General features: G+C 43.7%; 5 protein-coding genes across 17 annotated transcripts; 4 read left to right on the top strand and 1 right to left on the bottom strand.

Annotated features, from left to right (window-relative positions):
* Positions 1–280: 280 nt before the first annotated feature.
* On the bottom strand, positions 281–50,755 carry LOC119464243 (uncharacterized). Of its 13 annotated transcripts, none has more exons than XM_049655529.1 (14): positions 50,542–50,750; positions 46,691–46,939; positions 42,409–42,519; positions 41,739–41,894; positions 41,320–41,490; positions 40,286–40,447; positions 36,254–36,385; positions 35,407–35,538; positions 34,836–34,964; positions 26,675–26,773; positions 25,523–25,574; positions 15,565–15,608; positions 4,451–4,495; positions 281–2,765 (listed from the first exon to the last, which is right to left on the bottom strand). In XM_049655529.1, exons 2-14 carry the CDS (start codon positions 46,913–46,915, stop codon positions 2,745–2,747), a joined length of 1,479 nt encoding a protein of 492 aa, XP_049511486.1. In that variant the 5' UTR covers positions 46,916–46,939; positions 50,542–50,750; the 3' UTR covers positions 281–2,744. The 13 variants fall into 13 exon arrangements, with proteins under 13 accessions (XP_049511486.1, XP_049511485.1, XP_037581079.1 ...); XM_049655528.1 differs by having other exon boundaries at positions 4,451–4,491; positions 15,561–15,608; XM_049655527.1 differs by lacking the exons at positions 281–2,765; positions 4,451–4,495 and adding an exon at positions 8,257–9,692 and having other exon boundaries at positions 50,542–50,749.
* A 19,481-nt stretch (positions 50,756–70,236) lies between these two features.
* On the top strand, positions 70,237–194,531 carry LOC119464246 (uncharacterized). Its single transcript, XM_049655424.1, has 40 exons — positions 70,237–70,406; positions 79,134–79,200; positions 84,202–84,474; positions 88,012–88,287; positions 93,475–93,765; positions 96,793–97,068; positions 100,486–100,785; positions 101,405–101,602; positions 105,223–105,525; positions 107,162–107,425; positions 108,833–109,117; positions 112,442–112,560; positions 112,983–113,004; positions 118,722–119,000; positions 119,355–119,633; positions 122,111–122,389; positions 123,501–123,785; positions 126,134–126,217; positions 131,434–131,552; positions 132,449–132,500; positions 135,287–135,509; positions 137,726–137,958; positions 147,017–147,316; positions 148,503–148,778; positions 149,292–149,594; positions 151,107–151,370; positions 152,547–152,831; positions 154,137–154,245; positions 155,041–155,151; positions 158,680–158,897; positions 179,203–179,346; positions 180,705–181,025; positions 182,242–182,526; positions 185,530–185,826; positions 190,734–191,018; positions 191,646–191,948; positions 192,602–192,862; positions 193,322–193,606; positions 193,718–193,856; positions 194,285–194,531. Exons 1-40 carry the CDS (start codon positions 70,317–70,319, stop codon positions 194,364–194,366), a joined length of 8,865 nt encoding a protein of 2,954 aa, XP_049511381.1. The 5' UTR covers positions 70,237–70,316; the 3' UTR covers positions 194,367–194,531.
* LOC119463884 (collagen alpha-1(XII) chain-like) lies at positions 117,147–125,268 on the top strand. The gene is made up of 7 exons (XM_037724704.2): positions 117,147–117,281; positions 118,538–118,613; positions 118,722–119,000; positions 119,355–119,633; positions 122,111–122,389; positions 123,501–123,785; positions 124,952–125,268. Exons 1-7 carry the CDS (start codon positions 117,216–117,218, stop codon positions 125,197–125,199), a joined length of 1,512 nt encoding a protein of 503 aa, XP_037580632.2. The 5' UTR covers positions 117,147–117,215; the 3' UTR covers positions 125,200–125,268.
* A 14,301-nt stretch (positions 194,532–208,832) lies between the features above and the next one.
* LOC125940175 (uncharacterized) lies at positions 208,833–224,104 on the top strand. Its single transcript, XM_049655965.1, has 8 exons — positions 208,833–208,988; positions 212,905–212,920; positions 214,309–214,650; positions 214,946–215,287; positions 217,989–218,014; positions 219,136–219,325; positions 221,889–222,012; positions 223,021–224,104. The coding sequence occupies exons 1-8, from the start codon at positions 208,926–208,928 to the stop codon at positions 223,052–223,054; spliced, it is 1,137 nt and encodes a 378-aa protein (XP_049511922.1). The 5' UTR covers positions 208,833–208,925; the 3' UTR covers positions 223,055–224,104.
* A 2,949-nt stretch (positions 224,105–227,053) lies between these two features.
* Positions 227,054–253,023, top strand: LOC119464977 (ionotropic receptor 93a). The gene is made up of 7 exons (XM_037725833.2): positions 227,054–227,549; positions 231,582–231,669; positions 232,234–232,392; positions 237,346–237,490; positions 242,759–242,976; positions 248,501–248,784; positions 252,142–253,023. The coding sequence occupies exons 1-7, from the start codon at positions 227,452–227,454 to the stop codon at positions 252,389–252,391; spliced, it is 1,242 nt and encodes a 413-aa protein (XP_037581761.2). The 5' UTR covers positions 227,054–227,451; the 3' UTR covers positions 252,392–253,023.
* The last annotated feature ends 3,514 nt before the right edge of the window (positions 253,024–256,537 follow it).

The following is a 256,537-nucleotide window of genomic DNA, read 5'->3' on the forward strand; positions in this document are numbered from 1 at the left end:
ACAACGCATTTCCTTCAAATTGGCACAGCGGTAGCCTAATAAGAACATTTCTTCGCTTTCTATACATTTCCATGGGAGAATGAGAATTTGACATATCGAGGACAACGCGGACACACCTAGGCGATGCAGTCTTCAGTTATCTGTTGCATTGAACGCAGAAAAACGTAGATCGCATCCTAGCTAGTTCAGCAACAAGAACGACTGCAACAAATGCTGGATTTGTATCTAAGACAGTGAATTTGGGAAAATTAGAAGAAATCACTGCAGCGTCATAAACATATGCAAAGCATTACCCTATAAACTTTATTCACCACAAAAGTAGCATTGAAACTCTTTCAAGACTGGTGCTAGTTAAACAACAAACAAATATTCATTGGGCGAGGAGTCAATATATGTTTAGACACTCAGACATTCAGTTGATCTGAAGATACACTAAAAGCAATAACAGCAAAAAATTGCGAGAATTTTCGATATTATAAGATTGCTCGCGTACTTTCAGATTTTCTATATTTTATTTTAGTAACTGCACTAATAGCAAGTGATGTTACGCTCAGAAAGATTTCTGAACGCTCTTGTTTATATCAGTCAATCAATCAATCATTCAATGAAAATGAGCTTTATTTACAAAAGTCACGGAATGCGCACAAAAGTAGTTGGACCAATAGCCTGAAGTGGCTAGTAGCTGGTCCAATACTGAAAAAAAATATATATAGGTCAACCCCGTACATATTTTCTCGGTGAGTAATAACATTGCTTACATGAACAAGTATTAATTTACAAAGGAGCAGTTATTACGTTTGACTAGACAAGAAGCGTTTACATGCAAGCTCAAAGTTTCAGGTTACTTTTATTTCCACAGGCACAGTGTTCCAAGCTATAGCACCAAAAACTTCAATAATTGTTCACCGTAGACACTTGCTGCAATAAGGGAAGCTTTAAGTTAAAGTTAGTTGTTTGCCTCGTGTTTGCACGTGGGAACTTAAATGTGGTGTTGGGTAAGGGGAAGTTGGTGTTTAGTATTTTATGAAGTAAATAAGTGATCTTATAATTTCTTAAAGCCATAAAAGAAAGGATACGAATGTCAATAAACAGAATGCTACTAGGTTGATGAACAGAAGAAACTGTTATCATTCTTCGAGCGTGTTCCAATGTGTTAAGCAAGCAAGCAAGCCTGTCTGTGCTTTGGGCGTAAAATTATCGCTCTGGTAAGCATCTTAGTCTGCACACATACTGTTCTGTCTGGCGATCCTTCTGGACAAAGGAGGCCTCACGGACAGACGTGCAGCTGTGGAGTGCTGCTCACGCTCGTAGTTTCTCGAGGCCAAGGGAGCATCACCCGTCACCTGGGACTGATGGGCGAGAAATTAGTCCCCAGGCTGAAATGGATCATCGGCCTCGTGCGTCACTGAAACAAGTACCAGCGCCCGCCCGAACTACGACGAGGCTCGGCGCCGAAGGTGACGCACAAACCAGGAGCCCCCTTCCGAGACAACAACAGCCGTCGCCCTCCCTGGAAACGGTAGCATCCGCGAAGGCCAGTCTCCGGACCCTGTCAAACTGACCGTCACGGAGAGGCGACTAATTCTTGCACGGGGCTAGTGTCGAGCCTTCCCGTGGGAACCACGTCGACGTTTGGTTCCGAAGGTTCCAATTGTTGCCTGCTGTGCGGAGGCGATCAAACAACATTGGAGGTGGAGTCCGGCGGAACGGGGACACATCATGGGCGGGATATTGTCGAAGATTGTCATTGGCTAGGAAGAACTAAAGTGCATTCTCTTGTCGAGTGAAAGAGAGAAACGAAAGGGATAAAAAAGTGGGGCTTGAGTGTTGTGTGACGCTCGGAGATGAAAACGCTCGGACATGCAAAGACGTTAGCACGTAGACGGCTCCAACCATCTTGGAGCCCTTCGCTTAAATTACTATGTACAGTTGTATATAAAACCCTTTTCTGATCTCCCAGGACCTCTCCTTCTCCCGGCTCCTGGCATGGCAACATCTATAGAACCTTCGTGGCATGCAGCTCGGACCCCCTCGGACTTCACAACAATACCTAGTGACATTAAAATAACATTTTCTTTATATGACTTCTCGGAATTCTCGCAGTAAGAAAAATGCATCTAGTTTCCGCACTCTGTTGTCCAAAATCGCTGCTTATCTATTTCATAACGTACCAGAGAGTAGAGACGCGTGTGGAAAATAGTTGCGTTTACACGAACCATATAAAAAAACTCGAGTCGTGTTGTCAGGTCGAAATATGCTCAGGGTCGAGGTAACTTTTGTCGATCTGCACGCGAGGCATCGACACACTCGCGCAACCTGCCTTGGGAAGATGCATATAAACGCATAAAGTGAAACTAGGTTAGCTCGACTTCCGACTCGACACGCTCGCGTCAAGTTCATGTAAACAAAACTAAGGCAAAAAAAATATATCTGAAGTAGTGTGCTGTGGCCGTGCTACACTGCATATGGCATCGTAAATTTCGCTTAGCAGGACATGTCTGGAAGGAATGAGGGCCAAACAAAAACGTTCTTTTGTAATGTGAGTCATAGTCACCCCTAATAGTTCTTTAGACACATAACTTCATTTTGTGTGCCCATGGAGTCAATTTGAACAGGAAAACTGGAGTGGCCGAAATACTGCCTTGGCCATCTTGAAGTCGTTGGTCTTGCCTGGGGAAAAAGATTTAATAGTGCACAGGACCCAGCATAGCATTTTGAATTGGCCTCATGTGTGACGTCTTGTACTAGAACCAAGGCCAGGTCACCTGTGGGGCAAAAAAAGAGCAGAACAACTCTCACAGGTGATTTTCGACAATGCGAACAGCATGTTTCAGCTAACTCGTGTCATGACATTGAAAAACTGAAGCACTCTACGCGAATATGATGTGGTGACACCACAGGACGACGTCTCGAGTACGACGTGTCCATCAGAATAAAAACAGTCTTTCTTATCACTGCCTTTTGCGTGGCGTTGTTTTAACTATAGAACCAACTCAAGGTTGTCCAATGGTTGTTTTAACTACGAGGCGCATATATGCAGTGAAACTGAGTTTACATTCTAAAAATGCGGACATGAGGGACGCCGTATAGTTAAAATGTCCGAACTGCAATGTCGCCACATTTTATTTAAGTGAAGCAAAATTGACGCCCAATAGCGTTCCATGGGAATGACCCAAAGAAAAATGCGATCGTAGCCGGGAATCAAAGCAACCGAAAACAGTTATCTCGCCTATCTTCAGATATCTCACGCCTACACTGATCTCTGTGCCTCATAACGATAGCGGTACTATCGAAAAGGAATACGCTACCAGAAGTGCAACAGTGGCAAGATATATGAGAGCTCAGTGTGCCGTTCAATGAAATGTGTTTTTTTTTCAGGCGTACGTTGATGCAATGCCCGGTCTGTCGAATATAGACTTTACCACAAAAAAAATGTGTTGCCCTCGTGATTGCGTAACCGCTGTCGTTACGAAGCACATAGACCAGCGCACGCGCGGAATAGCTGAACATTTTGATATCCATAAACATGCGCACACATGTGAACGTCTGTGCTCCAGCACTATAAACGCAGGGCGAACTTTACTTTTTTTAATCATGTTTTATCGGACGTGATGTATGTAGCGCTGTTGTACAAGGCGTTGGTTTTATTTCTTTTTTCCCACTTTGGTGCAATCTACGCTGTGTATATTGTTTACGTGTTTGCACTAAAGCTTCACTTGAAGGACGGCACCTGTGATTGTCTCTTTCTCTACGTCTTTGTCTAGTTGTTGCGCTGACATACAATGAACATAATTCCACTCGCCCTGCTCTAGCTACGTTTGCCACACACTGGCACGACCGTGCCTCCCCCTCGTCTCGTTTGCCTGTTGCCCGCTATCAAATTATTGCACCTCGTGTTGCGTGCTTTCCTCTGCGCGTGTGGTGGCGAAAACGGCGTATAACCGCGATGGTGCAGTGTCCTCCCAAGCGGAAGCTGATCGTGTTTTGAAACAAGACAGCCAATGTGTCTTTAGATTGAAAATTATAATCTGCGGTATTACATGCCGAAACCAGCATATGATCATGAGGCGCGCCCAATTGCGGGACGCCGGATTAATTTCGACTACCTGGGCATCCTTAACGTGCCCCCAATGCATGAGACACTGGCGTTGTTGTATTTCGCCCTCATCGAAATACGGCCGCCGTAGCGGGGATTTCATGTCGTAACCTCGCGCCTAGCAGCACAAAACCATAACCGCGAAGCTAGAAAGGTGGGTCTACGTGAATTTCCGTAATGATGCAGTGTCCACGTGTGTTCCAGAGAACTACGTGGCAAGGGGAAACAGCTTCGTAGAGAGGGTAAGGAAGGTGAGGGAATAACCGCTCTCTCCCCTTGAATCTCAGCGAGGTTGAGGAGACGTGTTAAAATGTAATATATTTCGCCTCGAAATGAATGCCACACAACACTTACCGAAGGGACGTAATTCCAAAGGGACCATGAGCTAGCAGCATCTGTCTGACAGGGAAAAAAAAAACACTTACATTAAGCCCCATCATTGCCCACGTCCATACAAAGCCTAAGCCACACTTGTACAGTCTTGTTGTGAAGAAACAGCTGCGAACACGCGGCAATGGCTCAAGGACACAGGACGCAGCACCGTATAAATCTTGCTTTTGTCCCGTATGGCTGTAGGTATTGTCTTACGTTCGAGCTGCTTCTTCACAGCGATAATTAACCTAACTATCTCAAACGTGAAAACCGCCGTACTTATAATCGTATAGCAGCTGTGTGTTGCTTTTCTATGCAAGGCACATAACTCCTCATCTTTCACAGTAATTAAGGTAACTTCATAGAAAAAAATGCGACAGAACTCATCTCAGGATCGTGTCGATGATAATGCGTTATTATTGAATCAATATAGGGGCAGAACGCATTGCCGCCGTCCAAACGAGTTATTTGTGAGGCACGCTCTGCAGCGGCACTCCTGTTTCCCGCTTCCCTAAGAAAACCTGGTGCCATCTCGCGCCGCCACCACGAAGCCTGGCGTGGCCTCCGAAATGCATGGCGCGTCGGTGCATTTGAACAATTGTGAAAAGCGTCGTGCAGCGTCAGGGCTCCACTCTCGCTCTTCTTTCTCGACGAGCTTACGCCATCTAGTGGCACTGCTGAGAAGTCCGCGCGTGGCCTCAGAGACGAGAAGCGTGGTGCGCGCCGGTGCCTGCGAACGCTGAGAATTGTTCCCTCGCTAGGACGCACACTCCATGGCGTACACTCCGTGACCCAAGTTGGCGGCAGGTTCATCGGGTACCCTACATGCCCAGTGCATTCATGGCGCAGCTTGCCAAAGCGTTGGCATGAAAACGTTAATTGAAAGTCGCCATATACCCAGTGCATTAGCGGCGCAGCCTACTAATGAGTCGGGTTGCTGTCCTTGATGAACCCTTGTGACGTAGATTCGATGACGCTCAGCATCGGAAAAATTTAAGGAACCTTTTTCGTCATTCTAGAGCGGCACATTTCCAGTGGCACATCCTCTTTAACGCAAGTTGGCGTGACGGACGTTCATCGAAGAGTGGCACACACTCAACGGCACATACCCATGGAGTGACCCAAGTTGGCATCAAAGAGGTACATAGGACACCAGCACAAGCCGAGTGGCACATACCCAGTGCTCCAAGTCGACGTCAGGTTCTTCGAACAGCGGTACCTACCCAGTTTCACGTCTACATTGACCCTTGTTGGCGCGAAAGAGGTTCATTGAAGAGCGCTACACACGCATTTATACAGACTCAGTAACCCAGGTTGGTCAAAGGGCTGGTTGCGAGCCCTGTTACCTCAGCATTGTAGCCCGCTGGGCTCCACATTCGGCCACTGACTACTCAGTGACCCAGGTAGGTGGGAAAACGGTTAGATACAATATAACAAACTTTATACATAGGTATGCACATACATAGATAGATACTTAGCTGCTGTAAAATGCGTAAGGTACCGTAAGAATGCTGTATAAAACATTATGCTGATACAATTGCCAAATCGGAATCTATGTGAAGCGAAACTTTAATGAAGCATTTGTGTGAACATTATAAAAATAAATGTGATGTGTACAATTGTGTTTATTTTCCTCCAATGTAATGTATAACCTCGGGTTATGCTTTTGTGCAGGTACCGAACAGCTGAACCACTTTATTTTCCCGCATGGTTTATGTTTATCCACGACCGCGTTTACAAAGTACGGCAACATGCAAACAGCAAATAAGGTGGATGCGCACTGTGAGACGACGATTCAACTGCTGCTACGAAGACGCAGGCAATGTAGGATGGTTGTCTAGAGAAGAATTGCAATGAGAGGTGTGCATGGACAAAGTATGGTATGTATGTAAATACAATAACTCATTGTATACCCCTTGTGTCATAGTAGTGAGTGATTTGGCCAAGATTGGGCACATATCCATGGCCGAAGAATGGAGTCGCCCAAGTGCAACTGATCTTTAGAAAATCCAAGATGCCGCTGTATTTCATGCGGCATTCCATCAAGAGGTATATGTGGTTTAGAGGCAACAAGTGGTTGACAATATTTGTACATGCGTAAAGTGGCCATTATTAATGGGTTAACCTTCTTAGGGTACTTCACGGAATTTTCTAGGGCTCTCTATCTATGTTTATGCGTTTGTATCTGACCGCTCTCCCCCCTATCTGGGTCACTGGGTAGTCCGTAGTCTAATGGTTAGCGCTTTGGGCTGCTGTGATGAGGTAACAGACCTCGCAACCAATCGTCGGATCAACTAGGGTGACTTAGTCTGTGGCTATTTGTACATACGTGCCGCCCTTCAACCAACCTGCTGCACGCCGACAAGGGTCCCTGGAGTCACGAGACTGGGTAGGCCCCGCTGTTAGGAGGAACTCTTTCACGAGGACTTGCTGCACGGGGCATGCGCCACTCAGTCTGGGCTGCTCTTCAATGAACCTCTTTGATGCCAACTAAAGTCCCTGGGTATGTGTCTGCTGCTCTCTAATGAACGTCTTTGACGCCAACTTGGGTAGCGAGGTGTGTGCCACTATAGGAATGTGCCACTTCTACAATGACGCAAGACACCGACACCCTATCATGCAACACATCGACTAAACGCAATCGACCAAGAGGCTGACAGATACGAAACTGTGGCGGGAGTTTGCAAAAGAAACCTTGGATTTAATAAGTTTATATACGACACATTTTACTACACATTTTTCAGTCGTTATTCAGCAAACGCTCTCCCGATCATGGCTAAAGGAAGTGGATTGATTTATACGCCACGCGTATGCAGCCATGCTGTTGCATCTAGCTGCTCCATCATTCATGTGGCCCAACTATGATAACTTGAGAACGAATATGATGGTCCGGTACGCATTGCGTCCAGTACTGTGTCATGGGTTACATTAGTACTTGCACATTAACGCAGTGGGAAGCAACAAATATATTTGGGATACAAATTTACAGAGTACAAAACGTAAGCGCCCGCATCTCGTTATATTTAAAGGAGAAGGCACCTGTCCTGTCTTTTCATGAACCACAGCAAATCTCTGTAAATGACCGCTTCTTGTTGATTGACATGTTAAGCCAACCACTGGCTTGGGTGGATGCACCACACAGCAGTAATATGATTGCGGTAATGAAAACACTGTAATTTGCTGCCCAAGACGATATAAAATTGATATTGTGTTAGTGGATGGCCCATCCACGCCTGTGGCTTCAAGGATACAACTTCAACCCGTGAAGCCAGAAATGTACTCAAAACACGAGGTACTACAGCGCTGCGTTAAGGACATATGCATACTTTGTGGGTACGAGAGCGGTGAGATGTACATTCTCGGCCATATCTAATACAATACGTGTTAAGCGCCCTTACGTTCCTCTTGAGCATGGTGCTGGATATTTATGTTTGGCATGCCATGAATATGCTAGCTTAGTGTGCTTTCCTTCTAAAGCCATGGATGTTTGCTCCTTACTATCGGCGTTCGGAATTAGGCCCCTGGAGATGCAGATGTGCCACGCTCGGGAACACCGAGCAACCGATGTGAAATATGCTGAAGCGTTCATTCATTGCAAAAATCTTGTTAAAGAGCTAGATAATAGCCTGATCTTAAGAAATTGCATTGAGATTACTTGTCCGTGTTGGGTCAGGATCCGCACTAACTTTTTCGATGAAGCAGTTTTTACACTGAGAATGTTCTTAAAGGTCAAAAAGGTGAATTTTGAAAGTAAAAGTGCCAGTTTCTGCGGATCCCGTTGAGCCATCCGAAAAGAGTCAGAAATCACACATGCATGCAATTAGGAGACCTAAAACATGCAATACAACGTGCTTTATTACGCGTAATCAACGGTAACATTCCTACAACAAATGAAAACTTTCATTTTGTTTCTTTTCTTGTGCAAAATGCATTCAAATAACCTAAGATTTGAGCAATCAGTGAAAACATTATTATTTTCTTCCGTAGGCTATATATGACTCTCTCTGCAACATGATAACATCTCATCTCCCCGTTTAGAGACCTGAACTGATGCGTTACCTTAACCTTAATAATAAATAGAATGCGTAGAATATAGAAGATAACTCCAATTTGCGAGTTTAATACCAGCCCAAAATATCCAGTTTGATGCGTAACGAATGCGGCGTTCATAATTGAGCTATTGGTAGTATAAACTTTTCTTGCTTTACAGGAGACATTTACGACTAGCAAGAGTGAAGACCGGCGTGCCCCATTGGCCGGAGCGAATAATGAGTTCGTCACAAACCAGCTGTAATACCCCTCTGGCATGAAAGTGAAATCCTCTGAAAGTGTGCATTGCTAAAAGGGTTGATAATATTAAAATTTTATGTAAGAAGAAAACTATCCGTTGAGCAGCTTTCGGAATAAACGATTATGTAATAGTGCTTAACTAGGTGTTCAGGTCACAATCAATAGCTCACAGCGATAATAAGCAATTTTAAGCAAACGTGCACGCGTATAGTTATCGCTATTGCATAGCCAATTTTTAATTGCACAACGATATCGAATTCAGATACCTTAGCCTGTATCGTGTGCAGAACACTTGATGATCAAGAGTGCTCCCTGATTAAGGAACAGTTTTGGAACTGAATTCAAGCTCTCGTCCATTTGCGATGCAGGCCAGCTTAGGAGGGCCTTCTACCAGACATCGATATTTTTGTAAGGCTCCAGGCGTGACAGTTCATGAATTGTGAAATACCTCTAATACGTGCAAGAGCGTTTCTGCTTTTGAAGCCTACCTTGCAGTAGGAATTTACGACTGGCCTGGTCATGACTCTATATGAACCAACGGCAAGTAAGACGAAAGCTACGCAATCGAAGCGTGTTGTGATATTTTTATTGGCACGCACAGAAACCAGCAGCAATGGACAATCTGCCTGATGATCTGAATACAGCAGGCGAATAATTGTTAAGTGTTCAGCCAAACCTCAATCCTAAGTGCCTTATTATACATAATCCGGTCATAACATAGATCACAAAAGCTGCTTTTTATGCAACGTGCGTTGAATTATTGAAATGTTTACTAACAAGACTTTGTAAACAAACTAAAGCAAGAACATCTCCTTTGAGTGTCCTCGGAGGTACTGAAGGCATCTCTTCTAGCTTCTACAAGCGAAGCATTTCTCTCGTTTGGTTCGGCACTCTCAGGCAACAGGTGCATTTCTTTCCTGACATCGTGGTGTACCTGGAGAAAAAAAATACGAGAGCATAGCTAGGTATTATCAAATAGCTCGTCACGGACTTGTGTGAACAGTGCAGCATAATCATGCTATCGGTGCCGCAGAAGTTAGCATAACACCGACCAGAAAAACGTGTCTTCCGAATCTTGTCCCTCCGCAGCAAAGCCAGACAAACCAAAAAGACCAATTAACACTTTCGATGAAGAGGACGCAAGAGTATATTGGCTGATGCCAAAAATGATGGACAGAACGTGGACAAGGTAGCACCTGCACCGCGAACCCCCCTGACGCCAAGTAGGGCATTTTATTTTGTTCTACAGTGTTAATGTCGGACCCAAATTTTGTAATAGTTTTATTGCCATTGTACTGTTTTCAAGATTCTTCAATGGTCCGAGTGATGCTCCGTCTATTTTGAAAAAGTGATGGGAAACTCTTGAATGGTAACCCATGCGAAAGGTAAGGAATCAATAGAAAGAAATGCTTACATTATACCAGACGTAGTCACCACAGTGCCCGTGTTATCCGAGAGTTGATGGCTGCTTGAGTGCAGCCGAGAAAACAACACTAACGGATTTGGTCTACAAGTACTTTATGCGTCCGTAACAGATACACTCATAAGCGTGTCTTCTTTCCTAACAAACAAACTATAGGATAGTGGTCTACGACAATGAGTAATGTGGCTGCTGAAGATGACAACATTCAGGTAAATATAGTTGGTAAGAAGTCATAGAAATAATAAAATGAATGTTGCGAACAGGATACTATTGCCGCCTTTCTCTGCTTAAGAGCTCTTCAGGTTCTATTTCAATATTTACAAGACTTTCGACATTATTCAACTACTTGAACAAAAGTTTCATCGTATTGAATTCGTTCTGATACAGTGCACTGTCTCGATGATCACTGAACACCTACAGTGGGTCCTGTGTCTACAGCGTGGTGTTTGTTCGAATAAATGCGACGGCACCCGAGCTTCCATCGTGACCGGCCCTCTTGGATCGACGCGGAAATTGGTTGATATCAATGGCATCGTAGTCGTTGTCTCCGTCTGCACCTTCAGGTTCGTCGTAGTAACAGCTTACGTCAGCGTAGTACTCGATCGTTTCGTAGCATTGATGCTTGCTCCATCTTAGAGTCAGTTGGCTTTTGTCATTTGAATTACACGAGCGGTGCGTTGTTTTTCTCACTGATGGTGCATTGCCTGAGCCGCTTCTCGCTTTAGTTCGTCCCCAGTCTCCTTGCTGCAGATGTTGTGGCCATTTCCCACTCAGTGGTTGTAGAGAATGTGACCTGGTGTTTGACTCTCTGGAGCCGATCGGCGGATGTTCGCCCTGCAATGGTTGGTTCTCGGTCGGGGACTCTTATATCAGTAAACAAAAATCACCCCATATTGGCTTTCTGGTATAAGGTACATCTGTTAATTTCCAAAGAGAGCAATGAACCTTGAGTTTCAACAGCAAGTTTTGTACCATGCAGTTTTCTATAGCATGAATCACCATGGTGGTCATCATTTAGTCCACTGTGAGACAAAGGCATTTGTGTGGGGTGTCCAGCGACCCATTTATCCTCATCATCAGCCTACGTTATGTGCACTGCATGCCGAAGGCATCACCCAGCCATCTGCAGTTACACCTGCTAGCATCAGACGATTACATCCTATGGTAGAAGTAGATTTCTTAATTTCACCCCACCACCGAAATCACTGCCGTCCACGACTGCGCTTCCCTTTCTAGACAACCGTACTGCAACTAGAACGCGTCATACGTTCTACGCAATAAATATGCTGCCCACCATATTTTCTCCCCTTACTAGCCACTAGAATATTTCCTACTACATTTTCTCTGTAATCCGTATCACTGTTTCCCTGTCTCTTTACGTTACACCTATCGTGTATCGTCTCATCACTTGCTGCGCGGTCCTTATTCTTCTCAAGTTTTTTTTTTTTAACCTGAGTGTTTGTGTTCCACATGTTAGTACCGATAGCATGCACTGAATATACTTAGTTTTTAAGGAAAGCGGTAAGCTGCCCTTCATAATTTGCTAATGCTTGCCGTGTTATGGTTCCAGAGATGCTGAGAGACTCCGTTTGCATTGCCTGCATCCTCTGTAAGGTATCCTAACTCCAATTCTATATATAAAATATTAGCAATAGCATTATGGCTTGTTTTTGTCAAGATCGACTCATGGTAATGCCGAGATTAATGCTTCAGATTATCTATTCATGATTGTGTTCTTGTAGACTCGTAAACTTTTGTTTCTTTGCTCTGTTTTCACTGGTCATCTGTGCATATGCTTTAATAGTGGCTTATTACTTTGTCATAGGATTCCTTTAACGGTGTTTTACAATTTCATTCCTTTTTTTGCTCTTTGTTGTTTTGTAAGCTGAAATTTTCGGATACCCAGCCCTTTCCGAAGTCAAAGACGATACTCTACATATAAAGAAAAGAAAGAGAATTACGATTTGACACCAGTTAAGGGATTTCCAAGCTTTTTTGCAGAAGATAACGCTTGATTTAGACACAATATGAGAAAGCTGACAGACAAGTAGAAGAAATACGTCAAAAAACGTCTAAGGCAAGGATTAGAGTAAAAAAAACGTTTAATCTTGCACTCGGCCGCGCAACGCCTGAAACAGCGAAGCTGGGCGATCGTATAGCCCAGCATTTTGCGGAAGTGCGCGAACATTTCATCTTATTACTTATATTGATGATAATTTTTTTTCGCGCATCTCGGACTTATGGCCGTCACTGCGCATTGCATGGCGCAGCTTGCAACACTGACACCGCGTTCCAGGAGACCTGCTCCGTGAATGCGTATCTCTCTCGCTCTCATCCTCTTCACCTAGCTGAGCACGAGCGTACGAACGCGCCAGCGGTGGACGAAGACGGCGACGCTCAAACGCAATCATATGGTCCGCATAAGTGCATGTTCTGCTAGCGTGGCTCTATAGCCTAGTGGTTAGGACGCTCGCCTTGGGACCAGGGGTACGCGATTTTGAATCCCATCTCGGCAAGAAAGTTTCTTTTCTTTCTTGGTAGTTTCTTGATACGTACCAGAAATTACGGCTGGCTTAAACAGCTTCGCTGTTAAAAACGAAGGAAAGCGCTGATGTCGAAAGACAAGGCCCGATTTCAATGTGTCGACTCGATGTTGAGTGACATAGCTTACAATGTGCGTGCTTCTAGTTTTGTTTGCAGTTGAATCTCACAATTTGGGGGATGCGGTGTCCTTTTTCACCAAAAGACTATTTGCGAAGGCCAAATATTTTTCTGGATATCATATATTTGTGACATGCTGTCACCTATTCCCTGACTGATCTTCGCACAGTCTTCTCTTTGACATTGCCTCGACAAGTTGCTTGCTTCACAGTGACCTGTTAAATCTAATGGAGCATGCAGCGGTCTCCTTTCTTTGCTTATCCAAGTTCACTTCTCCATGGTTTCCAAATTGTCCTTTGATATCGTGATTGGTCTGATATGGTCTTTGGTTTGGTATCATGTTTGATTCTTGACGCAGTACTTGAGTTGTACCCAATTATTTTGTCACTGTTTTCAGATTGCGCACGCGGGATCCTGGGATCCCACCACCCGGGAGTTTCACACTAGGACTTCTAGGGGGAAATCTAGCAGCCAAATATGTTACCCAACGCTTGAGCTAAGTGCCATAGCTAGGTAATTCTACAACTTGGCATAGGTTCATATAAAATGCACGCTGCGTGTTATTTTATTGATTCTTCTGGATTAGCGGTGCAAGATGCTTACTAATGTTCCTTTAGAGTGGTTGAGAAATTTACATAGCTAACAATTCCATTTTGAGACGTAACATACTGTGTACAATAAGGTATCCATAGTGTCATATAGCTAGTATGCATATCAATAGACAAAATTTTCGACTGTCAAGTTGGACGCAGGTCATTATAATTTACTGTCGTGTTCTCAAACAGTGCGAGAGCATAAATCTGAGGCCTAATGATGAAAATATTGGAAATAATTAATTGGCGACTAAAGATTTGATTTACCAAAAAGAGTTAGAAATGTTCATTTCAAACAGAAAAGTTTAAATAGAAAAGTTCACATATACACAAGTTCATGACACACACGTCATTTCTATACTACAAAGGAAGCGTTGTAGTGAAAATTCGTGGGCATGAACGCCACATATCTTTCTAATACTTTTATCCCACGTGATATAACACAGTATGACTAAATGTCCGTAGCTATCAAAAATCGCATCCATATAAGAATGTCCAATAAGCCAAAATTTCTATTGTTTCTCGACAAATCGTGACACAAAAGCGGCCAATATTCCCAATTTCATCAGAATAAATCACTCACTCACTGCCATTTAGGAGTGCGCACCAATCACTAGAGACAATATCGCAATACTTCTAGTGCAATACACTCTATTCCCTAGACAAGAAGCTTAAATGAATGTATTTCCTCTACGGATATCTGCAAGGCTTAGGAAATGTAAACCCATATATTTATTGTAGCTCTTTGGCAACATATTCATCGAATAAAGCTCAAATTTACCAATCTTTAAAGAGCCCCTAACTAAACTCTTACATTTTTTTACATCTTTTAAATAGGCAGGCGCATCTGGCACAGAGTGCCGTGATGAACATCTTTTGGTGGCTGAACTAGGCGGCTAGGAGACGCCACGAATTCAAAAAACAAAAGGCAATCCCGTGCTCCTCTCCTGCCTTTTCCGGCAATTCGGGGCGCATCCTGCTGGCAAAAGGGTCCTCTAGGTTACGTAAGCCGGGTAAATGCTGTCTATTGATCGACCTACGAGATCCTACGACTCTGCTACCACGCCACCATGCAGCTGAGGGCAGTCATACGCCTGTTCTTACTAGTTGTGTTGCTTCCTTGTGCACACACGTGCTGCCTGCTTCGGTTTGCAATTCGCAGTGCTACGTCGCTCGTGTTTCATGTACACATTTCATGTACATGAACTTCAGCCGCATTCTTATCATCAAACGCCTGTAACTCTGCTTTTGCAGCCTCGTCTACAGTTCGTAAACGTACCGCATGGACTAACAACATGGCCGAAGACTTGACAGAACAGATACTCGCTTACAACTGATTTTTATGGGAGAGTTGTCCACGAAAGCAGTGATTTGCGAATGTGCAGTCAAACACATCACAAGGTGCAGTCAAACATGGCCGATAAGGCTCAAGATAAAAACCTCTGATAACAGATGTGTCTAAAGACCTCAAATTTAACAGTTCAGAAAGCCCCCTCCTTTATCGTGGAGCGCTGTAGAGGGAACACTAACGTACGTGGCTTAGTGTACGAAAATCTAGCCGAATTCTGTAATCTCCCTTGCCAGTTTGTTTTTTGACTTGCTAAAGACAATCGTACTACTAAAGAACTAAATGCACCCGTATTAATTACAGTGCGCAGACAAGTGCGCACTTCCCGCTACGACATTTAAAGACGATGAATGCTCCCTGAGTCTGTAATTTAGACACCGACCCGTCTGGTCAATGTAAACTTTTTCGCAGCTCAACGGGACTCTATACGCTACCCCATAACAGCGCGGAACAACGTGCTTGGCATCCTTTTTTGTACATGCCAGCTTGTTCACCTTCTCTTTCTCATGGCCACTTACAATAGTTATTGCGGCTGCATGTTCCTTGCGGAATCACAAACAACGGCCACTATATTACGAATTTTCGACCTTCGGGTTGTTCGGGCCCGTTTCCCAAATACAATTTATAAAAAATGGTTTTTCAAGAAAACAACTGTGCTAAGTCTACAGGACTGAAAATAAAATTTTTGAGACGGTAATTTCCCTGTGACCTAAACACTTTGCCAAGTACATTCATAATACATGAATTTGAAAAAAGGACCGTTCAATCTTAAGCTACTCACTGGAGACTCTTCAGACCGTGAAGGCTGCGTTTCCACAATGTCACCTGCGGCCATTTGGGAATAGCCGCCTCCATGCCGAATCCCGTTGCTGTGTCCCTGAAAATCACAGAGACTTTAAAGAGGCGAACCACACCCTTTCAGCTCTAATGGAGCAGCCTATTTTAATTCACTTTATCAACTTTTGACGATTCATGAAATACCATTCCAGTTCACGAAAACATATAACTTGTTCCTCTTATTTTTCGGCAAGGAGAGTACATTCGTGCCGAGAAAAACAACGAAACGTTATTGGTGTTGAAATCATGGATAAGAGCGATAGTTCTTTAGTAATTGGTTGTCTTAACTATCCAAGATGAAACCACCAAACGGTGTGAAAAAAAAAACAAAAAACACCATGGGCGTAGCAATATGTTTCACCCCCTTAAAGGGACACTAAAGAGAAACCGGAACTTGAGCTCCGGGGCTCGAGCCCCCTCCGGAATTGTCCCGGAGGGGCTAAGCCTCCCCTTCCCCCCCCCCCCCCCCCCGCCCCTAAAATGTTATTACCGGAGTTCTGTTACCCACAGAATTTGAGGATTCTCTTGCGTTGCCTCCACATTTTCACTTTTGTTGAGGCTAAAAGCTTATGACACTATTGTTGGCACGGACGTGCACGGCCTTTAATTTATACTTTCGCTTTCTTTCGGCAAATTCTGACAATGGGAGGACAAGCGCATTAGAAGCAGCAGCGGCGGCTACCTCATCCGTGTTTCCTCATTTTAACATTTTTTTTCTGCTGAGAACACCACGCACAGCCACAATATATTTAAATATATACAAGGGACAAAGTTTGTTCTGTTTTTTAAAGAGAAGGAGGTAGTCAACTCAAAGGATAGCCTATACCTAGAGAATGAATATGTTGATATATGTTCACCTCACTTCAAATTACTTTGCGTGCTTTTTTGACCCTGAAAAACAATACCTGTAGACTTCAGTGACCCCTTCGGCAGAGTCTTCTATCAACGGCGTGTGAAAAGCACTTGAGTGATATGTGAATCAATATTGATTCTCTTTCCAGTAGGCAATGCTAACGACTGGCGACAAAATAAAAGAAACAAAAGCTCTTCTATTTATTTACAACATTTACGCATTAAGAATGGAAACATCGCCTCTTGCATGTAGAGGCCATAAATACGGGGTGTTTCAGCAAACACTTTCAAAAAAGTTTTAAAGGTTGCCTGTGGCAGATAGCGCAATTCTAGTTCATGAGCTGGTCTACACGAAGAGGTGGACATTACTTGCACAAAAAATTGAAATGCATAAACGACTAAATAAAAAATCATCAATTAGGCTTTTAACATATTAACTTATGGCCCGTGTTGCAATTTACAAATTCTAGCAGTGGAATTCGCAAGTCGGATGCACTAGGAACTAATTCTCAGGATGGCACCAGTTTCGAGATATTAATTCCCGAACATTGCGGAGAAATGCATTGGCGTTCCAGTTACTTTTGCGCTTACCCGCCGTGGTCGTTTAGTGGCTATGGTGTTGGACTGCTAAGCATGAGGTCGCGGGATCAAATCACGGCCACGGCGGCTGCATTTCGATGGGGCGAAATGGTAGAACACCCGCATACTTAGATTTAGGTGGACGTTAAAGAAGCCGAGGTGGTCTAAATTATTCCAGAGTCCTCCACTATGGCGTGCCTCATAACCAGATCGTGGTTTTGGCATGTGAAATCCCATAATTTGTTCTTTTCATACTTTTGTGCTTTGATGCAAAAAATGACGTTTTGTTGAGTAAGTGACTGGCACGCCAATGTATTTCTCCGCAAAGTTAGAGAATTATTATCTCGACACTGGTGTCAGCCTGAGATTTAGTTAAAAGTGGATCCGCACTCCACGGCTAGAATTTGTAAATTGCAACATGGCCATAAGGTAATTAGCTAAAAACTTATTTGGTTAATTTTGTTAATTAGTCGATTATGCATTTCAATTTTTTGTGCAAGCAATGCCCATTTCTTCAAGTGGACGAGCTCATGAACTGGAATTGTACTATCTAGCACACAGGCCACCTTTAAAAATTTTGGAAACTGTTGGCTGAAACACCTTGTATACAGAATTCACTCAGTAACCGAAATGATGCCAAGCCGGATTCACTCAAAATCAGAATGATAGAAGTCTAGAAGTCATGCGCAGCAGCGCTTATACTCGGACTCAAAGTACTAAAAAATAAAAAAGAGTGCAGTTTGGCCGGGAAGGCGAAGCAGTATTAGTGATAGCGAAGTAGAAGACAGTTACACGAAGGAAGATTCTTACCGTGTAAATCCGTGTAGGGACCGCACCCGTGTAAGGGCCGCACCCATAACTTGACAGCCAATATTAAAGAAAAAAGACATCCAACCGAGAAGCAATCGCGTTCCGTGCGCTGATTCTGATCGGGCTCAACAGCAAATTGTCGCGCAGCATACTTTCACGCGTCGCTACTGGATGTCGAGAGGAGGCGATCGCGGAGGTTTACGGCGGATTTCATACTAGTAGTTGGAAAAAGGAGGTCAAATGGCCCGGTCCCATGAAAGGCTCGTCAAAATCGCGACAGAAAAGTGTGGCCCTTACACGAGTCTATACATTAGTTATACTGGCCATATAAATTGTAGTAAATATTCACCAAAATTAAAATAGCAAGCACTGTGGACATAGTGAACATAGTAAGCACGGACCATGTAAACCTGTAAATACCTCACTGGATGACCTCGAGCACTCGCTTTCACAACGCAAGCATTGTGAAGAACGCCGGCAGCGGAGGCGAACGGTTCTTGCAGCCGCGCGATTCACCGTAACTCTGAAAATTAGATTCATCATCATTATCTGCCCATTTTTATGTCCACTACTGACGGCCTCTGTGAGTGATCTGCGATGACCTCTGTCTCTTAACTCTGCGACACTAGGGGCGCAGAAAGACAGCCCGGCAAGGAACACAGCGCGAATGAAGTTAGCAGCCATCCCTGGTCGCCCTTTATCATTGCACACACCAATGATTACAAACAATTAGATATGGCACGCGGGCCCCATAAGCGTCAGCCGCGCACAGCCATTCACAGTTACGGCAGGGCTGGAGGAGAAGACGTGTTCTCTCCTTCCCATTTGCGTTTGATTACGTGACCTACAACTAACCAGAATATTGAGCGCGTGCGAAATAATGCCCATCAATCCGCCATCCTTTTTGGCTCACTGTCACGTGCTTTTTCTGCACCCACAGGGTATGGGTCGCTCATGTATATAGCTTGTAGATTTAATGCGGAACATCACGGCGACGACCACCGCGACAATTTGCCTGACGTGTCGATATAATTGCTGTCGCCATAAAGCTAGAAATAGAAAACTGTTAACAGAGGTATATATATATATATATATATATATATATATATATATATATATATATATATATATAGGGTGTTTCAGCGAACACTTTCAGAATTTATTTAAGGTTGCCTGTGGCAGATAGCCCAATTCTAGTTAATGAGCTGGTCTACTCGAAGAGGCGGAAATTACTTGCAGAAAAACTTGAAATGCATAATCGACTAATTACCAAAAATCACTAATTAAGTTTTTAACTACTTACCTGATGGCCCATATTGCAACTTACAAATTGTAGCCGTGGAGTTCGCAAGGCGGATACATCATCATCATCATCACCAGCCTATATTTATGTCCACTGCAGGACGAAGGCCTCTCCCTGCGATCTCCAATTACCCCTGTCTTGCGCTTGCGTATTCCAACTTGCGCCTGCGAATTTCCTAACCTCATCATCCCACCTGACTTTCTGCCGTCCTCGACTGCGCTTCCATTCTCTTGGTATCCATTCTGTAACCCTAATGGTCCACCGGTTATCCATCCTACGCATTACATGGCCTGCCCAGCTCCATTTCTTCCGCTTAATGTCAACTAGAATATCGTCTACCCCCGTTTGTTCTCTGATCCACACCGCTCTCTTCCTGTCTCCTAACGTTACTCCTAATATTTTTCGTTCCATTGCTCTTTGTGCGGTCCTTAACTTGTTCTCGAGCTTCTTTGTTAACCTCCAAGTTTCTGCCCCGTATGTTAGCACCGGTAGAATGCAATGATTGTACACTTTTCTTTTCAACGACAGTGGTAAGCTCCCAGTCAGGATTTGGCAATGCCTGCCGTATGCACTCCAACCCAATTTTATTCTTCTGTAAATTTCTTTCTCATGATCAGGGTCCCCTGTGAGTAATTGACCTAGATAAAAATATTCCTTTACAGACTCTAGAGGCTGACTGGCGATCCTGAATTCTTGTTCCCTTGCCAGGCTATTGAACATTATCTTTGTCTTCTGCATATTCATCTTCAACGCAATTCTTGCACTTTCTCGATGAAGGTCCTCAATCATTTGTTGTAATTCCTCTCCATTGTTGCTCAATAGGACAATGTCATCTGCAAACCGAAGGTTGCTGAGATATTCGCCATCGATCCTCACTCCTAATCCTTCCCAGTCTAAGAGCTTGAATACTTCTTCTAAGCATGCAGTGAATAGCATTGGGGAGATTGTGTCTCCTTGCCTGACCCCTTTCTTGATAGGTATCTTTCTACTTTTCTTGTGGAGAACCAAGGTAGCTGTGGAATCCTTGTAGATATTTGCCAAGATATTCACGTATGCCTCCTCCACTCCTTGATTACGCAATGCCTCTATGACTGCTGATATCTCTACTGAATCGAATGCCTTTTCATAATCTATGAAAGCCATATAGAGAGGTTGATTGTACTCCGCAGATTTCTCGATTACCTGATTGATGGCATGGATATGGTCCATCGTAGAATATCCCTTCCTGAAGCCAGCCTGTTCTCTTGATTGACTGAAGTCAAGTGTTGTCCTGATTCTATTGGAAATTATCTTGGTGAATATTTTATACAATACTGAAAGCAAGCTAATGGGTCTGTAATTCTTCAATTCTTTAACGTCTCCCTTCTTATGGATAAGTATAATGTTGGCGTTCTTCCAGCTCTCTGGTACACTTGAAGTTGTGAGGCATTGCGTATAAAGGGCCGCAAGCTTTTCAAGCATGATATCTCCTCCATCTTTGATTAAATCTACTGTTATTCCATCTTCTCCAGGCGCTTTTTCCCTGGTCATGTCTTTCAAGGCCCTTCTAACTTCATCGCTAGTTATAGAAGGAGCTTCTGTATCCGGTTCCAGTGGCGCACCGACGGGGGGGGGGGGGGGGGATTCGGGGGTTGGAACCCCCCTCTGAGGCCAACTTAACCCCCCCTTTTGTTTAACCCCTTTTCTTTCCTTACGCATTTGACTACTGCAACTAAGATGTAAGACGCGCAATCGTCTGCACACTCGCAAAAAGCGCATTTTATTAACAATTTCCCGTGAAGAAATCGAAATTAGTGCTGTTTAGATGGTATTGGCAAACTGTCAACCCTCCCCCCCCCCCCCCCCCCTGGCAGAGATCTTGGGTGCGCTACTGTCCGGTTCATCACTATTTCGAATGGAAGTAGCTTGGCTGTTTTGGCTACTGTACAGCTCAGTATAGAATTCTTCTGCTGCTTTTACTATGTCATCAAAATTGCTGATGATATTACCATGCTTATCTTTCAGTGCATACATGTTGCCTTGTCCTATGCCTAGTTTTCTTCTTACTGATTTCATGCTGCGTCCATATTTTACGGCTTCCTCAATTTTTCCCACGTTATAATTTCGAATATCCCTTACTTTCTCCTTGTTGATCAGTTTTGACAGTTCAGCGAATTCTATCTCATCTCTTGAGTTGGACACTTTCATGTTTTGTCGTTTCTTTATTAGGTCCTTTGTTTCTTAGGAGAGCTTCCCTACAGGTTGCTTTGGTGCCTTACCTCCCACTTCAATTGCTGCTTCTGAGATCAGCCTAGTTACGGTTTCATTCATTAGCTCTATGTTATCTTCATCTTCCTGTTCTAAAGCTGCATATTTGTTTGCGAGCACCAGCCTGAATTGGTCTGCTTTTACGCTTACTGCCTCTAGGTTGGCCTGTTTCCTCTTGACTAATTTCACTCTCTCTCTCTTCAAATTGAGAGAAATCCTAGACCTCACTAACCTATGGTCACTGCACTTAACCTTACCTAACACTTCTACATCTTGCACTATGCTTGGATCGGCAGAGAGTACGAAATCTATTTCATTCCTTGTTTCTCCATTAGGGCTTTTTCCAGGTCCACTTCCTGTTGCTGCGCTTCCTGAAGAAGGTATTCATTATTCGGAGCCTATTCCTTTCCGCGAATTCTACTAACATCTCTCCTCTTGCATTCCTAGAATCGATGCCGTAGTTTCCAATGGCTTGCTCACCAACTTGCTTTTTCCCCACTTTTGCATTGAAGTCGCCCATGACTAAAGTATACTGAGTTTGCACCTTTCTCATTGCTAGCTCAACATCTTCATAAAACTGTTCTATTTCTTCATCGTGACTAGAGGTTGGGGCATAGGCTTGTACTACCTTCATTTTGTACCTCCTATTCAGCTTTATTACGACGACTGCTACCCTTTCATTAATGCTGTAGAATTCATCAATGTTGCCCGCTACGTTGTTATGCACTAGAAATCCTACCCCGGATTCTTTCTTATCTGGAAGACCTCTGTAGCAGAGGACGTGGCCGTTAGTCAGTACTGTGTAAGCCTCACCAGTTCTTCTAACCTCACTAAGGCCAATAATATCCCAGGAAATGCCTGATAATTCTTCAAATAGTCCTGCTAAGCTAGCCTCACTCGAGAGAGTGCGCGTGTTGAACGTAGCCAGGTTCAGTTTCCATTGGCGGCCTGTCTTGACCCAGAGATTCTTAGCACCCTCTGCCGCGTAGCAGGTCTGACCGCCGCCTTGGTCAGGTGCTCCGCAGCCACTGGGAACTGAGGGCCATGGGTTAATTGTCGGAGTCATGAGGGAGGTAGTGGCCGAATACTGCACCAGGGAGGCCAATTCCTGTTCTGGTGAGGGAGTGACTTTGATGAAGCTTAGTGGGCCTGCCTAGTTTGGTTGCACCTGAACTAGTATAGCCCCACTAGCTCTCGGCAATATGTATTTTTTTTTCTTTGCCGGTGTCAGGCGGATACACTCGGAATTAATTCTGAGGATGACACCAGTTTCGAGATATTAATTCCCGAACTTTGCGGAGAAATGCATTGGCGTTCCAGTTAATTGTGTGCTTCAATGCATAAAGCGACATTTTGTTACGAATTTGACTGGAACGCCAATGCATTTCTCCGCAAAGTTCAGGCATTAATATCTCGAAACTGGTGTCATCCTGAGAAATAATTCCAAGTGTATCCGCCTTGAGAACTCCGTGGCTACAATTTGTAAATTGCAAGATGGGCCATCAGGTAATTACTTAAAAACTTAATTAGTGAATTTGTGTTAATGAGTCGATTATGCATTTCAATTTTTTGTGCAAGTAATGTCCGCCTCTTCGAGTAGACCAGCTCATTAACTAGAATTGGGCTATCTGCCACATTTTTTTTTTACCCGCCGTGGTTGCTCAGTGGCTAAGGTGTTGGGCTGCTGAGCACGAGGTCGCGGGATCGAATCCCGGCCACGGCGGCCGCATTTCGATGGGGGCGAAATGCGTAAACACGCGTGTACTTAGATTTAGGTGCACGTTAAAGAACCCCAGGTGGTCCAAATTTCCGGCGTCCCCCACTACGGCGTGCCTCATAATCAGAGCTGGTTTTGGCACGTAAAACCCCATAAAAAAGAAGGCTATCGCCACAGGCAAGCTTTACGAATTTTTGCAAGTGTTCGCTGAAACACCCTGTATATATATATATATATATATATGCGTAGGTTTCAGAAAGCTGGGCAGGCCCCAGCCCCCCCCCCCCCCCCCCCCCCCTCCCCGGAACAGTGAAAACTTTCCGCCTATGCCCTACAGGTGCCTCTGCAGTAGCAAACTGGCTGCTCGGTGTGTGCTAAATGTCATTAAATAAAGCCACGAAAAAACCATACCGAGTACGCGCGCAACTTTCTACGCTTGTTTTGCCGGGACCATCTTCGCCTGGTGGACCGGACGCCTCGCGTTCCGTCGACGAAAACGAAGCTCTGCTTTCCGCCGGCGCGGCCGGCGGCTCACCGCCATCGCACGCGGAAACACCTACCGCTCGAGCACGGAGGATCATTTCGCGCTCCGTTTCACTGAATATCGCTGAAATGCTGTCCTGCTTCCCTGGCGAGCTCTTCGTTGCAAGGATCAGCGGCAGCAATTGTATCCATCGCGGCGAACGCAAACGCAGCGGCCATGCAGCCATGATTCAGCCAGCGAGACGTCTCGGCCGTTTACGTAAGTGGTGACGTATCATGGCGCATTCTGATTCGCTGAGAGCAATGAAATCTGTGACGACACTGCTTCAGCACCAAATCTGGGGTGAGAGAAATTGAAGAAGAGGTATTTGGTTTTTGTTTACGAATTTCTCAATAACTCATATTTCTGCGCCCAACAAAATGTGCATGCATTCCTGAAGATCCCTCTTTTATTCCAGCTGAACTTCCTGTTTCTCTTTAGTGTCCCTTTAAGAGTAAGCTTTTGCTCGTGCCGAACCCTGACGCCGCCTATTCAAATACAGGTAAAACGCAGAAACGCTTTTCTGAGATAACCGCCTCACAAATTTTCATGATATTTTGCTGCATTTGAGAGAAAACGTTCAATTCCAGTGATAATTGGAAACAAAAATTTGATTCAGGGCCAGAAGTTCTTTTTAATGGAATTTTCAAAATTGGGAAGTCTGAGAAAATAATAGAAGCAGGATGCTTACAAATTCTTATGCACCTAAAACAGATTTCGCAGGTCTTTAAACTGCATCCATTAGAGCATCCAATGCCAACAAATTTGGTCAGGTTATATCTTACGTAAATTTGTTTACATTGTTGACAATCGTTTCGCAAAAGTTGTACTCACAAGTTAGTGGTCTATTTGAAAGTCACGTATAATATAGAAATTTTGTCCGCCTAAATGCGCTATTAGGAGGAATTTATAGAATTATAGTGCAACTTTTCATTGCTGAGTTACAGAGTTGTAAAGTTGATAGTTTCGTTTTCTCAAAATTTGCGTTTTTAAAATTTTTATTACAATATTAACGACCTAAATAAAAAATTCGAAACCAACAATGACTAGATTTTCAGTTTTTCTTTTAAATGCAATGAATCTCACCGAATTTGTTGCAGTGGTTGCCTAGAAAAACAATTTCTCCTTTTCCATGTATTTAGATAGGTACCCCCGAGCTAAAGCTTACTCTTAAATCACAATTTGAAGGCATTATCTCAGCGTACAAAAAAAATAATGGCTGTGCTTCGTGGGGTAGAGCAACTGCTGATACTGAAGGAATCTTTTAAAAATATCCTCTGCACTACAGGCAGCTGCTGCAAAGTCGTTAGCAGTGTGAGAACAGTCTGCTTACAAATACACCATGACCTCATTCTCCCGGTGCAATATGCGAAATAGGCGAAGCACGTTGAGCAAGCTGCTGGCATTGAAAGTGAAAATCTGGTTCAATCAATGCTCTCGCCATAAAATCACCTCGCGTGGGCAGCGAATGAGGCCCAAAATATACGACGAATTTGTATCGCAGTAAGCCTGTAGTACCATTCTGAAAGATCACTGTATCAAGGGTTCTACAGTAGGCGGCGCCAGGCACTTCACAATTCTGCGTTCAGCTTCCACTTCAGCGAACCATGAAAGTGAAAAATTTGTAAAAAACATGTACTATGGTTTGACATCGGCAACCCACGCTGGGACACACTGACATGCAACCGAACGGGAATGCGGGAAACGGGAAACGAGAAAATAGGAAACTTTTTGAAACGGCATTTCAACTGCGACCTAAAAAATTACGATATGGGCTTTTAGAACAAATGGATTTCCACAGGGACTGTTCAGTATTAAGCTACTCACCGGAGACTCTTGAGACCATGAAGGCTGCGTTGCCACAATGTCACCAGTGGTCATTTGGGAACAGCCGCCTCCTTGACGAACCCCAAGGTTGGGTCCCTGATAATCACCGAGATTTAAAGAGGCGACTGCAACCTGTAAGCGTTAATGCAGCAGCTTATTGTAACACATTTCATAAGGCTTTGAAAATTCGCGGAACAGCAGCGCTGTTTATTGGTTATAGTATTTGCAAAAAATATATTTATAGGCTGAAGTGTACTGAGTGAAATGAGGCGGGGGAAGTAATCTCCAAATTGTTCCGTTTATTGCACAATTTATTTTGCTATATCTGATGTGACTGATACGTGATAGCCAAGGCTCTGCACCTTCATGACGCAGTAGATAAGTTTAAATGTGAATAGTTTCCGTATGCTTTTTTTAAAGCCAGATATTGAGCCTCCATATCGCGTAGTTCGGTGGCATACGTGTCATGACGGCGATGGTGAAAATGGCCGTGTTTTCGGGCTCATGAAAAAAAAAATCTAGAAAGCAATCGCGTATTTGCAGCATCACTGAGTACCAGCCGTGAGCCGAGAGCACATACTGTCAGCAATATTACTGTAATTTTATTGCATTTAAAATCGCAATCACAAAATAAATGCAGTCGTACGAGAAAGCAGTCAATAAAAAAACAGTGTGTGATCACTTCCTGCAGGTTCCTTTTGTCCTTGTCCTCGTCTAAGGTACCTATATTTATTCTTTATATCACATGAAGAAACAAACGATTCAGCCCACATTATTCGCAAATTGATTGCATCAGCTGCGCAGTTCACTTAAAGTTTGCGCAGCTTTTAAAAACGTTATTCATTACTTAAATCAAAGGTTTTACTGGAAGTGAAGCCTAAGGGAGCTTTTCGAAAGAATATTCTATTACCAATAGAGTGTTGTGAACATTTATGCTGGTATAACTGCGAGTCATAACAAGGAGTTGCACCGGTCTCTACCTATTTATTTCAAGGGGGAGGGGGTTTAGGCTTAATAGTTCTATCGCAGTAATCATCAGCAGTTATTTTCACGCGACAGTGACGGCCACGAAATCGCTTATTCTCACAAGACATCCCCCTTTACTTTGTATAGTAGCTTTGCTGCCTCTGATTTCGAGGATATAATGGGATTACTTCAGTGGCCAATATTGCTTGGTCACATTGACGCTTACTTACGTGCTCACTGACGTGGCAATCACGAGGTACATCAGAAACATTCACCACCTCAAAAGCGCTCAGCAGTCTGTCTGCATCTGATCCCACTGCTGGCGCCTCCTGCGCAGTCTGAGAACAACCAGTCACGTCTTTAGAAGGAGCCCTGGATGTTCATGTTCTATTTGTTCCCATTTTGTTACCAGCAGCTGCGAATATTTTAATTGTATTCATACAGATTTGCCACAGAAAGAACATCCGATATTATTACCATCGAAAGAAATTGCAGTGAAACAGGCGTTGGCATTGCGCAGAAGATATCGTAAGTCTACGACTTCGAAAGCACAAAAGAAAGAAAGGAGAAAAAGATACGCGCACTTATAAAAACACACGGCACAAACGGAGTGCCTTGCGATCTGGCCAGCGTCCCTTCGTGAAATGTTAATTTGTACCTTAATATCATCATCATCATCAGCCTATATTTTATGTCCACTGCAGGACGAAGGCCTCTCCCTGCGATCCCAAATTACCCCTGTCTTGCGCTAGCGTATTCCAACATGCGCCTGCAAATTTCCTAACTTCATCATCCCATCTGGTTTTCTGCCGACCTCGACTGCGCTTCCCTTCTCTTGGTATCCATTCTGTAACCCTAATGGTCCACCGGTTATCCATCCTACGCATTACATTGCCTTCCCACCTCCATTTCTTACGCTTAATGTCAACTAGAATATCGGCTATCCCAGTTTGTTCTCTGATCCACACCCCTCTCTTCCTGTCTCTTAACGTTAGTCCTAAGATTTTTCGTTCCATCGCTCTTTGTGCTGTCCTTAACTTGTTCTCGAGCATCTTTGTTAACCTCCAAGTTTCTGCCCCATATGTTAGCACCGGTAGAATGCAATGATTGTACACTTTTCTTTTCAACGACAGTGGTAAGCTCCCAGTCAGGATTTGGTAATGCCTGCCGTATGCACTCCAACCCAATTTTATTCTTCTGTAAATTTATTTCTCGTGATCAGGGTCCCCTGTGAGTAATTGACCTAGATAAACGTACTCCTTTACAGAGTCTAGAGGCTGACTGGCGATCCTGAATTCTTGCTTCCTTGCCAGGCTATTGAACATTATCTTTGTCTTCTGCATATTCATCTTCAACCCAATTCTTACACTTTCTCGAGTAAGGTCCTCAATCATTTGTTGTAATTCGTCTCCATTGTTGCTGAATAGGACAATGTCATCTGCAAACCGAAGGTTGCTGAGATATTCGCCGTTGATCCTCACTCCTAAGCCTTCCCAGTCTAAGAGCTTGAATACTTCTTCTAAGCATGCAGTGAATAGCATTGGAGAGATTGTGTCTCCTTGCCTGACCCCTTTCTTGATAGGTAACTTTCTATTTTTCTTGTGGAGAACCAAGGTAGCAGTGGAATCCTTGTAGATGTTTGCTAAGATATTCACGTATGCCTCCTGTACTCCTTGATTACGCAATGCCTCTATGACTGAAGGTATCTCTGCTGAATCTCTACGGTACTTTAATATACGAACAAGTAAATAGGTAATCATGCGGAGGGAAAGAAACATCATTCTCACAGTTCGATGTAACAATATTATGTCGCTTATTGCTTCAAGAGGCATTCTCACTGGTCAACTTATTACTTATTTAGATGGGTGCCACACCCTAAAACTCCACTTGCGGAAGTGAAGGGCCTCTGAGTGATCTTTTCTGCATCTGTCTCCGCTATGACGATCACAGCCTTTATCTCCGCCCGACATTACATGCCGTTCTCGGTGGAAAAAGACCTTGCACCATGGCCACATGCGTCACAAGCTCCGAAATTGACACGAGCGTTACTGTCCTTTCGGAAGTCGACATAGCTGAATGAGCGGTTGTGCTTCAGTTAAGCACATCCAGAAAGAACGACACCCTAAGTGTCGTCTTTTCTCTCTTTTGCATTTCCCGGCCTAATGCCCTTTCTCGCGTGTGGGGTAGCAAACAACATGTGCCCCTGCCTCTACTTGACGTCTTTCACCTTTATATATATACATGGAGATGTATAACCAGTTGATCAGTATTGTGTTAGTCTTGGTGACGAAATTGTGCCATGACGCATGCAGGTTTTGGTATGCGGCAAGATTTAAAGGCCAACTGCAACGAAAATTTCGACCACGTAAAAAAATTCGCATTCGAATACAATACCCTCTATTGCAAAACTTGAGCGTAGCTATATACGTGTTTTCATTTCGGGATATATTGGCTGCCGCTTACAATGTGTCTCGCGTGGCATGTTGCAAACGGAGCGAAGTGTGGTGTGACAGCCTCGCTAATCTGGAGATCACGAGAGCCAGCGCGTGGGTGGCACATGCGATTCGCAGCAGCCGCCGCCAGATAGACCTCCGACACGACGCGCACTACTCTTGCGCCATCTCGTAGCCATTGTCACCGCACTACGCTTTTCTTCGCACCCTTTCACCATAGCCTCCTCCAATTTCCGCCTCAAGGTTCCGCTGCACCCTCCTCTCCGCTTTCGTCCTCGCGCCCCGTCACTCTTGCCACTCCCCCCCCCCCCTGCGCTCCGTGTTGTCTCTCGTCTTTCGCTGTGCTCGTTCGCTCGGTTACGAGGTAGGACGTCGACGCACGGTGCAGAAACGGGGGCCAAAGAGCTGTACTCTGAAAACGTACTTTAAGGTAGTGCAGATGTAGAGCAACATCAACCTTTCTCGAAGACGCCGATTCTGACGTCATCATTCTTACCGAAACCTGGCTGCACCCAGATATTTCCAATAACGAACTGTTTTCCCTCGCGAGAACTTACAATATGTACCGGCGTGACCGCTTTGACAGGCAAGGTGGTGGTGTCTTACAAGCAATTAAAAAAATCTTTACATCTTACTGCATTGACTCTGACCAAAAATCTCGAGATTGTTTGGACCGTCTGTCTAACCCGTTCCACGAAAGTGCTAATTGGTGCCTGTTACCGTCCTCCCGATTCAAACCAAACCTTTATCACCGATCTTCACAACAGTATTACTAATGCACTTAGAGCCTGCCCACCAGATATGGTTTATCTTTTGGGGTATTTTAATTTTCCGCACATTGACTGGGATATGCTGACCTCTAGCTGCCGAATGTCATTAGATTTCATTAATTTAATCCTAGACTTCAACTTCTCCCAGGTTCTCACTCAACCCACTCGCGGATCTAATATCGTGGACTTAGTACTTACAAGCAATCCGGAAACAATTCATCAAATAAGTTACCTGGATGGTTTTGGTGACCATAATCTGCTCCAGTTAACTAGTAACATACCGTTACCTTATACGGGTACCATAAGCAAAGCAATTCGTAACTATAGCAAGGGTGACTATGCTACCATTAATGCTGACCTAGAATTCTTTTTCAAGAATGCTTTTCTTCCTTCCTTGCACAGTCGAACGGTCGAGGAAAATTGGGTGCTCTTCCGAGATAAATTATGCTCATTCGTAAACCAGTACATCCCAGCGCAAGTTGGAATACGCTAGCGCAAGACAGGGGTAATTGGAGATCGCAGGGAGAGGCCTTCGTCCTGCAGTGGACATAAATATAGGCTGATGATGACATCCCAGTGATCAAAATATCGAATGATAAATCGAACCCTTGGTTTAACAATTCCCTCAGGCGACTTAGAAACAAAAAGAAACGCGTTTACAGGAGCGCTAAACAATTAGACACCCCATCGGCTTGGGAAAAATACAATCAATGCTTGAAAAACTACAGCACCGCTTTATTCACTGCTAAATATAAATATTTTTCACATGATCTTCCAGCCCTGCTTCATTCCAACCCAAAAAAATTTTGGCAAATGATCTCTCCGAGCCGCGATACCAATCACATTTCATTGCACAATAGCGACCACATGCCCCTTCCCGACAATGAGTGTGCGTCATGCTTCAACACATACTTCTCCTCTATATTTTGTACAGAAGATCATTCCACTATACATGAGGTTCCCGACCTGAACTATCAGTTCATGACGTCCATCGATATTTCTATCGACGGTATCGTATCTCTTATCAACAATCTTAAGCTATCTAATTCTTGTGGCGTCGACGAGATTAACTCAAAAATACTAAAGAACACCGTCGATACTTCTAGCACAATACTCTATCACATCTTCAGACAGTCATTAGCTTTAGGGGAGCTCCCGTTGGGTTGGAAGACTGCTAAAGTAGTTCCCATATTCAAAAATGGTAACAAATACTCACCAGATAACTACCGGCCAATCTCACTAATATGTATTTGTTGTAAAATGCTCGAGCACATTATTGCCTCTCACATATACAACCATCTCGAATCGAACAACTTTTTCTTCACTAATCAACACGGGTTCAGGAAAGGCGTATCATGTGAGACCCAGCTTTTAGAATTTACACCTGACCTGCATTTTGACATGGACCGTAATATACAGATCGATAGCATATTTCTCGACTTTTCGAAGACATTCGATCGTGTAGCGCACTGTCGCCTGATTTCAAAGTTAACTACACTGCAATTAGACTCACAGACACTAACTTGGCTTCGGAACTTCCTGTCTAACCGTCAACAGTTTACAATAGTTAACAATATTTCCTCGCCTCTTTGCTATGTTACTTCCGGTGTGCCTCAAGGTAGCGTTCTTGGGCCGCTACTATTCCTGATATACATTAACGATCTTCCTAATAATTTAGCATCACGCGTGCGATTGTTCGCAGACGATTGCATTGTCTACCGCCCTATAACCAGCCCCATGATCATCTCCTTCTTCAAAACGATCTTCAGATTATTTTTGATTGGTGCAACACTTGGTGAATGACCCTAAATTTATTTAAATGTAAAGTAATCTCTTTTACTCGCAAACACACCATCTCTATGTTCTCTTATCACATAAATAACAACCCGATTTCCCCAGCCACTTCATACAAGTACTTGGGAATTGATTTCGTGCCAAACCTTTCCTGGAACCATCACATTACGACCATATGTGCTAATGCCTCAAGGCCACTGGGGTACTTACGTCGAATCTTGCGCAAATCACCGTCCAACATCCGTAAGCTAGCTTTCCAAACGTTTGTTCGCCCGCATCTCGAGTTCGCCTCTCCAATCTGGTCACCTTACCAAAAGAGCCTAACCAGCTTATTAGAATCTGTCCAAAATAGGGCCGCAAGGTTTATCTCTCACAATTATACATACAATTCTAGTATTTCGCAAATAAAACTGGATATTTCACTTCCACCCCTCAGTGTCCGTCGTGACTTCGCTTTCTTATCTCTGCTTCATAAGTACGTCCATGTGGATAGGAAATCTTACTTGCGGCTTGAATTTGCATACGCACATCACGCAGACTACATAATCACCTCAGCTTCACTCGGATATACGGAAACACTCACGCATTCAATTGGTCGGCCCTTCCCCGTGCCATTCGATTATGGAATGCCCTTCCTGATTCCATAGTCTCCGAAAAAAATCCTGCCAAATTTCGCCAGCTCCTCATTTCGCATTTCATTACGTAATCTCGACAAAAATGCGTGTCCCCTTCTTATGTTTCCTCATGATATGTCTTCTGTTAGCTTTTTTGTTTATGGGATCACTTTGCTCTTTCTCTTGCATTACTGTTTCTTTTTTTTCTCTGATTAGAACGTCACCAGTCCAATATATTTTTATGCAATACTGATGTAACCCTGAACTTTGCTCTTTCTCTTGTATTACTGTTTCTTTTTCTTTCTCTGATTAGAACGTCACCAGCCCAATATATTTTTATGCAATACTGATGTTTATTTGTCCATTGTTATTTTTTGTTGTAGTTGCTTTTTTGTATTCTTATGTATACGACATTGAATTGACTATTCTTATGTGAACTGTACCTTTTGTTATATTTGTGTAATCATCCAGCGTACGCAGGAAATCATTCATTATTATGCCAATTAATTGTGCATGTGTATTGTGTATCAATTGTGCATGTTGTTTTCCTTTTCTTTGTGATGCCCCCCTTACCCAATGCCTCTCACGAGGCCTGTAAGGACTTTTTAAATAAACAAATAAATAAACATCATTGCAAAATTGTGATGTTTGAAATATGGGCAAGTGTCCCAGAAAACTCGCTACAATATAGCCGTTTTTACGTACAGTAAGTAAAAAAAAAACGCCATAACCGCTCGCCGGAAGTGACGAGCTTTCTCCGTGTGTGAGGCGCTCCGACTATCGCGTACTCTGATTCGTACCTGTGGTTCTCCAGGCGTGGCTACGCGAACCAACCCGAGCACCCGGCACCCGCTGCTGCCCGCGGCGCGCTCAGAAATCTTGGCAGTGGTGTGCTGGGACTTATGTCAAAGCGACACCAGCTGGTGCACGAGCCGTCTGCTTAAGTGCGATTTAAAGGCTGCCAACATAAAAAAAATGCTTGACACTTACCAGCTCTGCGTAATTGCCAAGATTGTTTAAGTTGTATGTACTACTCAATGATAACAACTTTAGCCAAGGTAAATTATTTGTAGTTATCCTACGAATGGTCAAGAGAAAGCTAAGAGTTAAGAGAAACCATTTTTTTCTGAGGAACCACTGCCTCAATTTTATTAGGTTTGTCGTATTTAAAGAAATAGTTATAATCTAGTCACTGCTTGAAGCGGACTTTCATTTAGGCCGTCAATTTTTATAGAACATGTTGGAAATAGCAAAGCTTTAAGAAACAAAGTTATGAACTTTACAAATTTGAACTACGCAATAAAAACAATATCGCAATTCTTAAAACTGCTCTAATAACAGATATAAAGCGGACATAATTGACGAATTGTACACCGCTCTCAATTATGCCACTAAGTTGTGAGTAGGACGATCGCACAACTCGAGTAAAAATTGTAACAAATTCACATAAATTGTAAGTTCGTCTATCAACTTTGTCCGCTTTAGGTGCTCTGACTGATGAAGTTTTCCAAACGCGATGTCCGTTCTTGATGCACAGTTACGGATTTTTAAAGTTTGTGTTGCTACTTTTTTCAAGCTTGACAATTTTCGGATTTTTTAAAATTACGTGCCCTAAATCAAAATTCTGCTGCCTAAGTTACTACAATTGGATTTCTTTGTCACAAATACAACAAATTTCATTCCAGTTGGTTCAACAGTTTTTTTTTTCAAAAAAGCATTTCTGCGTTTTGTATGTGTTTGAATAGCCAGCATCAGAGTTGATCTTGAGCTAAAGATAGGCTAGCGCTTTCTATGTTTTTTCCTGCGCATTGTTTTTATAGGCTAGCAGACTTCCCTTAACCAGTGTACGTCCGCTCAACCATATTGTTGACCTTATAAAACATGCGTAAAAATTATACAACAGTAAATATTAGTCTCTGTGTTTACATTTACTTTTATTTATCTAAACTTGCTCAACACCGGTAATAACAAAATGTCCACTGGGAGCAGCAACAGTTTTGTGCAGAAAGCCCGCAGGCTTCGTCATTCTCTTCTTAGCGCACATGGTGGTCATACTTTCATCACTTCGAAAATTGTTTGCGTTGTTTAAGCAAGCTGTTATTTTTTATATCTATATTGGTGCATTTCAAGAACACAGACTGACCTGATCAAAGATAGAAGAAGAAAAAATAAGCTTTATTGAAAGAGCCGGCAGTTTGGTTATAGAAGCAAACACCCGATTCGGACCATAGATTTACATTTGCCTGGCTGCGCAACAATATTTTTGACACAATGTATCTCGCTAGGCTTTTGGAGAAACATTTTCGAAACCATTTGGTATGTGTTTGTGCAATATGAAGAACAAATAAAGCAATAAACAATTATAGGCACAGGCTTTACTCCACAAAGCTCAAACACCATTTCTCATCACCAAAACATGTAACGACTTGTTCCTTGTATTTCCTGCCACGGAGAGTGAAATCGTGCCGAGAAAAACACTAAATCGTTATTGGTGTTAGATATGAGCAATAATTATTTAGTAGCTGGTTTTCTGAGCTATCCACGACTTAAACTTCATCAAACGATATTAAAAAGTGGCATGGGCCAAGGACGTTGTCGTAGGTTTCATTGTCTTAGACTTCAAATTAAAGATATCTCTCCACACAAAAAAGGTCACATTGGGCTTTGTGGGCTTAAGCAACAGCCACACTGAACGAATTTTTTCAAAGTAGCACCTGCTCCGCAGGCAGCTACTGCAAAAGTCTTTATCATCGTGCTTACGCCATCGTGACGTCGTTCTTCTGCAAAATTTGAAGTAGACGAAGCAGGTAGAGCAGACTGCTGGCGTTGGAGGTGAAAATCTGGTTGAATCGGGGCTCTCATTGCAACATCATCTCGTGTGGGCAGTGCCTGAAGCAAAAATATAAGGTGAATTCTTATGGCAGCAAGCCTGTAGCACTGATTTAAGAGGTCACTGTATCAAGGGTGTTATAGTAGGCGGAGTCATGCACTTCGCAACCTTTTCTTCACATGAGGAGACCACTGCACTGAAGGACGCATCCCTTAATGCCACATCAGTGAATCATGAAAGCCAAAAATTCTGAGAATAAGTAGTGTGGTTAGAGATTTTCAAACCACACTGACATGCAACAAAACGGGAAAGCCTAAAACTAGAGATTCTCTGACAGCAGTCAAAGAAAAACACGGCGTAATAACAGCGCAATATTTGCACAGGTCCACGATGTACTTCTAAGTTCCAAGCTGATATAGAAGTAAACATTTCAAAGTAACAAATTATGTGTACACCACTACATTGCACACGACTTTTGCCAATGTCAAACAGTGTACTCACATATTCATCGTGAAGTCGTCTACTTGGGGCAAAGTGCGCAATAGACGAATCAGGTGGAGCAAACTTCTGACGCTCAAGGTTGGGATCTGGGTGAACTGGTGCACTGGTCACAACATCTCCACTGGTCAGCGCCTGAAGGAAATATGTTAAATTCACAGCAAACTGCAAAATATTATTGCCTTAAATCTGTAGCACCGAGCTGCAAGCTTACTGTAACAATAGACTTATATTAAATGAAGCCGCTCAAAAGCCTTTGCGTGCGTCGATATGACCGCTCTAATGAAAATCAGAAACTGAGAATACAATAAAATTCGACATAATGAGCACCACCGTTTGATATTGGTAACCCATACCAACTCAATAACAAAAAACGAGAACCTGGAAACGAGAGCCTTTTTTAATAGCGCCTGCAAAGAAAATACTGCCGAATACCAGTACAATGCTTGCATAGGTCTGGATTGCTTGCAGATAATATAGAAGCAATGTTTCTGAAATAGCAGACGCTCTGTTGGTAACGACTACATAGGATTTCCGCAATGTGAGTGCTTTGTTTTCTCACGTCACTGAAAGACAGATAGATTCAAGCCAAAAAAAAGCATAAAAGAACATGCAGTGTACTATAGCATTGCTAACGCAAGCCGACGCACGTAGATGCAAACAAGGCTCAAACATAAGACTTGGAGCACATTGACGACAATACACTGAAGGGTCCCAGTGTGTTACTTGTCACTGGACTTTGCTTAAACGCTACGGTTGATATTGTGAGGATGTTTGCGATGTTGCAAATATGTGCGCACAATTTCACAAACTTTTCACTAGCATAAGAACATGAGAACAACGATCTTACATATTGATGAGGATGTCCTTCTTGCGCAGTATGTGAAATAGGTGCATCAGGTAGAACGCCCTCTTGGCGTTGAAGTGGAGGATTTTCATGAACTGGAGCTCTGATCGCTCCAGCATTTCGAGTGGGCAGCACCTTCGAGACAAAGGTTAACTTATACTTGCAGTACACTAAGGCAACATCGTAGTAAAGTTGTATACTGAGCTGAATGCTCAGTGTATCGAATGCCCTATACAGGGTTTCCCAGATTTCATGCACCGAGTTAAAGAAAAAACACCGATCATTGTACGTGAAGAGAGAGATTCATTTACAGAAAGGCAGAGAGGTCGGTCTCAGCTATAACTTGCTCTGGCCTGCTACTCTACACTGGGGAAAAGAGACGGGGAGATATTCTACGTGAATCTACGCGAAGAGCCTTACTGAGAAACCGGCACGTTTTGTTGTCCCTGATTTCCAATTATTTCTATAAAGAGTAATTATCTTACACTTATACCGTTGTTTTAATTATGAAAATGTCAGACAGTGGTAGTGAATCGTAAGGCATGTCAATATGGCATGTTTTAGCAAAGTACACGTCCTGTGTTATCTTTTTACGGTAAATATACAAGTCCGCGAACAGTAAGCCCTTAGGCGTTGATGCACCCACGCTGACGCCTGGTGGCACGTCTCCTCCATCACGACTACCAACGTCGATGACCATGAGCAACCGTCGTGCATATGGAAGCTGCACTACGCTGCACACGCTAGCACAACGCGAAAGACGAAGCACGTAACTGACACACTAATACAACGCGCAAGACAAAGCACGTAACTGAATCGTCACCGAGTCAAATCAGCGCGTACAGCGCGTCGTAATTGCAGCCTCCGCGATCAACTTCAGAAACATTTTCAGAGCTAATTGCGGAGGCCACGCTCCGCTGTGCTGAGTACGGTGAACGCCACCTAGGTGGCGTTGGTAGTGCTTCTTGATGCCAGCGTCCCTTCGAATGCTGGCATCGAGGCGTCGTAGTGCTGAGACCACCGAAGCGTTCACTTTCGGTGCGCGTTAGTGTCATAATGCAGTACTTCTCTTTTCTGCTCGTAGGCGGCGGCACCGCCCCGAGCAAGAGCGCGGGTACACGGAAATATCATGTGATGACTAATTGGTGCGCACGGAATAGCAGCGCCATCAAACAGTCCCAGTCGGAAAGCAAGCTTTTTATCTCAAGCTCGCCGTTCAGGGCAGCCCATTTTCCACATCTTGATAGTGATTGTTGGGAGCCGTTGACGCGTCGTGGGAAGAGCACACACACGTTATCGCCGCTGCTCGGTCTACTAGGCATGAACAGCTCGCTTTCGCACTGAGACGGACTGATGACACTGCTATCCCATGAGCACTAAAGCCCCTGGATATTTGAAAAGTAGCCAATGGCTTTGCTTTTTCCGCCAAGCCACGCTAGTATAAGAATTAAAGTCCCTATATAAGAAAAGTACCGCCATCTACTCTTTCCTCCGCAGCCCCCTCTCCTAAAGCGCTTGCTTTTTTATTTACTTTTTGCTTGCGAAAGCCAAGTCGACGGTGGCGCACCTAGAAAGTCTACGTTGAAGCTTTCAGGCCGGGCGCGCGCCGCCGCCGCCGCCGGCGACTGCGGCTGCGCAGTGGACTTTCAACACGGCTCTGAGGCGAAAAAAAAAATATAAAGAAGTGAAAAGCGCGCGCTATCATCGTCCAATCGGAGATACAGGAGAGAGAGAAGCGGCGTTTGTCAAAGGATGGCGGTACTTTTGTTATATAGGGACTTATAGGCAATACCTTTAGCGCGACCTCTGGTTTGCGCGAAGAGCTGCTAGCAGAACTTCGGACACGTACCTAGCGCGCGTCGTTCTGCGTTCTCAACGGGCGTCTAGCCACGCCCTTTGTATTTTAATTGGTTGTAATTTGTGTAGGCAAACTCACTTTTAAAACTAACGGCTGCTTTTAGGCGAAAAAATCTTCTTAATGTTTTAAATCTGTTCATGTTCAGTTCATTATGCAAGAAAAATATACATTGCTGCTGAGCGTGCGACCAAATTGTGATATCGCCCGTGATGATAACTTCGTACGCAGTTGCAGGGCTCTCCTAAGCCTTTTCCCGCCACGGGCAAGGGAAAATAGCGAACGCCTTTCAGAGAAACTGGGAACACTCGCATTGGCCGCCTAATGTGCACACGACAGCGGGCGCACTAGGTCACGCTGCGTGTGAGAAGTCCGCAGTTTAATTTTCTTTTTCTCCCGGCACAAACCAAGTGGCACTGCCGGCACTTTCTGCTATATTTAGAAGACCCATGGGTGTTAGGGCGCACGGATACGCAGTCACATGGAATTTTTCGCATTTCGCGTGCTTTCTCAATTTACCAGAAAATTCAAACGGGCGATGTGTACGCTGCTGGAAAGATTGTTACACCTCTTTCGATTTTCCACAACTCTGTAATTGACATCGTGACAGTTTCAACAACAATGTCAAAGTTAGATCATCGCTTTTATTTGCTAATTGAATATTAATGGCTAAAATTACTGGCCGGACCTTAAACGGCATCCACTTGGTCTCATTCTCATAGAATAACCCATGAATTTTAAACTGGGTGCACGATAGCATGGGTGCCCTGTATGTTAGGAGCGCCACTCGCATGTCTAAACTCACCTGAGAAGACCACTCCGCTGACTGACGGGAAGCTTAGCGCCGCATCAAGATTTGACAAAAACACAAAAATTCGATCGACAGAATAATCAAAGCATTTTGATAATGCTAACACATAAAGACGCGCAGAGGCAACTAAATGGGCAGGCCTCAAATTTGACCTGCCAAAAGGAGCTCGAAGGAAAGCACGCTGAAATATTACATTGTGGTGTCGTAAACCCTCAAGAGTAAGGCCATAATCCTGACGGCAGTTCCAAAACATCACAGTTAGACAGCTCAGGAAAGCTGAAAGAATAGATAGATAAGGAAAAAACACTTTCCTTGCGTCTTTGCTTCCTTCAGTGCATTTGTGCGCTAGATAACTATAATGGCCCCGCACTACTCACCCAAGAATTCATTCAATCGAGCACTGAAAAATTATTGCCTCAAATTGAGTGACTGGACCTAAAGACCACAATAACAGCACTAGAGGGGCGAGTGCCGCGTAAAAATAAGTTCACTGCACAGTCATTTTTCTTCGTTTTTTATAGCACCACTCTACAGATCTTAAAGACCTGAATTTCGTGTCAGTGGTCATACTCACTGCACAATTTATTACGAAAAAAATGTTTCAGGCACCATGGAAGATGATCGTCAATGTCAGAGATAGCTTTATTCTGAGACTTCCGTCATAATCCTATACCATTCGTGAGTTACGAAACCTTACGGACACATCAGCAAACACACGACGTCGCAATCGCAGAGCCAACCAGAATGCCAAATGATTCTACGGCATATATATCATGCAATCACAGGCACCCCATTCTAAACACGACAACGACCGCCACTATGCCTGGTATCGTGGCTGCAACTACGCTGCAATGGCTACCCATAAAGCATCCGCGCTCGACCCGGAAAAGCCTGTTGTGAATGGGTCGCTATCACTTTTATTTATTTAAGGCTACATTCTCCAGTGTATCACATTAGCACATCTGTTACACGGGATTTGCCAAGAGGGGGCACATACCGATATCCCATACGCAGTGACGAAGTTGTCTGTTCCAGTACATTCCCAGTGCCACATAGTCCTTCACCTGAGCTTGCCTACTAGGTCCAGACAACTGCCGGCATCGTGTTGTCTAGTAGGGCTCATACCCACTGACCCATGTTGTCTGCTCAGAAAAGAGACAGTAGCCAGCGCATGGCTAGTGACCCAAGTTGACTCTCCTCTCGTAAACAGCTAGAAACATACAACCCACAAAGTGGGGGAATGAGCGAAAGAGAGCTACCACTTTAAAACTTCATTTGAATCAACTTTTATAGAGATACCAGAGCAGGAACAATGTACAACTGATGAGCGAGCTTGGCTTCAGAATGCTGCACTAATGAAAACACTTACGTGAGCAATTTCGGGCGTCTGCCTCGCTTCAAGTGAACATGGGTGATCTATTCTTTGTTGGCAAACGCTAATATGCTTATCCATATTTTTGCTTTTCACATTGCGTTTGCATTTTGGACAGCTCAGCATGACGACATCGTCGATTTTACTGAGGGCAGTTGGCTGTAAGTAAAAGAAATAGTCAGACATTTAACAGAACTGCGTATTTAGATAAGTTGCAGCAGTTATGTCGCTTGGTCATAGGGAGGGAGTGGCCTTGTGCAGATTCTACGTTCAGTAAAATATGTTTCTAGGTGAGCTGGCAGAATTCCAGGGGTTCATGTGAGGAAGCAAAGTTTCCCGATGAGGAAACAGAGAATTAAGTGCCCGTGCGGTTCTTTTCCACTCCTTTCTACTAAAGTCTTCGTTTCCCAATCACGCTAATATGAGCCCCATAGACTGTACGTGTTTAATCCTGGTCCAAGTTATTGTGCAGATATTATGGATCACTGCATTGTCGGTTAAGTTCATAACTATTCGAGAAAGAGAATTCGCAAATAGATGAAGGTGTATGAAAACATATCTGCAGATTGAGGAATGTTTCAGCAATCACGTCCCTTTGTAATGTATGGGCAAACTTATCTTTTGTTGAATTTACGCTTGTTCTCTAGTACATGTAATACCTATTAGGTATTAGGTATTAGCAATAGGTAATATTAGAATATATTAGGTAGGTAAACATATATATTTTGAGCTATTTATACCATGGGAAGTTTGTAATCATCATTTGCGTTTTCTCTCTTGGCTACAATGTCTCCTCCTCCTCACAATTTGCTTGTGAAGCTGCACCTTGGCTTATTCATTAACCCAAAGGACCACAACATTTTCTGCTTATTTATACACAGAGTTCATTTGGTGTTTACAGCAGTGATTGTAATTTATAAGAACATAAGAATTTGGTCTTCAAGCACAATTATTTAATGATGCCGTTCTTCAGAAAAAACTGTATACAGCTGCGTCATATTCGCGTCCGTGACATCTGTGGGTAATTTCACCTTGGCTTCAGGTACCACATGCTGCTTGTTCGGGATTGCAGTGACCGGAAGTTGCCGTTCATTTTGGGGCCAATCACTGCGCAGTCGGGCTGTAAAATCCATCGTTGCCGTAGGACAAGACTCGGCTTCCCGGACTGCATTGGGATTGGAGCTGCACTGGCGTTCGTGTAGCTGCATAAAAATATCATGGCAGTGAATAAAAACAATGTATGAAGCCAATCGTTGCTAATTAATCCTAGGCATTCCTTGTTTCCTTTCAAGCCATTCTTTTCATGACACTATTCAAGATACAAGACTGGTCAGTTGTAACCATACGTGAACAAATACTATTTGACAAATCCAAGTAATTTTCTCGTATTAGTTGAAACGTGGCGCAATACCACATGGACATGCGTACGTACATACACATTTGTGCTTACCTCCAGCCTGCACCGAGGAACTGCCACTATGCAATAGCGGCACTGCATGATTTGTTGCGGGCATGTCGTCACGTGGGCTGGCCAATCTCTACCCTTCACTGTATCGCCACAGGATAAGCAGATGATTTCTGTTTTTTCACATTCCAAGAAATGTCCCTGAAAAAAAAATGCAATTTCTCCTCTTTCCTCGCATTTAGAAATGCACCGGATACAAACGAACGAAAAATTCCCTTACTTCAGTTATTCTTTGATTTCATTACCTCAGTCAATGCACGTTGAAGTTAATATCGCAATAATTCTCAATTTAGAAAACATTTTCGTGGCTTTAAAACTCCGAGGAAATGCTGCCAAATATCAAGAAACGTTTCAGGGTTATTGTTTATGAACGCAACCATAATGCGACAAACCAACGTTCCCCAAAACACTGTTTCCTTATTTATTTTCCCAGTTGTCCTTTCTTAATTACAGGAACAATTTAGCTTTAAAATTTCTGTAGTAAGTTGAATTCCTTTCACTGGTGGCGTTGTTTTTCAATGTTTTTGTGAACTACAGTATCAATACTCAAGTTCTTGACACACTACCACCTAACAAAACACATTACTTCAAGGGAGATCAGCGGATTGCGAGAAATTTTCAGGAATTCCCCGGTGAACTATGAAAAATTAATTACCTCCAAGTCCTTCAGAGTGCAATACTTGGTACAGGAGTTCCCATCGCTTGCGTTTGGACAAAAAACCACTTGGTCCATGATGATATTTATTATATCGATGGCAGGCATCATCTGCAATAGGCAGTGCAACCAAATTAAAGAGAGACAAATGTTAGGCGCTCTCAACACAACACAGCAAACGAAACCAACATATGTTTGTGTGATGAATGCATCCTGATTTTCACTCATGTCGAAGAGTAGTCTCAATTCGTTCGCTGAAGCATTGCTGCCATTGCCACGCAAGCCTGTGCGCACACAACTCACTCACTATCACTTCTTATTTTATTAGGAATGGGACACATCACATACGGGGTCAGTATAATAGCATTATGATTGCCTATGCGAACGTATAAGGCAACATATCAACGGTCTATCATTTTATTGTATTTTTTCTGGTGCTTTAGTTTTTCCCTGAGAAATTCAACTCTCATGCACTGTGATATTTGTGTTTATCACTGCTTTCTTTTATGTATTGGTATGATGTACTATTACGAAATGTTCAATGTTTTACATTTACCACTATATGCATTCTGCCGTTTAGTCGTGTATTATTGTTATCCTAAATATCTTCTCAAAAGTTCATTGGCTCTGTCAAGCTGTCCATAACAGCTTTTAGCCAATAAACCCTCCCGACACTGCTCTTCCTGGGAAGGAAAAATTATTTGATTTGATTTGTTCTAATGAAGTCTCTTAACTGCAAATTCTCTATTGTGGGCGTAAATATTGTGGTAGAATTAGCTGCTAATTAATTATATGGGGTTTTACGTGCCAAAACCACAATCTGATTATGAGGCACGCCGTAGTGGGGGACTCCGGAAATTTGGACCACCTGGGGTTCTTTAACGTGCACCTAAATCTAAGTACACGGGTGTTTTCCGCATTTCTCCCCCATCGAAATGCGGCCGCCGTGGCCGATAGAATTAGCCCTAAAGGGTGCGCAATGAAACAATTATGCATAAATACATAGGCGCTTATATCATATGGACGCGCGTAGGAAAATCGATGTGTTAATTCCCAAGGTTTCGAACGGGGTCCGGTCTTCTTCAGCGCACACATGTGATGGTAATGGCATTACCATCACATGTATCCCCTAATAAAATACAATGTATGGAGGCAAAAAAAAAGTAAGATAGCAATGACAATCACTAAGTACACTAAGCCAAAAACGACACTGTTGTATGATTATTGTTCTTCTTGCTCATTTTGTTTCTTTGCAGTGAACAGTGTTGCTTTCATTTGATGTCGTAATCTTCTGTGTCCAATAAATATTCTTCTACTTAATATTCTATGCAAAATATGTGCATAAGTGTTGAGTACTATAACTGTTTCAAAATGCCACCTTTTCATAAGACATGGAAGTGCCTGCATCATAGCTTTTTTTTTTCTCACGAAGCCTGTCCAATGGCATAGAAGCTTACTTAAATTAAAATGTGGAGGCCCTCCTTACGCAGCAAGTGCAGTAATGGCTTGGCGAGTAGTCGTTCATGAGCTAACTCCTTTATAATGTCTGCCTGAGTCTTTTAAGGTTGACGTCATTCAGTATAATTTCTCGAGTAGTCCTCGTTTCTGGGCGTAGCCGCAGCAGATGGTGAATTTCCGCTGTATAAGCTGGATCACAACACTTCGAACAGTTCACTGGGTCATCAGTTGTTGGATCCCAGGTCCACGTGAAGGAGGCTTGAGCCCTTTATTTGCCAATATTGGCTACAGGAGAAATATCAGAAAACTATATTTTCTTGCTGATCTTGCGTACTGAGTGAGAAATTTTAACAGTGGACGTTCTTGGTAGACCCTTCGCCATCTGTGCGGCGTCAGGCAGGTCAGGTGACCTGGAGAGAATGAGAGCAGCACCGGGGGAAGGCAGGTAACGTCACCAGCAGAGGAGGAGAGGTGCGCTGGGGAGGAGGCGACCAATGAGAGGTCGCGCTGGGCGCGAGGAAGAGAGGCGATAAGGGAAGGTGTTTCCAAGGTAGATATACCTGGTAGCGAAGCTTCCATAGAAGCCCATACGTTCAAAACATGGCGGTCCATCGGCGGTTCATGGGGCTTAGCGCCATCTTTATGAGGAGAGAACACTTCCGGCGGAAGAAAAAATAATGTGACGTCAAATCTGTTAAATACAAAAGTGACGTCATGTTGTTGTCAAAGGCGCGAAATTTGTTTTCGGAGGCCTGCCACCATTACAGCTGTATATTCAAATACCCCGCCATATGACTTGATGGGCGTTCCGAGCTTTCAGCGCGGAAAGCGATGCAGGAAAAGGTCAGCTGTACGGGTGTCGAAATCGCATCCCTGCACAGAACATACTTTCTTTGGAGGCCGACGAACGCTTTGGGCATAGAGTGCTCGTCCTTTCGTCGGACGCGAAGCTCGTCGGCCAGCGCTGTCGCACGAAAACAACTAAATTAAACAGTTAGCTGGAGGTCGCAACTTACTGCTTTTGACTGCATAGGTTAAGAAACAATGAAACTACCCGCGTCACCAAATTTAGGCAAACGTCGGCATGTACAACAACACAACATGTGAGGGGGGGGGGGGGGGGGGGGGGGCGTACTGTAACAGGTGAACTTACGAGCGCGCTTTTCTGCACATTTCAAGAGCTGCGTTGCATTGCAAGTGATAGCGGCTTCGACGCCCGCCGCTATCGGTGGGCGCTGAAAAAAAGGTACTTATTGATAATGATCAAGTAAGACAGAATTGTCTCCTCTTTACTCGCCATGCGTATAAAAAACTGATTAGGAACTTTAGTTTCGTTGAATGAATCTAACTGTGTCTCTCTTTATTTATAAAACGCTTTTTTCTTTCCCAATGTTTGTTCCCTCCAAACGTAGTCGCGGATCAATCGCTGCTCCCATAACCACCCTTGCTGATGTCGGTGACAATTCGTTCTGAACCGCTTTTCGTCCGAAGCTTCGCGACCTATGTGAATCGACCTTGGTGTTTCTGTGCGGCGCGCCCTTTCGCATAACGCGCAACGCATAGAGCTGCTGCCGATGCCGTCCGCGTTTCCCCGCGTTCGCGCCGGCCGCACGCGGTGTCTGTGACTGCAGCCGATGCCTCTGGCGGCGGCTCGGCAAGTTTCTATCAGAGAACTGCACACTCGTCGAGTAGCGTTGGAAGTCGCTGCCTCTTTACGCCTCGCAACGTTTGAATATAACTTCCTGTTGTAGATCTGTGTTTACTTATGTTTGCGCAATTGCATCACTTGCAACACATGCACATGTAAAAGTCACAACAATCGGTGTCACCTAAGACAGCTTCGCTGTTCGGTCATCTTCACGCAGTAGAAGGGGCGGTGATTTTTTTTTTTCGCTAAATGTCTTTAGCATTTTCCATCAATTTTTGGTTAGAGCAGGAACACAGAACATGGTAGAAGCATGCGACTCGCATTATTTCGGAAGCACGGTAAGCGGAGAAAGATCGATGTAAGATCTCCGGCTGCAGTGGTTTTCCACAAGTAATGTAACGCAAATAAAGTATACACCTATGTTCACAAATGGTGACAGCTGCCTGTACAAATTACAACCAAAACCGTGACTGGCTTGGGGTGAAGCCCACTTCCAGTTTTCTGCCTGAGGATTTTCCCCTTGCTCGAAAAGTTTCCCGCAAAAGTGTTTTTTTTTTCTTTTCGTTGATTAGGCCTATTCTACACGCGTATTGCCCATTTAGACAGAAAATAAAGCTTTTTCTGGTATATTGATGTACCGTAAATAAAGGGCCCGCCCCAGCCCATATTCACCGAAGAAAGGTTTGCTCCACCGGAGAAAGATTACGTCGAAGAGAGCAGACACGCGGAGGGATTAAGGCAAGTGTGTGTCGCGGCGCAAAAGTAATTTTTGGTCTAAAAATTGAGAAATCGGCGAGCCAGGATATCCTGCTTATGTAGTGTCAATATAAAAAAAAAAAGTATCGCACATGCCTTACTCGCTGTACCGCTTTCTGATAACATATGGAGGCTAAACAACATAAGCACAAAACATGAGTGCACAAAGAAGAACCAGCTACCGTGCAACGTACAGTTCAGCAACGCGAACGTTCGGTCTAGCTGGTGCTCCAGTAGGTGTAGTGCGTAATTTAACAAAGGAGTGGGCTCGAACAACACAAGCAAAACGAAACATGCGCGTTCCTAAATATATTTGTTGTAGTACTCGTCTGTATTGTTCGCCTCCAGTCCAATGTTGAATACGCGCAACTTAAAAGCCGGTCACAATGTGGAAAATTGAGAAAGCGAGAACTGCATCACCTCTTCGACAGAGACATCCTTGTTCTCGAACTTGCAGTGTATTTTCTTCCGGTCACTGCACTCGAAGATGCATATGCTGCAGAAGGCGTGTGACGACGGGTCCTCGAACATGTCCTTGGAGAGCATGCCGCATTTCGAGCACAGAGAACACAACGGCAGCTCGTCGGCGAACTTGACCATCAGAGGTCCTCCTGGCAAATCTCTGTACTGCACATCCTTCCTCATTCTGCAGCCGGGAGGCTGTCAGTCCTGCGAGAATACAGGATTCGTGCAGTCTAGGTGGTATACGTTTGCGTATATAGCTCCTTTTTTTTGGGAGTGACGCCTATCTTAAAAAGAAAGCATATTACGCATAGACATTCAACTCTATGAACATATGGGAATCACAAAGTTATAAAACACGTATGTTCCATATGAACATACGGGCATCCCGTAAAAATAGCCGTGCATCCCAATGTATCACTTAGGATACCCTTTTACAAAAAAAAAAAGAAAACAGAACTACGCCACATTTTTTCGCGATAGGGACTCGCATTGCTCACCAGGAGATTCCTACAAAAACCGAGTTGTGGGCAAACTAAGACCTGTCAATACCCAGCGCGAATGCACCTCAATTAAAGGGACACTGAAGAGGAACAGTGGTTCAGTTTAGACTGGCGAAGTGTTTTTTTGTGAACTGTTATTTTTATTTCTTTGGCAGGGAAATAATGATTACAAGAGAAGAAAACGAACACCAAGGCTCCTCTTTCGAAGTTGTCACCAAAAAAAATCACATCGTCGCGACAGCACTGTGACATACTTGAGTCTGTTTAGCGTGAGAAATAATATGTGAACTTGCTAACTTGGGTTTTCAGCTCATTTAGAAGTCATTGTGCAGTTCTTCTCAGTCAATGCGCAATTAAATAGGCAAAATTAGACGTTGTAACAGTCCACATGAGTACGCGAGAAGCTGGTAAGGTGACTTTCGTGGCACCTCGCCATCCGTCTATCGTTTCTCGCGTATTTACTAGCTTACGATGCGCTGACCCATGGCAGGAGTGGCGTTTCCGGTATTATAGAAACGTAAACAACTAATACCACTTAACATTTAGTTTCCCCTATTAAATCCATATCGTGCCGTTATAGTATACGATGACTTGACTAAAGGAACTACTGTGGTTGATGAAAACTTTAACGCGCCATGCTTCCGTAACAATGGCGAATGCATATCATTTTTGTTCTGGTGATCTAACTACAGTAAACTTGTGCAAGTGCTCTCTGTCGATAATATATATATATATATATATATATATATAGTTATTTTTGTAATTAAAAAAGAAAAAGAAAGAAATGCGACATTGCTAATTATTTTACGCTAAATCGAGAGAAGGCATCCCCCTCCCCCTCTACCCATACGGCGTGCATCAAATCAGATCGTGGTTTTCGAATGTAAAATTTACAACTCCAGAATTTAATTTAAATTTTGGTTTAACCTTGAAATGTTTATGAAGAGACAATCGTAATTTGTGAATATATGGGATAAGTGAGGTTTATGCTGACCTATTTGTTATTCATAAATTCAAAAAAATTAGGTGATGCAGTCTTTGACCTAAGGGACGCTTATTTATTTATTTATTTATTTATTTATTTATTTATTTATTTATTTATTTATTTATTTATTTATTTCACATTTGAAGGCCCGCATGCGATACATAAAGGAGTGGAGTCAAAAACAAAAATTAATGGCAGTAAAAATATAAACAAAAATATTAACAAATGGCATTCTGAACAGCGGTCTTGAAGTTGGTAGGGTCGGTGATGAGTGCGACTGATGCGGAAAGGCAATTCTAGTCCATGCTTAATTAGGTGATACACTTTATCAGTTTAGACTGGTAAAGTGTCCCTACAAAATATAATCTCCACCCATTTAGAAAAAAATGTTGATTAATGCTTATGAAGGAAGGAAGGAAGCAAGAGAAAGGCAGAAGGCAGGGAGGTTAATAATGCTTGGGGAAAATGCAAGCTGAATTATCCTGTTTTAAATTTTATGCTAAAACACCATCACTTTGTCACCACTTTGTCATCTTGAGCTGCATGAGATTTCTCGTAACAACAACAAGGACAGTAACAATAATAATAATAATAATAGCTAAACCACAATTTTCGTAACGAAAGAAAGGGTGAGAGGAGAGACAGGCACACCTCAGCAATAAAGCTCCGATACCGGCACATAATTTGCAAAAGAATACATAAATAAAATTTTTTTATTAACACTCAGACATGTCCAACCTGCATCCCCCCTGAGTAGTTGAAAAATGCTAGGTTTATTTGAGACTATATACAAGGCAATTAAAGAAGGAAACCTTACAATGTTAGCCACCGAGGTAATATGTTCTTTTTCTTTCAGGTTTTTAGGTGCAACCTGCCCCCCCTGAGTAGTTGAAAATGCTAGGTTTATTTGAGACTATATACAAGGCAATTAAAGAAGGAAACCTTACAATGTTAGCCACCGAGGTAATATGTTCTTTCTTTTATTCTTTCAGGGTTTTTAGGTGCCAGAACCGAGTTCTGATTATGAGGCACGCCGTAGTGGAGGGCTCCGGATTAATTTTGACCACCTGGGGTTCTTTCACGTGCACTACAACGCAAGCACACGGGCGTTTTTGCATTTCGCTCCACCGAAATGCGGCCGCCGCAGCCGGGATTCGATCCAGTGACCTGCAGGGCAACGCCTTAGCTAACTGAGCCACCGCGGCGTGTACCATATCATGACGCGTATATTAACGCGACCGCGTTAAGGGCCCCGTGTCGCAGAAAATCCGGCGTCGGTGTCGGTGTAAACGCCGCATACACATTTTACAATGAAAACAAAGAACAAATGAATAAGCAGGAGTTGCACCTCTGACAAAAAAAAACAACAACAATGGACAGATAATTTGCTATCGCCTTGACTGCCCCCAAAACAACAGTTGTCGGCAGCAATATTGTGCCGGTGCGTTCCTGACGCTTCTATGCCATTCTCATCATCAACTGTTCACATGTGGCTGATCACAATAATAACTGGCGTGGGGTCACTCTGACCACTGACGACGCGTGAAAAAAAAAATAGCACCTGAAAAGACATCGCTGAAATAACGCGGCGTGGTCTGAATTGCTGTTGACATATTCATGAAAGGAAAACCACGCATGCAGTCGTGCTTTACAAGAAGGCTCAATGTTTAAAATCATTCAGGCGTGCGGGAAACATGCTTACCTCAGTGTGCTTGTTAAATGATCGAACATAACGCCTACACCAATCCTCGTCCGCCTATTCAAAGCGCATTCACGTGATTTCTTGAGTTACGTTCAGTACAGCGTGATTTGTGCAGTACTTCGATGCGAGTGCTAAACTGTGCTATGGCTGCACAGTGAAAGCATTCTGCAGCGTTCAGTTGCAATAAATGGTGCAACTTAAGCAATTCACAACACTTGCAGCCCTGGCGACACTTCCTCAAATGGCAGCTGCATATGTTCAAGAGCGGCCAGCCGAGTTTCGCGTGGGTGACAAGAGTGGTGCGTGATCGAGCCGCCGATTTCACTGCTAGAAGAAGTTCAGATTCGTTGCGCATCGACGCTTTTACTCAACAGGATAACTCGAGTGAATGTGCGAGAACGGGCGACAATTGTCTGTATTGCTTTCGAAACATGTCGCATGATTACATTACGAATTATCTATGTTCCTCTTGTCCATAGCCACCATATGTTTACTGTTGCTCCGTGAGGAGTGGGTGTGTGCGTCCCAGTTGGCATATTCCTGTCTGATCGCGAGTGCACTTCACAAATGTCAGACACTAGCTTTGTTGAAAACAAACTTTGAAAGAACAGCGACTAACCTTTACTGTAGTCTCGGAAGACTGTATGCCGCTTGGCAAGGGGCTGTCCGTTGCGAAGATTCCCGCGTAGACCACCCGGACAAATTTAGCTGAGCTTATTGCTTGCTTTTCGAAGAGACAACAATATTACAGCGCGACGCCATAGCGGGCTGGCAGAAAAACCTTTCCGAGGCGTAACCTCGCTATCATAGCTGATATTGTTGCCATAGTGACGCACCCGGCCCTCATCTGCTTGGCTGATACACATGAGTTCCGTTCGTTCGCATCGCCGTACACAAGCCGCATAACTTCCCGAGCGCTGTGCCGACGTTGGCTGCCTGCGTTCCGGTGCGATTTCGCTCGACTACTCGCTCCCAGCCCGTTTCCGTATTGAGCAAGATCACGCATGACGGCCCAACAGTGGTCATGCATTTTAGGCCCTACTAAATGTGTAGCGACTGCTTTTGGTGACCGTGTGTTTTTGAAAGTGCATTCACGAGTGTATGGACTGAAGGAATTTAAGAAGAAAGATTAGGTGAATGCCATCTCGGTTATGTATACATGTCTCGGAAGAATTGCTTGTAGTGTTGGGAAATTACAGGAAAGGGCATTTCTGACCGATTTGTCGCTGCTGCAAGCAATATCACCTTTCATTCTTTAAGAAAATGTTGAAAAAATTCATTTCGATTCAAGACAGTTTCTTTACTAAGGTCTCATACAACATTACGTTGTTTTGCTTTCAGTTTCCTCTAAATCTTTTGAAAGCTTTTTTTTAAACTTTGTTCTCATTTTTGTAATTCCTTCTGAGTCTTGCTTAATCGCCCATAATGAATACGACTCATATTTAGAGGAAACTATTCAACAATGTTGGCGGTGCCCACCATAAGAGCTCACTCACATGCCTTAGTGAATGAATTGAGGGCACAACAAATGGGTGAAGTGCACTGATAATTTTTTTATAGTTTGTATCTTCCTGTTAGTGGTCCCAGATGTGACCCTAATTTTGACGAATTCGTTTTCAGTGTTTCTTTTTCGACTTGTTACTTCAGGTGAAATTTGGGACGGCTGCCATTCACTGCCTATTGATTGCGGCTTGCCCAATAACCAAGGGCGTTTCTGCGGCGAGCAAGGAATGAACTTGGAGAGCATTGCACGGTGCTATTGAAGCCACACGAGTAGGCCAAACAGGTGATCATCCAGTCAGATCGCATGGTAGGTTTTAGTGCTCCCGTTTAGCTATGGGCTACGGGATGGCAGCTGAACAAGTTCGCACCAATAAAAAAAAAAATACTGGGGAAGAACGTTCTCGGACAACAGCCTACGCAGGCGGTGGACAGTGGGGCTATTTTCGGTATTGGCAATAAAGCGTCGCCATGACACTGGTAGCCAAAGAAAAATTCAGTAACTTTTGCATATATGGCTCTATCTTTTCAACCTACATAGCAATAAAGTCAAGTTATGCGAATGTATGTAGAAATAAAATGTGTTTTTGGCTATTTTCTTTTTTAGCATGCTATATCTTTATTTAGTAGGTTCACTTGTTGCGCCAACGGGCGGCGCTTTCGCTCTTATCGCTTCGGCTGCCATTCCGTTCGTCTGCTCCTGCCGCTCTCTGCTCTTCTGCACACGTGCACGCCTTTGCCTTCTACTGTGCGCTGCAACATTTTGTTTCTGTGTCGGCCAGTGGCTCCAGCGATGCACAAAAAGCAGAAGAAAGGCCACAAGACGTTCCGCGCGGCTCTTTGGTTGACGAGCACGCGAAGGGACAGCAGGGTCACTTTTCCCGCTATCAAGTGAATGAAAGGTAAGCACGCTTTTTATGCATTTGTTACAGCGAATAGCCGCTAACTTATCGAAACGGCCGTAAGACGAAAGGAAGGTTATTCCGTACGTGATACATTTCTGTGCGGTGTGTAAATACACTGAAGTTACGTATCGACAGCAGCTTCTAGGACGAGCGAGTGCTAGCTGACCCGCTCACGGAAATTGTGTTTCGTTATATCTCGACGACTGCTCTTCGCTTTATGGAATAAAGTGATAACTTTGCTGACGATCCTTGAATGATTGCTGCACAGATGAAGGGGTTAAGTTAGGTACTTGCCTGTTATTGGTTAGACACTGCAAGTCACCTACGGCTTCACAAGGTGCGGAAACCATTTAAAGGAGTGCTGTGCTAGTGCAGAAATCGCTGCAAGCGCCGTTTTCTTCGCGTTGTCTGCTACGGTGCCGGGTGCAATTAACGTTGCGCAGCGAAATGTGCTGCGAAAAAAAAAAAAAGAAAACGCCTGCTTGTCTGCTCTTCTTTATCGAATGTTCATCTGTGATGGGCGATGTTCGCGGTTGTTAACTGAGAACTAAGCAGGCGAGCAGATTTTGTTCAGAACGAACGAATTAACCTTCGAGTCAAGTCGCGTTGGCGCGCAACGCGTACGAAGGTGATTACGTCGGCGCTGAGCGAGCCACGCGCTCCGGTGTACCCGCAAAGTATTGCTCCCCTGTGCAAAACAAATTCTTCTATAGTAGGAAATGCTCATAGACCGTTGACCAGTGGCTTACAACTTTTGGAAGATCGTCTTCCAGTAATAGGCATGCTGCAGAACTAGGAAAACAAGGAGTATACAAAAAAGTTGAACAAACTAATCCGTCAGTGCCTTATTGACAAGTCAATAGGAAATTCAGTGATCAATATAACTTAGCTGCAAGAAACTGATCAGTGTTTTCTGACAGCTGCTGAGAAAGCAGCATTACCAGACCTGTAATTTCAATATAGTAGCAGTTCAAATAAGAATTTGGAATGTTAAATTTTTGTGCCATATTTTTAGCATAAATCCCACAACAAAATATAGTAAGAGTTGACGTACATGAATTGAAAGCACTGCAGTGTTTTGTGGAAGCAGTGCTGAAATTTGTTCCTGCAATTGCGCTGTGTGTAAGCATAAAAGTTATACTACTTCCATTTTTTTCCAGACCACAGCTCCAGCACGGATAACTCCATCTCGTCTGTGTTTAGGTGTACGAAATGTGCTGCCTTCAGTCTTTCAACCGGTCTTGCCTAACGATATTCTTTTGCATGAGTAATCACAGATAACTGCTGCGACAAACAATTTGCGTTGGTAAAATTGTCTCAGGCGAAGTAAAAAAAATGACTTTTGCTATTAATAAATTGTAAGAAGCTTTATGTATATGCGCCTATAGAATGTGCAGTTTCTACGGTCGACGCGAAATACTCAGGTATGCAATATTCTTTTGTGTATTGTATCGCTTGCCGTACGAACGTTCCTAATAAAATTGCAAAATTAGGTACATTTCACTGCGTGTTATTCTCCTGCCAAAACGCAGTAGCCACGTGCTATGGCATGCTGGCTCACATATCATAACGGAATAGGATTAAATTTCAGCAAACACAAACGTGCTGCTGGCGTTTATTAAATACATGAACCACACACGCGAGTGGAAAGTGTCATTAAAAAAAGAGTCTGAAAATGACAGCCGTTAGAATAATGCAGACTGTAGTAGCAAGCGGAACTCGTGCTAGTTTCCTCTTTCGTCTGCCGAGAAAATCGCACACTCGTCGAGCGCATTACAGATAAGCGCCATGGCCGTCTCCCCCTCGCACATCAGCAAAACCGTTGCCATAATAGCAAGCTTCATTTTTTTATTATTTTCGTTGCGATAGCAATTATATAGACAAGGTGCTATGCAAGCAGCAGTGGAACGAGTTGTGTGACTCGGTGGAGGGCCAGCTCAAGACCGGTAAAAGCTGGAGACTCCTCAGGTACCTACTGCACGATGGCAGCACCAAGTCCAATCAGAAGAGAGCTTTGGCGAAAGCTGTCCATTTGGCCAGCCGACTCGACTCGAGATGAAGCGGTCACAGAGCAGCTCATAGACAAGTACCTGGCGGCCACGGACGATCTGGTGCCCCCACAGTTTCCCGAGCACGAAGGGCTTGACGCGCCATCGATGGGCGAGGATTTTACCGTGGCTGAGGTCAAGTGGGTTTTCGCATCCCTCAACGACAGATCTGCCCCTGGGCCTGACGGGGTCACCAAAAAAATGCTCAAGCATCTCGACGACGACTCAATCGAGTTTCTTACAGACAAGATGAATAAAATCTGGCCCAGCGTTCTCATTCCCAAGAGCTGGAAAACAGCTTACACAGTACTCATACCCAAGCCAGGTAAGGCGCCGAGCATCGACAATCTAAGGCCCATCTCCCTGACGTCGTGTATCGGGAAGATGGCCGAGCACATCATGCTTAACCGCCTCACTGACCACCTCGAGTCTAACAAATGCTATGCTCACAACATGATTGGCTTTGGGTCGGCGCTCTCGACTCAGGACGCCATGAGGCTGATCAAGCATCAGATCATTTATTCCACCTCCGCCGACACTAAGGCAATTCTCTGCTTGGATTTAGAAAAGGCTTTTCACAGCATTTCGCACGCCTTTATTGTCAAGAGCCTGACAGAGCTTCACGTCGGCAAGTGGGCGTACAATTTCGTGCGCTTCATTGCCTCGAGGTCCACTAGACTGTGATGCGTTTTGACCCAAGAAAGTCACCTTGGGCCAAAGAAAACACCTCAGGGGGCGGTGATCCCCCGGACGCTGTTCAAAATCTTCATAATCAACCTGTCGAGGACCTTGAACAAGATCCCGAACATTAACCACACGATCTACGCAGACGACATCACCATCTGGTGCCCCAGCGGATGTAAGGGTCAGGTCGAGGGTGCTTTGTTAGAGGCCATCAATGTGACGGAGTGGTATCTCATCCTGTCCGGACTAAGATGCTCGCCCGCTAAATCCCAGCTCTTAATCTACAAGGAGAATCCCAGAGGCGGTTCTCACCGGTCCTAGAAGCCAGCAACGAAGAGCCACATTACGTTATTCACTGGTAACGGCTCCCCAGTTCCGTAGATGGACACTATCAGGGTCCTAGGAATGTCTATCGAGTCTAACGGGGCCAATGGAGCCACCGTCAAACGCATTTGTTCAAAGACCGAAAGCGCCCTCGGACTGATCCGAAGAATAGTCAACAGGTACCGCGGAATCAAGGAGGACAATCTTATCCGGATTACCCACGCATTCGTGCTATGCCACCTCGCTTATTGGGCGGCTATGCACAACTGGCTCGTGTCGGAGCACAACAAGATCAATGCCCTAATCAAGCTTCAAGCTTGATTAGGGCTCTATCAGTTCACGATTGCGCTCTGTCCGTTCACGTCTTTTTTCCTGTGTTTGTCCGTTTGTACGCGCAACGCTTCCCGATACAGCTATGCACCAACTCGTCCAGCAAGAAGTTCTTCAAGCTTGCCCTCGGTCTTCCCGTCCGAACGCACACATAAGACTTCCTCAAGTTGGGAATACACACGTTCGAATAAATTGTTGAAGCCCAAGAGTTTTCTCAGTTTGTCAGCCTCTCCGGCACCCGAGCGGGCAGAGCCATACTTGGCATGCTGGGACGTAACCCCACGGTCATTTGTCCCGACGCTGTGAAGCTGCCAAACGACGTGAGATCCAATATTTCCATACACTTGGTGCCACGCAATATGCATCCGACCTACAACGAAGGACGAAGACGAGCCAGGGGCAAATCTCTGCTCGCCAGTGCCGGCTTGGACAAGGATCGAACATGCTTCCTAGACGCTGATTCGTAAGCTGAAGAAGAAGCGTTCTCCTCAGTGGTCATCGACTGTGATTCCAAAATCGTCAGCTGCGCTACCATCCGCACTTCTAGTTCCAGCGTTACCATTGCTCTTGCATTGACCGACGATGTACATTACAAGATTTATTCAGACTCCACGACCGCTATCACAGCCATTCAGATAGGAATGGTGGCTCCCCATCGTGTCATTCAATATTACTAAAGACCTCAAACGTCACTCATTGACCTAGTTCCTTGCGCACCTTGGAACCATTGAGGAGGCACACTCGGCTGCATGAGGTTTGACTGACCGTGCGCCGGGTAATGCGTCCTCTCTAGGGCGACCCGAGCCTCTCTGCTCGTACAACGAGATATGCAAACACAATTACCTATCAAGAAGACTCCTGCCTCTACCGAACTCCTCGCTATGCAGGGCCCAGGCAGTCACTCTCAGACTTCTACAAAGAAACACTTACCCGAGCCCTGCGGCACTGCACAAACTGTACCCAAGACCGGTTCCCATGCCTCCTGTGTGGTGGTTATGTGGACTTCGAGCATGTCCTGTGGAGCTGCGCCTCGGCCGGTCGCCCTTTCACCCAACAGGAAATGATGAAGCTTATTAAGGCCCAGGATCAGACCTCTCAAATCCTGGCAGTCCAGAGGGCCCGCGAGAGGGCCATCAGGTTTGACCTGATGGTGCCCGAGTGGGCCTAGCCAGGTGACGTTGAGTTTACTCGCGTCTATTGAGGACCAAATAAAGTTTTTTCACTCACTCCAAGCGGATTTCTGCCGTCGGCCTCGCCGTCGCCGTGAGGTTCCGTATAAAGTTCAATGGCGATGAAATCGTCGCCGCGTGCCGTATGCTGTATGTGCGAGTGAAAGCGCGCGAGGGAAGCGCGCTTTCACGGGGAGCAACGCACGGCGCAGAGCAAACGCGACTTCTTCCGTTGCGCGAAAGGCCGTGGGGGGACGGGAGGGAGGGAGGGGGGCGACGTTTAGCTGCGGCACCAAATGCGTATTTATATAAAAACGTTGCAAGGAAAGAAGGCGGTGAAGTCTTCCTACGCTGCTCGACGAGTGTCCCATTCTGATCTCGCCGAAAACCTCCGAGCCGCCGTCAGGGGTACCGGCAATAGTAACCAACGCCGTGCGCGTTCGGTGCGAACACGGGAAAAACGCCGACGGCATCGACAACAGTTCTGCGCGTTGCTGGTGCTGCTACGTGTCCAAGTTTATACAGCTAATAAAACTACTATCCTTACTCCGTATAGCCGTCTACTAATTTGCTATCGCAATTGATGCTTCGCCTTTGGGGTGAAACTGCGAGATTTTTTCTCAGAAGCATGGCCTACCAAGCACCAGGGAAGAAACTGGCGCTCGTGATGCAATTCCCACTTACCTGGGGGGTATAACAGCTGACATAGCCGTGGCCTGCATCTCAGAGGCAACGTGTTGGTCTGGCAAAAGCGAAGGTCGTGACTTCATGGGTAGTTTGCCAAGGCTGGCTTCTTCCTAGTTCATTTCCTTCCTTCATGCGTTTCTGTATTCTGTATACTTACCAGATGAAAGATAGCGCGCTGAAGTTAATGCCCCCGATCTCGTTGCGGGTGCCTAAATGCCACCGCAGCCTACGGCAATAATACGTAAATAACAGAAGGCTTGACCCTTGACGTAAGGCCTGAAGGTGCGGTCCCATAGCTTTCAAAGAGTGGTGTGGGTAGTTACCCTGCACAATGTTTCTCTTATTTTTGCGATACATTATCTTAGAAAAGCATCGCTATCTTGGCTCGTTAATAAATAAATTATGGGGTTTTACGTGCCACAACGATGATGTGATTATGAGGCACGCCGTAGTGAGGGACTCCAGATTAATTTTGACCACCTGGTGTTCTTTAATGAGCACCCCATGCACGGTACACGGGCGTTTTTGTATTTCACCCCCATGGAAATGGGGCCGTCATGTCAGGGATTCGATCCCGCGCCCTCAGGCTTAGTAGCGCAACGCCGTAGCAACTACGCCACCACGGCGGGTATCTTGGCTTGTTAAATCACGAGTTGAAGCCGGCTGGCTTGTTGTTATACCTTGTTATTATCTTTTTAGCGGAAACATAAATAAAAAAAGTATGAGGCTCAACTGATTGGAGGATTCTTCGTCATTACTTTTCCTTAAATTTCTGCGGACATTAGCTATACGTTTACGTGAACAGAGATTGTCGCGAGATTACGCGAGATCGTCGGGAAGAAAACTTGCCGAATGGATGTCGGAGGTTGGGACTCAGCTTAACGTTAGCAGGTTCGACCAACCACGCGCCGAGGAGTGCTCGGTCGGGCTGTCTGCTGGAAAGGGGGCGGGGAGGAGGGAGAGGGGGTTGACTACCTACCTCGCTTTGCAACATGCATGTAAATGCGGTCGCGTCACGCCTAAGTCACCTCGACACCTGACTTGCAGCCACTCGCGTGGAGGCCATAGAAATGAAGCTACTAAGCGGAAAGTATAGGCGACGCAGCCAGATTCCTAAATAGTTGAAATTGGTTATTTACTTTTACATCACACACTTTAAGACTTGTGTTACGATAGCTTTCTCGAACGGTGAGTCACCGTGAGTGAGTAAACCAATTTGAGCAATCTTAAAATAATCGCGCCAGGTCAGCTTCCATTCTATTTCTCTTTTACGAGTTGTCGTTCTCGCAACCATGCCTACAGAAAACGAAAAGAAAAAAAAGAAGAAGACAGAAAATGCCAAAGAACTTGCGAATTGCCGATTGCCAGAGACATTTCTTGTTTCATCGCATTTCTCAACGATTTCTCAACTTTCTCTGCTCCGATTCCGAAACTTGGTGCACAAGAGTAGCCAACGTACGCGGTGCACGGCCACGTGATGTTGGGCGTTGTCGTAACACAAAGCAGTGACACGCAATGCCTCAGCCCTGAGTGCAATCGCCAAGAATGCTGAGGCAATAAATGGGTCGTTGCGCACTCGTGAAGTGAGTTGCGCTCTGTCGCTGGCACATGAAATTTGCGCGATAAGATTCGCGGACAGTCGACAGCACGTAGATAAGGCGTCCAATGCTCTATGAAGAACAGAAAAAATTATACGCTTTGTCCCTGCGCTCTTCGGGCACATAGTTTCGGAGTCGATGCGACGAAAAGTGGAAACTTGACAAGGAATATCTCAAAAACCATTGGCTCTGACGAGGAAGCTTTAGCTCGGGCTCAACTCCAATGCCGCCTATTCAATTACATGTAAAACGCATAAACGCTTTTCGGAGATAACCACTAGGTCCATCTTAATGAAATGGGGTGCATTTGAGAGAGAATGGTAAATTCTGGTGACTGTTGAAGCGAAATTTTTACTTAGGACTGGAATTTTAAAAGTAAGTTTCAAACATTAGCACGTTAAAAAAAACTAGAAGCGCCAAGTTTACAAATTCGTAGCTCTGCACCACGAACAGATATCGCCGTTCTGTTCAACTGCATCTATGAAAGCATCCAAAGCGGACAAATTTGATATACCAATTTATACCTTATGTAAATTTGTTACATTGTGTGCAAGGGTTTTGCAAAAGTTCTACTCAGATATTAGTGATTTAAGTGAGAGGCATGTATAATATATCAACTTTGTCCGCTTTAGATGTACTATTAAGCGTAACTTACAAGATTGTGATAACTTTTTCAGTGCTGAATTACTTAGTTATAATCATGATCGTTTCATTTTCCTAAAATTTGCGATTTCTGCCAATTTTTATTAAAACATTAACGACCTAAATCGAAAATTCGCAAGAAGTCACAAGATTTACCTTTTTTCTTTCAAATGCAACAAACGTCATCTAATTTGGTGCAGTGGTTGGCACGGAAAGCGATTTCTCCTTCCCCATGTATTTAGATAAGAGCCTCCGAACTGAAACTTCTTCTTAAGACGAATATTTTTTTAGCCTCCCACGCAAGACTGTCTTGGCAACATGGGCGTTAAATTGAATGATTACATTGATAATTACTAAAATTTAGTTAAATAATGTATAGACTGCGATAACTAGCTAAATCTGCGAAATTAAATGTCCAGAAAACTGGAAGGACTGAGCCGGAATAAATACCCCTTGGTAGTGACTAAGCCATTAAAAAAATCCTTTTTCATTGTAAATGTATAGCCAGTATAGTAGTATAGTTACGCAGTAAGCATCTTCGATTATCCGTCCCTGACAGTCCCGGACGGTCGGAGGCGATGCTTTCAGCCAATGAGCGTAGCGTATGCAGCGTCTCGGGCAGTGCTGGACCGTCCGGGATGACAAGCCAGAGAGATCCAGTGCTGCACTTAGTGTGTAGCAAGTTTCCCTACGCCTGCGTCTCGGGAAGGCATTCCCGAGCGATAATTGGAAACGTATTTTGAAGGCCATGCTTTGCCTCATTACAGATGCCCGACATGACGACTGCCAGAAAGTATTAAACATTACTTGCTTGAAGTGTGTTATATTTAACTATTTGCACCATAAAATACAGTATTGCTCCAAAATTTGAGTAAACACAAAGCAGTGGTATGCGCAGTGTTTTAATACAATTTTGATGGAGGAACTCACGTGTCTGCATAAGTTTGTAAACAAGGGCATTGTGAAGTTATTGTAGTGTGCAACTGGACATTAAAAAACTCTCCACCAGCCGTTATTCCTGTCGATGTAACTTTATACGGTGGTCGTGATAATTCTAGGCCATGGCTTTCACTTAGATATGACATCTGACTAGCAAGTCTGGTGCATAAGCCCAGTGAAGACATGATTCTCGTGTCAGGCAATGGCCGGCAGGTAACTGTGACGTAGTGACGGAGAGGAAAACGGTTGTCGGCACCGGGACTCAGGCTCCACGAAGTTAGGTTACGCGGAAGTTAGGAAACAAGGTACAGTACGCTCTTTGTAAATATATAGTGTATATAGCTCTATTACCTGTGGCCACAAGGCAGAATACAGACTGTTTAAGGGAGTTTCTTAGGCGTGCCATCAGTTCCGTAAGGTCTGGAATATCAGTAGCGCTACGATAATCTCACCAAACAGCCGAACAAGATACGTGGAGAAGGCGCGAAGTAGTCTTTACACTTCTGGCAAAAGCGCTGAGCCACAAATCCTAAAATGCGTCGTTCATTCCGCCCCTATTTAATGCGTTTCTACTGCCCTCGAAACACAGTGTTGTACTTCATTAACCAATAACAAACTCTATCCTCTACAGGAGTCTTCGATCACTTTTTAGGCCACCCTTCTGATCACTATAGCGTCCATCAACGTCTTTCGTTCCTGAAAAAACACCGCTTCTGAAGTTTCCTCACTAGAAAACGCCGACGAGGGCGAAGTCAGAGAAGTTGAGTCCGCTGACGTTAACGGCGAACAGGGGTGACGTCACGTTGCCGGCCAGGAGAGCCACGCCCGGTTGTTCGCTGTCTGCTGCAGCGAGCCGCCTGCCGACGGCGTGCTCTAGCATCACCTTGCCGATGACGATGGCGCCGATGCTGAACAGCGCCAAAACGGCGACGGCCGTCATCGTTCCCGTGGTGCAGCGAGCTCTGTCGCCCTCCCACTCTGTGCTGTCGGTGCGTTCGGGGCGAGCCTCATCGGCACGACGTCCCAGGTTTTCGAGGAAACGCTGAGCATCCTTCGGACGCATCTCCGTGCCAGTCGGGATACCTTAGAAGGCTGATGATGATAATCCTGAAACGTGGTATATACCCACGATCATGGGTTGGCCAAATACTCAAACATTTTAACAGCCTGTGGCTCTGTTCTGGACATTCCGGCATTTTCTTCGAGGGGTGACGTAGGCGCGACGCGTACAAAATGGCGCTGATGGCCCCGTATTGCTTTCGTAATGTGACGCAAGTTAGACGTTTCGCCTAAGAAACTAATGTAGGCTCGGAACCTAACGGCTTTCGATAGAGCAAAACAGTTATCTTCATCAGTAAAATTAAAGCAGCTACCTCAAAGCGTACGATCATTCCGTCGAAAACGCTTCTCGCTTCCGTTGTCTGCTGGGCACAAGCCATCGTCTGCTTCAATAGCCAGGATGCGTGTCCCTGAGAAATGGAATTAGTCATCGTATATTGGGGCCAACGCGCTTGCTTTCTACCGTGCTACAGTATACGCGATCCAACCATGTGGTGATGAACGCACGTTCTATGCCGCGTTATCACTATCTCGTGATACGCAAGTGACTCAACCTCACTCGGCTGGCTGAGAAGCGGCCGAATATCACTGATCGCGTTGCGCGCGCCACAGGAAGCCGCTTGCGTGACGCAAGCGCCGGCGCTGCCATCTCTCATTTACTTCGCTGCTTACTCGGCGACATCGACGACACAGACGTTCTTTTTGCGGCGAGTTTCGGTTTCAAGGAGCCTGCCAACGGGAAGTAATTGTTCGCGCAGCTCCCACATGAACTCCGCTATTCAAAATTTGTTAGTTGAGATAGGTAGTGTCGAGGACGGGCCCCAAAGTACTCGTTTGCTGTAGCTCCCTATTGTTGATGATTAGAAAGCTAATTACCGTAACTTCGCTAATTCCGCACGTAAGTGCAGCAATTGCTCTGTATCTCGAGGCCGCCAATTGGTGCACTCGAATGCTAAACACATCGTTACCAACCAGAAATCAACATAGCGGATATGGCCCTTCTAATTTTAAGAACATGGTGCAGCTACCTCCCAAAAAAAACACACTGTACTGTACTCGCTCCACCGTCGGTACCCGATGATCTCTAGACACGCACAAACCCTGGGAAACTGGATATGCACCCATATATTGCATGCATACATACATACATACATACATACATACATACATACATACATACATACATACATACATACATACATACATACATACATACATAACGCATACATACATACATACATACATACATACATACATACATACATACATACATACATACATACATACATACATACATACATACATACATACATACATACATACATACATACATACATACATACATACATACATACATACATACATACATACATACATACATACATACATACATACATACATACATACATACATATCCCGCATACTAATACAAGCATACATACTACGATACATACATACCTACATACTAACACTACAACATCCACTACCTACACTACCTACATACATACATACACTCACCATACATACAGCTTACATACTCCATACATCCATACATGCATGCATAATACACCACCATACATGCATGCATGCATGAATACATAGATAGATAGATAGCTCGATAGATAGAATAGATAGATAGATAATAGCTAGATAGATAGAATGCACACGTCACAGCCGCGGTAACCCTTCGCTGCATTACACGTATACTATTCATAACTACCATTTTCTACCAAGCAAAGGTTGCGTCGCAATAAGTATAAATGTAAAGTGGAGTTGAGTCTGTTGCAATATTTGCCTCTTTTACTGGCAAGTAAATATGATGATAACTGCGGCAACCTACTCATCAAGAGCATGAAATCTTGTTAGCTATTGTTGTCACAGTGTAATGTCAAATATTACGGTGAGTGTCAAAGTGGTGAGAATTATAAGACAGTATTCAATTTTATCTCATTGAAGTTGTAGTTTGAGCTTGGTGTCCTGCACAGTAAAATAAAATTTCATAGGCGGGATGATAAGCACAAGTTAGGAATGATGGTTACCCTTGGGACCAACGAGCACTTTCAGGACTATAAAAAAATTTTACAGTCCAAACATCGGGCAGTTGGAATAAAGCAATACGTATAATAAACACGTAAATGAAACGAAGATGCAGAAAAAGTACCAACCGGAAATTAAATTTTATTTCAATAGTTACATGCTCCTGTATATTTTCAGGATGTTTATTTTTTTTTTTCGAAGCCTCTGCTTAGAACTAGAGACATAAGCGCCTGCGTGGCCATTTGTGAATGTCTCCTTGGTGCAAGAAAAAACCTTGCGAATCGCCTAAATGTTGATTGAATACTTCACGATGTTTCCCACCATATTCATATTTTATCTCCCGTAAGATTTGTTTTTGCTTTTGTAAATCATAGCCTTCCTGATATTAGTCTCTTAAAAACGGGTCTTTTTTTCAATATTGTGCACAATTTACACCTTACCTTTGCCCCCTTCCCCTTTTAGGTTATTTCCTCTCCCTTTAACCACCGGTTTTTTGACGAAACTCATGTAGTTGGCAAGCACCGTGTTTACAGGAGCAAGCAAAAAAAAAAATAGTTTGCGTGGGTGCGATATGATTTGCATGCCGGATGCTTGCGAAGCAACCGGCATTTTAATACGAGCACGGACACCGAACATTTTATCTGCTTCGGAAACGTTTGCCGTTCTTGCCGGCGGATGTTTGCGAGCGTCTATATGCTACACTCATGATGGTGGCGTAGTGGTTTTGAAGCTGCGTTGCTAAGCCCGAGGACGCGCGATCAAATCCCACCGCAGCGTCCGCGTGGCCGAGTTTTGATAGGTGCCGAAATTAAAAAACGACCTTGTACTATGTCTTGCGTGGACGTTAAGCAACCCCGGGGCGTTCAATATTATTCCGGAGCCCCGCACCACGGCGTGCCTCATAATCATATCGTGGTAATTCGGTCACTTAAAGACCTAGATTTTTTTTTCATTGGTAAAACTATGCAAGTCGAAGGCTAAGTATCCATTGTGACAACTTTTGGCTATGCATAACAAAAGATGAGTTGGCTAAGCATAACAAAAGAATTTAATACATTATCTACAAGAAATAGCAGGAATATCGCCTATATCAGCTGTCAAATAGCTGCCAGAGCTCACTTGACCATATGGGTCGAATTGTGGCGTCTCTGTCTAACAAGGGGCCGTTGTAATTACAAATGCGCTTGAAGACGTAGGCTCGTCAGTCCATCATCGTGCGAAAGGAGGAGGTAATCTTTGAGAATGTCTTTGGTGCGGAACAATATTGGGGCACGTAGTAACGTCACCACCGTTGCATTCCTTCTCTTCAGGAATGGGCGCCTCATTGAAGAAACCTAAGTCATTGCCGCTGGGCGCTTTCCGGCCTGCCCTACATCGTTCTGTGTGGCGCAGGACATTCCCGAGCAGTGCATGGAAGAACCAATCGCCGCGATGAGACTACGGAAGTAGTGTGAGAGAACAACATGAGATAGGTCCCGCCATCCTAGAGATGCAATTATTGTAATCATGTGAGCTAGCAGGTTCAATGTATATCGTTGCTTGAACGCAGCATTGAAATTATGATTTTCTGAGCTATTTGATACTATTGGAAATGTTGGCTATGCTTTCAATCAATCAATCCGTCAATTAATCAATTTTGTAGTGCTAAATAGATTACAAGAGTTTCTTGCTCTGCCGTAATTCAGAGTAGATGTAAGCATGAAATGGCTACCGGCGAAGCAAATTGGTTGCAGATGATAGTAGCCACAATCTTAAAATGGGTATAGTGTATGCTCGCAAGGTCACACCTCACCACACCACGCACGCCACACAACCATCCTCGGCTTGCCGGACACTGCCGGCCCGGTCACGCAGCGTGGCGCCATCTCTCGAAGGAGGCGCCACAAAACCCGCGCCGCGGAACTCGCGGACCGCTGACGATGAAAAGAGCACAGGTAACCCTGTCTCAGTGCTAAAAGGTCACAAGCATGTGAATTGTGAACTGTATCTGCCTTTTGAACGTCGCTTTTGGAAATGACAAATAAATGTTCAGCCTACTAGAAGGTACAGCTTGGGTGACATTGTGAACAAACATTAGGAAGCACTCGGAAGCACTTTTTTTTGTAACTTCTTAGGACAGTAACTGGCGTATGTTCCTGTGCAAAGGGTTTTGGGCCAGAGACCGCATTTTCTTAACTTTTGACTGGTTGCCCGGATGATCTCGTTTGAGTACCCGAAAAGCGTCTCCTGCTTCTGGCTCAATGTAACTTTGAAGGTCGCCGACAACCGGAGCTAAAACATTTCATGCTTAATAGGCATATAAAGCTGGAACAGCAGAACCATCAAATTGTAGGAAGGGGTACGAGAGACGTCGGTGGTTTTTACGCAGCATTTCATTGTCTAACGAACATACAGAAAAAAATATATAAAATGAGCAAATCACGCACTCACACAACGAGAGCTTCACGACGGCACGCTTGAATCAATGAGCCGTGTAATGTGTGAGACAAGGCGCTTGCTGCGGTATCCACCTAAATTTTCAGGCAAATAAATTCAAAATCAGCACGTGAGCCGTTTCTTGCACAGTAAGGATGGTAAGAATAGAATCTAGTACCCCTGAAGCCTTTACACTGTCTTGCTTCTTTATGTGAAAGATAATCGATTTCGTTGGTATGACGAGAACTATTCCGAGCTTGCACATAAAGTATTGTCAGGACCCTCCCTACGGAGCGTTGCGCGCGACTGGAAGACGGCGCGCTTCCTTCCCGCTTCCCTCCCTTTCGTGCGTGAGATTGAGCCGCGATCGCCGGCTCACCCTCGCACGCTTTCACTCGCACATACAGAATACGGCGCGAGGCGACGATTTTATTGCCTTTGGACTCTATACAGAACCTCACGGCGACGGCAGAAATGGGCCTGGAGCATCCATGTAATTGCTATCGCAATAAAAGAATATTCAAGGGGCGCTTAGCTATCCCTGGTTGGATGAATGCGAAAGCATTGCAACCCAGGCGCGACGCCTGTGCTCTTTCAGTCGTTGAGTAAATACAAGACCGAAAGGTTTTGATGCATAGTAACAAACAGTGTTCGTCACGAAGTGCGCAGAACGCAAAGTCGCGGGTTCTGCTCCCACGAAACGTAGAGGGTTCGGCTCCCAACAAAGGTCATGGGTTCGAGTGCCTCAAAAACCTCAACCTTAATGAAATGTGCCTGAATTAACTTCGCCTCAATTAACACCAAAGGTCGTAGATTCGACTCTCGCCAAAGGTAGAGGGTGAGACCCATCAAAGGTCACGTGCTCGAGTGACTTATTAATTCAATATTAATTAACTGCGCCCTAATTAACTTTGCCCAAATAATACCAAACGTCGTGGATTGGAATCCCACCAACGGTTGTCGGTTCGACTTCCACCAATGGTCGGGGGCTCGATCTCCGTAATGACCGCAATCTTAATTAACCTTGCCCTAATTAACTTTGCAGTAGGTAACTTTGCCTTAACTGATGTCATCAACTGCCACGATTGACTAACTTGGGCCCATTTCTTAAACCATCAGGGTTGCGCCCACGCCGGATTTTCCGCCTCATGAGCCATTTAAAGCTTTCGCATTGAAAACGATATATTCATCGATGAACCTGCTTGTAATTCAACTGAAATTTGTACTGATAAATCTGCATGACCATTTTTTTGGTCGTAGTGATACAAGTACTCATATTTTCCAAGATGTGTGGCGGAGAAATGCAATAGCGAGGCAGGTAAAATTGTTAATTTTGAATATGCAGAAGTATTTGTCGATAAATGAGATAAGTCCGTATGTGTCACGGCCGGTGAGACAATATGATGTATCGATTGATGCTTAAGAGTGCGTTCTTTTCTTCTCTTTAGTGTTCTCTTTCTGTGGGACACGTGCTCCATACACTATTGTTATTTGCTTGCAGATAAGTTAGGTATAGACAAATAACTGGTCCGCAGTATAAATAAATAAATAAATAAATAAATAAATAAATAAATAAATAAATAAATAAATAAATAAATAAATAAATAAATAAATAACATAAACGAAGCTCGGCTTGGTGTGTAGATACGGTGTCAATTTCAGCGTTACGAACGCTAAGGAAAGCTTAAAACAAAAACAAGAGACGTTAGAAAAGCGACGGAGAAGGTTGAGCCTGAAGATTTCTCTTTATATCTACCATGGTACGCTTGGTAAACAAAGCGATATACTACAGCCTCATTACCGGTCATAACGCATAGACCATGATTGGCAAGCACGAGAGATTATCTACAAGACAGGATTGAATAAAAGGTCATTTTGTGCAAAAAAACTATTCAAAAGTGGGACATATTGCTTGCTGATGTCACTGTTGTGTGAAATGGCATTTGAAAGCCCTCTGGAGGAGAATAAAAATTCCTTTATTTCTTCTTTCTGCATTGCTTGTGTAGAGCTTCATATGTGTAGAAACTGCCATATTTCTTGCTATTACTTTTCTTCATACTTGCTTATGCGCTAGCACGTTCTTATAAGCACAGACGCGAAACGCTAACACACGGTTGATGCGCAAACATACAAATGATTCATTCTTACCGGGTCACATTTATATAAGGATTTACAATCGCATTACAACAAACAAAACTGCCACAATTTGTTCGTGGTAATCTGATTGTAAACCCTTATATGCATGTAACGTGGCCAGAATGAATCAGTTGTATAAGTTTGCGCATCAACCGTCTATTTGTGTTTCGTGTCGGTGCATTTAATAACGTGCTAGCGCATAAGCAAGTATGAAGATCCACCAACTAGACCCATTCATAGCATTCTTGAATTGTTTTTCGGCCTCATACGTTATGTGTTTAGGCGAATAAATATCCCACGTGCGTTTTACAATGTTCGTAAATCCGAAATTTTAATATTTTTTCGGCGCTGTCAGTACCAAGTAATTAAATCAATAGATAATAATAATAATAATAATAATAATAATAATAATAATAATAATAATAATAATAATAATAATAATAATAATAATAATAATAATAATAATTATAATAATCTTTATTTCATGAAGATAATACAAATTCAATAACCGGCTTTCTATAATATCGCTTTCTATAAGGTAAACATGATAACATGTCTTAGCTCAGCTGGCTCAGCGTCTACTATGGTCCGCTTCGCTCACAGTTCACGAGCTCACAAACTGGAAAGAGCTGTTGGCTTCACTTCTTTCTATAAACGCTTGCCTGACTTCCACGGGCATTGCGCGATCAGCCTGCCTGCGAAACGGAAAGAGGACGCGCGATCAGGTTACGCATAGTCAGTTTACGCGGGCATGGGTTCCTTGCGCATGCGCGTGAGCGTTCCATCTGCGGGGCACTGCAGCATATCGAGACAGACCCGGCTCATCGACGCGGAGCGCAAGCTCATTCTCTATCATAACAAAGAGAAATTACTTCGAGTGAGCTCTAGCGAACAGCGTTTCTTATTAGGCGAGAATAATCACCAATCGACCCGAAACGAACTCGAAAATGAGAGACAGTAAGACAATAGGCCATAAGCTGAAAGTACGAGTATACAGGGTGTCTCAACTGTCATGCACCAACGTTTAAAAAAATGCAAATGCCACGTAGCTGGAGAGAACCGAGGTAAATGTGGTTTGCCGTCGCTTCGAGATGCTCAGATTACTTCTTGCATTGCGCCTAATTACATGATTAGTTTTAAATATTTATTCAACTTTTGAAATAATATAGTTAGGTGAAAAGTTTCAATGAGAAAATTGTAGAGCAACATGAAAAACTGCCGATACAGCTTTCTGTTGCTCAATACGTACTACATAAAAGTGTCTTTTCCGAGCATGAAAGAACCCCGCAAATACACGCAAGGTGCCTCGAGCGCCCAGTCGCTCGGCAATTTTGCGTGTATTCGTGGACTTCTTTCACGCTCGGAAAAACACATTTATGTAGCACGTATTGGACAACAGAAAGCTACATCGGTAGTTTTTCATGTTGCTCCACAATTGTCTCATTGGCACTTTTCATCTAATCATAATATTTGGGAGGTCGCTTATTTAATTAAGATTAATCACGTAATTAGGCGGAATGCAAAACATACTCTGAGTGTCTCCAAGCGACGGCAAACAACATTAGCTTGGTTCCGTCCTGCTACGTGGCATTTGCACATTTTTAAGTCTTGGTGCACGATAGTTGGGACACCCTGTATAACTATACAATGCACTTCCACCGCATTAGTGTGCTACGGGCAATTCGCTGCGCCTCTTGCGAGCTTTCCGGCAATACGTGTGCAATACGACGGCGAGCCGGTATTTTCGAAGCGCCGATTTCCCCGCTTTCTTACCACGAGGCTTCTATCGTCTGCGTTGGGAGGAGCACAGAGAGAGAGAGAGAGAGAGAGCCGTCACGCGATAAGCATTCTGCAAGTGGGCGTTCATCGGCGACTGCTGGCACACTCGACGGCGCACACCGACTCCCGACTAGGAAGCGCAATGGCGTCGGGTGACGTGCGGCTACGTTTGGCAGCAGTATTGCTCGTCGTGCTTTTCCTTGGAAATGAATGCGGCGGCGTCAGTGCAAAGGTGGGTTTCATGACTCGTATTCGCAAAAAAAAAAGAAAAAAAAATGTTCTTAAGCTACATTTGTTCGAAAGAGAGGATGCCAGCCGATCCTGATGCTGTACGTAATATTAACGAAGCTGGACAGCCAATGGCGAACAGAAGAAACGTGTGAGAGGCTTGGTGAATTTGGAATCAACGAATTCTGGTGTTTTTGCGTGTCAGAAGCGCGATTTGATTATGAGGCACGCCGTAGTGGGGGACTCCGGATTAAATTTTTGACAGCCAGGGGATCTTTAACGTGCCCCGGATGCAAGGGACACGGGCGTGTTATTTGATCCGGCTACCTCATGCTTAGCAGGGCCACACCTCGTAAATATACACAAATCAGTTGCTGTATGCTACTGACACCAAAATCAGTGCAAATATTGTGCGCCCGAAGGCGCGTATTCAATTATGTCGCTCTTTCTTCTTTTTCATTTTGTTATATAGTGAATTACTACCAGGAGCGGCAACGTTTATATGTAGTTTTGAGGATTGATACGCTGAAACCTAAATAGCGATTGCTTAGCAAGTGTGCTAGGCTAACATTGCCCATAGCAACATAATCGCCGCCGGGACCTTTACGAAAGGAACGTTCAGTAGCCTAGCGACGGGTGCAAGATATCGTGATTGGTTGTCAGCCTCTTCTAGCCTCATGTTCTATTTATGGGTGGGCCAAATGTTGAAGAGTAGAATCACGATAAGAATAGAAAAGAAGCTTCAGTGCATTTGACGGGCTCTCTTATGCTATAAACGGCCACTTAACCACTGAACATATTTGGCGCTGAACATATACGTATAAATTCAATAAAATCTACTGGGACTAAATAATTTGGCAGCAACATTCCACACCACAAAGAAAGCTTCAAAGTAAGCTAAGTGGAAGGAGTGATGGAGCAAGAAACAAAAATGATATGTGCATAGTTAGAGGCGGGACAGCGTTCTGTGCTCAGTTTTTTCCTTCTTTTTTAGGTATTTACTTCGAGGCCCCTTAAGGGCATTGCATAGGGGAGGAGACAAAAATAAATACTAATTGTGCAAAAGAAAAAAGTTATAATAAATCCGGTGAATTAGTGACGCATGCAAAAGCAATTTTTATTAAAAAAGTCAAAGTGCATTTGATTTCTTTCGTACACAAGGGTATACTCGTATCCTTACACACGGGAAAAAATGTTCAGACCTGTTCTCCGTACTCAATAAAAAGTGTAATTAGAAAGAATGGCTATTCGATTCAAGTGGGATCAATTTTTGAAGATTTCATGAAGGCCATTTTCAAACGTATCATGGTCGGTTTATTGGGCTATGTGTGTAGGAAGATGATTCCATTCGAAAATGACTGAGTGACGGAATGAAAACAGCAATATGTTGGTACATGCAAATGGCGGCTTGACCTTGCAGTTATGATCAGTTCGTAGAAATGTCCATTTGGCAGGCTTCATCAGAATGTTGCACAGTGGGGTGGGGTGTCAAGCAGCTAATGAAAGAACGTCATACCACTTACACATGGGCACTCCAAAGGCCTTTACACATGGGGACATCTAGCAATACGGCGTTCACGCGTGGTGACGCACAATGGGAATGTCCTTTTCGGTGAAGGTTCCTTATGTTAGGGGAGATATGCACGCTCCTTATAAGGGCATTAAGGGTTAACCTTGTGAACAACTCTTCAACAAGACAAAACTTTACTCGTACGATACACAATGGTGCCTATAATAATTTTCGTGCTAGCAAAAATGATTTTACACGTAAAATAGTGATGCAAGTTAACTAGGCACACCATTTTTCAACGTTTCTTCAGCTTCAGTGTAAAGACGCAGCACCAAGCGGTTTGCTGCGTTACTTACTGAAAACACATAAAGAAGACCGCGCCGTACCATGTGTCAGCGGCGAAGCTAACGAAAATTTTCAAAAGTGGTTGTTCAGCGTAAGAGAAAGAAGTTTACTTAGAAGGAAACTAGTTCGCCAGGTACGAGATATCTTCATTCTTCTCCGTAATGACATTGGCCCAAGGCCATTTTTGATTTTAGAGATGCCTGAAAGGGGCACATAGTTAGCTGTAATAAGCCACGCTGCCTTGTTTTGCAACTATTCTATAGTTTGTCGCACCCCCATAATTGAATTTTTTAAAATGTAGTTTGTGAATAAGGAGTATCTCGGTTGACTTAAAACAAAGAAAACGTGTGAGCGGTATTCTTGTTGAGGTTAAGAGGGATGGGTGAAGGTGCGCCGGTGAGGCAATGCTCAGATGAGGTAAATGCTGGTCTATTTGAATAATCGAATCGGCGCAAATGAATTGATTGATTCTTTAAGTTCAACGTCTTGCAGGAACATTGGCGTTATGAGAGACGCCGTTGTGAAAGCGTCTGCATAAATTTTGACTACCAGCGCTTTCTAAGTGCCACTAAAGAGAAATACGCCAGCGTTCTTGCATTTCAAGCCCATCGAACTGCGGTCGTCACGGGCGCAGGGACTCAAACCCGCGACCTGGTATAAACAGCAGTGGGGCGTCATACCAACTGAGCCGCTGTAGTGGGCTAGGGTGCAAAGTGAAGGAACACTCAGTTGAAAAGGTTGGAAGATACGATGGGAGTGAAAAAAAATTCTAATTGGTAGCTTGAATACAAATTACAATTAAACACCAATGTTAATCTTCACACTTATGTTGTGACATCCGCTCACGTGCGAGAAAGTTGTGGAAGTTTGAAGAACTTCAAAAATGTATGACGCACTGACAATCAGGGACGCACTTCCATAGAAGCATGATTCTACATCTTTTTCTTCCATATTTTGCTCAAGTGTTACGTCAGCATTTATTTGTACGCGCTTGTTCTTTAACCGTTTTGTGATGATCAGTCGTTGTATCTAAGCATCTCGGAAATGTTACAGGCACCGCGACAGTACTATGTATGATCACTCTTCCATGAACATTATGCAAGTCCTATATTATTCACAAAGACAAAACTAAATGAACAAATTACAGTGTGAGTACTCTTTTAATATTCCTGTTTAGTGTACCTCCTACAGGCGTCATTTCTTTCTTTGGAAGAGTGTGTTGTTTTAAGCTGCACCAGTCTACGCAGTGTGGCCGGTTCTATCTGTGATAGTTTCGCGATAGAAATAGACACTGATAACGGCTCTAGCTGCGCTGTTTGAGGAGGCGACATGCGCCCTTTTATCATTTGCAAATAGTTTATTCAAGAAGGCCCAGTGCGTGGGACAATGCAAGGGCCGACGCCCGAGCAACTGTCACAATCTGAGCGCGATGCCTCACATCAGAGAACCCTGATAAGGCGCTTGGTGGAACGGCGTCAACATCCCAACTATCCAGTTGAGTCGCGTTGGGGTGTTACTCGAAAGGGAGCATGTTGCCAAGCTGGTACGCTCAAGCGACGTGTAATGCTGGGCAGATTAGTCACGTTACGGCACGTGAAGACTAAAGTTATCGTATGCAGGGTGTTCACGCGATAGTCGCAAGCAACACTTGAGAGGCAGAATTGACAGAGCATTTTGTTCGCGTAAGGGTTCCTTTCTGTCGGCCGGCGGCCTTCACTAATCATGTGTCCGACGTCAGGATTGCCCGGCATCTTGTGTTACGAATAGTTATAGCGCGATAACTTTTCTGTAAACACGTAAAAAACGTACTTACGCTAGAAGTGATCGCAAGAGTGGATTCTAGCCAATCGGGATGATCGACATATCCTTAGCAAAAGGTGGTCGACCAATGGGAAACAGTGCTCACGAACAACAACCTCTGTGAATTTGCCCTCAGATTACCTCACGTCACACTTTGTCACACTTTCCTGACTTTAAGTAAAAAAAAAAAAAAAAAATGGAACCACTACGTTGATCAAACGCCACGGCTATTATAGCATCAAGACGTGTCGGCTCCTGAAGCCTCTATCACGTATTGTAATGTCTACGAAACGGTGAGCTTACGTTGGTTTTAGCATTCGATCTAAGTATATCGGCCAGTAATGGCAAAACGCGCTTACGCTAGAATTGTTTGTCAGAGCAAGTTCCAACCGATCGAAATTCTGAACCTATCTTTAGTGAACGTGGCCGGGCAACTGCAAAGAGCACTTACCAAGGAAATGCTTTGTGAATTCGGCCCCGTTAAATATATAGGCAAAATGTTGTCATCATTGATGACAACTTCGGGAGTGATGGCAATCAATGAATTAGATTGATTGGTTCACTTCGAAGGTCCGAAAATATTTTCCTTTGAGAGTGATCTGTCGTCTAAGCGGCCGAGACAAGCATCGCAGAGTATGTATATATCGTTCCTCGTTGAGAAAAGACAGTGGCAGAATGAGCCCTACAGTTTCATGCAAACCAGCAAGAATTTAATGCGATGTAGTTGGCATTACTATGAGGGAGGACTAATCGTTCGTCAGTACGACGCGCGACCGCAAGTAATACAATCAGGTCGTTCCCCATAGTAACAGTGTGCCCGAGCCAGAAAGTTCTGGCTCAAACAATTTATTTATTTATTAAATGCGAAGCATTTCTTTGCGAACACTTGCTACTTTGACAGTATCTATCTATCTATCTATCTATCTATCTATCTATCTATCTATCTATCTATCTATCTATCTATCTATCTATCTATCTATCTATCTATCTATCTATCTATCTATCTATCTATCTATCTATCTATCTATCTATCTATCTATCTATCTATCTAGCCGCCTACGTCTTTGTGCACTCATGCACGTTTCGCTAACTTGGTATGTACTAAAATGGGCAAACTATGACAAGAGTATATGAGGAACATAAATATTATATCATGACATGAATGTCATGTCATGCGTGCCATGTAGGTCATGAAACAGCTGCCTACACTTTGGTGCTCTCTTGATCGTTTTGTTAACTTGGTAGCTACCAAAATTGGCATAGTATGACAGGAGTGTATGACCAACATAAGTGATGGGTCATGATGTAAATGTCATGACACGCGTGTCATGTAGGTCATGACAATGACGCAGCGAAAAAGCTAAACACTCAAAAACTACTGAAATGGGTTCGGACGTGGGTACCAAGCGAAGGAAACACGAAAGGATGCTGGTAGAAGTCATAGTCATGAGCATGACTCAGCAAAAATGACAATGACTGAGGGAAAAAAAGGTTAACACTAAAAAAAAAACACTGAAATGGGTTCGGACGTGGGCACTAAGTGAAGGAAACACTAAATGATAATGGTAGAAATCAGAGTCATGAGCATGACTAAAAAAATGACAATGACTCAGCGAAAAAAGATTAACGCTCAAAAGCCAATGTAACCGGTTCTGACGTCGTTACTAAGTGAAGGAAACAATAAAGGTTGGTGGTAGAAGTCATAGTCATGACCATGACTGAGCAAAAATGACAATCACTCAGCGAAAGAAGAATAACACTCAAAAACCACTGAAAAAGGTTCGGACGTGGGTACTAAGTGAAGGAAACACTAAGGGATGGCGATAGCAGCATAGTTACATGACTCAGCTAAAACGACAATGACTCAACAAAGAAGTATTAACACTCAAAAGCCACGGAAATTGGTTCTGACGTGGGTACTAAGTGAAGGAAACATTAAACACTAAGGGATGATGGTAGAAGTCATAGTCATGGCCACGACTGAGCAAAAATGACAATGACTCAGCGGAAAATATTAGTACTCAAAATCACTGAAATGTGTTCTGACTTGAGCACAAAGTGAAGGAAACATTAAAAGATTGTGGTAGAATTCATAGTCATGACCATGACTCATCAAAAATGAGAATGACTCAGCGAAGAAAGATTAACACTCAAAGACCAGTGGAATGGGTTCGGATGCGGTACTAAGTGGAGGAAAAGGCAAAAGGTTGACGATCGAAGTCATATTCATGAGCATGACTAAGGCTTTCATCTTAAGGTCTCTTAGGCATAGCTTAAGGGACTCCTGAGGACTCATGACATGCATGTCATGTAGGTCATGAAACAGCCGCCGACGTCTTGATTCTCTCATGGCGGTTTCGTGAACTTGGTAGGCTCGCGCAAGGCTGTTTCGCATAACATCGATTCCCACAGGGCGTGGGATCTGCCGGATTATTTATTTATTTATTTATTTATTTATTTATTTATTTATTTATTTATTTATTTATTTATTACATAAACCCGGATTCGCTCCAAGCGCAATATAGTGAGGGGGGGGGGATATACGCATATGTACACATTTGTAGATGTAATCACAAAACACAGTGTCACACAAGCGAAACAAGGCTTTATAAGCAGGTAAACAAAAGCAATAGATTGCTAGTATCTAGGTATCATACCCGTATAAAACAAAATAAGTACAGAAGTACAGTACAGAAAACAAAAGTAAAAGCAGCGCTATAGAGCTTGAACACACACATAAACTGAGAATTCGATGCGATGCCCACAACGGTTTCACGAAGCTTGTTCCACTCAGGTGCCGTTCGCTGAAATAATGAATACTTAAGTAAATTAATTCTTTAAGTTGTCTCCCGAATTTCCAAAGGCATGGTCGCGGCGATTCCAAATGTAATGTGGTGCGATCATGTAGCTCGTTTTATCTATGCCAGGGTGCCTATGAAAAATGTTATGGATGAACTTCAGCCTAAGATAACGCCTACGATCGCTCAATGTCTGCAGTTGCAATCTAGTCTTCATAACGGTGACGCTACTTGTGCGGCGATAGTCACCGACAATGTACCCGGCTGCTCGATTTTCTGCACGCTCCAGCAACTATATATTATGTGCTGTTGATAAGAATCCCAGTACACTCGCGTACTCGAGAATAGGCGGAACGTATGATGTGTACAGCACCTTTTTCACGCCCTCAGGGCACGCGTCGAAAGCGCGAGCCAAAAAGGCAAGGGTTCTGTTGGCTTTATTTGCGGTTTTTCTTATGTGTTCATTCCATGCGAGGGTATCCGTACAGTATACCCGAAGGCACTTTGCCTCCTTTACATGTGGTAAGCTGACATTCTTGGTTACACAGAAGTTTGGTGAGTCTAGCTTTTCCCTCGAGAAATGAATGTTTAGTTGTGTTTAGAGCCACGCGTCAGGTACTACACCATTCAGAAGTTTTATGCAGATCATATTGAAGAATTTCGATGTCAGCTGCAGTGTTAATTGGGCGATAAGCAACGCAGTCATCTGCCTATAGCCGTATTTTCGAAGTAACTCGTTTTGATATGTCATTGATAAAGATTAAGAACATAAAAGCGCCTAACAGCGATCCCTGTGGTACGCCAGACGTGACAGGAACTGACGACGATTTCGAACCGTTGACAATGGTAAGCTGATTACGAGAAGAAAGGTAGCTTTCCAGCCATTTAAACAGATTTTCAGGAAGACCAAGGTGGGCTAGCTTGTATGATAAGCAACGATGACTGACTTTGTCTAACGCTTTTCTGAAGTCTAAGAATACGCAATCCACCACCAATCCTTTATCAATTGCAGACACACGTCGAAATGGAAATCAACCAGTAGTGTGTCACAGGAGAAGCCCTGGCGAAATCCATGCTGGTTCTGGAAAAAATACCTCTGCTCACTGAGATGTTTAGCTATATATGTTGCTATACAAAACACGCTGCAATACTTTTTATGCTTCGCATAACGGAGAAATTGGGCGGTATTGTTCAACATTATTTTCAGATATTTCTTTATGAACCGGTACAACGTTTTCAACTTTCCATTCGTCTATAACTTTTTCCATTTTCAGCGAAAGTGCGAACAGACGATGGAGAAAGCGACTCACGGCGCGTTCACAATCCTTCAAAACGCGGTTCGGTATCATATCTGGGCAGTTTGCTTTGCTGGGTTTTATGGCGCTCAGGAAAAGGAATATTCCTTCTTCAGTGAGCGAAATTACGTCCATCGGCTGCGTTACTTGGTTAACATCTGGCAAAATGGCACTATCTCCGGGCGAGTCTTCCCGAAACACTGATTTGAAGTAATTATTTAGCACGACACCTTTGCCTTCGTTATCCGTAATACTTCCATCCACCGTGAGAAGATACGGTACGTCTATACGTTGTTTACGATTATTCTGAATAAATTTCCAAATTGATTTGCTGTTACTTTTTATGGGAGCTTCCATACCCTCAAAAAAGTTTTTTTTGGCTTGGCTAACTTTGCTCTTGAAAGCACACTAAGTCCGGAAATGTTATCTAGGATGGCAACTGATTTGACAATACGAAAGCGAACGATTAAATGGCGTGTTTTATAATTAATGCTGCGAATTGAACGCGTCATCCATGGCTTATCCTTTGGTCTCTTATAGAGCTAAGTAGTTTAGATGGGACGTGTTGCTCAATCAAAGTTAGAACTTTAGATCTCAGGAGCAACCATGCATCGTTGACGTCATGACGACTGCTTTTTGCGTCAAACGTGGAGTAAAAAAGGTCTACCTTGTCCCGGATTGCGTCGTAATTGCCTTGATTGTAGGCGAAATTTTTACAGATACTTCATAGAGACGGATTTAATGGACATGTCGTGACATACCGCAGTAACATTGTAAGAGACACACAGGCGGAGCAATTGCCGGCCGTGATGGCCATGCTGAACCCGCTTGTTCCTATGAAGCACGTCAACGATCAGGTTACCTCAAATGAAAATACTGATCACACTTAACGCTGCTTGCTTGATAGTCGCAGTAGCTGGGCATATATAATAATAGATGACGGTGTCAATAAGATTCTCTCGTATTTTTATAAAAATTTACAGCGCAATAAAAGGAAAGACAAGAACGGAACAGATCAGGGACAAGGCTCTAGTGACAAGATCAACATTGGTAAGTCGAAACTGTTTATAATTTTGGCAAGTCGGTTACGCAGAATCTCGCTAAAGGGAGGTGTCACATAAAAGGAAAACTTGTCATCCACACGAACTTAGCACGAAGCTACAAAGGAAACCTAGACGAGAACGAAAGCTTTGCAGTTGAGGGGAAAATCCGGACCAGGATGAATTTTTCCTCAACCGGGAAGCTTTTGTTCTGAGAACGACGCATGGGCTTCCTTTGTAGTTTCGTGCCACATTCGGGTGGATGACAGCTTCCCCTTAATGTTTAGATTGTTGTTTCGAGTTCTGTATTTAACGGACACCCCACAGAACAATGCGGGATTACGTTATGTTGATAAAGTGCCCTTTAAGAACTCAACTTTCCTTGATTTCGCAGTATATAAGCTGAATGTCAGGAGAGAACATGACGTTCAAAGCTTCATTTTTTAATTTTGCGCCGGAGACTCGGTGCCGCAGCATCAGCGTGATGTTACGAATTTGCAACCATTTTTTTTTTATGTATCGGATGCTCTGGCTCAGTGAAAGTTATTGAAACTTGCTAAGTGTCTGCCCCTCTTGTAAAACGATATTCCAGCAATAATTACAATCGACGGAAAGTGTATATTGTTTCTTGCTGTTCCATATAACAAAATAGTAGGCAGCTATATGAAGTAAGGATAGTAGTTTTATCAGCCATATGAGCTCGTAAACGTTCGCTTACGAACTAAATTAACAAGCATGATGTCGCTCTCACACAGGCAAACAAACACATCTCACCCGATTGGCGCGGGAACTCGCGGTCAAAACACTAGCGTGAGGAAGAGTGGCAACGGCAGCGAGCGAGTTGACCTTTGTGCTGCATTTCGTTTCAACGCCAACTGAGTTGCGAGAACACAGCTGACACGCAGCTGTCAGTCCTCGGGCGCATAGACTCTGTACTCACCGCAGGTCGCTTTCAAGATAGGGCCCACGCGGCCGCGTTCAGTCGTGTTATTGGGGGCGATTTCCACCACTGGAAAAGCTAGCGCTGCCGTCGGCGTGACGTGGTATGAGGGATAACTTGGACACAGCGGCCACGTCGGCTGCTTCGGAGGCTTCGGACCCGCCGAAGCAAGTGAAGTCCCACCATTGCGGCAGTTATGAATAAGTGGGAAAGTTATCCCCTTTCGGGTGTCTGCTTGACAACACTTAAAATCACTATAACAGGTAGCGGCTGCCTTTGAAGGAGTCCAACATGGTAGGCTAATGCTCGGTGCCGCCGTGCCAGACGTACCCGCAGGACCAAAAGCTGCGTGAAGCTTCGGTCGCTAAACTTAGAGCCATCGGTTACGACTCGGGCGTGCAGCAAGCACTTCAACGAGGAAGATTTCTGCTACGGCGTCCGGGCTGCGATGTTCAGTGAGTAGCAGAAAGCGCGTGCTGAGGCGCTCGCGCGCGCGCTGCCCCGCTAATGTCATGAAGCTGTCATCTGTGAACTCATTGACGCAAGATACTGGGAAATTCACTGGGATGGAAATGGAACGATAAGAAGCATATTAAGAAAAGGCGTACGGCGTAAGCTTCATGTTTGTGCTGGCACCAACCAATAAATGTACTGGATTAAGAAAAAGAAGCTGTGGGAAATTGCTCGCTGAGAAGACCGATAAACATGCAGCGCGATGCAACTTGGGAATTGATGATATTGAAACGTCGAAGAATTTAGAAGAAAAGAAAAGAGCAAATATCGCGACGGCACATCACATGTCGCCGTCAGTTTCGAAGTCCCTAGTTATAACGAAATTATTTTTTAGCAGTTCTGATAGCATCCACGCAACAATAGTTGGTAGTGTAGTGTCAAATGTTCATATTCTGCGGCCTAAAGCTCACGGCATGGTGTAAAAACGCACGAGCAGCAATAGTGAAACATTGTGCACGGACATGCATGCAGAAGCACAGTCGGTCGCTGCGAAACCGCGTGATCGCTGCACTGAAGCTTCATTTTGTTATGCCCCATTTGGTTATACAGACAGCCCGCTATAAGTGCATATTTCACATAGTCTGCTCTCAGCGACTGCCTATCTTTCAGGCAAGAAAACCGGTCCGGGGCACTCCATCGCGGCGATCGCGTGCAGTGGGAGTTCACTGCACGTATTCGGTAAAGAGATGACGTCTGTAAACCATTCTGTGATTTCAGTTTGCCCAAGAATATTATTTTGACCGTAAAAACCGTCTGTCATTTCGAGAGTACTTAGGAACGTCCAGGAGGGCTCCCGCGTGGTGTTTTTGTTGGGCGCCGACAGCCAAACCTATGAGAAGCGCACTGTGTTCTCCTTCATACTGCGCAAGCGAGGCGCTCCCGACAGATGGCGACTCCGTAAGTCCTCGCCGCCAATACACAACCACCGCAGGAATATAACGCCCCTCCTCCCCTCCCCCCGTTGCCTGGCGGGTGGTGGAAGACAGCGCGCTTGCTCCTCGCCTTCCCCCCTTGCGCGCGCAAGATCAAGCCACTATATTCGGCTCATCCTTACAGACTTTCACTCGCACCTACAGCATACAGCGTCTGGCCAGGGTGTTATTGCATTTGGACTTTATACTGAACATCACGGCGACGGTGACGGCGAAAATGCGCCTTGACTATTCATATAATTGCTATCTCAATAATACGCCCCCCACATACCGCAAGCGCATGCGCCTTGACTATTCATATAATTGCTATCTCAATAATACGCCCCCCACATACCGCAAGCGCATAAAAATACCAAGCACACTAGCATATATAATGTAAATAAGACAAAAAATAACCTAACCATGAGAAGTGACCCATATGCAGCTGCGCTAAGAAAATGCTGCGCAAAGATCACTGCATGCGCAATAAAAAACGTTAGACTTTCCGCGCAACACATGACTGCCATGTTTAGGTATAGTCAAGACATGTATCACTTACATTATACAATGAGTTCATAGCAATCTACGAGTTAGTTTGACGTATATTGTTTTGTTTACAAGGAAATATCGCGGGCTTGTTAATGCACAACTCTGTTTAGCGGGCCATGATATATTCGTACTGTAGATGACATACGCAAAAGGAGAGCTATTATATATATATATATATATATATATATATATAGGGTGTTTCTTGAAAGTTGAACACGCTGGAACCGACGACGTAGGTGATGCAGAAAATAGACGACAAAGTTTTATATACATATATACACCTGTCTGTGTCCATAATGTGAACACATTCGCAAGTCTGTTTCCTGGTATTTGCACGGCTGTGCTCGCTTTTTGTTTTTCTTTTTTTCCTTACACTATCGCTCAGCAGTTAGATCTCAGTGGTGAGACATCTAGCTCACGACCAATTTGTTCCAACTAGGAAAAGATAGAGTGGTATACACGAAACACCAGGAGAGAACAAATGTGCCAAAATATTGCGCGAGATGACCAGTATGACCTCATTGTAGTTGACATTTATTTCCGGTATAAACTAACGAAATACCTCTGCATTTCCTTGCTTGAACAAATAACACTATTAAATGACTAGAAATATACATTTAGCACGTATACGAGACACCACTCACACGTGTCACAGTGAGAACTCAAAGACCTTACTCACTATGACGATTCCTTGCCATGTACAACTATACCAATTAGTGTCCACAACTTCTTAGGGTTGCACCTTGTACACAGCTTCCAATTTGATGGAAGTGTTGACCTGCATTTCAAGGAGCTTTTCGGCATCATGTGAAATGATGCACATTGTTGTATCTTGTTGATTTTTAAGCAGAATTCACCATGAATATATGAGTTATGCAATTCCACTTCTGAAACAGACTAGTAGAGTCGTTCGATTTTTCTGTATTCTGCATTTGTATCTCATTCTTTAATTTTCTGTACTAATCCAAAACGGGATTGGCAATATGTTATAATAAAATAAAGAAACAAATTTATTGCATCGTTTGAGTAAGCTGTGTATACAGGGTGTCCCAGCTATAACGCAGCACGATGTAAAAAAAGAGGAACGGCGTTACGCTAAGCAAACCTAGTGCGTATTGTTTCCAGTACAGTGGAGTAGCCGTCAGTAGTTTTTTCGTTACTGAGATTTAATTAGCTAATTGTAATTAATTATCTAACTCCAGAAGTACTGTCCTAATTGTCAAAGTGTGAATGAGAAAATTGTAGAGCAGCATGAAAAACTCCGAATACAGATTTCTATTGCTCAGTACGTGCTACATCAAAAGTACTTTTCCGAGCGTGAAAGAAGCCCGCGAATACCGGCAAAGTGCCTCCAGCGGCCAGTCGTGCGGCAATTCTGCCTGTATTCGCGGGATTCTTTCACACTCGGAAACACACATTTATGTAGCACGTACTGAGCAACAAAAAGCTGTATCGGCAGTTTTTCATGTTGCTCTACTATTTTCTCATTAACACTTTGATAATTAGGACAGTACTTCTCGAGTTAGATAATTAATTACAATTAGCTAATTAATTCTCAGCAACGAAAGAATTACTGGCGGCTACTCCACTGTACTGGAAACAATACGCACTAGGTTTGCTTCGCGTAACGCCGCTCCTCTTTTTTTACATCGCGCTGCGTGATAGCTGGGACATCCTGTATAAAGGAAATATATACCTGTATAAGACTGCAGGCCGAAAGTACTGCGGACACAAATGAACATGAATGATGCTAAGGGGATCTTGACATCATAGAGCCGAGCACCCAGCCAAGAGCTCAGTTAACTAAGCAGGCAGAATAAGGCGACAATGCATAAAAATCAGGAGCTTTTCCTGTTGTCGAGAATCATGATTCGGTAAATCTTAGAAGCAGCAGCCAATCGCGATTTCTTCCTAATTGTCAAAAACCTTTTCGAATTGGTCACCGCGTTATCTGAAGCTATATCTCATGCCTAACAAACAGCAGCGTTCTCGTGTCAGACGGCTGTCTTCCCTCGTTAAACTGAACACTGTCACAAGCGAATGAAGTTACTGATACTGTGACATTGTGGTAAAACTTGAACTATTTTCTTTTTTTCAGAACCACCCACTGACTTGAAGATCGACGTGCTCTGTAACAACACGGTTCATGCCACGTGGAAATATGAGTCGCCACAATATATTTCGGGCTTCCTCGTAACTCTCTGCAACACGGAGGAACATGTGTGCTCCGACGAAACGCTAACTTCGGATGTCCGACAGTTTTGGTCCCCGTTGGCCGCACACAACAGTGGCTATAAGCTTTCTGTTTTCACAACGTTGTCGACGGACCGCAGTGAACCTGCACAAGCAAGCTTCAACTCTTACCCGGATCGTGAGTACCGAAGACAGCCTCACAAAAATTCACGGGTACACCTCCACACTGTAATGCGAAACCATTGCAGCGTGTTTTCATTTGATGATGAGCTAATAATATTGGCAAAAACTTCTTATCTACACATGGACATGCATTACGATATCTACTGACGCTGCTTGCAACATCTTAATATATATATATATATATATATATATATATATATATATATTTGTTTATTTATTTCTCCATTTATAAGGCAGAACCACGTCCGGAACACGAAGGAGTAGATAAAAAATTAATAAGAAAAATTAAACAGCACATCGCAGAACATGGTGAATATTAATTAGGAGAAATAACCTGTGAAAAAAAACCAATTCAATCATCAAATCTTGAACACAATAAAACAATATCTTCAAACAGCCATCACCACCACCCACAGCCGGCACGCCCGGATGTTCTTGCGTACGCGAACTGGCTCGGTTCAGGTAGTGCGCGAGAATCAGAGGCGAAAGTCGGATGACGGAGCGCGAAGGACCGCGATGCAGCGACCACGCCGACAACGCGAACATCAGCATATAGTCAGCGGCTCAAGTTCGTAGGCACCGCTAGTCCTACGGCGTAGTAGGCCAGATAGATAGATAGATAGATAGATAGATAGATAGATAGATAGATAGATAGATAGATAGATAGATTCAAAGTGCTTAAAGTTCACAATGAATGCTTCGCACAAATACAACTCAAATATAGGCTGCATTAGAAGTCAGTGCTCTTTGTGACAAAGTTTTGTAGTTACGAATATATGCACAAAAAGAAAAGTCTTGTTATCGTCCTCATTACAGTTCTTTTTTACACCAAAAGTCTTCAGACCATACACTATGTAGTGATGCTGCCTGCCTTCTCCTGGAACCTTATGACGTACTGATTTTGTTTAATTATGATGCATCACCCATTTACGTATGTGTACCAAAATGGCGATTACGCACTATAGTGTTATATAGTCCACAAGTGGCAAAGCACAACGACCACTGTTCTACGTTCAAAGCGCTTGACTAAACAAGTGCATTGTTTTGTAATTCTTTGTGTCTGGTTCTAGTTGCAACCCTTGGGAGGAGATATATCTTGCATCGCTATCCTTACCAGATCTTTTGATCGTATTGCTTCCGAGATCAGCCCACCAACATTTTCGTGTCGACAACACAAACGAAGTATGGTGACTCTCCTCTAGAATGCTATTGGATTAAAATTGGTGATGCGAGAAGCGGGTAGTAGCGATGAAGTAATTTTTTTGATATGGCAGGCGTCGTCCGAAAGACAATTAAATAGTGAGAAAGAGCAATATACGAGACGAGGATGCAATCGTCGCCGGGAGTGCGCAATAAACGTGGCCTCCGCATTACGACGAGAGAAGTAAAATTCTAAATGGAGAACGACACCCTGTCTTGTATACACGTATATATAACAGTGAGCTCCCTTCCCATTTTCACAAATTCTAAAATAGTGCTCATTTCGGGAATGAATTCTACTATATATGACATTGATTGCCACTTCATGTCGTTAAGCATAGCTCTAAATATACAATTTTTATTTTGACATCCTTTCTGCATTTCTGCACATTGCGTATGAACTGTTGCGCCTCTCATGCATAAAGTAATCACATTTTCGCAGTAAGTTACGCGGAATCAGAATCGCCGTCATGCTCGCTAGTTTCTTCAACATCAAAATCTATAGAAAAAGGGCTTTCTGAGAAGGACTTGTCACTCCTACCATGAAACCCGTGCTAGGTTCTAGGTTTTTAAGCTAGAATATTGTAGCGTACAATGCTGTCGCTACTTGTTCCGCGCCGGAGAGATGAGGCGAGCACACAGGAGATCCGTAGACATTTTTCTGATTTTGTTTATTTGGCCTTTAGTTACCCGAATTACACCCTTAGACACTTTCACATTAGATACCTATGACATCTGAGCAGCCCTCGCAGCGACTTCCTCTCTTAGTGTCGCCGGCGCGAACTCCCGTGGGCACCTCGCAAAGTGTCCCAACACCCCGCCAGAGAGCAAACAAAACACAAATCAGAAGTGGTCGTTGATCGAAACCAATCAGGCCACGCAGATTCAAATACACATATCCAATCGTGGGCGGGCTTCGACGAGTATAAAATAGGTGACAGCCGTCTGCTTAAAGAATTATTACCCATAGAACAGTAACCACACACAGAAAACTAAAGAGACAGCCATTGGGCTTTTCAGAAACTAGAGCGAAGAGCTATCGGCGTCTAGAAAGAGAAAGTGCACAAAATAGTCGGGAAGCGTTCACCAAACGGTTTGGGAGATTAGAAGACGGGGCTTCTGTCGCTAGTACAAAGGCGGCCGACAACCCTTAGGTAAAGCGGATGGTGCCCCGCCTGAGATTCCCCAACTGTCCTCCCCACTCGGGAGCGAAAAGACACTTCGAGAGATAGAAAACGACAGTAAAGACGAACAGCTACGGGGCAATATTAACCATAACTTCGGTCTAATTCTAAATATGCTATCCAGTAAATACCAGCGGGAGGTAGTGTTGATTAGGACGTCCTTTGTACGGTTGGCCAGGCAAATAAGTCTCCTAATCCCTTTTTAAAAGTCTGTTTTTTTTAAGCATGTAAGCTTTCTTCGTCCTCACACCTTGCAAGTTAAAGTTTTGATGCAGGTGGCGCGTGACAGTGTACTTACTGCTGCTGAATGGTGCTTATTGCTGTTGTTGCTTATTGTTCCTTCTTACTACGGTGTAGTGGGACGCGAAGCAATATGAAGTAAGAACATGACAAGAGTGCTGTGCTTGGAATGTGACCGTCGAGAGCCTTCATTTGCAACCGCCCAGGAACGTTTATATTTTGCGATCATTTACATTTTGTGTACGCAAACTTTAGGAAAGGATGTCATGATTTCTTTTTTCTCGATAATCGTTTTTTACGAACATTATGAGTACTAATTTCATGCCCGATAAGAGGAGCAGGCGCTGCCACATATAGGCTCCAAACTATCATTTTGTGCAGATAATTGTTATAGTAAGACTATAACAATGACAGCAAATGTACATCTTAATATACGCCCCTCCTCTCTGCGGTGGTGGCAAGTATGCGGGCACTATTTCCTATTGAACGTAGGATTGAAAAGCAGGTGCATCACGGTATTTCGATAGGAGTCTCTCGTGCATTTTGGACTCGTACACTAAGAATTCTCGTGCACTAAGAATAAAAAAAAAAGATTTTGGGCAACACTGTTTAATACACCCCAAGTATGTGTGCCCGCACGTATGTACGAGTTGAGTTTATTCACCGCTCCATTTGGATAGACCCATTTTCTGTTACTAGAATAGTCAGTTTTTCGCCCCTGCTTATCTTCGCTGCAGAGTTCAGCAAAACAGTGTTACCACACTGATGTCCTTTCTTGTTGATCCAGTGGTATACGCTGTGACTGCTTTAACGGTGACTTTATTTTTGCGTTGGAGACATTGCAGTTTACACTTCTTGCATTTAGGATTCACTCTGAGTGGGCGGCTACATTTATTTTCGTTTTTCAGTCGCCAAAGTGGAAGACCTCACTGTCACGGCCACTAGCCCTACAGAGCTAAGGGTGCAATGGCGGAGCGAGTGGCAACACGACATCAAGCTCAGCGCCTGCTCCGAGACGGCACGATGCGTGAACGTCACGGCTCCGGCACAGAATCGAACGCAGACGCTCAAGGGCCTCGAACCGAGCACTGCTTACGACGTGAACGCTCAAACAGCGATCACTATGAACAACCGAACGTGCGAGGGTCCTGCTGCGAAGAAGAGTGCCTCGACACTGCAGTTGGGTGAGGGATGCTCCACCATCAGACTTATGGTACAGTCAACCGCAAGATATTATGGACCGCCAAACCTGAGAAAAAGCTGAATACATCCACAGCCTTACAAATCAGCCTGGTATTTGCATTTCGGGACTCGACTAGAATGTGCTAACAACATTGTCGTATACAGTTTTACTGGCTACTGCTACAGGCTGCTCGGGAATTGAACGTTTTCTGAGATCCCGTGGTCCATAAACTTTTGTGGCTGACTGTACTTTAGGCTTGTTGTTTTAGACCGCTCTATATACAGCGCTCCTGCCACGCGCATCACATTCGGTTGGTAGTAATCGAGCACTCGGAACACATTCGGCTTGTTTGTTCAGAGCGCCTCACCCCTACTCGGAGAGTGCGGAGGAGCTCTCCCCGTTCAAAGCGGGAGCGCGGCTGAGATCAGGTGAAGGTTCGGTCACGTGGCAGCTACAGCGTTAGCTGTTGCAATGCAGGGTATACGCTGTTGGTTTGTCATGTTCATTAATAATAGAAGAGCAATCACGTTAACGTGATTCCCCTCCCAGCTCCGATTGCGAGTAGCTCCACGTTCCGCTCGGACACGCCTTCTCTGGTTTCGATCCAGAGCAGGCTCCGAATCACTGCAATCCGAGCAATGCATGGAAGAATCCGGCCAAATGTACCCTTAGAATGACATGAGTCTAAGCAAGTTGGGTAAGAATCCGTTGTTTAAAACGTTAGAGTTGAAAGTATGAGAAAACCAAATAAAAAGCGTTTCTGTTGTCCTCTTTGCTCCACTTGCGATCATGCTTAGGTGAATTTTCAGTACCGCTTAAAGAGATGTGAGTATTGCACAATTGCTCATTTCTTCTGACATTGCAATTACATCCAAGTTCGTTTATATCGAACTTTCAAAAAACGCACCCCCGAGTTCGACATAAAGTGCAATTCGATGGAAAGTTTTATTTGTGCATTTGACAAAGAAATGCAATCCTGACTTTCGCCGGCTTTTTGTTCACAAAAGGATTTCTTTTTACCGGGGGAAGTGTTCATTGGTAATGATTTCCGACTACATTGCCTCGTCAATAGCCGTCGGAGTGACTCTTGCGCGCTTCGGGTTGGCAGGTAGATCATGGTTTTATTTATCTCTGCATACTTTCCAACCCTTGCGGGGTTTTTGCAGGAAGGACATCTGGAACTTGAGCATGGTGTAACAGAATCAAATAAAGTCATACAGTACAATCTACGCAGAATATTAGAAGTGTGTCACAAATTAGTTAAAATTGTAGTACTAATCTAACCAAGACATGCTAGCAAGGCATTATACAGAGTGTTTCTGGGAAGACTAAGTTCATTTGGAGATATGTCGTTAGTGGTGGCGACCATAAGGTGACGGCTGATACATGTTAATTAGTCGCGGTGCATCTAATCCTTAAGTTTAGCACACAGAAATCGGGAATTATTATCTTTAACGAATAGGTCAGTAATGATGTATCAATTCAACAGGAAGTAACACCCATAGTCAAGCAAAATAAATACGTGGGTGTGTACATAAATGAAGCAAACACCTACTCAAGACTCCATCAAGATAATCTAAAAATAAAATTGATGCGGAATGCAGCAATAATGAAGCATGCAACACTTCGGGGCTACAGTAAATATGAGCTGGCGCGAAAAAGTTGGTAAAGTGTATTTGTGCCAGCGCTAACGTTCGCAACTGCAATTGTCTGCTTTAAATCAGAAATCTTGTCAGAGTTGGAAGTTAACGAAAGGTCGGCGAGCTGATTGGTACTGGGGTCCCACGATAATACCACAAATGAGGCAATGCAGGGCGAGATGGGTTGGAGCTTCTTTGCAGTCAGAAAAGCGCTGACGAAAATTAGCTTTGTGGAAAGGTGACGGATCGTGATGAATATAAATGGCCGCCTGAAGTGGACCGGAAGGAAGGAAAATAAGAGGCGAAAGGCAGAGAGGTAAACCAGGTTAAGTGTCCGGTTGGCTACTCTGCACAGGGGGATGGGGTAAGGGATGAAAAGATTAGAAAACAAGAGAAGATTGAAAAGAAGAAAAAAAAAAAAAAAAACACATCAGTCCGCACAATTTATAATTCTTCACGAAGTCCTGTTTCTTTTAAAAAGCGTACTAGCGCTTTTAAAGCAGTTCGTTCCGATGTCGGCTGGGACCAAGGACCAAGAATTCTGGCTTCCGCAAGGGGACGGCTGTATATCTTGTCGAGCGTGGTTCTGAGGACTTTCCTTTGAGCACTAAAACGACGACAATCACACAGAACGCGTGCTATCGTCTCTTTGCACCCGCAAGTTTCACAATATGGACTTGTGGCCATTCCGATAATGTAGGAGTACGCGTTGGTAAAAGCTACTCCAAGTCTTAGGCGACAAATGAGACTTACCTCCCGTCGTGGTAAGCCATGTGGAAGGCGGAGCTTCAGATTAGGATCCAGGGAACAGAGGCGCTGATTTTTAAAGTCCATTGAATTCCAGTGGGCTAACGTAAGCTCGCGAGCAAGCGCACGGAACTTTCGTGCTGCGTCTGTTTTGGACATAGGGATAGCGGCGCAATCGGCACTGCTATGTGAAGATCAAGCGGCTGCGTCCGCTTGCTCGTTTCCAAACATACCACAGTGACTTGGAAGCCATTGAAAGACGATGCCATGTCCTTTGTCAACTGCCTGATGGTAAATTTCGCGTGTGTCCGCGACAAGTCGTTCGTCGGCACACGCGAACGACTTGTCGCGTGTGTTTGCTCTCAGAGTTGACAGCGTTTGCTCTCAGCGTAGTGCTGAGAGCAAACTCTGGAGCGCGGCCTTGGAATCGCAGAAGATAGACAATTTCTGGGGCGGTTCCTGTCCGATATATTTCATTGCTGCACACACAGCTGTAAGTTCGACAGCCGTCGTCGATGTCAAGTGCGATGTCCGGAATTTTATTACTGTAGATTTTGCTGGGACAAATACTGCAGCTGCTGAACTGGAGTGCATGACCGACCCATCTGTGTAAACATGTAAGCGGTCACTGTGGACCTCATGTAGTAGCAATAATGCTGCCTGCTTCAATGCTGCTGACGGCATTTGTGCCTTCTTCTTTACGCCTGGAATGGTGAGGCATATTCGAGGTGAATGCAGAGACCACAGTGGCAACGAAGGCCATGCTGCAGGGACTTAATTCGATGGTAGCGATGCTCCGTCTACAAATGCTCCGATGCTCCGTGAAGTGGACAAATATATCTTGCGTTAGCTGATTCTAACTTGCGCCTGCAAATTCCTAACTTCATCACTGAAGGATCATCACTGAAGGTAATTGGAGATCGCAGGGAGAGGCCTTCGTCCTGCAGTGGACATAAATATAGGCTGATGAGGATATGTCTTAAAAGCGTGAACACAGAATGCAGGAAGAGGTCAAGAAAATTGGCAACCAAGTACAGGGTAAATGAAAGTGTAAATAGGCAACCAGGAGTCATAAAAAAGAAAGTGATGGAAACAGAGAAGGCAAGTTGAATGAAAACGATGCAAACAAAAGTGACCGTGGAGATTGACAAGAATGAGGAGAAATAGTTAGAAAGGAAAATCTGCACGAGAATGCAATGGGCAGTGCCTTGCTTTTTGAGGTCCCAGCTGGCTTCCTGGGGACGAAAACATATAAGAACAAATATGCGCCACAGCAGGAGGCCTGGGTGCGTTGCAAAAGAAGCCCCGAAACGACTCCACACGTAGTAATCAAATGCCAAGATATTCGCCCAGCTAGACACGTAGAGAATGTCCACCTTCCAGAAGCGTTGGCACTCAAAAAATCTGGATAGATTAACTGCTCAGCAGTCGAGATAATCAAGAGACGTTTACAGTATGGGTGGAAATAAAGCAGGGAAGAGACTCATAGAATTGCGGTCATTGCAAGCGTAGGTAAGGGTACAATATACAATGTAGAGGTTTTCAATAGGAAAGTTATGATCGATATGGAATAGGCAAAAAGGCTAAATGGCAATAAATGTAGTAAAACTGATTAAATAAAGCAGGCTAGGTCACTATGTTATGTCACTATTTCAAAGGGGATGTCAATAAATGTTATCATCATCTTTCTCGAATCGAGGTGGAAGTGTTGAGTTGTGGAACGTTCTAGAATTCAGAGATAAGAGTGTAGTTTATGAGGGTGGTCGTAGTGGAGAGCTGCTGGTCAATTTCGACAGCTTGGGCATCTCTAGCATGCGTCCATAAAGCAGTTTATTCAGCACATGCATGGACAACTGCCTGTATACATTCTTTCTTAACTAAATCAGACATGAATTGAAACCGTCTTCCAAGTCATAGCCATTCTTCGTGTTCATCCTGTGCGTTTTAAGTCTGCCACTGAATCGATAACGTCATCTGTTTGCAGTATGTGTAGAAGTGTCTTTGCCATGTTTCTATGAAAGTCTTGATGAGTTTATCAAGTTGTGTGCCGTTTTACTGACCATCTTTCGTACTTACTCTTTTGATATCGCCACGTTTTGAACATATTACATTCCGTATTTGTCGATTTTTATATTGGATAATTTTTGGCTTGTTCTTTTTTTTTCTTAACCCATGCATCTGCCGATTTTTATTATTTGACCCACCGTGGTCGCTTAGTGGCTATGGTGTGGCGCTGTTAAGCACGAGTTCGCGTCATCAAATCCCGGCGACGGCGGCTGCATTTCGATGACGGCGAAATGAGAAAACACCCGTGTACTTAGATTTATGTGCACGTTAAAGAGCCCCAGGTGGCGAAAATTTATACTGAGTCCCCCACTACGGCGCCTCTTATAATCACACCGGGGGTTTGGCACCTAAACCCCTTAATTTTTTAATCCTTGTTTTTTTTGTTGCAGTTTTTGTAAATGATTACAGTGCTTGGCGAAGTAGAACTTTGTTTCTGCTAATTTATATACTCGCCTACCCCTCATGTAATACCCCTCCAACATTGGTATTTGAAGTATTGTAAGTAACTAAAATAATAACAATCCGATGCACGGTACACGAGCAGTTTGTTTTTGGGTTACTCCGCCGCCGGAAGGCGGGCGCCTACCTATCAACGACCTCGTAACCAGCAGCGTGTTGCCAGAAAACCCCGAAAACCTTTCCTCCAGTATATGCGACGTAAGGTTTGTTCCTCGCGTCGGGAACCTGATATTTCCGCAGCGTGTCGTTGAAACGAATCTATCTTCTCTTTTCAGCACCTCCATCGGATCTCAAAGTCGAAGTGCTCTGCGAAAACAAAGCGCATGTCACGTGGGCGTACGACCATCCGGAATGGATCACCGGCTTCGTTGCCAGGCTTTGTGACGCGACTGGTCTAAAATGCAAGAACGAAACGATTCTCAAGTCCTCTTTGGGTTGCTCTTTCACACTGCCAGAGTACAACGTGACATACAAAGTCAGCGTCTGGTCCTATTATCAAAGTCCTGCGACCAAGCATGAAGACTACAGTGCACCAGCTGAGACGAGCCTGACGTCTTACCCCAAATGTGAGTACTTAGAACGCGTAAGAATGCAAATTTTGTGAATTTTTATTTCGATAGCAATTATAGGAACGCTTGAGGGGCACCTGCACCATCACTGTTGGCGCCACTGTTTGCGCCGCTGTTGGAGTCGGCGCTGTAGTGCGACCCATATCGACGGAGGATGTGTGGCAGGCGCACGGAGGGTAGCGCTTTCAGAGACGAAGAGTGCGTTTGGCTACAAAAATGACGAAGCGCGGTGGACGCAACGTCCACAATACGCTGTGTCATGGTCTACATTGCATTGTCCCCAGGTAGTTTTTGTACAGATGCTATTAGAGCCGTTACAAGTATTAATCCGTGATGTGTTCTTTTTCAAAGTTGACCTATATACTGCTATAGTAAGCAATTAAATTCGATGATATGTTACCTAATAACGCCAAGCTTCTGCCTATTTGATACCTAAAAGGTTTGTTAGATGACCGCCTCGAGAACCTCCAAATAAATGCAGTAACAGCCACAGATGCTTCGGCCAGAGAAGAGAAGGCAGGAGTGGGCATTTTTTCGCCATCATTAAATAGGTATTTCTCTCTTCGACTGCACGACTTTACACCAATATTTCAGGCAGAGTTATTCTCTACGAAAAGTTCCCCCATCTGCTTGTTCAGTAGTAATCGTAAGCGACTTCTTAACCGTTTGTTCTGCTCTATCAGTGCAGAATTCACCCACCGTTCTCCGAAAATTTTGTTCATCTATATCCCCCTACATTTACGCCCGATCCATGGGATATGGCTGCCCAGGCACATGGGACTCACTTTAAGCGAGTCAGCAGACGCACTAGTAGCGGCATCTCTCAAAGGCCCGGTACTGAGGATTATAAGACCTTAGGAATACGTCACTTCTGCATGATTAAAAAAAAAAAGTCTATCCAAGAACATGCCAAATCATGTGTATTAAATAACACCGATTTTCAGCACCTTAGATTTATTTGGCGCAACAGATGGTGTTCAACAAGAAAATTTGAAGTTTCATTTACGTGACTGCGCTGCCGAATACCAATGCTTAATTTTTATCCCATAAGTCTGGTTTATTGGCATCTTGCCCTCATTGCCTTTAGCGCAATGAACCTAAAACTATGGTTCATTTCTTTATAGTGTGTCGTACGTTCAACGTGCACACAAAACGACTTCTAGAATGTCCCCTCCGCCAACTTGGATTAGTCATTATGCTTCCTGTCATATTGTCTCTGGGGGAGTCAGCATTATAGGACACTGCACTATAGGAACGTATGTGATGCCATATTTAATTTTGTAAGAAAAACAAGGCGACGGTCATTTTAATTTATTGTTTTATTTTCCTCAATGAGAAAACAAAAATAACAGCAAATTTTAAAATAATATAACGTGAAAATTTGTAATAATGACTTGTGTTCATTTATTATCTCACTCCTAAATTAGACAATCCTATAAGTATTTCTATAAGTATTCTAGAACACTGTTCGAGCGCATCAATCGCAACGCTAAGCCTTGCTATCGCTTGAATGCGTCGCTCTCAGTGCGAAACTGACACTTTCTTTTCACAGTGAAGCTGTCTATAGCTAGGGTTCTATGCATTTATGGTGTCCGTCAACAGATCTGCGTGTGCAAAAACTCAGCTCCCGAATTTGATGCAAAATCACTTCATGCTATGGAAACTTACATCTCGTCACTTCGGTATGCATTTTCAGTGGATTAGTTATCAATAGGCACCATTTTCAAAATCAGTAGACCCTCAGGTAGATAATAAGGGTTTCTCAAATATTTGCTGCTGTGTGACCCGCGTCGGCCATGCGTACGCTCGCACCGCCCTCTCTTTGTCGTTGCACCACGCGCTTACGTGCCTAGTTTCCTTCCGCTCTGCCGGCGTGGCGGTCCCGTCGCGCGCGTCTACTTTCCGCCGGGTGTTTAGTTTCCTCCGGCTTCCCGAGGTGGCGGTAGTCTTCACGCGATTGTATGCTGCCGATCTAGACCACTAATCAAAATAAAAGTGTGTGTGCGTGTGTCTTTTTTTCGGGATGACCGCCGCCCCTGCTCAAGAGAAATAACATTGGCTCATACCATTGATCTAAACTCTGTGTCACCTCTATGTCGTGTGCTAAACTGGTAATCCGCGTTCACAGCAGTGGAATGGCACGTGATTTTTCTTAAGCGATTGAATTACAGGTGGACTTCGCCCAATTTGCATGCATCCGCCTAACAAAAAAAAAATATGGGCTGGGCCTGAGGGCATTGTAGTCTATCACAGCGTCTCAAAGCGCTAGCTGTTACGAGAGGAGAATGCCAGATGTTGGCGAGTGACGCACTTGCGCGACGCTTCACAGAGCGACTCTGGCATGAGAGAAGCAGGCCTCCAATCATGACCCTATGGTTATTGCCTTTGACTGCTGTGCTGGAAGATAGCAGGTTAGATGCCATCATGGATCACGCATTTCTTTATAGCATCATAGGCCGACTTACCCAACTTTCGAGGTATATCTAACAGCAAACTCTACGCGTGTTGAGCGTACGCAATAGCTTCACAGTATGAACAAATTCGCCAGAGATACGAGGTATAGAAACACCACTTGGATGAATGAGTGAGTAACGTCAAGCGTGGTGCACACGTGCGCAGCTGTCGGGAACGTGACAATCATCACATTACGGCTATGCTATCGCCTACTTAGACAGTTAGCGGTGATAAGTTTTTGCCTTAGTTTTTTTTAACTTTGACTCTCAATCTCATCGCGCGGCATGACTAAGCGAACGAGGCTAGTGGCGAGCAAGCGAACGCCTGTCTCACTGCATGCCACTACACCGATGCAATTGCGTCCATGCGGTTACGTTCGTTTAATAATTAGGGTAACTAGTTTTTTAAGAGAAGTGTGTACATTGACAATTAGTTGCAGCCGGCTTTAGAATCAAAATCCATTTTTTGACCGAAAATTACAGGATGCTCAAATGAAGTTGATGCATGGTTTTATTATTTCTTTGTACAGGCCATTTCTTCAGCGCGCTGATGTTCTTTCTGCGTTTTCAGTGCCCGAACTCGACGACATAGCTGTGACTGGGGTGAACACAACTGCTCTCGTTGCCACCTGGACCACGGAATGGCACGGCCCAATAGCGTTCACCGTTTGTTCCGCGCCAAAGGCGTGCAAAAACCACACCGTTCCCGGGTGGCTTCGGAACCACACTTTCGGAGGACTCAGTTCCAACACTACGTACAGGATCCGCGCTCAGGCAGAGGTGACACTTAACAACAAAACATGCCGGGGCCACCTACAGGAGCGGTCTGCTTCGACGTTTGTAGAACGTGAGTAGTAACGAATTTCTACGTGATAGCTGACACAGTAGATGGTTTGTACTAAGTCATCCTAGGCGCTATGTTGGTGAACCAGCACGTTGAGCAGCCACATCCACTGGCGTCTCGCGCGGCTCCAACGCTCTCCACCATGGGCGGTAGAGCAGGGACCTCTCCAAATCTTTGCTTCCTCAGTGCAACCAGGTTTAATTTACCAATCTTACCCGCGGCAGTGATAATGTTACACTCACGTCATCCTAGGCGCCATGTTGGTGAACCATCATGGTGAGAAGCTGTTCCCGCGCCGTCCCATGCAAGCTAAGAGCACCAGGCCTTGCACAATTGTGGTTGGAGGAAAGATTTGTAGCACCGCGCGAATACTCTACTTTCGAGAAGGTTGGATGATTGCTTGAGTCATGCGGATAAAGTCCCAAAGGAAAAACGGGGCTGAGAAGTGTGCCTAAGTGGAGCTCTCCAGAATAATTTCGAACATGGGGGGATCTTTAACGTGCAGCTAAATCTAAATGCATGAACGTTGTTGCGTTTGATGGTTTTATATACCTATAAATAGTTTGATACAAGCTTTTCATTTCTCAAACGTTTGTAACTTGCCAAGAAAGATAGAGATAGAGATAAATGAGATGCGAAAGACAGGGGTTTAACTGGAAGGTAGATATCCAGTTTGCTACCCTGCACTGGGGAACGCGCAAGGGGAGACAGACAGATAAAGAAAAATGCACAGATATAAAAAGAGATGGAGATTGAAAAAAAAAAAAAAAACACAAAGGAACTCAGGAGTGTCACATTCGTTCAAGCAGGTCGATTGACCAGAGGAACCTCAGTAGCACCCTCATCGCCTTCTGGTATAAAGGCCGCATCAGCCGGCACTCTAACATCGTCTGCTCAGAAAGAGGCTGGTCGTCGAGGCGTGTCAGCGCCGTAACAGTGCCCATTATGTATGCGAGGTGTGAGAGCCCATCAACCTGCCCAAATGGCTTTTCTCTGTCACGCCCTCATTTCGTTGAAGCATACGATAAAGGGTAAATGAAGTTAATTGTATTGAATTCAATCGAAAATTACCGCGATGCTCTTTGACACCTGCAATGTACCTTACCGTAGAGCACTGCACGGGCTCGGGCTTACCCGAAAGCCCGGGCCCGGCCCGGCCGGGCCCGGTCCGTGGGCCGGGCCGGGCCGGGTAGAGCAGTTTTTTCCCGGGCTCGGGCCGGGCTCGGGCACGGCGCGTCCTTTTTGACCCGGGCCCGGGCCGGACTCGGGTTTTTTGACGCGGGCCCGGGCCGGGCTCGGGCTTTCTGCGAGTTATTCTCGGGCTTCTCAACTCTGAAAAACATGTATGTTTCGGTCTCGGGCCGGGTTCGGGCCGGTTTCGAGCCGGGCTCGGGCCGGGCTCGGGCTTAAGGTAAAGGGGTGGCGGGTCGGGCCGGGCGGGTAACGTAGATTATTTCCGGGCCCGGGCCGGGCCCGGGTCTCGCCATAAAAGTTTTGATCGGGCTCGGGCGGGCCGCCCAATGTAAAAACGGGCCCGGGCCGGGCCCGGGCCGCAAAAATCGGTCCGTGCAGTGCTCTACCTTACCGAACATAAAACGGCTAGCGCAGTGAGTTTATATACCTGCTGTCGCTGTAAGAACAAAGTTGCATGTATTTTGCGCATTCCACAGTACATTTCTTCAATATGAGGTGAGTTTGGTTTGAGTATACAGGCTGGAAGCCCGTTGTGTATTTTGGACACGCCTATGTAATATATTCAAGTAAAGAATGCTTTGCAAGACAATGAAAAGCAAGTGTGCTGAGACATTCTTATTTTCTGGGTTGTTTCGCATTGCATGCATTAGGGTGTGCACACATGAATTAGTGATTAGCTCGGATATGATTAGCTTAAGCAGAAAACATGATTAGTTGAAGCAGGCTAGTTGACTATTTGTGACTATCTGTCGCCGCCCCGTTTCAAATAGGATGACAATACATATCATCATCAGGTGTTGTTCTTTTATTGCGATAGCAATTATATGGACACTTCAACCGGATTTCTGCCGTCGGCGTCGCCGTCGCCGTCGCCGTCGCCGTCGCCGTGAGGTTCCGTATAGATAAAATCTTCACCGCGCGCCGTATGCATGATAGCGTGCTGCGACGCACGCTATCACGGAGAGCGAACGCACTCAATCCCCCACGCGCAAGCAACGAAGCGGGAAGCCAGCGCCGGAGGGAGCGGGGGGGGCACTTCTACTGTGCCAACAACCGCGCTCGTCGCTCGGCCGCACGGTCTCTTATCTCTCCCGCGCGCAAGCAAGGAAGCGGGAAGCCAGCGCCGGAGGAAGCGGGGGGGGGGGGGGGGGGGGGGGGGGGGCGCACTTTTCTTCTGCCAACAACCGCGCTCGTCGCTCGCCGCACCGTCTCTTATCTCCACACGGCTCTGACCTTTATGAGCCGTGCATTCGCGGCTCAGTTCCTGTTGAAGCGATAGACCGCACGTACCTTCGCCGCAGCGGCGTATGCTTGCTGCCAGCGTTTTGACAGTCGTTGTCTGCAGTCATTCAGTGTGATCTCTTCATGTTTGTTTGTGCGCGCTCACACCACGCTTGTTCATTCAGTTAGTAATAGTCGGGTCACATTTTCCAACGCACGCTACACATGTAATGCTGCCCGGATCGGCAGTGCAGCGCTACAGGTGTGTCCCTTCGCACGCGCGCTGCCCACGGGAAGCGCTTCTCAGCAACACCACCGTTTCACACGCGCCTTCTCGTGGTCATCGAGTCTCTCTTCATGTCGGTCTACTTACGCCGCAGCACACCTGCTTACTTAATCAGCTCATGTTTACTACAATTCATATTGTTACCAAAGCCGCTCACCTTACTTCGTATGCCATTGCTGTGTTGCTGTCGCATTCATTGCTTCGCCCTTAGGGCGAAACTGTGACATTTTTTCATCGGACTTGTTCAGGTAAAGCGAGAAACGGCAGCAAAGTGAGCAATGAGTAAGTCATTGTGAAAACTGCAAATTTCTACTGAAGTGAAACAAGGAATTCGAAATGAAAGACTGAACTCACAGTAGAATGTGTCAATGCCTTGGTTAATACACTACTTGTGTGATTTCTACGTAGGCGCTGCGCTTTAATGCATCGCTTGTATAAGCAAATTGCACACCATCGTTGACTGCTAGACCGCTTCGACGTAGCACTGTCCACAACAAGCCACGCCATGTTTTTAGGGAACCGCGATTGTCGTGTGCTTACGTGGTATTCTTTGTTATGATCGAACAAAATGGCCCTTGCATAAACGTTTGCCGATTATTCAACAAACTATAATGTTACCATTTAGGTCTCATGCAGAAATGAATTTTGATGAGTGCTGCATGAAAACTTTGCTCAGATCCTGAAAATTAGAGTTTTTGTTTTTGGTGTCGTCCTTTTAGGTCCGGGCATAGTCCGCAACGTTCACCACACAGTTGAAAACGGCACCATTCTTCAAGCCAGTTGGGAAGCACCTGCAGGTTCCGAAGTGTCTGGCTACACCATCATGTGCAAAGACCCAAAAACAAATTATACTGAATCTCAAGATTTTCACGGCGGAAAGCCACCGAATCAGATTACTTTGGTACTTCGCGAGCTTGTAGCTAGTTTTAACTGCTCCGTCTTTGCGTACAACATAAACGCAACACGCGACCGCGTCAACGGGCCTCCATTTACCTTCAGTGCCTCCACCGACGGCATAGGTAAGTTCGGGAAGCAACACAGACAAATACCATATCAACCTTGTCTAAATTAATTTTGTGGCTGGAGGTTTTTTAGTCTTTGCCGGAGTTATCACTTATTTTTATCCCCTAGAGTCGGCGTTGAAGATTTACTCCCACGTAATCTGAGAAAATATGGAATTTTCCGAGAAGTTCGTTACGGTAGCCAGTAAAAACCGAACGACCCTGTGTTGTTCGCACATACAAGCTCAGGCAATATCATGCTGCGGAAATACTCAGGTTTTACTCAAATAACGTGGAAGGTTAACTTTCAACACTGACTGTGTACTTTCAAAGGCAAGGAGCTGCACTGCTCCTTTACGAACGCATCTAAAACGGCAGATGGGCATTTAAAGAAAGAAGTTGGACTGAAAAATGTCGATGATGTTGTAGAAATAATAGAGACTAAACTAAAAGTGTAATAAAATTTTGATCGGGTCAACATTATGTCATTTTGGCTGAGTTAAGAGAATTGTCTAGATGTGGTTGTCCTAAATCTGGCACTGTCAACCTGCCTGAAAAATACAATATAGAGCGAAAAAAAATCTGCCTGGGCTTGTAAAGTGCCGTTTCAAAAATCTCTGCGACTTTTCTTTTGCAGCATCTCCGAAAAACTTGACTTTAGTTGAGCGCAACGCCACAAGCTTCACTTTCAGCTGGTCAGCCGATCCAAACGCAACAAAGTGGGAGATCGTAGCCACTCCTGAAGGTCAGTTGGGGCAAGAGCAGGAGAGCTCGGGCGAGTACGACGCACCGCACAACGGGACTGTGACGCACGCCGTGACTGGGCTTCTCCCGTAGACCCATTACAACGTTACCGTCAAAAACTGCCGAGACACGTTCTGCGGCCTGCCAGCATTTGTGCATAACATCACTGAAGTCGCTGGTAAGCCAAGTTTGGGTTCTACGTGGATAGTTTGGGCAGCCTCAGAACTGAAAACAGCTTGAGGCGATGCAGAATATGGGTGCTCGGTATGCGTCGAGAAAGCATGCTGTTGATTGCAGTACTAGGAATGCCAAGCTGTGCCTATAGAATTGGAGATTGGGTAAAGACTTGTGCGAAACAAATTACATGTAATCAATTGCTCGTAATCAATTGCATTTTTGGTAGTGTTGTGCTTTAACAAATACGTTTTCTTCCTCGCTAACAGTAATTGTAGTTCAATAACTTTTTTTTAATGACCATTTACATTTTTGACAAAGCAAGCTAGAAGAGGCGACGCAGCGTTGAGCACTTCAATGTGGAGGGAACTGCAGTGTCCAAAGGGATAAAAACATGTACATATGGGCTACCTCCTCGCCACAATCAGCGTACTCCAGCTACGCCCGATCAGCTTAATATGGCAGGCTTGCAGATTTTCAATTTGCAAACTTCTCTTCCAAGTGCGACGTCTGGGCTTTTCTGCAAGCTCAGAGGTTGCTCTCTCCTGCAAGTGCTTTTAAGCGGCCTTCATTGGCGCTGAGAGCTGCTGCTTAATTCTTTGGCTTAGTGAGGTCTACGATTTCGACGATATAGACAGAGGTATTGGGCCATTAAATGCATAAATGTTTCTGTTTCGCATATACGTGCCTCAAATACACCCATTTTTGCAATTTTAGCATACGAACTGCTATTATTATGGCTGTATAATCTGCATTTCATAATAAATTACGTTACAGATTTCACCGCGTTTTCGAGGAACGTGAACGTTTGTTGACGTTCGTCGCAATTATTTCTTCAAGTCTAAATGGGTAACCAGTGAAGGGCTTCGGGATGAGGCCGGCCAGATGTTGTCCAAAAAATAGAAACGGAGCTCCTATGACTCGATAGCAATGACCACTTGAGCCGGTGATACCAGAAAGTTACATACGAGCAATTTCCCAGTTTTCGACTGACCTTATCGGGAGCGCATTTCCTTAACCCCGGCAGAAATGAAGTGTTGTGCGTCATAGGAGACCCAGACCGGAGCACAGCGGCTTTGTCCTTCTGGAGCGTACGAGCCCTTCTCGTACGCTCCAGCACGCACATAGAGTCTATGTGCGGACGGAAAGGAAAGAAATTTTGGAGATGAACAACGTGTGAAGGGGTGCAGAGGATGCTTTGATAGCATCAGACAGCTCGTTCTATTTGCTATACTGTGCACTGATAATAAAGTATAGAGGAAAGTAACGTTAACGGAACTGATTACAGTTATTGCTGACTTGTTTTCCTGCGGCAGTAATTCTTAACTGTAATAAGTTCAAAGACGTAATTGTAAGTTTAATCAGCCACTTTTTTCTATAACATGTATAAGTATGATTAAGACGTCGAAAAAGAAGATTACTTTCATGCCTTTTTTATGAATTTAATACCATAATGATTGGTGCACAGATGAATAAGTGCATCATGGAGCAATAGTAGTGGTCATAATGCTTTGCCCATGAGTGAAAGTAACTTTCCTCTCTCACTTGCTCTCTCTCTCTCTCTCCAGCAAATTCACTTGCTGATGGCATCCTAAAACACTAAAAACTTTTTTCCTAAAGACTATGAAAAATGGAATACCTTGCCTTCTAATCACTTGAGTCTTCAACCTGATCTCAAATTTCTTCTTCTAATGTGAACTGTTCTTTTGCAGTGGCCATATCTAGAACATATTACGTATTATGTATGTATAGAAGCTACCCTCAGTACCTCTTTGTTTTACGTGTGATATACATGGGGTCCCAACTATCATGCACCAAAATTTAAATATAAGGAAAGGCCATGTAGCTGGACAGAACAAGGTAAGTTTAGCCGTCGCTAGTTGATACATAGATAACCTTTTCCATTCCACTTAATTAGCCTTAATTAATTATTCAACTTCTGAAATATTATAATTAGATAAAAGTGTCAATGAGAAAATTGTGGAGCAATATGAAAAACTACCGATGTAGCTTTCTGTTCTCCTATGCGTGCTATACGTCAAAATGTTTTTTTTTTCCAAACGTGAAAGAAGCCCGCGAATACACGCAAAATTGTCGCGCGACATTCCACTCGGGACACTTTGCGCGCATTCGCGTGCTTCTTTCACACTCGGAAAACACTTTTGTTTAGCACGTATTGAGCAGCAGAGAGCTGTATCGAGAGTTTTTCGTGTTCCTTTACAATTTTCGCATTGACATTGTTCATCTAATTATAATATTTTAGAAATTGAGCAATTAGTTAGGACCAATTAGGTGGAATGCAAAAAAATTATCTGAGTATCTCCTAGCGACAGCAAACAACATTCATTACCTTGGTTCTGTCCAAATACGTGGCAGTTGCACATATTTAAATCTGAGTGCGTGATAGTTGGGAAAATGTGGTTGCGTATATATATATATATATATATATATATATATATATATATATATATATATAATATATACCGGGTGTTCAAAATTAAGATTTGCGTAATTTTGAGAAATCGCCTGTGCATGGCTGGTAGCATAATTCTTATCGTTGAGCTCGGTTATTCGAAGAGGCAGGCCTTAGTAGCACACTAAATCGATACACATATTCAACTAATTAACAAAAATTCACTAATTAACTTCTTAGTTGATTACTTTAGAACGCACATTTCCATTTACGAAATGTAGCCGGTGAGCTTGTCAGGCGTATCCACTTGGAATGAATTTCCAGAATGCCACCAGTTTGGAGATATGCGCCATCAAACTCACCGTAAAAATGCACTATATTTCCACTTACTTTTTTACGAAAATGCTGTTTTATACATTTTATACATTGAAGCACAAAAATAACTGGAACTCCCATATATTTCGTCCCACACTTGCTCACCGCTACAATTCGTAAATTGCAATAGGTATCCTAAAGCAATTACCTAAGAAGTTGATTAGTCAATTCTTGATAATTAGTTGAATGTGTGTCCATTTCTCATGATACTATATAATGTCCGCCTCTTCCTATAATCAAGCTCAACGATAAGAATTACGCTACCTGCCACAGGCGATTTTTACAAATTATGTAAAGCTGAATTTTGACCACGTGGTACACAAACACACACACACACACACACACATATATATATATATATATATATATATATATATATATATATATATATATGTGTGTGTGTGTGTGTTTAGCATGTTACTGTAGATGAATGCAATGAAAAGACATGAACTGGTAGACACACATGAATATAAAAAGGCACAAATAAAAATGATGGTATTGCCAGTTGTTATGGCGACTTTTCAAAGTATAGCTAAACCGAGCGCGTTTGTGCAACCAGACACGATGCCATTCTCACTGTGGGGTACAGACACTTGTACGATTTGAGAAATATGTGACGATTTCGCGTAAACGTCATATCGAATTATGTACCGACTATGATGAAGTCGTTATTTTGACAATGGTAGCGAGAATATAGAGACCACGTCATTTTTCCCACGTGCTAATTTGTCGCCATCTCTATGTTCCAGCTCCTTCGGAAGTGCGGAATTTCAACTATTCGGTTCAAAAGGACGTCAGTGTTCTCCTTACGTGGGAAAAGCCAGATCACCCAAATGGACCCCTCGACAGCTACGTAATTCGTGTCTACAACGAAGATAGGAATGAAACAAATAACACCGAGGTTCCAGGCGATCGAAGTGAAGTGCAGATGAATTTAAAGCATGAATTTAACCTTTTCAATGTGTCTATATCAGCGTACAACAAGGCCACATCCACCAATCAGACGTTCTACAGCCCGGAATCTGAGCTCTCGTTCGAAACGCTTGGAAAAGGTAAGTTGAACAAAAAATTTTTTTTCGTTTAACGATACTTAGGTATTATTCAGTAGTAGCCTTTTAATTCAAACAAATGCTAAGCTTCCACTGAACTTCTTAGGGAGGTTTTCCCAGACAGAAGGAAATAAATACAACGACTTGCTATACAATATCACAACGGCCATCAAGCGGCTAGTGGTTATTACGTCACTAGTTACCTAGTGCTTTAAACTGCAAATGAAAGTATAACGATGGTCCAAGTATTTCACAGCAGCCAAAACGATTTATTGGCTATGTCATTCCAAGGCTAAGCACAAAATCGAGAGTGAGATTTGCAATCACGGCAGCCGCATTCCGATCGGGACAGAATGAAAAAACGCCCGTATTATTCAGTTTAGTGCACTGCAAGAGCTCTAGGTGGTTCAAGTTATTACTGCTAGCTTATTAGTTGTAGCAATCAGCAGTGGAGGAAAAAGAGGAGCCTAAGGCTGGAGCCAACGTTTCGGCAAAGGCACTTGTGCTGGAAACGCTCACTCCGACCTGCAGCTTTTCTTGTACACCAGGTGTTGACCTCTTCGAATCTCCTTCCTTCTGTGACCCCTTGTCTACTAGCCATATTTAAAATACTGGAGGCCACCACGGTGTCTCCGGTGCTCCTTTGAAAATATAAAAACAACGAATAAATCATTTAATAAATTGATTTCTCTCACATTGCGAAACTAACAACTGATTCTTGTTTCTCTTGTTCTGTTCCTGTGAATGCTTGTAACGAATGTTGAGCGATGCTGCATAAATGTATAGAAGAAAGAAATGTTTTTAAACACTGGATCGTAATTTCCAATCCATAAGACCCTTGTTTCTGGTCAAAGCTCTGAAAAGCACTGCAAAAGTGTGAGGCACGTGAAGCCCTGTTGTAAAGCAAATTGCTCGCTTCGGCTCTCGCGCATCCTCGTGGTTTGTGGCTGGCGGTTGGTGGCTGACTAACCTTCACCGCCGATACAAAGGAGCCGATAGAAAGGGAGCTTGCTTTCGCGCAATCACCTTGCGGCATGTTATAGTCATCGAAAGCCAATTATTATCCTTGAGACGCTCTTTGCCTCGTGCGATGTCTTCACGGCATCTGAAGTTTTATTGCTGGCCTGACAACACATATAACATGAATCAAATTATATATATATATATATATATATATATATATATATATATATATATGGACAACCAGCTACACTAATTTTACACATGTGCAGGTAGCTGTGACGAGCGCTGCCTACATATCATCAATGCAACAAATGCACGCCGTCAAGCGCATCATTCCTTTTTATTACGTTAATATTCATCGGAAACGGTTTCTGTACCATTTTTCATCGACATCGCTCAGCGAGTACAACGCGAAGCCTGAAATTTATTCATCTATATATTGATTTATTCATTTCCCAATACCGCACACCAGTTTCGCCCAACAGTAGTCGTATGCGATTGCAGAGAATGAGTATAAAATGCGGGTACCAAACATACAGCTTGAGTAAACGAATATTGCTGAAATATGTATTCGCGCTTGATAATAGTTGGCGTTACAATTCCGCACCTAAAAATAAGATTAGTTCAAGCAAAAAGACAAAAAAAGGTGATGAGTTATTACCCATGTTTATCGCAGGTCCCGTACCTCCGCGTCCAAAAACGCAAGACGTAAAAGAAAAAAGTGTCCACCTCTCGTGGGAGGAACCTCATGACCCCAGATACAATATCACTGGCTTCAGCATCAAAGTCGGCGAGCAGCCATCCTACGAGACCAACCAGTCGAGCATCACAATCGAGAATTTGGAACCATGGAAGGAGTACAATGTTAGTGTCGCTTCCTGTACTAGCAAAACAAGCTGCGGACAAAGCAGGAGTCTCGCATTCAAAACAGACTTTGCAGGTGAGAAAAATGGTCTTCGTATCCATAGCTCAGTTGTCTAGGTGACAAAGATGAAGCATATGCTTTTTGTTGGAATTCTCAGTGCACAGATTGCTTAAGCATTTGTGTTTCTTATCCCTTTCGCGGTTCGGTGGCCTTGCCGATTGGTATATCAAACGAGTCATAAAACGAAGTGTAACCAGATTAGGACTGGACATTTTAAGATCAGTTTCAGAATGTACCTTCTAAGGCTTAGGTAAAAGCAGCGCACTTGGCATAAATGGTAACTGAGAATGAGGACGGCGACAAAGCGTCTTGTGTATGCCCTCAATACCTTCGTCGGTGTTTCAGAACTACACTGCTTTTAATTAATTCATCAATCCTAGCGCCATCAGTAACGGGTAAAGATGTTCAAGAATGGACTGGCTGTTACACAATAGTGATGACTGAAAAGCCTCCTTTCTCGTCTGATATATCTTAGAACCAAGGTATGCATGGTGTAGCAACATTTGCGAAGATTTCTTTCTTTTGTAAAAACCTCTGCGTGAGGACTGAGCCAGTAACAAGTTTTTAGTAATTGAGAAGCTTACGATACGTAGTCTGCAGATGGAGACATTTAAATTTTATAGGAGGAAGCATATATGTAGATTAAAATAAACTGAAGGAAAGCAAGAAAAAAATTCGTATCAAAAGAAAAGTCAATTTCTATGGTTGTGACTAACAGAAAATCAAGCCCCAGCGGATAGCCTTTTCTTGTTGCAGATTGCCTGGCTTGGGTCTTGAATTTCGTAGTGTTGATTTTATGGGATGTCATACCATAGTTTGGCCATTGGCCATTTCCCTGTACCTAAGATCACGTACTGCACTACGCATACGGTTAAAAGGCCGTTCCACCTCCACAACCTTGGCAGTGAGTGACGATGGCTAACACTACAATAGATAATCTTGTACCCACTCTTGAAAGTCGGCGTGAGAACGGCCGCCGTGGTAGCCTTATTTGCAAAGCAGCACGCCCCTAAAGTGGCGGATTTGGAATCGATCCCCCTCTACGGGAAGGTATTTTTCTATCCACTTTCATTTCCATTTACCTGATTGTTGCTATGTTTAAATTACACATAGGAATGAACGGCCAGTATGATTTATTTTGGTTCATTGTCTACTTCTTCACATGGCTGTCAATAACAAATCATTGATCCCCACAGAAGACCTTGTTCTTTCCTCTCATAAGTCAAGATTCAAGTCAGTGCAGCAGCCACGCCTTCGTGACTGTGATTGCAATGACATTTTTGTCCCAGACACCAAACATTCATTTGGCTGAATTTACAGCATTTTCACATTCATAGCTTCGTGGAACTAGGTGACTAAACGAGCTATTAAGTTGCCATCTGTCATACTGAATTAGACTGAAGAGTGTGGTACGTCTTTCAGCGCCATCAGAGCCGCTGGACCTTAAAGCCCCCGAAGCCGGTACACACTGGATGCTGGTGCATTGGGAAAAACCGAAGGTCCTGAATGGACCACTGAGTGGTTACAACGTGAGCTTCAGCCATGGAGACAGCCATCGACACGCGGTCACCACAGATCTGCATTATAATTGTACGGAGCTGGTACCCGGCACCTCGTATGACGTGTCGGTGTACGCATTCAACGAGGTGAAGTCTGTCACCAAGCGTGGACCCCCTACTTCGCTCCAGGCTACCACGCAAGCTGAAAGTGAGTGCCATAGCTTTTTAACTCTCTCTCAATATTAGCGTATCTTGAAATATATAAGGGTGGAATGCTAAGAAACAGGAAATAATAATAAATTTGCACACTCTGAAAGTGTTTCTGGAAAAAGCGAGCGTATCAGGCTCCACGCATGGTGCACAAGCCCGTAATTATCCCTAAACCTCAAGTGACATTCGGTACGCGACCAGAAGCCTTAGTATTTTTTCTAATATACTCGCTGACCAGCTGAGTTCTCATCGAAATTTTTACTATGTGATCATCTGGATTACATAGCGACTGATTGGTAGATAGATAATATATCAAAGAAACATCTAACCTATGCCAGGTGCCGTAGTGAGTGGGATGCGTAAAAATGTTGATCATATCAAATTATTTAGCCCGTACCTAAATATTAGGACACAAGAATCTTTTTTATTCTACCCTTTCCGGAAAGGCCAGATGCCAAACCCCTTACCTACGCCTTAGTAGCTGCCCATTACAGTCAGAGCATTGAGCAGTGGTAGCAGAGATTTACAAGGAGTAAAGTTCGCATGTTGCAGTATGCGATGCATAAAGGACAGGTAGGCTAAGGCATAATACCTAAATAGCTTGAAGCCGCTCTATTGTACGTGAAAGGTTCAGGCAACATCTGGTGTATATTGGTTACTTGAGCCTGCAGTGAAACAAATATAATAAACCTTGAAAACATTCACAAGAAACAGGGTCGACATTCACGCAGGTACTGCATCAGCATAAGAAGCGGTGCACTGATGTGATCAATATCGCATTTTAGTTAACGACAAAGTTTAGGAATATAAGTTAGCGTGTAGTTGCATTTTTCTCACGAATGGAGTCAATTTCGCCTCCTGTGACTCGCGGTGTTAGTACATCCACATGCATGGTGTCCAACTGAAGGTCCATTTAGAGTTTTTGCCGATTGCAGAATTTGAGTTTCGAAAGTCATTTTAATGCTTATTACGTGCTTCTTGTTTCTGCTCAAACAGCAGTCACTTACCAAAGTCAATTACGAGCGTGCCTGTAAGACGTCTACACTGATGCACTTCAGAATAAACACCCCCAAAATTGAGACACAGACAGCAGAAAAACAGAATGATAGAAGCGCCGAATATCATTTGGCTTACTGATTAAATCAACTGACAAAAAGGAAAAAATACACATAGGAAGAAAAGCCGCATGCTTCAGTAAGACTAAGCATCGGATAATGTTCAGACGTGTGGGCCAGAATGGTTACAGAGCGCAATTATGGAACACGGTTTAGGAGATTCTCCGGCGATTACCCAAACTGACTTTCTCCCAATTCCTTCAACCATGTTTTTATTTATTCTCTCACTGTTTTTTTTAATACCTGAGGACAGAAAAGCACTTCTTATGAGTTGTGAATGGGAAAGTATTCATGTCTAGTTGAACGCCGCTGAGCGGTCTTTCCAGTTTCGCGCTCCGAATAATGTTTTCTAGTTTTGCTACGGAGTTTGTTATCGAGTTTTGCGATTAAATTGGTGCGGGTTATTGCCAGAAAGCAGCAGCAGCCTGTGGTGCAAATGGTGCATGGCACTGATGTCCTGCGCGACGACAGACCGACGATTGAAGCAGCAGCGGCCACCAAGACCGGCACGCGCGCGCAGCAGCTAAGCCCAGTGAGGGTGAGGGAGAGAGAGAGAGATACGGACCACGCGCCGGCTTCCGAGAGCCGTCTTCTCTCACGTAGGACCTGGCGCGCTAATACAGAAGCAGGTGTTCCGTTTCGCCCGCTCTACTTCTTCGAGGCGTGCTCGTGACGGGGCATCGCAGCCAATGAGAATTTAGGTGCCGTTTCGTTGCTACAGACGCCGTCTCTGTCACTCAATGCGCCATTTGATGATTTCGCATCAATAAATGAGTGGATAGTCCGTACCTGTGTCGTGCCATTTCTTCTTGTGTGCGTATCATAAACTGTAGTGCTATTTATAACCATGAACTCATAGGAAGTCGCTCAGCGTTCAATCTCATTAAGGGTAGACTAAGCACCCAGAGTGAAGAGTTCGACTAAAACACGCCTGGTGAGGAAGCATATTTGAACGAAAGTAATGTAAAAACATGGTTTTACAGCTATTAAAATTCAGGCATACTTAAACTGAGGACGACCTCATGTATATCCTGGATTTTGAAGAAGGAACCTGTATAGGTTCGGAAACTTACAATAACTTATGTCTTAATCTGTGACCAGAAGGATTTGTTATTCGTTTTTTATAGCACACAGTTTCATAGGTGAATCCACAAAGCGGGGAATAGGAACCGACAGATAAGTAGTCTTAGAGCACCTAACTGGCTACATTAAAACATTCAACTGCATGAATAACAAAGCTTTGATTTTATTCAAAATACGTCAAACTGAAGTCTAGGTTGACTAGGATCATGAATCAGAACATTATTGAGAAAGCCTTTTACCATGAAAACGTGAAATCTGCAGCTTTAGGTATAATCAGAAGCACCTACATGACAGAACTTTCTCAGTAATTGTGGCGTTCTAATTCAAATAGATTGGGATTGACTCTACAGGGAGAGCAAGTAGCCAAGACATATCTTGCCGATTATTAATGCATCCAAATGTCACCAATAAGCCATATTGCGACTTTCCCGATGGTTTTCTCAGAGCAGGTTTGGTACGGGGCTCAAAATTGCAGGACGATCTTGGTATATATCTGACATAGCGCTCAGGAAATGACATAATGCTCCGGAAATGTAAATCAAACTTACTGCTTTAAATTCTATGCAAACTGAATTTTTTCTCGTGAATTCGTTGTATTCAATTCCTGTATATATCTGTTGAACTGCCGTGAGCAACTTCTGTGTAAATTTAGAATCGAGAATTGAAATAAGGAAGGAAGGAAGAAAACCTTTTCTTAGAACCGCCTATGCATAACGTGGATATACATGACATCGCATCACTAGAATGCCCAAGTATCTCATTGCAGAACCAATACGTAGCTTCTTACCTGCCTTCGTTCCATTGATCACGAAGAAATAAAACACTGCCGCATGCATTGGTTTAATTGCTCATTTATCCGTCTTCAACACTGCAAGTGAAAGTTACTTTGTAGGATTTGATGTTTCTCCTGCTGCAGATATTGTTTTCTTGCTTTTTGGGTGTAGGCTTGCAATAAATTTCCCGTTTATTCATTCCTCTGACATCTGTGTGACACACGTGATCTACATCTCTGTTTTTATTACTGGTCTCACTGGCCTTGATTGTGCCTTAATAAAAAGTGAGTAATAAATTCCCAGAGCAGTTCTACGCAGTGCATCACATCGTATCTTTTGATTTATTTTCAGCACCCGCTGGCCAAGGAGTTTCAACCGGCGACGATAGTCTTGGCGGTTGTCATTCCGCTCATTCTCATTATTGCCGTCGCTTCCTACTTCCTTTACAAGAAGTTCCAGAAGAGGACAGGGTACGTCTTACGTGAATATAAAAATAAAGAAAGTTCAAATGTATGGCACGCTAATCAACATACTTATGCCTCTGATGCCGTCAAATAATTCGTATAAGTATTTTTAAAAAAATTATGTGGAATTATGTTACACTTACGTACATGAAAAGATAAAAGAAAAGATGCAAGGATTTTCGACTTACTCCTGGAACGGAAGTAGACTGAGATTAAGATTGTAACGCATACGTAATCAGAGTACGAGAAGGGAAAGTATATGCGTGACCAGGCTTAGATAGAGTATGAACTTTTGAGGACCCATTGTGTTACCTATTAGAGATGAGAAATATTTATTTAAAAGGAAATGCGCTTATTTAAATAAGCGTTGTGCACACTACGCCAATAATTCTTCTATTAAGCTATGCGTTGTTTTTTTTCCTTTTTAGGGAACGCACACCTCTCAGAAGCGCTGAAGGAATGTAGGAGGAAGATGGATTCGAAATCAAGACACAGACGAATGAACGGTTACATTGATTGCGGAGTTCTGCGTGTGGTTGTGTTTGAATGATTAATTATTATGTAAATAAAAAGAATGTGAAAATAGTAATATGCCCTGAGTCGAAGAGTACGTATAAGCATTGAGTAGCGTTTGCGCAACAATATATGCATAGGAAATGGCAGGCTTATCTACGCGATAAATTCTACGCACTGCTTTCTTGCGCGTCAATTCAAGAAAGAACGCGTGTTCGGAAAACTTTTCAACGAGAACGTCAGTATTTGAGATCTTCCCTTATTTGAAATGATATAAACAGGATTCTTCGCATAGTGGAAGCTTTGACGAAGTCTACGTACGTTATTGGGAGCGCCCGATTTGTGCGCTCTGCTACAGTCCTAATCTTGGTCCATATAGGTTGAGCTAAGTATGTGGAAGATACTTGCATTTATTGAACTTACTCAGTGGGAACGTGGAAGAAATGTGCATGAGTGCCATTTCTTACCTTCGGGAGAGTTTCTTGCCCCCGCCACTCCTACCACTTATTTCATACCACGTGGTCTCCCTAGGCCAGTAGAACCTAACTGCAAAAGTATTTCGCATACTCAGTAGAAAATATCTGGAATGATGTTATACAAGCCTTCAAAATTTCAGCAGCAAAACTCGGCGCACGCCTCATGCCCCAAAAAACTTTACTCAAGTGTGGCGATGTTGTAGCAGTTTATTGACTGACAAGTCGCTTCAGAAGTACCAGTGCCCGGCAATATTTGTTTCCCCGAACAATAGCTGGAAGCTGCCTGGGAAAACGTAGTAATCAACTCACAGATGAATATGACAGAGCTACACTGCTAACGACAAAGAATAAAAAATTATATAAGCAATCCTTCTTTCGTGTACACTTCTAAGGCCCCAAATCTCGAAAGTGGATACAGTGGTGATAGCTCTAGTTCGGCTGTGAAACGAGCATGGCTTCAATGCTGCTCGGTGGCATTTTGGAAGCTGAAGACGAGGTATTATTAAATAGTTTTAAGGGATTTTTTTAATTAGCCGCTTGGACATTGTGTTTTATCATGGAACTAAGATCTGCCTTTTCAGGTAATCCACCTCAAAACGCCGAATTCCGCTATATGCTCCATGTTATTTCAATAGAGTCTGTTAGAAGTAAAGAAATCCATTGCAGATGTATGCCAATCTAAGCCACTGATGCATCAAAGACTGCGGAGCTGTTTAGGCCAGTCCTCAAACCGTTCGGTAGTCTAGGGGTCCGGTTTGCCCCGGCCCAAAATTCTTCGCAAACTCCGCTCTATACCTGGCGGAATTCCTTCTGTACTGATGAGCCTTTTCAAACGCTTAGTTGTACTTGAGCTTTGTATTTGTATAGTCAGCGTTAAAGAAGCGCATGTTGTGGCATTCTGCATCGGTTCCACCTACTCCGGCGTCATGCCTCGTGTTGTAATGGCCTCGTAGGGCTGTGTTCCTGGTATTGTTATTCCTAAATATTAACCAACGCCTTCCCACGCCACCTGCATTGCTGACGACTTCCAAGGGAAAGTTTATTGAATATCGCACGATAATTACAATCTGCCAGCTCCCAATTCTTTTCGACGTTTCGTCAATGTGATGCATAACAATACGATCACGTATACAGTCACATAACTATGCAGCAAGCATTTTGCCAAATGCATAAATAAACTATTCAAGATTTGGATCTCACTCTTTGCGAATCACAAAAGGAAGTTTATTTGACATTACAAAACGTAAATACACAAAACCACAAGAACTGCGACTCAGTTTTGCCTTCGCATAACAAGAAACTTGGGTTCAATCCACGCTGTGAAGGTCGTTGGATAGCGAAGCTGTAAACCACCCCTACAACAACTACGCATTGTGACGTGGCTTGAAATTATTCACATGACGACATTCACATGCACTTTAGCAAAGCATTAGCCAAAGACGTTTGAACGGCCAGCAACTTGGCTTGCGCCGGTACTTCGTGAACCTACAATGAGTCAACCAGAGACAAGCTAAATGCTCTTAACCTGGAACCGCAGTCGATCACACATGACGCAACAAAATCCAAACTCTGCGTCGAGAAAATTCTTCTTAAATTTAGAATTTGCACCCTTGAAACGATTGATTGCATTGTACGTTCTTCGCTTGGCCGCGGTTTCGGCTTCACGACATTCATCATCCTGCCGCGGTTGGCGCTTGCGCTTTGTCCTGGACGCGATGCTCATCCGTGGCACGAGCACAACACCGTTATTCAAAATGTCTTCTCTGTTCTCTTCACCGCTTCTCTTATGCATGCTGCTCTTCAGGGGTCCTCGCCACACCTGCTCCTAATTCCCATAGCAATGTCACAACACAAATCCAATGACTTACTAGGTGGGCCCTCTTCATATATGTGTAATGTATACTGACGTCACGTCCTGTGTTACAAACTGTGCTGTCACAAACCTGCATTTCAGTTTATATTTTATATGGGTAGTGACTTCATGACCCATGTCACAAGCGGATGTTGTTATCAATCACGGAACATCATGGCAACGCCAATGACGGAAATGCGCCTGGCGTGCCCATGTTACGGGTATTGCTATTACACCAAAAACCCTTATGTGTACAAGACTTTAGTGTCCTTTCATATTTGTGACAAACAGGACCCGCAAACATGTTCCTACCGCGAAGCAACAAAAAAAAAGGGATTGCTCTGACAATTGTGATTGATGGTACCTTCTTCAATCACCACTACCACTGCACAACCTGATAGCTGACCTCCAACGTGGAGCCGGAAAAACGCGACATGAGAAATGAAAATTGCTGATTACTAGCTGAAATTAGTCAAGCAATGAAGTCATCTGTTCGAGTAAAGTATACGCAAGGAAAGTTTTAGCTCATGACTCATGATGATTACGTTCAAAATCAAGTAATCTCAGAGTTAATGTTATTACGCTTTTACACAGGATCGTTGTTCCAAGCCCCATCAAAACCGCATTAGAGACGCGTCTACTAACCGAACGATGTTGCTCAAGTATGTTACTATCGCATAACGATCGTCGGAAACCTTGTCTTTTTTTTCTGAATAAAGTAATTATTTTATGAGGGCTTGTGCTACAAACGCCATTTTTTACCTTTTTTGGAACAGATGATAAAGCGGTTTCGTCGTGTGCAACATTTGATTTGGACGCTTTACAGCAGCTTAATTTTTAGAGAGACTAAGATCTAAAGTAGTAATCGTCATCCCTATACTAAATTAATTTCAATTTATCGCTGGATTGAAGTTTATTTTTCTTTTGAAAGTCGCTTGTCTCAGGTTCCCAAGAAAATAAATTTTGTTACCCGGCTATATTTTTGCAGTATAATGTATTTCTTTGCACAGCTCTCAAATGAATATTAGACTATTATTGCTTCGAGCAAAAAACAAACATAAAACGAAGCCTAAGGCAGTACCTAAAGCACACTTGATGCTGTGGCCACGGAATTATTTTATTTTAAATCAATGTTAAAATCCCATACATATCAATTTTTCCACGGGGCTCTGGAAGGTTTGCAGCAGCTTCGGCAAAATGGGCCATGTGATGTGCAATTTTACAGCGTAGTTTTCTTTGCCTTCGCTTCACAAAGATTCCAACAGATGTGTCATCTTTCAGTACCCCTCACCTCTCCCCAGTGCAGGGTAGTTAACCGGCTCAGTCTGATAAATTTCTCCGTCTTTCTCTTATGGCTTCTCTCTCTCTCTCTCCATAATGTGCGTTGGATTTGCGTACTTTCGTCTTAGGCTAGTGAGGGACTGAGCTTTCCCTCTCAAATCAACATTGCACAAATGACATTTGGATGCCTAGAGTCCTAGTCATCCATGATAAACACTCCGTGCTTTCACTGTGAATAATTTCAAGTTAACCAAACCCTGAGATTGCTATGGGGGCGTCTTGGACTTTCCCGAAAACCCTCCGTTTCCACAGAGACGTTGCGAAGTTTGAAGCTCTCTTAAGGTTGTACTCTATGACACACGAGACGGGCGATAGTGTCCCGGCTGACGCACACCAGCACAGAGATATCACTCCTCCACGATGTTGCGTGTGTGTGGCTGATGAGCGGAATGGTATAAAGAAGCACCGACAGATAGAGCGGCAAAAAAGGAGGACACCAGGGACGTTGATTTCGCTTCACTCGTGGCCTTGCTGCGAAGATGAAGAGAGTGGCGGCGCTGTTTCTACTGCTGTGGGTCAACTTTGAAGCATACTCCGGAAGCGTGGTAAGACATTCATCGCTTAAGCCGTCCGCGAATTCGGGAGGTCAGGGGTTATTACGACTCATATGAAGCAGGCGACGCGACGCAGGCTAGGCAAGTAGTGTGGTCGTGGAAATCTTAATCTACACGTTTCCACGAGCAGTTGTTTTTGATCCGTGACAATTTTTACCGAATACATACTTCGCATGCCGTATAACTGGAACTTGTGAATGCAAGTTTACGATAATATATGTATTATTTGTGCGCTGTCGCGCTTCCAACATTGGAAGTACTAAGTCTTTGGCCGCTAGCACAAGTAACCGGCTTCGGCCGCTAGTCGCAGGAACTTGTCACTCCCCGGCTTGGTAGGAAATGGGATCAAATGTACAAAGCGTCTTTCATGTAATAAATGCATCGTTTTTTGTAAATTCAAATATCAGACCTACATTTACGTCGAGTTGCATGATTCGTACCTGTCCTTCTTTTTCTTTCACGTGTGACGCATTACTTTTTAGTCGCACATGCGAACAGCGAAAGAAGTTGCTCTAGCCTTCGCAGCGTTGCGTGCTATCAACGAGTAGCCAACGGTATAGCTCTGGTGAGTTAATAGAGAAGGCCTGTGAATTCTACAAGCTGAAAGAACAAATACGAGCAATCCAATGACAAACGCAGAACTTTCCGAAAGCAGTGCAAAAACTAAGAGTCTAAACAGCCATGTAGTGTCTTCTATTTTCTTTATTCGTTAATTGCAACTATGAAGCCACTGATATTCTAATGAATCGGACAATTTCATTGTTGTTTTGTGAACATAAATTACTGCGACGACGTAGCGGTCAAACAGAAAAGGAAGGCTGTAACGCTGTTAGGAGCTTTAATGCCTTTTGATTAACATTAAGTTATGTGTACTTTGTAACGAAAGTGTACAAAGTCCAGGCCATTTTGAGCGGGTGCTAAAATGATGAGTTGCTACGCAAGGTATTATACTCGTAACTCCGACGTGAATTTTTGCCACACTACGGAGCCGACAACTTAGAGAATTATTTTCTAGCATGCATCAAACCAGATAAAATTAATAAATTTTTGTAATGCCACAAATGCTCAGCTTCGTCACAAGACGACTGGGTTTTGTGCTTTGGGCGGCTTTTTGGGAAAATGGTTTGTATTCTGACACTGCAGACATGGCCGGCTACATATTGAAAACACACAAGAGACTTTGGGAATTGAACGCAAGCTCCTTTGATTATTCTTGACATGATCCATACATGAACCTTTTTTCGCAGGCCTCAGTTGTACATCTAACCAATGGCGCACGCTCAAGACTATACAGGAGGGAAGTTTACGACAGCCCCACCAGCAGTAACGTTCCAAGGCTTCAAACTATTTGATCTCGATTCTCAATTTCCTGCCCTAATCATATTGCTTTTCGTTTATGCGTCGTTCATTTTCTCTTTGCCTGTTTTACAGCGTTACAGATCTCTGGTCTTGAGGCGACGGTTCACGGTGGCAATCGAGCAACTGTCAAGTGGGAGAATGCGACGGGCCCCGTCACTGGCTACAATATGACAGTTTGCCTTGTGACGGATTCGCCCAGATGCGAGTCAGTGAAAAGTCAAAAGACAAACTATGTACTTCATCACCTGGCGTCTGGTACAACCTACCAGGTCGACGTCCACGCATACGTCGAAGAAGGTGGCGACACCACGAAGGGCCGAAGCGAAAGAATCTTTTTCACGACAACGAAACGTGAGCAAAGAAGTTTTTTTTTTCTGTGTCAGAAAGAACCAGGGACGTACTTGGTTTCTCGACTATGAAGTTGTGCCTTTGGAGAACTTGCATCAAATTGTAAAAAAAAGGCATATGTTAGGTAAATTCGGGGCAAATGCGTGATTGTACGATGATATAGAGTTGAGCCTCGTAATGCCGCAATGAAAAATTTAAAAAAAGGTCTGTTCTATACATGGGCACACAAAAAGAAGTACGAGCTTTTCCAGCCGCAAACGCGTTTATGACGGGTATCAACCGTTGCAAACTTATCGCTCCTTAAGCTTGCGCGTATAGAGCTCGCTTGTATAGATGCCTCCTTTTTTTCCATGACAGTCCCAACCGTGGAGCAGCTGGAAGCTACACCGCTGGGATCCACATCAGTTGAACTCAAATGGTTACCCAGTCAAGATGCCGTATCGCACTTTGACATCGACGCCTGCCCCTCGGACGGAGGGGCCTGCGTTCACGCTTACACACCCAATGTGACCCACATCTTAGAAGGCCTGACGCCGGACACGACCTACAAGATAGAAGTCCGTAGCGCCGTGGAAGAAGAAAAGGAGCTATCATTTGGTCCTGCGTCTGCTGTCTCCGCTACTACAACTCTGCTACGTAAGTTGAATATAATTGAACAGTAACCTTGAGAATTGTCAAAGTCAGGTGATAGCTTCCCCGGTCAGACGTTTGTGATATGCTGCTGGGGACACCTATTGGTTAGATGTGTAGTTGAGAGTTGAGTGGAATATTTTCTGGCCGGCCAAATTATTGTTAGCCTGTTGGAAAAGAAGCAAGTTACTGGTCATGGTCAAAATAAAATGACGTTTGGGGTTCATGCGGATCACAAAGTCAATTTTGTTTTTACTATGGTCGGTGACTTACTTCTTCCTAACTATTGATTACTTAGGTTGCTCAATGCTATGAAGCGTGTTGGTGAAGTGACGTTGCATTGCGTCCTATATTGGCCCGTGGTTGAAACGAGATTGAAATCTTTGCCTGATGGGCCCTGGTAGCACGACAGAGCAGCCAGGCCCGTAACCAGAGGGATGTTTAGGGGTTTTTAACACTCCCCGAAACTGCTACAGCGGTGATATATTTTTAGTGCAGCCTACGCGTATAAATGAAAGCACTCAGGTGTCCAAAAAATTAAGCAGGGCAGTGAGAAAATTAACATACGCATGATAGAGGAAGCGCAGCACATTAGCTTTGTTTTTCTCCTGAACCACATGTTTTGTGTATCTCGAGCTGTTTGTTCAGCCTGAGAACTCATTAACGCTACGCTATCATTAACATAACTATGGTATGGTTGGTAAAAATGCAGAGCAAATGCAGAATGTATGACCACTTAATATTTGGTGGGCCATCTTCGGCGTAATCAGAAAATTCTAAACACATGGTTTGAAATCGTTCTTATTCGCGTTTCCGAGTAGACCTGTCTGGAAGAATTGCACCTCAACAACAAATGGCCTTACCTAATTATCTGGCCACTGCCGCATATATAGGCACTAAAATAAAACCCACACATACACCACATGAGTAGAGTAGCGCTTGTTCATGTCTAGCTTTTCAACTCTGGCTTCTCCTTCTTTCCTATGAACAACCTTCATGACCACATGTACGCACGCAGCCTTATAGCCCACACACGAACGCAAACACACACACAAGTACACTAGAAGGAAATGAATATCAAATATTTCAAAGACGAATCGAATACGATTAGTAGGTACGGAATATCGCATCTCATATCGAATAGCCAAACACAAACACACATACTTTTAGCGGGAATAGTTATTTCTCTATAAGGTAGCAAGTTTGTACTGATTAGTGAAAAAGAAAGCCAGCATACTTCTACTGACAATTGGCATCGGTGTTAAACTCAAAATCTCAAATTGCCTGTAAAAAAAAACTGCACAAACAACCTCTAAAAATCTTTAGCGCCTGGTTGTAAACGTACTTTTCAACAATGCATAGGTAATGTATGACTAGCTTTCCAGAACGCTAAATATTTGTTAAAAATTATTGATGCTGCTGAAAAAAAGCTGCTAAAACACTTTTATGGGTAGATATATGTAAAATAGCCCGTTCCAAGAAAAACATCACTAGTTGTAGCGTGAAAGATACATATAATATATGAATAGATTGCAAACAACACTAAATTACAGACTGCAAGCGAAAATCACAAGTTTTCATGTAGGTTACCACCGCAACACAGAAAACACAGCTTGCATTACCCATATTTTTTTTGTAACGCTAAAAAATGTTTGCGCTTGTTACACATCGGTTAATTTGCAATACTTTATTTAGCATACGAACAACAGTAACACGACTTTAACCAGTCGAGTGTCACGAAGTATTCCTCAATTTCGATATTCGAAAGCACCGCATAGTTTACTTTGGAGTACTAATACGAACAGCCAGTGTATAATATTCTATTATTTGAAAGTTCGAGTGTTCGCCCACCCCTAAAATGCCCATGTACATACATACTCACAGCACAGCCGACAAACACAAAGATGTACACACACACAAGCATGTATGCACGAACATCAAACATGATTGACGGATAAGGGCAGCACGCGAGAACCCATCCAGAAACTAGGCAAACGCCACTTCACAGTATGTTAACACATAGCTACCAAATATTAGCCACAACGGTCCTTGCTGTTTGTACCAAAATTGTCTCAGGCGAGCCAATTTTGTCCAGGTCACAGCTTTGTCAACTTTCCTGACTGAAGGTGAGCTGCGCTCATCAGCTCAGTCCGCCTCGTGCATTCCAGTTTCGTCTATAGAACACATTACTGAAGTTTTCGATTGCTTTCGTTATCACATGCTCAGATATTATTGCTCGCACACTGAGTTTGCGCTTGGGGGTACGTATTTTTTTCAGAGTTAGCTTTTCATTAGTATTTCGGGGTAGTGTAAGAAATAAAGAGATCATGAATTTTTTAGGTTATTTGTAGATAAATTTTGCAATATTTACATAGAATAAGAAATCGCTTAATTTCTTTACACATTTCATGCGAAAGAACTTGGATGATAAAGGCTCATTTAGGCGAACTATCACCCTCTGCTTATTTTTTCACTACTTGCAGCTGCCATTACTGACGTCGTTGTCAGGGCGACTTGCGACAGTTTCATCGTCGCATCATGGAACTACTCTGTCGAAGGCATCACTGGCTTCCTGCTGAACCTGTGCGCAGAAGGCCAGAGCTGCATAACGCGGTCGGTCGACAAAGACGACCGGGAGCACACGTTTAGAGTGGACGCCATACTTCGTTCATACACGCTGTCTATAGAGGCGTACCTGTGGAAAGGGAACGCCAAACGCTCAAGCCCTGCCGTCAATGAGTCGGTCACTTCATTTCCCGAAGGCAAGTGTCATACTGTGATACTCTAACTTTTAAACTATTTTTATGTTACATTTCATTAGGGCACAGCAATTTTTAATCTGTTACGAATTATGAATCTCTTAGAAGGACAGAAGTAGAAAAAACAAAGAGGCCGTGACAATTTCTTTAGCTTCATAAATCATGTTCATTTATAGCATAGTATTAGGAACAGTAATAAGAACAGGCCTGGAGCAGACAATATAGCAAGAACTGCATGATTATGGCGAAGATTAATAACGTGCGTGAACTCCCATTTCGAACGTTGAAGTTAGTACGTGCGAGTTTTGAAACACCGCTGAGAGACCTTTTATTTCTGACAGATGACATATTGGCCCATGCACTACGGCGATTCTTATGTTATCCGAATATTCGGTTATAAAGTTGAGCATGCGAACGCTATATGTGTACAGAACTCATATATGCTAGTTTTAACACGTTAGTGCGCGACTGAGAGAACCATTTGCATGGCCCGTTGTATATTCTTAATGTGGTTCAACTTAACTAGGCTCCACTTTTTACTGGAAAAGTTCTGAACGATTTTACTTCTTAAGAAGAACTGGGTTCTACGCAAGATAACAAGTTACAAGAAATGTCTTTTCTTATATCTGAATAGCTTACTTCTTTAAATTTCCATAATAAATAAGTGGAACGATGTTCCAAGGAAATAGCAGCTGTTGTTTGCAATAGTGTTTCTACATAATGAGTCATGTTTTAACTAACCAAAGAAAACTTAATCTAGCGTTCCGCAAATACGTACAGTCAACTGATTCTTTAACAATACCGAATCCTTAACAGCAAGATCTGCTGATCTCCTGATTATCTCTTTTGCTCTTGCGAATCTCGCGCTTCACGTCGTTAGAAGGCATTGACATGCCGGCCAGTTGACGCTCGCATGGTGTTCATAAAGAATTGGTCGACTGTACCTACTATGTTAAACATTCTTCCACACAACTGTAACTGGAACCATGATTATTTATGTGAGACGATGTCCAACACACATAAATATGGTTTATGTTAAAATGACTACAGACTTTTACTGCGCAAACTTATTATTGTTCGCCACGACGCTAACAGAATAACTATTGCATTTCAGTTCCCAGGCTGGATAGATTCGAAGTCGAGGCAATCTCGCCCAGCCAAATCAGGGCCAAGTGGTCGAACAGCTTCGACGTTGATGTCCGTATACAAGTCTGTGTGGCTCAGTCGGCAAGGAAGAACTGCGTTAACTACGCAGCGCACGGCACACAGCTGGGTTACACTGTCAGTGGACTGTCACCCAGTACCAAGTACACCGTAGAAGCGAGCACAGCCATCACTCTTGGCGTAGACACGTGCCTTGGGCTTGGCTCTACGAGAGAAGTGACCACGCTTACAGAAGGTACGTAACAATAGCCTGAGCATATATCGAGAGCATACTCTAAGCTCTGGTGTTGTCAAATTAAATGCAACTAGGGTGTCAAGAGGAATGCTTACTTCGGGGCCAACTCAAGATTCCCTATTCAAGTACACGTAAAAAGGCAGAAGGGCTGCTATCAAGCGACCACTGATTCAATTTGAATCGAATTTGGTGAATTGAGGGGACAAAGCGGAATCGTACCGACAGTAGAAGAAAAGTTTTAATTAAAGAATTTGAACTTTTTACAAGAGTTCTTAAATATAGGTAATAGAAAGAAAAACTCTGAAGCACAATGTTTACAAATCGGTAAACGCAACAAAAACAGATATTGCTATTTCGTTAGGTGCATTTGTTAGAGCATCTAAAGCACATGCGTGTGGTGTGCGGCTTTGTAGTTTACATGGAGTTTCGGACAACGCTTACGAGAGTTTTCACAAAAATTGTATTCACAGAGAAGTGGCATGCTTCACGACGGTGTATATCACTGGTTTCCACTTCGCATGTCTCAATGGGTGCACAGTTCATAATTGGAATATCTACTCTCATCAAATAAATTACAAAGTTATAAATATTGTACCCGAGTTATTTTTGTTTTCGTGAAATTTTCAGCTATTTCGCTAAAATATGTTTACATTAGCATTATTCTTCGTACAGTTGAAATAAATAAAATGCGCGAGAAAAATGAAAAGGATGAAAGAAAATGCAAGGCAGCCACACTCTAACAAAAGATATACGCGAGAGGAGTAAATCCTACGGCTTAGCGCACAGAGAGGTATAGAACTGCAGTAACGCTGAAGTAGAAACTCTATAGAAATCACACACCAAGAGCAACGACGTAGATAACAATACCGACGACTACTACAAAAGAACTTCATGGTGTTGTAGGATGTAATGTGACCCTTTCGCTGTTTGTTTCTACATGTACTTGGCGCTGAAGCAGCTTGTTTTCCTGCAGGCATTTATTTAATTTATTTTTGATAAAGAGTCGCATCACGATCTGGCCACGAACATCCGCAATATTTACCCCCTTCAAGAAATTTGTTTTGAAGTACAAATCCGGCTTGAAGAAAAGAATGAAAAAATGTGTTGAAACGTGGGATTATGGTTCTTTTTTCATCAACTCTTTTTTTTTTTGCTTTTCGTTCTAGCTCTATGTAGGTATGACGACGAGCTGAAGCAAACAATCAGGGAGATCTCCGACAACGTGAGAGCGTTGGCTCGACGGCGAAACAGGGCGGGCGCGAATAGGAAAGACGACGCCATTGGCGCGAAATGCGAACTCATAGAGGCCAAGTTGAGGACGTTGCCAGAGAAGGACCTGAACGACTGCTTCGATGACATTGACAACCTCATAGAGACCTACAAGAGAAAAACAGCCGACCTCAGCTCACAATAGACTTGATTTCATCGCATCTCCACAACCGTTTTTTTTTCTCTATTATGTATGTCATAAACGCTTGTTTTACTAACTTGTCTTGCCTCTTTACACCAAACTTGTAATGAAACAAAGAAAAAATCCACGCATCTCCACGAAGTGAATCATGACGAGTGGGCGAAGCACTGGGCATCGTTCCTACCGTAAATCACCCGTGGCATTGCCTACTCGCGCGTGTTCTCTAAGCCTGTCGTTCGGACAGCGTCCGCTTCATATCCAGTGTTCGTTTCGTCCCTGTTGCGTCTTGCAGTACTTGGCGCATGAAAAATGAATACACACAAACTAGCCCAATTCATGGCTGTACACAATGCATATTTTTTTCAAGAATTCTTGTGTACATTTCCTTAAACTTGTTTTTCCTCCTCAATACTTCTCCATCTACGTTGTACCGCCACCTGAGCACCTGCTACATGGCGTGCCACCTGGTGTAATAATGCGCAACTGCAATGCAATTTGTCCACGTACTGACGCTACGCGGCGCGCATTTCCCATTGCGTGTCTCCTGGCGCGCTAGGCCGCGTTTATAGGGCATTTTTTTTCTTTTTTGCTGCAAGCTATCAAGTTGTTGCCCGTTTTCTTTTGTCTTCGCGAGCAAAGTGACGCATTCCTCCGGACTGTCATGCAAGTACGACAATATAAAACGCTTCCCGAGTTTGTGGTATCTACCACTGAGATTGTGAGTGGCATAGTGACAGGATACATGCGCAAAGTTGTTTTGTCGTTTAGGATGTTGCACGCGCGTTTTGCAATGGACTACTTGAGTCCATTAAGTACAAGGAAACTTTGTAAGAATCTTGTGGACGCGATAATACCGTTGCTAATGTACCGTTTACCACACTGTGCAGGCCCAGAACAGGATGTTTCAAAGCCTGTGGAAAAGATGCCCTTCCTCTAGACCCATATGGTATTCGATTCCTAGCAGTTGAGAGTGAAGGCATTCCTTTTGATGTAATCATGCTCCTGGGCCTCCACAACTTGTGTAAGACGAGGATGCAACCCGGCATGCTGGTGTCAATACACGGCCTGTACGTGAAAACTTTATTGAGAGTTTGGTGCTCCTCAGAGAAGCTTATAGGGCTCTTCCGGACTTACCCGACTGGAATATCTTATTGGGTGAGCTGGTGAATCTGAAGAAACTTTAGACCTGTCGTGGTAGTCGAAGTGTGGTTGCTGCGTTATTTATCGTTCTTGAGAAATGCGTTTGAATGCCAAAACAGGCAATAAGAAAATTAAAAAAAGCTGGCGTGGCTCAGTGGCAGAGTAGCTCAATCCTGCGCATAGGGCCGGCGAGAACTGGGTATTTCTTTTTCTCATTCCCGGCGAATTGCTGCTACGGACACCGCACACCGGTGGCGGCGGACAACACCGCCAACCGAAACGGCTGTTAGAATAACTTCATAACAGTCTAGGCTGTAAAAGAGAGCCGCATTATGTAGGGGAAGTGAATGGCGCATTGCGTCGCCATACCTGACATCGTGTGACGTCAGCAGTGTGACCTGACGTGTGACATCGTGTGACTATAGAAGCGGTGCTCTAGTCATTGGTCACATCTTCATTAGGTTCTATGGAGTACCATGAGTACCTGCCTATCTACGTCTCACTTCAGAGCGCTCACCCGGTTTGCTGTCTATGTGGCGTTTCTTGTACCTTGAAGCACACTCGCTGTCAGCAGCACTTAAGCCTCTTGACGCTGTCCTTGCGCTGTCTTTGCGAAAGGCACCCGTCGCCCTTAACAACCTTGTTACGGTTACGTTCAAGCCAAACCTGCCGGTCTAACTCAACATACAATTGCCCACATTTGACTGCTCATTTCCAAGTCCTCTTGAGAAGTTTAAAAGGCCATTTAACAAAGTAACTAAGCTTTATCGTCACGTCGAACACGCTCCTATAGCGTTAAGAAAGCCGGAGTAATAGTACGACTAAAGTCATTTGCCTCTATATTATAGTTTTGTTGTCACCTTATACTACCATAAGGGCGCTGCGACAGCGCTTCTAAAAGCTCAGTCGAATACGCCATAAGCTTCCCTACGCGCTTACGCCAGTGGAGGTGCTCGGGATGAACGAGCAATAGTGTTTCGTCTTTCTACCCCCTTTTCAAAATATAAAATATTTTAAATACCCAGGTAACCAATCTTCTGGATTGAGCTATTTCACTTTCTTGTTCTAAATCATTAGGTACACCTCGTTTCTATGATATCGTGTTGTTTCTTTATTGCCATATTAAAATCTTCAGAAGTTCAGTGGTCTGAACAAATGCAACGTGAGTATGACAATTTTGAAAATAACACAAATATTAGGTCGCGAATTAAGTCATATTGTACAAAGACACATTTATTTTAACACTGCAGTATAACTGCCGCTCACCTGTTTCTAATTAGCCGAGGGAATCTGTAACGAATGTACGGGACAACCGCTTTATTTCCCCCATTTGTGACTTGCATTTTCTTTTCGTTGTGTAAGTGCAACGAAAGGTAGTACACAAGCAATACAAAAATAAAATTCACGAAGAAACTCCTCTGGAAGTTGTCTAAGTATGCGTAAGCATTGTTCCACTCTCTCATAACCACGCAGCCCGGTGTCATTATCAGTACTATGACACTTGATCCGGCCTGTACAAACGACAGCGCTGCGGCGAAATGAACTGGAGCGGACGGCGGCGCAAGGCGCATTGATGACGCAAGCAAAGCACTGCAGGTGGCGCCGATGACGTTCCGATCATCGTAAGCCGTTATCGCTCTTTAGCGCCTTGTCCATCCGTATCGAACCAATATTAACTGTGACGAAAAGGCTCCTGTGGTGGCAAGGGCCGAATAAACGTACTCTGGCATGGCCGCGTGGACCGTATCTTGAAAGCGATCGGCGAAGAAGCGGACAGAGTGTGCCGACTGCTAATAGCTTCGCGCGCTTTGTTTTCGCCGCTTCGCGTTGTAGAGAGACGCTGCGGGCCCATATCTTGAAAGCAATCTGCGATTGGGGCATGGTGCAGCGTGTGCTGAGACCTTCGTGAGCGCTGTGTCCTCGCCGCTTCATTCGCGTTGAAGCGACAGGCAGCACGAAGGTAAAGTCGCTTGCCGCTGCGGTCTCTATCTTGAAAGTGATCGTCTTACGAAAAGAACGGACGGGCGGACGGACGGATGGATGGACAGTTTCCTCGTTGGGTAAGCAGAGAAATGCTTACGCATTTAAGAATGAGACTCGGTCGTAAGAGCAGAGTTGACACAATGCCAACTTTCCAGAAGATAAATTTGTTTCTTTTTTTTTTCGTACCCCTGCTATCATTATAAAAACTACAATGAGCAACATATGCGGTGACTGAATAGGCATATGATATTCACTGTACTTTTTGTCGTGCATGCTGTTTCCTACTCGAGAGCCTTGATATCAACCTCCCGCTTTTCCTTCGAAAACTTTGACGGTGCTACGCGCATAAATAAGAAAGGTTGGCGCCAGGTTGACTGTTGCTCGGAGCATCCGGATTCGATAAGGACTGCGTCGGAAGCGCGACCCATATTCAGAGATAGCGACAACCTTTTCTCAGCGAAGATGGGGGTTGCGAAACAGAAACAGGTGTGATGCGCGGAGGCTGTGACATTGAATAAATGTAGCTACAGCACTAAGGTATCTAAAACGTGGAGTGTTAATTTTGTAACAATTGCAATCGTTTCTTGTGTTGGCAGATGGGCAAAGCTCAGGTTCATCAAATCCATTCAATGGACTATTCACGCTGAAATTAATGCTCCTTCCTGCTAAGAAGTATGATTGAGCATGAACTCCATGACGACATTTGTGCTTTTATCGACGCATTCTTATCGCCTCAAAGGGAACTCACCGAGTAGAGGATACTTCAGTCGGCATGTAAAGGGAAAGGTCACAAGGTGACTCTTACAGATTATATTTATCTCGTCTTTATTGCAAGCCGCCATGAAAATGTTAAATAAAAATACGCAGATATAACACACATGATGTGAAGAGAAGCTTTACTAACGCGGTTAATTCAATATTTTACAACCGACGGCAATGCGTAGAATTTTGCTCACTTTCCTTCTATGCATCGTGCAGTCTCATGAAATGCTTACGTTTATCCACCACAATGGTCACAACTTTGTTGTCATAGCATTTCTGTTTATACACTGCATCGTTCACAAGCTAAGCCGAAATGCAAACTTCAAATTGCGCAAATGCACAGCGTCAGACGTATACGCAGCATTGTCATAAGCACGAAGGACTTGTGAAGCTTGTTGAGTGAAGAATGTGGATTGCAGGCGAAGGCTGAAAAAAGCACGATACCTATCAAGCATCATTTAGGGATGCTGTATCTCGTATGCCACAGTGAGACATAGGTATTCTGGAGGCTTGGTCTGGAACGAGCACAGCCCCAGTGGCGCATACAAAGGGGTTTAATCAAAGCTAAAAGAATAATTAAGAAATCCTCAATATAATTCCCCCTTCATTGACAGACGGGAAGTGCTTTAGAGGTGCCTGTGAATTTGTATTATATGATCAGGTTATATGAAGGAAGTTAGTTGGATTTTTTTTACGGCGAACAGAGATGTGCATACTTGGTCAGCATCCAAAGGTTATACGAGGAAATTTGCTGGTACTTTCATCTATTCTGTGTGGATATATATCCAGAAATGTAACCGGTTAGATAGCGACCGACCAAGCAGTAACGAACAGTCAGGCCGCCACACCGAACCGGTAAAAGTGAGCGAAGAAAGTTTGGCTTTGATATATTTTAATCATCATAATCATATTCAGCCTATATTTATGGCCACTGCAGGACGAAGGCCTCTCCCTGCGATCCCCAATTACACCTGTCCTGCGCTAGCTGATTCCAACTTGCGCCTGCAAATTTCCTAACTTCATCACCCCACCTAGTTTTCTGCCGCCCTCGACTGCGCTTCCCTTCTCTTGGTATCCATTCTGTAACCCTAACGGTCCACCGGTTATCCATCCTACGCATTACACGGCCGGCTCAGCTCCATTTCTTCCTCTTAATGTCTGCTAGAATGTCGGTTATCCCCGTTTGATCTCTGATCCACACCGCTCTCTTCCTGCCGCTTAACGTTACGCCTAACATTTTTCGTACCATCGCTCTTTGTGCGGTCCTTAACTTGTTCTCGGGCGTCTTTTTTAACCTCTAAATTTCTTCCCCATATGATAGCACCGGTGCGGTTGAATGCAATGATTGTACAGTTTTCTTTTCAACGACAGTGGCAAGCTTTCTGTCAGTATTTGGCAATGCCTGCCGTTTTAATGTACGTTTCATTATGTTTTATTGTACGCCTTCAAGTCACAGCCTGCTTTTCCAGTGTCGAAGATCGAATACCGCGCTATATAATATTGCCGAAATGTTTCAATAGTAGTTGAAGGACTTAGCCGAAGAGGACGAAGATAGATATCGTTGGCTGCAGGCGGATCTTGCCCTCCAAAACTTGCTGGCAAGTATTCCACCTGAGCGCCGGCGTTCAGATCAGGTTAAGAAACGTAAAATTCGTAGACACGTTATTCGGCGCGTCGTCATCGATAAATTCGGTGCGAGACAGGTGAACAAGAGGACGGGTACGTCCAGGTAAAGGAGGACGCAAATTAAGCCCTCAGATCGTAAGCCACCCGGAACACAACACCGCGTCGCGGCTTCTACAAAAGTTAAGTGTTGTAGTAGTTCCCCTGAAACGATGATATGGTGTGTGATCTACAGTTCCTAAGTGAGGCTCATGGCCGATTCATTTTAGGGGGTTGTGTCGAGAGGGTTGAATTTCAGTGCATAATTTATTGGCATAGATGCTTGTGTCAACCGTTGTATTCCTATTTTCTAAATAAAATATTTTTCTTTGATCCCATTTTTTTCTGAGCCGTGATAAAGCTGCTTCATCCCAACCTATTTTAGACGTCAGCAAATTTACGAGTTTTGATTCCTTTAGAAAATGGTTTTAAACAACTTCGAAAACAATTTATGGTCTCCAAATGACCTAAAAAGGCTCACACGACATGATGTCCACCTGTTCACAACCGCCGACATATATGTCTCGATGGCGCCCAACGTTCCTTAGAAAATTATTGTGTTTAATTTATCTGTGACATCCATTCTTTCTTGACTTACCACAACTTTTCAGTAAGCCGTGTTGGTTGACGTGGAATGCATGGGGTACAGGGCTCCCTTTTGGGCCCCCTTGAAATTCACTGTGTTTGCAGGTGGTGTTATGTTAACGAGATGGGTGGAATGTGGCAAGCTTCCGACCCTGCTACACTTCATAGGTCATGACCAGTGGGAGCAGTTCGCGGCAACATTCGGCACGCCTGCAGGCACGCCGGTAGGCACGCCTGCAGCACGCGACTCTCCTCTTTCTCTAGGCTGAACATTTTTCTGAACAAGTTAACCTAAGGGAACCTATTTGAAAAGAGACTAGGAGTGGACCATCTAACGTTGGCATGTGTTAATGAACTAGCCCACCTTTGTTTTGATGCGGCTTTAAATAAAAGCGGTTTAAATGAAAGCGGCAAGATGGACAAGAGTCTCCGTAGATGAATAACAAGAAAGACACAATTTTGTAAGGATGCTAAAGTTTCAAACATCATCGTCGGCAAAACGTATATATAGGCATATATATAGTGAATATGACCCGACAGACAAAATCGCGTCATTCAGTGCCTGCATTAAAAACTGGTGTAAAGGGGATTTCTTTTGAATGCGCAAATATTAGTTTTGTTTTCCCTTCACGAGTAATAGGGCTTATTAACAAAAAAGAGGCATTACGATTGCTTACAACCAACGTTGGGTATGACGCACTGTTCCAGAGTCCAAACTCGATGTTTCATGTGTTTTTTTCTTTCTTCAGCGTTCAATCAGTGGAAAGCACCAAAGCTGCATGTGTTGTCTGTTGGTATCACGTCTTGGCCCTGGCACAACAATGATTCTTATCACAGTTGCTGTAGCAAGCTGATAATTCGTGTGCCGATAGACAGGGTTTCGAGTCCAGTAGCTGTTCTCTTTCGGCGTTTGAAATGGAAGTCGACGTCGCAGCGAATCCCGTCAAATTGCGTGTATTTTTGTGCTTTGTTGCACTCTGCTCGAATATTGATAAGACCGCGTTAACGGTGAGAGTTACCTTTTAGAGTTTTTGAGTGCCGTTGAAGTTATCTTATTCCAGTGCTGGAGCATGTGTGTCGTTTTTACGTGCATTCGCATGAAGTTTGTGTTTCACTTTAGGTTGCAGCCTACGTTGACGATAGTGTTTCCAGTGGATACTCTGACCACGCGGGTGAGTAAAATTTATTTTCTCTTCAGTGTACCGCTCGCACATCTGAAGTAGTCACACGTAAGGTATGAATTGCAAAAGGCTGGCTTGTCGGGATAGTTGGTTCATTTTAGAAAACCTAGGAGCGCCAAAACGTATGACAGAGACAAGACAGATACCACACAAGCGCTGTTTTAATTAAAAACTGTCTATGTTTATTGAGTCGCCCAATGAGATACGTTCCATAACAACACGCAGTTTACAACGTCACGACAGATTATCGAAAACAATACGCAGACAAAAGGGTCGGAGAAAGAAAAAAAAGTAGTTTAGAAGAAAAGGAGAGAATTATAAAAGTTATGCATGTAGGGGAAATGTTCTTGTCATCACGCCGTCTACGAGCCTAACCACAAAGAAACAGCGGGTCTTAGCCGTGCATAGCATGCCTTATTATTGATTAAACTATGGCAGTGGCACATCGACAAGAACATTTTTATGCTGAACTTATCTAACGTTTTCCTTTCCTTATTTTCATTATCATTTTTTCTACCGTTCTTGCTTGTGTAGTGTTTTTGACAACCAGACGTCATGTGACTAACCACGTGTTGTTATGGAACTTACGTACTGCCTGACACAAGAAACAAAAAATGCTGCTAGTAAAGTAACGCTTATGTGGTGTCTTTAATATTGTCACGTTGGCTGTGTAACTCGCTGGGAGAGCTTCGTCAGACCCCGGAGAAATTGTCACGCTGCACGGCGCAGCCGAAGGAAGAGGAAGTAGAAGGGTGAGCGAAGAGCTGGCCGCTGCCCGTTGGGCTTAGATGAGCGTCCTGTCCCTTGCGCCACACTAACCATGCATCATCCTTGTAAATAAACCCATCCCATCCGTCACAACATATTGGTCCACATATTCGTCCTCATACGTCCACGCTTTGAACGATATTAGTCACTAAAGGTACACTTGGACCACGGCCGCTGTATATATATAAAAAAGGTTTTTTATCCAGCGGCCGTGGGTCGAACAACTGTCAGATAACGTGGGCGTTGCCAAATGTATTCACTAGTTATACCTTTGAAATAGCGTCTCTAGGGGAAAAAGCTTGTTGATTTTTGCTTTCTTTAGAAATCTAGCACCTGCGCTTTGTCTTGGACAAGCAATGAAATAGCTATGTGAACGGCGAGATTGAAGTGAAACTGTAGAAGGCAATATATAGGTGATCAATTGGGGAAATATATACAAATTAGCATTGTGCGAGTAAATGCGCACCAGATATGCACAAGTAGATAATCAATTAAAAACGTATATAACCGAGCCTTCATTTTTCACTTGGGTGTAAAGTTGGAGTCCATACTGCTTTGCGGCGGACGAACTAAACATGCTGACAAAAGTGGTCGTAGTTACATTACCTTATTTATTCTCTCACAAACACACAATAAGAGTGCTAAAACGAAGGTGAAGGAGGGTGTGTGATTGGTAGTTCTGCATTGCCACTTCTTTCTGCGCCGTCCTTGCTGAACCTAATTGTACTGACGCATTCATGAGAACGTAGGAAAACAATGAAAACTTGTTCAATGCGATAACGACAACGTTAAATTAATAGATTTGCGAGTTCCGTTTTCCAAAGTAGTTTTGAGATAGTGTCTACTTCATCCTGCTGTGAAAACCCAAAGTCACCGCATACAGACTTATTGGCCCCGTGCTTTAACCCAGTGCTACATCTTGCTGCACGAGCATCTGGTGTCAATGAGGCTTAGTTTTCGGAACCGTCGTTGAGAGCTTGGGAAAGATGCACTTCGAATCATTGCGCGCGGCCTGTTGAGAAATGTTAGGGTCAGTTCCCGGGTCTATATTGCCATGTTGTGGTATGGGCCACAAAACTATACAGGAACGATAAGTAATACATGCCGGCGACTTCTAGGAAAACTAAGCCATTACATACTGTGTTTGGCTCGCACATTTACATTGATTATAAAATGCGGTTGCATGGTTATATTTACTAACTCAGTATGTGATTACGATCCTCACATTCTATATGAAAATAATAAATAATAGCTGTTTTTCTAAGCAGCACTTGATGGTGAATAAACATCAGGATTTACTGCTATAGGACCAATTCACTGTTCGTTGCACTACTGGGACATCCACATTTCTAATGAGAATAATAAGCAAGGAATATGCGCGGACGGGCGAAAAAAACTTTATTGATAAAAGCACACTGCGAGGTTGCCGGTCCGGGCTCAGGCCACCCGGGCATTATGTGCGGTGAGGCATAGCCTTTCCACCGCTGCCCGGGCCAGCTGGATTGCCCATCAGTTGTTCGTGTAGATCCGAGCTAGTCAGAGCGCTTAGCCATCGCTCCTCGAGAAGATCCGGTTCTATGTTATCCTCAGTGTAATTTGCTCTGATCTCTGTGTATTTCCATAAGAGGTGTGCCATGACTGTGTGCTTGTGCTTGCAAAGCTTGCAGCTCACTGCTGCGTATTGTCTAGAATTTACTACGTGTAACTGTACTGGGTTTCGGAAGGTTCTGGTTTGCAACCTTCTACAAGCTGTTTCTTGAGATGCGTCTAGTTTGTGTGCGTAATTCTTCTGCCAATATATATATATATATATATATATATATATATATATATATATATATATATATGCACACATATGGGTTATAACGGTGTGCAGCTAGTTCGCAGTCATCACAACTTGCGGATTGGATTTCGTAACAGCAACAGACAAAGAACTTGCCATTTAATTCTTTTGCTCGACTCTTGATAAGGTTGCTCAGACGCACGCATTGCGTATTTGTTTCTTTCAGACATTGGTCCTGTACAGGAGCTCTCTTATCATATCGTCAATATCACCACCCTCAATGCAACGTGGAAGCGGCCAGTCACCAAAGAAGACATTGCAGGATACACTTTAGAATGCACAATCCTGGAACGCCACAGCTCCAGAAAAATTAATGTTTTCCCAGCATCAGAGATCGTTCAAGCTAGCCTCGAGTTAGAAGACCAAGTGCAACCATTTGAATGCAAAGTGTGGGCATTTTCTCAAGACCAAAATGGAACCACTGTATCATTCAACATCACGACATTGGGGTTGCGTGAGTTTTTTCTTCAATGACGTTTCAAGTGCGCATTCGTGAGTGAGAAACAATGTGTCATGATGGCCACGTTGTTCTTGGAACCAATCACGTTGTACGAAAAACTGCGCTATAACGCGCAGCGCTCAGTCACCATCTCTTTGATGTTCAACTGACATTTTCATGGCCGACTGCCTTCACTTTCAACACAAGGCCCAGAAGTAATAATGACCGACGTATGGTTACATCTAAATAATTTTAGTTCATTGCTACCAGCACTCACTGTAAAAGTTATCAGTGATTTACTTGTTCCATTAAGAAATACTGTATATATGCTTCATGTATTTTTCTTGTCATTCACTTCTTCATGCTACGATTTATGTAAATGATGCTAACGTACGCTACCGCACGTAATTCGCATACAGATAATTTGATTTCTCATTTAATTGTCATGCTTATAACGTTGAATTGTGATTTGTTCAATTACCCAGTTTTACATTGTACGATTGTGGACATTACTACTGTAAAGAGAGCCTATCCTCTTGCTTATCCAGCATATCTACCGCTTGTAACGTTTTGGCATGTCATGTCATATGCCGGATTTCTCTGAACGTCCTCTGGATTCTGTACTCTAACTGCAACGTGGTGAAAAATATTGAGATAGCAAAAAAAACAGCCAATAACTATATACAAACGCAAGTTCTTCAGGGTCTAAGTACATTAATAGGCATGAGTTCAATTTCGTTCTTCACTTATTATGAACAGATCCTGTGGCCAACCTCAGTCTCATTGCTGGATGTGATGGGAGTTTGCAAGCGACGTGGTCTTACAAAGAAAAGAACGAAGCTGGATTTAATCTTACGATCTGCTGGCTGTCAGGAAAGAAATGTGACTCGACTATCTTGAAAAAGAACGTTCGGCTGTACAACTTTCTGGCAAGAGATTTAGACGTCCAGTACCGACTAGAAATGAGCGCGATTGGAAAGATTTCTGGACTCAATGTGCGGAGCAAAGTGGTAACGGCGAATGCCACGTCTTTCCCGCAAGGCAAGCTTTCTTTCTTTGTTTTTTTTCACTTTTGCATAGCATTTCTTACTCACTATATATTGCATAGCTGTTTTATTTTATGTCACTGGACATATACTAAAATTATCCAAATGACTATTAGTACCTACTCTACTTACATCAATCTCACTCATATATCTGAAACCCAGAAGAAAGGCATAGCTTGGAGCAGTTTTGTAAAGGCAGGTACAGCTCGACGCCCTCTCATGCTGAAAATGAAGCATATACGTTTAATGCATAACTACATTGTATGTAACTCTGTGCAATTCTGGCACCTACAGGCAGGAATCAAACTTAGCTTATGGGTGTTGCATAGGTAACAGCGAATGAAATGTCTTTCCCGCAAGGCAAGCTGTCTCTCATTTTTGTTCACAATGGCATAGACTTTCTTACTCGGTATATAAGGCAAGCTTTCTCTCATTTTTGTTCACAATTGTATAGAATTTCTTCCTCAGTATATTCTGCGTAGTTGTTTCATTTTATATCACTGGATATGTAGTAAAGGTATCACACAAGCTTTCTCTCATTTTTTGTTCACAATTGCCCAGAATTTCGCACTCAGTATATTCTGTACAGTTGTTTTAGCCTATACCGCTGAATATATACTAAAAGTATAAAAATAATCACTAGTACTTACTCTCTTACATGAAAGTCACGCGCTGAATATATACTAAAAGTATAAAAATAATCACTAGTACTTACTCTCTTACATGAAAGTCACGCAAATATCTGAAATCCAGACTTAATAAATAGACTTAAAGTCAGCTAAGTCAGTGCTGTTTATTCTCCCTATCGGAATGCAACTACGTAAGTTTGCGTCATGCTTGAACCAAAGAAGGCGACAACTATGCTAAGATATTGGTCACTTCCTGTTTTCTGTATATAAAATGTATTTTTGGTTGATAAATATTTCAAGAAAAATATGTGTGAGTAAAAAAACAGAGAGTTAAAAATATTATTGAGGAAGAGACAATGAAGCTTGTTGCAATCTTAACTCTCGCACATACTGTATTCTACAGCGGCTGAATTTGCTTACACCGCCATTTTCTTACAGTTCCGTTGCTCGCCGACGTGGTAGTCAAAGGCATGAGTCCTCATACGCTGAAGGCCACATGGCAGACAAATTGGACACACGAGATCCACTTTGCCTATCTGCTTGTTTGGTGGTCTAAACCAACACTGCCAAAACTACAACGTGTCTGGCGCACTTCACCAAGCTACTTTTACAGGCTTGCTTCCAGAAACTACTTATAATGTAAAAAGCAACGGCCAGGTCACTTACGGCAACCGGACATGCATCGGACCAGAAACCGAACAAGCTGCTTCCACATATTCGTTAAGTAAGTATTTCTTACTATTATTAAATTGGACCTGATGTCTTGAACCCCCTTTGTTGTTGTTGTGTTCAAGAAACGTGCGAGATACCAAGTGGTGCTGATCTATACATTACGTATGCTCGAAATAAAGTACGTACTCTATGGTAAAGTCAAATGCAGCCATCATACCTTCAGCCAATCTAAATTGTGGGGGAAGAGTCGCTGTTCTGTAATATTTCATTACTCTCCCCCTCTTCCGTTTTGGAACATCATGAAAACTAAATCCAGTGAAACAACTGAAATAGCCTCTTGCTTCTATTTATAAAAAAGTACCCCATCTAAATTCTCAGTTACAAGAAACTCTACGTCATATGAACCGATCCCATATTTCAGAAGTTTGGTAATAAAAGCCACATAGTGCTCATTGTGAAAAAGTGGGCATTTTTGATAAAGAGATGCCAGTGTTCACGAGGCTATAAGGTTCCGCAGCCTCCAGTTCATGGCGATCAAGATTTGGGTGGTTTTACTTTTACTTGGATACGTTCTTTATTTCCCTGTGCTTTGGCTGGTTTACGGCCTGGCTAAAACACTTGTTTGATAATTGCAAGTAAGGAAAACTACAATAATGAAACTGTAGCTGACTGTTGGTGTTCACGGACGAAAAAAAGTATGCATGCAATTTTTTTTACGCGCACTATCTTTCGTTTAGTAAAATGCATGTTCACTTTCATCCATTTGAATATCTTATGGCTATACTGCTTTCCCAGTTAGCAATAAAATATTTGTCTCTTTTTTCTTGTTACCAAGACTATTATCACAACGTGTATGAAGTCGATGCCTGTTAGATAAATGAAATACCCGTGAAAACTATGTAAATTATTGCCAGCAGACAACCCTGGCCTAATAAAGGGCGTGTTTAGTGGAACCGGCCAATTGAACTGGTGTCGCCATCTGGGGGCGGTGCTTGCTAACACATTGTTCACTTCATTGTCCACTCAACGGAGGGTGGCGATTGCTACGTGTTCGATGGCGAAAAACATTGCGAAAAAAAAAAAAAACCGAACACAGACGACCAAACAACAGGAACACTGCTTGCTGACGCGCGTTTTTTTTTTTTTTTTTCACGTTGTCTTTTACCATGAAGTAGTACCAACAACCTCAAGTTCTGACCATTTTCAAGCAAGCGTTTCACTTGGCTACACTAGCGGTTTCATGTTACAATTTCTAAGGTGGCGCCAATTTACCATTTTAGCGCGTTTTTGTAATGGCAAAATACCATTACAGTGTGTGGTCACGAGAAGTATTTCACCAGCATTGGTTCGGCAAGATTATTCAAGTTCCTTAAGACGTCGCACCAACCTATCGATAGGGTGTAAAAAAGTTCAACCTCTCTTGTAAGAACATACAGACCATACATTTATCAAATTAGAATAATCACGCGCATATCACTTTACTGGTGGTAATTGTCTGTAAGCGTGCCTGTGTATTGAGTGAGAGTTTTCGCAACTATGTTATTCTTTGTGTTTATGAACTGATTTATTGTAAGCTATTTGCAGTTTTAGAAGTTCTATGAGCTTCTTCTCTTCTTTAAATCTATTTCTTTGGCTTACTGTTGTATTTCGGTGAGATGAAACCAACGTTAGTAATAGCTTACACATAGTTGGAGCGCTTAGAAGCCTAAAAGGTCTTGACTGGGCCAATTGCTTTATTGTTATCATTGCTCACGTAGCGCATTTCAATCGCTCATAGTGCACGTAATAGTGCCTTCCTGTCTTCTCTTTTTTCTTTTTGTAAAGAAAAAAAAGAGAAGAAATTGCTGACTCTCCCGTAATCGAGAGTAGACGTAAGCATGAAATGGCTACCATATGGCGTCTTTTGCTGCCTGTGGTGAAGCCGCCTTCAACCGCGTTTCTTCTAGCAACAGTCCTACGCGCTCAGAGTCTGCCGCCACTTTTATTGCGATAGCACTTATACGGACACTTCAACCGGATTTCTGCCGTCGGCGTCGCCGTCGCCGTCAGGTTCCCTATAGATAAAATCTTCGCCGCGCGCCGTATGCCCGAGCGGAAGCGTGCGGGGACGCGCGCTATCACGGAGAGCGAACGCACTCATTCTCCCACGCGCAAGCAAGGAAAGCGGTGGCAAGTCAAGTTCAAGTCGAGGAGCGTTTATGAATACGGGGGGTATACTCTCTCAGCAGTCATGTGATGGCGTCGGCAAACGCGGTGCACGTTCCGGCATGTGTAAATGGCTGCGTAAGACGCTGTGGCCGCTCCCCCTTACTAGAGAGTACTGCACGTTTCTAACGCGTTTGTGCTAGCGTCCCCTTAAGCGGGAGATGCGATGATTCCCTCCGGAGCTTCGCCCACTCATCATCATTCACCCCGTGGATATGCTATGACTTTTTTATGAAAAAGAAATTCCGAAAGTTGTGTCCGTAGTGCGGAATCGAACCAGGGACCCCTCGCTTGCGAACGCGCGGCGCTAGCCACTACGCCACGAAGCGCACATGGGCACCCGCACCACGATGACAATAAATACCCAACATTAACGAAAGACTGCGCGTTTCTAACGCGTTTGTGCTAGCGCGTTACGGCCCGTGTAAGAAGCTGGTGTAAGACGCTGTGGCCTCTCCGCCTTACCCCCGTATTCATAAACGCTCCTCGACTTGAACTTGACTTGCCACCGCTTCACACGCGCCTTCTCGTGGTCATCGAGTCTCTCTTCATGTCGGTCTACTTACGGCGCAGCACACCTGCTTACTTAATCAGCTCATGTTTACTACTATTCATATTGCTACCAAAGCCGCTCATCTTACTTCGTATGGCATTGCTGTGTTGCTATCGCATTCATTGCTTCGCCCTTAGGGCGAAACTGTGACATTTTTCTTCTTGTCTCATCGAAGTGGTCGGCTGCAAATGTGCGGCCTTAAGTCCCCTGTATCTGCCTTTTGAACATCGCTATTGGAAATGACAAAAAAATTAAACGTACTAGAAGTTACATCTTGACTGATATTGCGATTAGGATGAACTCAAGAGCAATATTTTTTGTAACTTGTTTGGAGAGTAACTAGCGTATGAAATACGGCTTTGTAGAAAGGGTTGGGGGCCAAAGACCGCATCTTGTTAAGTTTTCACTTGTTGCCCGGATGATGTCGTTTTGTTCTCGCAACTTGTCGGCATGTTCTCATTTTGAGTGCCCGGATAACGACACTGGCTTTTGTCTCAAGAGAACTTGAAGGCTGCCGACAACGGGAGCTAAAAGCATTTCACGGTTAAAAATGAACGAGGCTAGTTGATGGACGTTCGTGATTTTATTCCGCTTAATACTACACTGACGGACGAACTAAAGAGCGAACATAAAAGAAAAAAAGTGGACGTACGTGGCGCAAGTACGTCCACTTTTTGTTCTTTTATGTTCGTTATTCAGTTCTTCCGTCAGTGTAATACTAAACACCATATAATCATGAAACTTTTTTCTTTACTTATTCTAATGACGCTTCTGTTTTGTTTTTCTTTGCCCTTAAACTCCACACACATTTAAGGCAGGTAGGAGATGCGCCTCTCTGGAGCCAGAGCTATATGTGTCTGGCTCCTTTATTTATGCTTTCCACAAAGTCATTTGCCAAACAACCCATGCACTCTCCACGAACCTCGCTGGGAAATGTGACGTCAATTCGATCATTTTTAGACGTGTTATTACTTTTTGCGGAGTCGGATATTTTTCGTAAAGGCACAGTTTCTCCAAGGTCACTACAAGGGTCACCGTAAGATCACCGCCAACATAGCCACCTAAGGCTGTCGCCTTCAAAAGTCGTGATTTCTGAGAACAGGTCCACTGTATTAACCGCTGTGTCATAGTACGGGCTACACACGGCGCATGCGTAAGCTTTCTTTCTACCTCGCTCTGACCCCTTTCCTTTCCCTCTCTCCTGGATTACTATATAAGCACCCTACAATTGATAATGAACGTTGGTTTTTGCCTGTCTCGTTCCAAGGCATGTACGTGCATTCCGTTCCTGGAATGTTACACTGGCGATGAGTCAAAATGACAGCCAGATAGTCAAGGCAGAGCCGGACATTCCGAACGAAATTGCACAGAGCTAGAAATTCTTCAGTCGTTGCAAACTGGAAGGCAAGTCTATTCTTGCTTTCTTCATCGAGACCCGCCGCATCGGAGACAACTGCAACTTCGACAGTTGCCTTGACAGAATGATACGAGATAGGATTGTTTGCGGTGTACACTCAAGTGCAGTGCGGAGACAACTCCTAGCAAGGAAACGCAAGAAGAAGCCGAAGCGATAGCAATATCTGCTGAAGTCGCGGAAAACGATGCATAAGACTTTCGTCAGAAGTTACATCAATGCTGGAAAGGCAGGCGCGTCGCTGGCCAACACCGAGAGATAGCGCCGAAAACGCAGGATGCCGGGAATGCGGAAGATGTGGAAGCTTGAAACATTACGCTAACAGCTGCAGCTGGGTCAAGGCGCGCTGTTATCGTGGCGGTCAACGTGGATATATCGCAAAGAAGTGTCCGAGTGGCCGGGACAAGGAATTCGGGGCTGCTGCTTTGCGCCTCATGGCAAAACAATAACAGTGCAAGAAACCACATCCAAAGATTATTATGAAAATGCTTATATCTGGACTTGAACGACCAGAACGAAGTGTCTAGAGCCACCAATTCACCGCACGCTCAATTGGGGCGGTGTAGAACTGGCACTGGAAGTAGACACAGCACCACCACTATGCGCCATAGCGCAACAGCTAGGTCTTCGATAAGCATTGCAAGCACCGGCTAAATTTGAAGCCTTCACATTTGGATCTATCGTGCTACGGTGGAAGGCTTCGTGTGTTAGGCGAGCTTCAGATAGTTGTTATACGCAATTTTGTGTGTCAGTTGAATGCGCACTCGTAGTAACTAGACTGCACTGGGCCAAGCCTGTGCGGGCGAGACGTGTTAACTCTGATGAAGAGGTTTGGAGTTCCGGTACTGGGAGCCAGTAAATGAGAAGCACCAGTGACGGTAGAAGCCATCAGCCACGTCAACGCCTCGCGCAGTAACTACGAAGATGTCTTGTCGTAGGAATTGGACCTGATTAAGGGACCACCAGCCAGCTTGGGGCTGAAGGACTGTGCTCTTCACAAGTTTTTCAAGGCGAGACTGCTTCCGTACGCTCACGGTGAGCAAGTGGCAAAAATATGGGATCGGCTAGTTTCGCTGGGCATAATATTACCAATAAAACATTTGGAATGGGCTACTCCCATAGTGCCAGTGCTTAGGAAAAGACGGCACTGCCCAGAATTACGGGTTTTTTAAGACAAAGTTGAACCTTGCTTGTGCAACTGAGCAGTATCCCCTTCCGGTGATTGAGAACATGTTCGCGGCTTTAAGTGGTGGTGAGGTTTTCAGTACGCTAGACCTGAAAGATGCCAACAACCAGGTGCCGCTAGACGAAGCTTCACGTAAGTTGTGCCTGAATAACGTGCCCCTTAGGGCGATTCAGTTATAACAGGCTGCCGATGGGCATTTTCTCTGCTTTGTCCATATTTTACAGGAAGATGGCTACAATTGCAGTGGGCCTGTCTGGGATTGAGGCATAATTTAATGATGTGCTTGTGTCTGAAAAGGCGGCAGACAACCGAGCTCGGCTGCAGCAATTTCGAGAGCATGGCGTGAAGCTGAGATACGACAAATGGGACACCGTATCTGGGACACCGTATTTATTGTATCGGTCATCACCCGACGGCAAAGAACGTGGACGCTATCGTGAAAGCGCCGAGCCCTCGTAGCGTAAGCGAGTTGCGTTGGTTCGCCGGAATGCCAACCTTTTATTCAAGGTTTGCGCCGAACATGTCAACCGCGCTGTCCCCGTTGTATCGGTTATATCAGTTACTGAAAAAGAATGCGCGGTGGTGGTGCAACCACCCCCCGTAAACAGCGTTCGTCAACGCCAAACATTGTCTCAATTACGCCAAATTGCTCGCCAATTTTGACCAGTTAAAGGAGCTGAAACTAGAATGCAACGCATCCCCGTACGGCACAATCGCAGTACTGTTTCACACAGTAGGCAGTGACCACAGACCGATGGTGTCCCGTTTTAGGACTCCCAAGAAAGCCGAAGGAAATGACTGACAGCTGGAACGTGAAGCGCTGGCACTAGTTTTTGGTGTCACAACATTCCGGGACTATCTATCTTTTGGGCCGTGAATTCACCTTGTTTACAGACCACCAGCCACTCTCCGTATTGCTAAACCCCGACCACCCGACACCCTCCGTGGCTGTAGCACGCATTCAGCGCTGAGCTTTCTGTCTCAGAGGGCATCGTTACAAACTTCAGTGCCCTCCCGAAAGTCAACTTCTGAACTCCGACGCCCTCAGCAGGCTTCCACTGCAGTCACCCGGTCCCACTATGGAGCCCCAACAAGAGTACGTTTGTTCTTTGGAAAGCCTGGAGGAACGCACAGTAACGACATGAGAGCTAAGGGATCTTACCGACTTCGACTCAACACTAGGTTGCGTCAAGCATTACGTGCTGCTTGGTTGGCCTAGAACCCCAAAAGGCCTGGAGACGTGCCTCGCGCAATTTTTTTGACCGTCGGCTTGAGTTGTGCGCACCCACCGATGCGCAGAAGCGATTTCTGCAACTGCTGCATGAAACCCGCCAAGGCTATCCACCAATAAAAATCATTGCGCGATCGTTGTTTTGGTGGTAAAGCTTAGACAGAGTGATCGAGGTAATGTCAGCTCGGTGCAAGAATTTTGTCGACAATTTGCCCATGCCGCCAGCCACTCCACCGGCAAGCTGACCAGAAACGTTTGAGAAGTGGTCGCGCATTCATGTGGATTTTGCCAGTTCGATAGAAGGCAAGATGCTGCTTGTGCTAACTCATTTGCACACGAAAGGGATAGAAGGGCTTACTCTCAAGCAAGCTATTACGACAGCTACAATCCACTGCTTTCGGAAGATATTCAGCCGATTGGGCGGGCCCCGAACGATAGTTTCCGATAATGGAAAACCGTTCCCTAGTCGTAAATTTTCAACATTTGTCGAGAAAAAAGATGTCGCACGACAGGACCGCTCCCCCCCCCCCCCCCCCCTTTTTCCCCACCTCCTACCAGCAATTTAATTCGGTTGGTGAAAGAGCCCTCCAAACGGTGAGAAATGGCCTTTGGAAGAGGAAGGAACAGAAATTGGAGCCCAAACTATAGCGGCTATTGCTCAGTTAAAGACGGACGCCTCAGAAGAGCGGGAAGTTGCCATCGGAGGTGCTTCTAGGATACCAGCTCAGATCGCGCCTGGGTACCTTTTTCCTGAAGGCCAGTGAAGAAGCACCCTTTGAAAGACAGGAGTGGGTGCCCCCGCTAAAGTGCCGTACGCATGTGCACAGCTATGGGACAGGAGACGAATGGTTACCAGGACATGTGACATCTACATCTGGGGCCAGAATAGCTAGTGGAAACACTAGGCGCAATTGTCCGGCGGTATGTCAATCATATACGTCTTCGGCCTATGGAAATAATTACCCGACACTGTGGAAGACGCACGCCCGGACAGCACTACAGTAAGGGCAGAGGAATCCGCGTCACAGCTTGATGTGAGACTGTTAACGTCACCTACTTTGCCGCCTGCAGTCGAGGATCTTCGCATCCACGGCTCCTTCCACCATTTCCGTCCTCCGAAACAGAACTACCAAGCGAACCAGCTCAAGTCCTACGACGCTGCACGAGGATCAAGAAAGCAGTTGATGGGTTTGATTTTTAGGAGGAAGTTATGTATCAGCCGCTTTGTCATGCATGAAATACGCAAGCGCCATGCGCAAGCGTGAAATTTTCTTTGGACCTCCCTCTTTCCCCTTCCCACTCTCTAACTCCTCGATTACTATATAAGCACCCTACAGTTGATAATAAAAGTTGATTTTGTCTGTCTCGTTGCAAGGCATGTACGTACGTTCAGTTGCTGCCATGGCTGTGTTTACATTCAGTCAATCAGCACATATGTTTCTATGTACCTTTTGCAGTTATTCTGTGTTTTTATATTGTTGTAATTGCAATGATGTGCTCTAATGAGCTGTAAGTTTCCAGTCTATTATAGTGCTACTGTACACCTTTTTTCACGTCAAATTGATGGGTGTTGCTACATCCATTCGAAAGTGCGTTTTGAAGCTCACCCGGTCGAATGTGTATTTGTTCCTTTGAGTTTCCCAATTCTGCTCGCGTCTTTCTAAAACGCTTGAATTATTCTACGAATAATAATAATAATAATAATAATAATAATAATAATAATAATAATAATAATAATAATAATAATAATAATAATAATAATATAATAATAATAATCAATCAATCAATCAATCAATCATTTATTTATCGTGCCCAGGAACAACCGTGAGGTCTGGGTGCTGGCGCACGTATACATAGAAAAAGAAATACAGCAGGGGAGTATCAGCGAAAAAAAAAAACAATGAATAAAAAATAACAATCTTGAAAAGTGTACATACATGTAACCGAAGGCGCAAAATGCATACATAAATAAAATGGAGAAGGGAAGTTGAACAATATGTGAAACTAAGACACAACAACGGAAAGCTCAGAGCAGAACAAAGACATAGAGTTGAGAAAAATATCAGCAAATACAACAGGGGAATATCAGTAAAAAAAAAAACAATGAATAAAAAATTAACAATCTTGAAAAGAAAAGTGTACATACATGCAACCAAAGGCGCAAAATGCATAAATAATAAAAAGGAGGAGAAGGGAAGTTGAACAATATGTGAAACTAAGACACAACAACGGAAAGCTGAGAGCAGAACAAAGACAAAGAGTTGTGAAAAATATCAAGGTCATGAAAGTGGGCGTTATAGAGACTCTGTATTCTATGGACGGTTGAGTGTTGGTGGTGACAGGCAGCAACATAGAAAGGTCTGTGTTCTCTGGTGATTTTGCGCGGAATGCGAAATGTGATACAACTAAGGAGTTCGGGGCACATGAGTAATAATAATAGTAATAATAATAATAATAATCGTAATATTGTTGTTATATTTCGGTACAATAATAATATATAAGCTGTTTTTATTATTTGCAGATCCTGGTCCAGTTTCGGCTTTAAAATACGAAATCGACAATGTGACAATCCTCGCCGCAAATTGGGACGGACCACTTGCCAGCGTCGATTACGATGGCTACGTGTTGCACTGCGTGGAACATGGTTTTCGCGCAGTGAGAACTGTCGAAGTACCGGAAGCAGAAAAGCACGTGAACATCACATTAGACCTTGAAGAACAGCTAGCAACATTCGATTGCAATGTGTGGGCTTTTGCTTACAATGGAACCAAACGAAACAATGGGACCATCTCCACGTTTTCTGTTACAACAAATGGCATAGGTATGGGCGAAAGAACCTCTAATAATTATGCTTGCATGAAGCATAGCTAGATACTTCTTGAGCACATATAGGCATTAGAAATGTTAGTGATGTAACATCCAAACGCACTTCGAATGATTTTGCCATTACTGTTGTACTTTGGTGAAACTTTGGTCGAACAGTGTTTAGAAGACTTCCGCTTAAAAATTTATCAGTGATGTATAGAGAAAAATTGCTGGAGTTTTTGGTGGCTTAGATTGTTTATGTGCCCGGATGCGCTAGAAGAGAACAGCTGAGTCAGGCACAAAGGCACGTACGAGTGCGCTCTAGCAGCTGATGTTAATTAAAGTTTCATGTTTTTGTATATACCAATGTGGTCTCACAGACATTTGACGAACACGATTTGTTTGACAACAAAACAGATGGTATACTTCCACATACAGAGCCTTATCGAATTATGACATTTTCTTCTATAATTTCACGCGTGCACTTGTTGCTGTGGAAGCTGATTGATTAATCAGTATGAATTACCAACTCGCCCGCGAAGCATCAGTCTATTAGTTCTGTGCTGTGGAAATATCAAAGTATAACACCAGTGCGCGCCTTTGTAGGGAGAAAAATAGCCACGATTAGTGTGAAACTCAATGTATTGCTTTTTTTCTACTGACCTGGTGAGCTCACCTCAAAATGCTTGCAGTAATAACGAACAATTAAAAAAAAAGAGAACTTAGTTGACGAATCCGCAGAAGGCGTGCACAGCACGGGAAAGAGCTGATCCTATTGTTCTTGTTCCACAGCGAAGGATGCCCTCCATTTTGCAATCTTCTCAATTTATGGCACAAGCTTTGGAAGTGTAATTTCGCCTTATAATATTTTGCAGCATTCCAGTTGGCACTTGTATAACCATATATGCCTTGTGCATAGCCACCAGACGTAATACATGGTTCTACATGTCTTACGCTGACAAACAACCATCGCACAAAGAAAAAAATGAGGCTACAGGAATAATGACACATGGTGCTGTTGTAAAAGCTGATTTAATATCCTTACACAACATGATTTAAACTATGGTGACTTATTTTATGTACTATAGCCTTAAAAAGGGCGTCCTCTAGGTTGGTGTTGTAAGGGTTGATGCCAGCTTTCTGCGTGCCTTACCAAAACAGTTTCTTTTTCTTGATTTCTGGTACCTACTGATCATACACAGGTCCTCCTGAAAACGTCACACTTGTTGAACGAACTACGACGAGCTTGGCGTACTCATGGCCAAAAGATCCAAAAGCACCGAACTGCCGAGTGCGAGTGCTGGCAGCCTACGTGACTGAGGTATACAAAAATGACTGCACCAGCATCAGTGATAAAGACCTTCTTCACTATAACGTCACCAATCTGACTCCGGGACAGCGGTACAATGTCTCAATACAGAACTGTGCCGATTACTGTGGCCTGGCGAAAGTAGTTGGTGACTACACGAATGTTGCTGGTAAGTTCATCTTGCGTTTATTTTTATCTTTACGGCCATGCATATGATCTCTATGAACTTTGGCGCATATCATCCGGCCTCTCCGCTACAGCTTGGTATGCTGTTTTTGTTCAGTTAACCATCGAGTAATATAAAGTTCATAATGCCACATTTTAAGGACGCTATTAGGTTGTAAAGAGCAGCACGAATTGAAAAACTAGCATGTTTTTGCATTGAAGATCGCCGGGTTTGTGTTTGCATTTGTTGTATTTGGGTCTGTATTTGATATTCGATATTAACTATAACTACAATTCTGTAGCTTCACCGCCTTTGATCTTTTCTCGATAGTTTTGCTGGTCAACGCAGATATTTCATTTATAACAATAAGGCAAAAAGCGATAGGCCGAAATTATGGAAACCTGATATCATCCTCGCACGCGCAAACAAAAAAATGTTCTAGCTAAGCCACATGATTGAACTCATGTTAAACTATTTTATTGCGTTCTTTAACTTTCTCTCTATTTCTTCTTCCAGCCCCCTCCGAGGTGAGAAACTTCAGCGCCTCAGTCAGTGATTTTGTGAACGTGACGTTCAAGTGGGAAAAGCCAGCGCGACCAAATGGGCCCATTGACGGGTACCTTATTCACGTCGTAAAAGAAGACTCGAACGTCACAACCGAAATTCTTGCAGATGGAGTCACGACCAATGTTACCGTTGTTGTGGGATCTGAGTTTAGCTATTTTCATTGCGCCATCAAAGCCTACAATATAAGAAAGCCAGAACAAGAAAAACTCTTCGGTCCGGAAATTTCTACTACCTTCGAATCCCTTGGCGATGGTAAGGCTACGCAAATGCATTTTTTGAAAGCTTAAATAAGTATTTCACTTGTAACTATGACGCGCTATTTACGTTGGATGCTTATATTTCCTAAGCTTTCTCTTTGCACAGCATTATTGATGAATGAATTACTATAGAAATTAATTGAAGTATAAAGTCACATTCTACTGACACATCTTGAGACCATAACAGTTAATGTGTTCTCGACTATCACATTGTCCATCCCAGTGCAATCCAGCTTTACTGTGTTGCTTTTCGCTGGGCGTCGCCCTTACAAGCACCCACTGTTTTTGTACTGGCATGAAGAACAGTGGCTCGTGCGACTTCTATGATTGCGATGAGAGAAGAGCACATGTCGTCATCTACTGTCATTCGTTTATATAATGAAAGACAGACTTTGAGTGCCAATTTAAGCCCATGGTATGACAGAGCATACACGAAAGAAATAGCTGTGGGACCATGGACTCTACTGTCATGCTCACAGAAAGACACCAGAGCAGTGCTGCAATTTTTAAAGACGGCTAGGCTCTGCGATTGCCTTTGATTGCGCGTTTAAAGCTGTGAGTGTGTGCACGCATCACATGTTATTCCTTGCCTTATCCCTTTCACTTCACTATTTCTGCCCGCTTCTTTCGTCCCAAACGAAGGGTAGCAAACGAGGTGCTACCTAGTAAGCTTAAGTGCCTTTCCAGTTCTTTCTCTCATTCTTTCTTTCTTGCTTGTTTGCTGTCTCTCTCTCTCTCTCTCTCTGTGTCAGCTAATGATTGAGTGGGGCTAGCAAGGCATAGTGTAAGACAGCACAGATACAATGAGAACAAACACAATATACTCACTAACCGTAGTGCAGTTAATCTTGGTATATATTTAGCCAAATACAAATGGCACCTTGAGGCACCAGGCAGCGTTTTTGTCCTCTCTGACCGTGTTACTGAACCATCGGGAAAATAAAACAATTCGCTTTACTTCTATACAACATTTCTGTGCGTTGAAATGAAGTGTTCTAGTTTAGGTGTAGTCACAGTAAATCTCGAATGTATATATTTCAATAAGCGTTGACAACTCACTGCATTACAACGTTTTGCAATTAGCCGTGTCACCAATTCACGGACATCATCTGTATTGGTACTTCTTGAAAAGAAGCTCGACCAGTTACAACAAAAGGAAGCACGTAAAATTTATATCTTCTTTCTTATGAAACAATTGCAATCAGTAATCAATGTTAATAATTAAAAAAGAGAACTATCGTTAAATCCATATTAATTAATGTCGCATTTTACACAGTTGCGCAAAGCACACAAGGAATAAATGCACAGAATAATTTATGATAGCAATATTGCAAGGCAGCATACACGAATCACTTTCGTGACGTCTGATGTTTCGCTCAGGTCATACGATAATCGTACGGTGGCTACAGGCCAATTTTGAGCAGTCTATTGGTCGTTCTTTGTTTTATTACATTAGACACACTTTAAATCTGAAACAGCCGTAAAATTATTCTTCTTACTTTTGCAGGACCCTTCCCACCCCACCCAACCATACGTGATATTCAAGAAACGGACGCTTCAGTTTACTGGGAGAAAGCAGAAGACCCTAGATACAATATTACGTCTTATAGAATTTCTGTCGAACCGAAGGGTACTTTTCCTACTACGGACACCAAGTTTAATTTAAGCCATCTACACCCTTGGACAAAATATGTCGTCAGCGTATCTTCGTGTACACATGAGACTGGGTGCGGTGAAGCAAGATCCATCTCTTTTAAAACAGACGTGTCAGGTGAACTTTCCTAGATACTTTTTTTGAAGAATAGTTGGAAATCAAATGCGAGAGCCTCTAACACTGAAGCATTTTAACAGTGACAAGCAATGTGAAGGCCTGATTCAGATAGCTGCAGTGTTTTTATATATAAACTTAAAAAAACGAAACGTCACCCATAAATGGTAATGATTAATAAGCACGCCGCATAGAAGTGTATTGCTTAAAATGCCTTTATTTATTTTTTCATTGCAGCTTTCCTCGGATTATCGCGTCAGCGGATTTTGCCGGTTTGTAAAAAAAAAAATAAGAGAAGCTGTGCCATCGCACGTAGCTATACACTAACAGAGTGCCCGCTAAAACGCCCAATTACCTGCTTTGTAAGACATCTTGTGTAGCACACTACTGTTTCGTTGCATCAAATACTCCTACGAAGAGTGTTGTTCTGAGCATTGTCGTTGTGAAGTTAATGAGTGAGCAATGTACCAAAACCGCAACAAAACTCACACGTTGCATGTCTATAGAATTTACAATATTGCGCCATGTCGCCTTTTTGATTGGTAATTAAGCGCTAACGCCACCAGGAATACCTTGTGCATGATAACATAAGTACTAACCTTTCACAGTATATTATTAAAGCATTTGGGGTCCATAAATATTTATGCACTTCTATCTTTCGTCAGCAAAATATTATGAAATGATTAGTAATCTTTGTGTATTGGTAGGTGCACACGCCTGCCCTGTAGTTTCTTTATTCCCATTCACTTCTGCTGTACTTGGGATGGAAAATCAAGTCTTTATAACAGAATATTTCAATTGGGTCTAAAGTATGTCGCTCATAATCAGTGGGTTCGTTACACGTAAGCTAATAATACCAGGGCAATCAAAAGGCAGCGTTTCTAACTTGCAAGTAGGTTTTGCAGTTCTGTAGTACGCATATTTGCCGGCAGTAGTGTACTACTTTCCTAAAACATAGAGGTGTAATTGGTGCTTGCCATGAGAAAATACGAGCAATCGACAACGAAGGCCGGGAATTGACGCAGCAAGCATATTGAAGCAACTCACTGCCCATTTCCAAAAGCAAAACTCCCAAACTATACGCATTTATTCCTTTTCATACGTACGCAAGCCTTCTAATTTTTCTAATCCTTAGTACCAGCCAGTAACGAGTCGTGTCTCCGAATATGCTCTCCACAGCGCCATCAAAGCCGGTATGGCTCTCTACCAGATCTGTCGGCGCGGAGTGGATTTACCTTGAGTGGGAACGACCGAAGGTGCCCAACGGCCCCATCGACGGCTTCAACGTCAGCCTTGTCGGACGAAACGTTTCGTTTGAAGCAGTGACGACGGGTTTATCGTACAACGCAACCCAGCTAAGCCCCGGATTTTTGTACAGAGTCTCTGTATACGCCTTCAACTACGGCTTCCACAAAGAAAAACGAGGCCCTTCGGCGACGCTCACAGTGTCTACATTAAATGATGGTAAGTAGAGATCCTACATTTATTCCATCTTTTTCAGTTGGGGTTTAGGGTCACCTTGAATGAAAGATATATCACAATACAAAATGACAATATACACGTTGCCCACCTTAACCGAGTGCTCCCTCTAAATAATGGAAACGACTCGTGAAGGCCAGGCTCTTGCACTACTTCCATCTGTCCGAACAGCTGCTGACATCATGGGACACCATTTTTTGAACACAACATATCGCGTTTTTAAGAAGGAGCTATTGTATTTAACGGTCAATAAGCATTGCTACTGTGTTCGTCTTCAGCGACCAAAATAAACTCAGGTACAGGCTTGCGGGTAATATAAAGAGCTTTTTTGGGGGTGGGGGGACGTTATTGTGTGATCGAATCATTAGATTGCCTTGAAATTAATACGTAAAATGTACTGACATTAAAATTTAATTCGTAGAAATAATTGCCGAGCCTTCGAGCTTTCTAACATGGGGTACCTTCGAGATTACTCCTTCATTAGAACTATCTTCCACAAAAACGGTAAGATTACTGTGTGCAATTTCTTCGTTTAACGCGCGGTGCCTGATACTTGTATGTCTGGAACCTTGGGCAAAACTGAGGGCACAGAGAGTTCCTGCCAAGAAAGCACTGGGCGTGCTTTCTTGGCAGGAACTCTCTTTATGAAATAAAATACACGCAACAGTTCACTATTATTCTTGTTGTACAATAGAAATGGTGACGTAAAATAGTGACCATGATGTTACCAGCCACTTCCAGTGAATGCGGTAAGGCAGAGGATGACTTTCTAGATTGTTTTTCACTGATATGACACAGCCGGTCGTATTGGAGGCGTGACGTGGACACCATCTATGACGCCTTATAGGGTGCACAGTTTTCAAGAGTCAGAAAAAATTAGGAGGACGTATTACTTTAAATAATATTTTTTTATATTTTAGTTCAGATCTAGCGGTACGTAAAAGGCATAGAGTGTCACCGGTTTCACTATAATGGCATTGGGATTCTAAGGCACCAGGGTTATAATGCTCTAGCACGAACATTCGCAAACGTTATACAGATATGAATATTTAGAGGAGAGGTAGGCTTCTGTAAATAAATGTCTCATATTCAACCACATTACATGCTTGCTATTTGCGATCTCTACATCTGCATATCAAAAATATTCATTACAGAAATTACGCTTTTCACTTCTTATCCCTTTCCTCCTCCAGCTGTTTCGATTTTCTTTTTTTTTTTTGCGTTCTGTCTGGCAAGCCTAGGCAATTAGCGAATTGTGTTTCTAACCTTACCTCGAATTTTATTTTTCAGCAAAAAGCACAAGCTCTCTGTTTCTGATAATTGGTGTGGTGTCATTCTTCATAACAAGCTGTGCTGTCGCAGTTTACTTTTTGTGCCAGCAATCCAAGCCCGATATTAGGTAAGTATGTTTCCTTTTGTGTTATTTCTGTACTGGCATTATGTGTTTCAAGGAATGGATGGCTACCGCGAACTTATGAAGCTGAAGAAAACTAAGATCTCAAGCTAGCAGGCTAACTTTCAAGTGGAAAAATAATACAAAAACATTGTAATATAGGAGCAGCTTTCATTACAGGGAGTCGCTTGCATGAAACATATTCAAAGGGCCTCACGAACTCTCATGCTTGTGAGATGCATAAACGTGTGTTGAGGTCCTAACTACGGACACGTCATGATACGGATATAGATGTTCTCATACTGAGTTATTTTATTTCTCAAAAAGAAAACGAGCATATTCTGTAGCGCCACTTAAATTAAAGTGAAACCACATAAGTTCCACCGGAGAGAAGGCTTGAATCAATGCTTTAATCATATGTATTTATGGCATTCTTACACGGAAGCATTTTCCCTTGTGTGTGAATATTCAAAATGCGGTCATTATGCATGGAACCTTCGTAGACAAAAAAATTTGATGTGGAATGTTTTTGATTTAAAAAAAGAAAAACTCTAAGTCCACTATGTGTTTTACACATAGCGGACTTAGAGTCCACTATCATTTATTACATCGGGGGAGCGTAGTTTGTTTTATTATCAATGAGCAGTTTGCGTTCTTTTTTCTTTTTTAACATAGATATGCATGCTAAGAAGATTTGAAGTTATTCCATGTATGATCAAAGTTTGGAGATGCCTATTTTGTTTTGTTTTTCTTTTATTCTGTGTGAACTGCAATTTTCATCTTACCATGTATTCTACCTAGTGAGGAAGACGAAACAGAGCTCCACACGATGAAGCCATGGCTAAGGATCAGCCGAAAACTTTGCCCTAATGCTGTGTTTGGACAAGACGAACAGGATGATCACCTTGTTACGTGATTATTAAATTTCATTATTCTAATTGCGTTGTGGGATGCATTCGCATGGAATTTTGTCATTCACAATGTTTTCTTTGTTTTCTTGTTTTCTTTCTTTTTTTGGAGGGGGGGTGGTTGCGAGGGTATCAATTCCAACTTGTATGAAAGCAACCACTTTCAGACCCATGTCTGACATGACACGACTTGGGAATGCTGCGAGAACCAGCCCCATGCATATAGTTTAATATTGGGTTGCGTTATAACCATGCCACGCGGTTGAGGTTACTGCCGGTAATACTGTAGGACCCTAGCCGTTACCTTCTTACGGAGAGAAAAGAACACGAAATATATTTACCAGATATATACAAAGGCTGTAGCGGATCGTAGTTATAATCTATGAGAAAACATAGTTCTGTTACGCGGAAACTGAAACACAAACCCCTTTTCCAGCTGCCGTTTGAGAAAGAAAAACAAAAGAACCAGTAAGCTCGCCTTCGTGCGTAGTGTTCGCCGCCAGTGTTTCCAGGAAACATTACAATTGCATGAGCTGCAGTTGCCACAAAGCGTAAGACGCAGTAGGGATATTTGAATACTATCGCGTTCCACCCTCAAAGTCGAATCTTAAGCGTCCCATTTTACTGACAATAAATGCAGCTATGACGCTGAATGCAGCAAATGCAGCAAGCTTCTTTGCCAATCGCGCACAATTGACAGAATACAATTGCAAGAATGTTTCACTTACTAGAGGAATCTACTCAATATGAATAGTTTTCAGCGCCGGCCCTTCTTCCGGCCCGGTTTCTTGTAACTGTGACTGCATATCACTATTATTATAGTTCTATATATGTTTCCTGAAAGCAGAGGAACATCTTAATCGTAAGTGGAAGATTTCTCCAAAAATCTTATACTTTGTGGAAATTAAGTGCGAAGACATTACGAATATAACATCAACAAAGTATAGTTAGTGCGCGAAATTTCAAAGTACCTGGCTAAAACATTTTAGGCACATATTAAGTACTAGTATTTTTTATATTAGCAATTTGATGTTTACGTGCAACCACAAATGCCAACATTGGGAGCAAGAGATTAGTCATTTGACGGCAGAATAAGTTATGAGAATGCACTGCACCGCTAGTAGTATTAAGTTCCGATGACTCTACGCACATCCGTGTGACACCGCGCATGTGATTTTACTTAAACGCATTCAGCAGCTAATGGCATTTTCTTGTGTCCGTGTTGCTGGGGTGTCATTATATTTCCGGACTGCCGCACTCAAAATTAGGAGAGCGCCATCCTCGGCATACCTGCGAAATGTCATTGCAGCCTCAGAAATGGTTGATGCACCGCGGCTTACGGTAGTGTCGGAGTCAATAAATGCCACTGTCTTTGTTAACAGGAGGCGACACACTCTCGCTTGGAACGCTTTTCGTTTGTCAGGTTGCAGTGTAGCTTTCATAGGACAGGAGCTAGTTGGCGCATAGTAACCGATCCCTTCCCCACGCTGAATAATAATTTAGCGATGTGAACGTTTATTCCAAATACACGTTAGTTTTTGCAGCTCCACAATTTAAACACCTTCGCAGTGCAAACGGGAACGAAATTGAACGGCCATAACGTTGAAGCTGTGTGAGCAGAAAGACACCATATTGCCCAAAGTCACCAGTCACTACCTCAGTCATCTGATATGGCGGTACACTTTGCGTGGTCTGATGTAGCTGCACAGCAGAAAAGGATATGACTATTAGCGAATGAGGAGGAGTGAGGGTAAAAACCCCATTATTTTTTCTCCCACCTTACCACCTTCTGCTTCATCACCCATGCACCCTTTGAAAGCGAAGCGCAACTGATTCTTAGAACAGTTATAGTAAAACATTTAGAGTGCTCTGGGGCTTGCCTTTAATTTTTCTATACATGAGATGTCAATGACCTATATATAATGCAGAAAAATAGAAATTGACCATGCTATGTTTGTGGTCATTTAAAATGGGGTAAAAATAAAGCCCTCCCAAGAAGTTATCACGCTGGTAAATGTCTCAATGGAATCCGCCGGAGTTTCGTCAAGGTCATTTTGTGCTGGCGATATGGGACAATATGATCAGCACCTCCTGGGAAACGAAACAAAAATTATTTCGTAGAAAAGATGTTATAGTGAAATATTTAAGGCACCTTAGGTATGCCAATATTTTTCTATATAGGTCAAGAACGTTTATTTATATGAAATCAAATATTTAAATGAAAATTAGAAAATGACAAGTCAGCACTATTTAAAATTCATCACAGAAATCCTTCTCATCTTTACCGTGACCATGTTAACCTTCTCCACTACTATTAGGCTCTCCTGGCACTCCTAAGGATATCCAGCTCCTCTTGTAGCTGTGAATTTCACCGCACTCAATCTATACAAACTAGTTTCCTAACCTAATCAGTAAATCTGCTAGTCCCTGTCAGACATCCAAGGTGTGTTTTCTTTCCTTTTTCGGTCAACCTCTCACACCACAGGTTGCAGATTGCTAACCAGTTATGCCTAATCCAACTTGGTGGAGGGACGTACTATTGGCCAAAAAAGTTTATGAACTGCAGTGGACATAAATATAGGCTGATGATGATGACACGAAAAATTATCGTCCACCGGATTCTAGCACTAAGCTACAAAGAAAATCCATGCTGACTTCTCAAAAAGAAAGCCCTTCGTAGTTGAGTAAAAATTCGTCCTTTTCCGGGAAGCTCATACGACGGCCATCGTATGGGTTTGCTTTGTTGTTTAGTGTTACGTACCGCTAGATGAATGTATGGATGGATGGAAAAACTATTCAGGTCCATTAGGTCACGCTGGTTTCCTAACCCGAAGCGGGCCACTCCCACATTGGGACCGAAAGGCCTAGCCTTTCGGCCGCTTCACGAGCCCGGTGGACTGCCCGTAGCTCTTCATGCAATGTGAGATTGCTTAGAGCTGCGTCTCACCGCGCTGCAGTGTTGTCCTTCTCGCTGTCTTCGACGCCACGCCAGAGCATATGACTAAGATCTATGGAGTCGTTACATTTATCGCATGTTGTAGGAGTACAGAACTCCGGATAGATCTTGTTGAATGATAGCGGGTTCGGATAGGTTCTTGTTTGTGAGAGCCTTAGAGTATTATCCTGAGATCTATTTAGTGTACTGTGCGGAGGGCGGAGACCCTGCATAGGTAGAAGTGATTGGTTAGCTCGTTGTACGCGAGGAGGGGGTCCCTGCAATCATAAGCCTCAGCATCTTCTTTCTTTTTGGCTGCTCGATTGGCAAGTCCTCGTGCAGCATTGTGGATAGATTCGTTGAGGTTCGCGGAAGCACCGTTTATTTCTTCCATTTGAGCAGGAAACTAGATGATCGCGTGGGGTTTGACGACATTTCCGTCGAGAATTGCCAGGGCCTGTCTAGAAACGACTCGTTTGGCAAATGCTCGGACGGCTGCCCTAGAATAGGAGTGGATCCTATATCTCTTTGGGTCTAAAAGTGCCTGTCCGATGGCTACTTGTTCTGAAATTTCTGGATGTGTGGTGTACGTGGAAGCCAAGTTGATGACTTCACCTTTGAAGTTCAGAAGGACCGCTGTGAAGGCTCGTCTACTGGACATGAAAGCCGCGTCGACGAACGAGCATTCTTCCGCCTGATTTTTAGCTTTCTCTATCACTGCTTTGTCTCTGGCTTGCCGTCTGCCCACATTATGAATGGGGTGAACATCCCTTGGCGCAGGCATGACTGTGATATTCTTTCGCACATCTTTGGAGGTGGGTAACGATCCCACGTCTTCGCATTACGCGTGCGATGCTCTTACGAACTGAGCTACCGCGGCACCGTTTTCCCATCTACTGTGTGCGGTATTTATGTTTTGCCACTAGATCTAACCCTGGGAGTGTTAGCCAGCGCCATGACTCACAAACCTTAGCGGCGGATGTGGAACATCCTTTCTACCGCAGGCGTCACGACTGCGTGATATCTTTTTGGGTAAAGGCAACTGGTCAATAAACCCACACATGCTACCTGAAGGTATCAATGTTGCCGGATTTGATTAATCACAAGTCAAATCGGGCCCCTCGGCTCCCTTTCTTCTCGTTCATTATCTAATAAGGGTCTCGAATCCGGCAACATTCATGCCTTCAGGTAGCATGTGTAGGTTTATTGACTAGTTGCCTTCACCCAAGAAGATCACGTACTCGTGAGGCCTCGTACTCGTACTCGAGGCACCCCGCAAATGCATTGCAGAAACTACAGCGCTTGCCTTTCTGCTAACGTGCAACCGCCCAGAGAGGAGATAGATGGAATGGTAGAGAGCAGATAGGCAGAGGAGGCCGAAAATAGGTAGGACCGACGAAATCACTAATGAGTGAACAACAGCCTTGCCACTTTTCGCTCGCAGTTTCCATACACGGGGGAAGAGCGGGAGAAAAAAAGGGCGATGTGAAAAGGCGAGGGAATGCTAGCTAGTACTTGACACGACAGCGCTTGCGGACAAAATGAATAAATTAGGTATGGTACGGGACGTTTCTGCTACTTCTGACGAATAAACAACCTGCAAGTTTGTCAAGCAGACAACTTACGCATAGGGCGCAGACGCAAAGCCGCATTAAACACCGTAGCGTCTAGGCGACACTACGGAAACAGTCGCACCTCAAATCAGTACTTCTCTACCCACTGAGGCAGCTTCAGCGCAATGGCATTGCTCTAGGTCGGGGGTTGGATCCCGACCGCGGTAGGCGCATATCGATGGGAGAGAAATACAAAAATGCTCGCGTACTTCGATTTACGTGTGCATTAAAGAACCCCAGAGGGTCAAAACTATTCCTGAGTCCACCTTTACGGCGTGCCTCTTAATCCGATTGTGGTTTTGACACATACAGCCCCATTTTCAATTAAAGTGTAACGCTTCTGCCACGATGCGGTGGGCCTGTGAGGCAATGAAAATGCTAACCTTCTTGGAGGTTACGAACAATGGCGCAAGACAAAGTCTTAAGCAAACGTCTCGCCATGTGTTCGGTGTACTACGCAAACAGCAGTGGTGTAAGCAAGGTAACGTTTGCCATCAACTTACCGCTCTCATAGTGGACTCATGAAATAAACACTGGCCATTAACATCACTGCTAATTATCGTCAATCAAAGCAAACAGCACAGGAAGCTTCGCTAACTTCAATTCCCAGAGTGCATTGAATCCGCATAATTGTTTTTCCCTCCTCTGCAAGCTGGGTGACGTCTGTGTCCCTTTTAGGAGACAGCTGATAGCCCTTTTTTCTGTTTGTGTTGTTTGTGTATATTATCAACCCCAGAAAAATCTATCCCTGCTTCCCGTTAGCCTCTATCTTGACATCCCGCTAGAGCCATTCGGTAGTGTGGGCTTAGACCTCCTGGACCCTTTACTGATATCTGCGTTGGGGAACAAATGGGTTTCTGTCATTGCTGACTAAGCGACCTGATACGCCTTTACGCGCGATCTCCCAATAAGCTGATCAACTGGTGCGGCAGAATTCCCGCTACAGGACGTCATTTTTATGCATGGAGCTCCACGTCATGAGCTAACAGACTGAGGCCGTAACTTCTTAGCCCAAATCATTGATGACATCATGCGTGTCTGCTCTATCTTGCAACAGCTTACCACCTCCTAGCATCCACAAACCAACCGCCTGACCGAGCAATTGAACCAGGCAATTAGAGATATGCTTGCGAAATACGTTTCAGCCAACCACCATAATTGGGACCTCTCTGTACCCTACGTCACCTCACCTATAATTATCGTGCCGACACTGCCGGCTATTCCCCGTTATAACTCTTGTCAGGCCATGAAACTCCGCTACGGCAGACACCTTGCTACCATCGATTACGACCTCGACAAGTGAATATGCCCGTTACGCATTCATTCACGCTGACCACGCTCAACAGCTCGCACGCGCTCGCCTATCAGTGTCACACGAGAACCAGAGGCGCCGATGCGACCTTTGTCACCTCTAAGTGCACTTGCTGCTTTGGTTGCATTCCGGTCGGCTAGGCCTTTGCGAAAAACTCCTACATTGTTACAAAGGCCCATGTCGCGTGGTTCGCCAAGTCACTGATGTCACCTACGAAATCGTTCCAGCCAGCACCGCAACGCCCTCCACTCCGACAACCAGTAAGGGTCCACCGAAAACTTTGCCCTAACGCTGTGTTCGGACAAGAACTGCATGATCAACTTCTTGCCTGAAAACTTATAATTAATTATTCTGATTGCATTGTTTTGGGCCGTGCCTCCACATAAGATTATCACTCACAATATTTTTTCTTTCATTTTTTTTCATCCGTCAGCGTATCAATGGCAACTTATATGAAAGGCACCGTCGACCGCTGAGGCCCATGTCGAATATAAGACGACTTGAGAATGCTGCGAGAAGAACCAGCCTCGTGTTTGTTGTTCAATATTGGGTTGCATTATAACCATGCCACAGGGGTGAGGTTACTGGCGTTAAGACCCCAGGAGCCTAGATTTCTTACCACCGTTACGTTTAATGTCACTGCTAAAAATTTTAATGACAATAAAAAAATTAAATTATGGGGTTTTACGTGCCAAAACCAGTTCTGATTATGAGGCACGCCGTAGTGGGGGACTCCGGAAATTTGGACCACCTGGGGTTCTTTAACGTGCACCTAAATCTAAGTACGCGGGTGTTTTCGCATTTCGCCCCCATCGAAATGCGGCCGCCGTGGCCGGGATTCGATCCCGCGACCTCGTGCTCAGCAGCCCAACACCATAGCCACTGATTAATGACAATAACTGTAGAGATGGCACTGACTGTATTGAATGCAACAAGATTGTTTGCCAACCGTACATGGCATTCCGTACACTGACGTTTGCCAATCGAACGAGGCATTCAATACCTAACGTCATTTTTGAGCCCATGTTGCTGGGGTGCCATTCTATGTCAAAACGGTCGCACTCAAAACGAGGCGAGCGCCATCCTTGGCGAGTCTGCCAAATATCGTCGCAGCCTCAGAAATACTTGACGCGCAGCTGCGTACGGCAGTATCGGAGTCAATAAAAGCCGCTGTCTTTGTTAACAGGTGGCGACACTTGCTGGCTTAGGGCGTTTTTCGTTTGTGGGTGTGCTGTGCATCTTTCATACGACCGGTGCAAATTGGCACACAGTAATCGGTCGCTTCACCATGTTCAATAATAATTTAGCGATGTCAACGTTTACTCCAAAAGCAAGTTGTTGTTTTTCGGCTGCGTAATTTAAGCACATTCGGAGTGCGAACAGGAACGCATTTGGACGACAATAACGTTCGAGCTGTGTGAGGTGTCGCCAGTCGCTACCTCGGTCGTCTGATGTGGTGGTACTCTTTGCGTGGTTCGATATATCTGTACAGCAGAGAGGAGTATGACTATTAGTAAATGAGAAGGAGTGAGTGTAAAGACCCCACGATTTCTGATCCCACGTGACAATCTTCTGCATCATCACACATGCCCCTCTTGGGAAGCGAAACTAAAGCAAATTCGCGGAAAAGCTATTACAGTGAACCATTTAGGGTGCTCTGAGGCTTGCTTCTAATTTTTCATTTTTAACACGAAAGTGTTTTATGCCGGGGTCCACCAAGACTTCACTGACGTATTTCCGTCACGGAAATACGTCATAGAACATAATACAAAGAAAGAAACCAGAAGAAAAAGTTCCACAAACATGCAAAATTTGGAAATCGAACCCACGACCTCTCGGTCCGCGACGATAGATCGCCGAGCGTTTAACCCATTGCGCCACAAAGCATTTGCAGAGAGCTACACAGACGCGCCTTATATATCTAACACTCCTCCGTGTACCCGCGCTCTTGCTCGGGGCGGTGCCGCCGTTTACGAGCAGAAAAGAGAAGTACTGCATTATGACACTAACGCGCACCGACAGTGAACGCTTCGGTGGTCTCAGCACTACGACGCCTCGATGCCAGCATTCGAAGGGACGCTGGCATCAAGAAGCACTACGAGAAGCACGTGGCGTTCACCGTACTCAGCACAGCGGAGCGTGGCCTCCGCAATTAGCTCTGAAAATGTTTCTGAAGTTGATCGCGGAGGCTGCAATTACGACGCGCTGTACGCGCTGATTTGACTCGGTGACGATTCAGTTACGTGCTTTGTCTTGCGCGTTGTATTAGTGTGTCAGTTACGTGCTTTGTCTTTCGCGTTGTGCTAGCGTGTGCAGCGTAGTGCAGCTTCCATATGCACGACGGTTGCTCATGGTCATCGACGTTGGTAGTCGTGATGGAGGAGACGTGCCACCAGGCGTCAGCGTGGGTGCATCAACGCCTAAGGGCGCTTTAGCCGCAAAACACCAATAGACATTATATATCAATGTGCAATAAACATTACACTACTTCTGTGAAGACACGTTTCACTTTCGTGTTCTATACCGATTCCTATATAAGACGGATCAACCACATGTTTTTTTAGAGATCAAGGGCCCATTTATTGCGTATAAAAATGGAAATCGACGGTGTAATGTCAGCAGTCCTTTAAAATTGTGTAAGACTAAAGCCCTCCCCAAAAGTCGTCACGCTGTAAATGTCCCAATAGCATCCTCCTGACTCTCGCCAACGTCAATTTGTTCTGGCGACTTTGGACAATACATGGTCAGGAACCTCATGGCAAACACAAGAAAAGCTTCCTCCTAGAAAAGATATTATACTAAATCGTTTAGGGCGCCTGAAGCATGCCAGTATTTTTTCATTACAGGTCGTAGAAACTCATTTATATGAAATGAAAGACTAAATTGAAAATTTGAAAATGCTATGTCAGTACACCCTTAAAATCATCATCACAATGATTGTTATCTTTACCGTGATCACCCTAACCATCTCCACTGCATGAAAACAGGCTCTCTTAGCTCATCTAAGGATATCGAGCTCCGCTTGCAGCTGTGAATTTCGCCTAACCCACTTTGTAAAAGCGAGTTCCGTAACCTAATCAGTGCATCGGTTCATCCCTGTTACACCTCGGAACTATGTTTCTTATCTTGTTTCGTTCGGGTAACCTAGTAGACCGTGGTTGCATTATGCAAATAACTTCTGCGGTATCCCGCATGGTGGAGTGAAGTGCACTAAAGACAAAGATTTCATCCACCAGAATTTACCTCTTAGCTGCAAAAGAAACCCGTATGTGTTTCTCAGAAATTAAGCTTATCAGTTGAGGAAAAATTCGGCCAGGTCCGGGGAACCATGTGAAAGCCGCCGTATAAGATTTCCTTGTAGCCTAGATATACATACCGGTGTATGATAGTTTTCCCTTTTAGGTTGCATATTTTACATTTATCATAAGCCTTCTAAGAGCGGGACTTTGTAATATAAAAACGTGTCAGACGCCTACACTCCGTCCTTCATTTATTGCACAGTCTTCCGCACTATTAGTGTGCCATACCAACAGTATCATTTCCATTGGTAGTTGCAAAATATTTTGCATTCTTTACGTTAGTGTGAATTTATTCTTTGCTAATAAAGTTGCAAAACGTGGAATACATATGCTCATACACATCCACATCCACATGAAGGCTCCAGTGTCAGAATACATAAAGTGGGACATTTCGCTTTGTTGGCTTTTGAACTTCCAAGATTTGGTCAGGTATAGTAAGCACTGACTAGGCTTAAGAAATATGTGCTTCTTTTCAATATTACAAATAACAATTTATCAGTAGCATTGTGCCAATAGAATGCCACTGGCAATCGGTGCCAGTATGTAGGTCGCGTTAATAGCGTACAGAGCAGAGAAGACCCAAGCGTCGTGGCCAGTATGTGCGACGTTTGACGAATGTCAAGACTGGTGATATTTCTGCACGTTTTAATCAGAGTTTTTATTAGAGGAAGAAAAGTTGGCAGCGCAGATTTGAAACGTTCACCTCAGGTTACTATGTCTACGTAAGAACGGCATTAATTTCTTTAAAACGTGCGCCTTTTCTATTAAGGTGAAACAAGAGGAACAATTTAAATTTCAATGCTAGAATAACTTATTCTCAAATGTTTCTAAGTGAAACTAAGCGCGATTTCGAGTGTACTCGCCTAAAGAGCAGACATAGGCATACTTGTGCTAGGAACCAAACCAGGCCTATTTCGTTATTAGTGTAGTAATTTATTGGAGAATTCGGCATAAATATTAGGTAGGTTGCTTGAATGACCTTCGTCCTTGAAAATTATGGCAATTTCCCCTGAAGAGCGAAGCGGTGACAACGATATAAAGCTTTAACATAGCCTGTGAAATGCATCAACAGTGTTTTATCCCTCCACGGGCGAGACATGTTGGCACGACACCAGTCAAAGCAAGCCCAAGCGAGGACGCTTCTGAAAGAAAAAGTCCCACATTTTCAGCCACGTTATAGTTTAGGATGGGGCAGAGAAAATATAAACGCCTCATTTAAAACACCCAAAGAAGACTAAACAGAGCACTGAGTGCTGAAGTTGTCTTGTATTGTAATGACAAATGCGAAACCGTTGCACAAGGAAGCTGCGTCAATTGAGAGACTGTTCCAAGAAACGAAAAGCGCTGCCAAACGCTGCCAGAATACTTGGTGCAGTAAGACGTGTGCAGAAGCTCCGCCTCCGCTGTTTCTCTTCATTGCCACTGAAATTTTCTCAAAGCGATGGCATAATAAGGAGCGGCGCTATTGGCGCGGCAAGTTACGTAGCTTTATGTGCCAAAACCACGATCTGATTATCAGACACGCGCCGTAGTGGGGGACTCCGGAATAATTTGGACCACCTGGGGTTCTTTGACGTGCACCTAAATCTAAGTACACGGGTGTTTTCGCATTTCGCCCCCATCGAAATGCGACCGCCCTGGCCGGGATTCGATCCCGCGACCTCCTGCTTAGTAGCCCTACACCATAGCCACTAAGCAACCACAGCTGGGTAACTTGCAGCGTCAAGCGTCGCTCCTCAATGATGCACATGATGAGACAGACGTTTTACTGCGTGCTGAGCACGCAATAAAACATTAAGATTGCGTTACCTTGACATTTACTGTCCCTTCGGATGAGACACTTACATGCGCTCGTTTGTTTGTAGTGTGGATGCACATAATGGCCATGCCAGCAGCGGAGGCAGAACGCTGTCCATGCTGCGCGACCTAGGCGATTAAGGTCCGCGTTGATGGTGCGCCCGCTTCGCTTGGTCATTTTGCATCCAAACATGACCCACGTCTCTGGAGACACACTAACCCTGCACATGCGAGCCACGCAAGGCAGAAGGACAGCAGTAAATGCTCTTCAAGCGTGCGTTCAATTGATATCGCAGTAATAAAGTACGTGTGCGTTGATGCTGCAAAGGTCAATGTAGCGAGATTCTCAACAGTTGTGCGTGAGCTCCGCACATGGCTCCGAGCAGTCACTACAGAAGGAATATGCTCGAGTAATGAGCAAGTGGTCTGGCAGACATGACAAGCGTCGTGGCGTTCGCACCATATGTGTGCTGTAGTTTACCAAGCTATCAGCGAGGACCAATGGCGACAGAGTAATCTTCACTAGGAATTGATAAAAATCGCACTACCGACTGTATATTTTTTTCGGGTTTCCTCGGCACTACGACATCAGCGACAACCAAAAACCGGTCGCATGCACCTTAGGCACAGGGCATGCTTCCCCCGACGACTGCCTCAATAATGCTCCAAATTCCGGTCCTACGTAGTGAGACCGCAAGAGTGTTTACCTTTTTCTGAATTTATCTTTCTTCCTCGCTTTCCCTTATCCTTCAGTGTTGGATACAAAACGAAATTTCTTATTCTGGTGATCGTGCCTTGCCTTTCTACCGTCCTTCGCCTATCGGCCTCTCCGAATGTTATAGCCATTAAAATTTTCCTGTCGTGAGTATGAGCCATTGGCAACAAATATTTATGGGACACCGCATACACGACAAATGGGAATTTATGCTGAGTTAAGGCATGCCCCTCTTAATTTATTGTGTAGGTCGTAACGGCTTTGGGAGAATTTAGATTTTGGCAAATTCCATTCCTCACAGACATTTGCGTTTACTGCACAGAAATTGGTAATGTGTTTTAGTATTATATTTTTAGGGCCTTGCTTCAGTGCAATATACATCTACACATTATCGCATGTAAACGTTTATCAATTTTAGGGTGGCAGCTTTGGCAGTTCACTTCGTGGTACATTCCGGTGTACCATGAAGCCATGTGTGAACTCTGCGAATGAAAACATAAACGTCTCCGTATAGACCCTAATATGGCACTAAAGACATCGCTAGCTTATACGGTGCCGGTCAGACGCTTTGCGCTCAATGTGTCTCAAAACGAGCCTAAGCGTGGCTGGTTTAAGACCTTCCAGATCTACGAATCTCTAACTTGCTATTGTTCGAATGTTTTAAATAGTACTGAGTTATCGCTTATTCAATATCTGTCATTTACCTAAAGGCCCAACATTGGAAGCCGTATCATGCTTCGTTTTTTAGCAGCCTATGTAGGAAAGAAAACACCGACCAGTCCACCTTAGGGGGTTCAAAGTTCGCTGAGAGATATTGTCACTCGTGTTTCGTTCATCACCTGCAATCAGTGCTCACGTTGCATTGCCAGATCAGTTAACAGAAGGAAAGCTGTGCATATCCCATAAGTAAGCCGCGTGCGCCGTAGGTCCATTTCAAGGATAGGTTGCTGTTCTCACTGGTAAGCTATTTTAAGAAATACTGTTCTATGAGAAATTTTTTACCTGGCTTTTTTTTTCTTGAAGTATAATCAGCGTCAAATTTTTCCGTACCGCGCGACCTTATGAAAAGCAGAATATTTCTCCAGCCTCAGCCAAGAATTACCTGCCTGCACAGCAAGCGCACAGCAAGTGTTTTACGATTGCACTGTACGGTCACTAATACAAGTGCCTGGTATTGGTGATAAGTGAGTGCTGTCGCCGCCGTAAACGCACTTAGCAATCTAGAATAGCGTAAAAAGCGGCTTGAGAAATACGACATGATATTTGTAGGAGTAATTTGTTCGTAGAATAATTGCACAATGCTCAAAACACACTTTTCTAATGAATATGTCACACTCCATACTTACAACAGCTCTAGTGTTCTTTTTAGTCAAATAACCAGTTTTATGATAACTAGTGCTTCGTTGCGTCTCAAAGCCCGTAGTGTACTGGAAGATTGCAAATCCCGGAAGTGTAGTTTCATTCCATGAAAGCTGCGAAGAGAACCGGCTAAACAAAGAATGTTTTCATGAGAGCTAACACAAGCCTGCCAAAAGGCTGACAGAGTGACATTTCCTCAAATTCATTTCAAGCGTAGCTTTCTTTGACCGCCGTCCTGTGGGTTGGCGTGCCTGCTGCTGTTGCTCATCGGTTCATCTCGCCGGTTATGCTTCAATCAATTAGTGTTTTTTTTAATTTGGTGAGTCTAAGAAATACATATCTACAAGTCTACTGAAGGTGGTCTCAGAAACAGACTGTATGGAGACCTCACTTCAGGAGGTTATATAAACAATAAATGTGAAGTACAAAAGCGACACGTTAAGAAAATGCAGTGCCAAATAATTAGAAAAACAACAGCAAAGAGCCAAAGAAATCCTTACAATACAAAACAACAGATGCATGAAAGAATCCAATGTATTGTGCATTGATAAGAAATTACAGCAACATCTTTTTGTAAGTAACTAGGCGCAAGTTGGAACTAGCTAGCTCAAGACAGGGGCAATTGGAGATCGCTGGCAGAGGCCTTCGTCCTGCAGTGGACATCAAAATAGGCTGATGATGATGATGATGAATGAGGGGAAACGCTTATAGTGTTATGAGAGGCGATTCCTCAATGACAATGCAATAAAATAATCGGCATACCTTCCATTGTTCAAATGTATTAAATACAACAAAAAGTTACCATCAGAGGCAAATCTTAATGTGTTTGTATTTACGAGTCAATCACTCCAATAAATATAAAATAAACGGAATAATAGATTTCAGCAAGTAAATTGTGATATTACATTTTACTAATTTGTGTATAGAGAGCATGCTGAAGCTTTGTAGTAGATTTGAAACATTAGAACAGTTTTGTATTAACATTATTACTTGAATAACTTGGTTCTCTGTGTATGGTAGTGACATCAGGAGAGTTGGATAGGTGTTTTCCTGTTATGATATGCAATAAATAAAATGGCTATGAATGAAGGCGAAATATTATTTGAGCATGGTTTGGCGTGTTACCATTATTAAGTGCTTTCAGCAATATTCTTATGCTATACCTCAATACCTCAAATTTCGTTGATTGTTGGCAATGGCATTTTTTACTTCAGGTTAGAATCTGGTATAACCACAATAAATAAGCACTTATCGGCTGGGGGAATAAAATTATTGCGGAGGGTAATTACAGAATTAAATGAAGGAATTTTGTGTCTAAAGTGGAATGTTATAAACGTTGTTACAAAAAAATGGTATGAACACCATTGGGACGAAAAGAGTTCTTTACATTGTTGAGTTCAAAGTAATGCTTTCTTGTTGGAACAGTTAACTTTCAGCAGCTAGTACGATGGTATTATGTACTTGTATTTATTTCTCTGTGTTAGTAAGAAAATAAAACTTATTAATACGAATTAAAATCAAAAAGAGGTTCAACAGTATATCCTTGAAGCCCGCCCATGTGTATAGGTAACAAATACGATAATCTAGATAAAATATATACTACTTGTTGTCGACCAGATGGAAAAACATTACCTAAAGGATAAGGCAAGAGCAGTAATGCCCATAGCAACGCGATTGTCAAAAATGTCATGAAATAATCAATCAAATTGTTTTGATAAGCGTACATATACTGCGCCAGCTACGTTTTCCGTGAATATATATTGTCAAATGGTAGTGACAGTCATGAACACAGTAGGAAAACTGTGAATGACGAAACTAAATCTTCATAGGGCGAACCTGTGCCCCCCCCCCCCCAAAAAAAAAACAAGAACGAAAACAAAACTACAGTCTACACTCAAAGCAGAGCGGTAGGGGCGAGCACAGTCGGCGATCGTCAAAAATCTGTTCAGCGAATCAAGCGCGTCGGCTTTTATACCTGAGTCATCGAAGGTTCCAGAGTAATCGCTCATGCCGGCATGTCTTCCAGAGAGTACTACACAATTCGCTTCGTGCATACAATCAGATTACGCAAGTTTCAGACATCTTTTACACGGGTAATTTATATGTGTATGTATATGCCACTCGACACTCCGGTTAATATGGCTTGAGATATTAAACGACAAAGTTCTGCAAATGAATACACATCTGCCGTTTTGCGTAATCACGACATAAACGCTGTGCCTATATTGTCGGCTCAAGAGTATCTCTAAAGCACACATACCTATTTATGGAACTGCGCGCCATATTTACTTGCTGCTTATTCTTTTGTATTTTTTACATTAGGGCTAAGCGTATTTGTGAGCCATTGGAAAGTTTCGCAGGTTATCTAATCAGTGTATTTCAATCCTCAATAATGAGTATATACCACTACGACCTAAGTGGTACAATATCGTCGGATATATACAAGCAGGTGTCGAGATTTCGTGGCCATTAAGTCTCATTCCCACTATTTTTCAACAAGCCTGACCTGCGTTCTAGCAAAGTTGCTGCCTCTACGTATCACACTCTGACTCCGCTTGCATTGGCGCTCGCATTTTGACATAGCTTGTGAATTGTGCACTAAATTAAGATAAAGCGTGCATCAGAATGCTTGCAACGCGTCAAAATTAACAAAGTTGCTCGAATAACATATAGTTGTACAGCGTTTAATTAAGCACTTGACTAAAGCTTCGCTTCAGACATATTCCAACTAGTGCGTCGAATCCGCATAATGTATCTCTACTGGGTCTTTGAGGATCTCACCGTATAATAAACTTGCACGCGTCAGCCCGAGATTTTATTACAACCTGAAATAATGTTCCGATATTGCGGTTGTTTCGGGAGATTTAAAGAAGCGCCTTGAGGAATATAGGGCAGAAACAACAGTGTTTCTGCTGCCGCAGGCGAAGGCGTTGTGTAATTATAAAATATGCGCTGGGACACAATGATTTGTTGTGGAATTTGGTAGGGCTATAAGCGTGCAAGATGGCCAAGCGGACTTAGAATAAATTAGAGTATATTAACTTTAAACGCGTCTGCTTTACGTCTCAAAGGCGTCACATTAATAACGAATGTCGCAATGCAGCGGACACTCGTGGACTGCGATATGATAATCTCGTTAGAAATTCCGTGAGTTGCTTGATCTTAACGAAACAGTTATGCTAGACATTGTGGTGCACTGTTTTGTCTCCAAGGTGGAGCATGTGGAATTCATGTTAACGACATCTCAGACACAGTCTACAGGGCACTGTGCTACGTGAATTAGTATACAAGAGAAAGTGAAAACACATACATATACCAGATGATTTGTGGTATGCTGATTTAAAAGCTTTTAAATAATGCTTCTCGATAATTCATAATACTGCAATTAGCATTCTTATTTACCTACTTCATCCACATTGAGCCTATCTATCTATCTATCTATCTATCTATATATCTATCTATCTATCTATCTATCTATCTATCTATCTATCTATCTATCTATCTATCTATCTATCTATCTATCTATCTATCTATCTATCTATCTGTCTATCTATCTATCTATCTATCTATCTATCTATCTATCTATCTATCTATCTATCTATCTATCTATCTGTTTAGCCTCTTGCGTAAACCCAGTGATTCAAGTTGTCTACTGCCTTAGGCCACTATACATGTGCACGTGACCTTGATGTCGTCGTGGTTGTGTCATCATCCTCCCTCCAACGTTGTTATCGGATCCTCGTCATGCCATTGTCGCTACGCCTCTTATGCCGATCCAGTGCCCGAATTTATCTTCTAGCTAGTGACCACTAAGTGTTTGCTTGTGATCTCGCTGTCGGGGTCATTGCACTGTCGTCATTCTAGTTTCGTCGTTGCAGTCTCGTCATGCCGTTTTCATTACGCCTGCGACCCAGTGGCCCTAGTTGTCGACTATCTTGGACCACTATGTAGGTGCCCGTTATCATGATGCAGTGTTGGTCGTTGCATTGTCGTCATTTTAGCTTCGTCATGCCTCCGTCCCCAAGCCAGTCGTCCGCCACACACTCGTCATGGATTCGTTGTCATACAATCGTCGCGATGCCGCCAAGATCTTTCCATCATCGTCAATCGTGTTTAGCCTTCCGATTCTCGCCACGCCGCCATTAATCACTCCATCATAGCCATATATTCGCCAATCATGACGTTGTCCTCATCTCATTGTCCTCATACAGGTGTCATGCTGTCGTCTTCATTGTGTATTAATCGTATGCAGCCGTCGTCACGCATTCCTTGTCATACTGACGTCGTGACCATATCGTGGTCGTTATATCGTCGTCATTTAGGTTGCTCATACGGCTCTTGTTATGCCATCGCCGTCACGTCGTTGTCATCACACAGTCGTCGCTATACCATTGTCAGCATGCCAGCCTCCTCAAGCTGTCGCCTTGCTATTGTGATCACTTGACAAAAGTAATCCTGTGGAGGTGATGTCGCTGTTGTCGTTCTATCGACGTCATTTCTTCTTGATTCTATCCTAATCATGCTGCCATGATTCAACTGCGATTATGCCGCAGTTGTAATACCCTCATCATCGACTCCTCATCAGACAGTGTCATCTTGTATTGATTGTCTAACCGTGTCGTCGTGCCATCATCATCATTACATCGTCGTCATTCCAGCTTCCTTTTCCGGTCATCGCCATATCGTTGTCCTGACTTCGGCGTCACCATACAGCGCTCCTAATGAAGTCGTCGCTAAGCTATTTTTGTCATACACTCGTCGTCACGCCGTTGCCGCACACCATCTTCTTCGGTCTACCGACGTCATTCCTTCTTCGTCATTTCATCTTGTCAATGCGTCGTCATCGGAAAATTATCGTCAGGCCGTCATTCTCATGGGTCACCTAGGCACGCGAATATCATAGAAAAATTCGCCAATGAAGAAGTCAGTACATGTCGCCTACAGCCAGACAAGGTAAGTCTGATAATGTCAAGTACACAGTCTAAATAAACTTATGATTGGGAATACGGTGTCTCACCACGTTTCTTATATGCTAATCGCGTTACCCTCTACAGTTATCGTCAGATGGTTTCTGCAGAATTTCTGTTTATTAGAAGTTATCCCCTATGAAAGCAACTGGGCTCCGATAGTAAGGAATTGCTGTAGGAAACAACTACGTGAGGATAGGTCCCAAAGATACATATAAATGAATGTTGGACACCCACTAGAACAGGCACCTTTCTTTTTACGTTCGAGTTTCGGGTGATTCATGTGGTGCAGTCAAAGCATCACAAACTTTTGGAGTTTAAATCGCAAAATGTGCTTCAAAATGATACAGTTATTACCTATATACCGATCTATCTTCACTCAATTGACTCCTGACTTTGCATGAAGAATGCTTCATCCGTAGTTATGTTTTAGGCTTTCATTGATTATCAAAAGACATTTGATTCAGTCCATATACCAGCAGTTATAAAGGCATTGCGTAATCAAGGAGGACATGAAGCATACGTGAATATCTGGCAAATATCTACAAAGATTCCTAAGCTACATTGGTTCTCCACAAGAAAAGTAGAAAGTTACTTATCAAGAAAGGTGTCACGCAAGGAGACACAATCTCTCCAATGTTATTCACTGCAGGCTTAAAAGGAGTATTCAAGCTCTTAGACTGGGAAGGCTTAGGAGTGAGGATCAACGGCGAATATCTCAGCAACCTTGGTTTTACAGATGACATTTTTCTATTCAGCAAGAATGGGGGCGAATTAGAACAAATGATTTAGGACCTTAACCGACAAGGTGTAAGAGTGGAGTTGAAGAATATTATGCAGAAGATAAAGATAATGGTCAATAACTTGGCAAGGGAACAAGAATTCAGCGCGAGTCAGCCTCTAGAGTCTGTAAAGGAGTACGTTTATCTAGGTCAATTACTCACAGGGGACCCTGATCATGAGAAGCTTACCACTGTCGTTGAAAAGAAAAATGTACAATCATGGATTCTACTGGTGTTAACAGATGGGGTATGAAACTTGGAGGTTAACAAAGAAGCCCGAGAACAAGTTAAGGACCGCACAAAGAGCAATAGAATGAAAAATGTTAGGCCTAACATTAAGGGACAGGAAGAGATTGGTGTGGATCAGAGGGCAAATAGGGATAGTCGACATTCTAATTCACATTAAAAGAAAAAAATAAATCTGGGCCGCCCATTTTTTGCGTAGGAGGGATAACCGGTGGACCATAGAATTACATAACGAATACCAAGAGAAGGGAAGCGCAGTCGAGGACGGCAGAAAACTAGGTGGGGTGATGAAGTTAGGAAATTTGCAGGCGCAATTGTAATCTGCTGGCGCAAGACAGGGGTAATTGGTGATCGCAGGGAGAGGCCTTCTTCCTGCAGTGGACAGAAATACAGCCCTTTCAGTCACGGTGTACACATTTGTGGACGCCACATATTTTTGCCATTTCTGTGCAGTTGTAGCAAGGAATGGACCTCAAAATTTAAGTTTAGAGTAAGCATTCTGCTTACCTCAAGTATCTTCATTTTACTGCTGAGCGAAATATATCGTGACCGAAGATCGATTTAGAGAAGGCACTACATTGTTTAAAGGGAGGTGGGACGCTGTGGTAGCAATTGCGAAATAATCTTTTTCTTTCTAGTAATGCTTGCTACCAATAATTAACTTGTGCAAGTAATCCGCGCTAGTTGTTCAATTCCTTTTTAGGAAGAAATACATCATTACTGAGTGCAGAATAATTAGATACTAATTATGGTGCCTCATCATAAAATGCAGAAATAGTCATTCTACTACCTTGACTTTCTCTTAATGGAGTCTGCAGCACCTTGACATAAAATTATGTAAATTTCATATATTTATCGACAGTCGATCATAATTCGTGATTGAAGGGGATAAGCTCATGATGATGATGCTTTAGGCACTACAATATAGGGAGCAGTGTATAAAGACTTGTACTACCGGACAGTTTATTTTTTAGATAATAAGGTTATTGCAATATATGAAAAGTAAAGTAACACAGATTGCTCCTATAGAAGTTGTACGCTTTTATGAACTACGAATACAAGGCACTTATAAATACTGAATGCGAAATTATTGTGATTTATTAAATTATTTGGAGTATTAAACGTCTTGGGTGTCACTGTCTGCATGAAACAGAACTTGTAACTTTCTTTTGACTCGTATTATTAGGTCTAGTTTCATAAATATAATTGGTATAGTTCTGCAAAACTAAGGTATTCTTAATGTGACTCCTGAGAAATATAAGTGATATTCACAGGTACAAATCAAAGTTGTCACTACATTCAGCGAGGAGGCTCGGGAAATCGCGAAGCAGCACTTTGAGAGTAACATTCGGAAAGCATATGAAGCTGCATAGTATAGGCCCTGTAGTAGACAGATGGCATGTCCAGATAAAAAAATTAAGCAGAACCATTGCACCTTCTTTATCAAATTTTTTATGAAGCGGGAACCTAGACGCTATATGACTAAATGCAACAGGTACAATTTGCTTTATTGTGATGTACGCAACCTGTAATCTCATTCAGTGTTTATTATTGCGATAGCAATTATATGGACACTCAAAAGCAGATTTCTGCCGTCGGCGTCGCCGTCGCCGTCGCCGTCGCCGTGAGGTTCCGTATGACGTCATTTGGAGATGAAATCGTCGCCGCGCGCCGAACGCTGTATGTGCGAGTGAAAGGGCGCGAGGGGCGCGTCTTTCACGGGGAGTGAACGCACGGCGGAGAACAAACGCGCGTTCTGTGCCGTGCTCGCTTAAGGGCTGCAGAAGTAGGCGTCTCGTTTCTCCTTTACAATCACCATATATGTAGAGCAAACGCGCCTTCTTCAGACGCGCGAGAGGCCGTGGGGGAGGGGGAAGGAAGGGAGGCGACGTTTAGTTGCGGCACCAAGTGCCTATTTATATCAGAGGCTCCAGCAACAGGCACCAACGCCGCACGCATTTTGAGCTAACGCGGGCAAAACGCCGATGGCGTCGACAATAGTTCTGCGTGTTGTTGCTACCAAAGCCGCTCACCTTACTTCGTATAACATTGCTGTGTTGCTATCGCATTCATTGCTTCGCCCTTAGGGCGAAACTGTGACATTTTTTTTACTCACCGCACCGGACACATTACCGTCACGCAGACTTTCTTTACGCGCTATACCGTTCACAATCTATCTAGAAAGCAAACAGCAATCCAAGCAAATGTACACATCAATTTCTCACGAGGACAAAGCTGATTTTTATCATGTGAAGAATGGTAATGATATGTCATACGAACTCAAGTAGGAAGCGTCAAGCAGGTCAAGTATTATATTGGCGCTGTGTCATTCTCGCACCAATGGCCTAAAAAAAGCTGGCACGCGCGCACGTGTAACGCAACGTGAGGCACGTGCCAATTCAGCAAGACAGCAGCAGCAGACAGTCAGCAAGTTCCTGAAGAGGTCGCTAAAAAATGAGATCCTTTCCACTACTGTGAAAATGGAAGCCAGCGAAGCTGTGACTAGGGTGGTTCTCCTGTAGTGAATATTTCTATAGCGAATTAATATATTATCATTATTGACTATATTGAGCGTCTTCGCATGTTCGTCAAAAGCAAGGACACCGGCATCTTGTTTTCGCCCGGCACATTAGTCGAGTAGTGCGTTTGCTGCCACAAGTCCGATGTTCTGCTGAGGCGTTGACGCGACGCGTACGAGATCTCTCCAGCTCCTCCTGCTCCCGGTGGCTCATACCCACATATCCAACGCGGCTATGACCCACACCTAATTTATTTTTTACCTTTCTCCCGTCTTTCCTTCTTTCCTTCTTTCTTTCTTTCTTTTCCCTGGCTCATATCCGTATATCTCTGGCTCAAACCCGCATATTCATTGCGGGTATGCGCCACACTTGATTTTACGTTAATCATGACGTAACTGACAAGCATGTGAAGTTATTGATGTCATGACATATCAGTCATGTTAGTGATACATTCGTACCCTTCCATGCCAATTTTGGTATAAAGCAAGTGAACGAGACGCCACAAAATTGTTGCTAACTTCCGGTGTGCAGGGACATGATCTCCTGGAACCTAGCCCATAACAGCTTCGCTGTAAAAGCTTCGATCTAAAAGGGGTCAGTTCTCCGTAACACTGATTCGTCGGCATTGCGTTCAGAGATGGAAGAAGAATGGCTTCAGCACCCGTGTGGGGCAAATTCCAAGCGTTTTGTTACCCAATCCAGGTTACACATCCACGTTGACAGGGTGGAATGGAGGCAAATTTTTTTTCATTCTTTTCATTACAAATATTAAACATGCGTGCATAAGTTATTTACACATATCGACCAAAACAGCGATAGCCGCGTCTACAAGCACAAAACAAACACTTCGCAGTACAATTATTAGAGTAAATATATCTCTAAAAGGGAGGCAAAATCATACACTTCTTCAGCAATGGGTACAAGCTCACGCATACTTCTCTCGTGCCATAGCTCTTTTAGATGGTCGCAACGTGTTTATTGTGATGATGATTTCCATAATATCACATATACTCACAGAGAGATATTGGCCAAGAAGCAGGCCTTACATATTGTGTCAACTCTAACACGCTCTTTGAGAGGATCGACGCATGTTGATGATTGTGGTTTCAATGTTATGGCACGGGCCAACACTGGGGGTTCGGCCAAGAACCATGTCTGAATGTTGAAAATGATGATGATGGTGATTTACACACAATGTTACATATCCTAGAAGTGGGCGGTATTTATCGAGTCATCGCCCACTACCTCCTTTGATATGAGCGCCGCGAGTTGATGATGGTTATAATTTTTATACGCTGGCACATGCAACGAGCAATCGGCCAAGAAGTGGCCGGTACCTAACTTAACATACACAAGAAGAAATTAAGAAATGCAAACAAATATTACATTTGCCACATTGCGTGTCACGGGTACGCGAGAGCATGTGCGCTGGCCAGTTTCATTTACACCATGGGTGCAGGAAAGTAATGAAAAAATTTATACCATTTCATTAACCGCCTCTCAAAAGCTTCAATTCACATATGTTGCAACGTGTACGCCAGATCTGCATGATTTTTTTTGCACTCGGCATTTCAGCAGTGTTCATGTGATCGATGAGAGTCTGAAGGTCTTGGTGAAAGGTCGTATAAGCGAAGATGCGCACTTCGCGCAGCCAACTTGGACGCTGCCTGGTGGCAAGAGGTGCTACAACATAAGCAGCAGAGAAGCGCGCTGAACTTCAAGGTTAGCACGGCAAAATAAGCAAGATGCCACCAGAAAAAAAAACATAATCGTGAAAATCACGAATAAAATAACGCAACGCCATTATTAACGCATAAGTATAACCAAATAACTTACTAAAAGAACTACTTATTACCACATTTAACAGCACATGCACCGTCTCGATGAAGTTGAAAGTTTTTAAAAGCCTCGTGTAGATGTACCCCATATTGGCTAGAGTTTCTGAGCTGAAACTCCCGAGTTTACATACAACCGCGTGCCTTTGCGATGCCTACACGCTCCAGTGAAAACACGCGCAATGAGGTCGTGGTCGGATGGATGGCAAATGTGTGCACATCAGACGCATGACTCAGTCTGCGCGCAAAGCAACTTCCCTCACGAATGCTAATCAGTGACGAGCCGTATCTTTTTTTTTTCAACACTGATTATCTCTCTGAAAGCACACATCCGAGGACAGTACTCGCAGTTGGACGATACGCACTTTCATTTTTGGCAAAGGGAAGACGGTAGGCAACAACAATTACGCATACCTGTCATGCTTATATGTCTGTTTGCCTTGGCTGCATGAGAAGGCCGCCAAACACGGTGTCATTTCCATTAAAAAGGTGTGCGTACATGGAGCGAACCTTTGCCCACTGAGTGCCAAATTTATAAATGTGCCCTGGGCTTGGCATTCCACTTCAGTTTGTCACGGAAGTGAGATGCGGCTCAATCATGCGCACGTATTCAATGGTTCTACTGCTCGTCGCCCTGACAATCTTTGACAAACAACAACAAATCGCATGCACGGAGTCTTACCGGAGGTGAGAAATGCTACCTGCAGCATTTTTATTGCCCAATTTGCTTCGTCGGTTTGTAATTTCTTGTTTTTAATCGACTACTCACAGGACGGTGGGACTGTTTCCTGTTATTCTCCTGCTGGCCCTAAACCTAAAGGTGAGTTGTCCCCAGTATGCATGCTACCGCGGTAATGAAGTTCACTACTGTTAATAGCTTTTGCACTAATTCAAAGCTTAATCTGCTGCTTAATGTTGTTAACTCCAAATTTATAAACTCATTACAGTGCTTTTTTCAGGTGGCATAATTTCTTAGTTTTGTAGACGATAGTCAGAGAAGTGCAGACGAAAACCCAGTGGCAGCCCTCACTCAGCAAAGGATATGATCTTGAAAAAGAAAAATACGCGTCATGATGCGCAATTATTACGTATTAGTCATGTTTCAAGTTCACGATTTCTCAAAATTTCGAAGCCACGCTGTAAAAAATGTCACTGCGCGAAATAGTGAAAGAAGCGCTGAATTACATCCAGTTGCAGTCCTTACAAGGTGATATTGTGTCAGAAAACATGCATTTTCTCCCTATGTCGCGTTTTCAGTTTGAGAAACAAAACAGCGTGGTAAATCATGTACAAATTTATTACTGCTCCACCTTACATGAAACTTTTCCTTATATTTATAGTTTATTGACCGTTTCTTTCACTATTACGAGAAATAGGAGGGCCTAAAAAAGACCAAAACGTTTTTAAACTTAAGGGATAAGCCGTAACTGTGCAAAAATAAGCGCATCCGAGTTAGATTAGAATTCATCCTTAAAAAGCAAGCCACTGAAGTCAGGTACTTGAACTCGATACATATGCGGTGATAATTAACTTTGCGCATGGAAGAAGTGTGAAGGAAATGGAAGATATGTAGTTTCGTGCTCAGTGTTCTTGCAAAGACCCGTTTTATTAGTTGCAGTACTACGTTAACTAACCCGACAGCAAACTGTTTCTGACAAGCCCTATTAGATTAGGGTTCGCAGTGCATAGAAAACTAGGAATGTATGCCGCCTCGATGAAGTTCTCGCTTATCTTCGATCTTGCATGCGAGTCGTGAGAAGCGTCGTCTTAAAGCTTAAGCGACGTAAATCTTTGCACTTCTCAGTGCGATTAAATTTGCCCCCTTTCTAAATAATTTTGAAAAAAAAGGTGTTTATCGTTTTCAACAGGTAGTTCTTGTCGAGCGAGATAGCTGCTTTATTTTCATATCCTGCTCTTCCCCGTTACAGATCACTAGAAATTTCGAGAAAGTTTTGTGCTGCTGGCTGCAGAAATGTTGCTTCTTTTGGTAAAGACGAGAATAATGATGCTTTTTGCTTTTTATCAACACATGTTGCAAATATAAATGAATAATAACAGAGTTTCAGAAAAAGAATCGTTTTCCAGATGATGCGCTCTCTTCAAGGACGCAGCGAATAATCATATAAATCAATAAAAATATTCTAGTCGTGAGTCACAAGATCTTCCTAATGTTTGCAGGTAATGAAAATCCTAGCGGACGAAAGCCTGAAACTCCAGCAGCGCCAACAAATGTGTATGCATCGGCAACTTGCGACAATCATGTGGTCATCACTTGGTCGTACTCTGATGAACCTGCGACGTCATTTTGGCTTCAAATGTGCATGACAGGCATCACAACCTGCCAAAGAGCAAATGTCGACAAAGACACACGGACATTCACTTTCCGCGTGGGACCGACAGAGAACACATATGAAGTTTCAATATGGGCGTCAAATGAAACGTCCACTCATGCTGTCAACAGCACATGTGTAACCGTCAACGTCACAACGTTCCCTTACGGTACGTGTCAACTTGTATACCACTTCTTTACTACGGTGTGACGGAAGCTTGGGTCTTAAAGTTCAGTGAATGCTTCTTGCGGAATGTATCTGTGCGTCTTTTAAGGGTTCTCATTCAATAAAGATCCCGAAAGCTGATGAATAATGGTAATGACGGCACGCGGACAGAAATATTCGAATAGGCCGGTAATCGCCGTGTATGGAGGTAGCATGGTTTTCTTAGCTTTTCATGCTTTTGCGGGTCTTGCGTTGTTCATCGACGAAGTTAAGCGAAAATCAGCACAGGAGGGTATTCGTGAAGGCAAATGGTGGCTGAAATGCAGTGAAGAAATTGAATGTTGTGCAGTTGAAATCCAATACTACCCTCTTCATGAAGTTTCTTTTCGGTGCTCACTGAAATTTATTAATTGGGAGTATAAGGCAAAAAAATGCTAAACCCGAAAAAAAATATATAATAGGTATAGACATCGCGTAACGGCAGCATCGCTGTTAGAGCATCATTGTTTACTTTTGACAAAACTACGCACAACATCTGCATAAACTTGCGCTGGACAGTACAATAATGTGCCAAGATTTCAGTTATTATAGGCTATTCATTACCCTTTTTCCAGCTCCTAATTCATATTACTTGAATATCTTTCTATCGTAGTTTAGTGAAGGCAGACACAATAAAATAACATGCCACTAACTTAAATTTAATGACCAGCAGCGGTTTTAATGGAGGCCTCAAGCAAAGCTGCAGAACTTCCTGTATTGTTTTTTTGTACTATGTTATAGCGATAGCGAGCAGAGGCCACACTGTATTTTGTTGGTTCGCTCGCATAATCAACCGACTAACGCGCTGACGTCCCCACCCAATGCCGCAGTGCGGCAATATTCTAGCACTTCTTTCACTGACAAAATGGAAAACATGGATGACCAGAAAAAAGTTATAAGTGAACGAAGCGAACAACTGCATACTCAAAGCAAAAAAAAAAAGCTTCATGTACATCACGTTGTACCGTAGCCGCCTAAGCAAAGCGCGCCTTTGATGTGACTACGTGTACTTGGGATCTGCAAATGGCGCGGCAATTAATTAACTCATAGCTGGGCAAACACGAGAACGTAATTAAAAATCAGCTCCGAAATCACAAATGCTGCCCCAACTAGCGGTCATCTGCAGCAGGGACATACTATGGAGCACGGAATGATTAACACTGTTAACTTTCACATTTCAGTTCCCTTGATGGACTCGGTCGCTGTGAGCGCGGTCACTGCCAGCGCGCTCAGAATTACATGGACAGTGGAGTGGAAGTACAAATTGCGTCTCTCCGTCTGCCCATTCGAAGGTCTGAAAGAACGCTGCAATGAACACTTCGTCGACGGTTTGGCGCATGTTTACACAATCAGTGGCCTGAATGCCAGCACGCTGTACCAGGTTGACACGACCGCCCAGGTGACTCGCTACGGGTTGACTTGTACCGGTCCTGTGTTTGAGCAGGACGTGATGACATTTCCTTCTGGTGAGCTGAGTTAATCAATTTCTAGGTATTCTTCTATAACTTCGATAAAACATTTCATGAGAAATATGACTACATACACTGCGTCAAATATTAACGAGACACGCAGTAGTAACATGACCATGAACAATTGAAACGAGAAATTTAGTTCCGTTAAGCATTTACCCATTCATGTTGAACTTTCGGTTTTGTGTATCGGGAACCTTTGCAGCACCTGCGTGTCAATAATACTATTCGAACTAGCCCCATCACAATTCTTAATCAGTGGAACATTGTAAACGAAACATAACAGTGTATGACGGAATGGTGCGTAGGAGTCAGTAAGAATTTTGTTCCCTACTAGCGGGTGTCCAATATACTCGTACATGTGGTCAGAAAGGCTGACGCCGAAGAGGAAACATTTATGGAAAAATTGGCGCAGCTGTTCTATTTACTTCATCTTTACCAAACTCTTTAAGAAAGGTTTGTTTCAAGATATTGTAAGGCATGATATATCATTGTTAACGTTGATACAGTCATTAGACGTTGACAATTTGGTTCTACATTGCCACTGGCACATAAAAAAGGATAAATCATATATTAGAAGTGGCTGTGCATTTTACAAACTCAGATGCACAATTTTTAAGGTTCAATACCTATGATTTGCTTTGACGTAAGCGCCGTTTAATCGGCGAAGCCAATATTGGCGGCAGTGGCGGAATGATTGTGCAAGTTACAATAACACGAACTGAGTCCATGCACCTTGGAGCCATAGTATAACTAATATAATTATTTTTAACCAAAGGAAAAAAAAGTTATGCAGATCTGACGCTTATCTTCTGCAAGACGTTTTAAAGCCTAGGGATTCCACGCATGCCCGTAAATCACAAACGCGGAAACCCTCACCACGTGATCTGCATGAAGCAAGTCTATTTCTCAAGCCTATCATCGGAATTAGCCCAGTTTATTCTATTGCTAACTCCAGACCCGGCCCACCTTATACGGCAAGAAGCCAACTAAGCAGACGCACAAAGCGAAAGGCATAGAAAGTTCCATCTTCAAACAGCTTTATCAGCGCAAGAAACGACATGTAAGACAAGGAAGTGCACGCTAAGGCGAACGTGTGCGCATGCACATGGCACATGCGCTATTTTCTGGCGTTCGCGCCTTGTGTAATAAGCATTCGGTTAAGAAACAGCGCTGTCCGCTTGTATTTCTTTGTCATCCGTGTCGTTTCTTGCACTAAAAAAGCTCTTTCAAGATAAATCAATATCAACTAGCTGAACTTTCAGTTCTTTTATGGAAAGCTTCACTTCAAAAGGGATTTATGCACTTGAATGCGTATGTTTGTAGCACTGAAGATATTTAGGTATTCTCTGTTGTATCACTGCGCAATTGCGTAGAGAAAACAGTGCCGGCCACCGGACATCTGTAGGGATTGTAAATGTACATAGCAGCCGACTCGCTGTCAGGGTTGTACTGTGTGAGCTACTCGGCAAGACTGCAGCAGCGGTAGTATACACTCTAAAATAATTTACACCCTTAAAAGTCAAAATGGGAGTAAATGTGTCTATAACTCGCACCCTAACAGCCAAAAACGGTGTTAGGGTGTGAGTGATAGACTCATTTACACCCTTTTTCACTTTTAAGGGTGTAAATTATTTTACAGTGTAGTAGCAGCAGCCACCACCGCCGCCGGCCGCAGAAGAGTTCGTCTGGAAAACTTTGAAATCTAATGGCCTCGATATACCGAGCGGTGCTGTGGCTTATAAAAGACAAATAAGTTCTCTCGTCTAGAAACTGCTGAATAGGCTTCATCCGGAACAGCCAATTACGGACATGAATGCAGAAATCAGCTCCAATTAAGGACAAGCCCTATAATTATGGGCAGCCACCAACGTCAGTGCATAATTAGCTTATTACGGGCGCGTTTTACAGCTTCACTTTAGACGCATGCAAGCGAACTGGCATGTGTTCGTTTTTTTTTAATTAGTGCTAGATTTTTTACAACATCGACAAATTAGCGGCGCAAAAAAGAAATCGCCTGAAGGAACTTCATTTTGCTCTGCTAAATGCTATCTACAATTTTCTGCTGAACAGAGGCCGTAAATATCAATACTTCAAAAGTCGCATAATCAATAATTATCTATCCCACTTGCGTCACCAAACAAAGCGATGGATTCGGTGCCCAAATACTGGCAGGCCATACTAGCTGTCGATGTCAAAATTTGCGAATGGAACCTCACTAAATCTTGCTCAATTAAACCTGTATCAGAACGGTGGATAGTAGCCGAGACTGACTTTTCTGTCGTTACTATAGCAAATTATATATATATATATATATATATATATATATATAGATCTGTAGAGACACGGATTATACACATAGGAAGCTAAAGACACCTTAAAGAAAAAAACTGAGGTTTGGAGCTCGACATGTAGAACATAAGCTTCCAGCGTATGAACCTGAAGGAGGCAGAATATATCGGCAATATTATTGAGATATTAAGATAACGTTTCGCAGTTAAAGGGCGTCTGTTAGTCATCCAGATCACTTGATATAATTTTCAACATTATTATGTTAACATTAACATTATTATTTCAACATCATTATGAAATGAATCTGATGCTGTAGATAATCTTAAATGGAACAATGTCGTACATGACATGGAATGCCACTTCCTGTATGAATTTTTACTTGGACAAGCACAATGTGGCAACAGTCTCTTCTCAGTGCATAGTAGCGTTCTTGCTAAGAACAATCTTCAGCATATTGTACTGTAAGCATTCAGTCGGTTGGCCGGCTGTCGGTCAGTCGAATGAGGCGAGTATTGGTCATGTGAAGGTGTGCGTGTTATTGGAGCTGTCTCGGGCAGTCGTTCATTCGTGGCTGTGGCGTCTGGCTGAATTTTTTTGAAATTTATTATCGTCTATATCAGCCACTCAAAATAATATTTGCGTGGCAGGTCGTCACAACTTGATTTAGAATTTTGGTTGCTGAAAATGGGCCTCTCTATTTGTTCTCAGATATAGGTCCTGTGCAAAACCTCAACTACAAGGTCATCAATGTAACGGTAATATCTGCATGCTGGGATGAGCCTTCCGAAGCTCGGGAGGTTGACGGCTACACGATGACTTGTAGAAGCAACGCGAGTGGTCAGTCTACGACTGCTGAATACCTTCACAGCGGCAACGTGAGTTTTCTTTTGGACGTGAAGGAGCAGCTGGCGAATTTCAGCTGCGCGGTCAACGCGTTTGCAACGAGAGAAAGCGGACGTCAAGAAGGCCTGCCTACAGTATTCGAAGTAGCAACTCATGGGATAGGTTTGTTTTTTTTTAGTTTTTATCTCTTTACTTATTCTATTTGTTGAAGTAGCAGCCTATACGCCGATTCATGCGGGTGTCTCAACTGCACATCTGCTAACTGCTAATTCGTTTCTCTATATAGTTCCTTATCTATCCACGCAATGCCTGTGCGCCGCTACTTATTGTGCGCAAATATCTCTGTGCGCCACTCATTCGTGGCTCAGGATAATGTAACCATGCGGCATACAATACCACGTCTTCACCAATTAGCAGGTAAGCTTTATCTGCATGTGGGAATAGCCTTGCGGGACACGGTCGTAGATGAGGCAGCGTAAAAAATACAAGACAGCGCTACGCCGCAGTGCGTACCTTTTGGGCGTCGGTGTCTTGGGCACTGTTGGTACGTCGAGGTGCACCCATTTCTATGAGGGCGGAATGAAGAATGTACTCGTGTATTTAGATGTAGGGGCACAATAAAGAAAACCCGGTGGCCAAAATTCAAATAAAGTCCGCGAATACAGTGGGTCTCAAAGCCGAAGTGTTGTTTCGGTACGTTGTTTTAAACTACTCAATAATAACTATTATTGTCATAGCAATTATATGGACATTCTGGGCGAAAATGCTGCCGTCGTCGTCGTCGTCGCCGTGAGGTTCCGTATAAATTCCACGGGTGATAAAATCGTCGCCGCATGCCATACGATGTATGTGCGAGTGAAAGTATGCGACAGTCGGCCGGCAATTCCGGCTCGCACACACAAGGGCTGGAAGCTGGAAGGAAGCGCAACATTCCTGTCGCGCACAAAGCTCTGGAGGGGGGGGTGGAGGGGCCACGTCTTACTGCGTCTGCACGCATCGCGCCGGAAGTCTCTGAGAGGGGGGGGGGGGGAGGGGGCAGGTGGAGGGGCCGCGCTTTACTGCAGCCGCGCTCCCGCCTGGCCGGAAAGCTTCAGGGTGACGATAGGGCGGGAGGGGGGGGGGGGGGGGGGTTCTGCGCCACGAGCGACCGCCCGCGCGGCTTTATCTTGAAAGCCGTCTGCGGCGGGACGCATTACGCCCTCCCTGTGTTTTCGCGGCTAAGATCGCGTTGATGTGAGCGCCGGCACGCAACTCCATTCGCTGGCTGCTGCGCTGACTCACTCCAGCGTTTTGACAGCCAGTTTTCGCGGTCATCAAGTGGGATTCGTCATGTTTACTTGTGCGCGCGTGACACCATGCTTGTTAGTTTAATTCGTAGTGCCTATGTTTACAAGTTTGCATGGCTGATGAAACTACTATCCTTACTTTGCTTACCTGTCCACTAATTTGCTATTGCAATCAATGCTTCGCCTTTCGGGGGGAACTGCGTCTTTTTACCTAATAGATCAATTGATTTATGACATTAGTCCGAAAAAATCCTATGTTCTCCCCATTACTTGCTTACGCTGAGCAAGCGGGTGCAGCCCAGCGGAACCCAAAATTTTCTTCCTAAGTTCCTAATTAAGCTGTGGATCTTCAATGGATCGTACTCTAGCAGCACCTGAAAATATAAAACACGAAAGTCATCATGGCAATGCAGAAATTAATACAGTGAAGTGCATATACTTGTTCTTATTTGTTAACTTTAGAGTTCACGGTGGTAAGATACATTCACACGATGAAACGGATCGCTGGTTGAGTCTGCACTAGCTCTAAGCAGATTCTCTCTGGGGCGCATTGGGGCACGCCGTATTTCGCCGGCGATAAACTAGGTCACGCTCGCCGGCGGTCTCAATTAGCGCACCGCCTCATCATGTGTGAGTGCTATCCCAGTTCCGACTATGCGCAAGACGTAATCAAGGTGTCCGTTTTCTTTTGTGTCGACGACTTGCGCAGCTTCCACAAAAAGCGAATCCCTTATATCCGATTTCACTCTCGCCATGGATACTTTGGTGGCTTCATCATTTGCCTCAAGGACACTGTGTTTGTGCAAAATGCTGACTTTGCTTCTGTTTTATTTATTTGAGGCACGTGATTAATGACCGAGTTCGATCGGTTCGATCGACCGACTGTCGACATCACTGCCAACTATCACTTCTGTAGAGCTAGCTCGGTTGTTTTATCTGAGCGCAGCTTTGCCCGAATGTAAACGCGTTTTCTTTGCCTTTTTCGTATCCGCCTTACTCTTTGTGACTGATCCTTGCATCGTCAGGCTATCACATCGGAACGCCATAGTGTGGCGCATACGGATGTGGATCGGAGCAGCCGACACGAACACTCATACACACAGTGACACGAACACGCATCATCCATTTACAAAAGTGTTCTTGCGTCCGCTTCGGGTTTGTGCTACGCTAGTATTTCACTATTGTGCACGAGCTCACTGTGCGGCTGCAGTGAGAGCATAGCAGCTCGCGACACCATAATAAGCTTTGAACAAGAAGAATGGAGGACAGCGAGGGGCGGGAACAGCGAATAAGCTGGAATACAAAATCCCTTTTGTTCCAGGCTTTTGTGACCACCCTTTTGAATGAGTATACTATAGGATTTTTTGGATGAGTTCCCGGGGTCATTTCCAATCCCGTTCTGTTCATCCTTCCGTTTTGTGTCCCCCCCCCCCACCCCCCCCCCCAAAAAAAAAAAAAAAAAAACTGTAGCACCATATAGGCTTGCATAGGTTAACATCTGTGATCACCCAAACTTATGTACGCTTACCGCCACTTACTTCGGGGCGCCCGGACCTCCAACGCGATATTTTGTCAGAAAGCCGTCAGGTGCCGACAAACATCCGCCCAAACCATAGAGAGTTTCATAATGTAATTACTAGAGGGAACACTGGCCCTAGTGTCTATGGCAGGTGCAAGCGGGGTGCTTGAGCCCTAAGTTAAGCCAGCATGGGAATTATGTTTAGAAGGTGGATTTACCTAAACGTCGTCTTTCTGGCTTCAACGGCTTCGTGACTTCGCAAACTTGTCATTTTAAAGAAAGTACTCTTTTATAAAAAATTTGCCGCGTATCTGCGTGCTTCGCTGCAAATGTCGTCGAAAGAAGATAGTCTTCTGCCGGCCGTACTACATGAGTGCTGGTCTGATCCGCGGCCACCCGTGATGCTGTTCTCGTACCATTTCCATCCTGGCATGAAGGTTTGTTTGAACAGATTTCATTTTACCGCATTTTTTCATCAAGCGGCCATTTATGTTTTGCCCTGCCTCAGACAGCGCTTCCTTTATGTTGAATCGGCCGCATCTGGCTGGCATTGATAAAATTGAGGAGGCGCTGCGTGAGACATGGACGCCATCTGGCAATACATCGGGAAACATGAGCTTGTGCAGAGGGTTTCCTTCCTCCATGGCAGAGGGCGCTCGTCGGCGCGAAGTCGGGGAACGTCGTTCGTCGGCGTGCATAGCATGGCATTTTCAGCGCAGCTTAATAAACTAGGGTCTTTAGAGTTACGCATCTATGTATTTTCTATTAAAGGAACACACCTCCTAATACTTACCTAGTGATGTTGCGCCTCAGATATGCGTAATATTTACTTTGTGATCGATAACGTTCACAAGTATGAACAGCCGTACCAGTTTAAGTAGTGTGGGCGGTAAGCAAGTGGTCCAACTTTGGCCGGGTGGCTGAATCGGGTGACAGACAGACAGACAGACAGACAGACAGACAGACAGACCAAATTTTCAGCTTTTAAGTTCCCCAAGAAAGACTATCGTCTTTAATAACTACATAAATATCATTAGGATTGTCCGACAGCAGGATTTGAATACAAGCTGTCAAGTACAGAGGACTGATATTCAAACCAATATGCCATGGACGCATGCAGCTACAAGCGGCATAGGACACCCTTATTAATTTCTCGTAGGCAAGCGAGCGAGTTGACACGCTTAGCGCAGTTAGAACGCAGACGAGAACTTGCGCGGGCAAGGTGCGCGCGGAAAACGCAGGCGAGGCCGTCGGCGGGAAAGTATGCGAGAAAGATATCGCTAACGTTTCTTTCATTCATCAAACACATAATTGGTGGTAAAAACGAGTTTATTGGGGAGATCGTCATCGTGAGCGTGGTAATCTTTGGAGAAGCTTATCTATTAAAATACGTTGTTTGAAGTGTAGAGTATAAGCTTGACACCTAATTATTCCATAGAATGCTATTCACTATATGACAATTCCCTAGTGGAGAATTTCTGCCCCAATTTCCTTTTCCTAATAAAGCTTTCTTTTTGTAAAAAAATAAGGAACTTTGTAAAAAATGTGCGCTTCTTGCTGTTTGTCTTTTCTTTTTGGCTTTACGGTGTTCACATCTGGTTTTCTTGCTCCTTGAAACAAAGATGGCGTCGCTCGGCTGCCACAAGCGTGACTGATTGCTTCTAAGCTAATACGAATTCGTCTATCAGAAGCAAATGATGACGACGGTGTGCTGCGGAATGTTTCGTTGTCTGCATACGATAACGGGAAAGGTACCGTGTAGCGTGCAACTGATAGTGCCAGCGCAAATTTGCCGCTGGTCGCGATGGCCAGCCACCTCGACATCGGCAACCTGGCCATCTTCCGCGAGTCCGTCAGCTGCGCAAGCCTAACTGCGATTACGAACTGTACGTAAATGAAGCTGCCCATTTCATAAATTCCATGGCGCGCATGGTCGGTATTCTCTGTGATTCACTGTCACCGATGGTAATAATTTTGACAGCGTTTCACGTGTAGAACTGGAAGCGTCGGTGTGTACATGGGCCACAGTGCTCCTGGCACTTTGCCATGACAGCGTTCAACATCAGGATGGCAGTCACCTTGGAAAGCTTTGCTTGTAGCACAACACGCATCGATTGTTGCGCTAGAACGCTGGCAGTGTCAGTTGTATAATCGCGTTCCAGAGCAGTCGTGGTCGGCTACAAGGTTTACAGTGTTTTCTTCTAAGAACTAAAACACCAGATTTACGGTTTATTGTTTTTTGTCTTTTTCTTTTTCTTGACCAGCGGCGCCCCGTCAAGTCACCCTCATGAATGCCACAAAGACCAGCCTCACTTACTCATGGCTGGTAGATCCCAGCGCAAAGAAGTGCCGAATTCAAGTCAAGGCCTTGTCTCCTAATTATACTGCTGCGAATATCACACACTGGCTCTCCGAAGTAGTCGACTCCCGATTCGTCAAACGCACGGTGCTCCGTTTGTCGCCAGGAACGTTATACGAAATATGCATTCAAAACTGCGCTGGCTACTGCGGTTTGTCAACAGTAGTCAGGAGCATGACAGAAGTAGATGGTGAGTAATTTGATGCACCGCCATTGATAATCAAACGGGGTGACTGCAAGATGCAAACATATGGGTTTTTTTATGCGCGAGATGCATACGAAGGTCAGCATCGCAAGGTTCACGTCATTGATTCTTAGGTAAACTTCAGCCTGATGCTTGCTTCAAATATGCATTTTATGAGTATAGTAGCTCACGGCGACTTGAAAATTCAGGCAGGACATCGCCGTAGCCGCATTTACACAATGAGGAAGATAAATAAATTCCAAGAACTGAGTTTTAGAAACATTTGAGCGTTATATTTTTCCCTTTCCGTCAATGTTTCTTGGTGCTACTGCTTGAAACGTACAGGCGCCAATTACATCAATTTTCTAGCCTAGCAGTTCAACTGCTCTAAGATTAAAGAGGACAAAGTACAATAATATATTCGGTTATTCTAATCATCAGTAATGCAGGTAGTAGAGGACATTTGCGAAAATTCAAAGCTGCGTACCGGAGCTAAAGTTAATTCGCTAACTCTCTCTAGAGTCATTGTGCATACCGCTCGTTGGCTCAGATTACTGAGGCGGGCAATATGGAGCAATGCATGTGAATTGTACAGCCGATTGATCTGATACCGTATTTATCTTACCTTTCCAGCACCGTCTCCTGTGTGGCAGCTTCATTCCAACCTGAAAGGCTTTTCGGATGTCCTGTTGACTTGGGCACGACCCCAGAAGCCAAATGGACCGATTGACGGATACACTATCCAACTATTCAACAAGAACACGAATGAAACTTATATACAAACTGTTGACGGGGAATCACTGAATCTCAGCGTTCACCTACGCAATCAGTTCACGCACTTCAAGGCCTCCGTCTCCGCCTACAATATTGATCACGCTCATAATGTGACACTGCAGGGAGTTGCAGAGAACACAGACTTCATCACTCTTGGAGAAGGTAATTCTATCTTTTTTTATACTCTCCCTGGTGATGAGCGATGTGAATGCTTTAAAAAAGGTTCATAGTGTGACATTCTAAATATACAAAACGGGAACTTATCTTGCCATGACACTAACTAGACAAAACACGATTGGTATACCTCGGTGCTGCACGCAAGAGCACATCATGTTTTTAACGTTTTGTGTGTTGTCTCAGCGCATTTTACAATTAGCACTCTAGTAGAGAGTAGGATCTCAGACAAAAGTGACATCATACATGGAAGGGGTGATGTGTGGAGGTGGTGAGAGAATGTAGCAACAGAAAGGTTAACGTCTGAAGACTAGGAACCATACAGGCCTTCACGAATTATTACCCACTTTGTTATATATTGAATATATTATTCCTTAATGTAATAGTACAAAACTGACTGAAATTCAGCAAAACAATCTGTAGGTTCCTACATACGCTCGTATTCTGAAACGTTATCCACTTCACTCGTTCACGTTATGTTTATAACCTAGTAAAAGTTCAAGATAGTCAAGAGATTATAAGAGATCTAATAAGCTGACATGACTTTGATCAGCAAAGGAAAACACGTCTGATGTGCATGTTCCAGTTGTGCGTTTTATCTCAAAGTGTAACACGTCTTCCTCAATTATTTTTTTACGCAGGCCCATTTCCTCCTCTTCCTAAAGTTGAAACCGTCGAGGAACGTCAAGCTACGCTGTACTGGAAGACACCCCATGACCCAAGATACAACATCACTCAGTTTTGCGTCTCCGTGATTGGAACCACGTGTTCCTTTATTTCAGACAATCATTATGTTCTCGACAAACTACTGCCGTATCAGGAATACACTGTTAACGTGTCTTCGTGCAACAGCACGAGATGCGGGCAGGCGCGTTCTGTCCACTTCGTTACTGATGTTGGAGGTAAGTGTGATTTTCAAATATAGTACAAAGATGTACAGAGATTCAGATGTATTGTGGACAGACTACGTCTTTCGTATTAGATCTGCAGCTCTCTCCTAAAGAGTACGTTCTCTCTTCGTTAGGGGATAATTAAGCAACAGTAAAGTAGGTCGCTGCAAAATGACTGCTTTTGTTTAAGCGGAAAGAGATTTTTATATGCGACCAGTTGGCAAGCGTTTTGCCATTAGCTCATGATTGTTTATTTTGGGTGACCAAATAGCCGCCTTAGAGCTCACTGAATACGCGTTTAGATTGTTCAGCGATCTGTCACCAACGGCTTTCGTTACATGAAAATTATATAATGTGACCGCTGACAACCACGAGGTCTTGTTTGGCCTATGACAACTGCTAAATTTCTAAACGCTTATGCGAAGGATAGTGCTGCGGCCGACCATTAATATTTTTGGTTTCTTGTTACAGTTCCCTCTCTACCCAGAAGCTTAACGATAGAGTTATTGGGAACATCTTGGATTGAAGTGCAATGGCGAAATCCTCAAACACCGTGCGGTCCCATTAGCGGATACACCATTACATGGAGCAATGGAAAGGAAGGCATCATGGCCACGACTAATGAAACCATGTTCAACGTGACAAGCTTGAAATCCGGCACCTTCTACAGTATATCTGTATATGCTTTCAACGATGGTCACCAGCAAAGAAAGCGTGGACCCGCAACACTCGTAAACGTTTCTACGCTTTCAGACCGTAAGTTTCCACCTCCCGCTGAAGTGTTTTTATCGGCAGTGCGCACTATCGTGGATCATAACAAAAGACAGCTGCAAGATTCAATAGTGTAGCGCCATTTACTCTTTGCAGGAACACCGCTTGAAGGTACATCGACCTTCACAATAGCAATTGTTGTCACGACATTGTGCGTGGTGACACTGGTAGCATCTGTTTACATCACTTTTCTAAAAAGAAGGCAAAGAAAGCTGGCACACACTGTGGAGGAATTGTAAGTTTGTACCACTTTTCACGGTCACACTGCAATACTCACAGACGTAATTTAGCCAACAAAACTTAGCACCCTGTTCTACGCGTTGGAATACGGAGAAATGACTTTTCTTCGAGGCTGCTACGGTGATTATCTATGATATGCCAGAAATGATCATTCTGATTTCGCTGCGGATCTGGATGTTATAATTTTTGATGGAATGAGATCTTCATTGCTAGCGAACAAAGGGAAACTGGTCCAATACTAATGAGACTTTATTCAGCGATCAGGGGCTGCACGGTAGGCCAGTGGTTGTAGTGCAAATAATGTACCAGTAAGCAGTTTAGTCTTTATGCATTGCCCTAAAATGTATTAGGCTTGTGTGCCAGATTTGAACGTGTACAATAATAAAAGAAATCTAAATATTTACGGTCTATTTTCTCTTTCAGTGATTGCCATCCACTGGTCTCCGAAGAAACATTACCATCACCGAGAAAGCACATATTAAACTGCTTTTCTTCGAGCGTATGAGTCCGGTCCAGTGAGAAAGAGAGAGACAGGGGAAACGAGAGTGTACATCTACATTAGTGGCTTCAAGCATTTATCTGTTCAAGAAGTTGGAAAATCCGTATATGTTTCTGATCGAACAGACTTTCTCGCCAGTTAATGCGTCTGGAAGATTACATAGGATCCAGTATTTATCTATATGTCGTCTCTCCTTGACCACTCATCCTTATATATATGGTAATAAAGAGGACGTGCAAACTTTTGTCTGTGAATATCTATCACTGCCAACTTATGGCAGTGCAGCGGAAGCATCAGTAATTTACACATATCCTACTTGGGTATAGCGGCGCGTACCTAATTCCGCTTTTATCTGCAGACACATCGCAGAGCACATCAGGCAATGAAAAATTCCGGCAGAACCAATCTCACGATGGATCTCAACGTTAATGTGATTAGCACAGAAGCAATAAAGCGACACAACGTATCGCCCCCACCGAAACACGTCATGTATGGGTGTATCGGGAGCTAAACTTTGGCGTCCCCTTTGAAACGGGGCGGTGACAAATGGTCACCCTAGCCTGCTTGATTTATTCTTCCTTCTGGAGACGCGACGCCATCTAGTGGCGTCCCACCGAAGTCTGCGCTTGCCCTGTGTGTGAATATATTATTCAGACATGATTGTCTTAATACGTATGACGCGGATTCGACATCGCTTAGCAACACATAAGTTTTATTATTATTTGTTTTGTTTTTTTTCATTGAAGAGGCGGCCCATAGGCTGTGGCACATACACAGTGGCATAAGTTGGTACGACGGCTCGTTTCAAACCCAGTTCATCAGCATAATAGCGCAGTCATTGCCCCATTCAAATATGAACTATCGATGTGCCTAAGTTGACGGGAAAATGGTTAGGTACGGAAAAAAGACAGTCATAGGAAAGAGCATGATGTAGCCTAAGAATGCTAAAAGCAATAAATTAACATTGATAAAGCTACACGCAAGCATGCAGCAAATTTTTCCCACAAGAATTGTGCGCGCTCATACGTGGGTACACCGCGACAAGCAGATCTGATCCTTAGCTGAATCGATGTTTAAAAAGGTAACGCTATAGATACATTCACAATACAAAAAAAATCTCTCGAGCTACTGTAATGAGATAACATCGTGAGATCCTGAGATTCGACAATTATCATCGACATCCGCATCAGTTGGTCTACGTCATAGTAATGAGCGAGTGGTTATTACATCTTGATCTAATACGACCACTGCTCTTCCTGGCACGTACTGCACTGCGTCACACAAATTCAATGCTTGACATCTCCCCTTTGGCCACTCTTATCATTTAAGCTTCTTCGCCGAGGTAATACCTCTCTACATTGCCGAAGGCCGTGCTTTGAAATCTGTATTGCTATTCTATTGAAACTCTCGCAGGAACGCATATTGTTTACTAGCTTCGCGATCGGCCCACGCAGGAAGTGTACCACAGTGCCTTCCGGATCACACCTGTGAAAAAAAAAGGATAGAAACTCTGGGCGGTTAACACTGACGGCCAGTATTTACCTTTGATGCTGTTACCCTAAAAATGATAAAATGTGGTATTAAGCTGGCTGCTTTAAAAAAGAACGATACAATGCCTTTCCAATACTTGTCTAGCAGATGGCGTGATTCTCCGGTGACGCTTCAGTTGCTGCAGTGAGTGAACCAGTTTAATTTTTTTGCCTCTAGCATCTGCGGATAAAAAAATAAAAAACTCAGGTGCCTTATTTTCTCACGAAATACTCGACGTCACATGCGCCTTTGTCACATGCGCCTTTGTCACATGCTTGTTCGTCACATGCGCCTTTGCCAATAGTAATATAGGGTGGCTCACTGTTCGCTGTCATGGTCAGAGAAGTGAAATATATATCTGTACAAACGGATGTATATCTGTACAAACAGAAAAAAATAATGCGTTCCGCAATAATCTCAAAGAAGGACTGAAAATTAAGTATGACGTTTTCTTACTGTACTTCGTTAGCTTTGGTCAGTACATTGCTTGCGCAGCATGAATAGACAATTTCGCAACGCAGTATTCCTCACAAACGGAAGAAAAGTTACAACCCCCGCTGCTCAGGAAAGATAGCTAATGTCTGTATTTCTCTCGCGTTTCGCAAGTTGCATGAACAATAGTGGCTTATCTTCAAGAGGCAAGGAATGCAACAGCGCGAAGCCAGTGCGCGTGGACAGTTATTGTTTATTCTTGAATTCCTTAACTATAGCAGCACATTATCTATATTAGGATAGGGCAGTGTACCTCTTATCTTCCAAACGGCCTGTCAACAATTTCCTTTTTTTAACCTGACATTAGGCTAAGGGAGGTGCTGGTGTACTTATAAGTCGCCGCCTGCAGAAAGTATTCAGCACTTGTGTACGTCTGCATAAAGCAAAGCTACCACCACAATAGTGAATGCTGAAGTACATGCATGTAACACACTCATGCACTACGTACACAAATCACTCTATATCGTAAATTCTGCTCAAAATGCAGCGTTACAACAATTTGGGTGCGAAATACGTTGGTATCGAGCCAGCATTTCTCTTCCAAACAGAGATAGCAGGTCTGACGACGACGAAAAGAATGCCAAAGCGTCATAAAATGACGGTGGCGTCAATCACGCAACTCCCACAATAATGACGATAGCAACGCCCATGACGGCCCAATTTCTTCCATATGGTTGACTTTGATTTGAATCTGGGAGAAGAATGAAATATTGCTTTAGTATTTTACAGGTCACTGGACGGCTCTGATCTTCAAAGCAACGGAGCGTTATGAGACAGGAGGCATTGTAAATGCATAGGTGGAATGGTCCTTATATCATTGCAAAACATCACAAGTTTTTTTTTTTAGGTTCGCAACCTGGGTCACATCACAAGTTGTTTTTCTTTAGGTTCGCAACCTTGGTAATGCAACCTGGAATCGTAATGAGCTAGTATTTGCGTCTGAAGCCGAGATAGCTGCTCCATACATTATTACTGCATCGTGCTAAGGATACATCGGAATGCCGGCAAACGACCGCCTGAGCAGCCTTTGTGCCACTAAACTTTAAATACATACTCACAAAGATATCAAAAAGGTTATTCGGCAATGTGGCAAGGTATGTACCGGGCATCAACTTGTGTGGTGAAATCAATTGAGGACATGTGGTTTTAATGCGATAGCATCGCGCAGGCATGAAATATTGCACGCTGAGCTGCCGTTGTGTCACTTCAACCTTGCATAGACAAGCACAGATCAAAAGGTCCTTCGGCAGTGTTGGGCCGTATGGCTGGCGCGGTGCAATTGACGAATTGAGACCGACCGAGCTCGTAAGAAAGTGTAGCATGGCAGTGTGAAGTAAGGAGACCCGCATCAGGAGGAGTGGGGGCGGTTTCACCTGTGTACTATCATCGAACCGCAGGCATGCGCCAATGATGACGTATTACATTCACTGAAATTTAGCGTGAGGATATGCTGAATAATTTTACGGCAAATTATTCAGCCAAGAATTACAGTAAAAATATGCGCGATTGGTGCCTATGAAAGCTGACATAAACAACCCCAACTACTACTTTAGTAATAATACAAATTTGCTCAAAGTGAGGAGTACACGTTATAACGGAGTGAGCTGAGAGCTGTACGAGGCGCAGAATTTGACAATTTGACACGACGTTCCTTGATGCCGCTACGATGGCAAGCAACTTCGATGTATTGGTGCACATGGACGCGTTCTAGTTGGAATCGATTCAGCTGCGCGGAATAAACGATTTCGTGACGATGCGAAGTCAAGTACCAATCGAGTAGATACTGGCTACTGCAGGGACTCTTTACGGAATTGCCAAAGATAGCTGGTATTTATTCTGTGTGGGACGAAGGCTTCTTGAAATCTGCGTCTTCGACGGCGCTAATTCAATCACGCGCACTGGCGCGCTTATCGATCAAGTCAAGAGCAGACGCCAATTTGAACAAGGAACTTCGTAAAATGTGGCTGCAGCTACTACGGTTCTTCTTAATCATTTCTGTTTGTGACGAATTGAGCATGCTGGCCGATCGATCGAGTACCTCTTTCCTGCCGCGAAGTAGAAAATAGGCCCAGAACCATGCAGCGTGTCGTTGCATCACTTCTGCGGGCCTGCCTTGTCTGTCATGTTACGTCCCAGGTTAGTAATTTTGGCAAGATCTCATTGATCTTAATGTAATGGGTGGGTAAGTGTAAAATAGAACATCTGGTTTTAGTCGAAGGCCCTTAAGGGTGCTTGTTTATCCACGGAAGCTAGGACTTCAAGTTATCTTCAAAACGAGAACATTATAGCACGTACTAGAAGCTGAGGCTAGAGTTCTAAATTTCAGAATAATGTCTTACTTTACTGCTGATCAGCTGTTTTCATTTTTATTCTACATGCGTGTCAGGTTGTCGGAGCTAGCTGGGGTCTCAGCGTGTCGTGACACCCTTGGGATATTCAGCAGTGACGGCACAAAACGGGATCATATACTCTAGAAAAAAAACATGCATTTACCTAAGTAAACTACGTCACTACTAAAATGTTTTATACATATGACGCATATAGCGCAATTCGATCTGCTCCGAAGGCGCGGGTTTAAATCCCGGCCACGGTGGCTGCATTTCGAAGGTGGCGAAATGCAAAAACGCCAGCGTAACGTGTATTGGGTGCACGTTAAAGAACCTCAGGTAGTCAAAATAGTTCACGAATCTCCCCCTACGGCGTGCCTCATAATCATCTCGTGGTTGTGGCGCGTAGAATCCCGGGTTTAACGCAAATAAAGCAGAAGATAAACAACAAAAATGCGCATCATGTCACAATCGCCGTCCGTACATGCCACTTCCCATGAACGGAGATCTCTTTCTGATCGGATCATCGATGAATTTTTGCCGCACGTGCTCTGTTCCCGCACCGTCTGGAGTGCTTCAAGTATAATGCAGTATGGGATCGTCCCTGTGTTTGTTAATGACGAAGGTTGGTGCAAATCAAGGGGTGCAGCCACGCCGCGTTGTCTCTTGCTTTTATAGTTCCTTTTTTAATCTTGTTTTTGATTATCATCATTATCATCATCAGCCCTAGTTATGTTTCCGTTGCAGGACGAAGGCCTCTCCCTACGATCTCCAATTACCCCTGTCTTGCGCTTGCTGATTCCAACTTGCGCCTGCTAATTTCCTAACTTCATCACTCCACCTACTTTTCTGCCATCCTCGACTGCGCTTCCCTTCTCTTGGTATCCATTCTGTAACTCGAATGGTTCACCGGTTATCCATCCTACGCATTACATGGCCTGCCCAGTTCCATTTTTCCTGCCTAATGTCAACTAGAATATCAGCTATCCGCGTTTGTTTTGTGATGCACACCACTCTCTTCCTGTGTGTTAACGTTAGGCCTAACATATTTCCTTCATTGCTCTTCGTGTGGTCCTTAACTTGTTCTCGAGCTCCTTCGTTAATCTCCGAGATTCTGCCTCATATGTTAGCACCGGTAGAATGCAATGATTGTATACTTTCCTTTTCAACGACAGTGGTAAGCTCCCAGTCATGATTTCATAATGCCGGCTGTATGCACTTCAACCCATTTTTACTCTTCTGTAAATTTCCATCTCATGGTCAGGGTCGCCTCTGACTAAGTGACCCAAATAAATGTACTCCTGTACAGACTACAGAGGCTGTTTCGCGATCAGGAATCCTTGTTACCTTGCCAGGCTATTCAACATTACCTGTGTCTTCTGTGTATGAATCTTTAACTCCACTCTTACCCTTTCTCGGTTAAGGTGCTCAATCATTTGTGGCGATTCAACCCCAGTGTTGCTGAGCAGGACAATGTCATGTGCTAACCGAATGTTGCTGAAATTGGAGAGAGAAAGTTGCTGAATTCTTTTTGACAGTCGTCAATAACTTTGGACGGATTTGATATAAAACCTCAGTGGGAAATCAGCGCTTGTCCTTGTCCTGCCTACGTCCTCGTCTTGCCTTCACACTGCAAATTCGCGCTAACAGATCAGCCAATAGCCCTAACAGTCATCCTTCTATGGATAATAAAATTTACTGAAAAGAAAACGAAGCTTTTGAGGAACGAGATGTGTTCATGTGGTTCTGGCACACTGAAGAGAAGGAGGGAATGCGGTGTGGAGTAATAGAGGGAGAACTGAGTACTCCTGTAAATAGGAAGATTTGCGAGTGTTAGGTAAAAATGTCGAGGGTGCGTGTAGGAGCCGGCACCTATTGATTGGTTGCGTCGGTTGTGACATCAGTAACACCACTGCATATCTATGCCCGCGCACGCTCGCGGCAGAACATGTCTCAGTGGCGTGGGTTATAAACAAACTCTGGGTCCCAGCGCCGTGGATCGCTGCAGAGATGGCTCTAAACTTAGCTGCCGCTGTATCAGTGGTGAATGTTGCAACATGTGAAGCTTACTTAGACGAAACAAGCTCGAAGCTTACTAGAGGCAGCCAAAACAACGCGATGTATCGCGTACTTCAAAAATAACCTTCGATGATTCCTCTTTATTATTTTTTGAAGTTTCGCATTGGTAAATAGCATTGCAAGATTGTAAAGCAGTTTTCTATGGCTACAAAATTTGAAATAGGTTCCCTGACCATAGGCGGTTGAGCATGAGCGTAAAGTATTTTGAAAGATTTCTTTTCTTTTTCTGAATCCCATTCAAAATACGTTCACACGATATTTGTCGGAACATATCCTACTACATATTTTAAAGTAAACAGGCGCCTTCATTGTCGCAGTGGTGAGGACGAATGCACTGTAGAAATCAGTGCAAGGTAGGAAGAGCCTGCATAGAACGCCAGTGAGACGTCAACTGAGACAAACTCACTTTTAACCTCTATAAGACACATTCGTTAAAACGCTTAGCACAAGCACAAAAAAGCACATCTTTAGCATAGCATAAAACGTGTGATAAAAAGTACGCGTAAAAAGTTCTAAAGCTTAAACAAAAATGTGATTGGTTATTCCCGACGCTAATACACGGGTAGTTAAATTTCTTAGCAATTTCGGACACTGCTCTGTTCGGACATCAGCACGAGCGGTGATGAGGGCACTGTCGCAATAATTAAATAATACCGAATTGAGCGCGAAATTGGGACCCGGTGGCACGGGTACACTGTGTGATGGTAAACGTCTGTGAACGTAATACTGACACTGTGTGATTAATGTGACTTTGAGTGGCGCTAGGTACCACTCCTCGGGTTATATATCGCACACCTACATACAATACCCAAGAATGTGGACGTAGAAACAGCCGCAGCCATAGCCCAATTGGCAGAGCAATGCACGTGTAGTGCCGACGGTGTATGTTCAGCTTCCACCGGTCTTTTTTGTTCGTTTTCACTCTACTTTAGCTTATCATTGCTACACTTTCTATAAAAACAACACCTTATGTACACTAATTCACTCGGTTTTAATAACTTCTTCAGTTGCGAATCAGCGCTCGTCCTTGTCTTTTATTTTTATTTTTTCTTTCTGTCTTTTCTTCTGTCCGTATGTGTTGAAGTTGCTGCCTTTCCCACCATGAATTATTGTCCCCTTTGCGTTCTTTGGCTTTATTATATGCTGGCGTCACATGGTTGTGACTAACCAATATCAGGCCTCTGGGTTCCGTTTCTTCTGTTTATGTGGCGGGTCAAATGACTGTGTGACAGTACCACGTCTATCGCTTTTTTTTTAAAGTAGTGTCACTCTTTCAGGAGCCGCCACCGCGTAATTCCGGTTCTGCCTCCACTTAGTTCCAGTTTGCGACTTCCAGACGGAAGTGTATGCGCTGCTTCCTTCCCTCACCACCTTCCATGTTGTTTCGGCACTCTCCGAGAAAACACACGTGCAAGCAATTTCCGTACTGTTCCGTGTCCCCCGAGCCTTTCTCAAGCGGCACCAGGCGCGAGAAACTTTCATCTAAGCAAAATCAATACCACTTTTCAGCTTTTGCGCACACCACTGCTGGTACGAGTGTGGAGAAAGCGGCGCGGCCAAGGGCACGTATCATAAGCGTCACGTGTATTTTTTAAAATATTTTCGGTATTGTAAGCTGAGCACAAGTTCCCGGCGGTGCATTAAAAGAGGAAGCTAAGCATCGAAGCAATCTCACGCGTACTGAGTCCTTGAGTACTTTTCAATAAATCGATGCGGTGAAAACGGTAATGGCCCTTCAATGCCAGATCTTCAAATTCACACTGCAGCATCGACAGTAGTCTAGAGGCTATTGCGGAACTAATCTGAACGTGTGACTGCTGATTCACCTTCTCTTTACAGGCGCGGCCTTTTGAGGAACGAGAACAGTCCCTGACGCTCGTCACAATATATTTGGACGAAACTAATGCTTCACCGGCTTATTATGACCGAAAAGTCTGTGGTAAGAAACAGCCGAACATCGAAGAGCCTCATTTGCATGATAACAATCATGAGCCAACTGGGCCCAGTAACAAGTAGTGGTGCTTCAACCGCTCGCGTGCAATAAATCTCACACATGTTTTTCATGTGAGAGGCCTACGTTTCCTCATCTGATATTTCTGTCAGACAGGGCAATATATGCCGATATTTCCGTCAAAAAAATAGTTGAACTACTCGTGCACAATCGCCAGCGCGATACAAAAGTCCGCGTTCTTTTATTATTGTTTCGAGCAGAGCATTGCGAAGGCTCCGTTTTTTTTTTCTTCCCGCAAGTGCATCGCCTTAGCCCGCAACAAGATCTCGGTGGTCTTCTTGTGAACATCGAGACAACATTGAAATAGAAATAGTTAGCAGGCGGTCAAAAATAGCACAGTCGTCAGCTCGCCAATTATCAATAAGCTGAGTTTGCACTAATATTATCTTCTTTTAAAAGTTTTATTTAAAAGAGGTGGTTAGCGCATTTAGGTCGCGCTGGCTAGTCTTTGTCGTGGGGCAAACTGAAAATAAACATGCGAAAGAACCATGAAACGATTTTTATTCACAGTCTAATCCTTTCAAATCAGTATGGGATTGGGCTTTTTGGCAAGCCATGTTTACTGGTGATATCATATCACATGAAATCACACGTATCGCATGATATCGCGAAGCATAGGAGTACCGGACGCCGAGAAAGAGAGAGCTCTTCTTTGTCCTGTCTCGTCGACCAGTGTCACTTTGCTTCGCGCTACCAACTTCCACACTAACGCCTTCAGTCGCGAATTGCGATGGATTGTCGAGAAACATGCGAAGGATACATGAGTATATTTCAAGGCATCCCCGACTGTATTACAAGAGCCAAGATGGTGGGGTGATTTGCGCGAATTTTCTTGCGAGCCATATACAATAAAAAGTTGTTTAACCTTGATATGATTTCCACACCGCTAGGTTCATGTTTTCCTTAAAAACGGCATTTGATCACTGTCTCAAAGCACATGCATCGGATCAACATTGGCTGCAGTGGGCACTATTGCTGCCGAAATGCGGCTTGTCCAACGTCCCCTGCAAACATGGCCGCACATTGAGTAAAGTGACCATGTGTAGCAATACTCGGCACACCAAAGGGAAGAGCGAGAGTGGGACCAAAGGAAAGAAAGAAGAAAAACACGTTACCCAGAAAATCGTTTGGTTGCCCACCGTACGTTTGGTGAAGAAAAAGGGGGAATAGAAAGATGACAGAGAGATACGAAGGAAAGACCCAGTGAATGTGTGAACATGTGCGCCCAGCAACACACAGTCAAAAGCGCTCACACAAGTCAATCCTCTTCAAAAAGCACACAAGTGCCTGCACTGCTTTCTGTGCCGATCATCCCGGTAGACGGCGTCCCAGTAGCATTCATGCGAACAGTGTGGAATTGTGTACAGGAACGGTAATGTATGGGTCATTTATTATCGTTTTGTATCAAATGCAAGACAGTGACATAACAAAGTGATATACGTTCTCTTCGGTGCCCCAGACATGCCATAAAAAACTGCTAGCGACTACTTTTGGAGCCTGCACCTAACCACAATTGACGCAGAAGAGATGCCCCGACGCGATTCACTGCGAGTGCAGGTCCGAGTTCAAACGAAATGTTTTAGTTGCGCAATCTGGTGCGCATTATACGTGAAATTGTGTCATATTGAGCATGGAGAACGCTGAATTTACTCATGGTTCAATGTCCGTGCTTTACTGTTCTCTTCGTAGTACTAGACATAACTGTGAAAAAGAAATTGTGTGCGCAAGTGTGTATGCGGTGGAAGGACAAACACATTCAAGGATCCACAAACGAAACTAGGAAGGAACAGAGAAATGAACGAGAACATGCAGAAATGTGGACCAACACGTACAGGTATAACAATTTTGTTTTAACTGCATTATGAGCAAAAGTACCCAAGCAAACTTCGGAACGACGATAAAGGATTGTACAAATGTAGATAACGTATGTTGCATCTGAACAAACTTCTTTGGATGTTGAACAAACTTTTGACGTGTGTACGTGTCATCAGGCTCGCACAGATGTTTAGAACGTCGTCCGAAGTAAAACACTAGAAACCTGCGTTGAACAATTATGGACAATATGCACCCAAATAAGGACGTGTGTATAGCGTCGATAAGTGGAAATATCTATTGAATAAATAAGATGAGATGATAAGAGGCCAGATTCTTGACTACCTTACACGTGAGAGCAAGCTTACTTTCAAACTATGTATCTTTGTCAAACTATAATAGTCCTGTTTGCAGGCACAGTTCGCAAAAAGAAACTTACTGTACATTCATCTGAGAACCTTTGTGGAAGCTGTTGTCTCAACACGTTTTCAAAGCACCAGGAACGAATAGCACGTGTAAGATGTATCGCATCATTAATACTAACACCATACTTTTACAGCACAGCAGGCGCCATGCTTTATTCGCTGCGAAAACTCAAAGAACAGTAATTATGCATGACTTTCGGCAAAATTGTGAGGATATTATTATGTGTAACCAGGCCTAAAACTTCACAGACACGTGGAATCAGGATAATTAGGAAATATGAGATCTTCAAGTAGACAATTATGTTGCCGGCAATTTGTCCATGGAGATAGACTAATGAAGATGAATTTCGAGTAGCGCCCGCCGGACAAAAAGCTATCAAATTAAAGCAGGAACGTGTTTGTGGAACCTCAAACACACGACGCATAGGCTAAACTCCAACACAATATCTACGAGCGGCGCTATTGATTTGAAGTGGTGTTTGAAACAAACTTGACATGATTAGCTCTCCGAAACATGAGCGACGCAGTAGCTCCCCGGTGGTTGCCGCAATGCAGCTATTTTTTAAAAGCCGTGAAGTGAAAAAAAATTAATGTAGAAGAAAGCGAATCCGCATAGAAACAACCTCGAGCAAACGCCGTATTTCTTCGACAGACCGAATTCGGCAGCATTGTGTGGGACCACACAAACGATGAAAGCGTGCGTGCTTTGATTTTACTTTTTCCAATGAACAGGTAATTACGGGAATGAACAGGTAAAGTGCTAATTATGTAATCTTAAGCACCAAAATAGCGAAGTCTGAAGCAATGGAGGCGAAGTGATTTACTGTTCGCATTAGAAAACACACGACTTACGCCATTTACGCTTTTCAGTCTTGGATTTCAGTCATTGTTTCTATCTTGGTTCCTCTGATGAAGTCGGTCATTGCTGCGCAATTGTACAAGTACACCGAGGCTGATACGTGCTTCTATTGATTGCACAGTACGGCTGACCGCGAGTTAATCAGAAGAGCTGGAAAAAATATTGCAGAGAACATTTCTTCTACTGCTTGCAACACGTTAAAAAAACACTAGTATGTAGAGGGGCGTTCTCAGAGCCACTAAAGCCATTTTACTCATTGGGTTTTGCAATGAGTTAGCAGGTGACAACGATTTCGCCTCGTGAGCAGAAATAAGGCATTTGCGCATGGGGTCATTTTTCTCGCGTCGCATATTCCAAGTTCCAAAAAAAAAAACTATACCGAGCGAAAACGACAATGAATATTGCGCGAAGGTTCTTAGCAACGAAATAAATTTTACTGAGGAGAACCGAATGCAAAGCGACGCTTACTACTGACGTTTCAATGTGAACATAGGTTCAAAAGTCAGTATTTGAAATCGGAGGCACTATAGGGAAAGTGGGTAATAAAGAACTCGTTGTTTGTGAGTAAGGTGTCGTACATGAAGTCTGTTGGTTCAGATGTATTGAAACACATTGCAGATCAAGTATATTTTCACGAATATGGCATGTCCAATATATGTCAAATTGAAACAAGCTCGAACAGAGCACATGATTGGCATTGTGTTTAAAAATTGTCTGTTTAAAAATTTAACAATATATAAAAAATTGTGAAAGAATAGCGCAAGAAACCAGCGTCGTGTGTTAAAAAATATTAGTATAAAATTGAATGTAATCAAAGTTGAGCAGGATATCACTCATAATTGGAGATAAAAAGACACTAGCTAGGAGAACATAATATTATTTGTCGAAAAGAAGTCCACAGCAACAATAGAAATACTCGTGAATGACACGAGGACTGCGTTTTTATGCACATTGATGTCAGAGCGGCCAGTGAACAACATCAGGGCTCCTATTTACAAAAAGCTCTTGCTCTAGAATTATTCTTAAGAGCAGATTCTGGCCAGTCCTCGTGCTAAGCGCTATACTAGCGAAGGTTACCGGCCAACGGTAAAGAGCAGCTCCGAACGAAAAAAGACCTTAAGACGTCTTACAAACCCAATTTCTTAAATTTTCCAGCTTATCAGGAACTACTCCGGCAGCTCACAAAGTAAGGTGATTCGATATGAGTGAAACATAACTTCTTTTGAATTAAACAGTCAGAGAACTCAAACCAAAAAAAAAAAGTTACCTGACGTTTCGAAACGGAGTCTGCTCCTTCAGGAGTAAGACGTCGGGAGCCCCATCTGTGTTTATATGCGTTTCTTGTGGTTAAACCAGGCGTGCGGAGAACTTGAGGAATCAGTAGAAATAGATTGCGGAAAGAGTTCCTGAGGAGCTATTGATATTTCCTCACCTTTTTGAAATGTGTCATGACTCTAAAAGAAGCGGACTTCGGTGCTGCTTTTTCTCCAGGACGACGGCACCATCGAGGTTAGTGTGGTAGTCGAAGAGTTCACATTGTTCCACCTCAGCAAGGCGTTCCCTGTTGAGGTGGCGAAGATCACCCTTGTGTGGCCGGATGCTTCAAATAAAATTGTTTAATTTCGCCAATGCACGATGCGACGCATACAACTGCAGTTTTTTTAGTGTTCATTTCAGTTTTTGTTCCCATCCAAGCAGATCTCAGTCCAACGCTTACCTTCTATAATGTCAATAGGTACAGCGCCATGCAGACATGACAGAAATGCGTAGACACATACTGTCTGATATAGCTCCCGCTGTACGTATAGTCATGAATGAGCAAGAAGCCCACGTTTTCACACCTTTGTTAATGCATTTGCCAGTATGCAGACATTGACCACGCGATTATCATTCTAAACGGCGCACATTATCGTACTCTAGTCAGCTCTCTCAAAAATTAAGTTCTGGGGTTTTACATGCCAAAACCATGATATGATTATATGCCACGCTCCGGAATAATTTGACCCCCTGGGGCTCTTCAACGGCCATTCAATGCACGGTAATCGGACGTTTTATTGCCATAGCAATTATATGGTAGGGAGCCTACATGCAACGCCGTTATTGATATACGGGCACTCCTGGCGCATTTCTGCAGTCACCGTTGCCGCGATAGTCACCGTGAGTTTGTACACAACTTAGTGAAACATATTTCAGAAACTGATTCGAAATTTAAAGATAAACAGATCCATGCTCTGTGGTCCTTGCGTTGTGCAGCCATGATGAACCTAAGGATGAATGCAATAGTACTCATGGTTACAGTTAAACGTAGAAAGTGAAAACTGCACACGTATTACACGTCCACGTGTATCAAGCAAATAAAGAAACGGGAAGCTACGCAATATACTGCACTACATGCAATGCAACAGTTTTGTGCTCTATGTTACAAGATGAAATTGCGCAGTGACTGCTTAAACTAAGAAATATGCACAACAATGTATAAACCGACAGCGCCTGCGATATTTGTTGCATTACGACAATATACCTGAACAATCTGTGCGTAAAATATCCGTTTAGAAAAGCCTGAACGCATCTAGCAATAGAGCGATCTTTTAAACGCTCGATGCTAGGTAGGAACACCAATGCATTGTCGATGAGGTTAAATTAAGATTCTGCCACTGCAGACTTTGCACAAGGCAGCGGTACTGTCAAGGCAAAACAGAGTGGCGTTTATTCGCTTCATTCCTTCCTATCTCAAATCCCGCTTTGTCTCCCATTCCACTATTTTAGAAGGTATTGTTTCCTTGGCTTCCAAGATAGCGCATCCTCTGCTTAAAACGAAAAACAAAAGTACTGGCTATCAGCGTCTGTAACGCCCCTGAAGTGTTCACATAGTCTCCCTAGTTATCGCGCAGCCGTGGGCGTCGGCTAAATAATGACGCCTCTATAAAAAGGCCTGAGCAGGTGCTATCGGTGCTCTAGAGACATCGGCTGGCGCCCAGTCGTCTTATCCTTTGTTTATAGTATAGTATAGACAGACGTACACACAGCATCATGAAAGGCTGCTTCGTCGCATCGGCTCTTCTGGTTTGCCTTATCTTTCAAGTTACCTCGCAGGTTAGTATTCTGGTAGCTACGGTAAACGTGCCTTAAATATATTGCCTCAAAACTGCATTATTCAAGGGGTCCGGGCAGGGAAGAGGCGTTCCTCGCAAACAACGCACCTATACAGCTTGCTTACTGCGGAGAGGGGCCGAGTCGCTTCAGCTGTGTGTATAAAAAATGACAACGAAAAGTGCACCTTGTGTAACGCTTGCATTCTGAAACTACAAGAAGTGCACGCCTTTTGGGGAGTCATAAGTGAGTATGAAAAGTGTACAATCATTGCATTCTACCGGTGCTAACATATGGTGCAAAACTTGGAGGTTAACAAAGAAGCTCGAGAACAAGTTAAGGACCGCACAAAGTGCGATGGAACGCAAAATGTTAGGCCTAACGTAAAGAGACAGGAAGAGAGCGGTGCGGATCAGAGAGCAAACGGGAATAGTCGATATTCTAATTGATATTAGGAGGAAAAAATGGAGCTGGGCAGGCCATGTAATGCATAGGATGAATAACCGGTAGACCATTAGAGTTACAGAATGGTACCAAGAGAAGGGAAGTGCAGTCGAGGACGGCAGAAAGCTAGGTGCGGTGATGAAGTTAGGAAACTTGCAGGCGCGACTTGGAATCAGCTAGCGCCAGACAGGGGTAATTGGAGATCACAGGGAGATGCCTTCGTCCTGCAGTGGACATAAATATAGGCCTGATGATGATGATGATGAAGTGGTGTTTGCCGGCATGATAGAAAAGTTCGCTTTAACTGAAGTTGCATTGCTAAAGAAATTTGCCTATTTTCGCGACACTTTAGACGCTTGAGAAAGTGGGAAGCGGCAGTGGCACACTCATTCATGAGAATTCTATAGTGCCTCACCTCATATACCGCTCCCCCCCCCCCCCCCAAGAAACAACATTTTAGCCTTTTGTGTTTTACGATTTGAGGCCTGCTTCTGCAGCCGATGCGCACGGTCCGAATACGTCGTAAGAAAAACATGGCAAATAACTATTTACATCCAGCCTATCATTTTATTGGCGCCCACGTTTTCTTATAAATAAAACATAGATGACTGCCGAATATAGGTAGACAGCACTGTCTCGGTAGTTACAGCATGCTCGTCTTTCTTGTGTCAAGCAAAGTAGTAAATAGCTTAACGTCTTATAGTCTGAATTTTATCACCAAAAAAAAAGGTTTTGAAATTTCAGTTAGAAACATGGGGGTGCGAGGTAAGAACACCCGAAATTACTCTCGTACCCTTTGCTAAGCTCTCGGAGGTGATTTTTAAAGCCCTTAAAAAACTCAAATGAGCATCTAGCAGGAAACAATGCCACTATATTCAATGCATGTTTACTAACTGAACAAACTCAAACTTTGCAGGTACGTTTTTGCCTGGCATGTTATTACAACCTGTGAAAATGTCGGTATTGTAGATATAGTGACTTCAATTTCTGCCCCTGAATAGATGCAGTTTCTGAAGTCGTCGCCCTCGTTGGAAGCAACATGCGCAAAGCGTTGTTCTTGGAGTCAGAAATGACAATACGCTTAAGCGCAGTTTTTTTTTTATTGGTTGACAGCACGTAACGTCAAAATCAGGATTTATCTTGCTTAAGCATCCCGTTGGGAATTATGCCCAGTGATTTGGGATGTTGCGAAATTGCGGCAACAGACTAGAAGAGGTCAAACACACTTTTCATCTTATTGTGTACGGTTTGTGTGATCTGATGTACACAAATGCATAACGTAAAATGTGTCTATGTGGGGCGTATTTTCGTAGCGCGTGTTAAGTCTCTACAAGCACTTTAGCCTTTACGATCAAGTTCTTAAACGAAAAGAAAAAAAAAAACGAACTTAAACATGATAACTACGTAATGCTATTAAGAAGTATGTTCTTTACGTGAGGGCGCTGTTACATATCAATCGCTTAATTTTAGCACTATATGAAGTCTCGGACGGTGCTATCATGGGCTAATGCTTTATAGATTTCTTTGTGTATATTTTCTTATCAAGAAACGCAAGTTAGTCATTAAAGAGGACTTCAGTCCACGTAGGCTACTGATGTATACGATCACTGCTGACACAAGCATTAGACTTTTCACACTCTGACAGAGGTGTCACCCTTCTCCTCTCGTTCTTGCACATTTCCCGGCAACAAAAGAATTCACATAAAGCTGCCCGATGCTTTGGAGTACTGTCAATAAATCATCAGACTCGGGAACCCTTTTTAACCAAGTTTTCGGAACAACATTCTCCTAAAATGAAGATCGAGAAAGAATATAGTTGAATTAAACCAATAATTTCTTCGTCAGAATGATATGAATTCGGTTGAGTTATGCGATGTCGAAAAAAAGATGCAACACCAGAAATACTCTCTGGAGAGAGGGTGTGCAGACAATAGGAGCCGTTCAAGCAGTTCAATGATCCTGATTGAGTCTGCACTCTTTCTGATCAAAAAAAAAAACAGAGCCGCAGTAATCGATAGACGATAAGGGCAGCAAGTGGGGGCGTCTTGTTATTGAAGCCCCGCGAAATCTGTTAACGTTCGAGTGAAGCATTCAGGTGCACCGACCTCAGCGGTACATGCTATGTTTCAGTGCTTTGGTTGATGTTTATCTTGCTTAGTTTATCTCTGATTTGCACTTAATTTATCTCCAGTTAAATATTGCAGCAATTTCAAGACTTCGCGAAAAACATTCCGAATTCGGAAATCTCCATAGCGCCGTACGCTTTACTAAAGCGTCCAGATTTCAGAATGCAGAGATGTGACGAAACGACAAGAAAGGCACATCGTAATCAGTATTTGTGGAAACTTTTTAGCAGTGTTAAAAGGATATTTCATGTGGTTGCAATGACTAAGGACTGAAATTAACGCCATTCCGGTTTACAAAACGCTCACTGCAACTTTATTTTCATATTTTCAAAATTAAATTAGTGCTTTCTAAACCCGATTTGGAGGATAAGTGATCTTTGTCTTCACTGAAGCGACGTATTTTAATTGAAATGCCTCGGCAGGATGATTTATTGTCCTATCCGTGCAATCTTCAATGTAATCTTGCATGATTGTGAAAGCACGTCCCATATTAGCACCTAGCTAAATGATTCTCTCCACCAAAATGCATAGACTGAAATGTAACGTCTTCAAAGGGCACAGTGAGTTATGGAATACGCAGTAGTGGGGTGCTCTAGATTAATTTCTACCAGATGGGTTTCTTTAACTGCCTATAAATCTAAGTATCTGAGTGTTTTTAAATTTCGCCAACATGAAAATATGGCCGCCGTGGGCAGAAATTGCACCCCTGACCTCGTCCTTAGCAGAAGAGCGTCAGAGTCCCGGTACCACTATGGTGGGGCTAAAGAAAATGTGTGAATTACAACGTGCATTTGCAGGAAGAGAAGCCTTGAGCGAGATTACAAGCGCATGCTAGGCTGGTGTTGGACTACGTCTCCTCTTCGCTACAGTCAGTTTAGGTGCACGTTAATGAACCCCAGGTGGTCCAAAGTTTCCGGAGTCCCCCACTACGGCGTGCCTCATAATCAGATCGCGGCTTTGGCACGTAAAACCCTATAGCTTAATTTAATTTTTTAGCGCTCACTTCTTTATTAGCCTAAATTGTGTAAAAGCAGTGGCAATGTTGGACTCAGAAAAGTTTCCGTATTTTCAGCCTGATCTATCCTTTCAAAGCTGTAACCTACCGCAATTCTGCGGTACCACACATTTCTGTGCACATCATCGGAGCTTGTCGTGCATCTAAAAAACCTGCGTATTCGATTGTACTAATCTATTTGCACTGGTTACATTTCCTTGTGTTCGTTATTGCTGAAACGTTTGTACAAAGTGTTTTACTGCAAAATGAAGTGAAGTATGCCTTAATCTAGGCAGTGGCATTTTCCTCTTTGTTTTTCATGGAACAACCTTTCTGGGCCAACTCTCTCCGGCAGTGTGATGACTACGATGGTAAGCATATTGCACATCATTGAGAGTATAAAAATAAAAACGGTTATCTCAGCAGCGAGGCGCTGCTAGCAAGACTTAACAAGACTGTTGTTATACGCCTAATCACAGAGTAGACAATATTACAGCAAAGAAAACAGAATTTTGCCTAAGCGACGCAATTTTGCATAGGAAAACATCACAGGGAGAGACTGGTGACAGTAGGGAGACGTGTTATGAAAAATGCCTTTCTCTTAATTGAAAGATTTATGAGCTCACTGCACTCTGTCATTTTCATTCTGATTAATATAACGATGGCATAACCTAATGCGAATTGAACCGGATTCTATATGCACACTTGGCGCTCAAGTAGCAGCGCTTGAACACCTCAGTGTCACACAGAGTGCATTCTACTTATTTAAGTTTAATAGCAGCGCATTGGAGGATCGCACGTTAGTCAGAAGACCGCGCTAAGATTCCAAGGACAGCTGTGGTGTCGCCATGGCAGGAACACCATTTGGCACTGCGATTATACCTTGGCGAATTCGCCACTTGCCTAAAGTATACTCCCATTTTATCCTTCATAACAGCGCGAATTATTGGGACGCGCAGACATCTCAAACCAAGACAGCGATGACAGCTATGGTAATCTAAGTAAACGGGTCCCATGTTATAACTAGAATGCAACTAAACCTGAAAATGTCTCATTGATTGGTGGTACATTTTTTCAAAGCAGAGATTGCATCTTGGTAAGCGAAGAATTGGTTCTGCCTCACTTAAGTATGCAGTAGCTGTCAACACCCCTGTCTTGTGTCGTCTTACAATACATGCCGTTATTTCGCCCTATACCGAAGATGAACGAACACCAACTAAAACTTATAATTACACTACGCTTAATCCAACCAAATCTTATAACCTACCTTACATGCAACGAATTATACCACTTAAATACTTATGGACATATGAATAGGATGACATGATGACGGAGAAACGAATCTGGTGATACTAATGACGTCTACCTCTATTGTGAAAGTCCTCGTGGAAACAGAATTCGAGGACCTGTGCATACTCGAGTCGGTCCCTACAAACGACTGTTTGCCCGACCATCCAGCTTGTGTAAATGTATAGGAAGGCGGGCTAATTCACAATACCTGCAAATTGTATTCTTGAGAACCCATCATTGCTGTTTATGTTTAAGCAATTCAAATATTTGATGACAGCATCTACTGCAATAGACGACTTAAACCTTCATACAACGAAAAGAGGCAAAATACCCAGGAAAAGAAAGGCGAAAGGAAAGGGCGTCTCCTGCATGTACCATCTAGCATGTAGCACGTACCTTCTAGCATGTTAGCCTGTACCAACTTTTCCAACAACAAGTGTTATTAAGACGTAAACCTTGTTTGTTCTAGACCCCGTGAAAACGTCAATCACAGATGAAGAACGCGCCCCCTATGACGTCATGGCTTACACGAACGAAAGCTCTTGTGACAGCGGAATCTCCGAGACGCCCATGAGCGCCTTCGTTAGCTGGGATCCACCGCGGGTTGTCACCAGCCCGATTGAAGCTTACGTCATTCACGTTGTCTCAAGCCGCGGCATCGACATCCGGGTCCGTGTCGCTCCCAACGTGACGCAGCATGTCTTGGATTTCATGGAATGCTGGAACGCGTACATTCTTCGGGTCGAGGCCCAGTTCGAGTCCGGAGAGTCGTCTTCCTCGCGTGCCATGCTCTACGCCACCGGAGACAGAGGTAACTGAGTTACGATCGATTATATGAGAATGTTACGAAAAAAAAAACGCGGGTAATATTTGAAAATATTTCAGTGTATGATGGAACTGCTTCGCTAAACATACACATTCCACGAGATCAAGTGTTGCATAGGATGACAGTAAACAAAATTATGCGCATCGACGATTGTTATAAAGCATTTTATTACCCACTTAAGTAAACCATCTTTTAACATAGATTGCAACACGTGCGTTCGGTCTGTGTATTTTTTCTCTTCCTGCAATAACTTAAAGGCACATTGCTTAATCACCCACAGCGCGCAAGTTCTTTCCACAAGATCTGCGCGCCGTCGAAGACTTCAAGAACTGCGAGAACGGAGGAATGTACGGGTCGGTTCACCTGCGGTGGAAGCCTGCCCACCTGGGAAAGCTGAATGTAACGGGTTACACCGTGGCGATCGACTCCGACAAAGGCACGACGAACTTCTTCCGCTTGGCCGATGACGCCAGGGCCTTCAAGTACGCCCACGTCAACTGCAAGGGTACCACGGTCATCGGCGTTTCTGCGAGGACTCGCGTGAACTTGGGACTGTTCGACTACAATCCGAGCGAAATCAGCTTCCCGGCTGCGTACGTGGCCGTCTCCGCCGACACGAAGCGTGAGTATCTTGGTTATGAAGAGGATGAATTGCTGACAGGGTCATTCTAATAGCGCTAGAGAACTTGCGCACAACTTTGTGCACACGATTTTTAAGCGGCAAACACGCATAAAGGTGATGTCTCAAGCATGGCTGCCATGGCGTGTTTCCGGCTCCACAATTACTTTTTCCTCATGCAGCTTGCAAGAACATAGCCTTCGATATCCGTTTTTGTTACTCCGAGGGAACCGTCGCTGAGGCATGGGTTGGGATACTATCTATACAGGACATCTACATGCCTCAGCCTTGAGAATGCTACACATAGACAACATTGTGAATCACAGTTGTCGCTTAGCAGTTAACACAAGTTATACTAACTCTATGACTTGATGAGATGGTCAGATGACTGGCTACGGACTTGGCCAGCGCAGCCTGGAGTTCACTCGTGGGTTCTAGGTCTGTTACGAGCACACAAAGTCATCACATGGCATGTACGCGCGTCACCTTAGAACGGTGTGGACATGCCTTTTTTGAGAAGGTGACCCGAATCGGTGATTTCACCGCTTCAGACAAGTTTGATTTACACATTCTTACACATCTCGTTTCCCATAAATTTCACAAAGCGGAACATTTTTTCAAAATGTGTTCCACCTAGTTTATAAAGTCGACGTGGAACCAGGTTAAGGTGTTGCCCTTAGTGAGGTCTATCTGGAAAGATAGTAAGAGTGATGTGCAATACCAGCGCCAAGAAGCTCGACAAAAGTAAGAGGTGATGTACAGGGAAGTTTCTTCCCCTTCAGTGGAACTTATGATGTTTTTGCTAATATGTTCCGATTAGTAGAACCTGTGTTGAACTACATCAAGAGTACACTGCGGAAAAGACGAGAACACCGGAGAAGCACTAAGTTTTAAATTTCTTTTAGAAATTGTGTACTCGGATTTCTTTCGACTAACAATCCCTTTGTTGAAAGTGAGCATGCAGCTATTCCCGCCCTTCGTCAGTTGTTCGCATGCTCTGTTGACGTCAATGACGTCAAGCCTACTACGCTGCTAGCACGTCGTCATAGTTGCCGAGGATTTTCTCGACAGATGCTGACAAGAGTTCCGTGTGCGCAAACCACCAGTATAAGAGTCTTCCGCTACCACTCTGCTCATCCAAAGAACGAGGTTGCAGTTTTCGGACAATTCTGCATGCATCTGCTTTATAGTAACACCACATTTATAACTAGCAGATTTTGATACATCAAGCATCTGAGTCATTTAAATACTATACGCGTCGCAGATATAGAAAGCACATTTTGCGCGCTTGACAATGGCTTTGCGTTTGAACTTCCAGCAAAACTGGCGTCTATCACTGCAAGAATAAATGACGCCGCCATGCCACTAAATTATCAGGGACCTCTAAAATATAATGTAGTGGTGTGTGTCTCATCAATTAACAGTCAACTGTTGTCGCTTCAAGCCTTATTGAACCATTTATAACTCCTAGATTAGGAGTTAGCCGTTTATGTGGGTATGAGACCACGATCCGGGCTGCTTTTGTGTATGCATGTGAACGGCAACGATGGAACGCTGTGCAAGCGGATCTCAATATTTTCCTATTGGCGTTTGGTTTTCGCACTGCTATCAGCTTCTCTGCAAGCTGTGCAAACGTGCTTCGTCGTATGGGCTTTCCCTGACAGCATTGCTGACACAGTAATTTCAGGTAATTGCAGCACCGCCTATAGCAAGAACCGATGTGAACGACAACTGGTGACCAACCATTACATTGACCAACCAGATACATTGATCAAAACAGACCGCGCCCATGGAAAGGCATGGCGTAAACACTCTGAAGTGTGGCAATGTTCACTGCGCCACTGAATACTGTCCAGCAGGGTAGAAGGAAAGGGCATTCAGTGATTAAATGAAGACATATTTATTCTCCAGCGTAAAGTTCAGATTTACGGCACCTTCAGAGACTTATTTTTATGCCCTTACATACCTTATTTAGTACAAACCACTATTTAGTAGAGTGCGCCTTTATACGGGCGTCTGTACACAGAAAACCCAACGAGTTTCTCGGAATGCCGTGTCAGTTTTCCTTGTTTTATCCTCCAACATACGGGTGGAGGACAACAGTTGCTTTTATTGAAACTTCTTCTCGGTCGCGCATTTCTGCGCCATTTCTGGCCGTTTAATGTTCCCACCCACTGTGATTGATTCGACAACGCTCTTCAATCTGCTAACGTCATGGCTAGCTTAGAGGCGCGGGTACTGCATTCAATACGTGTCGACAACGACGATTTTTCTTTTATGTTAAGCTTTCTTTTCGAGATGGCCGTATGGGTTTGTTTCGTCGATTTTGCTGCTTACTGGTGGACGAAAGTTTTTTCGCTATCATGAAAATACTGACGTTTTTCTTATCTTCCAAAAGGTTACCGTAAATCTATGCGCAACACAAAATAGAATGTCCACAAAATGCATCTACATACATAGGCCTTGTTCGTTACTTACTGGATGGGTAAAAGCAATTCCATATTGCTAATATAACTATCACTGCATGAGGGCCTTTGATTTCTGATATTGCAGACGCCAAATCTGTAGGGCTTTGTAATGACATGGCAGCTGTTTCCAAATTCGTTTATAAATATTCACCAAGTGCTCTCACTTTTGAACTTGAACTTATAAAGAATACTCCAGTTTTGATTATAATGTTTGTCCTTCTTTTTTTCTTTTGCAGCCTACATTCTTCCTGCAGAGGGAGCGGTAAGCTCGTATATTTGTTCCGTTTACTTTTTTTTATAAATTAGGCGCGAAATAGTTCTAGTCATACTTCAATATATATTGACCTAATATCTTTCTAACTTTTAATATTTCAATCGTGCCTGCCGGAATCATAGCATTTTTTCAAACGTAGTTTAATTTTTAAACATGAGCGTAGCAATTCCCTTCAGGGAATTCAGTTTTAGCATCCCAGCTTTCTCTCCGACACCACGAAAGAATCTAAGTAATCACGGCTAGCCATGTGGCATAGCACACCGTTACGCTCGTTCCCAAATTAGCAGTCGTTTATACCATTTCTAGTCACTGCACAAACTGTATTTTATTAAGAATTATTGCTAATTTATTTGTAAAAAGATCAATCAATGCTTCTTTCTATGAAAAAAAAAAACATCCTGCTTTACGCCATGCCGTTGGAACCGAATTTGTGATAGTGTAAAGCATGTGTAAAGCATGTATGAAGCAGGTTGCCACAGCGTTTAATTAAGGTTATTTTTTGATAAGTTGAATGTATGTATTCTTTTGTCGCAATATGTTGTCTAAGTCAACATAGGACATTAAACAACTGCAAACCAAAGGCACTTCCTGAGTAGGTCATTACCGTTTTTCCCCAAAAACTGTGCAATTGCAAGGATCTCAACTGGCCCGTTACTAATTTTGCTGGCTATTGGTAAATATTCTTATGTGCATAATTAGACTTCTTACAAAAATGCTCTCCCCTCCCCACTTTATGTCCACACAAACGAATGAATTAAACCTTATTCCACTCTTCACAAAGGGGCCGGCATGCGAAAAACCACAGTATCGTAGCTTCAGTGTCACTTTCGCGCCATGGATATACATGGCGCAACAGCGTGAAACCAAGCACGGAATTGACAGCTTCACTCATCAATGAAGCAGCCTAAAAACACTCATAGTACACAAACACACAAGGAACACAAAAAATTGCAGTCACAACGCTTAATGAATAGGCTATACAATATAAGGTATTTAAAATAATATCAATAAACCCAAAAGATGGGGGTGCGGCTGCGCTGCAACTGCTCTTACGAGATCCTCTACGGCAGTAGTATCTGACTGGGATCCCGGTATGTCTCTGGCTCCAGACTACCACTGCCTCGACCACTACAGAAAGCAAGTCGATGGTCACTGAGAAACCATCTTACCCCACCGCGGAACAAAGCACTACGAAGCTGGCCACGACCACGGAGGACAGCTTCACAACCCTGGTCGCAAGCACTGAACATAGCACCACGACAACAGAGCACCATTACAGCAGCACTATCTCAAATGACGGTAAGATTCTCTTTGGTTTACGGTCCTGAGGCTGCACGCTAGACTATAGGAGGGACGCCGCTCTAGCGGGCTATATGCTGAAGGATAATTGTGACAACCTGGGGCTCCTCAACATGTACGCAGCTAGGTACAGATACCTAGATAAAACTGCATGAAGCTTTACCACTTAATGAACAAAAAAAAATCACCACCCCTTCCACTCCATCAAGACGGTCGAACAGCGAAGCTGTGTTAGTTATACTGAGTGTTACACCATGCAAGTGAAACTTTGTAAGCTGTCTATATTGTAAATATTTTGTTTCACCCTTATTTCACCTCATTTTCGCTTTTGCGTGCTTTAAGTGGTGACCATGCTTTAAAAAAAAGGTACCCCCAGATCAGGCCGGCAGCGATGGGAGCGAGTGTTCGAGCCTTTGTTGCATTCGCGGCCAGTTGACTGGCCCGAACGGCGTTACTTACGGTGGATGGGACGCGTTGGTGTCCACTGGCGACGGTGTTCCTAGCGCGTGACGGGGGATGGGACGCCTGGGCGTCCACGGTCGAAGCCGTTTCTATATATAGCGCGTTACTCACGCTTTTCTACGACGTTCCCAGACAAAGAGTCGTTGACCAAAGCTCCGCAAGTACAGCCAACGCTAACGCGAACTCCTCTCCCACTCCACTCCTCCGTTGACCTGTTTTTTTTTTCCTACACCAGCATTGGTTGGCGCGCCTCACGGTCTCCCCCTCCAAGGCGAGTATTGGACGGCGCAACTTACGTCAACCCCTCTCCCCGTTCTCCTTTTCATCTGCGCCCTCTCACAGCATTCTCACAGGGGGAAAGGGGTCACTCCAACCCCTTTCCTCCTCTTCTTTTCCTCACCTCTCCCACTAGGTAATCTGGCCCCCTTTTTAGCGAAGTCCGACAACGACGGCACAGGGTCCGCATAAGCAGCGTCGCTCTAAAAAACGTCAAACGAGGGGCCTGACTTTTTGTTAGTCTCAACCATGTGAACCAACAACTTCAAACCAAAAAAGCATTGCATGAATTACTTTACACGGCAAATCAGCTCTGCGGAGCCTCGCAAGATGGAGGAAGTATCATAAAAGGAAAAACTTGTCATACACACGAATGTAGCACGAAGCTGCCGAGCAATCTCATACGGCTTTCTCAGAAAGAACGCTTCGCAGTTGAGACAAAAATTGTCCTCGTACAGGATTCAAACCCGGGACCAATGCTTTTCTAGGGCGCTTTATGTTTAATTGAAATTTAGAAATTATAACGTGAAGGGCAAGGAAAGTGGACGAAAAAATGCGCGTGCCGCAAATAGGATCCGAACATACATCTTCGCATTTCACATTCTAGTCTCTTACTATTTGAGTAACCGCACCTTACACCTCGCAGGGTTTAACCTACCGCAAAGAAATATCAAAGAAAGTTGCAAAAGCACTGAAACGGAGGCGTGTTCGTACCGAGACATGCTGGGGGTTACGGAATGCTTACAGAAGGGTTCCAGAAGATCACCACGAACACACACCTGAAATAACTTCAAAGGAGATGCGGCTTGGGTTGATTGACATGTCATTTGTGGAGAGCGAACTACCACAACGCGGAAACAAAGGACGCACCGTATGCGTTCCCTTCCAGTTTTCTGACCCCATAAAGCCATCAGACAATGAAGCCAAGGAAAGCATCGGGGAAATTAAGTGTGGTTGAAACTGTAATGTAGAAAATGATGAATAAAAGGGAAATGAAAGCGGACGAAAAGATCACTTGTCGCTGGCGGTAGCCGAACCCGCAACCTCCGCATTCCGCCTCAGTTGCACTACCGATTGCGTTACGACGACGGCCATCAATCCGTCCACTAACTTGGGTATTTATGTTTACTAGACCTAGCCCTCGGAGTGTTAGCCAGCGCCACTCAGAACAATGGTGGGCGAATGTGGAACAACCTATTTAGCTCGATGGCGTCACGTAACACGTGATCTTGGGAGAGCAGGCACGTGGCTAATAAACCATCGCATGCTACCTAATGACATCAAGGCTGACAGACTCGCGACCCTCGCAATGAATAAACGAAAGAAGAAGAGGTAACCCTGAGGGCCTCGATTTTGTTAATCATGACCACATAAAGCCAACAGACAATGAATTAGCCAAGGAAATCATCGGCGAAATTAAGTGTGGTATAAATTGGAAAGTTGAAAATAATGAAGAAAAGGGAAATGGTAAGTGAACAAAAAGATAACTCGTCGCCGGTGGGCGCCGAACCCGCAAACTCCGCATAGCGCGTGTGGAACCTCAAACAATGCTGGATAGCCAAGTACATGCAAAATGCTTCGCATAACACAGATTCACGCAGTGCGTGGGGCATGCACAATTGTTTATTTGTTATTATAAACACCATTATTATAAACACCGTTATTGTGCTATGCATCCTCCGGGTTTGAAATGGATTTAAAATTTGACGTATTTCGATGTATAATAATTATTCAAATATTGAGCTAAATCTATTTCTTGATTATAAAGAAAACTTTTTTATGCTTGAGCTGGCAAAAATTCTCCATATATATGTACTGTCCGCAGTGGAGCCCGTTTCAACCGGGGTGTCGACCTCAACGATCCTTTGCGCCGTCCTCATTCCCTTGGCAGTCATAATACTGGTAGGGCTCCTCTTCTTCGGCTACAAGAAGTACAAGCAAACAGGAGGGTGAGATTTTTTTCTGTGTTTTCGATGAGTCTGTTGTAAATTCAACATATCTGTCTTTTACTTTCTTAGGCCCGAAAATACCTAATGCGCAAGATCGCTTCTCAATTAGGTTCTTATTTTCTCTTCTTTAAACGCGATGGTTCGATGGTGGTAACTGCATGTACATGCAGGCGAACAACGTAACCATGTCCTTATGTCTGTCATGTTAAAAACCAGTTTTCTTTTCCGGGACACTGCAGATGACGATGTACGCGTAATATTGTAGGACGGTTACACATATTGATGCCGCATTCTTTATTTTCATGTCATCTCCTGGTGTACCAAAAGCACGTCACGGGTACTTTTCGTCTTCTAAGACGACACTTCAGTTTTGATGAAAGAAACAACTGTCAATTTTCTGGAAATTTTACGACGAGAATATATTTTAACCATTTGCATACAGATTCGCTTGCTTTTGACATCATATCCGAGATAAATATTTCATGTAATAGCTTGCGAGGTAATTACAATGTGCAAGACAATGCACTACGCGTGTCAAAGGAATAATTACACGACAAAATTTTGCTCCATTTAGCATGAAAACAATGGTGAGCATTACACATCATATAATTTTAAGGAATTACAAATTCCAAACAGTTCAGGACGTCAATAGAAAGCGAGCATGAGCTAAGTTTTGTATCTTGTTAATTAATGCTGCTATGCTCTTAAAAACTCTTAAATTTTGAATGAAGATATTGAATACGCGATGCTGCGGATTACTACATCATTTATCTTTGCGGTGTCTCTGGTTGCTCAGAATGCCAACTGCAGATAAGTCAGTCTATTATAGTAAGTGTGAGCACATCCAGATGTTTAGTGAATGGATGTTAATAAATATCCGCGATTATCAGTAGTGTTGCTGCTTTACGTCGACATTGCTGAATGTTATTTCGAATGTTTCGAGCCTTCGTGGTTTCTTTTACAATGTAACGCTCAACCAGTGTACGTTCGCTCTTCTGTATATTACAGGGAAGGCCTTCTGAGCGCCAGCGACAGCCCTTAAAGCACTTCAGGAAAGCTTCTCGCAGACAGCATGTCTTCTGTGTCGACTGTAGTGTTCTGCGTTGCCTTCGGAAGAGCCTATTCAGCGCTTACAGGAATGACTGATCGTGCGGCATGCGACGCCTGCGGCAGCGAATGAGAGCATCGATCACTTCTTCTTCTTCCAGTATCTTCGCAATGACTTAAAAGGACAATTACCGTGTAATGTATTTGGACTACACTATGATAACCCATTGCCCGCACAGATACTTTTGGACACCATTGCCGCCGATGGTCGGTGCGCAAAGCAATGAACGCACTTTCATACCTTTTGAAGACGGCTGGCCTGTGCGAATGCCTTTGACTGCGTGGTGCTGTCTGCTCGCGTGCGCGCATTCATCGCCGTTTTTCTTGTCCTCTCCCTTCTTTCGATGATGCTGTTATCCTCCCCTAGTACAGCATAGCGTCTGTGCCTTCTTCCATTAATGGTTTTCTATATATCTGCGTACAGAGATTTCAAGGCGCCGGCTTGTGTCAATAAACCAAAATCACGCATCTTTCCTCTATCGACAGCGCGCATCTTACGCACCTTATTGTAGTCAGGCCAGGTAGCATTGTTTTGTTTTGTTTGCTAACCTGCTGTGGTTGCTTAGTGGTTGTGGTGTTGGGCTGCTAAGCACATGGTCGCGGGATCAAATCCCGGCCACGGCGGCCGCATTTCCATGGAGGTGAAATTAAGAAAATACCTGTGTACTTAGATTTATGCGAGCGTTAAGGAACCCCTGGTGGTCCAAATTTTTCCGCAGTCCCCCACTACGGCGTGCCTCATAATGAAATGGTGGTTTTGGCACGTAAAACCCCTTAAATAAATGAAATGTTATTTGCTACTGTTTAAGGCTTGGAAAAATATGCAGCATCGAAAAACGCAATTTTTACTGCGGTGTTTTCACTAAATTTTACGTTATCATCAAGTGTTTCTTTTCTTATATGTCCGCGTACTCACCAAAAACCATTAGCATTGGCCGGGCGAAATAAAACAGACTATATACACTCTTCGCGTTTACGAAAGTTCTTTTTATCTGCTACTGCCAGCACACAAACAACAAGACATGTTGAGAAATTACTGATTAACAGTCTATAGGTACACGTTCGAAAAAAAAAGACTGTACTCTGCTACAGGATTTAAACTTGCAGCGTGATTAGTTCTAGGCAAACAGAAGAAATTAAAAAAGCAATCGGCATTCGAGTAGAGTAGACCCAGGCTTCTGAAGACGACATTTCCTAATCGTATTTCTTATCAGCGAAAGCAGACCTGACAGTATGAATGCACCCTTTTCATAATGCTTGCACTTGGACCGAAACTAAACAATTGCGATAAGCGCTGCTCGAATGGCACTAGCTATGCGCGGAACTGACTCTCCTGCAACCGACAGGAAGAACTAATAGATGGCATAATTGTTTCGTCTTTGACAAACCCAAAATATTCTTCTTAGTTTTACAGAGAGCTTTTCACAGATCGAATCACTGTCAGAAGCAATTAAAAGCGTATTTTCATTCATCGAGCAAGTCCCATAAAGCAATTGAATGCTTGTAGAACGACGATATGGGCGCCGCTTCAACAAACACATTAAATCTCTGGACGTTCCCAGGCGCATGGCTTGGGGTGCCCAATGACTTTAAATTGGAACAGCAATTCTCAACATTAGTAACGCTGTTTGAAGTGGTCATTTCACTGTGCAAACATCTGTGAGCCAATCAGATATCTAAAAAAAAAGATATCGAACCCTTATTTTGCAGCAGTTTTCTGTTTGCCGACGCATCCACATCTGTCCCTGCTGCGCCGCTAAGCCCTAACGACTTAGGTGGGGGAGTAGGCATGGACATATTCTTTGATACCCAGGGCACGACGAAGCAAAAAAAATTGCTGAGAAGTACAGCGTAATAAGGAGGGAGCCCTCGCAGCCGTCTGTTGGCCCATACAAGCCTTGCTAACGACATGCTTCAGATAGAGAGCGAGAGAAGAGGAGAGAGGGGAGAAAGAAAATAGAATGGATTTGTGGATCCTAGGCCGCGTTTCGCTTTGCAAATATGCTCGGGTCATTAGTGAGGACCAAGTCATTAGTTTCTTATACGGCGCAGAATCTGCAGAGGCATCAAAATGCACGGGGCACTGAGCTTGTCTTCTTTCTATCTCTCGCTCGCCCTGCGATGCCTGTGTCAACTTTATCGGCTGCAGTAATAACCTACAGCGCACGGGTTACTATATAGCCCACACTATATAGAACCCACCCTATATAAGGGCGGCGAGTTCATGCGTTACGCCAAAGACATAACATCGCAGCAGGCAAATTTTTTTGTTTTCGTTTACGTTGGATACTAAGGGACCATGTTCGTGCCCCGAGCACCGGGTGCTGTGGATGCGAGCGCAGATACATTGAGAGTCACAGTGCCAAAGGTAGGTAGAGGCTGATTAAGAAGCCGTCAAAGACGCTGGGCTAATTCGTTGAACTTGGCACTTTAGGTCATGTATTCCTTTGGTTTGTGTTCGTTTTCTGCAATGTTTACCGCCGCATGCCAAGGCCACGTTTGATTCAAGTTTACCTTCTTAGACACCATTCATCAACTCGGCTTTCTATACAGACTCTCAAAAGTTCTTTTTTTACACCGTTTAGGGCATATCTTGTACCGCAACAAAATTCATCATCAATTACGCGCACACTTCGTTTATTTACCACTGTGCTCTCGCTGCTTTCCTGTCAGGGAACGCTGTGTCACGCTGATACGGGAATCCATCTTTTCTCTATGTTCTATGCATTTACCATCTCTCACGCCCTCTGATTCTTGTGCTTGAAAAACACAGAAGCATCTTTAAAATCCTTTGCGCCAACACAACTCTTGCAGTGCAGGGCCAAGTGAGAATTCGCGGCACATTTAAGTGAGCTATGATACTACCGTAGCTTCATATTGATACTTCTCGCAGTTTGACTTATGTACTTGTATACTAGACCATAGATAATCGGTAGAAGGTTCACCACCCGCATTGCCCTATGTGTTAGTGCTCACATCATGTGAACTCTTGACCCGCGGCGGTGGTTTAGTGGCTATGGTGTTGCGCGGCAAAGCACGAGGTCCCGGGATCGAATCCCTGGCGTGGCGCGGCCCCATTTCGATGGCGGTGAAATGAAAGAACGCCCGTGTCTCGTGCATTGGGCGCACGTTAAAGATCCCCTCCCCTGGTGGTCAAAATTAATCCGGAGTCCCCCACTACGGCGTGCCTCATAATCAAATGGTGGTTCTGGCACGTAAAAGCCCAGAATCCAATCCAATCCATCATGTGAATTCTTCCTGTGTCCTCGTAGTTCGCGCTGCTCGTAACCATCAACACCAACTCGCCCAATTTTTTCTTGTATTGTTCTACATGAGCCATAGACGGGCTTGAACGAAATGCTATGAAAATCTACATCCTTATACAATTCATTACGGCATAGTGTAAACTTTGTCAAAAGGTCGCTATCGTTAACCTCAATAATGTTGTGGTTCCTGTTCAATTCCGGTTTTGTCCAAGACAAATTGCGTCTTTAATGTGTAAGAAAATATAAGTGATGCTTAACAACAGTGTCCCACAGTCACTTTCGATCGCGGTCGGGTCCCGGTCAGGATTGAACTCAATCCGAATCGAGTGCTGCTGCACAGTCAATTTCGATCACGGTCTACCTTGATCCGGATCCAGACAATGGCGATTCATACATTGCGATCGAGCCTCTTGATCGTGATCGTTGGCTGATGACCACGTAGTTCTGAGAGTTGCAGACGATCAGTAGATGGTAATAGGCTTACCCACAATGACAAAGGAAATATTGTTTACTTGAAGAAAAGGAAAAGATATTTATATTACAATTTCGACAAATTTGTGAATTTATACCCACTAACGGCAACTGCTGCCGCTTGAGTTCAGTCAAATCTATTGCGCATCATGGGACCGTGTTGCAGCAAGCACTGTCGATCCCAACCAGGAAATTCAATCCGGATCGGGCCCGGTCGAAATCAAAATTGACCGTGACACCGGTGTCAGAAGATGGCGACCACAGCATGTTTCCGGCTCCTGCAATCGCTTCCGGCACATGCAGTCCGCAAAAGCATAGCCTTCAAGATTCCTTTCTGTTACTCAAGGGGTGCCGTTGCTCATGCGTAGGGAGCCCACATGCAAACAGCGTTGCATGTAGGCTCCCTACTCATGCGCGGATCTGCACGCCACCTACTTACGCTCTCCAATATGTTCGCCCGTGGCAAAGAAGTGATGTAATTCATAAATATTATGACACCAATGAACTTTTAGCTTGACGTTGCCGTACGTATTACCTCAAAAATATTGGTTACAGTGATTGTAAAAGCGTTTACGAAACCCTTCAATCGCAGGTAATGCCCTACATAATAAGCACGCCTGCACCTGGCGGGCTTGTGCTTGAGGGGCCGATTGCCACCATGATGGAGATCATTTCAAGAGCGACGAAAAAAAAGTACGTGGTTGCCCGTGTTCGCAATAAGCACATTTTCCCTTCTTGTTTTCAAGCAATCGGCACGTGCCACAAACAGCACCATAGTAAAGAGCAGCTAAAAAAACATGATTCCACGTGAAGTTTACTACACGCGTGTTCAAATAGTGCAAAAACAACCATCAAGCGTAGTGCGTCAAAGAGCATATATTTTCTCATATTCAGTGGAAGAAACAGTTGGTTAAAAGATCAGGCTTATATAGATAGGTACGAGCGTGTATTAGTATTCAGGACTTGATGTCGGGACAGCTAAGGAGCTTGTAAGTGATAAAGAAGTGCATGTACTTGCATGAAACAAGGGAACAGGGCGTGTTACCACATACGCGTAACGTGTTGCGCTCGCTGAAGGAGTGAAGTGTTATACTACGGTACCGCACATTGTTTTAAATGGTTGCAAACGGAATGATATTTGCAACATAATACATTAAAACCAATTTCTATACACACTGCCTAAAAGCGAGCCATTCGAATTGAATGACTAAAAATTATAGAGCCGAAGTTATGTGCCCCACGTGTTCATTCAGGTACTGGTGTCTTTGTGCAATCACCACTGCTGTGCTATATCTGCAGCCTCATTCGAAACAACCCTTACATCCATCTTTCTGCCTCGCTCGATACTCCAATAATTGTTTGTATTTTTTATATCTTCAACTGAAACTAATATTCGACGGCTCCAAATAGTGAATCTTCCCGTCGCATGTACTATTCGATTTGTAGTCGAAAATTGAAATATTCGCACACCCGTACTTTACTACTAATTTGTTGGAAATCATAACATTGTGCAGAGACACCTTTTTGTTACACAGAAAGTGTAACGGCAGGTTAGGTCCCGCGTATCCATAAAAAGCATAAATGTTCTCGTTCAGGATTGTTGATGTCTTATATGAACTTTATGGTAGTTTCTAATACACACACACACACACACACACACACACACACACACACACACACACACACACACACACACACACACACACCACACACACACACATATATATATATATATATATATATATATATATATATATATATATACATAATGAATGACACACGCACCACAGGGAAAAATAGTGTCTTACGCAATATCACAATTAAATAGAAGATTATGAGCTTTTAGAAATGAAAGCTTTTGTACAAAACTGTACCTGCCTTTTACATCGACAACGAATGTTTGTTTCTGTGAGTGTTCGTTCGAGATTTTTTTTACTTCTGAATGCTCCTAGTGTAAACAGATGGTAATGAATAGTCCCTCTGAAAGAAAAAAAGGTTTATTAGGATAGTCTAATTTCAAAGAAGAAATGAGTTGCAAGCCCCAAAGCAACGCGTATGCTTGATCATCCGTTCACTATTGCCGAGCTGCGGTACGCACTCGTGAACGTGAATTGCAGAAGTGCACCTGTACCTGACAGTTTGACATATACGACACTCCGCAATCTCCCAGATGAAGGAATGTCAGACCTCCTCGACCTTATTAATGATGTATGGGAAACCGAAATTGTACCGGAAGGCTGGAAGGATTCCCTGGTCATTCCTATCCCCAAACCAGGCAAGCCATCTACGATAGCAACGAACCTTCACCCTATTTCCTTAACATCACATTTGGGCAAAGTCGTGGAAAAAATGGTGGGCGAAAGACTTCACTCGTTCCTCGAAGTTGAACGAAAGCTCTATCACACGCAAACAGGCTTCCGTGCTAGCTTGTTGGCGCAAGACAGCCTCCTTATGATACACGACGATCTAACCTCTGAGCGCTTGCAAGGCCCTCGAATACTAGCCACCGTTGATATACTTAAAGTTTTTGACAAAGTAGGAGTAGATGCTATGTTGCAAGAAATGCACGCAATAGGACTAGAAGGTCGCATAGTGACATACATCATGTCACTATTGACAAACAGCACTCTTTGAGTGAGGATAGGAGATCAATTCTCGCCGCTTCATTACATCACACATGGCCTTCCGCAAGACTCAGTGTTGTCCCCTGTTCTTTTTAACATAGCCATGCACCGTCTCCCATATCATCTCGTAAAGATAAACAGGTTGCATCACTAACTATATGCAGACGACATCACAGTATGGACCATGGGAGGGTCACTTGGTGGGCAGCAAGAAGCCATCCAAGCAGCTCTAGATACAATATAGTGTCATCTTTCAGCAGTCAGACTCTCTTTCCCCCTCAAAATCACAGTATATTGTGCTTGGTCCAAAGAAGATGAGAGAAGCAGCAGCCTTAATAAATGTGCCGGAAATACAAGGAAGCCCCATCGAAAAAAGTTCAGGACATCAGAATTCTTGGACTCACTATATCGGACACAGGCAACCACACGGCATTGCTTCTACAGACACTGAACCGCTGCGGAGCAACGCAAGGGCTCCTCCGAAGACTCACCAGTCGTAAGTGGGGCCTCAGAGAAGACACCCTCGTTATAATGACGAAAAAAAAACTCATCACATCGAGAATTCTGTACGGCTTCCCTTGCACACGAGCCACGGTAACGATGCGTCGTCGCCTCGAAGCAGCTCATCGCAGCGTTGATTTAGCGAAGGCATTAGCCAAGGCTAGATCAGCACCTGGGCTACGTCTTCAGGACGAAGAATACCCGGCCAGGTTGGTCGGAAGCCACAAGCTCCTGTTCTCCAACACCTTCGGCGCCGTATCTGGCCGTCATGTTGGCCATTGTTCACCCCCTTCCAACCAACGTGGGAGGAAATGAAATGAACAAAGTCGGAGGCGTTACTATTACCGGCAGAGCGCCCGCTTCGGCTGCGGGAGGTTGTGGGTTCGATTTCCACCACCGCCGGGCACCCACTGATTCAAATGGGCACAAGCGTATACCCGGTCCTGGCGTTCGGCTTCTTTCAGGGGTGATACGCTTGGGAAAGGAGCCTGCGCCCTGAATGGCCGTCGAAACCCTCGTGAGCACAAAAAACGCTCGTGAGCCATCCTTAACGATAATACAGCTCAATGCATTTACACGGATGCTGCTGTTTCACAGAATCACGCCCGTACTGCCTGGACGAACATCGACGGCAGCAACGGAGCCACAACTACTCGTAGCACACCATTAATTACGACCGGTGTAGAGCTACAAGCCATTGTAGAGGTTGGTCAAGTAGCCAGAAATGGCCACCTCGAGCATTGCAGCCCTCTACACAAGGCAAAGTATACACATATACACGGATTCGCAAGACGCCGTACGCGAACTAAGCGAGATTGACGCACACCCGCTCGCAACCGCCATACACGAAGAAGCAACACTTCTGCGGCACAAGGGAACTGAGCTGCACATTCATTGGACACAGAGCCATATGGACGCAGGAGGGAATGAGCGAGCGGACTCGCTCGCGCGGGGAGCAAATTTACCCCCCCCCCCCCCCCTTCTCCTAGCTCCGCTTCCCTTGCAGCCCGATCGGCAGAAGATGTCGACGCTGACGCTGTTGATGCTCACCTACAGCTCCGACAGCATAGAAAGCTTGCTCCACAAGGGCTTCTGCGCGAAGGCCATGACCCCCACCCTCCTGGGCTTCCACGCCGGGAACGCGTGGCACTCCGCCGTCTACGCACCGGCACGGCAGTCACGCCTGCATTCAAAGCCCAGTACATTCACAAGTCGCTTGACCCTACCCGTGAAACTTGCTCCACGCGTGCGCCAGCCACAGCACACCACCTGCTATGGACATGTCCTGGCCTATCCTCACTGCGAAGAATCTGCCTTGCTGGGCTACACATCTCAGTCGTCACTCTAAACGACTGCATTCTTCCAAGAGGAGCACATAACACCGCAAAGCTATATATGACAGCTTGCTGATCTACCTTATAAGGAGCGAAACATTTAATCTAGTCTGGGCACTTCACATGAAAAACTATTGGGGTTGCCTTTTAATACATGTACATCTTTTTCTTTAATAACTGTCTTTCTGTCTCTATCTCTCTGTACCTTAAACAACGCTTTGTGTAGCTTCATTTATACGGCAACTAATTTTGTCGCTTTTTTTCAGGCTTTTAGTCGTTAACCACAATGAAACGATCTGGGGATTTAAGCTCAACCAAAGTTACACCGGTTATCTCGGCCTCGTTGCCCGAGGTGTAAGTATGCGCCTTCAATGGATTTTTGTAGCAGATTTTTGTACAGGACGTTATCATGGACTGCTAAAAGTTACTGTTAATGGCAATCACTAAAAAAAAACAACTTGCCTTCATACACTTGAAGTATACTTAAAACATATACAGATTAAACGTTTAAACAGCCCTTCATGGCCATCGCGCAGCTCATGCTTATTAATATGTATTGAGAACTTCTTGGTCGTGCTTTATTCGTCTAAACTTTCCTGCTTCTGGGCTCCAGTTTCCTGGAGAACTTTGGAGACAATTTTTTAAATATGGCTTTATTTCTTTACCCATGAGTGTCGCGTAATATGAAATATACACACGGGAGAGGTTGTGTGTTGATTCCCATATTCCAATGTTGTGAGTAATATTTGAGCGTTAATAATGCAGAATTATTCATGAGCTTCTGTCAATTGTATATAAATAATGGGGATAACATACAATAGTCTATTACCGAGAAAACTGCTGTACCAGAAGGAATGTGTGCTTTTCATATATTCATTAACACATCAAGATCTATTGAAGATTTCGAACGGTCCACAGGACAGCGACGTGTTTGTGGGGCCAGTGATGGCTACTGTGGAGAGAATGGAAATGGGAGAAATTACGCCATCTTATGTCTTCACCGAAATGCACTTCATGACCCCGAAACCTGGAAAATATGTCGATCCTTTTGCGTTTGCGTCGTCTTTCAGCGTAGAGGTAAGTGATAGACTTCTGCAAATTAAGAATGTGTGGAACTTCCAAAATACCGGCGCTAGAGGTTATAGTCCGGCAGTAAATAGGTAGATTCTTGCGCAAATTAAGCGATCACTAAAAAAATACACGCATAGACAACGGTTGTCTGATTCGTGCGACAACTTACTTACTCAGTGTCATGCACCAGCTAGCCGAGCAACATATTCTTTTTATAACCAGGCGCTTTATCATCAAATTGAAACAATATACAAAAGGTTCGTGCGCTTCGGATGCAAAGGAGCTCTGTTAAAGATACCTTATATGTGAGATAAGATAATGTTAATTTCGCTGACTCTGCAATGAATCATGAGGTGGTGCAGAGCTTCTCGAGACTTCGTTAGCTACAGTTATTAGCTGTTACGCATCACACTTCATGTTGTCTATTAATTTAGCCTGTTGTGACCGTACTGCATGGTTGTGTTTACCTTGGATACAAATGAAGAAAACAACATAAATATTTAAAAAGTTGCAACCTAACTGAAAAAAATGACAGCAGATCCACGAGGTGAATGATGATGAGTGGGCGAAGCTCCGGAGGGAATCATCGGATCTCCCGCTTAAGGGGACGCTAGCACAAACGCGTTAGAAACGTGCAGTACTCTCTAGTAAGGGGGAGCGGCCACAGCGTCTTACGCATCCATTTACACATGCCGGAACGTGCACCGCGTTTGCCGACGCCATCACATGATTGCTGAGAGAGTATACCCCCCGTATTCATAAACGCTCCTCGACTTGAACTTGACTTGCCACCGCTTTGGGCAGCGCGTTCGAAACGCGTTGAAGGTAAGGTGGAGAGGCCACAGCGTCTTACACCAGCTTCTTACACGGGCCGTAACGCGCTAGCACAAACGCGTTAGAAACGCACTAGAAACGCGGCCTTTCGTTAATGTTGGGTATTTATAGCCATCGTGGTGCGTTTGTCCATGTCCGCTTCGTGGCGTAGTGGGCTAACGCCGCGCGCTCGTATGCGAGGGGTCCCTGGTTCGATTCCGCGCTACGGACCCAACTTCGGAATTTTTTTCTCATTTTTCTCAGACTGGTTACACACTACTACTACTACTACTACGGGGACGGAACGGGTGCCACCATAAGGAGCTTCGCCCCTAAAATTAAGCAACAACAATAGCAATAGAACCTCTCACTCCACCGCCAAGAATGTCCTTGGCAGCTTATTGCAGCAGCACGCCGTCCTCGTCCTTGCTCTGCATCTGTAACAATGTGCCTAATTTTGCATCTGATGATCATGACGATGACGACCTGTTGCTTTTTCTTTTGTAGCCTGCAGGCATAAAGTTTACGTTCTAGCAATAAGTGAGACAAAAAAAGCGGGGAAATAATTTAAAAAAAACGAGGACAGTACCACTGGAAATCAACGCCGGGAGAGGGAAAGTCCATTAGTTAGGTGCAATAGTTAGGTACAGTGGCGTGTAGGGAGCCACCTATGGTTGCTGTTGATTGTTTTCAAATATAGGCAACGCCATTTAACCAAATCTCAGTTAACAGAAAGTGGCGGAAATGGCACTGGACGGCGCCAGTGAAGCCTGCTAATCAAACAATGCACACTTTAAAAGCACGAAGCTGTAATAGCCATGGCTAGTCGATGCACGGAAGGCCGACATTATCACAGACCTATCAAAAACAAAGTGCTGTGCGAAAATACTTCTGGGTAAAATATAGTAGAACGAGTGAAGGCACGCTCCAGTCTGTTGCAGGGTCGTCGGGTCGGGAGGACTTGACTACGTGAAAAGCTGCATGGTCATCACTGGCGTAAATTAAATGGACTCATCTTTGCGCCATTACGTAGTCGATAGTGCATGAAGCTAGGCTTAATAAAACCAATACATGGGAAACATTCGCAGCGTTTAGAGTGAAAAGGGTGCGTTTAGAAAAATAAAAGACAGCAGGAGCTCTACAAGCGTTCTGTGAAGAGGTGGGTCTAACATTTAAGATTGTCCGTCGTTCCTTCACACTGTTTCATTTCTAAGATGTTACGCTACAGACTCATCCACCTTTATGTTGTGATCCAAGATTTAAGTACAGATGCCCCGAACGAAATTTGAACAATCACTCAGCGAGAACCTGCACAAAGCGGGTATAGAAGATGGGGTTTTTCAATCCTATTAACTGAGCAACAACGCACGCTCCACGACGTCTTCTCCTGTCACTTTTTTCCTTTCTTCGTTATAACATGGGAATAATACTTTATTCCGCGTAACGCGTAATCATTTTTTACTAATTGAATTTGATATTCTTGCCCCGATTTCCCGTAGGGCAGCTGATGGGCCTACCCTCTGTGTCATCACTCAGGTTTGTGCTATGGATAAAACAGCTAGTGCCATTTCGATCAGCTTATCAGAGAAGCTTTACTGCCAATGTAAATGCTCGGCAGTGAGGACGACAACCAATTCGCAGGAGGAAGAGAACCAATAAAGGAAAAAAAGACTTGGGCAAAAATGTAGCGGGTTCCCGTTTGTCAAGTTATGGCGCAAGGGAACATGCGAGTCGTATAATATTTCGTTAGTGCTCTTGATATGAGATGAACAGCCCCATAAGGGCATCAGATGCAGACGCCTGGTTGTGCTAAAATTTGAACGGAGCCTGATGATAAGCTCCAGCAATTTGAAGCCGTCCCACGCATGGTGCTTTACGGCTGTGGCAGCTGAGGACGACGTTACACCGAAAACGTCCATCAAACTCAACGTAGTGCCAACTTTATCGCTTGTTGCTGTGGTCGCAGAGGAACTAACGAGGGTTCTTTAATGACTTTTGCTGTAAAACACGAACGGTTGAGCAAACCAGACTTAACAAAGTGGTACTTCAACTCTTTTACTCGGTATAAGGGCAGATTTCCTTTATTATCGAAGAGATTAGTTGGAGGCTTGTGAAAATTCTGGCGTGAGGTTGTACACAGTAATCTCCACCTGGCGTGCTCTGAAACTTACAGGAGCATGACGCCGGGTCATTAGTTAAACACCTTACGAAGCTGTCACGCTTCGTAAGGTGTTAATGTAATCAACAAATTAACAAAACGGCAAGCACAACGGCTAGTATACTTGCAATTTGGTTGTGTTAGTGGTCATGTCTTTTGTGCAAGTCTTTGTAGCGCTAGAATTTCTGAGGAAAGTCATTTGCAGCTGGGTCTATGCAAGAAGGAATTTATTTTGTGTGGCGGTCATCAATATAGTGATTTATTTTGTGTATGTCTTAAAGAAAACGTAATGCCTAATTCGGCCACTTGCACACCAACCTTCTTTTTCACAGTAAAATTGTCACCTTGAGATTTAATTGCACTGAACAGTATAGTGGTAGTAGGCGGCAAATAATATTTTCTTGACCTGTGGCAAAAATTTATTTTGTGTCCTAGGCTAATATCTGGAATTATGGAAAATTTAGCTCTTGTACCTGAGGCCGCCTTGTGGGTTTGGGCAAGAAAGGGCGAATGCTAAATGGTATGCAGGTGCCAAGTCATGGTACATCTCCTTATGTCAGAATGTTTTGTGCGAGATATGTTCACGAGAGTCTGGTGCCGCACATCTCACTTGACATCAAGAATGTAAGCATGCTGGAACCGGCTCGGCATTTCGACACCACTAACAACAAACCCTTGTCAGTGGGCAACCAATGTTTCATTTGCTTGCGCGCAGGTTGCCCTGACATTATCACTCGCCCCCACTCCCGAATACATACACATGCTGTCTCCAAATGAGAAATTAGCATTGATCTTAAATCAGCAGAAAGTAGAAGCGGTGCTCCCTGGCCAAGTCAAGATTTAAAATGCAGAAACATTTTCGAAGCCCGCACCGGTTCCTTGGTCGCACCAAGGAACATGTTTAGCTTGTACAATCAACTACATTTATTCCTTAAATATAGTCACTTCGGTGACTATCGTAACACATCACAGATCCTAGGGTCAGTATCATCCAACCCTGCCCCCCTTACCCAAGCACACATCACTCCCACCCATCACTTCCGCCAAGTGGCTGACCAATTAATTGTTGAACTGCAGCAGTGATACTGCGATACAGCGATATATTGAAACAAACGACACTCAGGTGTTTTTGAAAAGGGTGGTATACGTATGCGCACCATCTGACTGAAGTGAGCATCTGCCGCACCGTGGTTTATCATTCAGTAGAAGTTATAAACAGCAAACAAAAAATATAATGAGAGGACGTGGCGTTTAGGACACCAAATTATTTTTTAGCTAGTGCAACACATGGCTGCCTAATGCACATACATGCGTGCTTTCTGATGTGATAAGTTACATACATTTCACGTGTTAGTATATTTCTGTGTGAAAACAAAGCTAAAGTATCACGAAAAAAAAAAGGTTCGCAATAACAGTTTTTACAATAGTTAGCAAAGTGTGAATTATCTCTACGAGGGGATTGGATATGTTCTTTTCGGCACTACCGCCGCCAACCACCTTCGACGAAGACATTTTGAGGGCTTCATTAGCCAATCGATCGGTTGATAGCCGATTGGCATGCCGCAAGTGGCGCCGCGGACTGAGGCCTCAAAATTCTGCTTACTATAACAAAGTGCCTTTCGCTCTCTTTTACTTTTCATACTTGACTACATAAGCTGTCAGTAACAACAACAAATTAATGCTTGGTGCATTGCGGAGGTTCTCGAGCTAAGAAGTGTAGAGCGACAGACGTCGCGAAAGAAAGATAACAATCGACAGCGTGGCGTTTCGCACAATTATTGGGACTCAGCGCTAAGCATATCCCTGACTTTGCGCCGGGAAAAGTCATTTGGCGACGGATCTCGCCGGGAGTACGATAAGCTTACATGCGAAGCCACACTCGATCGGCCATTTCATCCCGATATGGTTCAACCCAGACAGTGAAACTGTAAAGTTAATCACTGCTACATCACTCATTCTCATCAACTAAACTTGCTATCCCTTTCTAGGTGTGGTTCGGCCTGCTCGTTTCTATGCTTGTAATTTCTGCAATGTTCACCCTCGACAAGTGTATTCAAGAGAAGAACACTGAAAGCATGCTTCGAAAATTCTGGAGCAGTTTATGGCTTTGCAGCACGTATTTCTTCAATGCAGGTGAGTTCATCTTCCGCTTCAACTAGGCTGATAGTTTTCCCAACAAGTATCCGACACACTTTGCCACTGCCCTCTTAATGTATTTCGAATGAAATTCTAGGTACCAGTGAAAAAAAATTCAGATATTTCGCTTTTACCCCAGTGTAACGGCCTTCCACATACCATCGTGGAGTATGTAGATCGGCGTTTTATACTTGTCTGTAGGAATAATTTACATTTAAATACGCATAATAATGCAAATGTAAATCAGCGTGCCAGCGTAATAGGCACTGTTATCTGGAACAATGTTCCAAATACCTGAACTAATTATCCGGAACACGTTTAAGTGTACGGATCATCGTCTCAAATATTTGAACATCTAATCAGGTAGAGGCCCGTGAAACAAGGCCCCGAGTAGAAGTTAAAGGCATGTGAAACACAGTTCCGGATAGCGATGGCTCTTTCACTGAAAGAGCATTCTCCATATTTACTTTTGTGCGTATTTATTACGGCCCACCTAACGATATAAGAAAAGACGTTTCATATCGATAATTTTATGTGGAACGCTGTTCTGCTTAGGTAAGTATTAAATATCTGGCAAAAATTTTTCCACATATCGCCGGAGCCTAAACGTACTGGCATTATTAATGTAGAAATGTACATTTCATATGATGGAATTCGCCTTGTTTGAGAAATTGACACTAGAAAAATACCTTCGTGCATATTCGTTTGCAAAATAGGCTTTCTGCACCTACATATTCGGCTAAGCTGCCTCTTTTTGTTAATTGGTGGGCAATTCTGATCTAAAATTTCACAATGTGCTCTCTAAGAGGAATTTTTATGCGCCTTGTTCATGGGTACGCAGCCCACCACTCCTTCTTCAACAGCTTCAAAACAGTGCCAGCAATAAAAGTCTTCACATTATTTCTGATTGTTGAGCGAAAGGCTATAAGCACAGAGCAAGGCTAACACAACCTCGCTTGCCTAACCGTGACCGTATGACCCTTAGTTTTGGCATCATGGGAAAATGCACAGGAATGATTCCGGACCACATACCTTCGAGCACTGAATTACACTTGAGATAACTACCAATTTTGAAGGTGAAAAGCCAGAACTGCCTTTTGTTTGTATTTCAGTCGAAAACAGCGGAAATAAGTAACCTAGCGTAGGGAAGCCTTTCTTTAGTTTCGTTGTGAAGGTTCATAACGCGAGAAAAGTTCGGCGATTTTAAGGCGCAACTTTTGCAAATACGACGTATTTAAGGGGTGATTTTCTTGCACTGAAACAAAACTAACTGAATATTTCATGCCTGTCTCCACTGAACGCCTCCCGTCCGCGTTATTTCACGCTGTCGTCATAGGTGCGCACCGGAAAGGCCCAATTTTTATACTCGTTAAAACAATTGCAGTGTCTTCTAAATGCAGCACACTTATTGTGCAATTTTCATGGATTCAGTGGAATGTGTGACATGCGCCTTTCTTGGCTTTTAAAATCTGCTAAGTACACTTGTACATGGCAGGTAAGAAGATTAGTGCCTATTGCGTGTAATGCATTAATCTTTATCACCCCCGTACATTAAACATACATAATCAAAGCGGGAATGCAGATGTATAGTTCTTTAAAATCGTAAGATAAAGAAATCAAAAACCCCTAATAGACATACACGTGTTATCAAGAATTGTCGAACAAGTGGTGACGCTGGAGGCAAGGGGACTTGTCTTTGTCAGGGAACCAACTGCTTTCCTTAGCAGCTCTCGTATACGCATAGCTCCCTTTCCACCACCGTCCGCAGGGAGGAGTAGAATAAATTTATGGGTTTAGTAAGGTGAGGACAGCTCGGTGTTTTAAAAAAGGTAGGCACGGCTTATTAAGTTTAGATAGAGGGAAAATTGATATGGACACTCTTTTCTATTCTTCTAAAAAGCATGGGTGACAAAAATTGTCATATGTTAGGTGGCACTCTACCAGACTCTCTTTAACGTTCTTCCTTCTCACTCAGTCAGGATATTCTTAAAATTCTGGGAATTGAGTGAAATATATTGACCTGCTGCTACATACTGATGTTTTGAATGTCCGTATTGTTGTGAGACTCGTTACTATAGCCATAGTTGCTATGGGTTCATACAATAGGTTTTGAGTGTTCTTTGTCGTTCCGATGAATGTTAATAAAAAATGAAATCGGACAGATTTGAACCCTCAAAAATGTCCACAAAACTACAGTAAGTGTTAGCAAAATTATAAAGACGCGGCTCAACAGGGTTCGCTACGTCGGACGCTGCAGGCATTAGCTGATTTCGTGCAGGCGTCTGCGTCGGAGCCACGCTGAACAAAGATAGGTTCGTTACGAGCAGAGAGCTGACAGAAATATTTTAACCTAGCAACCTTTCTTACGTTTGCCAAGGGCTTCACATTTCTGTGTATGGCGCACACGTGAATATTCATCCTGGTATTTCTTGTGAATTTAATTGTAAAGTTGCAAAACACTGACATGACATTTTTGGATAGCATTTTTTTACGTTAGACGTCGTTCCGAACCTCCTCGACCCTAAACAAATACTGACACGCACTAGAGTGTCTTGAGTGACTTACTGTATTACTTTTTACAGAAACTATTGTTTTAGTTTAGGTAAGCGGAAGGAGGTTGCATCATAAAATCACAGCACACTGACTCCTGCTTTTCACGGTATTGCTGCAGCTTCCACATTCGGTTGCAGCCTAAAGAAGCGCGCTCAACATTCCTTTTATTTTTATGAGTGACACCAACATACAGAGTCTTGCAGCCACGCAAATTACAGTAGTTCCTCTATGTTTTATGGCGTCACGGTAATGTCGATGACGCCAGGTCGTTAATTCTGAGACAAACTTTAGTATCAGAATAAATAACCCTTAGGTGCTTCCCAAACTTTGTATTGGTAATTCTCTGTATTTCAGGTGCGATAAGCGTATAATGAAAGTGTTCCTAGAAATTCGAGAAAGCTTGTCAGTACCCCTTTAAAGAAACATTAAAATGGGCATGTATTACGATGTCATGAACGGTATCTTACTGCTATCATAGAAAACGTGTGCAATATTTTAATTTTTGTGGTGCTGAGACAGGACGCACAAGCTTGGAGATTAACATTAAATGTCTTAGAAGATATCAGAGTGGCTTAGAAAGGGGGTAGATGATATCCTATTTGACATTAGGTGGTGGAAATGAAACTTCGCAAGGCATGCCATGCGTAGGGCCTATAACAGACGCGCTATTAGAGGTATGGAATAGGTGCCCAGGCCAGTAAAGCGCCGTCGAGGATGGCAGAGAACTGGCTGTTCCGATCACATTAGAAAATTTGCAGCGACAATTTGGTGTAAGCTGGCACCAATTGCCCATCGAAGATGGCTAAGAGAGTCATTCAACCTGCAGTGCATCCAAATAGGATGAGGAATACATTGGTCATGATGATGACGTGATGTTTATGGCGTACCTTGTTCGACATTTCACTTATCAAGCCGCACACACGACGGACAAACACGCACGTAAAATTTCTAATATGATGGAGCAGTAATAGAATAAGACCGCTGTCGCCTAATGTTCTGTTGAGATTTTCTTCTTTTTTTTCAGTCCAGGTAAGCTTGTCAAAGCTAGCTAAAACGCATGTGCTTGAGGCAGTCATTGTGACGTGGAACATTGCAATGGGACATCCACGCTAGCGGAAAACACGCGTGGCGTGCCGCCGGCGCCTGTACGCGTGTCACAATATATATTCGTGCGAAATATCGGCCTCGGTGATACATTTTAGAGCCTACCGCACGCGGCTGACTGGGGAGACCAATCAGAAGCAGCCGATTCATTCGCATGGGCTCCACCCAGCCTACACCCTGCAAGAACTTGCCTCACCCTACAAGAACTTTCAGTTTAGAGGCTACAGTACTTACAGAATAAATAAATTAAATTTTGGTAAATAATTAAAAAAAACGGCAGAACCCATCTCAGGATAACTGTCGACAGTAATTAGTTTAGCACTGAATCAATACAGCGGCACAACGAATAGAATGATCTCGGGGGTTTTACGTGCCAAAAGCACGATTTGAAATGAGGCACGCCGTAGTGGGAGACTCCGAATTAATTTTCACCACCAGGGGATCTTTAACGTGACACCAATACAGGGAACAGGGGTGTTTTTGCATTTCGCCCCTATCAAAACGCGGCAGCTACAGCCACAGCCGCCGCTGCGCAACACCATAGCCGCTCAGCGACTGTGGCAGTTCGTGAGCCAACGTACTGGCACTGCCGAAAGGTGTTATGTATCAGGCGTGTACTTCAGTGGGACTCCTCTTTCGCGCTTTCCTAAGAACACCCGGCGCCACTTAGCGACGGCACCACGAAACCTGCTCGTGGCCTCCGAAATGCATGGCGCGGCGGGGGCGTGCGCATGCTGAGAAACACGTGATTTGGCAACGGGGCTCCTCTCATGTGCTTACTTCTGGACACGCAGCGCCATCTAGTGACGGCTGTCCAGAAGTCCACACGTGGCCTTTGAGATGAGAGAAGCGTGCCGCGCATATTAACGCGACAGCGTTAAGGGCTCCGTGTTGCAGAAAACCCGGCGTCGGTGTCGGCGCAAGCGCCGGCGTCCATGGGGGAGAAAATCATCCCTAACCATCCCGACCACGCAGGCCCTCCGCGTGGCGCGGAGGCGTTAGGGAACGAAATTGAATTTCTCATAGTATAATCGGTCAGAAAAATCGTAAAGTACCACTTGACTACAACCTACAGACATGATAGCGTCGGATTGTATTTTGAATGTACGATAAAACACAATTCTGTTACGAGGAAACTCAAACACAAACCTCTTTTCCAGCATTTCTACCATACAATAGCGGCGCGCCCGGGTTGGGTACTTGCGTAAACACCATCCGGATGGCGCTCTCCTCCTCGGCAGCGTAAAACGGTAGCAGCGCGCAGAGGCTAAGGTAGAGAAAAATGAAAGCTGCAGTTGCCGGGAAGTCTAACAAGCATTCACAGATCTTTGAATGCTATCGCGTTTGACTCTTAAAGGCGAAGCTTAAGTGAGTTCCATATTTTTACGCATTTCCACGTACTGAGTGACCCAGTTAGTCCGGTGGTTGGCTGCGAACTCTGTTCCCCCGGCACGACAGTCCAATGCGCTACCCATGCGACAATGGGCTACCCAGCGACTCAGGTATACGTGGGAAAATGGTTAGCGACAAACATACCTTGTCAGCCCCCAGAAAATGCATGAAGTACCGAAGAATGGTGACGCAATGACAAATAATTTTCTCTCGCAGCAAAGCACGAAAGAGTGACAAACGTTTCGACCAGGATTCTGCTCGGATCATGGAGCATTTTTCTTATCATCTTGGTGACGTTGCTGAGCAGCCGTCTCGTGAGCACCATGCTCGTGAAGAGCACCGAAGATCACGTGGACACCCTTGACGACGTGCTCAGATTTCCGAAGCTCAAGATTATCGTGGAAAGAAAGACTGGTTTTGAGGACTTCGTCATGGTGAGCACTCCTACAATAGACACTTCTTTCTACTGGGCTCCTATGCACACGATGGGGCTTGCCGAAGGTGAATGGTGCGAGTGAGCTCCGGCGGTAGATACCTCTTTATTTAAATCAATATTTAAAGAGATTTTCTCACCCCGTAATGGTGACGGTTACTCATTTCCAAATAATTGCATTATTGCCCTTTCAAACGGCACCTCAATAATAATATTCACATAACAAAAGCAACTGCAAGAACTAAAAAATCTGAATTTTAGTATGTACCTTTAAATCTGCCTTTATTTACTTGCCTTTTCAACAGTGATATTGACAATAATGTCGACCATCAGGAGCACATCTTTTAACGAAAAAAAAAACGCACAGGCATCGTCAATCTCGTCATAGCGCACATGGTGGTCAAATTTTCCCCACTATTAAAATTGTTTCCTTTAAGTAAGCAAGCACCTATTTTTTATCACCATAGAGGATGCGTCTTAAGCACACGCATTGAGCTTGCTAAAGCAAGTAAGTACCAAGCACCATTCTTGGACCATACATTTATCTTTAACCGGCAGCTCAACATCTTTGACCTACTGTATCCCGCTTAGTTTTTGGAGAAACGCCTTCAGATTTTATTTCGTACGCATTTCTCAATATCAAGAAGAAATGAGGCAATAAAAATTGTAAGCCAAGGCTTTCTAATTTTGGCACTTAGGGGTTAAGAAGAAACGTATTTTACTGTAAGAAGAAATGTCTCAGGTTCAGAAAATTTATAGTGGAGTTTTAGTAAATGATGCCCACGTCCACACTCTTGATCTTATACCAATAGGGTTCCACGATGCAAGTGCTGTATATTTGAAAATGCGGTTTCACATACCAAGTGGTGCCTATTCGGAACAAGATAAGAATGTTCCACTTATTAGTACAACATACTTGGAACAAAAGTAAGAGTGTAATTTTAATAGCACAGATAAAAAACTCCACACAAGGAAGAGCCGACACTCAAGGATATTCTTTCAGTATGGGTTCGACTCATTAAAGGGACCGACTACGGTTTTTCGAGCACCTTCTATTTTCTAGCGTAATAGAAAGCCTACCATTCGAAGTGTCTGATCGGGCGGTGGCAGAGTAGAAATCTCAGAGTAGTAACAGCCAGAGTAGAGATCTTTAAAGCAGAATATTTTTTTCATAGTAGTATCTTCTTAAAACTCTGTACGCAGGCCGACAACACTGATTGCTCGACTTGTTAGCAATCTCGAAGGCTATGCATCAATTCACCCTTCCGTTCACCATGAATCCCTTCGTTTCCACAAGGTGGCGCCACTTTTCAGCTTGTTCCAGCTGCAAACAAGGAATAAATTACTCTGTCCCACAAATAACAGTTAGAAGAATAGCATAAAATACAATTTCCGCCAATACAGTATTGTCCACAATCAAAATAAATCTTCCTGCGCTGGTTTTCGTTAGGTGACGTTGCACTGACACAAATTGGTTGAACCTTTTCAGCGTCAACCGACGCTACACGTCCTTCTGCCCCACTTTCAGAGCCAAATAAAAATATAATCCCCAATTTGTGGGAAAACAAGCACGCTCCTTTCCTTCAATGGGACACACAATCTTTTCGTTTCCACCGCAATCCAAAGACTACGTTCTGAGCGGTAAGCAGTCCTAAGTGAAACATTACAAACGTGTTTAAATAGTTAAGGTAAGCTCTGTGGAACGTGATAAGAGCGTAGCCTTAGGTACATTAGAACATGGCGAGACAAAAGCCGAGGAAAACATGTACCAGACGCTGTACTTAGTACCGATACGTACACTGTGCTCAACACCTAATCGAGGCTGCGATGTGGATTGAGATGAACTGGCACAGAGAGGAGGAAAATACACATAGTACATAACACAAGCACAAAGACATAATTCAAAAGCGGTATTCATCATACCAGGCACACGTATTAGACACATTAACACGTAAACCTAAAGTACATTGTTAAATTAGGGGGATGTGCTATCACTGATGGTAAATCAGTTTCAAAGGATCGAAGCAAAAAAAAACATACCCTGGAGTTTGACAAACACGGTACGTAAAAAATCGAGAAAGTCTGTGATGACGCAAAGGAGGGCGCCTTGCTATTTAACGCCTGAGCTGCCTGCCTAACCACAACAAGATAGCAGAGCAAATATGCGCCATAAGATAAGGCATTTATGTGCTGGAGAAGAAAGTCCGGAAACGACATGGTACATCGTAATGGAATGCCAAGATGTTCACCCAGCGAGACCCGTAGTAATTGTCCACTTTCCAGAAGCGCTGAGATTATAAGATGATATATGATTAACTGGTCAGCCGTCAAGATACGTAAGTGGCGATAGGAATATTGGTGGAAATAAGCCGGGAATAAATTGATAAAAACCAAGTCATCGAAAGCGTAAGTAATGGTACAATATAGTGAAAGAGGTTTTTTTTTTTTGTACGAAAGCTAAGATCGAACTAAGATAGACAAAAGGTTAGGTAGCAATGGATGCATAAAACTAAGCGAGCTAGGTGACTACTTGACCTTGAGAAGAGCGCACCCAATCCTGCTTACCTTCAGTTTTTCCGCAACCTTTCTGGAAACATTGTCTGCATCTTTCACCAGTTCATCTACACACCCACCTGGAGGTGGAGGTCTTATACGAATTCCCCTTTTAATCGGTGCGTGGTGCTTGCTTGCTTTTGGTATGAAAACCTGGTGATGTTTTGATGAAAAGGAAGACCGTATTTCGGTAGGCAAACACTTCTGCAAGTCAAAGAATCATTTTTCATACTTGGAGCCCATCTCACCCGCTCTTATTATGTTAAAATGCAAACATGGGGCGTGAGGGAGTACACGAACGGACATCTTGGTAACTTATGCCAAATATAACAGCGTAAACTGAATGATGAGGGGAAACGACCTAAGGCGAAGCGCTGTTGTTCCAACTGAAGAAATCTCAATGAATAATTTGTAGGCATTTAATAGCTCATCTGTAACAAGTGCAAACAATGTTTCTATACATTAGGCACATGCGTAGTAACCTGTTCAAACTCTGCACGATGCGTGTCCATCGAAGCAAGCTAATCATCGATACACGTCGATTGTCGATACTGTCGTGACAAATTTCTGTCCTTTTTGTCATGCTAGGAACAATTCACTTTTTTCTGCGTCTTGTCTCGTCTACTCTCATCATTTTGTTGGCGCTGTTCGTTACAGCAAAAAATGTAGATCCGACACCGGTAGCTTAAAGAGGCACTAAGAGAAATATTATTCTTTCTATAACAGTGAGATACCCTTCTACAGTGTCAAAAACGCCACTCCTACCCCGATAAGAGTGGTGTTAAATAAATAAATAGATAAAGCTAGAAAAAGCACAATAACAAAAGGCGGGTGGCCGCACCTCTTTAAAGGTCCCGCGCCTGCTCGCTGTGACGTCATAGATTCCGACAGCGTCATCTAGGGCCTATTTAATTCTCCGGTGGTAATGATACACTACATTGATTTCGAAGGGAGCCAAAGATTGAATGGGGCGAGTGTCGGGGAGTTTTGGTGAACCAACGCGGCTTAAATGTGAAAAAAAAAAAAACTTTAAAATTTGTGACATCACAGTGACGTGCCAGCGTTGGGCATTTGGAGCGAAATTGAGAACTGAAACTTAGACCTTCCTTTTTTATTTTTATAATCAAGCTAAAATTTCGAACTAACGACAATAGAGTTTTCAAAGAACATTTCAACCTTCTGAATTGATTTAGTGTTTTCTTTCAGTTGCCCTTTAAGTGTCATATATACCTGTGGAGTCCTTGTCACCAAATTGTATAGTATACTGTCCGTGATAGGGAAAAGGACAACTTCCCGTTATATTGCGGTCCTGGATCATTGCATCTACGTCCTGATGAAGCGAGTGGGTTCGATACGGGATTACCAAGACAAAATGAAAGGCTACCCAGCAAGAAACACATCCCACAAAGCAGTCAGGTCTTTATTGATAGCTAAGCTCTTCAACACTTATGAGCCACACAAGCCAGCATTCTGTCATTGTAACGTACGCAAGAGCAAGTTGCAAAAGTATTGAGAAAAATTTTTCAAAGATTTCATAACCACTCGAGCAGCATTGAATCTTTCCGGCTAGAAAATAGTATGCTGGAATAATTGGGTCAGACAAAAGCACTTTGTTGCCTGGAGAACTTAATTAGTTGCTGATTTATTTAAACTTATTCGGCTTTTATGGAGATATTCACATTTTTTAGCAATTGGGCAATTTTACACCGATAGAGGACCATCTATTTCATCATTTCTTTTGATATGTTCTGCTATATTTGTCTATGAAGTAGAAAGATATAATCCACTCGTTAATGAACGACACCCATTCTCTGCATTTTGCGTTATTCTTTTTAAAAGAATCCGTATTTTTTCGGTACGCTTCGAACGCATCGACAAGGCCACACACAAATGCTTTAGTGGCATGCAAATTCGTTCCGAAAACTGGGTCACAGCTTTTAATTTCTTTTCGTTTACAGGAAGTGAAGTAAAACTTGTTTAACTCATTAGGACGTGGAAAGTTTACATAATCAATTAAGCTTGTTCACAGTAGCCTTAATAAATATATGTTTGCAAAAACAAAACAAAAATGAAAAGAAAAACTCGGGAGATGGAATATGGAAGTGATCATGCGCTGTGTTGAGCGATTCAGAAAGTAGACTACAACACGAAAACCGTCAGACAACGGTTACAAAGCGGCTGCTTAGAGAACTTAAATATTAAGCCGGATGGTTTTATTACTGCTTTATTACTACATCAAACCATTGCTATTGACTGTAGAATAACGTAGGCTTCCGTGAAATTTCGATAAGGGGACATTTAAACAAAACCATTGAAGTGGATTCAGAACTTTACGTTGCTATATATGACACTGTTTATAATTCGTTTGTTTCACACCGTATTGTAGGAGAAATTTCGCTGACTGCAGAACAAATTTGGGGAAGCTTACACTAGTGGGCAAGGCTAAAGACACAGCGGAGCGGACCGGTTCCTGGCTGAAGTTTCATCAGGTTACTGGGTGGTGGTCAATAATCGATGCATTACTTCATAGGTATTTGTTAGCAAATTTTTTTACCGATCTCCATGACCCTCGTAAGAACCATCGTGCTACTTTAGCTCAAAGCGTAATGTACGTATTCGATACACTTGCTGCTGCAATGGCATCCCGGGAAGAGGGTGATGCTTCGTAATCCACAATCATTACTGCGGACAAGGTGGCAGTAATGATAGTAATCAAAAGAGGAATCAACATTGGAGGTGCTGCGTTTTCTTTGAATAGCAGTCTGTGCGAACCACTACATCTACAACTGTACGACTTGCACGCTTGTGTAAGGTTCGCACTAGCGGTCTCCATTCTGTCTTGCTTTAAGCTTTGTTCTCACCTTTTCCCAACCCCCAGCTCAGGGTAACCAAACAGATAATCTAGTCTCGTTACCCTCCCCGCTTTTTTCTTTATTATATTCATCTATCTCTCTCTCTCTGTTACAATGCAGAAACCAAAAACTCCTTTCTTCAAAAAGCTTCAACGCCAAGTGGTACTTGTCCAAGGTTCCATTGTTCCCGGAGCAGTGCTGGATGACGTGTTTGACCGCGTTGAGGGCGGAGGTCACGTGGTCCTGCACGAGCGGTACTTCCAGGATGCCACGCTGGCCGTGCGCTACGCCCGGCGTGGCCAGTGCAGTTTCAGGCGGGCGCGTCAGAGCCTGTACCTGCAGCCCGTGGGCATGATGCTGAGGAGGGGCCTGAAGCCAGACGTCAAGCGGACCATAAAGACACAGTACGTAACCAAGAGCTATGCAGAATGGCAGGAATTGAGGGGCACCGCTTTCATATCCAATATGTTTCTATAGAAGCGGAATGGCGTTTCACCATACCTGAGCGATTGTGTCGCCGCGCAGGAATTCCCGTTTGTGCAGCGCGACCTGGGTGGCCCCATGTGCCGCCCCTTAGGCTGGGCGGCCCTATGCACATGCATTCAGGAATTCCTCTTTGTGCGTGGCGGAGTGGCTGTATAACTTCTAGTGGGGATGTACACGAGAATGCGAGAAAGTGTAGCTCGCTCGCTGTGGCTTAGCGGGGACCTTGCCCATTAATGCGAGCGTGTCGGATGGTTTGCCGCGGAGGCAACGATTGAGGACGATAGTGTCCCTTCTCGCGTCCGATCTGCAACGTTCTCGGCGTTCGCTTTGCCTCAGGTACGGAGAGACGCGATGTGTGGTTGGTTTCTGCAGCAGCGAAAAAAAAAAAAACACAATCGGAATAGGTGATGTTTATAGTTGTGAAAACATCTACAGTGCAACGAAAGAAAGGCCTCTGATAACAAAATCAAATCTTTTATTGATCCGCTAGAAATGATAGTCCTTACTTTTCCGTTATTACGTTATATGCGGCTGCACGAGGCTTTAATTATCAAAACACCAATTAAATGCTTAGCATGCAGTATTCATTGTCTTGCTGTTTCCGTCAAGGCATTTCAGTTACGCACAAAACTTCACAGATCAGTCTGACACTCATCGCTCCCATTACGATCGCCTAAATCTCGCCAGTAGCGCTTGCAGTTCTCAGTGTTTCTTGAACTATAAGGTCTTTATTCTAAAGAAACCTCGTAAAATGGTGGTACGCGATATTTACAAATATGTTTTGTTTGTGATTGTTTATTTTATCTGAACCTTGATTCCCTTTAGGATTGCGTCTAAATTTGGTGCCAACACATATAAAGCATAAGAAACAACATGGTTTCTTATTTTATGTGAGAGTAACAGTTACTAATCAAGAATGTTCTACCATAAATTTGTACGAAGCACCGTTGTCTCATTCATCCTGTGCGACTTGATTTTTCCAGCGTTACAAAAAAAGTAAATAAGAAACACTCATCTCAACCGTTACCTTCATGCTGTTTTATGCCGTGTTAAGTATTACTGCATTTTCCGCATCATTGTACACGGGTTATACAAGTTTAAAAGTAAAAATTTCGCGGGGTGCAGACTATACATAATTTTACTTCTTAAGATCGGAGACGCGCTTGAAGATGACGAAGCCAGACTGCCCCTGCGAACGTTTCCCGTGGTAAATCACAAATCAAAATCAGCTCCTCAATGATCCTTGTTGTGCACAAGCAATAGTTCCGGCTCCTTCTGGCTGCTAGGAATGTTCTTAGGGTGTATGAATTATACACCGCAAAATAGGAAACACCATGACAATATGCGAGTGAATGCTGCACCTTCATAGCATTTTTGAAGTTCAATGTAGTCCACCACACGCAAGTAATTAAGATTCTTAACGCGATGCAGACATCATGGAACCGTTAATCGAATACGACATTCTCGACCTTCTTATTCTGGCAGCCCCAACGACATTGATTTTCACGGCTTTTATTATTGGCTCCTATATGCAGGTAATAAGTGACTCAGGCTTTTACTGATTGACAATATAAGTATTGCAAGCGTATTGCTTGCTGGTTGCCTACAAGCTAAATCACGTAATTTCTGTGGAAGGTCATCGCTGCGAACTATACAGAAAGAGGGGACTAACCAAGAAAATAATTATTTTAAGCCCGAATCGGCCCCCGTGACTATATACCGGGGTCGGACTATAAGCCGAAAAATATGGCACTTCTCGATTTACTGATCAGGCAGTTGTGTGAAACTGTAAAGCGAGCATCCGCGAATTGCGCCATCGCCTAAGTTAAGGCGGAGTGCCGCTGTTGAACCTGCAGTCAGTGAATTTCTCTTGGTCATTTGCATAGCTGCCCAGCATGTTTAAGGCACAGTAGCAAGAAAACTGCACGAACGGCACATTTACTGCTCCTTATTTTGAGGTTGTCTGCCTCGCGGCGCAAGAAAATGAGAACTTCACAGATTGCACAACGCTCCACGCTGCTGCGCATAAACGTAATTATAGTCTACGCTTTGACACGTTGTCATTTTGGAGTCGCAAAATTTGTGGTTAGCTGAATGAAAACACCTACACTGAAGATAGATGGCTCGAGTGTTTGTCCTCTCAATCATAGCTGTGTGTTCGTGGGCACACCCTAAAGGGCCTACCACGCCCTTGTTCTGTCGTAACTCCGGAGAACATGCAATAGTACTCAGTTTAACACTTATGGTAAGGTAACGGCGCACCCTGGGAGCGCATTGATATTAGAAAAGCCGGCTTCCCTGTTAAATTTGTGGTAGTTGATAACACTACATAAGGCTAGATTGGTATACGATTTCCTTTAAACTAATAAGCAGCTCGCTTAGCAGAAATGAACTACTTACTAGCGGGGTGACAGCAAACAAAGTGTCCTTCCCATTTTCTTTGTCCAATTGAAAACTGTAGACTCAGAGACATCTTTCGCTAGGTGCGACATATCAGGTCTTGTGCCTTGCTTTGCCTGGCACTGACAGCGTGTTTAGTAGACTGACTCGGAGCAGCTGTATGGACCTATTTTTACCTATGGAATGCCGTCTGATAATTTCTCAATGCCGTGTGGCTTCCACAGGTGTAATAAAGCATGTTTACACCATGTCCCTCTTAATGTCGCCAATACAAATACTCGCTGTTCGAATTGAAACATATAAGATCACCACTGTACTCTGTGCGCAACCAGTGAAAGGACACGGCGCATTTAATGTAGTTTTGCAACTGATTCACATTGAAGGAACGTACTCGACCCATAGACTACTGTGCGTAGTTAGCCCGTGGGCTAGCGCCACCTGTGCGCTAAGCGCAAATGCGCTTTTAAACTTCCTGAGGGATGATTGCCTCAAAGAGATACTACAATTTAGAGTTGGAGTCCAAACTGATTACCATAATGTAAGAGAGGAGTCTGCAGGGGATATGACTTGCCGTCCGGTCATGTTTGCAGGCTGTTTTCATGCTCGATTATTGACTTTAACTAGGCCCTTATGACGATACCTAATACATGCAGCACCTTTGCAAGCTCAGAAGAAATGTCATCTGTCTATATTTGCTGTTGACATCGAACGGGCTTTGTTCTGTGGAGCCCGTGTTATGGGACCTGAGCTCGCTTCTTTGATGCATGATACATCAAATTACCTTTTTTTTTCGCCCGTCGTCATTGCGGCCCATATACAACACATGAAATAAAAAGAAGCAATGATAACTACACCAAAATTGTCTTTTTTTTCAGCCTCAGGAGAGCATTCGAGATGGGGCTCCAATTTAGGCCAATGCAACCATACATATTCAACGCGTCAAGATGCTACGCCGAAGATCCTGATGAAGCCGCCGCCTACCGGCTCGAGGATATGCAGGGAGCATACTTTTCCTTGGTCCTAGGTCTTGCACTTTCCTTAGGAATGTTCATGACGGAGCTGGCAGTACACCGCACCCCACCATTCATGCTAAGTCACCGACTGCTGCGCAAAACGGGACATTGACTCATCAAATGCTCGTAAATATAGCCTGTTTGTTGACTGTTGTAGAACAGAGAATAACCAGAGATGCGGTTATTTGCACGTTTTATAGCATTGCTCCTAGTTTTCCAGCAAGTTGGAAGGTCGCACTAAAGAGACAAACTGAGACGTATATTGCTTGTCTTAAGCAACCAGTTTCCTCTGATATTTTACTAAGCACGCCCATATAGGCAAGACACATCGGTAGCCGGCTTTCCTAGTCCTTTTGTAGCTCCCCGACGAGACCTTAAGGGTAATTACACCACAAAACGTGCTGTTTTCACAGCTATCAAGCCTCTGAAATATCCGCATATTGTAGCGTTGTCAGAGCAAGCAGAGGCAATAAACATGCCAGTTTAGGTTTTTGCACCTACAGTAAACTCACAGCATGAAACACGTGTAATCAAACTTCCTAGACAAAAATAAACCTCTAACAATAAAAAGCAATTCAAACCATTCATTGCACATTTAAATTTGTTGTTGTGGAAGGGCCATAATCAAATGTGGGAATAAAACTTCAGCATGGAATCAACCGTTACTCGGAGTACAAGACACCGTCCGCTGACGTGTAGAATTGGTCAACGGAATTTTACAACTATTGATGCTAGTATCTTCATTGTCCAGATGGCCTTTCTCTTGTTCGCGATAATATATGCCTTCGGGTTTTTTGGCGCGGTAGTGGCTGACATCATAGCTGGTGCTGCATGTGCCAACGCACGTGCTATCGTCTGTCCAGTGCACTTCGTTTATTTCTAGTGCTGTAGTGGGACATAGCAATTCATCATCGCTGTCCTCTTGAGTCTCCGGTCATTCGCTATGGCGCTGACAGCACTCTGCCCATCGCTATGCGTCCTACGCTGACACAAAAGCCTTTTCAGGCAAGCAGTCACGGGTATTAGTGTCAAAATAGTAAGCCAAGTGAGGTGACAAACCGTTCATTTAAAAGGCACCTTACACCAGCCAGCAGGTGCCGCGATACTTTCATGTTCACTTTTATAACGAAGTGCTTGGTACCACTAAAATCATTCGTTATAAAGGTTATTTTGTTGTAAAGGCCACGTACCGCACAGCTCACAACAGAATCGGGACAGAACTACTCCTTCGTTATACAGGTAATTTCGCTGTAGAAGGCGCATGACTGTATTACTTCAACATCTCCGACACGCGAAAATAAGCATGCCAAGGAACGGAGATCACAATAAAGCTCAAAAAATGAAATTCAGGAGCTTTGCGTCTTACAACGACAATCTCATTTGAAGCACGTCATAGCCAGCAGCTTCGGATCAATTTTGACCAACGGGCTCTTTAACAGAAACCTAGATTGACATTCGAAACTATGCGTTTGTTTCATCACTCGTCTGTATTTTGAACCGAATTTTGCTGAGCTGTTGAATGTTCTCGCTTCTGATCTCCATTGCAAACAAGCCCCGTTATGCGGAGAATTCACGCTTTGACAACTTGAAATCTCAGGCATCGGTGGGATTATAATGGCGTGTGGGCTCTTTCCCAAAAACAGTTCATCCCTGAAAAAAGCCGATTATTGGACTGATGGCACCCTGTGCCCATTTGGATAGCCAATGGGTAACCGGTGGTAGAGTGGTTTTTAACCCATGTCTTCCGCAGCTGAGGCGGACACCCAAGCACGAGGCCACGACTGAGACTGTCTCGCGATAAGTTATCGAAGGTGTGACGGCGAATGTGCGTAGCATCAGTGTATCACACATAGAGGAATGAAATAAGGTATAAAGGGAGCAATGCGTCAAGCATTCAGCCTTGGCAAGCAAAATCTCTGTGAAACCATTCCTCTCGCTTTGCCCCTCACAGTATCAGCCCAACATGTAACCTCTGAGACTCAGCGTATTAGTCGAGAATGTTTTGTTACACGGTGGTCTTCAATCAATTCCGAGTCTTTCGGCTGACCGGCCGTAGCTCCGTCTGCAGAGCGGGTGCACTAAAACCTACCGTTTACGGTATTATCACGTCAAGACATTATCACGTCTTGGGCCAATTCGTTAGGCTTCAATCGTGTTGCGTGTTGCTCCCTTCTAGTTCCTTCCCTCCTCTATAGTCACACTCATATTGCTTTCACCAGGTTCTGTAGGCTCTGTGTTTTCCCGCTGAAGTCACTGTGAAAAACTTCAGCACAAGGTCTCGTAGGTAACTAAAAGCAAAGCAGCAGTTTCTATATACTAGACAGACGAATATCGGGCATACGCATTTCAGAGCGCTTTGATTGGCTAGGAGCCGTGAAAGTGGATATGGCAAGTCGGTGTGCTAGACATATGAGCTATGGCTTCAACAGCACGAATAGGACAAGGGCTAAGAAAGGGATGGAGCACGGCAGCGTTCTGTTCTCTTTCTAGTTTGATTTTGGACTGCCAAGGGAGAAATATTGCGGAAATTGGACAGTTGGCTGGTTGGTTAAAACATGAATAGTTTAGCTGGCAGAAATTAATAAAATAAACAAAGTGAAGTCTACACCAACGCAAGATGCAATCTGCAAAGTATCAACTGCTTATATAGACTAGAAACTCAGGAGCGTGTTGTTGTCAGTACGATGTGGCCACATATGCATTCACAAGTTCCTCGAAAAATAAGGAGTTGATAGTTAGCCTATGGTGTCCTATGACTATGCGCGCGTCAGTGTGCTTTTGTTTCGTACTTCTCGCGTTCAAATTTAAGCAAGAATTTGTACGAAAAGCGGACAGTATACAGGGTGTTTCAGCGAATACTTTCAAATATTTTTAGAGGTTGCCTGTGGCAGATAGCACAATTCTAGTTCATGAGCTGGTCTACTCGAAGAGGCGCACATTACTCCCACAAAGAAATTGAAATGCATAATTGGCTAAATAAGAAAAATTTAGTAATTAAGTTGTTAACTAATTACCTTCTGGTCCATATTGCAATTTACAAATTAGAGCCGCGCAGTTTTCAAAGCGGATTCACTTGCAACGAATTATTATCGCAGAACTGGTGTCATCTTGATATTTCCCGAACGTCGCAGAGAAATGCATTGGCGTTCCAGTTACTTTCTTAACAAAGCGTCGTTTTATGCATTGAAGCATGAAAGTAACTCAAGCGCCAATGCATTTCTGCGCAAAGCTCGGGAATTAATATCTCCAAACTGGTGTCATCCTGAGAATTCGTTCCAAGTGGATCCGCCTTGCGAACTCGACGGCTAAAATTTGTATATTGCAATATGGGTCATAAGGGTAAAAACATAACTAGTGAATTTTAAATGCGTAAGCATTTCTATGGTTACCCAACGAGAATACTGTCCGAGCGTCTGTCCGTCCTAGGCGTAAGACACTCGCTTTCAAGGTAGAGCCAGCAGCAATGTTTTCGCTAACTGTGGAAGAAGACGACGACGAACGCGCAAGCAGTGGTACGAACGCAAGGGGCAGTATGGGAATCCTGGCATGATCAGCGGCATCGGAGCCAGCTGTTGATGAAGACGACGACGAACGCGCGAGCTGTGGCACGAGCGCGTCTTTGTGACCACGTGACGTGTGCAAACAGGCACGCAATAGACACACGATTATTAAGCCAGAACTGCGGAGCAGCCGTGGCTTCGGATAAAAACGTCATAAGCGCACCTGGAGCCGCCACATGCAGTAGTTTGCTTACCTCATCAGTTGAGATTGCGCCGCGTTCCGGAGCAGTTCTTGTCGCCGTAGCGCTGTCGCAATTACCGTAATGCGCCAAGACGACCGCAGCAGCTGAGCATTGCTAGGATTACCATCAGTTTAAAGTGTGAGCACTCAACACTTCGTCGTTACTACGAAATGCTTGGCATCATTCAGTATAACTCCCTCAGAAAATTCTACGTATTTTTGCTTAATTAGTCAATTATGCATTTACATTTTTCGGGGAAAGTAACGTCCGCTTCGTCCAGTAGACCAGCTCGTGAACTAGAATTGTGCTATCTGCCACCGGCAACCTTTAAATATTTTGAAAAGTGTTCGCTGAAACACACTGTATAAAGAATAAGTGATACGTCGTCTAGATTCCATCAGCGTGCACACATAATCGCTGTCGAAAAACAACAGGTCAAATTAGGCATCTAAAAACTTCGAACGTACTACACACTTCATAACAAAACGACCACAAACCAGCCCTCTCTTTATTCTT

This window comes from Dermacentor silvarum, chromosome 9, assembly GCF_013339745.2.
Source record: "Dermacentor silvarum isolate Dsil-2018 chromosome 9, BIME_Dsil_1.4, whole genome shotgun sequence".
NCBI lineage: Eukaryota > Metazoa > Arthropoda > Arachnida > Ixodida > Ixodidae > Dermacentor > Dermacentor silvarum.

Excerpts from the sequence above, each read along its gene's own strand:
- LOC119464243 (XM_049655520.1), bottom strand. The coding sequence starts at position 46,915 with ATGAGGAAGGATGTGCAGTACAGAGATTTGCCAGGAGGACCTCTGATG. Across the intron at positions 25,575-26,674 it reads ATTGCCACGTCAGTGAGCAC|GGACCCAACCTTGGGGTTCG; the intron begins GTAAGTAAGCGT and ends GGTGATTATCAG. Across the intron at positions 11,016-15,564 it reads CACGGTCTGAAGAGTCTCCA|GGCGAACATCCGCCGATCGG; the intron begins GTGAGTAGCTTA and ends CAACCATTGCAG.
- LOC119464246 (XM_049655424.1), top strand. The coding sequence starts at position 70,317 with ATGGCGTCGGGTGACGTGCGGCTACGTTTGGCAGCAGTATTGCTCGTC. Across the intron at positions 137,959-147,016 it reads TGCTTCCACATATTCGTTAA|ATCCTGGTCCAGTTTCGGCT; the intron begins GTAAGTATTTCT and ends TATTATTTGCAG. Across the intron at positions 191,019-191,645 it reads GAGCATGACAGAAGTAGATG|CACCGTCTCCTGTGTGGCAG; the intron begins GTGAGTAATTTG and ends TTACCTTTCCAG.
- LOC119463884 (XM_037724704.2), top strand. The coding sequence starts at position 117,216 with ATGAAGAGAGTGGCGGCGCTGTTTCTACTGCTGTGGGTCAACTTTGAA. Across the intron at positions 119,001-119,354 it reads CTTTTTCACGACAACGAAAC|TCCCAACCGTGGAGCAGCTG; the intron begins GTGAGCAAAGAA and ends TTTCCATGACAG. Across the intron at positions 123,786-124,951 it reads AGTGACCACGCTTACAGAAG|CTCTATGTAGGTATGACGAC; the intron begins GTACGTAACAAT and ends TTTTCGTTCTAG.
- LOC125940175 (XM_049655965.1), top strand. The coding sequence starts at position 208,926 with ATGAAAGGCTGCTTCGTCGCATCGGCTCTTCTGGTTTGCCTTATCTTT. Across the intron at positions 214,651-214,945 it reads CTACGCCACCGGAGACAGAG|CGCGCAAGTTCTTTCCACAA; the intron begins GTAACTGAGTTA and ends AATCACCCACAG. Across the intron at positions 215,288-217,988 it reads CGTCTCCGCCGACACGAAGC|CCTACATTCTTCCTGCAGAG; the intron begins GTGAGTATCTTG and ends TTTCTTTTGCAG.
- LOC119464977 (XM_037725833.2), top strand. The coding sequence starts at position 227,452 with ATGCCCTACATAATAAGCACGCCTGCACCTGGCGGGCTTGTGCTTGAG. Across the intron at positions 227,550-231,581 it reads TCAAGAGCGACGAAAAAAAA|GCTTTTAGTCGTTAACCACA; the intron begins GTACGTGGTTGC and ends GCTTTTTTTCAG. Across the intron at positions 232,393-237,345 it reads CGTCGTCTTTCAGCGTAGAG|GTGTGGTTCGGCCTGCTCGT; the intron begins GTAAGTGATAGA and ends ATCCCTTTCTAG.